The sequence below is a fragment of the Asterias amurensis genome, chromosome 3 (assembly GCF_032118995.1).
Source record: "Asterias amurensis chromosome 3, ASM3211899v1".
NCBI classification, from domain to species: Eukaryota; Metazoa; Echinodermata; class Asteroidea; order Forcipulatida; family Asteriidae; genus Asterias; species Asterias amurensis.
In genome coordinates, this window is record NC_092650.1 from 16,322,345 (window position 1) to 16,607,628 (window position 285,284).

A 285,284-nucleotide genomic window follows, 5' to 3' on the forward strand; every position below is an offset into this window, starting at 1 on the left:
TGCGCACAGTAAAGTTCCTTGGGGAAATCTGAAGCATTTGCCTTTTTCAAAGGGTGTTTGGCGCTGTTCGCTTTTGTTTTTACTGAGTCTGAAACGCACTCCGGCACATCCAAATAAAACATGAAAGTTGGCACTCTGAAATCTTTGCTGCCTCTCTTAATAATACAACAGGATTCTCCCTAAGGATTTTTGAAGTGACTGGGGGAAGATGCATTCAGGACCCAAATTTTTGAAGTTTGGACTAATCACGCTGAATGGGAAAACTGAACTTGAAAGTTTGATCGGTGTTTTGCCATTAATTTGTCCTTATTGGACTGTTAAATTCTGCATGGGAATGGGAAAACGCATGTTGGGGGGGGGGGGGTAATTATATGATAAAAGTGTAAAGTTACTCTGTGTTTTTTAAGGAGCCAAATTATTGCTTTTACTATGTTACTGGGAAACTACTTTTCTGTGCCTAGCGGAAGGGCGTAGAGCCTTACACCCAAAATACAGTGCGCAGTGCATCTTAATCATGGGGCAAAGGAAGACCTCCAGTGACATGGTCCATCTGCCGGCCCCAATCACTGTTCAATTTGCAGTGCACCTAAATCATTATTAGGATCTGCGTTAAGGTGCGTTGTATTCCTCCTTTTTCTCTGCATTCTTTCCCTACCCCTCTATCACCCTTCAATTTACCATCTTTTAGTGACATACATTCTCTATGTGCTTTTCACTTGTTATAGGTTTGTAGCAGACATCTACAAGAGCCCTCTGATGCACCTTGCCACTACCAAGCCGTCTGTAGAGCAGTCCTCGCTGAAGTACAAGAGCTTACGTCATTCCTTCAAGTCATTGCATCAAGTAAAAAGGTGAACGTCTTTATTAGATTTATCGACTGGGGTTCTTTTGAGTCTTAATTGAATGGACCCAATTTCGTAAGCATTCTGCTTTCTGTAACTGCAAAGCTCAGTAAGCAAAGCAAAAAGCTACTTAATGGCCTATTTTGTGCTTACTGTCCGAGTTTCCATTTCACAGCGCTGCTATCAGTTAGCACATTGAAAATCTTATTTTGAAAATAAACCCCCAAAACTTAACAACATCATCAAATAAACTTTCAACCTGCTAAGTTAAAAAAACAAAAACAAAAAACAGTAATCACAAGTTGTACGCCTTCTTCCGGGCACACAGGGTACTTTTTTTAAGGCTGTAAGCAATAAAATACAATTAAGCTTTATTTCTCATTCCTATGCATTAACCTTCTTTCACTTATGAATGGCAGAAACCAATCAAAGTCTCACAATCAGTTGTCTTGAAATGTACTTTTGCAGATCAATTGCTTTTGCCCTTTCTCCATAACTTTTTGAAGTCCTTCTTGGGGGGGGGGGGGGAGGTGGGACACAACAATATCATATAGTACACAAGTAACTGTTACTTGTGTTACAAACATTTAGAACACACACAGTGACATTATCATTGCACTTTAAAACAATGAGGGGTGGGGAGGACATTTTAATGAAACTCCCACCTTGTACATGTGTTTATATACTAACAAGTCAATATTTCTGTCACTGCAGAGTCTACACAGCCTACATGTAAATGACGACCTGACAGAAGAAGATGGGCACCTAGAAGATCTTCAACCCAGGCAATGGGTATGTATCCCCTCACCCCCCCCCCTCCCCCCTAGATATGATGATCCTGTCATTGCTGTTTCCTAGGTTGTGTTGTAATGGCCACCTGATCCATGACTATAACAGCAGTTTTTAGGGTTGTATGCCATACTTTGGTCGATACTTATTGGACACTGAAAGTAGTTACTCCTGTTTTTGTTTTCAATCTCAATCTGCCCATTCTGGGAAAGCTCCTTCGTTTAAAAGTTTAAAGAAAATATATAAAAAAGAAACCATTTTTGAATATTCCGGATGGCACGGGCTATGACAACCAAGATTAAAAAAAAAAACAAGTAAAAAATATTCCCTTTTGACCAAACTTTCAAAACTTGTGAGACCAGAATGGCTCATGGTCTGGGGCGAACCCTGAAGGAAGCTACTTCTAAAAGCATGCTCTTAAAGGCACTGGACACTATTGGGAATTACTCAAAATAATTGTTAACATAAAAATTTACTTGGTAACAAGCAATAGAGAGCTGTTGATAGTTTGAAACATTGTGAGAAACGGCTCCCTCTGAAGTAACGTAGTTTTAAAGAAAGAAGTAATTTTCCACGAATTTGAGACCTCAGAATTAGATTTTGAGGTCCCAAAATCAAGCATCTGTAAGCACACAATTTTATGTGACAAGGATGTTATGTCTTCCACTATTACCTTGCAACTTTGACGAGCAATTGAGTTCATATTTTCACAGGTTTGTTATTTTGTGCATATGTTGAGATAAACCAAGTGAGACGACTGGTCTTTGACAATATATGCTAATAGTGTCTAGTATCTTTAACTTATTTTTGTGATTCCTTTTTGACAATTCCACACAGGCCAGGATTTGGATGCAGGTTCTCCAGCAGCTCAGGCGAGGTGTGAAACTCAAAGAAGCCGAGGCCGGTGAGACTCGCCACCGACATCGAATCCCCATCGAGTACGAGCTTACACCTTATGAAATCCTCATGGACGATATACGACTCCGGAAATTCACGCTCAAGGAAGTCTTGGTAATTCACTTTTACATTCAGGCTGTGAACTTTGAATTCTCGAGAGGCAATCGCCATGTGGATGAATTTTATTTTTGGAGTCTATGGTTTAAGGTTTTTATGGAAATGGGCCCAGTTGGAGGGTTTATAAAAAATGGCAAATCTGGCAAATATGGGTTGGTCATGCTGAAAAGAAATTCTGAAACCATTACATGTGAGATCCTGAAAATTGCTGAAAAAATTAACAGCAATGAGTATGTCAGGAGTTTGTACAAAAATTGGTTTACATGGTTTTTATTTACACCTTTGTTGGTTCTTGAAAACGACGGTACGCTAGCTTGTCATTATGCTTAGTAAAGAAGGAACTTGCTAAGCAATTCTGAAGGTCAAAAGTACCATGTAATGTATATTTTATGTGAGTTGTGATAAAGAGTCCGCTCTACTTTACCCAGCACATCAAAGAACTAAAATTCTTCAAAGGAACAGGTTGCCTTGGATCGGTCAAGTTGGTCTGTGAAAAGCGTTTGTAACCGTTTTTTAATAAAATGCATGGTTAGAAAGATGTTATTAATGTAGAATACAATGATCCACACAAACATGCCTTGAAATTGTTTTACTTTGCAAACTAACACGTTCGGCCATTTATGGGAGTAAAAAATTTGACTCCTATAAATGGCTGAAGGAGCTTGTCGACGAGGTAAAAGAAAAACCACGCAATTTCGAGGCATATTTGTGTGGATCATTGTATTCTACTTTTAAAACCTCTTTCTAACCATATACATTTCATAACAAGTGGTTTCAAACGCTCTTCAAAGACCAGCTCGTCCGATCCAAGGCACCGGCTCCTTTAATATTTGCTGAGATTTTCTGCTTTTCATGATATTGCCTACAAGAGAATCTCCTTGTGGGTTGTATTTTGTGGGCATAGATTTCTCTCAGAAGAAACCTTTCAAGACTGAAGTTCAAAGACTGAGTAGTATAATTTTGTTTATAGATGTGCATTGATTTATTTTATTTTATTTTAAAGAGTGTGCACACCATTGGTTGGATGACAGGAAGTCGATTTTATTAAAGATGCTATGTCAGAGTTTTGATCGATTTGACCCCAAAATTTTAATTTAAAATTCAATAGGTATTTTGATGGGAGTCAAGAAAGTTACAAGCTTTCATTTGAGTCATATGCTCGAAAAAGTCCGCCAAATATTAGTAGCAGTGAAATAAAGTGCTCAAAATTAATTTTTGTCTGGATCTCGACAATATATCACGTGACCAATTCTTATGTGTTTTATATGAAACGTTGTAAATTTTTGTCTTGGTTCATGACCATTAAAAAGAAAAGTAAAACTTTTTTTCCGTTAGAGTTGGTGATACTCTTTGAAATACCATTCACTAAAAAAAAAAAAATTTTTTTAATGTTTGGGGCCAATGATCTGACATAGCATCTTTAAATATTTAATGAATAAATTTGTATATCAATCTTGGAAAGTGGAAGTTGGTCTTTGGCATGAATGAATGTTTTTCTTTCAAATGCTTGGAAAATGAAAAAGAAGAAGATTGAAATAGCATTTTCCAGTTCTGTCCACAGCCATATTCACCAAAGGTGTGCATCTCCTTTCTTTTTTATTTCATTGCTGTCAGTTTGTAATATTGCTTTGATTTAAAAAAAAAGTAGTTGTCCAACTGGTATTCGTTGTGAATTATTTTCAAAGATCGTGGTGTGTCAGAAAAACGTTGCATGCCTTTACAAAAATCTGTTCTCTACCAAATTGTGCACAGAACTGTATGTACACAACTTCCCCTCACACCTCACACATTATTTTATTCCCCTTTCGGCCTTCGTTCAAGAAAAAAACTTTTATTGAAATCTTGGAGACTCCAAATCCCAGAGCTAGATAGCTTAGTTGGTACATCACTGGCACATTAATCTGGGGGTTGGTGGCTCAAATCCTACTCAGGTATTTTTTTCTTTTCTTAAACCCTTATCATATCTTGGCATTTCTTTGTATAATGCCCCAAAATATTACAAACTCACCCTTGTGGTTTATTACTCAAGATCTGGAAATCCACGGTGAAAACGAGATGTTAGATTAATGACATCTCTATTTACTAATTGTATAATATTTGCAAAATGTTTTTCGAAAAGCAGCTTGTATAGAATATGCAAGAGAAACATTAGTCTTTTATTTCATCTGGAGGACATTCTGCTGAATTCTTGTATAGATTACATCAATGTTATTTGTTAATTAACTAATAACATGTTATTCTTGACCACTGTTGATGATATGACTGTGTCAGTATGGCATTAAACTGAACATTTTGGTGGTTATTAAAACTTGATGACAGAGAGGGATAGCTTATTTAAAGACACTGGACACTACTGGTGTGTCTCACCATAATGCATAAAATAACAATGTTAAAATGTTAAAATTTGAGCTCGATTGGTCGTCAAAGTTAGGAGATAATAATGAAAGAAAAAACACCCTTGTCACACCATGGTCACACGAAGTTGTGTGCTTTCAGATGCTTGACTTCGTGAGGTCTCGAAATCAAATTTGTGGAAAATTATTTCTTTCTCAAAAACTACATCACTTCAGAGGGAGCCGTTTCCTCACAATGTTTTATACTATCAACCTCTCCCCATTGCTCGTTACCAAGTAAGGTTTTATGCTTATAATTATTTTGAGTAATTACCAATTGTGTCCACACCCACTGCCTTTTACATAATTAATACACTGGCACAAACTACACGGGTTAACTCACAGAGCTTTTAGGTAGACGCAAACCACTGTGGGCTAAGCTGAGAGGTAGTGCTGTAGTAATCACAATAATACATCACTCATTAGGTGTTAACAATGACATTAACTAAAAACAAATAGGGTATCCTGGAGGTGTTTATGGGAGAACGTCACCGTTGTTTCAATCTCAATTGCTTTCTTTAAGTGCTTTTTTGAGTTCAAAATTAATCTCAGCCCTGTTTTAAAAGACGTTCAATTTGCATCCGGGATAAAATATTATCTTTGTACACCTTTAATATCACATTCTTCTACAGAGATGCAAAAACCAATCTGCGTCATTTAGATTGTTGACAGTGCACTTAGTGGACCATTGAAAGCAGACTGCTTATGCGTATAGTCTCACAATGACAAATCAAATTTGTCAGTACGTCAGAAAGCGTCGGTTGTTACCTTTTACATTCTGCGCCTTTTAGTTAATGTTTCTAATGGGTTTTTAAAGACCTAGTCTGGAGAGGTAATTGATCTTGATGTATCTCTGGTGGTTTGCGTGGGGAGAGATTTGCGAAATTGGACACAGGGTGGCAGTAGACTCTTCTGCACCACACTACATAAACACCATAGCAACCAATGCTGAATGCTAAATTTTTAAAAGATACTCACAAATGTTTAATGTCACTCAGCCTCTTGAAAACCAATCAAAGATATTTACAATCAACTAAACTTTAGAATTCTGTTCAATTTTTAGCAGGTCCGACTTTTAGAATTTTCTTTTTGCCAGAAAAAAAGCGCCCCTCAAAATGTGCTTTTCCCTAAACCGACTTTCTGCCAGTTTTCATGCTACCAAATAGGACCAAATTTAAACCTTAATTTAAAGCCTAAAAAGTTCAACCACAAAACCCCAAGGTTGTGGTAACTTGTCAGAATTTCGAAATCTTTTAGTTGCATGACCTCAAAACAATGTTATAAAAAAAAATTATAATCAGTTTTAAGCATGATTTTTTTGCCTATTTAGTAAACACGCTGCTAATGAGCATGGAGGTTTTGCCCCAAATGTTTGGGACATCTCGGAATGTTTATCATTTTGTTCACAGTGTCATCAACTCAGATTAAAATAAAATAATGTCAACTGGCCGACTACACATCTTGTAGGCTAGGCCTTTTTTAAGCCTTCCATTTTTTTCTGCCATACATGTAGCAGCTCAGTAAATCTAGTTGCTTCTTTTTCGTTTTCATCACTCCTTCCCGTTTTGTTATTTTGCCGTAGGTGAATGGTGACATACCCCCTAGGGTGAAGAAGGAGGCCCATGATGTCATACTGGACTTCATCAGGTCCAGACCACCCCTCAAACCAGTAATGAATCCTTCTTACTTTGCATTACTTTTGCATTGATCGTGCTGCTGTAATAGGCCGTACCAAATTTATGAAAAGGGAAGTCAAAATCGCAGTCTGTCGCCATTTTGCTTTTCTTCAGCTTCAAGAGAATTATAAAACTTTTAAAAAGTTGGTTTTTATCGTGCTTTTGGGTTTTGAAAGGAAGGGTGTTTTATAGTGCTTTTCTAGAAAAAAAAACATTTTTAATGAAAAAATGTATTAAGTTTCTGAAACTAAATGCATTTATGTTTTTATTGTTTTGTCAATAAAGAATAAAATATAAAAAATTGTAGTTAAGTAAACAACAAAAAACATTTACAAATTTCAATATCCAACACTTCAAAGTTAACTTTCCTAAAAAAATTATTATTTTTGAACCTCTAATGTGCATAATTTTTGTATACGCAATTATGTTTATTTCATTCAAAAGTAAACATGAGTTCCACAAAACGCTATGATATGTTTTCGTTGTGTCAGCAATTTAGATCCCAGTTCAGAGTCATTTTAACAGACATTGCACAATTTGTTCCCTTCACGCTAGCTATGATTTTCTTTTGTTTGACATGCATGATGTGCTTAATTATCCCGCCATAAACTAACAGTACTAATGGGTGCAAACGTTGTCTTATTGTGCAGTGTTGTCTTTAATTTTGCTGTGTTTTTGATTTTGTGTGAAAACATGTCTTCTCTTACTGAATATTTTGTTCTTTTTTGAACAATTTCTTGAAACTCTTAGCTTTGAAGTATAGATATTGAAATTATCACATGGACGTTTGCTGCTGCTCGAAGGCAAATGGCAGAGAACTGCTAAGCTTACCACTTGGATTTGCGCTTAGCAAAGATTATTATCACCAGCCAAAATCTTATGTGATATGCTCTATTTCTGATTGGTGTCCTGCGCATATTTGTTTAGCAACTGAAGTTGCTTTGGAAACCTTTAGAAATCCATCCGAGTCTTCTTGGAGATATAAAATAACCAGAATCGGGGGAAGATCCAAGGTACCCCACGACCCCCACACCCGAAGAGGAGGGTGGGGAAGCAAAGACAGAAATGCAGAAAAGGATAATGAGTATAGACGATGTAACCTCTGACGCCACACGAAAACCATAACATGATTCGCGTGCATACCGCCGGGCAAAACCTTTGTGTGTTGGCAGCCAGCTAGAAAGTGTACACAATCTTACTGTGACTGCACAACTCAGTGTCCGGCGAAACATGACGCATGGAGTGTTTTGTCAACAGAGGGCGGTTTTAATGTAAACATAGGTCACATCGTCTATAGGGTCCTTTTTTTTGGCACTGTATACCGTGAAATTCTGCGCTCTATAGAGGACACAATTCTATGGGCCATAGTGCAGAATCCTGCAGTAAGCAGAGCTATGACAATTTGGCATATTGAACTAACTTTTGTATTTGTTCAAAGAGACAAGCAGCTCACTAACATCCTAATCAAGACTAACAATTGTTACTACACAAGCTAACAAGAGAACTAACCAAACACCGTCTTTGTCAAGAGGTTGATCTCAGACTTGAGCGTTGAGATTGATACGAAGATTTGCGTATCAATCTTAATTGCCAGACAAAGTGGTATGTCACACAAATTATAACTTTGGCACATTAACTCATATGTGGAATTATTTGTAAACAACAAGTTTTAACCAATTACAACCCTCTTATATTGTCTGACCACTTAATAAAAAAACATCAGATTGAAACAATTAATCTTAATTGCTTTTATTCAAAACAATTAAATCGGTTGGTGAACTTATGGAAAAAGTTTCTGAGAGTAGGAATTTTTAAAATTAAATAAAAGATTTTCCTCTGAGTTGCTTGTAGTTTTTTCTCTTTCAAATGCACCCTTTTTGTTTAATTTCATATCTTGATTTGTGTGTGTGTTACTTTGAGAGCTCTATAGTTGTGTGATTAACAAATTTAGCAGAATATAAACTTCCAGTGCATTTTGGGAGTGTTTTTTTTATTAAAAGGGTGTATATTTCTTTGTAGGTACAAGACAAATGTCGTCTGCCATTACGTAAGCAGAGTGCCTATGAGAGACTAATGGATGACATCAGGGCCCAGCCAGAGTTAGCTCCGGCCTCCCAGAGAGTCATACCAGGTGAGTGAAATATCCCCTCTCATAACCCACTTCATTAATGTTTATCTAAGGGACCATCTTGTCAATCATAACCCACTTCATTAATGTTTATCTAAGGGACCATCTTGTCAATCGTCAATGTTAGAAATACATTGTTTTGACTTAACCCACCCACTCCAAATTATGATTTTGAAATATTGAATAGCTACATAATAGTCACTGACGGATGAAGTCAGTGCATCAAATGAACCAAATGTTTTAAACAGCTACCTGAGCGGAATGTTTTCATCAGAAATGGTATTTTTACTTGTTTATAATGCACTTGTTCACCATTTTAATGTAATTTTGATATGTGTACACTTCTGAACGTTTTCGTAATTATCGATTAAAAAATCAGGCCCCTACCTAAAGGTTTTTTGAAAAACTAAAAACACTGCTGCCGTTGAGAGCGGGCGTCAAAGGACAATGCCACTGACGTCATTTGTGGGAGTTTGCTTTAATATACATCCACGCTGCAACAAAGCGGCTTTATCTACTTATGACGTTTTGAGAGTGATTACGTAACGGGGCTTTTCGCAAATCTCGCAGAAAAGCTCTGGACAAGGGCATACAAAATGATTGTTTTTTACACAATTGAAACCTATTTATAATCATATGACTCGATTTCCTTATTCATCGAAAACATTTTAAGTGGAATTCAGCAAAGTTCTCGACTTGACATTTTCGTTCAAGCAGGTCTTTAAAGGTCTCCAAAATCTGTAGTTTTCAATTGCTTTTCCTGGCTTTAAAAACAAACAATTGTAGTTTAATCAGAAATGAAGTTGACAAGCCTGGCCAGCTGGGTAGTTTATTATTTTGTTCTTCTTAATAATTTTCAGTTCAGTGTAAACTGAATCCTCGTCAATTAGTTTAATCCTTAAATTTGTTCTCCTTTTGTCTTTTTTGTTGTTGTTAGAGCATAAACTGTAGCCAAAGAAATAAGCATCTCTCTGCAATGCTCTAGCTTAAAAAAAAACCTTTGAATTATTCTGTCTATTTCAACAACAAAATATTAAATGTTCATTAATGTTTTACAGTATATAACCATTGCATGCATATTTTTCTAATTGTGATTGTAAACCCCCCAAAAACCTGAAACTACCAACCTATGGACTTAGAAAGAAAATCTTACATTACATATTTAATGAACTTTTTTGTGTAGAGCGTAAACAGAAGCCCAAGAAGAAAAAAGCAAAGCCAAAGATCCGAACTCGACTCCGACACCAGAGTACCAGTGAAGGTAGCTGTGCCTCTAGTGTGGATTCCGAAGATCTTGACTTCTTTGAAGCTTCCCCTGAGCTTCCCAGGAAGGTTCTACGAGCAGAGATCACGCTGGATTGGTCGGATGAGGTGGGTGTTGGCAGTAACATAATGTGATACGATTTAAGGGAAGGTACACGTTTGGTAATTGTCAAAGACCAGTCTTCTAACTTGGTGTATCCCAACATAAGCATAAAATAACAAGCCTGTGAAAATTTGAGCTAAATTGGTCATTGAAGTTGCGAGAAAATGATGAGTGAAAAAACACCCTTGTTGGACGAGTTTGTGTGCTTTCAGATAGGAATAAAAGACCTCTGGCTAGAAGTCTTTTATTATTTTAGTGAGAAACTGCCTCTTTCTCAAAAACTACGGTACTTCAGGGGGAGTCGTTTCCCACAATGTTTTATACTATCAACAGCTCTCCAATGCTTGTTACCAAGTCAGTTGTTAAGTTAATATTTGTTTTGATTAATTACCAAACGTGTACCTTCCCTTTAAGCGACATGAGTCGTTTCTCGACCCAGGTCAGATTTTTAGTTTACATTTGAAAAGAGCATCTATGCTTTATTTTAGTACTGTTAAAACCCTATGTTGATACTACCTTTGGTTCAAAAGTTGTAAAAATAGTAAAAACCAAAATATTACAACTTGAGGTTTAGTGTTGGTCTCCAGGCTGCAGTGCACTATTTGCCTCTTCTTGCCACCTTCTCAAACCTCAACCTCTTTGGATGTACAAGCCTTTATTAGTGCCAAAAATATGCTGTTCGCAATGTTTCATTCAGGTACTGTATTCATCTCTTTTGGGAGAACTGTTGACTCTGAAAAGGACCGGTGTGGTCTCATCATTTTAAAAAGTATAGACGATGTGACCTCCGACTGCACACGAAAACCATAACATGATTCGCGCGCATACCGCCGGGCAAAACCTTTGTGTTTTGGCAGCCAGCTAGAAAGTGTATGCAATCTTAGCATGACTACGTGTCTTTTTGCCCGGCGAAACATGACGTATACAGTGTTTTTTCAACAGAGGGCGGTTTGAATGTAAACATAGGTCACATCGTCTATACTCTAGTCATCTTCAAGAGAATAAATGACTCATGATGACTAACTGAAAATACTCTTTGAAACCTCAGGACCTCATCCAGGTCTTCTCGGACCCAACACTTCTACCAAAAAAGTTTTGTACATGGTTGCACCCACAGGTTTACTACTCTAGTTATTGTTGTGATCCACACCATGCAAAACTTCAATTATCACTTAAGTATCTTTCATTTTGAAACAGGATGATGCTACTGCATCGGAGACTAGCCAACTAACCCTAACACCGCAGACCGATACAGAACTACTAACACCACAAGCAAGAAGGAGTCAACTTCAGCCTTTACGGAGACTAGCAACCATCAACGCTCCAAGCTTTGACAGTAAGATTTCCGTATTGTCTCGTACAAAATGTTATTCGTGTCAATTTTTTTTTAGAGTTGGCTGTGCGTCATATTCCTGAAGCATTATGCCATACAACCCAGCATGGCTTATTTTGCTGATTTTTTAAAATGAACGCTGTTATTGAAAGGGATTTTACAATGGCCGCAAAAGACAATTTAACAGCTTCCTTGACCAATTGCCCTTTTCATAAAGCTTCCATTGGTACACAAATTTGCCAAGCTTGGCGATGACTAGAGCAAGCTAGTTGAAACGTTTAGACCATATAAGAACTCACTTTGCTGGTAGTGAAGTTACCACGAGAAGTCCCCTCCATAAAATATTAGTGAGTCCCTGCCGATTTTCTACCGTCCGCCCAGGTAGCAGTTGAAATGCAGGACAGTTTTTTTCAGAACTGAGAAGTCTTCCGAAATTCTGCAAATCTACTCAGCGGAGTCGTAGCAGAATATTAAGCAAGACAAGCTCTCGAAAAACCATAATCTACCTAGCAAGTAGAAACATGGTGATACCGCAAACTAAATATAATCAAGCAATTCTTGATTAAGATTGGTGTAACTGGCCCTGTGATAAGTAAACATTTGAGCTTAAGTTCTCATTCAAAGAGGATTTGGAAGGATAAATAATTGTATATAATAAAGATAATTTCTTCTTCCTAAATCATCCTCTCCGTCCTCTTCTTACAGCAATGCTGTCTCCAGAGTCCTCAGTAACTCCTACCAATGAGGATGTTGCCAGACAGAGCGATGTGGAAGACGAGACCAAAGACGAGGAGGCGTTACCGAGAGGAGAGAGTCCACGACGTCACAGTATAGCAATCTGTCAAACATCGGACCTCTATTCCGGCCAACCGGTAAGAACTAGGCCTTTGTGTCAGCTGTATTTTTAATGTTTGGTAATCAAACTTGAAATTAATGGCACTACAAACTTTGGTGAAAAGCCTACTACAGGAGCCTTTGATAGTAAAAAGCATTTTGACAAAACATTTAACATCCAAGTATGCATGTGGTTATGTAAAAAGATATAACAGCGCCTTCAGAACAAAGCTGCTCGTCTTGTGTTTGCCTGTGGCAGAGAACAAAATTCCTCTGACCTGCTGAGATCTCTTCACTGGCTGCCAGTACGAGACAGAATCAAATACCAAATCCTCCTGTATGTTCACAAATGTCTTTATGTCAAGCACCAAAATACCTCACAGAAAACTTGATCCTCTACAATACTGGTCATTCTGAAGACAGTAGAAGGCTCCGCTCTGCTTCTGACGTCACACGCTTGGTTGTTCCTCGCTCCTATAAAAAGGCTGGAGACAGTCAGTTTTTCAATGCAGCTCCTAAGCTTTGGAGCCAACTGCCATGTGACGTCAGAGAAGCAGTGTCTACTTCGATCTTCAAGCGGTCTCTCAAAATGTTTTTGTTTCCCCATTGAGAGACTCTAGTATTTTTCTTTTGTTTTGTTTTCTACTTATGTTATTTTGTTTTTCTTGTGAGGCGCTGTGTTAATTGTAGAGCGCCATAGAAATGTTTATTATTATTATTATTATTAAGTTTTTATGTCCCAAAATGTCTAAACTTGAATCGTTTCTGCCAACGGTACACTTCTCTGATTCAAATTTGCTGCAGTACTTCTCAAATTGTCTAATCCTATCAGGGAAATTACTCTTCCTGAATGGAAATATTCGCTCAAGGTTTTCACTAATATATATCAAAAACATGACCACTTTTTGAAATGAAATTTTCATTACTGCAGTAATTTCTCAGAGTGTGTGTTCCTATCGGAAATACTCTTCCTTAATGGACATAATTATTACATCTGGATTATTGGCAATATCTCAAACTCGCAAAGTCAAAACCATTTATTCCATTACTTATTTGTTTACACCATTATTTATTTTTGAAATAACATTTTCACAGGTTATAGTTTGATTGTATTCAGGTTAGTTTTATTATATACATCTCCATGTATATAGGATTAAAACAATTGAACTAGTCCAAAGGGGATCTTTGCATTTGAAAGCCATCGGACACTTTTGGTAAATAGTATTGTCCAAGTCCCACACTTCTGTATAAAATAACAAACTTGTGAGAGTCTAGGCTCAATCGGTCATCGGAGTCGGGAGATTAAACTTGAAAACCCACCCTTGTTTCCGCACATTTTGCCGTGTCATGACATGTGTTTAAAATAAATCCGTAATTCTCGATATTAAGAATTGATATTGTTTTAATGTTTTCTCAAAAAGTAAAGCATTTCATAGAATAATAATATTTCAAGAGAAGTTTTTCACCATTACCTTCTGTAAACCCTGTAAGTAATTTGTAAATCTGTGAACTTTTATTTTTTTTTTTCCGTACCGAAAGTGTCCAATGGCTTTAAGACAGTGGATTTTAAAGAAACAGTCTGACAGTGTTTTTGTTGTCAAGGGACAGTGTTTTCATTACAACCTTGCTTGACATTTGCTTTATTTTACCCCCAGGAGCGGTACATCCCACCGGAATGTTTAGCGCTGACAGTGGATGAGGTCATTCACATTAGGAGTGTCCTAGTCAAGGCAGAGATAGAGAATCTAAGAGTCACGCCCAAAATCTACCATGGGGTCCTCAAAGAAAAGGTAATTTCATACTTGTTTTGTGTGTACATTGTAGCTATTTTAAGTGAGATACTCTCTAATTTATGTAAAAGAGTGAAAAACACCACTCTTTACATTTCGAGCTGTCCTTCATGTGGCTCTTCAAAAAGGGTGGTGATTATTTCACTCTTTAAGAGGGGTTTCACTCCAGGACAGAGTGACAAATCACTCAACAAGATGCAAAATTCAATCTAAAAGAGTGGAAGACCACTCGAAAAAGAGTTGTCCTTCATATGGCTCTTCAAAGAGTGCCTTTTCACTCTTTTAAATGAAGAGAGTACAACGTTTTGACAATTTCAATTTCATGCGTAATGTACTCGGTAACGCTATATTAATAAATCAGTTCTGAAAGAAGATACTGCAAGTTATCGCTACCAAAAAATCTAACCAGTAATTTATTTCATCTGATTACAGATATGCTTCTCCTGCAAGAAGAAGTTTGCACTCTTCAAACGCAAGAGTAGATGTAAACTATGCAAAAGGTAATTACAATTTTAATAATGCAAATTACACTTCTGCGGGTAAGCTTGTTACATCGTCTTGAAATTATTTTCGTTATTGAGTATCTGCCATTATCTGTTTTTAAAATGAAAATGTCAAAAAAATATGTTTTTGGGAAAACAGTTTACTTCTTTGGATCGAGGCTAGCTGGGTTTTTTTGCTGTATATCTGACCCAATGGATTTCATACAAAAATATTTGGGTGAAGTTTTTACAAAGTTGAACAGGCTGAATGAAGTTTACCAGAAAATTGAAATTGTTCCTATTTGTTTGCAGACTTTTGTCTGAATTCAGACTTTTTATGTGAGCCTGGTGAATAAAAAACGGTCGTTATTTTTCCATATAAAAGAAAGGCTGCCAATTGATCTACTTCACTATGACCCTGTTTGGGATCGGATTCAAACCAACGACCCTTGCAATTCTAGAGCAGTGTCATACCAACTAGACTACCGAGATTGCCCGGCAGCCAGTGGCAGTTCAAATCTTATGTTTTGGCAGCGGGTACCGCAACGATATAATAGATAGTAAATTTGCATCGGGGATAAAGAATATATATTTTTTTTTTTTTTTACCCCATACACCAATGTGTGTTAGCAATGTATCCTCAGTACGTTCCCGGGCAATCTCGGTACATTGAGTGCACTAAATTTGCTTATTATGCTTGTCAATGTGTTTTCTGCTCAACAGCTTGTTCCAGTGACATTCAGATGTTTTTTATGATGAAAATGACCTTCACTTATAAAAGAAAACTAAAGGAGAAAACAAAATCCTCTTGAGAAATTTTAGGCTGAATCATTGCTGAAATTCTAGGCTGTTTCTGTTTATTGTTTGTTCTCTTGCAGATTTGTTACTTCTTCTAATTTTCACTCGAGTGAACAATGAAAAGTTGATTGAAGCAGGATTTGAACCTGCGACCTCCGGATTTTCATGCCAGCGCTCTCTCTTTAAAATAAAAATGATTAAAATCTCTCTTTTTTTTCTTTTCTTTTTTATAAAGTTGATGATGTTTTATTCGGCTGACTCTTATCAAAGATTTGTGTTTTTATACATGTTATTTTAATTCTAGTTAGGTAAATTAATTGCTTTAATCTTATACATGTACAAGGCTCCAGGCTTGTATTAACATTATCTGATAACATGCAAAAGTAGGCCTACACACAATAATCTGCTTCTCTAATTGTCACTCAGGTTTTTTATTGGCCTTTCGTTACTTTTTCTTCCCCCAATTTGATGTAAATTTGTAGTGTTTTTATATATGTAAAATTGTTGTAATTTAGCCTGTTTTAATCCATTTTATCTATCTTTATATCTAACTATCTTGTTATAATGATAATAATATCAAAGACTATTATTATTTAGGTACTTGAGGTGCATAGTATACATTTATTTTCTTCATATAGATAGGTTATATAGATGTTAAATTTCATCAGGGATAAAGAGTATTTTTTATATATGTTATTTGATTCTAGTCAGGTTAATTAATTGCTTAATTAATTGTTGATTAGTTAATACATTTTTTCAGAAAGATATGTTATAGATGTTAAACTTTCATCAGGGATAAAAGATATTAATTTTGGTTTTAACCAGTGTAAGAGTAAAATCAAAACTAATATCTTGTTATAATTTCACTAATATCAGGATGATTTCTCCGATGAGATTGTAATGATCAGATGTTGATTTCTTTGATTTCTTTGATTTCTGTGATTTCAGACTAATCTGTATGATCTGTTGCAAGAAGATGTTCCTGCCTCAAGGTCACTTTCTTCAGATCCCCATCGAGGCACTGAGTCCCACCAGCCCAAGGAAGAGTAGCCCAACCTATGGAGGGCGCTTTGCACATGCCTTCAAAAGGTAGGCTTATAAGCTGTCAGACAGACTCTATGTGCCCAATTTCAGTAGCTCGTTCTTCTCTTTTCATCCTTCTCAGATTTTTCTAGTTATGATGTACTTTCTTGTTCTGTCCTAGCTTGTTAAAGGCACTGAAAACTATTGGTAATTGTCAAAGACCAGTCTTCTCACTTGGTGTATCCCAACATATGCATAAAATATCAAACCTGTGAACATTTGACTTAATTAGTCATCGAAGTTACAAGAGAATATTGAAAGAATAATAAAAACCCTTATCGCACAAATTTAAGGCATCTTAAAAGACGCCTAAAAAAGGCTTCAGGCCTCAAGTATGTTAGTATTTATGTGAGAACCTCGGTCTCAAAAACTACGTTACTTCTGATCGGGAGCTGCTTCTCACAATATTTTATACTATGATTAACAGCTCTCCATTGCTTGTTACTGAAGTAAGTTTTTTTGCTAACTAATTACCGATAGTGTCCAGTGACTTTAGGAAGCATTTGCTTTGTTTCTTTGGGCTGTTTCATCCCTGACGATCTGTAACTTAAAGTATGTTCAGAAATCCACTATGTTGTTGTATAAGGCATTTCTATACAAGTTTTTCCTTTTGAATATGCCTCCATGTTTGCTTCTATATTTCATTGTATCTCATATAACTATTGTTTTGTAAATTTCTGTTTAATCATTTTTTCTTTGCAATTACATGTACTTGTCTACCTGTACATTTTGCAACAAGGAAATAAAAGTTGAGTTGAATTTAATTAAATGGATTTATGACTGTGTCACTACTTTTTTTCCCTGCAGAGGACTTAGGAAAGCATTGTGCTATGAGTGTATGGGTATAACTATTTCCCTTTTTCAGATGAAAATTATATTAAATAAGTTTTAGTATTGTAAATCATCACTTACTTATGTTAGGGGAAGTATAGGGTTTTTGTTTATTAGGCCTACCATCTGCTTCTTAGCCTTACATTTGCCCAGTTCACTTAAATGTGTATATTGTGGTTTTATCTTATTGTTTTACTGTAAAGTGCTTTGAGGCTTGCGTAGGGTGCTCTATAAATCCATAGTTAATTTTATAGTTAATGTTAATATTATAGTTAATTTTTTTATTGTTTGATCCTTTAATGAAGCTTTCTGATGTTTGCATTCCTTTCAGCCATTCTGAGCCTCCAACCCCATCGGTCAGTCCCAACGGCTCTCCCCGTCTCTGGCGACGAGAAAGACAAACCAACCGGCCCAAGGAAGAGCTGGACAACGTCTGCTGTGAGTGCAAAGACTTTCTGCGAGAAGCCGTCAGGTCGAGCCATCAGGCAAGCAGGGTCAACGGCCTGGGTCATCAGGGGTCAGAGTTCACATTAGACTCACCGCCGAGGCTACGCAAGCAGAGTAGTCTCGACAGTCAAAAGAGCGGGCACAGTAACCGAAGCGAGCGCAGCTCGCAAAGTCGAGGTAGTGCAGGAAGCCATCACAGTGACGACACATAAAACTGAGTCCATGTGTGTATTTAAATAATATATCTATATATTTTTTAATGTACCATGGAGCATTTGTAATATTAGTCAAATTTGGTTAAGCTGTTAAAGGAACACGTTGCCTTGGATCGGTCGAGTTGGTCTTTGAAAAGCGTTTGTAACCGTTTGTTATAAAATGCACATGGGTAGAAAGATGTTGTAAAAGTAGAATACAATGATCCACACAAACATGCCTCAAAATTGCGTGGTTTTCCTTTTACCTCGTCGACTAACACGTCGGCCATTTATGGGGGTCAAAATTTTGACTCCCATAAATGGCCGACCATGTTAGTTCGCACAGTAGAAGGAAAACCACGCAATTTCGAGGCAAACTTGTGTGGATCATTGTATTCTACTTTTAAAACATCTTTCCAACCATATGCATTTTATAAAAAACGGTTACAAACGCTTTTGTTTTGACCAACTCGTCAGATCCAAGGCAACGTGTTCCTTTAAGCAGCAAGCACATTTCTCTGGTCAGCTTTATGAAGTATAGACCCTGATTCTTAGAAAGTTTCCCCCCTTTCAATGCAAACTTGCACTTCGCTACCATTCTCATACATCTCAGTGCATTTAGGTAATACATTTTTAAATTGTTGTTTGCCAAAACAGAGAAAAAAAGTACTTAAATTCTAGTTAGTTTATTGATATTTCTTGGAGGATCGTTTCGCATTTTGTTCACATTTTAGCAGACACTTGTTTGGGAAGTGCCAGTTTGGGGGTTTAAGTTAATGACTAGCACTGGTTCGTCCTCTAAAATGCTTTCCCGGAGTTGATCTGATTTTGATTCGAAACATTCCTAACCACTTTTTTGGAGCTATCATGGGCAGCGGGCTGTGTCGGCACCTCTGGTTATCCCCAGGTTGGGAAGTGCTGAAAAACAATGCTGATTGGCTGAACCAAAATGGACTGCTCTGCGTGCGCGCTTATTGAAAACTTTCACACGCTTACGGTGGGTGTGTCAAAATACCCGACCAAGGAATAGAGGGGACTAGGTTTACTCTATATGCCTTGATGCCTTTTTTTGAGGTTCCACTGTGTGGCTGCCCATCCAACTTGCTACTTTCAGTGTCAACCCCGACCACAATCGACACCCAGGCCCAATTTGATTTTAAAAAAAGTTTCCTAGCACAAAATGCTTACCGGAATATGGTTACCAGCTTAAATACAATGTCAGATGTGTAATTTGTCACTGGTATCCTACCTGTTTTTGCTTAGCAGAAAATTGTTAAGCAAGATTTCCTGCTCAAGCAGCTATATTAAATTGAGCACTGGCTGTGAAGATATGCCAGAAATGGAGCCAAATCAGCATCGTACGTCAGTGTGTCCGTTCCAGGGGTTAGTGTCGAGTGCAAGTTTGGATCCAATGGGGAAAGAGGTTAGCTGTGGCACGGTTGGCTTGTGCGTAAAGCGCTCGCCCCTCACCAAGGCGACCCGGGTTCAATTCCCGGTCGGGGCCATATGTGAGTTGAGTTGTGCGTTGGTTCTCTGCTGTGCCACGAGGGTTTTCCAGACTATCCGGTTTTCCTCCCTCAGGAAAAAAATCAAACACTTTCGATCTTGGCTGTGCTCTGTGGTCATAATGGGTTGATGTGGCTGGCAGCTGAATGCGCCCTTGCATGCCTGCTTCTCGAACACGTTGTAGCCGCGTCCTTCGCAATTCTGCTCTTAGCTGCGAGTAAGGATGATTAGCCCCCCAAATTATTATTACTATTATTGTTATTATGTTGTGAAAAGGCACCTGCCAAAATGTCAAGAGAGTTAGATTCATAGAAGAGAATTTTGTTTAATACCAATGCTATACTTAAAACTCAGTGTCAGCTACTTATTTTCCATATAGTCCATATTGGATTTGTAAACGTTAACTTTGTACTATCTAACTGTATATTAAAATGTGAATTATCCTGGTGAACATTATTCTTGTGACATTCAGGAATGAAATGTGAATGTTTTGTTTTCCTGGTTCATCGTTCTGTCTTCCTCTTCAGTATAAATACAACTGTTGTGTTATTCTTGTAACATTCAGGAATGAAATGTGAATGTTTTGTTTTCCTGGTTCATCGTTCTGTCTTCCTCTTCAGTATAAATACAACTGTTGTGTTTCAAAGTTTCCAATGTGCAGTACTTTTCCGTTGATCCATTAAAAAAAAAAACTTGCTGTATTTTCTCTCCCCCCCCCCCCCTACAGAAATGTCTTGCTTAGTTGGATTTGGGACATTCCAAAAAATGGCCAGGACCCAAATCCAAAGAGCTGCCGTAGCAGAAAATATTGCTTAAAAAAATACCTACTAAGCAGAAAGGAGCAGGATACCAGCCACAATTTGTATATGTTATATCCTACTTTTTGGCTGGTAACCTTACTCTGGTACGCATACTTTTGTCATGCTTATACTTTTTGTGCTCAAGCAGCTCTGAGGTTCGGTTTCACAGAACTTTCCTAAGCATAAACAAACCTAAGCTAAATAAAATGCTTACCTAAATAAGGTTACCAACTGAACTACCGTGTCACATGTAGTGGTATCTTACTTATCCTGCTTATTTTTTGCTTTAGCAGAGAATTGTTAAGCAATATTTCCAGCTTAAGTAGCTCCATGATAATGGTGTCACTGTTTAAATTGTGCATAAATAACGTTGGCTCGGTGCTTTAAAGTCATTCATTGCAATGCCATACTTGTTTTGACCAAAAGGTAATTAAATTAAAACATTACAAATTTTGAAACAATAAATCAAAATCAACAAATAAATGTTTGACTTTGAAAGTTAGTGTTTCTTTTCGCCAATAAAATTCACTGAAGACCACTCTAGGTCAATATACCCCATTAACCAAAAGCTCAAAAATATGTAAAAACATTTTTTTTTATCCATACAAATTGCACTAATGACCTTATAGTTCTGCGCAGACGACAACATGGTAAGTGATCTGTATTTGTAATCTTCCACCCCAAATATTTTAATATAATGTTAACAGGTATGTACCATAGTTGTAGAGAGTATGTATATAATTGCAATAACAGATGAACCATATAGTATGATTAAAGTGTACATTTCTCAAACTGGCCAACTTTCACATGGCTGATTTGTATAGTAACTCTCAAATAGATGTTTAGCACAGATTATTTTGGCTAAGCAGAATCATAGTACTAGCTAAAAAATTGTTAAAGGAACACGTTGCCTTGGATCGGACGAGTTGGTCAAAACAAAAGCGTTTGTAACCGTTTTTTATAAAATGCATATGGTTGAAAAGATGTTTTAAAAGTAGAATACAATGATCCACACAAGTTTGCCTCGAAATTGCGTGATTTTCCTTCTACTGTGCGAACTAACATGGTCGGCCATTTATGGGAGTCAAAATTTTGACCCCCATAAATGGCCGACGTGTTAGTCGACGAGGTAAAAGGAAAACCACGCAATTTCGAGGCATGTTTGTGTGGATCATTGTATTCTACTTTTACAACATCTTTCTACCCATATGCATTTTATAAAAAACGGTTACAAACGCTTTTCAAAGACCAACTCGACCGATGCGAGGCAACGTGTTCCTTTCAAAGGAAGGTATTACTTTGGTAATTACTATTGACCATTGAAATCTTACATGGTAGTGAATAAGCACCGGAGAGCTGTTAGAAAACCTTATTACAAACAACAATCTTTGAAGTAATGTAGTTTTAGAGAAACAATTTGAATATGAGAAAGGCTTCTTAATAATACTGAACCAATTTTGTAGAGCGCATATCGCAATCACAGAGAAGTCTCTATGCGCTTAGAGATGGAAACAAAAAAGCATGAGAGGACACAGTTGTTCTGTCTGTCATTATTTTCGTGCAGCTTTGATGACAAATTCAGCCCAAATATTTACAGGTTTGTCATTTTATACTTTATTGGGATAAACCAATTCAGGATAGTGGTCTTTGACAATTACCAAAAGGTCGAAGGTTCAAATCCCTCTCTAGTCAGTTTTTTTTGTTCAACCAATATTAAAGTTAAGCTTTAAGAATCAAATTAACCAAATATTGAAAATATTGCAGATTGTTTCAAAAGACACAGTTCCGTGATTCCCTAATTTGTTTATTTCAATATAAATGCTTATTTCTCTTGCCTTTCTTTGCAACAGTAAATAAGATTGCATAATTCGATCATCAGTATTATTTTAGGGATGGATTTCATTTTACTGGGTTTATTTATTTGGACTTTCGGATGAGGGCGGAGTAAAAATAGAGCTTTCATGTTCAACTTGGTAAACTTAGTGTAAGGTGTAAGGCAGTCGGAGGTATACACAAGAGTCTTTATCGTACCTTGGCTTATAAGCTAAGGCTCCAGGCTCCGTTTAATGTTGGAAACACCATACCAAATGAATATACTCCAAAATTGTTCCAACATGATAACAAATGATTGTGGTATTATTTCAGTTTGTAAATTAATTTATAATAAATTTCTCTCCTTCGTAATTCTTTTTTTTTCTTTCTTTTTCCAAGTTTTCAGATTACACACACTTTAATCCCGTTCACTAATTTCCTAAACTGCTCCTTTTTTCCAATGAGTTGGCTTAACGATGATACCACATCATCATTATCTTTAAGTAACAATTTCGGTCTTAAGATTTCACCCGTTTACTCTCAAAATAATGTGACATTGGTTCCAATCAATCATTTTAACACTATATCTGCAAGTTCAAGTCATAATACTCTAAGCCCAATCACGGTTAATTTTCACCGAATTAAAAAAAGAATATAAGTGGGTTGAAGATTAAAACTTTATGCTTATAATTCAAACAGGGCCCAGGTTCATAGAGCTGCTTAAGCACAAAAAGTAGCTAAGCACAACAAAAGTATGCTTACCACAATAAGGTTACCAGCCAAGCTACCATGTCACTGAGTATATTGTGACTGGTATTCTGCTAATTTCTGCCTACTTTTTTTTGCTTAGCAGAGATTTGTGAGGTTGGGACGTGGTTGAAGATATTGACAAGGCACTATTTATTACAATGATTATTTTCACCTTTTTTCCTCAGTTTTTTATTTCTTAAAGGGAAGGTACACGTTTGGTAATTACTCAAAACAAATATTAACTTAAAAACTGACTTGGTAACGAGCATTGGCGAGCTGTTGATAGTATAAAACATTGTGGTAAACGACTCCCTCTGAAGTAACGTGGTTTTGGAGAAAGAGGTAATTTCTCACTAAAATAATAAAAGACTTCTAGCTAGAAGTTATTTATTCATCTGAAAGCACACAAATTCGTTCAACAAGGGTGTTTTTCCTTTCATCATTTTCTCGCAACTTCGATGACCAATTGAGCCAAAATTTTCACAGGCTTGTTATTTTATGGTTATGAGTGGATACACCAAGTGAGAAGACTTGTCTTTGACAATAACCGAACGTGAACCTTCCCTTTAAGCTTAGCAAAGAAATTTGTCAAGTAGTATTTTCTGCTAAACAGCTTTATGAAATTGGGCCCCGGGAAGAAAAGAAAGCGTTTTGGGAAATTTTCAAAGATTGGTTTTCTACATTTTATGACTGGAACTCGTTTGTTAGAAAAGGCAAATAAGCTTGAGATTGTCAAAATGAAATCTTTTCAGAGTTATTTTCAAAAGTGTGTTTGCAACCAGTCAGTCAGTTCTAGTGTGGATCTTCTCCTAAACTTCCCCGTGTGAAAACAAAATAGAGATGTAGCCTATAGGAATATGGAGTTATTAATTATGCAAAGTGGTTACTGTATAAACGTGATAATATTATAAGCTGTACAGATTTTAATGTCGGGTTATCAAATCGTTATTAAAAACAAACAAGGTATTAGCTATTTTTCAATTGGTCTCTCTCTCGAGTGCATGTTTTGATGTGTGTGGATGTCTTTCTGTCCTGTCATGCCCGATACGGGAGCAGGAGACCCCCCCCCCGTTAGACGGAAAAGGAGACCCAGTAGAGGACCCTACGTCATCACCGTGATATGAATAAAACATTAAGGTCAGGTCATTCCCTAACCCTAACCCTAACCCTAACCCTAACCCTAACCCTAACCTGCTTTGCCTCGATTTCGATTTGACATCTGACCCGACATCAAACATGAATTATGCATACAATGTTTTATTCATACGACCAAAGTCCATGACGTACGTCCTCTACTGGGTCTCCTTTTCCGTCTACCCTTCACCCCCCTCCTAATGTTCACATTATACTTTTAACACAATATTTGTCTTTTGCCCTTAAATTTTATGTTCAACTAGAATTTAGTGTTTGTAGAAACAAACACAAGGTGTTCGGATATCGTCAAGGTCAGCGTTTGAGTCAATGAAATAAGTGTTGTTAAAAATGCAAAGATTTTTTTTCTCGATGTGTATTATGGTAATTTAGCATCAAAAGAGTTGTTGCTCGAACAACTAACAATTAAAGGAACACGTTCCCTTATGAGGCGCCAAGTGTAAACTTATTATTTAACGCAACTATTTACAACTATCTCACCAAGTCGACTTACAGAAACTAAGAAGTTGACTTAACAGCCTGAACACGCGTTGAGATGTGTGTGTGTATCAAACCTTGTGCACCACTATGAGAGCACTCTATTTCCTAGTCTTTATGTTGCTTTTTAACTTTACGTTTGCGGGCTAAAACTAAATGTAATACTGTAATGCCCCTTTAAATGATGTTTGACCAGGCAAAGATATAAAGTAGGTTCCAACGGTTACAAAATATTAGTATGATTAGCCCGTGCTTAGCCCGCTCATGGGGGTTCCATTGTTTGTGATTAAATTTACTTCATTATCATTATGTTTGATAACTTGGACCAAGCACCTCTGGGTCAAAAGATGTTTTGGAGTTTTCTTAACTTTACAAAATTATGATGTCACTTAACCATTGCTTCGTCCTTCGGATGGGACGTAAAGCCGTTGGTCCCATGTGTTATGTAACGCATATAAAAGAAACCCAGTGTACTTATCGAAAAGAGAAGGATTTCGCCCCGGTGTTCCCGGTCCGATCGGCAGCAAAATTGCGCCACAGCACCTTGTAAAGCATTACATGGTGCTACCAGAGTATTAGTATGATTAGCCCGTGCTTAGCCCGCACATGGGGGTTCCATTGTTTGTGATTAAATTTACTTCATTATCATTATGTTTGACAACTTGGACCGAGCACCTCTGGGTCAAAAGAATTACGGATTTATTTTAAACACATGTCATGACACGGCGAAACGCGCGAATACGAGGGTGGGTTTTCCCGTTATTTTCTCCAGGCTAAATTTTCACAGGTTTGTTATTTGATATAGAAGTTTTGATACACGAAGTGTGGGCCTTGGGCAATACTGTTTACCGAAAGGGTCCAATGGCTTTAAGTCATGTTTGACGCCTTGGATCGGGCACCACTAGGGCAGGAGATGTTAAGGAGGTTCCAAACGATACATAATTAGTATGCTTAGCCCGATCGTGGGTTCCAGTCTTTTCTTATTTTATGTAAATAACATTACATGCGTTAAAGGAACACGTTGTCTTGGATTGGACGAGTTGGTCTATAAAAAGCGTTTGTAACCGTTTGTTATAAAATACATAATGGTTGGAAAGATGTTGTAAAATGATCCACACAAATTTGCCTCGAAATTGCGTGGTTTTCCTTTTACTTTGCGAACTAACACGGTCGGCCATTTTTGGGAGTCATAAAAAACAGGATCTATGGAAAAGCTGAAAACAAAAACCATGACGAAATATACCATCGTTATTCAATAGAGACGTATTGTAGTCACTTTGGTTGGGGAGTGAGGAAACTAGTAAAACACACATAAATCACAGTGCTGGCTGGGACATAATTTTATGCACCTGACAAATCTATGCATGGATATTCTTTAGAAGGTTGTGTTTGTTTGAATATATTCACATGGTTCGTTGAAATATAAGGGGGTTGGTTGTGGCGACAACAACCTTTTTATCCTTTTGACAACCATCATATATAATGTAACTTCGCAGCTGATGGTTGCACTTTGGTATTGTCACTTTTCGACTCGGCTCTACGTGCTGTCTGGTACCTTCCATACATACATTTTGTTGTGAAGATTTTAATTGGGTAAAGGCTTATAGTTTGATGATTAATATGACGAAAACAAACTTTTATCCTTTTGAACTGAACTCATGATTTATTGTCTCATTCTTCTCACGTAGCTATTTAGTAGGGTCAAAACGTGAGGCCAGTAACACTTTTTTGCAATTACATGTACACCATGTAATGTTAGTTGGACGCAGTTTGCTAACAGCCTACTTTCCCTTTTTAAATAAAATCAGTAAATTAATAATTTTGCTTGTTACATAAAATAAAAATGAAGAGGATGCCTGAATTGACTAATACAATCGGAGTTGGACGAGACTTGATTCAAGTCTTAGATTGTGGTTATTCTTCTGCATCCCAGGCACAAAAAACGCCCCACATTATTAGCGATCACGCGGGCCCTAACTCGCAATCTCAATTTGCAACGTGTGCAGGCTGTGTATAAGTAAACTGTAAGTCGACTTGGTGAGATAAATTATGTCAGTAAGTGGACTTAACATTTTATCTAAGTCGACTTGATGAGATAAATTATGTTATTAAGTCAACTGATAGTTTTGAGTAAGTCGACTTAGCAAAATAATATGTCCGTTAGTAACTGGTTCCACGAAATAAGTCGTCTTGATGAGATAACGTATGTCGGTAACTCAATATGTTGGATGGCACTCCTGGAGCTCCGTATGTGACCTTTTGCCAGTCAAAACTTATCAATGGAAAATCACGCCATGTGCACGCACATGGCACTGGCGTTTAATGTGTAAACAAGTCTGAACAAGCTATAGTCGCGAGGGGTATGCTGCGTTGGGCATAAGCACTTAAGCCAAGAAAATATACAAATGCTTACTTTTGAACCGTAAGACAAGGTCGAAATGGGATTATGTCTGCGAGGCGTTTACGGAGTTTTGAATGATGATTCCGATGATGTATTGATTGTAAGAATCCCCTGTGTAGATCAGAAGTTATGTTTTTATATTAATAAAAAAACTTTGAATGACCATCATTCAAGAACGGTTGACGTCATCATGACGTAACTTAAACGGTTTCCTCTCCTAATAAATACCTATCTATGTGTGAAGTTTCAAGTTCATATGGGTTTGGGAAAGGTGCTTTTGTTAGCGGACAAGGTATTTTTGAGTTGGCCGAACAAACTTAAAAATACACTAGACTCAAGTTTTTGTCATAACAAAAACAAGGTGTTCGGCTTCCGCGAGTTCAAAAATACACCCTGGTGGACAAATATCAAAGGAAAAACCCATGAAAATAGGCCTTTTCAAAGCATTTTACATGCACTTCCGGTTTAGAAAGGTTAAAAGGTCAAGAGAAGGTCACCAACTTATCCATTTTTGTGAAGTACGTAAACCCCTTTCATATGATGTATAGATTGTCAAAATAGCTTTTGTGGTTGAGGACATAGGAACTTATGAATGATGACGACTGGAGAAGAGACTAACTAAACGAAAGGGAAATGTTTATTGAAAACGCCTTGAAAACAGACTATAAACGAAGCTGATATAATATTTTAAAAAAGAAGTAAAAAAACAAACAAAAAAAACAAAAACAAACAAACAACAACATCAACAACTGGTTTAGTGGGTTTCCCATCAACGTACTGACCGGGCCCGATCGGATGTTGCTTAAAGGAACACGTTGCCTTGGATCGGACGAGTTGGTCAAAACAAAAGCGTTTGTAACCGTTTTTTATAAAATGCATATGGTTGGAAAGATGTTTTAAAAGTAGAATACAATGATCCACACAAGTTTGCCTCGAAATTGCGTGGTTTTCCTTCTACTGTGCGAACTAACATGGTCGGCCATTTATGGGAGTCAAAATTTTGACCCCCATAAATGGCCGACGTGTTAGTCGACGAGGTAAAAGGAAAACCACGCAATTTTGAGGCATGTTTGTGTGGATCATTGTATTCTACTTTTACAACATCTTTCTACCCATGTGCATTTTACACGGTTACAAACGCTTTTCAAAGACCAACTCGACCGATCCAAGGCAACGTGTTCCTTTAACTTCACTGATCGGACGAGAACCGGTGTGATCAACGCAGTACGGTAGTAGTCAAAACAAAAAATGTATTTTTGACGAAAATACTCAAAAAATCTGATTTGAACCAGAAGACAAGGTAAAAATGGGGTCATGTCTGCGAGGCCTTTACGGAGTTTTTAACGACCTTTCCGATTATGTATCGATTGTAAGAATCCATCACGTGGATCAAAAATAATGATTTTTTGAAATAAACTTTGAATTTTTAAAACTCAAGAATGGATGCCTTCATCATGACCTAACTAACACATTATTCCACTCCTAATGCATATCTAACTATGTGCGAAGTTTCAAGTTCATACGAGTTTGGGAAGTGTGCTTTTGTTCGAGGACAAGGGACGAAGAGAAGAAGATGAAAATCTGGATTGTTTTATTTATTTGTTTGTACTAAAGTTTTCTTTAATCCGGCAGTTTATTTTAGCAAGACCACTCCTAATTGCTTGGGCCCCATACTTAAACCATTCTGTTTTCTTTGAATGTTTTGTATTGTAACATCCATGTCTGTGCATGGAGGTAGAAATAGATTAGTTTACGTGACGTCCTTTCCTACTAGAGAAAGTTTAAAAGGGCTTATGTTATTCCAGAGATTTTTTTTCTTCAAACTATTTAACTCAGAATAACTTGGATAGTTGTTTTAACAAATAATCAAAACAATTGATGATTATGCTAAGTTCAAAAAGTAAAAGATATTGTAATACTGACGTGAATTCCGTGGGCCCACAACGCCCTTCACCTGGGGGGAGTGGTCGATCGATGTAACGTCTCTATTCTTCTCGGTGTTTAACCAAAACATGACCAATGTTCGTCATTTTGTACTGTTGTTTTCTCACATAATTAAAAGTCCCATGAATCACTGAAGTAGGTGGCCATCTCAGCGAAACTTCGTCTTCAATTCCACATTGACCACTAAGCCATCAGAGGGGTAACATTTGAACAATTTGACGCCGAAGATTGAGAGGAAATCGTTTTCGCAGCGTTCTGCATAAATAGAGCTATACAGCTCTAAATAATAGAGCTATATAGCTCTATGCATATCACGCTATGGCACAGAGTACGATAAACTTGGCAGCATGCCACCAAATAAATGATGCCTAATACACTACACGTGTACGACACACGTGTTACGCACAACCAATGGGGAAATTTCGTAGTTCTTTATACATGAAATTATGAATTTTCAAACTCGATTTTGAACCAGAAGACGAGATCAAAATGGGATCATGTCTGCGAGGCATTTACGGAGTTTTTAACGAACTTTCCGATGATGTGTCGATTGTAATAACCCATCATGTAGATCAAAAGTTATGATTTTTTGAAATAATAAACTTTGAAAATTCATAACTCAAGAATTGATGACGTCATCGTGACGTAACTCAAACGGTTTCTTCTCCTGATAAATATATAACTATGTGTGAAGTTAGAAGTTCATACAGGTTTGGGAAGTGTGCTTTTGTTAGAGGGCAAGGGACGGAGATGTATTTTTGAAGAAAAATATACAATTGCAAACTTTGACCTTCCGGTACGAACGGAAGGAGGGGTCAGACGATTTTGACGTTAACTTTTCAAATGTAGTCCCAGTCTTGATCTATCAGATGCGTAATTATGAATATCATAACTGTAAAATTCGAAGACATATAGCAAAAAGCAAATGGTCACTTTTTGAACCTAAAAACCTTGTAATTCGACACCTGATGACGTCATCATGACGAAACTAAAACGGTTTCATCTACTAATAAATATCTAACTATGTGTGAAGTTTCAAGTTTATGTGAGTTTAGCAAGTATGTCTTTGTTAGCGGACAAAAACCACGGAGAAGAAGACGAAGTAAAAAAAAAAAAAAAAAGAAAAAAAACTAGATATAGTGTTTGTAAAAACAAACACTAGGTGTTCGGCTATTGTTGGGTCAGTGTTTGAATCAATGAATAAAGTGTTGTTGATAGCTCGTCAAATTGCAAAGAAATCAAAACCAAACAGTTTTCTCGATGTGAAATAGTTTTAAGGTAAAGCATCAAAAAGTGTCGTTTCAACCTAAAAGCCTTTGAATAATGCCTCTTCAAAGCATTTTACAGGCACTTCCGGTTTAAAAAGGTCAAAAGGTCAAGAGAAGGTCACCAACATACCCATTTTGTGAAGTACGTGAGGGCCTTTCATATGATGTAAAGATTGTCAAAGTAGCTTATGTGGTCGAGGAAATGTGAACTGATGAATAATGACGACTGGAGAAGAGACTAACTAACCGGAAGGGAAATGTTTGTTGAAAACGCCTTGAAAACAGACTACGTACGTACTTAAAGCCCTTTCATATGATGTATAGATTGTCAAAATAGCTTATGTGGTTGGAGCCTTATGCATAATGACGACTGAAGAAGAAACTAACTAACCGGAAAAGAAGTGTTGGTTGAAAACGCCTTGAAAATAGACTAAAAACGAAGCTATTTATAGGAGAAAAAAAATAATATACAATAAAATTGGTTTGAACCAGAAGACAAGGTCAAAAGGTTATCGCCTTGAACGAAGACTCAGAGGGGATTATGATCCGGCGAGATAATTCTCGTATCATGATTTTGCGAACATTGTCACTAAATATGAAGTGCAAACGCCTTTAACTATTAAGTAGGGTTGAAATGTAGTATTAGATGCCTTTAGGGGTTTTTGACGACGACGTTTTTTTGGAAGCTTTTTCGCGCTCCATGGATGATCACTGGAGCGTGACTCTCGCACAGCTAATACATTGCACGTTGTGTGTATGCCCAAGTGTAATGTTTATGCACATACCAACGGGGGATTTACATTGTTCTTTAGACGTGAATTTTAAAATTTTCAACCTCTCTTTTGAGCCAGAAGACAAGATCAAAATTGGGTCATGTCTGTGAGGCGTTTACAGAGTTTTTAATGCCCTTTCCGATGATGTATTGATTGTAAAAATCCCTCATGAATTTTAGAATTTTCAACCTCGATTTTGAACCAGAAGACAAGATCAAAAAGGGGTCATGTCTGCGAGGCGTTTACGGAGCTTTTGTTGACCTTTCCGATGTTGTATTGATTGTAAGAATCACTCATGTAGATCAAAAGTTATGATTTTTTGAAATAATAAACTTTGAGTTAGTGTATCTCGTCAACTGATGACGTCATCGTGACGTAACAACTTTTGCATCATCTACTGGTTATTGTCTACAGGTGTGCAAAGTTTCAACTTAATAATGCAAGCTTCGCATCTATGCTTTTTCTTGCGGACAATCGACAGCGAGAGGAAGAAGAAAAACCCCCAAAAAGAAAAAACCGAACAATAACAAAGAGTTGTTCAGGCTGTTACCCGAACACCTATAAACTAAAACTCAATGCAAAACACATGTAGGGGATGGAGGGGCTCATAAAAAGCAAACCTTAACGAGTACGGACCCCCCCCCCCTTTTTCTAACGAATAAAGCAATGTAAGCAATTCTATTTAGTGGGTGTAATCTTATGTAGCGGCAAAACAATTCCAAATTACAGGAAGAACAAACACAAAAACAGTTAGCGTAAAATAAAACTTAACCATATATAACATATAAACAAAATAGGCAAAATAAATACTAGAGAAGAAATTGGGCCCCACAACTCTTGCTTAAAAAAAAAAAAAACTATGTCGAAATATACCATTGTTATCCATTAGAGACGTTTTGTAGTCACTTTGGTTGGGGAGCGAGGAATCTAGCACAAAACACACGAAAATCCCATGGCTGGGACATCAGCTAGTTTAAATACACCAGATAAATCTATTATATGGATATTCTTGTGAATATTTTATTTTGTGCATATGGTCCGTGATTCATGGTCCGGTGAATATAAGTGGGCGGTTGTGTATCGACAACAGACTTTTATCCTTTTGATCACCATCAGCTCCATGTATAATAAACTTCAAGGGCTGACGATTGCACTTTTGGTATTGTTATTGTTAAACTCCCGTTCCATTGTGCGCTGTCTGTTACCCTCCACGCATAGATTTTCTTGTGAATAGTAGCTGGGTATGATTCATGGTTCGCTGAATAATCTGGCAATAACAAACTTTTATCATTCTGAACTGAACGCTTGATTTATTATCTAGAGGTAAATGCTCGAGGCAAGTAAGAGTATTGTGCACGTACACCATGTAGTTTTGTTGGAAACCGTTTGCTAACAGCCATTTATGTTACCCTTTGAAATAAAATCAGAAAATTTATAAGTTTGCTTGTTGTATAAAATTAAATTGAAGATGATGCCTCAATTGGTTTTTACAATCAGAGCTGGACTCTAGACTGACGTGTTGGACTCCTTGAACACTCCAAGTGGTTCAATAGGTACAATTCCAATAGGTGCAATTCCAATACTTATGCTGATGTTCTCATGATGTCAGCATCAACAGGAAGTTCCAACAACTTTGTCCCCTTGTACAATTAAATATGCAAATATGGGTCACGTGGTTAATTAATTACGATTTTTTTATTTTGGGGGGGTCGGTGGTTTGACGTTTGATCTAGTACGACTTGATTTCACATCATCGTGTCATGCATGCACTCAGGTTATGTTTGGCTAACAATTGCGAAAAAGAAAAGGCAACACTGTCGATATAAAGATAAGAATCTAACTTAAATACATGTATTACAAAAATAAATATTTTTTAGTTTTGGGGGATAAAAAAATATTTTGATCTCACACGGAGACTCGAACTCGCAGGTTTCAGAGATGTGTGCGCGACTGATGACCACTAGATCATCGGGCCTGATGCATCATACGAGGGTTTACATATATTTGTATCAACAGAGGAGATTATGATACGGTGAAATAATTCTTGTGTCATGATTTTGCGAACATTGTCACTAAATATGAACTGCTAACGCCTTTAACTATTAAGTAGGGTTGAAATGTAGTATTAGATGGCTTTAAGGGTTTTTGACGACGACATTTTTTTGGAAGCTTTTTCGCGCTCTATTGATGATCACTGGAGCGTGACTCTCCCGCAAAGCTAATACATTGCACGTTGTGTGTATGCCTAGTTTATGCACATACCAACGGGGGATGTACGTTGTTCTTTAGCCGTGATTTTTGAAATTTTCAACCTCTCTTTTGAGCCAGAAGACAAGATCAAAATGGGGTCATGTCTGTGAGGCGTTTACAGAGTTTTTAATTCCCTTTCCGATGATGTATTGATTGTAAAAATCCCTCATGTATTTTAGAATTTTCAACCTCGATTTTGAACCAGAAGACAAGATCAAAAAGGGGTCATGTCTGCGAGGCGTTTACGGAGTTTTTGTTGACCTCTCCGATGTTGTATTGATTGTAAGAATCACTCATGTAGATCAAAAGTTATGATTTTTTGAAATAATAAACTTTGAGCTAGTGTATCTCGTCAACTGATGACGTCATCGTGACGTAACAACTTTTGCATCATCTACTGGTTATTGTCTACAGGTGTGCAAAGTTTCAACTTAATAATGCAAGCTTTGCATCTATGCTTTTTCTTGCGGACAATCGACAGCGAGAGGAAGAAGAAAAACCCCCCAAAAGAAAAAAACCGAACAATAACAAAGAGTTGTTCAGGCTGTTACCCGAACACCTAAAAACTAAAAATCAATGCAAACACATGTAGGGGATGGAGGGGCCCATAAAAAGCAAACCTTAACGAGTACGGACCCCCCCCCCCCTTTTTTTCTAACGAATAAAGCAATGTAAACAATTCTATTTAGTGGGTGTAATCTTATGTAGCGGCAAAACAATTCAAAATTACAGGAAGAACAAACACAAAAACAGTTAGCGTAAAATAAAACTTAACCATATATAACAGATAAACAAAATAGGCAAAATAAATACTAGAGAAATTGGGCCCCACAACTCTTGCTGGAAAAAACCCATGAAAATCCCATGGCAGAGACATCAGCTAGTTTAAATACACCAGAAGATTTTAAAGTATAAAGGCTTATAGTTTGATGAATAATATGACGAAAACAAAGTTTTATTCTTTTGAACTGAATTCATGATTTATTGTCTCATTTTTCTCACGTAGCCGTTTAGTAGGGTGAAAACGTGACGACAGAAACACTATTTTGCTAGTACATGTACACCATGTAATGTTAGTTGGAAGCAGTTTGCTAGCAGCCATTAACCCTTTTTAATAAAATCAGTAAATTAATAGTTTTGCTTGTTACATAAAATAAAATTGAAGAGGATGCCTGAATCGGAGTTGGATGAGGTGTAGACTTGATTCAAGTCTTAGATTGTGGTTATTCTTCTTCATCCCAGGCACGAAAAACGCCCCCACATTATTAGCGATCACGCGGGCCCTAACGCGCAATCTCAATACGCACACGTTGCAACGTGTGCAGGCTGTGTATAAGTAAACTTCTTAATTAGTTACTGTAAGTCGACTTGGTGAGATAAATTATGTCAGTAAGTCGACTTACCATTTTATCTAAGTCGACTTGGTGAGATAAATTATGTTGTTAAGTCAACTGATTGTTTTGAATAAGTCGACTTAGCAAAATAATATGTCGGCAAGTAACTGATTCCACGAAATAAGTCGTCTTGATGAGATAGCGTATGTCGGTAACTCGATATGTCGGATGGCACTCCTGGAGCTCCGTACCTTTTGCCAGTCAATGGAAAATCACGCCATGGGCACGCACATATGGCACTGGCGTATAATGTGTAAACAAGTTTGAACAAGCTATAGACACGAGGGGTATGCTGCGTTAGGCATAAACTCTTAGGCCAAGAAAATATACAAATGCTTACTTTTGAACCGTAAGACAAGGTCAAAATGGGATTATGTCTGCGAGGCGTTTACGGAGTTTCGAATGATGATTCCGATGATGTATTGATTATAAGAATCCCCTGTGTAGATCAGAAGTAATGATTTTATATTAATAAACAACTTTGAATGACCATCATTCAAGAACGGTTGACGTCATCATGACGTAACTTAAATGGTTTCCTCTCCTTATGAATATCTAACTTTGTGTGAAGTTTCAAGTTCATACGAGTTTGGAAAAGGTGCTTTTGTTAGCGGACAAGGTATTTTTGAGTTGGCCGAACAAACTTAAAAATACACTAGACTCAAGTTTTTGTCATAACAAAAACAAGGTGTTCGGCTTCCGGGAGTACAAAAATACACCCTGGTGGACAATTATCAAAGGAAAAACCCATGAAAATAGGCCTTTTCAAAGCATTTTACATGCACTTCCGGTTTAGAAAGGTCAAAAGGTCAAGAGAAGGTCACCAACATATCCATTTTTGTGAAGTACGTAAACCCCTTTCATATGATGTATAGATTGTCAAAATAGCTTTTGTGGTTGAGGACATAGGAACTTGACGACTGGAGAAGAGACTAACTAAACGAAAGGGAAATGTTTATTGAAAACGCCTTGAAAACAGACTATAAAAGAAGCTGATATAATATTTTAAAAAAGAAACAACAAAAACAAAAAAAAAAACCAAAAAAACATCAACAACTGGTTTAGCGGGTTTCCCATCCAAGTACTGACCGGGCCCGATGTTGCTTAACTTCACTGATCGGACGAGAACCGGTGTGGTCAACGCAGTACGGTAGTAGTCAAAACAAAAAATGTATTTTTGACGAAAATACACAAAAAATCTGATTTGAACCAGAAGACAAAGTAAAAATGGGGTCATGTCTGCGAGGCTTTACGGAGTTTTTAACGACCTTTCCGATTATGTATCGATTGTAAGAATCCATCACGTGGATCAAAAATAATGATTTTTTGAAATAATAAACTTTGAATTTTTAAAACTCAAGAATGGATGCCGTCATCATGACCTAACTAACACATTATTCCACTCCTAATGCATAGCTAACTATGTGCGAAGTTTCAAGTTCATACGAGTATGGGAAGTGTGCTTTTGTTTGAGGACAAGGGACGAAGAGAAGAAGAAGATGAAAATCTGGATTGTTTTGTTTATTTGTTTGTACTAAAGTTTTGTTTAATCCGGCAGTTTATTTTAGCAAGACCACTCCTAATTGCTTGGGCCCTATACTTTAACCATTCTGTTTTCTTTGAATGTTTTGTATTGAAACATCCATGTCTGTGCATGGAGGTAGAAATAGATTAGTTTACGTAACGTCCTTTCCTACTAGAGAAAGTTTAAAAGGGCTTATGTTATTCCAGAGATTTTTTTTTCTTCAAACTATTTAACTCAGAATAACTTGGATAGTTGTTTTAACAAATAATCAAAACAATTGATGATTATGCTAAGTTCAAGAAGTAATAGATATTGTAATACTGACGTGAATTCCGTGGGCCCAAAACGCCCTTCACCCGGGGGGAGTGGTCGATCGATGTAACGTCTCTATTCTTCTCGGTGTTTAACCAAAACATGACCAATGTTCGTCATTTTGTACTGTTGTTTTCTCACATAATTAAAAGTCCCATGAATCACCGAAGTAGGTGGCCATCTCAGCGAAACTTCGTCTTCAATTCCACACTGACCACTAAGCCATCAGAAGGGTAACATTTGAACAATTTGACGCCGAAGATTGAGAGTAAATCGTTTTCGCAGCGTTCTGCGTAAATAGAGCTACACAGCTCTAAATAATAGAGCTATATAGCTCTATGCATATCACGCTATGGCACAGAGTACAATAAACTTGGCAGCATGCCACCAAATAAATGATGCCTTATACACTACACGTGTACGACACACGTGTTACGCACAACCAATGGGGAAATTTGTAGTTCTTTATACATGAAATTATGAATTTTCAAACTCGATTTTGAACCAGAAGACGAGATCAAAATGGGATCATGTCTGCGAGGCATTTACGGAGTTTTTAACGAACTTTCCGATGATGTGTCGATTGTAACAACCCATCATGTAGATCAAAAGTTATGATTTTTTGAAATAATAAACTTTGAAAATTCATAACTCAAGAATTGATGACGTCATCGTGACGTAACTCAAACGGTTTCTTCTCCTGATAAATATATAACTATGTGTGAAGTTAGAAGTTCATACAGGTTTGGAAAGTGTGCTTTTGTTAGAGGGCAAGGAACGGAGATGTATTTTTGAAGAAAAATATACAATTGCAAACTTTGACCTTCCGGTACGAACGGAAGGAGGGGTCATACGATTTTGACGTTAACTTTTCAAATGTAGTCCCAGTCTTGATCTATCAGATGCGTAATTATGAATATCATAACTATAAAATTCGAAGACATATAGCGAAAAGCAAATGGTCACTTTTTGAACCTAAAAACCTTGTAATTCGACACCTGATGACGTCATCATGACGAAACTAAAACGGTTTCATCTACTAATAAATATCTAACTATGTGTGAAGTTTCAAGTTTATGTGAGTTTAGCAAGTATGTCTTTGTTAGCGGACAAAAACCACGGAGAAGAAGACGAAGTAAAAAAAAAAAAAAAAAAAAAAAAAAAAAAAAAAAACGAACAAAAACAAGAGGTCTTCGGACTCGAGTCCGAACACCTAAAAAAAAAAAAACCGAACAAAAACAAGAGGTCTTCGGACTCGAGTCCGAACACCTAAAAAAAAAAACCGAACAAAAACAAGAGGTCTTCGGACTCGAGTCCGAACACCTAAAAAAAAAAAAAAGAAAAAAAAAAAAACCCGAACAAAAACAAGAGGTCTTCGGACTCGAGTCCGAACACCTAACTAGAACTTAGTGTTTGTCCAAACAAACACGAGGTGTTCGGCTATCAATGGGGTCAGTGTTAAAGTCAACGCGAGAGATTTTGCATTGAGTGGAATTTGGTGCTATTACTGTTTTGTGGCGTGCCTAACAACGTACACACTTTAGCAAAAGTTTTAAAAAGCCTGACGTTTGATTGATAGCGGGGTTTGCATGCACGGCTGGTTGAAAGACTGACAAAGCTAATGGCAAAATCAGGTTACGAGAACCTTGACCAGAGGATAGAGTTTCGTATAGTTAGAACTTCCTGTTTGGACCGGAAGGAAAGGTCAAAGTGGGTCATGCTTCGGGAATAAAATGTCAAACGTGTATTAAGCTAGCAAGCAGCACAAAGATTAAGATTTCATGACATGTGGTTCAGGAAATATGATTTCTAATATTTGAACTTCCTGTTTGGACTAGAAGGAAACGTGAACGTGGAGTCATGCATTTGAACAAAACATCACCTGTGTTGTAAGCTACAAGACAGCACAAATATTACGACTTTATGACATGCAGTTCAGGAGATATGATATTTAAAGTATCAAGCACTGTCACAAGAGGGTGGTGTGTAAATTGACGACATCATCAAATATATATTTGAAAGGGCAGAGGTTCAATATTGTCATTTAATACATAGCATAAATTTTGTGAGTTCCCTTTCATCTTGGATGCAAATCTCGATAAGAGGCTTTCAAATACACACAAAAATATATCAAGTATGCCATTCACTATTAAAAGCTACTTTATTGTTTAATGAAAACTCATTCTTTGTTTATTTAAATCACAAGTTCACACAAGCTATGTTGTTCAAGTTGACATTATTAAGCTATTATTAGAAATGTTCAAAGGATTTCAAATAAATTTGGATTCTCATTACGTATCGGTGGATGAACAATGATTTTCATTACACTTGATGATGATAACATTCAACTAAGTCAAGCATTGTGTAAGCTTTCAGTTGCAGTTTATAAATGGCTTGCTTGATTTTTAAATATTGGTTACCGTACAGAACGTTTTGTTTATTTAGACTTGAGACAAAAATTAAACCTGAGAAGACACTTGTTTGGAATAGTTATGCAATACAAAGGCACATCATAAACATGCAAGTCTAAGCCTCTTATGAAGTTAGACTATTAAAAAAACTGAGTCAAATACTATTTCTACCTCCATGGTGCATCATACAGTGACTCGGCAGGGAAATAAGGAATGGAAGATGACAGCAAGTGCCACAATTTTCACCGTAGACCACTGCAGTACTGGATGTGCTGTATTCTGATGAAGAAAAAACAATAAACAGAGTATAACTTGATGAAAATTTCTTCAGACATTTTTTCATAACCTACCAAGTCTCAAAAAAAAAAAAACATATATTAAACACTATAAGAATCGTAGCACAATATTTTAAATGCATGAACAAATTTACAATAACTTATGTTTAGAATGTTTCTAAAATATGTAAATTTCTTTGAATAGAAAGTCTCACAGTATTAGTTACGCAAAGTCATGTTATCCATACCAACAAAAAATGCAATGAATAACAAGGAAAATGGGCTCAACCAGAAGTTTTATTTCAATTCATTTGGAAATGTTCTACCTTGCAAAATAATTTGTGTCATTTTGAACTTTCAATAAACAACTGTAAATTTACCTCTTAAGAAAAGACCATCCATAATCATGATTTTGGCCAGGTATAATCATAGTGGACAACTGACAGGAGCAGTGAAGACTGAAGATGGCTAATGACAGCTTCAACTCCTTTCTGTGGACCAGTCCTGACCCAGTCATCAGACTCTCATCCCGCCATCAGACTCTGTTCCATATGTTCCTTGATCACTGTACTAACTGGCAAAAAATAAATAAATTCAAGACTTAAAACATTTCAAGATTATAATTTAATAAGTGGAAGGTGCCCATACTGCTTTGGAAGTGAATAATTAACCTTTGGGGAAACTTCATCGAAAGGTTGTAACAATTATGGCATCATAATTAATATTATTGATAGTTGATGGAACACATTCATCAAATCTGACCATTTTCTGACACTAGTGACAGAGCCAACAATTATACCAATCCCCCCTACTTGACACATTCAGTTTGAAAAGTGATTATGTTGAAACGAAGCTTACCGTTGTATTCACCGTGTCGCGCCGATAAACACTGCCGTGAGTGCCGGTCTGAAACGCCCTTGACAAGCCGATATCACGTCCGTTCATATCATTCAGTGTATGATCAAAACATGACCAATGTCAATCCTTTTTCTGCTTGAATTTTCTCATATAATAAAAGTGATACGAATCACTGAAGCAGGTGGACATCTCAGTGAAACTAAGTCTTCAATTCTATAATCACCATAAAGCCACCAGAAGGGCGAAGAGGGAACAATTTGACGCCAAACATAGCACAGGTTGAGAGAACTCATTTCAGCAGCCTTGTGCCGCCATTGTTAAAAGTACGATGAACTGTGACATGTCAAACGTGCACAGAAGACACGCCAAGACGCATGCAATGTGTAGGCGCACGTTCGTACATGTGTATGTCTACAGTTTCACTATCGGGCGTTGTCACTGTTGGTCAACTTAAACGTGCGCCTTTTTCGACCTAAAGTAAAGGTCACAATATTGTCATCACCGATTAGGTGTTCGGGCCAACAGCCCGGAACACCTAAAAAGAAAAAAAAAAACGAACAAAAATAAGAGGTGTTCCGGGCTGTTGGCCCGAACACCTAATGATAAAAACTTAACCACTGTTCTCCCTTCGGACGACGGACGTTTTTACTCTCTGCCATCAAAACACCCGAATCCCTTATTATGTGTACCCCGAACACACGGAATGTTTGTCAACACGCTAAGATTGGTAACTGCCCCTCCCCGCCGCCCCCCACCCCCACCCCGGCAGAAAAGCGACAATTTTGTATGAGCCAATCAGAGAAATTACATGTACAAACAACTAGGTGGTAAATAACCAAACAGAGCAAAGTAGGGAGGACAAACGGGTGGTAGGCCTCTATGTGACACGGTGAAAGGGTGGATTCCGATGGCCATATTTGTGACCTTAAATGCAAAAATTACTTATGCCTAAAAAAAAAAAACTATCAACAACTCTTCATTGTTCGTTACCAAGTAAGTTTTAATGCTAACAATTATTTTGAGTAATTACCGGGGCTATTTCTTTAAACAATTGTCTTGACATATTAAAATTGCGGAGTTGATTTCAGAATTTCGGAGACAACTTTAGTTCTGAAAAATAATGTGTCCTTCCTACTAGCTACATGCAGGAGCGGAAGGAAACTTCCGGCCTGGAGGCCCATGCCCCTCGAACGCCATATTATACACTTTCCGAACGGAAAAAAAAAGTTCACAGATTTACAAAAAACTTACAGGGTTAACAGAAGGTAATGGTAAAAGACTTCCCTTGAAATATTATTCCATGAAATGCTTTACTTTTTGAGAAAACGTTAAAACAATTATCAATTCTCGACATCGAGAATTACGGATTTATAGTAAACACATGTAATGACACAGCGAAACATGCGGAAACAAGGGTGGGTTTTCCCGTTATTTTCTTCTGACTCCGATTACCGATTGAGCCTAAATGTTCACAGGTTTGCTATTTTATATATAAGTTGTGATACACAAAGTGTGGGCCTTTGGACAATACTGTTTACCGAAAGTGTCCAATTGCTTTACGTGTAAGGATCGAGGGGACTTCTCGTTATTACTAACTTCACTGCCGCGGATCGGAGTTCAATTGTTTCAAAATTTAGGCCTACGTTTAAACTACCCTTCTGTGTTATCGCGATCATAGTACCTTTAATATGATTCAGAGGTTTCTCTCCAATTTGTATGCACGTTTTATGCATGGATTTGTAATGTTTACTGAATTAAAAAAATGGTTATGAATGGATTTTGTATTTTTTATTTTATAAGTAAGTTATTCACATAGACACTTTTAGTGGAAAATAAGTACATTACTCAAATGAATAAAGCTACTGTATTAGACATTGTTGGGGACAGTTTTTTACGGTAGTTCAATGCGCGGCACTTTGAAATAAGGAACCATAACATTTTCCAGTGTGGGAGGAAAAATTCAACACGGGCGCAGACGAGACACAAACAATAATTTCACTATGGCCGTACCAAGCACGGCTACACACAATGCCGTGATCGCAATATCCCGTGCATGTCTGCTGTGTGGCACTGCACGTAAACACAAGCATGGCCACATCAGAATGAATGGCTTGGGATTGTATACAGCGTTGGGTGCATATAATTTAGCATTCATGCCATAAAGAGCTTGAAGACGGCTGTGGAATAGACAGTCGTCCGTATGTTGCAGCATTCAAGATTGCCGTTCAATGTGTCTCACAGCCTGCCTTTGTGAGCAATATACTGTACATCAGAGCATGATCAGAGATTGGATAATTTTCTCAAGATTATTGTAATAGCCCTCTTCCGGAAGTCTGGTAACTACTGTAATTGGCGAACGTGCACTTAATGTACTGATGGCTGGAACATGCTGAGACAAAGGCACTGCTACAAACACTGACCTCCATTAAGTACATGTAGGCCTACATACATGTACGCCAAACATACATGTACATGTAGACTCTGCATACGTGCTTATAATTGTTGTGTGCACGCTGGGTTGGAGCATCTTATTCTATGGTTGGAGGAGCATTTTTATACAAACGGTTGGCCGTTTTGACCGTGGCATTTGACTCTGCGTTGTTACATTCATACCGTTACAACCAGGTCCGTGAAGTAAAATCACTGCACACAAAGACTTCTATTAGTAAACTCGTCACAAACAAAACATTATTGCATCAATTTGAGTTTTGATCCTTAAGCAGTTGTGACAAAGTTCCAAGTGGGTCGACATGGATGGCAACAGTGATTCGCCGTCCCAAGAACCAACCCCTCCCGTGCCGCCCAGACGGCGTGGACCCGTCGAGGCACTGACGCTCGAAACAGAGAAACTACTGTGGGATAGAAACGTTCTCAATCTCATCGACTCCCTGGGACTCAGCAGAGCTGTGTACTTTTACTTCTTAAAAGCCTTCGGGGTGTACTCCAGGAACGCCACCCGTGACCTCCGGGCGGAGCAGTTCTGGTTGGGAGAGGACGACATCGGGAAGTACGTCGGGTTCATCGACAATGCGAATTCCGTCAACCGACCACGAGAACTTACCCGGAGCATTCAACACTACGAAGATCCGGCCAACCCCTACAGCGTGTACAAAATCATGTCCTTGTACATGACATTCATCCCCGCCAAGGGAGAGTTTTTCCGCAGGCCCATCTGGCCGACGACGAACTACCAAAAAACCATCCAGTTCTCCAACAGCCCCATTGGGATCAACACGCTGAGTCACTACCTGACGGACATGATCAAAGACGCCGGGCTCTATGACTATTTCACCCCGCAGTCCATCAAGAGTTACGTGTTCGCGATTCTGTTTCGAGCTGGGATCGATGAGGAGCTCACCAGAGAGAGAACGCGCTCGTGGATTCTACCCAACAGAATCGCAGACCGACCCCAGAATCAACCCGCCGACCGTAGCACCACCAGGACCCAGATGCAACGGTATCAGATCCTTGCCATCTCGAAGCTACTCGACCCACCGTCCCTCACGTCCTCATCACCGCCGCAACACGCTGCCCCGTTTTGCATTCAGTCCGGTTCTGATGACGACGTAACTCTTGTCGTTCAACCAGAAATGGCCCCCTCCACCAGTCAGTATGTACCGAAAAAAGCCAGATCCTCACGCCGCCTCCGGCAGCCGCCAAACGTTGTGGAGTACCACACCGAGTATTCGGTTTCCGGAGAGTCGTCTGCTAACTCCGAGTCTGAGGAAGCTTACACCAAGCGGCCCCGGCTTGACGCCATAAACAACGCGCCGGTCTACTCGACAGTGCCAATACATATTACAAAATCACAAGTTGTTATCAAAGATGAGGAGGTTGAGCCAGATGAAAGTGATTGTTGTGTGCTCGACGACGGCGACCATCCCGAATTCGTCGCACTGTCTGGTCCCATGCTCGACAGCACACCGGTACCGATCGCGCCTCGGCAACTCACCCTTCGAAAGGAGGTCTTGGACCGATCACTTTTTGTCAAAAGTGAACAGCAGACAAACAATATAACCTCTTCCAACCAAGCAACGACTAGCTCAACATCATCACCCGCGAAGAACCTTCAGAAAAATGCAGGGGTTAAAAACCAGATGCAGTGCTTGACCAACGGTGAAATGAAGGAGGCGTCAAGTCGCCCTCCAACGGAAGGAACGAGTTCTGTGAGTCTGGCCTTCAAGTTTGCATACGAGATTGACCACAACGGGGAAGTTGCAGCGAGCAGAGAGGTTCGCGCCATGCACGCCACCAACAACGACGAGAGTCCGACGAGCTCGGTCAAGAGGCGTCTCCTCCCGATGAACGTCGTGGACTCCAGCGGGCAGGACGCTGCCGAGAGGCAGGTCGAGTTGCCCAACTTTGTGCTCAAACTCTCGGACTTTTTTCCGTCGATCAGTCGACAGCCTGTCGACATTATGGACGTGGTGATCAGAGGAACTCGTGGGCAGGGCATCGATCGACTTAATGTGGAATTGGTTGTTGCTGAGCGGGGTGACCCCATTCCCGAATATTCAGTTATTGATTGATCTGTGCAGATTGATCTCTACTTGCCTTGCCTAAGGACTTAAGCCCGGTTCATAATTCCTGCAAATGAAATACGAGTTTTTACGTCACAATTAATTTGCGACGATTAATTCTAGCTGCGACAGTTGAAATGTGCTCAACTCCTGCGAAACATTTGTTGAGAAAACAGCCCTGTGACATCAAAAGTCGTATGCATCTTCATTCGTAGGAAGTATGAACCGGGCTTTAGCCATCTTTTATCTTATTCTCCGTATAGACCTTTCTTTTGGTTGATAAACAAACCGCCTTGGTTGGCATGGTCGGCCGAATGTTAGAAAAACACTAAATCGTAAAATGATGTTTAAACAAAATTCATTATTTTCTGCAAACTTTCACTTGAATAAAAAACCTCTCATAGTTAGTTGTTTTGTTTTAAACAAAATCAACAAATGTTACATTGTTACAAAAAATAGCGATCTATTCTTGATTGCACTTTCTATAGTTTTCCAATCTGGGTTGGCAAAAACTCGGGCAGTGACGTCATCAATTGTTTTTCTGTTATGCTGTTTAAGTACCCTCAAGAAAATTACAGATTTCTTTGGGTAAAAGATTTCCATTTTTGAACCCATTGTACAGTGGTAATTTCGTAGAACAGAAAAACAAAGTCACACTCTGCAACCATCATAAAACCTTGCATTATAGTAACAGGTAAACTATATACCTTCATATAGTCCATATTATTATTGGCAGCTTGATTTATTTCTAAACTTTACGCGGTTTCTTGTATTTTAAGATGGGGCTTGTACATTTGGACTGTATGGCCTATTTTATAAAGATTAATTGTGTGTTTATGGGTCATCTGGCTTTAAAAATGGCATACACAGTTTCTTTCTCTTTTGCGGCGAGAACTGAAACCGTGTTGTTAAAGGCAATGGACACTATTGGCAATTTTCAAAGACAGCCTTCACAGTTTGTGTATCTCAACATATGCAAAAAATAACAAACCTGTGAAAAAACTAGCTCAATCTGTCATCGAACTTGCGAGATGATAATGAAAGCAAAAACACCCTTGTCACACGAAGTTGTATGCGTTTAGATGGTTGATTTCGAGACCTCAAGTTCTAAATCTGAGATCTCGAAATCAAATTCGTGGGAAATTACTTCTTTCTCGAAAACTATATTGCAGCCGTTTCCCACAATATTTTATACTATCAACCTCTCCCCATTACTCATTACCAAGTAAAGTTTTATGCTAGTGATTATTTGGAGTAATTATCAATAGTGTCCACTGCCTTTAATCACTACCACCAGTGGAAGATACGGCCAGCCATTTTGTGGGGTCAAACCTTTGGTTTATAGCGGACCGCGTTATGTACATAAAAAGACACACCATTTATACTTTGTGAATCAATATATTCTACCGTTGAAATATTTTTTCGAATGATACTATAAATTTCAAAAACAAAACAACAAATCCTCAGGGTTGCCTTTTACCAAGGAGAAAATGCATGTACCCTTGCCCTTTCAAAAACGAAGCATTAAAGTAACACGTTGCCTTGGATCGGACGAGTTGGTCTAAAAAAAAGCGTTTGAACCCTTTGTTATGAAATGCATATGGTTAGAAAGATGTTTTAAAAGTAGAGTATAATGATCCACACAAGTATCACTCAAAATTGCACGGTTTTCATTTTACGTCGCGAACTAACACGGTCGGCGATTTATGCGAGTCAAAAATTTAACTCGCATAAATGGCCGACCGTGTTAGTCGACGAGGTAAAAAGAAAACCACGCAATTTCAAGGCATATTGTGTAGATCATTGTATTCTACTTTAACAACATCTTTCTAACCATATCGATTTTATAACAAACGGTTAAAGAACGCTTTTTAAAGACCAACTCGACCGATCCAAGGCAACGTGTTCCTATAAAGGAAAACGTTGCCTTGGATCGGACGAGTTGGTCTATTAAAAGCGTTTAGTAACCGTTTTTTATATAAAATGCATATGGTTAGAAAGATGTTTTAAAAGTAGAATACAATGATCCACACAAGTTTGGCTCGAAATTGCGTGGTTTTCCTTTTACTGTGCGAACTAACATGGTCGGCCATTTATGGGAGTCAAAATTTTGACCCCCATAAATGGCTGACGTGTTAGTCGACGAAGTAAAAGGAAAACCGTGCAATTTCGAGGTATGTTTGTGTGGATCATTGTATTCTACTTTTACATCATCTTTCTACCCATATGCATTTTATAAAAAACGGTTACAAACGCTTTTTAGAGACCAACTCGACCGATCCAAGGCAACGTGTTCCTTTTAACATCTTTCCAATCATTTCATAACTAACGCTTTTAAACGCTTTTTCTCAGAAAAAAACCTACACACTTTTTAAATGGCTGCAGAATAAATTTAAAAAAAATATGATTCTGGGGGAAAAGGTTTAGATATGGACAACTTATGGTTCAACTTATATATGACACCAAAAAGTCCGAAAACAATTCATGCTCACTGAAGAATAAACAGCTGACATCTTGGAGTGAATTTTTTCAGCTCCGGAGGACTTACCTCTCACAAATAGGAAGGCTAATTACTGAGCAAACTTATTTTCACACCCGTGACATATTAGAGCAGTGCTCACCCAATCATAGATTAATTTTTGACTTTTTGATGTCATTATGAAAGTTGAGTCCATAAAGATATCCATATGTATTACCATTTCACCCAGAATCATCCATGCTTTTTTTTCGGTAGCCATTTCAAAAGTGTGAAGTTTTTTTTTTTGACACCCTGTTTAGCTAAATTGTCGATGACTTGCATCGACAATTTCCATCTTCTGAACTTGTGGAAGGGCCTATTCAGACATGCACTTTCTATACTTAGTGTGTGTCCTTGCCCTTTCCAGTGACCCACAGTGAGCTTTCCATTTTTGTTTTCGTTCAATTTTTTTTTCAACAAACAAAGGTGCTGTCTGGAAGCAAAACGTGACTACATTGTGTGGTCACTGGTGAAAAATAATAACCAACATCATGTGACATCGCATGATTGCGTTTACACCATCCATTAGCAGAGTTGAAATATAGTTTAACATGTTTGTTGTATTCCACAATTTTTGAACAACAATAACAACGACGCCGCCGTCACAGTAAAATGATCTTATCGTCTCCCTGAGCACTAACAAAACCTTGAGTTCTCTTTTTGTGAAAAAAAGGGTTCACAACAATGTGCCACCATTCAGTTTGATTTAATATAGTTGGGGGCAAGGACGCTTGTGTAACTCGATCAGAAGTCAAAATTCATCCTAAGAGTAGCAATTGCCAATAAAATTATATTATTACCACTTGAATTGAGTCACCGGCACAACTCGACTATCGCGACAGACAATTAACGACTTGTCAACAAGTCTAGGTCAATCGTAGCTTTTTGTAAAAATCGGCCCCCGGTCCCCAAGGGTCTGACCTATTTCTGGATCAGTATGACCTGGAATCCGTAACAAAATGACCGAGAAAACAGTCAACATGACTCAAAATCTGAGCTAAACTTTAAAATCAAGTTTGTAAAGGCAGTGAACACTGTTGGTAATTCCTCAAAATAATTATCAGAATAAAATCTCACTTGGCAACGAGCAATGGGGAGAGGTTGGTTGGATATAAAACATTGTGTGGAACGGCTCCCTCTGAAGTGACGTAGTTTTCGAGAAAGAAGTAATTTTCCACGAATTTGATTTCGAGACCTCAAGTTTAGAATTAGTTTTTTTGAGGTCTCGAAATCAAGCATCTGAAAGCACACAACTTCGGCTGACAAGGGTGTTTTTTCTTTCGTAGTTATCTCGCAACTCCGACGGTCAATCGAGCTCAAATTTTCACAGGTGTGTCATTTTGTGCATATAATGTTGAGATACACCAAGTTGGAAGACTGGTCTTTGACAATTATTACCAAAAGTGTCCAGTGCCTTTAACCACTTTCCGGTTCAGCCTCGGCCCAAAATTCAGTTGTAACTTGTTGCATTCACCACATTATATTGTTAACGTTGTTGCTTAAAATAATGAAGGCAAAAGTTTACCTCTGATTTTGATTTATGAATCCTATAGATGTATATAACATGACTAACATGTAAAAACTTCATTTCAAAATGTTGCTTTTTAGATATCACCAAAAATCCGAAACAAATATTATGTCAACTCAGTAGAAAGAATAATTCCAAATAGTCTGGATGGGTAACGCCTTTCTGATTCACATTTTTATTGTGGCCGGGGGCATAAATGTTTATGGTTACATAACCACATTACTTCGAAGTGAAATGTTTCTCAAAATGTTTTATACTATCGAAAGCTTCTTTAGGCTTCTAACAAAGGGTTCATTGCCAATAAATCTTAAATGCAGTGGACACTATTGGTAATTACTCAAAATATTTATTAGCATAAAACCTTTCTTGGTGACGAGTAATGGGGAGAGGTTGGTGGTATTATACATTGTGAGAAACGGCTCCCTCTGAAATGCCATAGTTTTCGAGAAAGAAGAAATGTTCCACGAATTTGATTTCAAGACCTCAGATTTAGAACTTGAGGTCTAAACACACACAAAACTTCGTGTGACAAGGGTGTTTTCTTCTTTCATTATTATCTCGCAAGTTCGATGACCGATTGAGCTCAAATTTTCACAGGTTTGTTATTTTATGCATATGCTGAGATGCACCAACTGTGAAGGCTAGTCTTTGACAATTACCAATAGTGTCCGCTGCCTTTAAAGTGATTACGATTAATGTTTTCTGAAAAGGTAAAGCATTTCATTGAATAATATTTCAAGAGAAGTCTTTCACCATTACCTTCTGTAAACCCTGTAAGTTATTTGTAAATCTGTGGGTTTTTTGGTGGTTTTTTTTCTGTTCCGAAAGTGTATAATGGGTTTAAATTGCAGGTTCGTTGTTGAGCAGTAAATAATACGACAAACTCGCGCCACGATAAGTTGTATTTAAACCTCGAGAACCAGCGATGTGCGTGGGGACCTCGCACACGAGAGCGGGACTTGAAGAAAGTCTAACATGTCATGGGCGCCGGTGTCAGATGCAATTGTGTCCGCCATGCAATACTGTCCGCTCCGGACACTTTTGCATATGCAATCGTGTCCGGGGCTATGCAAAAACCGTCCATTGGATATGTACATGACTGTACATGTATGTGCGAGCGTAAGCGAGCGTGCATGCACTGAACCTACGTAACGCAGCATGAATATTCACACGTATTTTATGACTGCAACGAATACCCAACGGCCGAACATTTCTAATGTCATAGATGACATGCACTAAGTTAGCCTGTAAAAAAAAACAGGCAAACGTGTTCCGTCGACCAAGGGCGTTTAATTTACTGCAAGGACGGTTTTGCACTGGGGCGGACACAACTGCATGTGCAAATGTGTCCGCCATTATCCAAAAACGCCCGGGCGGACACGATTGCATATGCAAAACCGTCCGGCATATGCAGTAATGTCCTCCGGATAGTATTGCATAGAGGAAATAACTGATGCGATACCGGCGCAGTATTTGAAACGCCCATTATTGACTATTATGTAGGCTTAATGGAGGAACAAGGCTTTCATGCATATAGGCCCACTACATACATTTACCACGACAGTATAGGTCCCTATACACGATTCAAAGACACAGTGTAAGAACAACACTCATTGATATGTAGGATTTGAAACTTTGCATGGTGGAAATACGATATGGAAAGGTTTGCGGTAACATTATGTAATTGCCGTCTCTAAATGAGTTGGGGTGGTTCTGAAAAGAACCGTTGGTTTCAACTCGAGGTTTCGATCAGTATGCTCTGATCGTAATGTGGAGAAAGTATGATTTAGTTTTATCCGGATTAGCTTCCCCGGGTCAACCCCGGTCTGCCCCAGTATCGAATAACTTTGACGTCATTCGGGGGCTCACCCGGATCAGCCCCAAGTACCCTGCTAGTGGACTTTATAACACCCCTTGCAAGTATTGTGCCTGCTCATTGGTTTAGAGCGCGTCACATGACATGTCTTAGTTTTGCTAGACGACGACCGTGTGATAGAGCGTCGGTTTGCCATGCGCTAGTCCGAAGACTAGCACATGGCGCCGTGCGCTAGTCCGACAGACTAGCACACGGCGTGCATTACCCAGACGTCCGTTGCGTGTACGAGGATGATAAATTAATAGTCTGTAACCATTTCAGATTGTCCGACACCACATGCAACACAGTAGGTAAAAGTGTTTGCAATCTGTGTTCGCGTCGTCCGTGGATTGTAGCATTCAGGTCTGTAACTTAATAATAATAATACAGGTTTTAGAAATGTTTGGGGTGTTATAAAACAAATATTGACTGCTTTTACTCGTGCAATGGTTAAAAACTATGACTCCCTCGGTGATCCCCGGAGCGTTCTATTTTCCCTCGGCTTCGCCTCGGGAAAATAGAACGCTCCGTGGATCACCTCGGGAGTCATAGTTTTAACCATAGCACTCGAAGCAGTCAATATTTGTATACTAGGGTTGGCCCGAAGTCCATGAAGTCACCACGAGAGGGCGAGTGATTAATCGGGGGCTCACCCGAGTGAGCACTGCGGGATCGACACAGCGGTGAAGCTAATCGAACGTTATACCCAGTGTGTCCTGTGATGAGAAGAATACCGCCCCCTGTCATTTTAACTCTTCTCAGCCTGAAACTCTGATTACACACTTCGGGCACGTGATATGCCCGCTACATATTCCTCGGTGAGCACTTGCAACCGATTTCAAGAAACGCTAGGATCAATCTTAAAGATAATACAGAATCCTTATTGCAGGGGTATATCTATATTCCTTCCTCCATAGGTATATTAACTCGTGTTAGGAAGAGTAACCCGTCCTAACTTGATGGGTTCATTGCGTCCTACGTCTTTGGATACGGAACTGAACTCGTCCTAAGTTCTAAGATTAATCCTAAGTTAGGAAGAGTTTTGTGAAATCGACGGCTGACCCGTTGTGGCATGGGAATATCCCCCAGGATTCTGTCCCCCAATAAATGGCAAACTGTGTTAAAGCTTCCTCTGATAGCGCCCTCTTTTGAATAATCCTACTACAACCCACGTTGATGTCCCATGAGGGGAATCGATGGGACAGCATGACATGCCCCTAAGTAATTCACGCATAGTAATGCACAAGTAATTCACGCATAACAAATGTACACAAGAGACTCGCCTTATTTCATGCAGAGAGTTCGCGTGAAAATTAAAGGGTCATTTACCATTCGTTGAAAAATTGCCAGACTTGCATGGTCTTCTATAGCCTATAAATATTTCCCACTTGAATCCAAGATAGATTCGAGTTATCTTATCAGTTCAACCGTGTGCCTTTGATCTGCACGACAAAAAACATTGAAACAAAACCAATGTTTATATTCTGCACAAAATTAATAATTAACTGTCTAATCATGCTCTATGGTCTGATTATGGTCTGACCATGTGTACACTATTGGTAATGTCCACAGTGGACACTATTGGTAATTGTCAAAGACCTGTCTTCTCACTTGGTGTATCTCAACAAATGCATTAAAAAACACCTGTGTAAATTTGAACTCATAAGTAGTTACGAATAGTGTCTTTAAAGTCACTTGGAAATATATATATAAATTTCAAACATTAGAGTACAATATGTTCCTGAACAATAACATATTTTTTTTAGTAATTGTCTTTAACGATTTATATGTTTAAAAACTAAATAAAGTTATGTGGGGGTGACTCCGCCTACCCCTTTTGTGACGTCAATCGAGGAGGACTTTGCCTCGATCAAGCATCGAACACACGTACGTGCAAGTACATTTAAGTCCTAGTCGTGAGTTTGTACGTTTTGAACAAGTTTTTTTTTCTTCATTTTTCCCGGCAATGTCGACCAGGTGTATTGCTGCTTGATGCAGCAGAACAACTAAAGATGGTGTCAGTACACAATTTCACATGAAGAAAAAAGTTCTTTTCTAAAACATGACTCCATCCCAACAATTGTTCCAGCTAGTGGGGAAGTCGAAGAAGGTACCTGAAAGACAAAACGAACCTAACAGAGCATTTGCCTAACGTGAAACAAATCAGGTCACTGTGTTGTGTTGGCACTGCATGCGATTCATCGTGCCCCGATTGACGTCACGAACAGCGCCCTCTCGGGTCGTTTTTTTTTTCCAAATTTGTAAATAACATGGAAACTAACTTTTGTTTAAACCTTAGTTAATTGTTTATTCATATTCCACTCATCAAAAATAATTTTAGTGACAAAAGCTTTATTTTGACAAAATACCACTTCCAGGTGACTTTAATATTGGCCTATATAACATTCTCCCCTTGCATCTCTGAAAGATAAGAGTTATCTTATCAGTCACACATGTGCCTTTGATCCCCTCGAAAGTAAACATTGACAATAATACCAACGTTTAACTCTGCATAATAATAGTTAGTTGTTTGATTAAGAACTCGCCCCTTTGTTCTGTTGGAGATATGATTATTTGGGCACTTACATTATTATAAATTACAATGGATCAATCTTTAAGTTGATGTTTAAGAACAAATATTTAAACAGCTTAAATAGTACTCACGCCACCGTTGAGATGATCAGCTAACTCTACCTCCATGCATGGTTATAGGCACTGGATGCTATTGTTAACCTCAAAATAATTTTTAGCATAAAACTTACTTCTTTTTTTTCCTTTTTTTTTTAAGTGCAAGCACTTTTTATTTTATTTCATACATAATATGCACTCACATCAACTCACGAGCATACAAACCAAAAATAGAGGACAAAACATTAAAAAAGCTTATCAAGGAACAATGAATAATAATAAAACTTACTTGTTAGCGATTAATGGAGAGATGTTATGTATCAAAGTTTGAAACTGCTCCTACTGAAGTAATGCCGTTTTCGAGAAAGAAGTTATTTCTCACTGAAATAGTTGAATTTGATTTAGAGGCCTCAGAATTTGATTTGGAGGTCGAGTTCGAGCAAATATACACAACTTCGTGTGACAAAGGTGTTTTTTCTTCAATTACTATCTCGCAACTACGACGGCCCGAGTTCAAATTTTCACAGGATTGTTATTTTGTGCATATGTTAAGATACACCAAGTGAGAAGACTCACTGGTCTATTACCGAAAGGTTTCCGGTGTCTTAATTAAATAGTGGACACCACCGTTGCGATGATCAGCTAATTATACCTCGGTTACCTAAAACTAAGGCAAGCAGTTGACAATGATCGAGCTCAATGTGTGCAGCTAGTGTCGCCGAGGGGGATGTGTCACACACAAACTAATAACTTATTGTCCCTGTGTCCCGCCCCCTCCTTTGAAATCTGTACCTTTTTTGATGAGATTAAAAAGAAGTACTATAATCGTTGCATTTTATATAGCTGAGCTGAAGTACATTAAAATGGATGTTTTAAAACAAATATTTTTATCGACACGCAGACAACGTATTTTTTTTTTAACTACACGTCAGGCTACATTATAAAAGAATATCAGAATCAGAGGGAAAAAACATAGAGCGCCGAAAATGGGCTAATTAAAGGCACTGGAAACGTTTGGTACTGTCAATGTGTTCTTACCTGGTATCCTATGCATAAAATAACAGAGGAAAAAAATTACCAAATGGTCATCAAAATTGCAAGAGAATATATAATGAAAAAAAAAAACCCTTGCTTGCATAACTAACAAGGGTGTTTTCTTTCAAATTACAATTACCCCTCCCCAACCTCCTGAACCATCCGAAACCTTGCTCAAACCGAACACTTATCGTCGCTCCATGGTCCTTTTAAAACCCAATGGTCTAACCATGGAGAAATGAAATAAATATTTTCTTTCCTCCATGGTCTGACCATCTGACCACACCTCGTCTTGCATTTTCGTGCAACATTCACTCCAGCCTGTTCCATCCATGGAGCAAAGACGGAGATATAGGCCTCATACTGTTATAGACATGAGATTTTGTGAGCGTCTTTTCTCCATGTTCTGAGTTAACAGTTTCTCAAAGTTCGTATTCTCCAAAAAGATTCCTCTTGCATTTCTGTCAAGCCACAGCCAACTCATCACGATCCAACACTCATAAAAAAAAACAATGATGATAATACTCACAGATCCACGCAACAAGAAGAATGGTTGTCTACAACGAGAAAGTCCTCCATTTACAAATGCAACCCAAGTTCGGCATAAAGTAAAAACCACGCCGCGGCACACCACCCTTCTCGTTTTGCTCTACGAGCGTAATGAGAATACCACGGAAAGAAATAGCTATTCTACCTCTAATTCAGCTTTTCATGTAGTATATATTTTTGTATAGACTTTTGTGGCTTGTAGTGTTTTTTTTATGGTAGATACTAATTTTATGTAAATTTTGTAAATTTGTTGTATCAAAGGCCGAAATGAATTTCCCTTCGTGGATAATAAAGTGACTTGAGTTTGAAATGAATTGAGAAAACCTATCCAGATCAGGAAGTAGCCTACCCCAAACCCAGACTGTGATAATCTCTTTAAGACGGCTTCGCGGTGTCAGTGTCTTGACGTTTATTCGCTTGGGGCTCTTATTTATTTCGGCAACTACAAACGAGCCGTGGTATAACCAGGAAAAAGCAATCGTGAGGTTACTCACGTATAGTACACATGTACTCTCACCACAGAACCTACAACGTCAACTCTCCCCCAAACCTAACCCATGAGTCAAAGACCATGCTAATGCAGTGAAGTCGACCTCCACATCGGTTCAATTTCCTACACCTCACTCACTCTGCCTACGCGCTCTCACACCGCCTTCACGGAACCACTGCAGTTCCTACACCGGAAGCGATATATGTACACACGGCACATACCAAACATCTTAGACACACAACCGGAACATTTCCGGTTAATTCGTGAGGACACCACACGACGAAGATCTGCAACTATCTTCTAACAGTCTGTCTCCCCCTGATAACCATCTTGAAACACGGACCGTTAACTGTCTGGTCACTGCTGTCTCTCGCTATGTCAGCAGGACAGTTTGACATTTTGGATTAGCGAGATTTACCTGTTACCTAATCCTACCATGGACCTGTAATGCTATACTCTTGCGTGACAGTGCCTGATCACAACCACCACCACCACCAAGGAGAAGTTAACTCTACAAAAGTGTTTGGGTCATTCCTCTGTCATTTGGGCAGTAATTGTTTTAAAGACCACTGAGCTGGTGTTGTGTTCTGAGGAAACACACAACAAGTAGTTTGACATTCCTGAACTGTGAAGATGATGTTTTTCCCTCGGAGTGCATGTGTCGTCTGGATATACTCGCATACTAATTAGGTGAGCTTTGTGTTTTGTTTTGGCCGAGACTGCTGGTCGTGGTTTTCTGTTAACTTTTTGTTTATTGACTGGCCAGGAGCAGGACCAGTATAGCTTGTAATTTTACTAGGGCATTGTTTTTCCTCTAGTCAATTTTCCTCTAGAAAGATGTTGTAAAAGTAGAATACAATGATCCACACAAACATGCCTCGAAATTGCGTGGTTTTCCTTTTACCTCGTCGACTAACACGTCGGCCATTTATGGGGGTCAAAATTTTGACTCCCATAAATGGCCGACCGTGTTAGTTCGCACAGTAGAAGGAAAACCACGCAATTTCGAGTCAAACTTGTGTGGATCATTGTATTCTACTTTTACAACATCTTTCTACCCATATGCATTTTATAAAAAACGGTTACAAACGCTTTTGTTTTGACCAACTCGTCCGATCCAAGGCAACGTGTTCCTTTAACCAGTTATGGTTTTGATTATTATACCTGGTTAAGGGGATTTACATGCTAAAACAATTTTGGTCTCATGGGGGGGGGGGGGCCAAAATTATTTTGTGACTTGTTTTAGTAATTTCTCAAAAACTAAACAACCTTAGTAATATTTGAAGGGAAGCTTTCCACTATCTTCAAACCCTGTAGGTTTAATGTAAATCTGTGGACATTTTGAAAAAGTACCCAAATCCTTAAACAGCTTTACTGGGCCCTGATTTTAACGATAGACGGCACATTTTCTGATGAATAATCTGATGTGAAAACAAAAGAGCAACTTCAGAAGACCTTTTAAAGTTTTGAATGTTAATATTCCTCATCCATGGTTGGGATGTGGCCTGGGGAAGGGACATGCATATGGGGCCCTTGCACGACTTGTTTCCTGCAATCAAAGATAGTCGTCACAAAAACACCAGTCAAAATAAGTCACGATATTTTAAAGACGACCACGGATTAAACTTTTTTAAAGAAAAGTTTATCCAAATGCCAGCTTAACTTGTAGACTCTGATTCTTATATAAAAGAAATAATCAATGCACAACTGTACTAACAATTGACTCAATGGATGTACTTCTCGCTAAAAACCTCGTTGGATATCCGGTGGCGATCTTAAGTTGTGACTTAATCCCTCTTTAATCCCAATAGATCCCACATTGATACGTGGTATTACACCTGCTGAGCCTTTCACTCAAGATGAGAGTCCACACCGTCTGACATGGTCTAAATACTCTGCCGGTATTATCCGATTGCCTTGTAAAACGTGTAATCAGTTTACTGGGCTCATGTAAAATGCCAATTTCTCTATGGTGTCAATTTAGTCATCTTTTAGGTTCTTCTACAGGCCGGGGGACACGTGTGATGTGACAATTCTCGACAGAGCTCACTTTCGTGAAGCACGAAAAAACTAGCTAAACGCACTGAATTTTGCTAACCAGAGAAAGGTTACCAGCTAAAACACCATTTCACATGTAGCAGTTGTGACTGGTATTCTGCTTTGGGCTTATTGTTGCGTAGCAGATTTTGGGCCCTGGTATATAGCTCTGCCAATACCGAAATATGTAGGCCTAGTTGGTGCTAACGAACACTGTCAAATCCAATAATTATGATGAAACAAATCGTGGGTGTCAATAAATGGAACATTGTGTTTTCATCGGCCTGTGTGCTCCTTGGTCAACATTACATAACTATTCGTTTGTTTGTTTGTTTGTTCGTCTGTTTGTTGGGATGTTTGCTTGATTGCTTATTTGTTTATTTGTAATCCATGACGGGTTATTGATTGGTTGTTCATCAATTACCAGTCTGTGTGGCGCATTCACGGTCACTTTTTATGGTGAAAGCAAAGGCGATTTTGGTTTTGTCTGCAATTTGTTCGGCGCAGTAGAAATCGACAAGTTGATAGGATTTTGATATTCCCATGTTGTCTGTTTATGATTGGTATAGGTCTATATTATAATCCTATTAAGTGAGCTTTAGATTGAAAATAATAAAACAGTTTTGCCTTGTCTTTAAATCAACGGGCCTCAACATTTCCCTTGGAACATTTTCTGTAAAAATGCGGGTACGGTCGTATAAACTAATGGAAAAGTCGTTAAAATAATTGTCACAGTGGTAGAGAATTGGCTCTCTCGCAACTATCTCGCGAGACTGCTTCTTCTCGCGAGATTACTGCTGTGACGTGTATATAATGGTCCCATTTTAAGTCTAGAACTTACGGGTGTTTCCAAATTGTCTACTAATTGAGTTTTCTTGCTTCTTGTTTTATATGACGCAATGTTTGCCCTTAACTTTTTCAGTAACTTGCCAGCTTATGAACCAAGTTATAGCGTGTCACTCCAGTCACTCACCTTTTGCACTTGTTCATAATTTTATTACTTTCAAATATTAAAGGCACTGATGGGGTCAATTTCACAAAGAGTTAGGACTAGTCCTAACTTAGGACTAGTCCTAAGAGATATCAAAAACGTACAGCTAGTCCTAAGTTAGGACTAGTAACTCGTCCCAACTCAAGAAAAGACTAGTCCTAACTCTTTGTGAAATCCACCCCTGGACACACTTGGTAATTACTCGAAATATTTTTTAGCATAAAAACTTACTTGTCAGCGGTCATTGTGGAGCTGTTGATGATAACACATTGTGAGAAACGGATCACTCTGAAGTAACGTAGTTTTCGAGGAAGAAACAGTTTTCCACTAAAATATTAAAGTTTGATTTCGAGACCACAGAATTAGATTTTAAGGACTCGAAATCAAGCATCTGTGAGCACACAACTTCGTGTGACAAGTTTTTTTCCCCTCCGTTATCTCGCAACTTCGACGACCAATAGAACTCAAATTTTCTCAGGTTTGTTATTTTGAGAAGACTGGTCTTTGACAATTGCCAATAGTGTCCAGTGTCTTTAACACCCAACGATGTACATTTTGATTTTCCTTTCAGAATGTGTGACAACACTTTAAAGGCAGTGGACACTATTGGTTATTACTCAAAATAATTATTAGCATAAAAGCTTTCTTGGTGACGAGTAATGGGGAGAGGTTGATGGTATAAAACATTGCGAGAAACGGCTCCCTCTGAAGTGCCATAGTTTTCGAGAAAAAAAAAGTAATTTTCCACGAATTTGATTTCGAGACCTCAGATTTAGAACTTGAGGTCTCGAAATCAAGCATCTAAACGCACACAACTTCGTGTGACAGGGGTGTTTTTTTCGATTCGTTATTATCTCGCAACTTCGATGACCGATTGAGCTCAAATTATCACAGGTTTGTTATTTTATGCATATGTTGAGATACACCGACTGTGAAGGCTAGTCTTTGACAATTACCAAAAGTGTCCACAGCCTTTAAGCATGGAGGTAGAATTCTACCTCCATGCTTTAAGCATCCCGTCTTTGCAGTGATATTCGCAAATTGATATCATTTTCTAAGCCACATGACTTCCATGTTGTGCTCGTATGTCTTTCTATGGAGGAAGGAAACATTTTTTTCTCGTAACTGTAGTCCGTTCACACAGTCTGTTGTTGTAACACATACCGTTTGACAAAAATAATTACCATATATGATATTCCACAAACAATAATATGCAGATTCATGTAAGTTTTTGGAGTAGGCCTAATATGGCGATGTTGCAGACTGTTCTGTATGTATATGTAGCACCCAACCTTTATCTTCAGTGATCCATACAAAAATAGTAATGCTTGACCTTTAGGCCTATCCAACACACAATGACTGTCCAGGAAAAATTGCGTTCTCGTGTTATTTTAACCGATAAAGCCCTTAAATAGATTTCGGCACCTAAGCAATGTAGTCTGATTGTTTGCTGTTATCTGATCTATATTCGAATATAAATGAAATACGGACGCAAATAGCCTAGGCCTATATCCGTGTTCAAGTGTGGATGGTGCACGTGATTGTGGGGTGTGGTGTCAAGTTTAAATTCTGTGTGTCTTATTTTCAGCACAGCGGATAATCTATTTTGGTTACTATCAATACAGATGAAAAAGCGTATGTATAAGAAAGACATGCAGATAAACAGAGAAACACCCCCAAATTTGTCAAACAGACAAACAACAAACTGTTAAAACGGTGCAAACGAAAGAAATGAAGATGCATAATATAAATGTTTTATTCAGAATTTCAATCAATTATATGATTCCATAATTAATTGGTCAAGTGTATGGGCTAAGCAGAAGGCACATGTATCCCTCTTTAAGGATGATGCGAGATATGTGACACCTCCCAAATCCATAAAGTGAATTATGATGAGCTTAGGGCAGTGCCATTGCGGGGTATTTTAAACAATGTATGGACACCACACAAAAACTCTGTATTCAACTTGTACCCCACAAAGGAATTAGAATTAGTAACCGGATCCGTTAGGTGTGGAAACACGTTCACGGTTGGGCGAAGGTCCCCAGGTGGTACAAAACTAATGGAAGCGGTTGCCAAAAATGCATGTAAATTAACAGAGGGACAAAGAGATGTCACCGATTCCTGGCTGGTTTGTTTGTTTTGTAATGATTGTTTTGTTTCGATGCTGTTTGTTTTTCGGGGTTTTAAGGGTGGTATCAGTGGCATATTATCTGCAGGTATTTTCATGTAGATGGTAAGTATGTAGTTTTTGTCGGCTATTTAATGTGTCGACCCATTCCAAAGGATACTGAGCGCCAGGTATTTCTTGCAAGGTGAGTGGGACGAAGTTTAAATTAAGGCCCATTCACACGAGCGCTGCAAACGAGGGTCCCTGGTTAAGGGCGCCAGCCGTCTGTCACCTTTACCGCGTGCGATTTTTTAGCGAGCATTCACACGACACACACACACACACATGTAAACATACGTCCCTCGTTTGGGTAGGCTTGACTGCATGGACTAAAGTCTACAAGCAAGAGGTTTGAGTTAAAACAAAAACCTTACAGTTAAAAGGAACAAAATAAATCAATTTCATTTAAATCAATTTCATTTTAAGTCACATAAAATGTAGAATATTTTACAAACATTTGCGATAACGTAACTCTCATCCCGGTGGCCGGCGGGAAGGGGGTTACGTTTTCGAAGCTAAAAAAAGAAAAACACGATTCAAATAGCTTTTTGGACGTTAAAAATGCTACATTGTTGAATGGAAATGCTTTATAGATATGAAGTTATTGATGACACATACCAAATAATGAATTAAAACATCGAAAAGCTTAACCAAATGACGTATTCTGCTTCCGAATGAACGATGTTTTTGCTTCAAGGTTTGAGCTTGTCTTGAAATGCAGCGATCCAGCAACGTCGAGTCATGTTCGAGTCGAAGAAAAACACAAAATTCCACGATTCAAATAGAGTTTTTGACGTTAAAAACGCTACATTGTTGAATGAAAATGTTTTGTAGATATGGAATTGTTGATGAGACATAACAAATGGTGAATTAAAACATCGAAAAGCTTTGCCAAAAGACGTATTCTGCTCCCGATTGAACGATGTTTTTGCTTCAAGGTTTGGACTGGTCTAGCATCCGGCCACAAAACCCACCAGCCAAACGATCGTTGTCCAGCGTTGAGCAGATATACATCACGTGTATGTACATGTACATGTATATGCATGCTATAGTTCGCCCATTTCTTCCTCCATAGTTCTACACGTGTCAACGCAGTGGTCCCTCGTTACGATCGCAGGCATTCGGTTCAGACGATGGCTCCCCATGATTATAACATCGATGCGATTTTTTGGAGGAGGTCTCGATCTGTGTTATGAACAACACGGGACCCAGGTAATTTTGTAACATACATAGCATTCACACGACGTGGATTTGCGATTTCATAACATCGATGTTAAGAAATCGCACGGGACCCTCGTTTGCAGCGCTCGTGTGAATGGGCCTTTAGTGAGACCTAATCCTTAGCACCACGTAATAAACAATTGGTTTTAAACTTCTTATAGCAGCCTGTTTACCGCTGCGTGGACTGTCGATGTCACGCGTTGAACACGTCGTCTCAACACGGAGCAGGGGCCTTACGTTGGCGTATTGGATCTTTTCCAATTTGGCAGTAATCGCTTCGGTTACACAAAATGTTATCATCGTCCACCATTTAGGCTGTGTTCATCCAGTGTTAGATAACCCTCCTTATAATGTAAATGCCATTCTTAGTCTTTTTCTTGCAGTTCTTGTCCACTTTGTTCCTCAATAAACCTTGATGTAAACTTTTCAGTATTCTTCTCTGTCTTTACATCTTTTCCTTTCTCTTATGATGCCAATCCAGTATTCGTGTTGTCCACATCTATCGTCATATCTTCGGGTAATTTATCCAGCCCATCTCCAACCATGGAGGAATAAATTAGTATCTTGTTTTGTAGTCCTTATGCTGTCTAACCCAACACTAGTTTTGTTTCGTAATTATGTGTAATATGATCCTCTCTCTAATTGAGATCTTCATTATAATAGATGTTAAATTTGCATCGGGGATAAAGAATATTATTATTTTATTTTTTTACCCATACACCTATGTGTGTTAGCACTGTATACTCAGTACTTTCCCGAGTCCTGTGAAAACATATCACAGGCATGTTACTCGGGTGGGATTAGAACCCACGACCTCTCCATTGCTCTTTGCTGTGCGGAGTTTATGCTCTATCAGTTTTGTTGTTGTTGTTGTCTATGTTTCTGCTCCATAAGTTATTGATGTCCCACACTGATCATATACTTTTCTTCCAAGTACCATAATATGGTCTTATCATCCACTATTTCTCTTTATCGTCCAAAGGAGCTCCATCCTGCCGTAAAGGCAGTGGACACCAGTTTATTTTATTTATTACTCAAAATAATTATTATAAAACCTTACTTGGTAACGAGTAATGGGGAGCTGTTGATAGAAAACATTGTGAGAAACAAGACGCGGCTCCCTCTGAAGTAACGTGGTTTTCCAGAAGTTATTTTCAATCATCTGAAAGAACACACATTCGTGTGACAAGGGTGTTTTTCCAACTTCGACAACCAACTGAGCTCAAAATTTCACAGGTTTGTTATTAATATGCATTTGTTGAGATACACTGAGTGAGAAGACTGGTCTTTGACAATTACCAATAGTGTCAAGTGACTTTAATCCTGGTTTATACTCCATCTTGTGTGTTGTTATACCTTCCCTTAATTTAAGATTTAAGTATAGATAAGAAACCAGGCTCATGGCCTAACACAAACAGACGTTTATTTGAGTTTCTGCTCAAATATGGAAGCACTGAAATGTTGCGGTTTTGTGATCTAAATTAATTAACCATTGGTTTATTAATCTAAATCGGGATAGGCCCTCTACCACACAAGTTGACACAAAAATGAATCGCTTCAGCATTCTAATCATAGCTCATTATTGATCGAGCTGGTCTTATCTTGCCAAATTTAGATACTTAGTTCCAGTTATAGCTGAGTGTGGCCAAAGTTCGTCCATTCGCGCATGTATAAAATTGGTGGAAATATTGTAATCGATATTACTTTGCTTACTGCGGCCAACGGATACTGAGACCACAGCTAGCGCTATTGTAAAGGTATGATATCTAAAACGTTTACAAGTTATTTAAGTTTCATGTGGAAGGCAATTTTTTTGGCGGGGAGATTTTTTTTCTCGTTTTTTTCTTCTACTTTTGAACGAATTTGAAATCATACAAATTTCGCATGTTACTTTACAGTTGAATTGACTTGAGAAACGAAAATCGCCATAAAATATAAACGTTTACGGGTATAACTAATTCCTCTACCACTTTTGGTTTGACTTAGTTCGAATTCCAATCATCCATCACCTGCATTAAAATTCTAATAAGTTAACGCTCTCTTATGCTTTGAAAACACAGTGTTAACCAGAACGGCTTATTATAAAAACTTACTTTTGATAACGAGTATTAGAGAGCTGTTGATATTATCATTGAAACGGTTGCGGCTGAAGTAAAGTGTGTTTGTGAGAACTAGGTATACTAACTTTTTACTCGTTTTATTTTAACCATGTGAAAGCACAAACTATTTCTGCACGAAGGGTTATTTTTCTTTCAATATTCTCCGGTGCAACTTCGATGACCAATTAAGTCAAAATTGTCAAAGACCGTTATTTGTATGCATTGGGTATACACCAAAACGAGAATACTGCGTCCTTGACAACTTTTACCAAAGGTGTCCAGTGCCTTTAAGCCAAGCCAAGTTTGATTTCAGGATGTGGCTTCAACTGTGCAGTTTGCAAAGCTCGGCATTCTTACACGTTCCTTGCCTTGGGCTATGACGTGCAATGCGATCCGAGGTACACAACTCCACGAATATTTTGCCCCAAAACACAGCAGTAAAGACGCGCGCCAATTTCTAGTATTTTAAAGTAAAGTGCATGCATCAGGTCAATATTCCTCATATACAAATCTTTCCCCTCTCTCTCTGACGTATGAATCGTGTTGATATTTGCCTTAAATATAAACTTTATATCTCGCGCTTTCATAAAGCAGCCAACCAAAATGGCCACTTCACTTATTCCTTCATGTTCCTTTCCCTCCAAACAGATTTAAATGTTAAACCATTCTCTCGTCCGACATCCACTCTTACTCTGATGCACTATGGATACGGTATTGGACTTAGCCGATGAGTATCTGTTCGATGCCTACCACGTCTACCCGGAGAGCTGGGAGAGCGGGTATTGGGCTCGCCAGTTCTTGAGTCTCTTCTTGATCACCATTTCCTCCGGGATACTTGTGTATATTTCTTCAGCGGCATTCAACTACTACTTCCTCTTCGACCACCGGCTGGAGAGACATCCTCTATTTTTAAAGGTTTGTGTGAAAGAAATTCAAGCATACGTTTCTGTTTGTAAAGGTATTCGTGCAATTGACCTTTATGACGGTGCAGCCATCTTGATTTCCCCTCTTTGATATCAATGGTACCAAACCGAGGCTAGAAGAACAAAATAGTCTGGTTCCTTAGAACAGACGGCAATGTGATTATTATCATGCATTATTGTTATTCGATACGAGGAACATGACCAAGATGGAGGCAGCATGATAAAGGTCTATACGAGCACCTCTTGAACACCTTGTTTTTTTAAAGCAAAATATACCTTTGGTTTGTGGACTCGTTCAATTGTTCACGTTGCATACAATGTGTGAATGAGATTTCACCGAAAAGCCAAAGCGATAATGTCCACCCAGAAAGAACAATCCCTATTGGAATACACAATTTGATGACAATTGCTTTCAAAAAAGCTCATCAGATTCATTTTTTCCAATTAAAACTTGCCAAAACTATCGAATGATGTTAAAAAAGGCATAGCCTACTACTTTACCAACCAATGTTTTGCTGTTAGTGTTAAAGACAGTGGACACTATTGGTAATTGTCAAAGACTAGCCTTCACAGTTAGTGTATCTCAACATATGCATAAAATAACAAACCTGTGAAAATTTGAGCTCAATCGGTCATCGAACTTGCGAGATAACAATGAAAGAAAAAACACCCTTGTCACACGAAGTTGTGTGCGTTTAGATGGTTGATTTCGAGACCTCAAGTTCTAAATCTGAGGTCTTGAAACCAATTTCATGGAAAATTACTTCTTTCTCGAAAACTATGGCTCTTCAGAGGGAGCCGTTTCTCACAATGTTTTATACCATCAACTTCTCCCCATTGCTCGTCACCAACAAAGGTTTTATGCTAATAATTATTTTGAGTAATTACCAATAGTGTCCACTGCCTTTAAGAGTATTGATTTACCAAACCACACCTTTCTTTTTAACAGAATCAGAAGTGGCTGGAGATAACCACATCACTCAAGATCTTACCAGTCATCGGAGTCTTCACGGCCGCCATGTTTTTTGTAGAAGTTCGCGGGTACAGCAAACTATTCGATGGTTCACCACAACCGGGAAGTTTTGGTAAGAGAATAAAATAGTTTGCTGAATACCGTGTACGAATTGATAGGCTTCGTCAGTTGCTATTAGTTACGGCAGCCATTGGACATAGTCGTAGCCGAAGCTACTTAGACACGACCTGGGCCGAATTTCATCTCACAAAAACTTGCTAATTGCAAAGTAAATTATTGCTCAGCAATATTGGCAGGCAAAAGTAAATCAAGTTTGCATTGTTGTGACTTGTGCCCCAGTCAGTTTTTGCTTAACAAAGAAATTTGTCGAGTGAACTTTATGCTTAGCAGCTTTATGTAATTTGTGCCCTCGCAGTTGGTTCATACTGATATAAATGGTAGAAACAAAAGATTGTTAACACCTTGACAACAACAAATCGATCTTTTAACATTGTACTTAAGATTTTGTAAATTTCCTTTTGGTCTTTAGGTTTGTTGTTAAACATCAGAGACATCGTTGGTTTTATCTTTTTCACCGATTGCGCCATTTACTGGATCCACCGAGCCATGCACCATCGCCTTCTCTACCGACGCATCCACAAGATGCACCACATCTGGAAGGTCCCCACCCCGTTCGCCAGCCACGCCTTCCACCCAATAGACGGGTTCCTTCAGAGCGTCCCGTACCACATCTACCCTTTCATGTTCCCGCTCAATAAATACGTGTACCTGGTGCTGTTCTTCCTGGTGAACGTGTGGACCATCAGTATCCACGACGGTGACTACCGGGTACCTGCCATTCTCAGACCGTTCATCAATGGCTCAGCACACCACAGTGATCACCATCTGTATTACAATTACAACTACGGCCAGTACTTCACGCTGTGGGATCGTATCGGTGGCTCGTTTAAAACACCGTCGGCTTTCGAAGGTAAATCTTTGGTGGATGACATCTTGGAGAAAGAGAGACTTAAAAAGGGCCATCAAGATTAGATGTTTGAGAGAAGGCAAGCCATGAACTATACACACCCATTGTGGAACACTAAAATACAAACTATTGTCGGAAGGAATCGTCGAATGTGTCGGCCATCTTGGATTTGTTCGTGTTTATTTCACATCTGCAGCATGCAATGAACTCAACTTGCACTCAAGTTTGAAGATCAGACTTTTCTGAAGCAAAAAAATTGGCGCATAAACGAAACTTACAAGCTAGAGACACAAACAGTTTATCAGGTGACTTTTCATTCACAGTTTATTTTGATCTTTGCATGCTGATCAGCCTGGACGAAAGAACAAGATTATTTAAATATTCATCGAACTTGTACATATTAATAATAATGCGTAAAAGTCTATCTAAGAATGAACATTAATTTATTGACTTTAAAAAAATGTGTAATCGCCTGTATTGGATCTTGTCACACAAATTAATTTTGTACAAACAAGTGAGTGTTCTGGATTATGAATGAATGTAAATACATTTTATACCGTTAATTAATAAGTGCACACATTTCGATATTAAACATAATGTGTTTATAACCGAAGAATATTGAAGTTGTATTATTTGTTCACTGTCCGAATTAGCGACTGTGGCTGTTGCTAAGGTGTGTTGCTATGGACCTCCTGTATACTTCAACGCTTGTAATATACAAGGTGATCAGCCGTAGCCGTAGATATACCAACGGCTTTGGCAGGTTGGTTTGTCAATGTGTTATGCGATTATGTTGCTGTGATTCTGCCCCCCCCCCCCCCCCCCCCCCCATTGTGGCGTACTTGTAGGGGCTCACCGTAAGAGGAAAGGCAGATATTTAACCGCCAAACTGGTTATCATTTTGTAGAGAACTTTCCTTCTTGTGTTATGTGCAAGGTAAGGCTACTATACCACGGAGTTTCCGTTGTGGCGTTGGAATTGGAAGAGTGCTTCTATATGAACACTAATAGAAAGTCGGTTTGGAAAAACACACAATTCGGGATTGCATAGGGAAATCTGTCCTTTAGAGATCTGTCTCCCATAAGAAATTATTAACATGGGCTGAAGGAGGAGGTTTCAAAAGAGGGCGCTATTTGAAGAAGCTTGTATACATAATTATATACCTTTTCACAACTACTGAGGTGCGCTTGGAGTTAGGTGCATTGTGGTCTATCTGGTGATCAAATTTGATCAGTTTTTATCCATATTTATCCCACAATGCACCCCATTCAACAGTGTGGGCTTGCGCAATGGTATTTGCGAAAAGGTTTATGGTTTACCATGTGGGGGACACCTCTGGGGGACAGAATCTCGTGCCACGCGTGTTTTTTTTCCCTATGCGGGGGGGGGGGGGGGGATAATTTTAAGCAAAAATTCAAACCATCCGGATGGGACGACCTGACACAAGTTTAACCAAATAATATGAGATTTGGTGGTTCAAAATAATGTTTAACAGCTTTTTAAGATGTTGCCTTGGATCTGACGAGTTGTTCTATAAAAAGCTTGTAACCCTTTTTAATAAAATGCATGGTTGGAAAGCTGTTTTAAAAGTATAATACAATGATCCACACAAGTTTGCCTCGAAATTGCACGATTTTCCTTTTACTGTGCGAACTAACACGGTCGGCGACTCCCATAAATGGCCGACCGTGTTAGTCGACGAGGTAAATCGACGAGTCGATGTGGATAAACGCTTTTCAAAGACCAACTCGACAGATCCAAGGCACCGTGTTCCTTTAAAAATACACGTAAACCTAACTGCTCACCAACATGGTGAGCGTGGCATCAGTCGCTGCGTGTGACGCGCGTGCTAGGGGTTAATATTATGGGTGCGTTCGTTTAGCTTCCCTGGGTCGACCCGACCCCGGTGTGTGGCGTTTTTTTTTCCCGGGACGAACGTTGGTAATTATCTGCACACGTTTGTCCTGGGGAAAAAAAACCGCCACACACCGGGGTCGACCGAGGGAAGCTGAACGAATGCACCCATTGCACGGTGCGCTAGTATTTTTGTGTAAAAATTCATTCTGATAAAGCGCCCTCTTGTGAATCGACTGGCGTTGAATAAATAAATTATAATCTCCTGAAATTGAAAAAATAACCCGTTTGCAATCGAAATAATACATGTAAATTAACGCAAAACCCGAGTAAAACAAAACAACAACATAATAATGGTCACCACATTTGTTGGTTACGTTTTCACAGGTTGGATTTGGATTTAGGGTGGTTTGAAAATAAGACGATGACGTAGACTTATGTTACATCATGGAGGTAAAAATAGCTTACACTCAAGTGCCATGTCTGTCGCAATTAATTATCAGTTCAGTAAACAACACAATTGGAGGAATACAATGAGAAGTTGTTTAGGCATTCGTCCAAAAAAACAAAAGCACTTTCTTTAGTGTACAAAGTTTACAACAACTTTTAAAAACATTCATATTATGGCAGTTGTTCCACCTGGGCCATATCCCGTGTACCACCACCGCACTGCGTTTGCCCGACTTGTGGCATAATTTTCATTCATTTAGGGCTAAGAACATTGTAAACAAGATGTACACAAATAATTAAATATTAGTAAACTATAATACATAAAAAAAAATATTTTGTGAAAAACAATTAAAACTTTTAATTCCTGGCGAAGTTCGGGGAAACCCGTCACGCTAACGTTGTAAACAAGATGTAAACAAATAATTAAATAATTATCAATGTCTTTTTTTTTTACAGCTATACATACATTTTTTTTAAAGATTATAATGTTGGCTTTAAATTCTACTTTTACTCTTGGCGAGCTCGGGGAAACCCGTCACTCTAAACAAAAACCCCAAAGATTTTCTGAAACTATGACGTCACACTCACGCATGCGCATAGTATACAGTGCAATCAGCCATTTTGAATGTGACTAAAAAACGAGAACAGAGGAACGAAAGCGTTGAGCGAGTTACTCTTTTCTCCGCAATAGCAGCGGCTGGTAGAGGCATTAATTGCATCTTTGAAACAGACTTAGATTTCTTAAACGATTCAATAAATATAGGTAAGTTAAATTTATGAGTTTTCTTTTCAATAGATGACAAAAGAACGATGTTTTGGGGGATATTTGGTTGAGTGTTTTGAGCTAGCTCAGGCGGCATGAAAATAAATCAATGAGTGCGTGTGTGGTACGTGCATTCGGTGTGAGTTTCCATCATTATTTGTTCACGGTAATGCAGGATAATTCGCTTTGAATGTCGTTAGAATATTAAAATTTAGCTATATCCAATATCTAGCAGTATTAAGGAATTTACATGATATAGTTAAAAGTTTGGATGGTTTTCTGTCTCGCTAGATAAAAATGATTGAAAATCAAATCGATCTCGAAATTTCTAGGAAATGAGATGGCTTCAAATCACTTTCTTTTCTGCCTGGGAAAGATTTGGGTAATTTTGTCCACAAATTTTTACCAATGAAAAAATTTGATATCTTTCCGCATGGAGCCACCACTTTTTCACTCATTTTTACAAAAAGGATATCTCATTACTTTTTTATTGCGGTAAATGGTAATTAGATACTAGAAATACTATTTAATTCAGTTTCGAATGAAAAAGGAAAAAGCGGTGGGGTCATAATTCATAGGCCTATAGCATGTATAGGCCTATGGAAATTTTTCCCATTTGAGTTAATAAGATACTAAACAAGTGGTTGCAACTGGCAGGATTCAGAAATGTTTCCAACCAGCAACAGTTTCCGCATGGCGCCACCACTTTCGTTTCGTTTTTGTTTTGTAAAATTGTAAAAATGAGTGAAAAAGTGGTGGTGCCATACAGAAAGTTATCGAATTCGGGTCATCTCGTACCCAAGTCAACTCGTACCAAGTCAACTCGTACCCAAGTCAACTCGTACCCAAGTCATCTCGTACCCAAGTCATCTCGTACACAAGTCAACTCGTACCCGAGTCAACTCGTACCCAAGTCAACTCGTACCCAAATACATTTTTACAAAATTTTGGAGTTTCAACTCGTACTGATAAATATTGTAGTTTATTTAATTTTTGTTATGTAAATCATACATTTATTTATTCATTGTTGTAATGCAACTGCACTGATGTCCTGGGTATAAAGGTTCTTTACAATGCGAACACAAATTCGACTACAATTTTCATTATTTTTTACCTGATTTGAGAAGTTGAAATTCCGTTCATATATTTTTAGTGTCCCTTAGTATATTTTAAATTAGTGCACAGCTAACAATTATATCCATGGAAGAAATTATTGCCGAAAATAAGCAGAACAAAGTACAAAGTGACTTGGGTACGAGTTGACCTGTTTCGAAGTTATCCAGTTTTCCACAAGGGTCACGGTCAGATGGTTCAAGGTTTGTGATATCGGTGCAAAAGAGTTGGGCACAATCAGCCAACATTTCTTGCTCTACGTCAATAGGAAACTCATTTTGCACAAATATGGGGCAAAGTTTGAAAGGGAACGTGCAGAAAAGTGATTTGGTTGCATGCACAGTCCGGTATGGCACAGATTGTTCTTTGAATGGGGTTAGTGTCCCTTCAGTTTCCACCTACCCACATACCACATTATATTGTTGTTATAGCTTGCTCTTAAAATATAATCTCGTACATTTTTTCCGTATATTATCTTTTGGTTTCAACTTGAATATTATTTCAACAAGTGACCAAAGTTTGTTTCCATTTCCCCCCCCCCCTTTTTTAATCTCAGCAGGCCACAGTTGCTTGTCACAATGGCCCTTTATACAGCGGATGATTTTGACGTTGAGGCGCTCCTGGAAGCTCCATACAAAAATAATGAGGTAAATTTACTTAAACCAAAGCGGTTAATGTCAGTTGTGTTTTTCAGTAAAGACTTAAAAACTTTTCTGTAAATTTTAAATGATAAGTTTCTCAATCAATTGGTTTAATATGCGATGCAGACATGAGAGTGCCCAGTTCGTGTGATTTTGTTCCAATGTTAGGCACTTAAACTTGCTCACTCATTCCATTGGTTGACCAAGGGACAGTGGGGCACCATGGCAAACGCTGGGGCACCATGGCAGACTCAGGGGCAGGCGGGGAGCTGTGTCTGTCTTCAGTGTTGGGGAGAAGGGGTTTCCGCCTGTCCAGTCCCTAACTGTTGGGACTTCTTCTGGCAACCCTTGCGTCCATCAACCACCCCTGCTCCTTGTTTTGGGTAGGGATTGGTGCCCGTAGACATGCACTTGAAGCATACCTCTCTGAGAGTAGTTATATGAGAGTTTTTTTTGACGTTGGGACATTTCATTCATTTAAGTTAAAGTGTCAATTTCATTCTTTATTTATAGACCTCCATAGGCTTACTCCACAGCAATGGGTCCATGTTGACAGAGGTAGAGTACACGCTTAGCTCCCATTCCCCACGGGAATGAAATTTGAACTGAAACCTCAATGGTATTTCAAATAAAAAGGTGGTCTCTTGAATAATAATTTTAAAAGGTATTTTTTCTTCTCAAATAGAATTCAGACATTTGTGAGTAGATAGTTTTACTGAGCTTGATTTCTACACTTGATTTCAACATAATAACCAACAAAACTTTAGAAGCATGGTTTGATTTCATGGTTCAATTGTGCAAATATTTTAAAAGTAGTTGATTTAGGTAGTCTTTTTTGATGTGGGCAGTCTATTTGATTGATAACATTTAAGACAATGTTTACTCGGGGGGGGGAAAAACTTAATAAAAAGTAAAACACATTGACTACAGGTACTCAACATTATTAGGTTCGTAGTCAAGGGGTAATTTCCACAAAGCACAAAGATGAGATCTCAATAATTACCGTAGTGATTTCAATTGCAACATCATTTTCACCGAAAACAAACGGACTATTCCAAATAATAAAACATAATAGATATGTGTAATGTTTGCTGGGCCCAATTTCATGAAGCCAAGTACAGAAACCTTTTTTTCAAGCAAAAAAAGGTTACCAGCCAAAAAGTCATATCGTGCAATTGCTCTGACTGGAACCCTTGTCTATACTGGGAACTTGCTAAGCAGACGTTTCTGCTAAACAAACTTTCGTGAAATTAGGCCCAGGTTTAAACAGCCAATGGTTAAATGGGGGGGGGGGGGGGGTGGTTAAGAACTCGTAGTGTGGCTGTCATTTTGAAAGGGTGTTCAGAAGGGTTGGTTTGGGAGGGGGGGGGGGGGTCGGGTGAAATCTTATACCACTGCGTCCAGATATGAGGCAATATCACTAAAAGCTCTCCCATCCCCTCTTGCCGTAGGCTATGAGAAAAAGTCATCACCAGCCTTGGAGGAAACTTGGTGTTAAGCGTCATCTTCATGGAGTCTCTACCTTCTAAGATCTTCAATTTATCTGATTAACAATCTCCCCCGTCCCGAGCCCCATGAAACAGATTATTATGTTATAATCACATGCAGAAATTCAGTTCGTCCCAATTTAAAATCAACATATTTTGTTCATTCATGTTTAAGCCCTTTAGAACAATAAAAAATTCATCCGCCCAAACGTTCAGAGTTTAATATCATAATTTAATTTTGGATAACTTTAATGGACAAATTTATAGTATGCCTTGATATTATCATTATCAATATTTTGTTGTTGATCAGTAAACATAAGATAATCAATTCAAACATCAACTGAAAGAAAGTATTTGTTTAGAGTCCCTTGTCCTCAAAGTTTTCATTTTACTGTTTTAGATTGATTACTATCAAGTGATGATTTTCCGGGATTTGTATAACGGTAAGTTGCTAATGGCAAGTCCAGTTAGCAATTACGTGTAACCCCCCCAAAAAGCAAGAAGGAGTTGTTTCACTTGCATGGACAGCAGAAACAAAAGCTCTCAACTCAAAAAGTATACATTGAAATGGCCGTTGCTGCACATAAACGCTCCCCCAAAACACGTCAAAACCACCCCCAGTCTTTGTGCTGAGGAGTTGTGTTACTGGGCCACAAAGTTTGCAAAAATGTTTTTGTTTTTTGGTTATTGATGTGCATTTGTTCTTTTTTTCCTCCCCCTTTTCCTCCTTCACTGTGTTCCCCCCCTTGTCCCCGTCATTCCTAAATGAAACCCTACACACTACCCAAATCTGCTGTCGGCTGGTGTTACCCATAATGCTGTTGTATTTTGGATGATCATAGGAAGAGACGACCAACAACGGCTTGACCGAGAAGAAGGAACCCTCCGTGAAAAAGAAGTAAGTTCCAAACATCTCTCCCTTTATTATCGTCTTCTCCCTGTTAAACTATGACTGTATGGTAATACTGCAATTAAAGTGCTATAACGGATGAACTTGGTGGCATTGATGGTGGCGTTTATAGATAGATATCAAGATATAATTGATAAAAGAATTGATATTTACATTGAAATTTGTGGGCTTTTGTAGAAAATGATGCACTCTGTTTTTGAGCAGGTCTGTTTTATGCAGCGTGTATTAAAGGTAAGTCGTACACTTGAGATCTTTAATCGGTGTATTCTTTTAACTCCAAATGGTATGTGTACGTTGAAAATGACTGCATAAAACGATTAAGTGTTGATTGATGTCTGCTGTTTTGTAGGGAAGCGTTGACGATATTTCATTTCAATACAGTCATAGTTTAACAGGATTTAAAATTGTTCTTTTTGCCTTAATTTGAACCAATTATCTGACCTGGGCTACATGTTTGTTGTCGCAGATTTAAAGTGACTTAGCCCATTGGCGTGTGCTGAGCAGTGCCCACTTACGGCAGATCCAAGGTTGGACGTCTTCATAACGGGTACTGGACATGTTCCGACTGGCCCCCCCACCCTTGCAAACTGATGTCTGAGCCAACATTTGGTTCAAGCCCAACTATCACTAGTGATCAAAATGTGCCATTAGCTGGCGAAGTGTTTGAAGTCAAATCCAGAATGTGTGATATTGTTGAATTTCTGTGTCCCATCCAAAGCGTAAAGTGTACTTGGATTGTAACTCTACTCCCATGTTGTTAGTTGTGTTGAAATTTCAACTCCCACAAAAAAATTCATATGATCACATAATAAAGAAGTTAGAAGTTTAGTGTAATAATAATGAATAATAATAATGAACACTTGTAAAGCACTGTTGTCCCGCAAGGCACGACACTCATGGCGCAATTAACAAAACAGTTGAACAGAATAACAAGTACTGAGTACTTTAATGTCGAAGCTAACTAGTCAGTTTCATGCACTTACAAATTTACTCCTTAAATAAACATTTTTGTCAAAGTACACTCTACAAGTTACATCATCTGAAAAAGATCTACCAAAACAAAATCCCCAAACTGGTGTAATTTTAACCCATTTGTTCATCCTTTCGTTGTTTTCGCTGACTTTTCCCCTTGTAGTTGCCTTTTAGAAATCTTTGATCTATTGTTATTGCATTGAAAATGATATAACCATTAACTTAGTAACCATTGCCACAAATGATCCAACCAGACAAAGAACCAGCCGAAGCCGCAGTCGCAGCCGAAGTCCAAAAAAGGAACGCAGTAAGAAGAGCAGCAGCAGTAGCAGCAGACGCCGCAGTCGCACACCAGAGAGGAGACGCCGTAGTCGCAGCAGGGACAGAGGGTCATCCCGGGTTGACAGCTACAGAGAGAGGGATCGTGACCGAGAACCATACAGGGGACGAGGAATTGGCAGATATGGAAGGTAAGTTGAGCATTCACAGTCATTTTACTCCTTATAGAATTAGTGACAAGGCTTTTGTTTTAATCGTAAGCTTTTATCAACTGGCCCCATGTGATTTTACAAGACAACGACTAAAATAATCAATTGGGTAAATAAGTGTTGGATGGTATCGCTCTATGTTCCATTTCTTTTGATTCGCCCTCCTGCCTAATCAACAAACAGTAGAAATCCATGCACCTGACGCTAGCCTGGGAGCAGGCCTGTATGCTTCGTGTTTGAAAGGGCAGGTGCACCAAGACATTTTCTCATTATAGAGGGCACCACCCTATGAAGAAATTGTAAATATCGGAGCATTTCAAGGGCACCAAGTCAATGGACCCTTTCCATGAAATATGCTAATTACATTCGCGCATGCGTACAGACCCTTTTGGTATGGCAAACGCCAAAGAGTTCCGCACTAAGCAGACACAATCGCGTCTGCGTCACTCACCCATTAGCTGTGTACAAAACAGCGCGATGTTCCCTCATTTTGCCAACCAAAACATTAGTGCGTAAGCTCTATGTGCAATTTGCATATTTCATGGGAAGGGTCTATTACCAGGGGGCATGGAGGCAATCAGGCCTGCTGGAAGGTATTGTAGGTTTTGGCAGACTATGGTACCAGTGCCAGTTTATGAAAACGGAATAAACCCATGCATCCAACGCTAGCCTTGAAATAGTGTATTTTGTGGCATACCAGTGTAAAACTAAACTGGTAGAAATTCATGCACCCAAGGCGTGCCTGGTAGGTATGGTACTTTGTGGCAGTCTGTAGTACCAGTGTCAGACTGTACAAACGATAGAACCCCATGTACCCCAATGCTAGCCTAGAGTGTAAGGTACTTTCTGGCAGTCTATGGTACCTGTGTGTAGGTCTTTGACTATGAGGCCAGGTCTTTAACTAAGGCCATGTCCGATGCAAAGTAGAGTCTTGACATCATTCTGTTTTCCTCGTGAGATTCTAAACTAGTTTGTGTTGATCGTTACAGCACTCGCGATAGGAGGGGTAGGAGCAGGTCACCGCCCCCTGCAGGTCCACGACGAAGGCGTAGCCGCAGCAGAGAGCGACACAGCAGCCCCAATGATCCCTTTCATTGGAGACGAAGCCGATCCAAGAGCAGAGAACACCATGGCAAGAGGCGGAGCTCAAGCCCAAGGTAAATTCAAACTCTTAAGAGAGAACGGAAATCTTAAATATTTCTGAGGTCTATTTTTTTCTAGAGCAGTTCATTAGCAAGACGACTATGGGTATACTCTCCTGCCCAACTGAAACTAACTCTACTAAGTCCACACGCTGCTATTAGTGCACTCTCATGTCCAGAGGAAATTGTGGAGACTAAGTCTATTGTACACAAGACTTGAAGTTTCCAAATAAATATAGCTGGACAAATGGAAGATGCCCATGCACCCAACATAGGGTTAACCTGCAACTTGTTATCCCTTTAAAGGAGTTTGTTGCAGTAATCCACAAATGCAGAAGGTGTGGTATTTTGTGGCAGTCTGTTTACTGTGTTCTTTGAGGATTCGGCTGGGAAATAAGTGGGTTTTTGGACACCCCGTCAGCAAGACATAGCAGTGGGTTCAAACATGGGTTAATTTCAATTAACTAATGTTTGATGACAAACTGATTCAAAGTTGTAATGCAGTCAAAAGTGAATCAACAAGTATGATAGATTTTAAATAAGACTTGAAATCTTGTGTCTATGAATAATTTTGCCAATTCAAACAATGTTTGATAGTAATGTTTTTTTCTAATGTACTAATTGGTAATGTGACAATTTGTTTACATCCCCCATTCTAGTAAGGACGCTGAGCTTCCTGCAGAGACTAGGGATGCCAGAACAGTGTTTGTCATGCAGCTATCACAACGAGTCAGGGCGAAAGACTTGGAAGAATTCTTCTCGTCGGTTGGCAAGGTAAACACACGAAGGCCAGAGCAATCCAGAGCAGCTGTGTCACTGTAGCTTAATTGACCCTTCCTATGAAAGATGTAAACTGTACACCGCGCATGCCCGTTAAACATATAGTTGGCGAATTTGAGGGAACATCAGGCCTTTTTGTATCAGGCTGATGGTGACACGACACGGGTTTATGCAGCTGCCTACTGCACAAGTAATTAACGTGCCAACCAATGGTGTCTGTATGCATGCATGAATGTTTTGGGCATGTTTCAGGGACTGGGCGAATTGCATTGCAAGTAACTACTGTTGTGGGTATCAACCCACACAAACAATAAGAAGAAAAATGGGGTCTAAATATTCACGGCTCTGCTCACCGCAGAATTTGCTTTACGTAAGCATCGATTTCCTCTTTACAGCAAGCTTTGCAATTGGGCCCATTCCCTTTACTCAGTGTATTAAAATAGAATTTGACTTGGGTTGTCGGAAGGTAATCTGATTTTGTATGCAAAATTTCTCGGAGATATTAACGACTGTTTGAACTGAAATATTTGTTTTTTATTTGGGACAGGTACGTGATGTTAAGATCATCTCAGACCGTAACTCAAGGCGCTCTAAGGGCATCGGCTACGTGGAGTTTATTTCAGATGAGTCCGTACCTCTGGTGAGTAGAAAAGTCGACTGAAATTCTCGTAAGCAAAAGTGGTTTCTTTGCAAAGCAAGCATGGCTAGTTGGTTTCACCAATAGAGTTTCTTCCTGTGCTTATTAGCTGCTCTGGCAAAGTAGTCGGAACAGCCATGTCAGGGCCTCAGGCTGACGCTTTGCAGGATAGAAACACCAGAGCGAGAGTCTGGTGCTTTGTCCGCTAGGCAGCGCCAGGCCCTATTTTTGATTTCACCAATCCAAGTAAGCATTGGTGTTTTAAAGGGTCTTCAACTCAATTGTGTTTTTCTTGACAAATATTGCACTGGATAATTCGTTCTTGTATTTTTCATTGTCTGCGAGCTTACTGGTTGAAGCTAATAATTTCTTCATAATTACCAATTGTGTACTATGTTTCAAAGGGAATTTATTTTTTATTTTTATGATTTGAAAAGTTTTGTTTTCAGTTGGCTAAGACTTTCCTCTGTTGCTTTTTTTCTAGGCCATGGGTCTGAACAACCAGAAGTTGATGGGTGTACCGATCATCGTTCAGCCCTCCCAGGCAGAGAAGAACCGTCTCGCCCAGAGCAACCAGACACTGCAGAAGGGCGGAGCTGGTCCCATGAGGCTCTACGTGGGCTCACTTCACTACAACATCACAGAGGAGATGCTCAGGGGTATCTTTGAACCATTTGGAAAGGTGAGACATAGTTTTATTCATCGTTAACGATGAACAACATAGTTTGCATTAACCAACAATCCATAGCTCCAAAACCAGCAAGGTAACCTTGACTGCACAACCATCTGCTTAAATCCTGGTCCCATAACGAGAAGGATAATGGTAACGACGAAAAGAGAAGGCATTCTATAGACCATGTGACCCTTGTTTACAATAAGTGTGACCTTGTACATTCTTTAAATATTCTGGCAGGCACAATACTACACAGGTTCTATGGGAAAGTTGACATTTTGTGTCGTAAATTTCCTCATAAAACTAAGAGTTATGAAAGTAAAAGGTGGTCAAGCTTTGAGATGTGCCCCCTTGCATCATATCAAAAGTTGATAAGATTTAGACATTGCAATCTCCATAAAATATTAGATTGGATGATTTCTTCAATTAGGCTGTCTATAAAGCATGCCTGCAGGAAGTCCAGGCTATGTGGCTCTTTTGTAAACATGTGATGTCACAGGTCACATCGTCTATTGGTTGACTTGCTCCGCACAGAATACACCCATGCTTATTCAACCAATCGAGGGCGTGTTTTGATAACTTTTTTGTTCTCGTTATCGAGGCCAGGCCTTTACAGAACGAACCACTAGGACAGTTACTTGCCTATAATCATTTTTACCCAGAACAGTTGGGACACGGAACTAAACTCAAATAGTGTACCGTAGATGCCCCAAACCACATTGTCTTTTAGGAATTTAGTGTAAGTTCTTTGTTCATCATTCCTCTAAGAATATTTAGGTGTACCAACTAGATTTAAATATCATGAGACAGTACCTGAGACAATTATTCTTCCTAAGAGATTAGTCATAGCTTGTGTTTTTTGTTTCCGTCATATAGATCGACAACATACAGTTGATGATGGACAGTGAAACTCATCGTTCCAAAGGATATGGCTTCATTACGGTAAGCTTTTATAGAGATGAACAATTTCTGATCTTAACACAGTCTATTTTAGTGATGTCTGTGCAAACTGTGCAAATAATACAGAACGTATGGTCCCTAAACAGTTAAATTCAGGCAGAATGGAGAAACTTTAATTTGATATCTGTTTCATTTTGATTTGTAGTTTATATTAGTGTGTGTTTTAATTAGCATACAGCATCTTGTCACCGCATCTGTAACTTTGCAACTCTGCAAGTAATGTTAACCATGACTTGGCGTTTGTTAGTTTCTTAAGCCCAGTATTTGATGGTCGTTATTTCTTTGATCACAGTTCCACGATGCCGATGATGCCAAGAGAGCCCTGGACCAGCTGAATGGCTTTGAGCTTGCTGGCCGCCCAATGAAAGTAAACCATGTAACAGAGAGATCTGAAAATGCCCAGGCGGCGTCCATGCTAGACAACGACGAGCTGGAGAGGACGGGTATCGAGCTGACCACCACAGGTCGGCTGCAACTCATGGCTCGGCTGGCTGAAGGTGGGTAGAAACGTTTCGGTCTAATAATGGCCCAAATATGCATATCAATTATGACGTTCTTCATACACTGATTTCCTATCTTTTTCCCCTTCAGAGGTGTTATTATTTTTGTTTAGTGATGTGAAAAGTATACAAAGCCTTAACTATGAATATGTAGGTCATTCTTGACCCACTTTCTTACAGTTTGGCTGAAGCATGCTCTATTGAGACAAGGTCTATAGAATGTTTTCTACTTTGTATTTTCCCAGGTTCTAGATGCCCTTCTGTACAATTGGAGTGTGGTTTTCTCTTAGTGTTTTTTTTTTTAAATGAAATTGATGTTTGTTTAAATATTTGTTTTAAAGACAGTGGACACTATTGGTAGTTGTCAAAGACAAGTCTTTTCACCTGGTGTATCTCATTATATACATAAAATAACAAACCTGTGAAAATTTGAGCTCAATCGGTCGTTGAAGTTGCGAGATAATGAAAAAAAATCACCATCACACATGGAGTTGTGTGCTTTCAGATGCTTGATTTCGAGACCTCAAGGTCCAAATCTGAGGTCTTGAAATCAAATTCATGGAAAATTACGCCTTTCTCGAAAACTACTCCACTTCAGAGGGAGCCGTTTTTCACAATGTTTTATACTATCAATTTCTCCCCATTTCTTGTCACCAAGAAAGGTTTCGTGCTAATAATTATTTTGAGTAATTACCAATAGTGTCCACTGCAAATCAGAGTATCGGACCGATGTGCAGGCTTATGCATAAGGAGAACCCTGTCAATATACTTGTTGTATTTTAAGTTTGGTAAATATTATGTATCGCTTATATGATTTTGTATTAATTAATTATTTGATTGCTCTTTCACTTACTTCTTAATTGTCTTTTTTGTGATATTTGTTTGTGTGGTTAATGATAATTAGTATTAAATATAATATCGAATTCTTATAATAGCGTACATATCTACCTACAAGGTACTCAAGGCGCTTTTTATATACATTTTTACAGAAAGATAGCTTCGTCTTCGATTTCACAATAAGTGCTTTTTGCAACTCTGTTTCAGGGACTGGTTTCCAGCTTCCCAATGCCGTAGTAGAAGCTCTCAATCCCCTGGGGCAGGTCCCCATCGGGCCAGCTGGAGGCGCTGCTGCCCCTGGGGCTGGTGGACAAGGCGGGCTGGCCACTGTCAGCCAGGCTACACTGCATGTAAGTTTCCCACAATCAAACTATCAAGAGCAGATATTTTGTGATGTGATTCAATAGCCTGAAATGTCTATTAAAGCCTACACCATGTGTACTTCAGGAGAGCCCTTGATAAAATGATCCTACATTTTCTCACCACCAAATATTATGCCTGATACAACTATAGCAAAATTCCACCCCCAAAACAGCAACAAGATTGTACTTTTTATATGTGGTGGTGAGTAGACCTTAACTTTTGTTCTAGTTATTGTCAACAAGTTTGCACATCACATCACATCAGTACCCCTTAACTTTTGTTCTAGTCAATGTCAACAAGTAGTTGCTATAGAAGAGTTTGCGGTAACACCATGTATTAACAATCTCTAAATGAGTTGGGGTGATTCTGAAAAGAACCGTTGGGTTAACTCGACGTTTCGATCAGTATGCTCTGATCGTCTTCTGGAGAATGCTGGACTCTGATGCTGCATGCTGCTTAAGTACTAGGCGGTGGATCAGCGGTGATGCACGAAGGCGGGAAATGTAGGCGGGAAGTGAACTCGATGATGCGTGGTGAAACCTGTTGTGGAGCCTTGGGGGTTGTGTGGGGGGTGTGAATCACCCCAACTCATTTAGAGATTGTTAATACATGGTGTTACCGCAAACTCTTCTATATCTTATCTCCACCATGCAAAGTTTCAAATCCTACTTAAGTAGTTGCTAGTTCCCAAGGTTAACTTTTATTCTGAACTGAAGGATTTAAATTAACTTGCAGTACCGAGGGAGCTGGTGTCATTTAAACGGACCGCAATTTTTATCCCACAGGCACAGCTAGCAGCAGCTCAGCAGCAAGCCGCTGCTCTGGCTCATCAAGTCACACCAGCATTACAACAACCTACTATGGCTGCAGCACCCGCTGAGCAGCAAACCAACCCACCTTGCTTCATGCTGTCCAATATGTTTGATCCAACAACGTAAGTCCACCTACTTCATCTCGATTCTTCATGTTCCTTTGGGAATGGGTTCTCCTCTCCCATTATGTGGCATAGTTCTCATTTAGTTGGTCCAGGGGTGGGTTATGACTAGTCTTATCTCGAGTTAAGATGAAATACTCGTCTTAAAGCCATTGGACCTTTTCGTCTTAAAGCCATTGGACCTTTTCGGTAAACAGTGTTGTTCAAGGCCCACACTTTGTGTACCACAACTTCTATATCAAATAACAAACCTGTGAAAATTTAGGCTCAATCGGTCATCGGAGTCGGGAGAAAATAACGGGAAAACCCACCCTTGGTTTCCGCGCGTTTTGCCGTGTCATAACTAGTGTTTAAAATAAATCCGTAACTCTCGTTAACGAGAATTTTGCTGTTTTCTCAAAAAGTAAAGTATTTCATGGAATAATATTTCAAGGGAAGTCTTTCACCACTACCTTCTGTAAACCCTGTAAGTTATTTGTAAATCTGTGAACTTTTTTTTTTTTTTCTGAACCGAAAGGGTCCAATGGCTTTAACTCAGGACTAGCCTTATGTTTTTAATATCTACTAGGACTAGTCCTAAGCTGCGTGTCCTAACTCTTTGTGAAATCGACCCCAGCTCCAATGTCATCAGCCATTTACTTAAGCCCTGCTAGTATATATATCTTTCTCTTTCTTTTGTTATGTTTATTTTTTTTTACCTGTTTGTCTTGCCTCCTAGTTTGTCTAGGCTGTCTTCTACAAACATTGGCCTAATCTACCAGTCTGAGGCATATTGCTCTTTGTTTTGTTTGATATACATAGACTAAAGCCTGATTCATACTTCCTGTGAAGGTGAATTTGACGTCACAACTCTGTTGACGCTGCAATATTCGCAAGAGAGTTGAGCGCAACTCAACTGCTGCAAATTATTTGTTGCGATGTTGTGACCCCAACAATTGCATCCCAACTGTATTTTTTACATCTATGAACTCTTTTTCCCACCTCTTCATTGCTTATTATTTTGCGTATCTATGTAAAATTTTGTATTCTTGTTGTACAATTAGATAGGTAGTATGAAACAAATGTTGGTTTGAATTTAGTCAAATTGTTTTCAACTGTATGGTCTATCCTTGTATTTTATATTTTCAATTAGCTTGGCCTTGTGTTGTATGAAATTATAATAACTATTATTGATTATTATTATAATTTCAATTGACATTCGTACAATGTTGTTTCATCAATATGTAAATGTTTATCTTGGCATTGTATATTTAACAGCTGGTTCCACTGTCGCTGTTTTACAGGTTTTACTTGTCCTTTTTACAGCACCATGTGTATTTGCTCTTTAGTTTTGTTCTCCAGTCAGCTGAAATATAACAAATTTTTAGTCAAGTCTCAATTAGGATTATCCTTTCTGATGACCCTTTGCAGGGTTTGCCCTTATTGTTTTTACAAGGCAACAGGAATATTTAGCTTAGTATGTCACTGGTTCCACAGTGTTTTCACTTGTCCACTACTTTCATTTTAAGATAGGGAAGCTTTTCAACACTGAACTAGCCAGTCGGACCACTTGTAGAGAATTTTGACTGGTCCTCGGGTGTTTTAACTGGCATTAGGCCAGCGGACCACAATAAGGGCAGGTGTTTTAATTTGCCCATGTTTTTAACTTTTATTTCTATTGTTAAGCACATTCAGGAATCGGTGATTCGTAATGCGCTTTATTATTATTATGAAGAGAGAATGATGCTTTGTACATTGTGTATGTTTTAAAAAGACTCATGTACATTTTGTTTGATTTTTTTTCCAGCGAAACCGTATCTACCTGGGAAACTGAGATCCGAGACGATGTGATCGAAGAGTGTAACAAACACGGTGGGGTCCTACACATCCATGTTGATCGCACATCTCCACAGGGTAACTGCTACGTGAAATGTCCCAATCCTCAAGTTGCCATAGCAGCGGTCAACAGTCTCCACGGCCGATGGTTTGCAGGTGAGAATATTTTTGAGATAATGCGACCTGACTTGCACTTATTCCCTCCATTTACAAATTCATCTTCATAGACTTTGTGCAGCCCAGATTTAGAAGAAAAACCAATTACTGTTGTTTACAATCCATGCACCATTTATTTTAGTGATAATTTTAGCGTAAGAAAACATCAATTGTTAACACAGCTTTTTTGCGAATGTCACCCCCCCCCCCAAAAAAAATAATAATAATATATATACATATATATATATATGGTTTATTATTTGATATATATATATATGATAAATTATGATAATTATTTAATATTTGGCTGTTGTAAAAGCTGTTTGTTTAAAATTAAATTGTTTCAATTTTTTTCTCCCCTTAGGCAAAATGATCACAGCAGCATTTGTCCCCCTAGCCAATTACCACGCCATCTTTCCAGATTCCAGCCTCACCACGACACTACTGCAACCCTCGTTGAAAGGTTTATAGAAATCTATCACAGCGTGTTCCGGGTCCTTCATTGCATGGGATCCAGATGTGACAGAATTTTCCAACAATTGTGTACAAATATAAGAAGAACTTTTTATTAGCCGTGGGCTTAGTTTTGTCCTGTGTGGTCTCTGTGTGGATTACATTTTTTGAAAATTTTCAAGACTATTTTTCAACCAAATCTACAGAAAAGTGTTGTCTCTTTCTTTCTGGCTGGGATTTCATTGAGAGTTATTTGTGAGTGTTTTTAAAATAGTGCAGGCCTGATGCTTGTTTTTGAAAGGGCAAGGGTGAGGCGCATTTGTTTTCTTTGGTAAAGTGCACCTCTACAAGTAAATTGTAAATTTCTATTGGGTTATTTAAGGGGCACCAAGGCACTGACTAGGGGCAACGGAGGCCATAACTTCTCTTGCCTCGATGAAGTATCGGGTCTGATAATGCATTATTGTTAATGAATATTCGATACAGGTATGATATTTTTATGTTTGGTTTGTTATGTGTACTGAATGAACTTTCGTTTCTCTCCATCTTGTTTTTCAGTCAAAGACAATGAGTATACGTGTAAAATAAATTGAAAAGTAAGTATTTTAATAGTCACAACATGATTTCATGTTTTCATGTGTTTTCTTTTTGGACGGCATGATGAACGTTCATTCACAAAACGATGAGTGTTATTTTCTATTGTGTATGCAAGTTTTCACAAAATCAGCTTGATTGTTTAATTGCCAAACATTTTTAAAAGCATTTCCATTTCTAGGTATTTGACTGAAAATTCTGCCCTCAATATAATAATTTGTTATGAAAAGTTTTGCTTTAATTCTTCTTTTTGTAAATTTAATCCTGCCCCGATTGGAGTGTAAATATTAAAGGAGAGAGTGAAAGTGTACAAAGTTAAACGAAGGGTAAAAAAAGGTTTCATTAATTAAAAAGCAAATCAAAAAGGCAAGCCATTCTTTAGATATATTTTTGAACTGTGTTAGACGTTTTGGTCAGATTAGTACTTGGGTGGTTTGTTTCCAGGCATGGGGTTTCATTCATGTGATGTGTTTGGGGGAAAGGAAACTTTATGGAGAAAGGGACAATCCAGTCGGAAGATAAATATTAGTTGACCCTCGTACTGTTGGTCCATTTAACATCATCCACTATAAGTGCATTCGATTAACTACCCTGGGTAGACCTCGCGTTGTTCACTCGGGTGAGCCCCTGAGCTAATTGAACGATCACTCACCCACTCATGGTGACGTCGTGAACCTCGGGGCCAGCTCAAGTGACCCAATCCACAAGCAGGGCACTTGGAATGACATCAAAGCTGTTTGAACGTAGATCTTGGAAGACCCAGGGAAGCTAATCAAATGCATGTTTCTGAATAATGAACAGTGTAATTTATGCCAGCCTGCATGTTGTGAATGCATCTATACAGTACACACATGCTTGCAGATGTTGAGCCCTGCTCTACGGGTTAAACTAGTAATATATATGGCAAATTATTTGTGATTCATATGATTTGTTGACGGTGATGTACAGGTGTTGTACATCAAAAGTTACGTGTGGCACAAGTTATATTCTTTGTAAAACTGTTTAGGAATGAACCCAAAGGTTCTTGACTGGTAACCTCAAACATCCGATTGTGGCACTGCAGGCACGTATTGACTTTTAGGGTTTATAGTGGAATAATTTTGTGTCGTCACTTGAATTGAGCTTTGAGTTTAGTAGCGTTAACATTAATGGTTTTATGCAGGTTGACTTGGCAATGTAAAAAGTGAGTTGTATTTTATAAAACAATTGTAGCATTGAACTTTATCTCAGGTCACAACACAATCAACAGCTGTTTCATGTACACATAGATAGTGTCAACTGCTATTTCATGAGCCTGTGAATGTATACTTGTGGGGCATTGGATTAGTTAATATCTTGCTGAACTCTGGGAAAATAAACTTGTACATTGAAAACAACGCTGTGTGATGAGAATGTTTCAATTCATTTGAAGTTGGTGAAAAATTTATGTACAGCTACTTTTCTAGGTCATGTTGAAGTGCTCATTGTTCTGTTTTTCTTTAAAGCCATTGGACCCTTTTGGTAAACAGTGTTGTCCAAGGCCCACACTTTGTGTACCACAACTTCTATATCAAATAAGAAACCTGTGAAAAGTTGGGCTCAATCGGTCATCGGAGTCGGGAGAAAATAACGGAAAAACCCACCCTTGTTTCCGCATGTTTCGCCGTGTCATGACGTGTTTAAAATAAATCCGTAATTCTTGTTAACAAGAATTTATATTGTTTTGCTGTTTTCTCAAAAAGTAAAGCATTTCAAGGAATAATATTTCAAGAGAAGTCTTTCACCATTTCCTTCTGTAAGCCCTGTAAGTTATTTGTAAATCTGTGACTTTTTATTTTTTTTCTGAACCGAAAGGGTCCAATGCCTTTAACAGGATAAGCAGAGCTAGCTGTGTTTTGAATGATGAGGCCAGTTTATGTTTTGATACCCATTAAATTTTGTGGATCAAGTTGTTGGACATGACATGAATCCCCACTCACAGTGGAATGAAAATGTATGTAATATGACCACCTGTAGAAGTTTCAGCTTCATTGCTCTTAACGCTTTTGAGAAAAAAAGGTGAAAATCACTGATGTTATCATGAGAGTCTCGTAAATACCCGTATAGTGGTTAGTACATTGTACATGCTTCCAGTGCTGAAAACTATTTGTGTGACATTTTTTACTCATTTCTCAAGAACTGCAGCACCTCAGCAATATTTTAAGTGAAGATTTTTTACCATCATTATCTTCAAACCCTGTAAAGGCTGAGTCATGCTGCAGCATTAACGAAAACGCTAACGGTGCGCTAACGGTGTATTCTATTGGTTGAATTGCTCGACACAAAATACACACAGGCTCATTCAACCAATTGAATGGGTTTTCTTTGCGTTGCAATTGGTATCGTTTTTGTTATTGCGTAAATCTATGTCCACTGTTTGTATCTTGTATCCTACCAAAAGTACACAAACCCTTTTAAGGGGTTTAACAATGTCTGATGCATTCAGCAGCCACTGCCAGACCCAGACATACAAGGGCAATACCAAAGCCTACGAGCAGCCTTCTACTTTGTATTAAACCATAAAGTAAGGAGAAATCTGGGCCCAATTTCATAGAGCTGCTTAAGCACAAAATTGTGCTTAAACAAAAAAATCCTTGCTTAGTAAAATCAGATTTCTGGCCAAGACTCCACTCAATTGTTATGCTAAGTGAACAACGGCTAAATACCAGTCACAAGCAATATATATGGCATGAAATTTTGGCCAGTAATATGTGTAAAATAAGCGAGCTATTTTCGTGCTTAAGCAAATTTTTTGCTTAAGCAGCTCTATGAAATTGGCCCCTGTCCTTTATCTATAGTGTGTACAGCACAGAGGAAGAGTTCTCATAGGGATATTCAAACCCCTTCTCGCGCAATAAGTGTTCATGAGTGATACTGTAACTGAAAAGATTGATTTGCCTTCACGACGACTTTTGTCGCAAGTTGCTTCCTTTTTGTTTTGCTTCGATACTATATATACATGTACACACAGCGGACATTACCAAACCCCAGCATTGATTACTTCCTGTACAGTCATCCATGTATTGTACATGTTTGTCATTGTACAGTCAGATGGTTTGACAAATCGATACAAAAAAACAGATGAAACAACTATTTATACAATAATTGACCCCCAAAACATGGTCCTGAGGTTACACAACTGCTATCTTTTGTTTAGAGGTTAGAATTTATATTCTAGGGAAGATGAGTATACTGAGGACACTTTTGGTTAACAGTATTGTCCAAGGCCCACACTTCGTGTATCACAACTTATATATAAAATAACAAACCTGTGAAAATTTAGACTCAATCGGTCATCGGAGTCGGGGAAAAAATAACAGGGAAACCCACTCTTGTGTCCGCATGTTTCGCCGTGTCATGACATGTCTTTAAAATAAATCCGTAATTCTCGCTATCGAGAATTTAATTGTTTTAATGTTTTCTCAAAAAGTAGGGCATTTCATGGAACAATATTTAAAGAGAAGTCTTTCACCAATACCTTCTGTAAACCCTGTAAATAATTTGTAAACCTTAAAGAGAAGTCTTTCACCAGTAGCTTCTGTAAACCCTGTAAATAATTTGTAAACCTTAAAGAAAAGTCTTTCACCAGTAGCTTCTGTAAACCCTGTAAATAATTTGTGAATCTGTGAACCTTTTTTCTTCTTTTCTGTACCAAAAGTGCACTTTTGGTAATCACTTTTAAAATGAATGATAAAAACATAACTGCTTTGAAATACAGCAGCTCATGACGTGTGTAAAGAAATTTGAGATACATTTAACCTCACAGCATTGTAAAAAAGATATCAGATTTTGTTCCCCACAATTTGAAGCTGAAAAGCGTTACTGTCAATAACATTTTTCAGATTATCTTTTCCTACACGGGAAGAATGATCCTTAAAGGAAGAGTTGTCTTGAATCGGGCGAGTTGGTCTTTAAAAAAGGGTTTGAAACCGTACGTTATAAAATGCATATGGTTGGATAGTTTAAAAGTAGAAATTAATGATCCACACAAACATGCTCAGAAACTGCAGTTTTCCTTTTACGTCGCAAAGGGACACGGTCGGCCATTAACTATGGGAGTCACAAATTTGACTCTACAAAATGGCCGATCCCGTTTGCTCGCTTCATACTTCAAAATGAAATGTTTCTCAAAATGCTATTTACTGTCGAAAGCTGCAGCACACTTCTTATTTCTATTAATTTTAAGAGCGATTACTAACGTATATACATGTAATCCCTTTAAAGTACTTGTTTCTCATGGAATGGGACTATTAAACTATTATTGAAAACCAAAAGCTGCAATTTAGTAAGACTATCTGTTACATCTTCGACCACAATATCAAGTACTGTTTTATTTCTCAATCACAAAACAATGTTACTTTCTAAAACAAGTGTTCCTGTCACATAACATACACTTGTACAATTGTTTGACAATAATCCGATATCCAATTTATTAAACATTTACAACTGCTTTGACTAACTCTTCATACCATTTCAAAACACTGGGATTTTGTTGACCATGGAATATTTTCTTCATGCAGAGAGCAATCCAATGACAAATTTAGGTAAAATAAATGTAGATGATATTAAAACTTATGATTAATATTATTATCTATACATTACATTATATACAACATAGCCAATTATTAATAGACATCCATTGCAAAGGACCGTTTTATACCTCTATATATTACTTGATATTAATACTTAATATTCATTAATATAAAAAAAGCGGATACTCCTTTGGGTTTTTGAGATTGAAAGAAACAGACAGAAAACAATTATTTTTCAAAAATAAAACTTGACAGGAATGGTCAATAATATAAGTTTTCTCAATCAATTTCAGCAAATGAGCAGCCAATTTAACCACCAAGCTATTCTTTTTCGCACGAAATTGAATGCTACTGAAAAGGGTCATTCAATTTCGTTTTATGATTAGTCAAATGTAACGTTGCGTCTTCGTTTTAACAAAATAATAACTCATCAAAGCAGCATTCAAATTCGCAGACGCTTCTTTAGGCTTGTGTGTCACGAAAAAGAACGACAATATGCTAAATTGAACGGTGTTAAAGGAATCTGCCTCGACTCAAAACGAAATTGAAAGGCCGAATTCTGAATTTGAAACACAGTAACAACTGGAGAGGCAAAACGGCTTAAACTCGAAAGCATGAAAATGAAATTGGCTGCTCATTTTCTGAATTTGACCGAGAAAACCTATACTTTTAAGATAAATTAAAATAATATATGCCCTAATGTATGAATAGAGGACACAAAGGATCTGAAAAGATCGATAACGCCTTCAAATGGAACAAGTTTTTCTCTTTTCCCCCTCCCCAAAAATCCTGCCAAACTTCATTAAACTGCCTTAGCGCAATAAAGTGCGAAGCACCTCAAAACTGTGCTTAGCAGATAAAGTACTCATGTGTGTTATATTCACCATTTGTGACTGGTACCCTTACTTTTGCTTAGCAGAAATTGATAAGCTCTTTTTTTCTGCTTAACCAGCTTTTTACAAAGCATGTCGTGGCTGTTTGGTTACATAAAGATTTGAAATGGTCATCTCGTCTTCATAGATAACATATTTTTGAAATAACATACACAAATTGTTTTGTAGAGTTCACAATGCTGGTAATACAGAAATTGGTAGTCAATGTACATGGTCAAATTTTCTGCATTGTCAAAGGTTTGACATTTCTTATCATATGGCAACATGTATATGAGAATGAAAATGTTTTTCCCCTTTATAAGAAGAAAACAATAGGAGCACTGGTTCCTAGATAATGGCCTTGAAAAAATAACCCTTATACAAAGAGGAATAATACATACCTGTGAAGTTGAACGGTTTCAAATAAAATTGTCAACACCCTCGGAAAAACATTAGAAGCAAGAGTAGGAGAGTTAAACTTCGTCTTAAAGGAACGTTACAGAATTGGTAAGAAACGAAAAATGTGAAGATCACAGATTTACATAAAACTTACACGGTCTAATGATGATGATAGTAGAAAACATCCCTTGAAATATTTCTGTCTGAAATAAATAAATGAACTTCCCGATTTGAGTTTATTGCTCAGTGAGTGTTTTACTCATTTTTGTTTTTGCATCAATGTCGTGCAAAATGTGTAATTGGTTTTTCACTATTCTCTCGTGACCCAGATGGACGATCGCTCTCAAACTTCTACAGGTTTGTCAGTTTATGTAGATGGTGGATTAAAAAATGCTTTACATTAATTCTGTAATGTTCCTTTAATGTAAATAATATAATATTTTGTGTTACTCTCTTTCTTGAGGGATGACTTGACTCTAATCTTGTTGAAGCAGGAACCAAACATTGACCGATACTTTTAGGAATATAAACTATTTACAAGATAGGAATGTAGTTATCAATCTTTCCTCGTTGTCTCTGAGCGACGCACTCGGCGATCCACACGATGTTCCTACATTCTTGCTCCTTCAGTTTAATGTACGAGTAGAAAACACCGTAGTGAAACTGCTGCATGAAGCCGTTCACATTGAGCTTGACCTAAAAGAATGACACATAATAACAACGAGAATTTATGTAAAATTTTGCATTGAATTTTGAGGTTGAACAAAGAATTGACTAGAGTGGTATTCGCACCAACGACCTCCGAATTGGCTTAAGGCTTGTGCTTACCTCGTGCTCAAAGAATTTATCCTCGAGCGTCTTGTCCCCGGGGTTGGTTCCAGCACCATCGAAGAGTTGTTTGTACTCCTAGAAATTGTGACATGAAATTTTGTTTATGAGTAAGTATTTCTCAATAATGGACATGAGGAATTATTTGTGCTTACTACTATTTCTGCTATAGTTAGCGAAAATGTGCTTACCATTAAGCTATAAAATTGTCTGCTGGTAACATTTTCCATTGCGTTGACTAACTATTTGAAACCATGATGGGTTGTGCCTGGTGGAGACTCTGTGCAGATGTGTGGATGCATTCACCACAGCACAATATTGCAGGCTGACATAGTGTATCCATCATTCAAAAATATGTGGCGCTTATTTTGAAAAGTCACACAATAAGAGGCTGCTCATATTTCAAGCAATCAATCAATAACACATTTATTTCCACATTCACATCACATGGAGGCCTCATCCTAAAAGCCGAGGCTTGTGGCGGATGTGCCCGTTTCAAGATTACAGAACAAAACGTGCATATCCGTCAGGTATGGTGGGACTATGTTTGAATGACCTTCTTTCATAATAGCACTATGTAATTGTTTATAAGGTGCTGTTGCACAATATGCTAGATAATAAGCGTTTACAAAGCGAATATTATATACACTTACAGCGTAGTTATCGGCCACTGCTCTGACCTGGTCGTAGTCGTCACATTTGGCTAGAGCAGCGAGGCCGTCTGGGTAGAGTTGTCCGCATCGTGGGTACAGCTTGAATCGATCTTCCTTTGTCAATTCAGTACCGAATGAGTTGATTGTAATGATGAATGCTCGGCGATCTGCTTCAAACTACAAACAAGAAGGACACAAAACTATGAATTGTACAATCTGATGCTGTTTTGGTTTGATGATGAGGTCTTTTAAAAACTGTTCCAGAAAAACAAACAGACAACACAAAACTGTGGATATGATTTTGTCATTCTGAAATATGTAGTTGTTCCATGGTGGAGAAGGAATTTATGTAAACAAAGAACTATTAAATATACAGAAGGTCTTTTCATACTATCAGTGTTGGATCCGTGTCGAAATTTATGCGGATCAGGTCCAACTTTTCAACAAAGATTAAAATTGCTCCGCTTTCACACTAGCTCTGCCTGGTATCAGCTTTTGGGTTTACACGTGTATGTTTTGATCCGTGTATTGTGCGATCGTTTCACACTGCCAGACCCCTACAAAGGAATAGTGATTAAACGGCAGATTGTTCAAACACCCTATCTTCAATTCTGAAATGTAGAAAGTCTTACCCCAAGAATTGTACACATGACGTCAGCAGTGGCCCCTCCAAGCTCATCGCAGAACTTGTAGAATGCTTCCAGGTAGGCTTTGTAGAGTGTGTTACGAATAATCTCAATATTCATCTCGTCCAGATCCTGCTCCGAGATACACTCCTGGAAGAAGGGGGCTGGTGAGAGAGCAACGAAGAAGAGAACAGAGTTAGTCTTAATGAATTCAACTAAATTAAAAACCCTTTAAATAACCTAAATACTCTTTGGTGATGTTTCCCAGTGAGTTGACCCAACCCTTCAAAACCATTCAACTGCATTAGTTTTTTAAGGTGGCACAACTTTGTTCATGTGTGTACTGTGAGGATGCATTCACCAAACAAAAATAAAAACTGGTTCATATAATAGCGCATTTTACAAAAATGTATCAATGCACTTTAGATTTAGTGCCCTGCAGCCAATTTCACGAAACACTGGGATTAACCCTTTGACGAGGTAGGACGTGTTAAATTCAGATACAAAACTGAACTCGTCATAAGTCCTAATATTAATCCTAAGTTAGGAATAGTTTGGTAAAATGACAGCAGGTCACTGGGCCTTTAACATTCCTATAAGCTTTCTCAGCTCTCTGGGGAGTTTACACCCTCGAACTGCCGGGGTGCTCCAAAGCACAACCACAACTACTACTTTCACAGGTTCCCACAAATTTCATTTGTCCTCTGTTTTGTTTGTTTTGTTTGTCATTTCCTGTTCCACGAAGTTACAGACCGGATTTTTATCCAACCCAGTATTGTGTCTAATTTTGTTCCTTGTACGTACTTTTCAGCGGTTTTGATCACTGGCCTTGCAGAAATGATAGAATAGTATTTTACCAAGTTGTGTGTCCACAATAATAGCGTTGTACAGATCGGCGGGTGTCGTGGCAACATTGACAGCCTCCATTTGCTCGAAGCTTCCCAAGGGATGACACTTTGGTATGAGCTCCGAGATGGAACGCTGATGCAGGGTACCAGTGATGAGTAGAATGATATTGTCGATCATGTAGCTGTACCTGTCAAGACGGATTGCAAAAAAAAAAACAGGGTTAAAATTGAGGTTGATATAAGTTTGGAAAAGCACCGAAGCACCCGAATCATTAGTCGAGCCTTGTCAAATTCATTTTGTTTTTCTTTAAAAATCTGTGAAACTGACACCAAGGTATCGTTTTGTTTGCTTTTTGTAAACACATTCATACATCTCCACCTGCAATGGCCTGATACCAGCATGAGGGGCAGACTGTTGGGCACACAGGCTCTTGACATTGATGTCTAAGCCCCCCAGGTGCCTTCACACTTAGAAATCACTTGCAGTTTGTTTTGGGATTCTATTGCTCTGTTCTATTAAAGCCATTATACACTTTCAGCACAGAAAAAATTTTTTCACAGATTTACAAATAACTTACAGGGTTTACAAAAGGTAATGGTGAAAGACTTCTCTTGAAATATTATTCCATGAAATGCTTTACTTTTCGAGAAAACATTAAAACAATTACCAGTTCTCGTTGCCGAGAATTACGGGTTTATTTTAAACACATGTCATGACACGGCGAAACATGCAGAAACAAGGGTTTTCCCCATTATTTTCTCCCGACTCCGATGATCGATTGAGCCTAAATTTTCACAGGTTTGTCATTTGTTTTATCAGTTGTGATACACGAAGTGTGGGCCTTTGGACAATACTGTTTACCGAAAGTGTATAATGGCTTTAATGCTTTCAGACATGACCAGACATACCATTGTAGTTAGAGCCATGTTCAGATTTCGTGTACCAAAGGTGAACTTGGATTTTTGATTCAGTGACAAAGGAATCTAGGAATGAATCCATTTAAATATAACTCAATAGAGCTAACAAATAACAAAAGTCTGAAACTTGTTTTAGGAGGTATGTTGAAATGACGGGCAGTTCCACATTTTGATAACCTTTGGAGTTATAGATTCCAGGGAGCTTTTGGGAAAATTATCTTCAGTGCTTAGAAAGTAGATCAAAGGCAGACTTTCAAAGAGTCCGAGTTCAGATGAAAGTCTGGAATGTCTCGTCTCTGGACCTTTGTTGCTAAAAACACCTTAAACATTTCTTCCGGCACTTTCTTTTCCTTACGTGATAAAGTCCAGGAACTTGGACAATGGTTCCACAGCATGATTACGGAGATGTTGAAATTCAACCACAAGCTTTTCTTTAAGTCTGTCGTCAATAACTGATACTGTGAGAGGAGACGGCTCATTTTGAAGGAAGTTTCCGTAGTCTGTACTCTGCAGATGCAGCTTTAGATCTGCAAAGAAAATAATCATTAAGAAATAATCAATAACAAGACAAAAATAGTCAACTGCAGGTTTTTTAGTTGACAATTTATTTACTTTTATTTACTTTTCTGTGAAAATTCATATCAGTCAGGTAATTCGCAGAGCCGAGCTAAACATTTGTCAGAACAATTTCAATCTATTTGAGAAAATTCCACGTTAGAACCTCAGTTTGTCATGGTTGATGCAGTTTTTTTTAAAGTCAGGTTGGTTACCATCAAACTGATTGAAGTACGCTTGATTGATGTCATACTTTAAATCCAAGCTGGGGAAATAAACACTACCAAGTGAATGTTGTTTTGTTTGTAAATACTTCACAAAATCATTTTGAATGGTAAGCCAAGCTGCCAGTTGGATAACTTTCCGTATGGCTCCAGCACCTTTTCACTTATTTTTACAAAAAGGGATATCGCATTGGATTGAGGTAAACTAGATACTATTGATATTACATTGGTTAAATGAAGCAAATGTTTAAATAACAATTAAACAATTTGAACAAACGAAAGACACTGTGAAAGAGTAAAAGAGGCAGCACCAAAGTCGAAAATAAAAGTTTTAGTAAAATAAAGCCTAGAGCCCTAGTTATTTAACGCAAACATGGCTTTGATTTTTTGAAATAAGTACATATATACAAAATAATTAATAAATTAAAGCCATTGGACCCTTTCGGTTCGGAAAAAAAAAAGTTCACAGATTTACAAATAACTTACAGGGTTTACAGAAGGTAATGGTGAAAGCATTCTCTTGAAATATTAGTCCATGAAATGCTTTACTTTTTGAGAAAACAGCAAAACAATATAAATTCTTCTTAACAAGAATTACGGATTTATTTTCAACACATGTCATGACACGGCTGAAACAAGGGTGGGGTTTTCCGTTGTTTTCTCCCGACTCCGATGACCGATTGAGCCTAAATTTTCACAGGTTTGTTAGGACCCTATTTGATATAGAAGTTGTGGTACACAAAGTGTGGGCCTTGGACAACACTGTTTAACGAAAGGGTCCATGGCTTTAAAAGGCTACCTATTGTATAAACTTGTATTGTAAGGGTAAATCATAAAATATTTCCCCTATCATTTTCCCTCCCTTCTCTTTAAATGCCCCGCCCCTTTGTTCGACAGAGCTTTTCCACTAAATTAAATCTACTTACGACGAGTCTAACTCTAATAAATGTTATTATTATTGTAAACACAAAAGTGAAAAGTTTCCGTATGGCGCCATCACTTTTTCATTCGATATGAAGTAATATAGTATAGTATCCAATTTACCTCAATGAGATATCCCTTTTTGTAAAAATGAATGAAAAAGTGGTGGCGCCATACGGAAAGTTATCCCACAAAAGGATCCATGACTTATTGAAATATTTGTATAAAATATATGAAAACGTGATGTCGACTGCAATGCAATGTAATGATTGTGTTGTTTGCTGGTGGTGCACGCAATGCATCACGAGTTCTGATAAAAAAAAAATTAAAGAAATGTGCATGAGAACATATTGTCCGGAAACTGGGCCAACACTCACCTTCTAAAATTTCACATTGGACAAGATTTAAGTAATCCGGTTGCCTCAAGATCCCTCCTTTAAATCCTCTAACGAGGGCCTCGAGATACCCGTCGTTAATGTTGAAATACATTTCGGTCATCATTTTGCCTCTCGAAAGTTGTGCCGACTCGCACAAAGTCTAGTCCTGAACTAAAATGATGATCTCATTAATTTTTAGAGCTGTCGATTTAATGAACGATCATGTGACTTTTAGACCATAACAGACGTACAGCTCCTCTTTGCGCACTTGCTACGGAAATGATCTAAGGGGTCCGCCGATTGGACACTTATATGCATAATGTTACTTCAGGACCAATGAAAAGATGCTTCAGCAATAATTCGCAATTGAGCGATCTTATGAGATTATGCCTCTGTGGTATAATTGTATGTTTGATTGTATCGTGTGTACTTTTTACACTTAAACGATTAGTTTACTTGGGGAGAAAATTCTTCATAATTCTATGTTCGACTTTGGAATCTAAAGTAAAAAACCCAAATTCGACATCACTTTTTTATCGCTAAAAAACTGGTTCGATCCAGAAGACTTGTTCAAATATGCAAAAAGCCTTTTAGCATTTTAGCCAATCAGGCAGCGGTTCAGTAATCCTTCTTCTCATGGTCGTCAGATAGTTTCGTACCCGTGCACCCAAGCGGGCTTTACCAATAAGGGGTCGATGTTGCAAACGTCCATAACACGAGGTTGACGTTGATGTGACGTAAATATTATAATTAGCCCAATGGTATTTAATGGCATGACACTTTATATTTTTCCTCTTTCAGATTTAGCCACTGGCTCGTGTGGATCGTCTCTGTGAACGTGCGCTCAAAAAATCAAACTCATAATGGCAAAGAACGGCGGAAAACTCCCATACAAAGTTGGTATGTTGTCAAATTCAACTTATTTTTTGGAGGTGTAATGAGTTTTAATGATTGTTTTAAGTCTTGATTGATTTTCCTGACTTAATAACCGGTGTTTTGCTCTTGCTTGCCGGTACTCTTTGTTTCTGTGAACAGCGCCCTCTTTCTAACTTGTATTGGGGGTGTGCACTGCACTACACCATGTTGTAAGATGTTGAGGAGTGAGCGAAATGACTCTCATTTAATTTGAAAAAATAAAGACTTTCACATACAAAATTTATTATTCTCATTGGAGAACGGTTAATAAAATAGAGGAGTTGATGTTTCATCTGCTCAGTTAAAAAAAAGTATTTTTGTAGGCTTAATTTAGATTAATTCAAAATAAAATAAAAAATTAATCAATTTGCATTGCACGTTGTCACTCATAAAGTTTTTGTCCTTTTTCTTCAAAAATATTTTCTCAATGGTGTTTTGAGTGTTCATTAGACATTGAGGATTAAGCTCGTGCCCTTAGAATTTGTGTCATGATTTTTGAAAGTGGTAAAAATGGGCAAAATCTGGTGACTGGCTGTCGAAATTGTACGTGTTGGACCACTGATTAACCGTTGCCGCTCGAACCGATCTCGTAACCCTCTGGCCTGGCGGCCGTCGAGAGGAGGGTTACGTTATCGCAACTTCTACCCTGTAATTCTTGGTATAACCCCAAATCATTTAAAATTTACTCGGTCAGTTTCCCTTGTGGTTTTGTTGGTATCTGAAACAAAAAGACGCATTTCCTTAAACAAGTGATCCTCTGCTTTCCAGGTTGTATTGTAATTTGGTAGTGATCCCTGGCTTACACATCAGTTAGTGGTTGTATGGCTACCGACTGGCACCCCGAACAAAGATCTAAACACAATAGTGAGACCGCCAACATAGGGCTAGATAGCTCGGTTGGTAGAGCGCCGGCATGTTTAATCCAAAGGTCGTTAGTTTGAGTCCAACTATAGTCAATTTTTCTTTGTTCAACTCTAACTAAATCACCCTGTAAATCTCTGTTATACTAAAACCCTTTTAACATCCTTCTTCTGCAGCTGACATCTCCTTGGCGGAGTTCGGCCGCAAGGAGCTCGAGCTTGCCGAGTATGAGATGCCAGGACTGATGCAGATGCGCAAGAAGTACGGTCCCACCAAGCCCCTGAAGGGAGCACGCATCGCTGGCTGCCTCCACATGACCATCCAGACCGCCGTGCTCATCGAGACACTCACAGAGCTCGGAGCAGAGGTAAGAAACATTTTTTTATTAATTTAAAATTATTTAAGCACTTCAAGTTGATAGATGATAAACTTGCATTGGGGATGAAGAATATTAATTTGTCTTTTACATGTACACTGATATGTATTGGCACATTATGCTCAGTACTTGCCCGAGTTCTGTGGAAAAAATCACAGGAATATTTATTGGGTGGGATTCGAACCCATGGTCTTTGGTTTCAAGTTAATATCTTAACAAATTGTCCCCGCCCACCTGCAGCACTATTTTTGTGGTAATTTTTAGCTTCTGTGGGGAACCTTTCCCTTTGGAAATGTCCTATGCCACAATCGTGATAATGAAACCTTTGACAAAGGAAATACAGCAAAGGTTCGCATGTCTTGCATAATTTGATGTTGTCGTGTGAGCAAAATTGAGTAGGCACTTGTCGTGATTCACAAACCTTGGTGAGTTACGGCAAAAAATATGTCATACTTGGCTCTTGTTGAGCAGAATTCAATGAACTATGGTGGCAGCCTGTCCATTCTAATTAAATCCATCAGTATTAGCAGGGTGACAGCAGTTATCAACTCTATCTCTGGTTGTAGCATTCAATTGCCTCGATGCCCCCTGGCCATTGCCTTGGTGCCAAAGAAATGCTAATTGAAAATTTCCTCATAGCTAGATTGCCCTTTACCAAGGAGAAAATGCCTTGGTGCCCATCCCCTTTGACAAAACGAAGCAAACATGTACAGGCCTGCTAATATACCCCTCTGAATCCACCTCCAGGTCCAGTGGTCCAGCTGCAACATCTTCTCCACCCAAGACCACGCGGCAGCCGCCATTGCCGTAACAGGGGTGCCCGTGTACGCCTGGAAGGGCGAGACAGATGAGGAGTACATCTGGTGCGTTGACCAGACCATCTTCTTCCCCGACGGGCAGCCACTGAACATGATCCTTGATGACGGTGGTGACTTGACCAATCTGGTTCACGAGAAGTACCCAGAGCTCCTGGCAGGTACGTAAAAGATCGTTGGTCCAACAAAAATATATCCTTATTGTTTCCTGTAAAACTGCTGAGCACAAAAAATTTACAATTTGAGGGAAAAAATGCAAACAAATTGATCAAATTTTATTGCATTTAATATTAAAATTCTATCGTATCCCATTCCGCAAAGTAACTCAATAATATAAAAATAGCAAGTAGGGCGATTTCTCCATTGATATGGAACTTTTGCATAAATCAGAAAAATAATGCAATAGTGTATAGTGCCTAAATAGAATATAGATTGTAGAATTGTTTACCACTCAATATTGGGCGCACTTATTTTCAACAAAATTTTCCTGGTCTAGTCATAACTATAGGTATATTGTGACAACAATATTCTCAAAAGACAAATTACGTAAATTGTGAAATGTAATCACTCGCTGAAAAACTTAGAGAACACTGACTTAAGTGGCTTAATTGTGGACTTTGTGCCCGATTCTGAAACCATTCTTATGAAGACACATACTGGTTTGTCCCGGACCCCAATTGACAACAATGGCATTGTTGTCAATAAGCTGAATGTGATACCATGTTCTTATCACGAACGTTCTTGGCTAACCTTGGCTAAACACAATGCCTGCATTATCTTTGTAAGTAAATAATCCTTTAGATGCACAGAATGTGTTGGTGCTAAAGCTGTAATACTTTTCCAACTCGTGATGTAAACAGATTTCAAGCGTAACATGTTGATAAGGAGGGAACTGGTGATAGATAGTTCCCTAAAATGAGCTGAACAAGCACTAACAGAAGATCCAATATCGAGCATTCTCAACAGAACTGAAAGATATTAACCAGGTTTATCTCAAAGTTGTTTACACAATGAGGTAACCCGCCATTGTTTTCTTTTGAAAACCACTGGGTTCGTATTGTTGTAAGTTTGATTTTTGGGGTTGAACAAAGAATTGACTAGAGTGGGATTCGAACCAACGACCTCCGGAAACGGTAGAGCGCCAGTATGTTTCTGGAGGTCGTTGGTTCGAATCCCACTCTAGTCAATTCTTTAATCAACCCCAAAAATCATTTCAAAGTTTACCCAGTCAGTTTCCCTTTGTGGTTTATATTGTTGTAAGTTTACCGGCCTAATTATAAAAATCACCGGCCTCGAGCCCGAACCATTTCAAGCCCTGCCCAAAGGAAATGCATCAAGACTAGTGCTGGGCGAATAGTGAAATTTTGTTATTCGGATACCGCTGACCAACTATCCGAAATTAACCGGATATTCGAATAGTTTTTTTTCGCCGCTAGAGGGCGCTATAAAAAAAATAAAAATAAAAAAATATAAAAAAAAACAATTTTTTTTTCTCGCTAGAGGGCGCTGTTCGTTTGTGAATGAGATCTTCTGGGCGGATTGATATTAGTTTTAGACAGTGTCACTCGGTTCATTCATAAAAATGACCGGATCTAATTTAAAGATGGCGATTTGCTTTTTCTTTTGATCGTGGATGACTCTACGTGAAGGAAAACTTTTGTAATCTTTGAACAAATTACGTCAGAAATGTCATTGTTTTGACTCTTCACGGAGGTGAGCATAGTTAAATACTTAATTTATGCTGTTTTATGCTGTCTTAATAGAAGTTTCATTAAGATTCAGACAAAACATTCATGTCAGTTGTCGCCCGACGTCCGCGGATATTCGGATATTAAAGAATATCCGGTTACTTGGTTGTAATTACAGAACTATCCGGTTTATAAATAGCTATTCGCGCCCTATGCGGATATCCGGTTAAGAAAAAAAAGGCATTCGCGGTTACGGATAGGAAAACCTATTCGCCATTAACCGGATATTCGAATAATTCGCCCAGGCCTAATCAAGACCGTCTTTCAGGATTTATTCTTGAGGAAAATGTTTTTTGTAGTTAGCATTTTACATGTACGCAACTTGGAGCAAGTTCAGTTGAGCTATTAGACTGTTTTGCGCGACAAAAAAGTGCCCATGGTAGCGAGGTTGAGTCGCTCACCCAAACTTTCACTTGGACTCATGGTCTTGTCAGCATTCAACTTGCCCAGCAACGAGTGGGTTTCTGTTACAAGAAATATCTTTCACTGCTGAAAATGAGTGATTTTTGAAAAAAAGAAGTATATTTTAAGGTAGGCAAAACCTTTCACATATGGGTGACATTATAACTTTACAAAGCCCAATTTCACAGAGCTGCTTAAAAGCACGCTTACCAGAATAAGGTAACCGGCCAAAGTGTAATGCCACATGTACAACTTCTAGCGGATATGCTGACTTTGTAGTTCTTAGCAGAATAAATGTTAAGCACCGTTGTCTATAGTTGTGTCTTTATGAAATTGGGACTAGGAATAAACAGGCTGTTGATTAAATCAGCCAAACAAAAAATAAATCAGCATATTTAAGGTTGAAGTACCTGACTTTCGCCTCTTCAAAAAAATCAAACAAAATTTTCGTGATTTTATGAGATGTTTCAAATTATTTTCTTGCACCCTCAGGAGTGAAAGGTCTGTCTGAGGAGACCACAACTGGTGTGCACAACCTGTACAAGATGATGAAGGAAAATAAACTCAAAGTCCCCGCCATCAACGTCAACGATTCAGTCACCAAGGTAACTAGTATTGATTTTTGAAATGGACACTCTGCCCACTGTGAATGTGTTCCCATACTTTCCTGTGTATAGATCGTGTCGAATATGACATTACCATTCAAATAGCTGTTGTACAACATCTGTGAGCGTGTGCATGTGCTGCCATAAAATTGAAACCAGAAACGCTGGGTGCTGCATGCTTCGTTGATGTACGGCCCGCCCTACATTATTGTGGCCACTTTCATAGCAACAAAGGGGTTATTCGATACGGCCTATAGGTAGCATTCTCCTTTAACAGTGGACCGCTGGCCAAATGCCAGTTAAAATATCTGAGGACCTGTCGTTATTTCTCTTCAAAGGGTCTGGTCTTAAGAAGCAGACTACTGAAATGACAAGCTAATTTGTCATGCTGGCCAGTCACCTAAAAAGTTATGGACAAACCCAGATAAGAATGTGTATTATATGAGAAGTTGAAATGGTAATGAGATTTCTCTCTCTAATTTTGTCAACAGAGCAAGTTCGACAACTTGTACGGCTGCCGTGAGTCACTGGTCGATGGTATCAAGAGGGCGACTGACATCATGCTCGCTGGGAAATGTTGTGTCGTTGCCGGCTACGGTGACGTAGGAAAAGGCAGCGCCCAGTCCTTGAGGGCCTTCGGAGCCAGAGTTCTTATCACAGAGATTGATCCCATCATTGCACTCCAAGCTGCCATGGAAGGTGGGTACCTATCCGGGGGTGGGGGAGGGGGAAATCTGGGGGGGGATGTATGGAAGTTTTTCTGGGAGTCACGTTTTGTATTTAACAGAATATTAGTTGGTAGAGCATCCGCCCTGAGCGTCATGGGTCTTGGGCTCAAGTTCAACTAACTTTGATGTTTTGTATCTGACATTTAATAATACCTTCAGATGCTACTCTTTATGTGTATAAGACAACTATACACGTTCATTCCCATATGGAGTACTGTTGTCACATTCGGGCCGGAGCTTGAGTACTGTTGTCACATTCGGGCCGGAGCTTGAGTACTGTTGTCACATTCGGGCCGGAGCTTGAGTAATGTTGTCACATTTGGGCCGGAGCTTGAGTACTGTTGTCACATTCGGGCCGGAGCTTGAGTACTGTTGTCACATTCGGGCCGGAGCTTGAGTACTGTTGTCACATTCGGGCCGGAGCTTGAGTACTGTTGTCACATTCGGGCCGGAGCTTGAGTACTGTTGTCACATTCGGGCCAGAGCTTGAGTAATGTTGTCACATTCGGGCCGGAGCTTGAGTACTGTTGTCACATTCGGGCCGGAGCTTGAATACTGTTGTCACATTCGGGCCGGAGCTTGAGTACTGTTGTCACATTCGGGCCGGAGCTTGAGTACTGTTGTCACATTCGGGCCGGAGCTTGAGTACTGTTGTCACATTTGGGCCGGAGCTTGAGTACTGTTGTCACATTCGGGCCGGAGCTTGAGTACTGTTGTCACATTCGGGCCGGAGCTTGAATACTGTTGTCACATTCGGGCCGGAGCTTGAGTACTGTTGTCACATTCGGGCCGGAGCTTGAGTACTGTTGTCACATTCGGGCCGGAGCTTGAGTACTGTTGTCACATTCGGGCCGGAGCTTCTGCCTGTATCTTTATTCAGAGCGTGCAGAAGTGTATTGTTAGTGTTACTGGTGAAGGGTTGGGATCAAGGTTACAACCTCTTTCCCATTGTAGGTCTGTAGCCAGTCTTTCTTTTCGACAGATATTTTCAATGTGCCACCAGTGTCTGACCAGGTTCCTTCTATCACCAGGATGTATGAGCGCCGGTCCAGACTTTCTGCTTCTTCTCACCCGTACTTATCCTTTGTTGATGTTTAGAACATAGAGCCATTAAAAAAGCTTTATACTGCATCTCTTTGGAACTTCTGTTCATGTGTATGTTTCCATCCATCCGGTTTTAAGAGTGGATATCAATTCCAACCTTCATTTTTTCCCTAATTTATTTTCATCTTGTACTTTTCATTCTTGTCAAAAGTGGATTTATAAAGCCTTGTGTGGGGGGTGATCTTGCCTATTAAAGAAATGTAATAATTAAAATAACATAATATTTTTAGTAAAGCAATGTGGATGCTCAGGTTTTTCAAGTTACAGAAAGTTAAACAGGCCTATTTCTAGATTCCGACTTTAATGTTAATATGAGAGGGCTTCTGGTTTAGCAGAGGGCAGGTTTAAATTTAGGCTTACTTAAAATATAAATTCCACACAGTAGAAAAAACGTATAGGGATGATCGTAACAGGAATGCTAATTTGAACATGTGATTGATGCACAACTTGATCAGGCTTGGAATTAAACTCGGGTTACGGAGACAGTGACCTTCAATGCCCCTGGTCCTTCAAAATTGTCCATTAACTTAAAGATTTTACAAAATGAAAATGGCCTTGCCCTTTCGAAGATGAAGTTCCAGGCCTGGTCAATATAAGGTGAGCGTTAGCTTTTCATGGGATAAACTATCAGTATTTATTTGATTGTCTGGCAGGTTACGAGGTTACCACAATGGAAGATGCCTGCACGAAGGCCAGCATCTTCGTCACGGCAACAGGATGCGCCAACATCATCACCGAGGAGCACTTCCCCAAGATGAGGGAGAACGCCATCATCTGCAACATCGGTCACTTTGACTGTGAGCTGGACCTGAAGTGGCTGGAAGACAATGCCAAGAAGGTCAACATCAAGCCACAGGTACAATTTTGTTTTCTTATTATGTTATGCTACTTTCCATTGCTTGTTGGTTGTTTTTTTGTAGAGCAGCGTCATGAGCGCCGCTTGCGGTGGATTGGCACTATAAAAGTTTCCATTATCTTTGTATAATGTCTTATGCAGAAAAAATTGCTATAGGATTTTCTGCTTAACAGAAATGAGCAGGATACCAGTCATAAATTGTACATGTGTCATTGTATTTTGAAGTCTTTACTGCTGACACTGAACGAAAACTTTAACATCAATTCTTTTTTGTTGCTCAGGTTGATCGCTTCACTCTGCCCAACGGCCGCCATTTGATCGTCCTCGCTGAGGGTCGTCTGGTCAACCTTGGCTGTGCCATGGGACATCCCAGCTTTGTCATGTCTAACTCTTTCACCAATCAAGTCCTCGCCCAGATTGAGCTGTGGACTAAGACCGCCGACTACCCCCTTGGCGTCTACGTGCTGCCCAAGAAGGTGAGAACTTAAATTCTTTTGTTTTGCCAGGTCAAAGTAAAATTAAATTTTCAATCTATAGGCTAATGTAGCTTGGGAGAAACCATTGTCACAGTGCAACCATCTCGGTTTAAAGACACTGGACACTATTGGTTATTGTCAAAGACCAGTCTTCTCACTTGGTGCATCTCTGTGAAAATTTGAGCTCAATTGGTCTTTGAAGTTGCAAGATAATAATGGAAGAAAAAATACCCTTGTCACAAAAGGTTGTGTGCTTTCAGGTGCTTGAGTTTGAGACCTCAAATTCTAAGTCTGAGGTCTCGAAATCAAATTCGTGGAAGATAACTTCTTTCTGGAAAATTACATTACTTCAGAGGGAGCCGTTTCTCACAATGTTTTATACTATCAACCTCTCCCAATTACTCGTTACCAAGAAAGGTTTTATGCTAATAATTATTTTGAGTAATTACCAATAGTGTCCACTGTTGCATGGTGTGGTAGTATACTTTGGTTAGGTTTGCGGCAACACCATGTGAATATCTGGAGCAGTGGTTGACATCTCAACTTTACGATCAGTATGCTCTGATCATCTCCAGGAAGAAGGTCAAAACAATTACAAAAAAAGATCACAAGTTTTAAATATTGAGTATTCTGAGTGACCCCGAGGGTGTCGTGGCGAAGCAGTTTAGAGCATCGTATTCAAGTTGTGGTTAAGTCATCGGAGTGTGGGTTCAACTCCCGGTCGTGACTCGTGTGTCCTTGAGCAAGATGCGTTACTATAATTGCTTCTTTCCACCAAGGGGTATAGTTGGCTACCTGTGAGGGTAGGGGTTGATACTGTGTTTGAAAAAGCCTCTGAGGGCACGGCAGCTCAGGCTGTATACTCCCCAGGGAGCTGAGAAAGATAAAAGAAATGTTATTGGCCCAATGACCAGCAGCCGATTTCAAGAAACGCTAGGATTAATCCTAACTCAAGTTAGGACGACTAACCCGTCTTAACTTAGGAAGGGTTCAATGCGTCCTACGTATTTGGATACAGGATTGAACCAGTCCTAAGATTAATCCTAAGTTAGGAAGAGTTTGGTGAAATCGACTGCAGGGCACTAATGTAAAGCGATATGGTTATTTTGTAGAATACACTATTTAAGAACTAATTATCATTATTATGCGTGTGTAATTTGTTCCCCTTCTTAACATCATCGAAAACTTGTCGTTCTTCCACAGCTGGATGAGGAGGTTGCCCGTCTTCACTTGGAACATGTTGATGTCAAGCTGACCACGCTCAAACCCAAACAGGCTGAGTACCTCAGCATGCCGGTTGATGGACCCTACAAGCCCGATCACTACCGTTACTAAATGACCGATCGAAACGCCTTGATGTAACACGCAGCTTCATTCTTAAAACATTTATTCAGAAAGAAAGAGTCGGGGGGGGGGGGTGAAGTATCGTTGATTCCTAGTTGACGTTGACTACCCGCTAACTAAAACATTTCATGCATTATCACAAACAATTTAAAATTGTTCCATAAAGATTTGAGTTTAGAGGCTTTTAAAGGTACACAAGACGGTAATAATATATTAAAGGTGCCCTGTTGCTGCCCTTAACTGAACAAAAAGTGTGGGCTTCAAATTTTTTTTGAACTTTGTGAGCCCTTAGCTTTACATTATGAGATGAGCATGTCAAATGCAAATTGTTATGTAAAACTAGGTCAGCGCGTCACCTTCAATGTATTAATTACCTGGACTTATTTTGTTTATTCCTAGATAGTTTTGTGTACTCTTTGGTGTAGAGTTAAAAGGGAAAATTTTAATCAGACTTTGTAAAATTTGTTGCTTTTTCCTTTCTCTCTGAGCCACTTATATCTACTAGGCTCTTAGTTTCAATTCAATTCCGGCAGTTTTAAGGAATTTTAGTGATGGAGGTGGGACATCCAGAGGGTCGTAGAAAATATCCATGCTGCATGATAACTTCATGTTGAGGCATTTATAATTTTCTCTTGGGAAAATGTACCGGTTGTTGGTTGTGGTTTTAAAAGCTTGTCATATTATATGTTCCCTCTGAATTGATTTGAAATCAAGTTACCTAATTACTTTGTTTTAAGTTGAAGGACCTTTTACCTGGTTCGTTTATGTAGCAGTAAATATTATGGCGTTGTATTTGATGCAATGTTTTAAAATCAGCGAGTTTGACCAATTATGAGATCTTGGAGGGACGAATTTGTTGTACGAATTCTACAATTGCGGAATAAACTGTAATTGCAGTGGAGCTTGTGCAACTGAAACCTTGTGTGTGGTAATTTTGTTTACAAGTAGTTTTTGTGTGGATATTTTTAATATTTTTTTATTATCCTGAAGGAACTCAAATCACGATTTTGTAAATTCTTTTTCAGAATATGAGTTCCACTTGCATCAGTGTGCTCACCAATGAAAAACTGTTCGAAATGGTTAACCCGACTGACTAAGCTTTAGTAGAGGTTGCCAGCTCTAAAAGTGCTAGGCAAGGATTGAGCCCAAGTTACTACCTGTGAAGCCATTGGACACTTTCGGTACAGATTTTTTATTTTAGTTCACAGATTTACAAATAATAACGTACAGGGTTTACAGAAGGTAATGGTGAAAGACTTCTCTTGAAATATTGTTCCATGAAATGCTCTACTTTTTGTGAAAAAATTAAAACAATATCAATTCTCGATATCGAGAATTACGGATCTATTTTAAGCACATGTCATGGCACGACGAAACGAGCGGAAACGGGGGTGGGTTTTCCCGTCATTTTCTCCGGACTCCGATGACAGACTGAGCCTAAATTTTCACAGGTTTGATATCTTGAATAGAAGTTGTGATACACGAAGTATGGGCCTTGAACAATAATGTTTACCGAAAGTGTCCTATGTCTTTAAAGGGATGCACCTTTACTACACTTCAAAAATAAATTAATGAACCACGAGGGAAACTGACTGGGTGGATCTAAATTTGGGGGTTAAACAAAGACAATTTTACCAGGGCAGGATTTAAACCAACTACCTCTGCTTTGATGTACCAGTGCTCTCCCAACTGAGGCAACGAGCTCCTCGGCATGTTTTATACTAGCTCCAGCTGTTGTTTTTATTAGGCTTCTAAATACAAAGAGTTTTTTATTGGCATTATTTAAAAAAATTATTTCCAAACGTACACCTTCCCTTAAAAGTTATGTGTGGATGTGTGCGATCCCATGTTGGCTTGAGACAACTCTATTTATATCAACTTGGTTAATGATAAATTGCAACTTGATGTTTGCCCAAACCCTTTCTTATTGCTTCTAAATTTACCGTTTTTGCGGTTTATGTGGTAAATAAACGGTTGGATGACAATGAAGTCGACGAACTTTCAAGACTAAGTCGATTTCACAGAGGTTATATTCCGAACGGTGCGCACTGACTGCAAAACTGCGACTGTCTTGCATACGCTGCAAATAAACGAAAGGACTTTTCTGAATGGTACGCACTGACTGTCACAAGAAAAATCAAAGATTATAGAGCTTTATTTGGCTTGTACAAGTTGGGACGAATAACTCGTCGTAAGTCAAGATAACACTACGTCTTAACTCTTTGTGAAATCCTGGTTCGTTCTCTGCTTGTCGCGGTCAGGTGGTGGTAGCTGTCTTCCCAAAATGTGGCCCAATTTCATGAAGCTGTTAATGAAAACCAAATGTCTTTGCTAAGCAAACCTTGAAGTTGTACCAGCAACTCTTTCTTGTGCCTGGCACATTTTCAGCTACCGCGCTTTGTGAAATTGGGTCCAGCTTGAGAACGGAATGCTGACTATTTTAGGAAACATAAAATAAAAAAGAGTCCATTCGTAATGCACATTCAGTTACCACCCACCAAGCTCGCAAGTTGTAGTCAATCTTTGAACACTTCATGTTATCAACAAAGTAAACAATATATTTCTGGATACTCGTGGCCACTTCTGTTGTCCTAATTTTAGGTTTAGAAGTTCGGGACAAAATTCCAGAGATAAGAAATAACTATTATTAAGTTAGTTGTTGGAACCCAAATGAAATAAGGTTGTTAACTGATAAAAAACAACTAAATCCACAACCACCCGAATACCGACTGCTTAGGGTCACCGAAATGGACCAAACTTTAGATCACTTCACTAAAGGCCCTTCACAGTATAGCTCAAGAAGACTGGCGAGTGAGGAGCGAAAGGGTGCTTTGTCGGTGAAATCGCTCAATTTCGTTGTCACTGCATCTTTTTCTACACACATCCAAGAATTAAGGTAAGATTTCGTTATTCTGCAATCGGGTTGAAGGGTGGGGTTGCAATTCCTTACCCGTGTTTTTGTGACGGATTGTTTAAAAAAAAACATCCGAAGTTTAAAATACTGTTATGATTTTTTTGTAAGAGAATGCCTAACATCAATCGGGTTGATGAAGGGACGGGGTTGCAATTTCTTACCCGTGTTTTTGTGACGGATTGTTTAAAAAATAAATCCATCCAAAGTTCAATATACTGTTATGATTTTTTTGTAAGAGAATGCCTAACACCACAAAGCCATGGACGGCCACTTGAAAGTCAGGGATACACTCAACTGATTTGGGCCATCGACCCAATCAATTGCCAACGAGGGCACCCCTTCCAGTCCGTAAGGATGTACGCTTGGGTGTCATCCACGCTGAGCCTGGCTGGTATGAGCAGAACGCACATCTGTTCAAATTTGTTTACCAAAAGTTACCGGTAAGCGCTTGCTGAAGGCATGCTCAATTGAACAAGTGTCATGACCGGGATTCGAACCCACTGCCGAGACAATACCAGAGCTTGGTGAATTATACGCGGGCGGCCACGACACGCTAAGAAAAGTTCTGTCAAATTTTTCCCTTCATCTTTGGTGGATAACAAATGTAGGCCTTGACCTTAAAGGAACACGTTGCCTTGGATCGGACGAGTTGGTCAAAACAAAAGCGTTTGTAACCGTTTTTTATAAAATGCATATGGTTGGAAAGATGTTTTAAAAGTAGAATACAATGATCCACACAAGTTTGCCTCGAAATTGCGTGGTTTTCCTTCTACTGTGCGAACTAACATGGTCGGCCATTTATGGGAGTCAAAATTTTGACCCCCATAAATGGCTGACGTGTTAGTCGACGAGGTAGAAGGAAAACCAAGCAATTTCGAGGCATGTTTGTGTGGATCATTGTATTCTACTTTTACAACAGCTTTCTACCCATATGCATTTTATAAAAAACGGTTGCAAAGGCTTTTCAAAGACCAACTCGTCCGATCCAAGGCAACGTGTTCCTTTAATCCAAGCAGTGTAAACTGGGTTTGATAGCGTAACAACACAGTACACATACTCCACTTTGCTCTCTAGGTTTTGCAGTTTAAAGATGGATCTGGCTGTGGACTTTTTGGATCGACACCTCTTCACTAAGTACAGTATTTATCCAAACGACTGGAGCGAAGACTACTGGCTACGCCAGTGTATCACGGTGTATCTCTTCTTGTACGTCGGTGCCATGTTGAGTTATTTTACTCTATGCACCGTCAACTTTGTCTTCATTTTTGATCACAAATTGATGGAGCACCCGCTGTTTCTGAAGGTAAAAATCAAATTTGTATTAATACCATGTATTATATGGTGTACAAAAAGGGTGATCATTATACAATCCACAAAGTCAAGACACAAGCTGTTCCTGTGGAAGATGTTACATTTTCTGCAGCACAATTTCACACACATTTAAACCTCGTTAAAGTATAACAGCTAAACAAATTATGGTGAGATGTGCACCCTTTCTTTTAGATCAAACTTTTATATCATAAACTCTTTGCAATCTCTATAAAATGATAGATGTTTCTTCCCTTGAGCTGTGAACAAATCGTGTGACAGTGCAGTTTGTGACAGTTTCTTTTCGGAATAAAACCGAGTTCCCCTTTAAATAGATTGCACATGACGTCATCAGCCGCCATCTTTGATATCAACCAATGGAAATGTGCACGTGTATATACGTGCTGCACGCACTACTCTCAGCCAATAATGCCTTTCACGCGTTCACGTTTCATCAAACATGGCGGCCACTGAAGTGGTCGATTAACAAAATACACTTATAAGGGTGGGTACTTTTCAAGACTTCTAATATGTGTTTGAAGAGTTTTGTTAATATTATTTATCCCTAGAACCAAATCCCCCGCGAGATCAAGCAATCTGTTACAGGGGGTTGTGTACTCGTGTGCTATACATTATTCATTGTCGTCCCCGAGGTACGAGGTTGTGGAAAGTTGTACACGCTTGAGGAAGTTCAAGCCGAAGGATTTGAAGGTAAAAAAAATCTACAAAATTTGTAAAAAACCTGTCCCTTTTAAAGAAAACTATATACATCAAACATGATCCATTTCGGAACTCCGTTCAATTGCAGGAATGTTCTTGATCATACGTGACGTCATCGGATTGATACTATTCTGCGACTGTTTGATCTATTGGATTCATCGCTTGTTACACCATCGTTTCATCTACCGCCACGTCCACAAGCAGCACCACGTTTGGAAGATACCCACGCCCTTCGCGAGTTATGCCTTTCACCCATTGGACGGTTTCCTGCAGAGCTTACCCTATCACGTGTACCCATTCATCTTCCCGCTCAACAAGCACGTCTACCTGGTGCTGTTCTTCCTGGTGAACGTGTGGACCATCAGTATCCACGACGGTGACTACCGGGTACCTGCCATTCTCAGACCGTTCATCAATGGCTCAGCACACCACACCGATCACCATCTGTACTACAATTACAACTACGGCCAGTACTTCACGCTGTGGGATCGTATCGGTGGCTCCTACAGGACACCGTCCGTTTTGGAGGAAGAGGCGGGAAAGATACCGAGCAAGATTAAATAAATTAAAAAATACACAAACTGAAACTGAAACGGCGATTTTTCTTTTGTAAATAATGATCAAAGCACAGTTTCAATGAATATTGATACTCATAATGATTATGCCTATATGCAAAGAAGTGACTGGGAAATGAGTAGGCATATTTAATTTAAGAATTTTTTAAGTTTTTGTAGTTAATACAAACACTTAATTTTAATAGGGTTGTTGTGGGCCTGAGGACGCCTAAAAGAATCAGGTTTGATAGAGGTTTCTTCCAGGAGGCAATGTCTTTATTCTTGCCTAAGTATTGTCATCGATGATACTTGTTTGGATTGCAGGAATGTATTATTGGAATGAGCAGGCCCCCCCCCTCCCCACTTGGCACCGTTGGTCTCTCGGACCAACAAAATGCAACTCTTTAAAACCGTTCACAATATTGGTGTGGAAGCCAAAGATAATATTATGGCGTGAGTGTTGTATTAGGCATATTAATTGTGTAGATCATTGTATTCTACTTTTACAATAGCTTTCCAACCATATACATTTTACAACAAAGGTTACAAAACGCTTTTCAAAGACCAACTCGACCGATCCAAGGCAACGTGTTCCTTTAATGGTCTAACGCGGTAGTCGAGTTGTGGCGGTGCTTTGGCGAGATACTTTTATCGTGTAAACCATCAATCATCTCAAAATGACTAATTCTTGCTCGTTGCTGATTAATTTAACGATGCCATGGACTTTACTTTCTTGCCAAGCAAGCCAATGTGATACATTTTTGTACATTATTCATCCCATTTCATTTTTCTTTAATCAATTTTGTTTGGGTAATACAAATTATGTTATTTAGCATTTTTTGTATTAAAAGGAATTTTGGTTTAAAATAAATGGACATAATGTTGTAACCGCAAACTGAAATTCTTTCCTGTCCAAAATAAGTTCTGCTTCTCGAGATTATTATTGGAACGCAACAGTAAGTTCCAACCAATTATTTGTAGGTTTGACGTCAAATTAATTTACTTTCGTTTAAAGGCAGTGGACACTATTGGTAATTACTCAAAATAATCATTACCATGGAACCTCTCTTGGTGACGAGTAATGGGGAGAGGTTGATGGTCTAAAACATTGTGAGAAACGGCTCCCTCTGAAGTACGTTTCATAGTTTTCGAGAAAGAAGTAATTTTCCACGAATTTGATTTCGAGACCTTTAGATTTAGAACTTGAGGTCTCGAAATAAACCATCTAAACGCACACAACTTTGTGTGACAGGGGTGTTTTTTTCTTTCATTAATATGTCGCAAGTTCGATGACCGATTGAGCTCACGCGCCAGATCATTTTATACTTTCTTACGCAACTGTTTTAAACACGTTTTGTAGTTGCTCTTACTTGTTATTCCTTTGTTATTAACATTATTTATAACATTCTGCTATAGTTTTAATTTATGTTATTTAATAACCAACACTTCCGTGCTCTTGAAGATAGTGCATTCAACTTTGTATGACTAAGTTTCAAAACAATGTTGTGATTTATTCGTTATCGGCAAATCTAGAAAAGTTTGATGAACCTGTCCTGTTTACCTCCTTTTTTTAGAAGAAGGGTTACTCTAATCAGTAGGTTAGGATAACTGAGACTGAAAGATCCCCAAAATAGTAGCCATTGAGCTTTGATCGCGGTCAAACCGACCTGCTGATGATGGGGGCCTAACTGCTGATGACCATGGTCCGGTCGTCGCATGGATGGCGCCATGCTTTTACAGTATCTTTGGCCACGCTCATTCGTAGAGTATTATTTCAAGTTGGTGATTTTCCACCAATTTTCATTCAAAGGTTAATTTAAAAAAGTTGATTCAACTCGCTGCCAGCAGCAGAATTACATGAACAGTTACGTAGTTAACAATATTTTGAGTAAAATTTGCATTACCATTTTAAAATGGCCTAAATCTTACATAGAAAAACGGAAAGGGGGAAGTACTGTTCACTCTAATGGATAGGAGAATTATTATGTCCATAGTTAATTCCTGGTTATTTATTCAATATTATATTTTGTTTTCACATTATTATTGTTTTTGTACAATTTTATGCGCTTTTGATTTTGTTACATTTCTATGTACTTTTTAATTCTCACATGAAAAACGATTCTCAAAAAAGAGTTAAGAAGAAACGTATTATTGAATTGAAAATGAATTGGATATTAATTTTGTATTGTTATAAATTTATGTATAGACAATAATTATTAACTGTTTTATTGTTTAGAATAGATTTTCCACGACTGCAACGCCGCATTGTAAACCTCGCCTCGTCAGGTGGTGAACAAACATATTATGGTGATATGTTAAACCCACCTATAATTACGGGCCGATTGACAATTCATCAGAAGGGTACATTAAATATAAGTACCCATGCAGCTGCAAAGCAAACACATAAAGCAATAATTATTATTCTTTAGAAAACTAACGAATTACAACAACGAACAGCACCTGCTGTCGTTCTAGTACCGTTTGAAAGAGCGCCCTCTGTTGGATAAAGTGGATTAGCCTCTTAGACGGGTCCAGGCAGATATTAAAGTTGTTAAAATCTGCTGTGCATTTGTTTTGGATTGTTTACGACTAATATTATTTCCCATATCGCTCAGTAATAAGTTAGGCCCTGAGTATTGTTGGACAACATGTGACCGGGTTAAAAACAACCACCTACAATATTTATTTAATGTTTATTATCAATATAAGTTTTTTTTTAAAGGTTAATTGGAATCTAACTTATCTGAGACGACTGTGACAAGTTTATGTCAATGTCGGCGCATGTGTGCCCCTCTCGCATACATTACGCATGGGTCCGGCCGAGTACGGTTTGGGATGGGACACTCAAGATTTTGTGCTTATTGTTGTTGTGTGTGTCTCTATGTCTTATCAGATCTGGAATGAGAAGCTTGGCTTGGGAGACAGCCTCAAGAGATTAAATTTCTCAGTTCTTCCTTTTGTCTTGACCAAAAAGTGTCCTTTAGACATGTAATCGACGCATAGATGTCACAGCTCCATGTATGTGACTTGAGATGTCTGCGTGAAATAAGATTCAGACAGACAGAGAGAAAAAAAAAGACCGCGATTCGCGAAGGAGCTGTCGTGTTGTTCACAATCACAGCGACCGGTTCGCCGCGGGGCGGCTTCATGGGGCACAACACGCCGCTGCGCCCGTTATCACTCACAGCACCGACTCGCTGGAGGGAACAACACCGCGTCGGAAGCTCGGTCCAGCCAGCCATTGCAGTAAATTGACACTGAGAACGTTCCGTAAAGACAACGAAAAGGTGGATGGTTTGAGTGTGCTCTGGAGTGCAGGACATCCGAGGTTTCATTCAAAATGAGAGAGTCAAGGCGAGGTAGTGAGCAGTCGGAGCAGGGTGGGGGAATTTCACGCCGAAAGCAGGCCAAACCACGAGCAGTGAAACGTAAGTATTTTGTGGTGAATGCATTCATTATAAACAAGGAAGGAAACACTATAAACTTGTACATGTTGTAAAGTAGTATTGTATTGAACCATGGAGGAATAAATTGAACTTGTAGACGTCGCAGGCGGAGATGGTCAATGTAGCAGGATAGAGTGCGCTTGCAGTACATGCAGTGAGGAGTGTGTTGTTTTTATTGGAAAGTTGTCCCAGCATTTTAAAATGCTGGCAAAAGTAAAAATTACAGGATTTGATTTAGTCCAGTCTGCTTGGTGCAAATTAGGTAATTGTATAAAAAAAAGTCAAATGAGACAATAGAGTTAGAGATAATAGATACTAGAGTTTAATTGCTTGAATTAGTAAAAACTTCTTGTGGTATGATATGAAGTTGCCATTAATAACAATTGCAACATTTCCAGTGTTGTATGGAGGTGGGAGCACAATTTACATTGATCGTTGTGACAAATTTATTGAAAATAGTGATACTATACTACCATTAGTACCAGTCATACTATAGTCATATTTTGGAAAGTTTAAATTTCTATTGAAAGATGAAAAATGTGGTGCTGCATTTTCCCACTAATTACTACCAAAAGTGCTTCAAAATATTAAACACCAACTTATAGTATTTTTTTTATCATAATTTAATTGATTGGACAGATGCCGCATTTGAGTCTTTAATCAGACCCTATAATTAACACCATAGTGTTGCAGGGTTTTTGACAAACTGGCACAGGCTGCCTGGTAGGTCTTTTTTTCTTCTTCAACATAATGCTGATTTTATAGTAAAAAATATCAAGAACGATACAATACAAAACAAAACAAAAAAGAAAACCTGTCACAATATTTTCATTTAAGACATCGAATCCATCCACTTGACGAGGTCACATCAGCTGGTACCAACTGCGTACATGTAGCTGACTGTATTAAAGGAACACGTTGCCTTGGATCAGACGAGTTGGTCTATGAAAAGCGTTTGAAACCGTTTGTTATGGTTAGAAAGATGTTTTAAAAGTAGAATATAATGATCTGCACAAGTATCACTCAAAATTGCACGGTTTTCCGTTTACGTCGCGAACTAACACGGTCGGCCATATATGGGAGTCAAAGTTTTGACTCCCATAAATGGCCGACTGTGTTTGTCAACGAGGTAATACGAAAACCACGCAATTTCGAGGCATATTTGTGTAGATCATTGTATTCTACTTTTACAACATCTTTCTAACCATATCAATTTTATAACAAACGGTTACAGGACGCTTTTCAAAAACCAACTCGACCGATCCAAAGGCAACGTGTTCCTTTAAGAGCCACTTTCAAACGGACACCACACAAATCTCCAAGATGCCTGAAGGCATTCTTTTGAAATTTAAATTTGTTTAAAACATACTTTTATTGATTTTAATGTTAATCAACAGAGGCATTAAATATATATGAAATAGTTTCTCAGAATGCTCACAACCATTACCATGGCATTAGACCTTCTGATAAAAATAACACAATGTTTTACTTTTAAAGCAATTATACACTTTCGGAACAGAATGATAAATAAAAGTTCACATTTTTACAAATAATTTACAGGGTTTACAGAAGGTAATGGTGAAAGACTTCTCTTAAAATATTGTTCCATGAAATGCTTAACTTTTTGAGAAAACGTTAAAACAATTATCAATTCTCAATATCAAGAATTACGGATTTATTTTAAACACGTGTCATGACACGGCGAACCGTGCGATATCAAGGGTGGGTTTGTTATTTCATATGTTGTGATACACGAAGTGTGGGCCTTTGGAAAATACTGTTTACCGAAAGTGTACAATGGTTTTAAATCATATTTGAGTCGTGCTACATGTGGTGCACTGACTTAATTATTGTGCTGCCTATATTGATGTTGCATTAAATGCAACTAGTCAAGCATGTAATTCTACTTTTGAGAGGAGACCCAAATTTCATGTCAAAATCTTTTAGTCTATTGGAAATTTCTTAAAGGGGCATCGAGGCCACTTGAGGCCAAGACTAGCGCAACATCATAAAAACACCTGTCATAACCAAACGGGCTCAGACTGGCTGGTGGATTTTCTTGGCTTTTGTCAATGATGTTGATTTGTAGGCAGAAATACAAAGAAAGATACAAGGACCTTGAGCTTATCTGTCCATAGACTATATCTTTATTAAGGCAGTGGACACTATTGGTAATTACTTAAAAATAATTTTTAGCGTAAAACCTTACTTGGTAACGAGTAATGGGAAGCTGTTGATAGTATCCTGTGAGAAACGGCTCCCTCTGAAGTAACAAAGTTTTCGAGAAGAATTTTATACGAGCTTGACTTTGAGACCTAAGTATTTGAGGTCTCAAAATCAAGCACTGAAAGCACACAACTTTGTGTGACAAGGGTGTTGTTTCTTCCGTTGTAATCTCGCAACTTTGCAATCAATTGAGGGGTGTCTCCTCTTGTACCGATATATCCCCTCCCCTTTAAAATCTGTAAAAAAAGGGGATTTCCCAGAACACAATAAAAATACAAAATAAGAGCCTAAAGGGGGAGGGGTGGAGGGGGGGGGATGGTATACCATGCCACATCAAGCATCAAATTGACCTTTGTGAAGAGTCATAGCTGTAGCCAAAGTCATTATGATGCCGGAAAGGACAGTGGTCCGATTAACCATACAGAAAAGACCATGGAGTTGAACTTGGAGCTCTGGCACAATTGGTCCGTAAACCCATTGAAAGTTCAGACAAAGAAGAAGAAAGGAAGACAAAAAAAGTGGTGTTTTTTTGTAAGACGATAGGCCTATTCTGTTTGCTGCATTTTTGTTCTTTCTCTGTTCTGTAGGATGTGTGTCAGTAGTACAAGTACATGTACGCACCCTGGTAGGCTATTTGACCACAGTAAACCAACCACTGTTTGCATGTATTGCATTGTATTCATTAAATACTGACACGTACAATCAGGGGTGTAGTTTATATAAGTTTCACTCGCAAGCCTGAGGGCAACTACTTAAACCTGCGTAAAAAAAACCCAAAAAACAACCCTGTTACACAAACTGCTTACACATGTACGGGGGCGTTTGACCTTGCAGTCTAGTAATATTCCATTGCGGGCTTTATGGATGCGCAGTAAGCATTGATCAAATGGACCGGTAAAGAAAAGAGACCCTTTTTTTTGTATAGAGTCTGGGGTTGAGTACCCAGAATTCACTGCTTGTTTTTTTGTGTATCCATACCTTTGCGCATGTGTGTGCTGTATACATTCCACGAGGGAGGATTGAAATTCAGATATGGGGACATGTACTATTATAGCGCAGACCATTGTTGTAGCTGTTCAGTCGAGTTCGGAGCAAGTGGTATCTACAATGGCGGTGCTTCTCGGAAAAGAATCGCTGGGCGGGCAATCGCCGATGGGCTGGTGATCACCTGGATGACAAGGTAATAAAACTTTGTAACGTTGAATTGTGTGCGTGGCTTGGTGGTCTAAGAGAAGAGACTTGGTTTTAAAAAATCTTTTCATTCGGGATCTGATTACGCAGATTCGGATGTCATATTCGGAAAAGGCAGGGGCCCGACATGGTTGAGCGATTTTATATACGCTGACGTGTATCTGTACTTTGAACAATTAAAAAAAAAAAAGGACGCCGCCTACGCTTGCAGGCGTCAGCATCAAATTTACGTCAACATCAGATTGTTTAGTAATTGTTTAAAATTGAATCCGTGTGTTTTATGTAACAGCAATTAGTGCAATCATTATGGTTTAACACTACCGACCTGAAAAGAGGTAGTTAAATTATGCTATTATTCATCGTGCCCATGTATCTGCGAGCCTTTTGAGTCCGTTTTGATATGTGTCTTCTTGTTGACAAACTTCCAGTCCCAATGATCAATAGACTCACTAAAAGAAAATGGTTTGTTTTCAGAAATTATTCAAATCTGCAGGGCTTGTTTACCTCACCAACAATTACACATTGACAATCAATTCAGGTGTCGGGCTGCAACAAAAGATTAGTCAAATATGAGGGTAGGCCCTATTGTGTACAACAAATGGGGGAAAGGCGAGAGTGACTATTCAAATGGGGGGGGGGCAGGGGCAGGGGGAGCTTCAGTTTTCAGAAATTATTCAAATTTTGTTTAATTCACTATCAATTACACAGTGACAACCGTTTCAGGTGCAAGACAAGGTTAGTCAATTTCCCATTTAGAATAATCAAATATTTTGTGTTCAACAAATTGGGAAAAGAGACCGTGACTATTCAAATTAGGGTGGGGGGGGTGGGTGGTAGGAGGGGCTTCATTGGTTTCCCCCAAATGTCCAACATGTACAAGGACCACTGAGTGATGTCCAAGTTGAAAAACGTAGCCCACAATTGGCAGTAGGGGTGTTTCAAGCACAACAATGTCCGCAACCCCTGACTTCATTGAGCTAAAAAAAAAAAAAAAAATTAAGTTAATAAACATTAAAAAGTTTGCCTTTTGAAATGACAGAAAAGGAGAATCTATTTTTGGACGGCTAGGCACTATATTTAGACATTTTGGCAGGAGGTTATAAAACAACTTTGTGAACACTGTTTTTGTGTTGTGTTGTATAAGGGCTGTACTAGACCTAGTCCTAGCCCTAGAGCGTGCAATCAGCTGTTGGGATTTCTGCACGACTGAAGACCAACAATGCCCCTCGAAACGTTACCAAACATGAGACGGGAACAATGCTAGGCCTTGGGAAGTTCATTCCATTGTCAAACTCTCTGGGCCATAAGAACTGGAAATCTATTTTGAGCACTTTTGCCGAAGGCGTAGGATTTAAATAACCAGTTTCGTTGTCAGGAACCATCCAGCGTGACTGGGCCTTGACTGCAAATCAATCAAAAGAATTATCTTACAATAAGTCTTTTGGAGAACGGGTAATTCTAAAGAAACTTTTGTTGGTGAAAGTTGTCTTTGTCCGTATAGTCTATTTTTGGAAGATTGGGGCTATTTTGGGCTAATTTATGCAGTTGCGCTTGGGGTTATTTGGCTATATTTTGGGAGTAATTTATTGTGACAGATATTGATGCGGGTAGTTTTCAAAGGGACTCCGCTTGCATTTTAACTACTGGTATATAATTAAATTTGTTTTTAAATTTGGAAGATGAGTTCACACAGTACAATCTCACTTTGGAGGCAACATCTAGTTGGTAAAGTGTGTGTAGTAAATAAAGCTGGATACGTCTTCACTAAACGAAATAGGGTGTCGACTTTTGAAGTTGGTGAATGATTTATTAGTCCTGTAATATTAATCTGCAGACTGGAGTTCTTGCATGGTGAGTTCAGTTGTTTTTATATGGAACCTTCTGTATTTTTATATGCTTGATTTTTAGCAATTAAAGGAACATTACAGAATTGATAAGCAAAAACCACAACTAAGATCACAGAAATTTACAAAAAAAGCTTACATTACACTGTCTGATGATGGATAGTAGAATTAGAACATTCCTTGAAATATTTATGTCTGAAATGTCATATTTGATGAGAATTAAATAAAATTAAATATGAGTTTATTGCTCAGTTAGCGTTTTAGTAACAAAAAATTGTGTTTTAAATTGATGCCATGCACAGCTTGTTACGTAATAATTTTTTCCCTACTAATTTTTTGTGTGACCCTGGTGGCTGATCGATCTCAAACTTCTAAAGGTTTGTCAGTTTATGTTCAATGTAAAAAAATTGTATGGTGGATTACCTTATTTGCTCACACTGCCATAAACTGTTTTGATATCAAAAATCAATTCTGTAATGCTCGAGCTCAATCCAAATAGTGTCTAAATCCATAACTTGTACGGCTTGATCCTAAGCTCTAAAAGTGATGTGCTTTTAACAATAATAACAATAGGTTAAATAGTAACAATAATAATAACAATATTCTTATATAAAGACTTAGTCTGTACCATGGAGAAAACGCCTTGGTGCCCTTGCCCTTTCAAAGACAAAATACGATATTGGCCTGAGTACACTAACCCATTTATAAAGTAAATTCTGGTCCAGTACAAATGTTTAGCTACATGTACAACAGTCTTGTGGACCCCCCCCCAAGCCTAGCCTAGCAAAGTAAGTTCTATAACCAGAGGCTGAAAGCTACATGTAGGCCCAATTTCATAAAATTTCTGAAGTGAAGTACTAATTAGTAATAATACAAAGTTTGTGTAAAGCGCACGGATCCTAGATACTGGATTAAGGCGCTGAAGAGAATTAACAATTTAAACAGATTAATGAGCTCTGAACATTTCGGTCTTCAGCAATTATTTGAATGTCATGATTGAGTCAGACTGGTGGATTTGTGGAGGGAGTTTGTTCCGTAGGTGGGGGCCTCTAAGTAAATTGCTTACAAATGTTATGCCTAGCAGAAATGAGCAGGATACCAGTTGCAAATTGTACCCACTTTGTGGTATTTCTGCTGGTATCTTTATCCTGGTATTTAAAAGCATAATTTTGTTGTACTAAGCTTCTTTTTGTGCTTTGAAATTTGGCCAATTTTTTTAACCGCGCCTGTCACTGTCAGCATGTTGATTTGTACTTCACATGACACAGAAAGCAATGGAATAGGCCAATATAACAGCCCTAGGCTGCACATTGTACACCATGTACGTCAGGCCTAATGCTGCACAAAAGCGACGGAGGCGATTGCCTCCCATCATGCCCTTGGTTGATTCAATCAAAATTTAAAAAACTCCCCTTTACAAAGAAAAATAACAGGCATCCTTGCCCTTTCAATAATAAAGCGTAAGGTCTGCTATATAGACCTTTTTATCATGCTGCCTTCATCTTGGTCATGTTTCTCGTATGGAATAACAAAAATGAATGCTAATAATCATTTTGCAAATTGGAACCAGATTGTTTTGTTCTTCCAGCCTCGGTTTGGTAACATTGACATCAATGGGAGAAATTCAAGATGGCTGCACCATGATAAGGTCTATGCAGTCCTTATCTTTTACAATCCAGGTGTAAGGAAAAACAAAATAATATTCTTTATCCGCATTGTAATAACTGCATGAAATAAAAATAAACCTTACCCAGTAAGTATAGATTTTAAAAACCCATACCCACCCAGATTCTTGACTGGTAAAACTGATGTACATCACACTGCATGCCATGTCACTGTTTATGCACACATGGCAGCAACATTTTAATATGATTTGTCCATTTCCTGTACAGTGTTTAATGGTCTCCCTTTACCTGTCTGCCCAGACCCACAGTCCTGCCAGTTATTTCCTGAATAGTAAAAGAGTAGTACTTAAGCCACACAACGAACGTCTGTAGACTCTGATTTCCTGGGATAATTTCTCGCCCTGACATCTCCAAACTGCGATAAGTGGGGAGTTTTTTCCCCTCAGACAGAGATATGTCATCATAGTTGTAGATATTGAATCTTAGTTAACGGTAGCCGTAGGTTGGGTTAGCGGGAAGGGTGGAGGTAACCAGTGGAGGAAATGGCCTTTGTTATCAATTTGACGAAACTTGGTTTCTGTTTTGGGATTTTTTCCTCAGCTGCATTTACAGGATTTTCTGCAGAACCCTTTTTTTAATAAAGGTATTAAAAAGTCTTGAAAACTTGGGGTTTAATGGATGGCCCTTTCACACTAGGATGGCTTTACCACTGAACTACCATGTACCCTGGCAAATAAGTAACCAACCTAAGTAGGATTTGAAACTTTGCATGGTGGAGATAAGATATAGAAGAGTATGCAGTAACACCATGTAATAACAATCTCTAAATGAGTTGGGGTGGTTCTGAAAAGAACTGTTGGGTTAACTCGACGTTTCGATCAGTATGCTCTGATCGTCTTCTGGAGAATGCTGGACTCTGATGCTGCATGCTGCTTAAGTACTAGGTTGTGGATCAGCGGTGATACCGCAAACTCGTCTATAAGTAACCAACCCTGCTCTTTAGAAAGGTTCAGTGGTAAAAACCATGGGGTATTCTAGTATCGTGCAACTGAAACCCAGTAGAAGAGGGGCCTACATTAGGCGTAGACACAACCTCGCTACCATGGGCAGCGCGCCCTATCACGCTAGCTCTGCGTATGTATCTAACCCCTGGGAGGGAAACTTCGACCCGTGTATTTGATTGACTATCATATACGCGCAAAATTTGAAACGCCGTGCATCTCCAAAAAGCTCTCTATGCCGAAACAGGTGCTTACAACATTGTAAGCACCCGTTTCGGCATATAGAGCATTTGATGTACGTATTCACTTTTTATGATCACGCAACGCTGAACGCCAAGGCAAGTTTATGAATTTTATTATACACATTGCATCCAGCGTGTGCGCGACTAACGCCCAACACAGACTGGATCAACCACAGGACTAATTGTAATATCCCTTGTTTGGATATTTTGGAGTTACACATCCAGGGGTTATGATCGAGCAAGGCATGCTGGGAAAAATTGGCGCGGTGAGATCGATCACCCCTGGGAACGAGGTTGGTGTTGACAGTGCAAAAGCACATCAGGGTAACTGTGGGGTATAACAAAAACGCAGCTGGGTCGGGTGGGGGGGGGGGCGTAGAGAAAGGTAAAAAGGGTAATGTAAAGTGCAGGGTCGTTGCAGCTGTCTGTCTGGTACAATGTATTTTTCAATATAACAAAACTGTGCGATGAAACGTGTGCATGATAAAAGTTGTCCAAGGCCCACACTTCGTGTATCACAACTTATATATAAAATAACAATCCTGTGGAAATTTAGGCTCAATCGGACATCGGAGCCGGGAGAAAATAACGGGAAAACCCACTCCTGTTTTCTCGGGTTTCGCCGTGACATGACATGTGTTTATAACAAATACGTAATTCTCGCTAACGAGAATTTATATTGTTTTACCGTTTTATCAAAAAGTAAAGCATTTCATGAACTAATATTTCAAGAGAAGTCTTTCACCATTACCTTCTGTAAGCCCTGTAAATTATTCATAAATCTGTGAACTTTTTCTTTTTCTGTACCGAAAGGGTCCAATGGCTTTAATACAATTCCAGTCTAGTCTCTGACACTGAACCTGTACACTTCCCCCTCCTCCCCCGCTCATTGCTGAAAGCAACCATTGTATTCATTATTTGTTATTCGCATCGCTGTTAAAGGCAGTGGATACTATTGGTAATTACTCAAAATAATTACTAGCATAAAACCTTACTTGGTAACGAGTAATGGGGAGAAGTTGATGGTATAAATCATTGTGAGAAACGGCACCCTCTGAAGTGCCATAGTTTTTGAGAAAGAAGTAATTTTCTATGAATTTGATTTTGAGACCTCAGATTAACATGTAGAACTTGAGGTCTCGAAATCAACCATCTAAACGCACACAACTTCGTGAGACAAGGGTGTTTTTTTTCATCTTCGTTACTATCTTACACATTCGATGACTGATTGAGCTTAAATTTTCACAGGTTTGTTATTTTATGCATATGTTGAGATACACCAACTGTGAAGGCTAGTCTTTGACAATTACCAATAGTGTCCACTGCCTTTAAACAACTGTGTCAAGTACCCGAACATTCTGTTAAAGGCCCGGGGCGAACTTTTGGTGACTTCTGCACCAGTTTATAACAAAGAACTTACTTGGTAAAGAGCATGCCGTTTATAACAATAACTTTGTTAGAGCTAATAATGTAGTTTTAGAGAAAGGCAATTTTTCATCCTAAAATTTGATTTTGAGAAAGGCTTCAGGCATATGAATACAGAGGAGTTATTGTTGCCAGTTAGCTGATCCAGTCTGTACTATTAAAGAGACTCTAGTCTCTGTTAGGCCCCCCCCCCCAAAAAAAAAAAATACCAGTTGATTATTTTGTGGTGACGCACCCTTTTTTTACTATTATTTTGTTATTTTCAATTTTTCAACAATAAGTTAAACATTTGTTTTTATTAAAAAAAAAAAAACCCAAAAACCCCAACCTTTCAAAAGGACTGGCCTAGGGACTTTTCTGAATCCCTAAATGGCATGATGGGAATCCCTAAATGAATTCGTAAATGAATCCCTAAATGATAGGAATCCCTAAATGAATTTTCTGAATCTCTGTTAGGCATGATGCCTAACAGCGAATCTTTTTAGTGTACTATTCTAATCTGACCCTGTTAACAAATAGCTATAAAGTGAGTTTGCAGTGGGTTCAAATGGAAGAATTAGCGGCTCGTTTGTTTGATTAGCGGGCACCATGGAGAAAAAAGGGACCTCTTTCTCTTTTTGGAAAAATCCAGACGACCAACTGGTATATTTTTTTAATTTGGCCTAAGTTGATACTGAACTTCACCCTCCTCATTGGTTCATTGGTGAAATCCAACCTTTGTATTATTTATGTGTTATTTGCAATGCCATTAAACCACTATTAAAGCTGTTAGAAACAACCCCCTTTGAAGTAATGTTGTTTCAGAGAAAATGAGGTAATTATTCTTCCCAAAATGTTGATTCTGAGAAAGGTTTCAGGCGTTAAGCACAGAAGTCTGTGCAGCAAGAATTTTTCCTTTCACTATTTTCTTGGAGCTTTGATGACCAATACCGTATTTTCCTGCGGATAAGACGCTCGGCGGACAAGGCGCAGGACGCTAAAATGACCAAAAAAAATTCAAACGTCAGCAGACAAGGCGCACCGCCGCACAAGGCGCACGTTTAACCGCACATAAAAGAACACCTAGCGCCACCCGGTGTCGATACATTGACTTAAAGACGTAATTTGTTGCCTTTGAGAACCTACGTATACCGACCTTTATCCAATCAGCCAACGCTGTATATTGTTAATAACATAAAGTTCGGCCCAATCAGCGGGCAGAAACCATGGTCCACGCACTGTCTGAAGTTAATTTTATTTGCAACGTGAACACAATGCCTCCCTGGACATCCGACGTCCCGCAACGAGGATCTTTGCTAATACAGATACATTGCAACGACAGACGGACGTAGCGTGTTTGTAGTAATGTATCGTACGGCCAGGATGTCGCTGCTTGCACATTAATATGCACATGTACACTGTGCATTGCGCTGCTCAATCTCGAGATTGCACAACAGATGTTGCAGACACGTGGGCACCGTATTGAGCGATGTTCGCCGACGGGTTGCGCTACACCCTCGCATTTGCGCTGCCTGGAAATGCGCCAAAATTCACACGTGACTGTGCGGATCCAAAGCATGCCCAGACATAGCCTGACCGTATACATACGCGGTCAAATTCCATTGCGGACTTGAGAGCAGTGACTATTTGGGCATCTATGTCACTGCACGTTCAGTGTATCCAATGGGAATCACTGGATCTAGCGGCAGGGACCCGTCTTTATCCTTGCGGATAAAGACAGGGGCCCAGTCTAGCCCAGACACGTCGAGTCTTGTCTCAATGCGTTTATTGCTCGTTCGCGTAATTTTTACAAATAGAGGGCGTTTAACCTCACGCTATTACATCGTTCCAAAACGCCCTCTAGCGTTCAACTTTTCTTGTATTTATTGTCACACGCACAGTAACAACGACTATAGGCGTGATATTTGCTTTTGTGTTGCGTGTTATAGCCCTCGGAACGGTTGCGTTTTGGGGCTAATTTCCTGTGTCATTTTGAGAGATTTTCGAGTCTGAACTTGGACATCGTTGATTTTACAGGCAAGTTTCATGCAAGGGCAACCATCATTTTCACAACCATTCCTACCCGAAGTTTTGAAGCAATAAAATAGTTCAATAAAATAAATTCTTCCCTAATTTTTTTGGGCTAGTGTTGTATTATTTTATTTGGCATTCCAAACAAATACAAATCATATCCTAGTTCTCATAATACTTTTTAAAAGCAAACGTCAAAAAAGAGGCAATAAATATTCAGCCTAAAGCACACTTCAGAGATCGTTGTTCTCTACAATAAAAACCCTCAAAATTTACTACACAATAGCGGTTGGGTGAATGACGTGTGAATGAAGTTATTGACTGTTAATCGTTTTCGGAACGAATACACGGCCACACAGAAAAACGTTTGTACGCCGCCGACGTGTGTTCCGAAAGCTAGACGCATTGCGGCATTAATGGAATGAAAGAACGGTCATGGGGAATAAACACGTTGCAGCATTGTTGGAATAATCGGACCGTCTGGGGGATTGCGGCATTGTTCGAACAAAAATACGGTCTCAGTGTCTGAATAGCCTTGTTCGACCGCATTATGGAGTAAGGATTCTTCACACAAAGATCGTTGATTTGAACTGGACATGTAGGTATTTTTTATTTCACGCAGTGATCATCAAAAAAAAAATCAATCGTCAGCAGACAAGGCGCACCGAAAGATAAGACGCATCGATGTTTTTGGGGTCAAAAAAGTCAGATAAGACGCGTCTTATCCGCAGGAAAATACGGTAAGTTTCCATAGGTTTGTTATGTATTATGTTGGGATAGTGAGGAAACTACTGGTCTTTAACAATAACCAAAAGTGTACCTCCCTTTAACTAGGCACAATAATGTGTGCACAATTGTGTTGTATTTTTTTTTACAAAGAAACCTCTTAGCCAGACATTATGTACACATTGGGTGGAAAAACATTGTAAAAGATTGATATGCATCGATAATTGTGTGATAGGTTCCGTGATGTTTTGTTTGAACATTGCACAAGGTTGCTGATTGGTGAGACTGTTTGTAAAATTACCGCAAAATGGAAATAATTGATTTTTCCCCCTTCAAATTATGAGTTATAGTTCATGTTGGTTGTGATCGTTACTATCGGCTCAAAATCACAAATCTTGTGAACACAAAATCTTGCTAAGCACAGAGAAATCTTGCTAAGCACATAGAAATCTTGTCTTCGGTAGCAAGATTGGGTTACCAGTCAATATTCTATTAAGTTTATACCTTGTTGTCACTGGTGCTCTACTCATCATTTTGCTTAGTAAAGAAACCTGCAAAGCAGTATTTTGCTGCTATACAGCTTTGTGAAACTGGAACCGGGCCGAATGTTAAATTTACTAGACTCAGACGGGTGGTCCAGTGTGTGTTTAGAGCCTTGCCCATGTTGGTAGAAATGCAACTTAAAAGTCACTTACGGTGAAAGAGTAAAAATTTCACTCTCTTTTTGTAATACCAAGTGTCTTTGGAAAGTGCAAGTCAGTCGTTGTCACCCTTTTTGGGGGAAACTGGAATGAACTTCACTCTAAATCGAGTTGATTAGTATTACCCGTCTTTCACTCTTAAATGAGTTGTCCGCCAATGGCTCTTTGCAAGAGTGGTATGGAGGACAAAACGAGTAGTTTTTCATCCTTTTACATTTAAGAAAGTGGACATGAGCGGTCCTTTCTCTATGATAAAACACAGCCGCACCTTACAGGACAGTCCTGTACTAAAGTTTTCTCTAATGCGATAGATGACTCCAAGTGCAGTATGGTTTTGATTCTCATTTATGCGCCAGGAAGGAAACCTTGTGTATTAATTTCCTCCATGACACTTGCGACTGGTCCACAGAGGGAGCCACCTGCAAGGGGGGGGGGGGGAGGTGGGAGGTTTCAAATGCAGCTCAGACCCAGGGCGTGTCTCTCCCTGCTACATACGCACATGCACAGATTGGGTGTGATGTCAACACTGGGGTGTCGCCAGACTGTGTTGTAGGTAGTGGAGCTTTGCTCAACCGGATATGGGGTAAAGTAGCTTTTCAAGCTGTGGAGTGGTGTAAAAATTTAATCCGTGCTTAACTTGAAAAAGAGTAATTCAGGGAACGATTTCGTCTAGCAATTTTGCATAGCGAAAAATGTAGGAAAAGATTTTTTTTAATTTTGCCCACTGAATGCCAGTATTGGTTAGCAAATTGTGATTTTTGAGCAGCTACTGATGCATTTTGTGCAGCATTTTCCTCTGCTATACAGGGGAAATCGTTCACTAGGTATACGTGTATTTTGAGATTGCACCCCAAGTGCCCTGATAGCCCTATAAGCTTAACGTAGTGTTACACCCTTTGGGGTAACATTTTGGTTTCGAAAAACCTTTTGTCGAAACTGTGTCAGGAAAACAGAGTATTCATGAGGTACACAATAAAAAGAAAGAAAGAAGAATGCAAAGATTCATATTACTTATTAGTGATGGCCTTGTCTGTGAATCTTCTACTGAGAGTGGGCTTGATTTCAATAACTGTTTGAACAGCTAAGTAGAGAGCTGGGTTTTCTTTCCGTACGCTCTGCCCCCCTATCCTATCTCCGAACTGAATCTGTTTATCTTTGAGATGGCGTTTTTGTTAAAGGCAGTGGACACTATTGGTAATTACTCAAAAACATTATTAGCATAAAACCTTACTTGGTAACAAGTAATGGGGAGAGGTTGATAGTATAAAACATTGTGAGAAACAGCTCCCTCTGAAGTGACGTAGTTGTCAAGAAAGAGGTAATTTTCCACGAATTTGATTTTGATACCTCAAGTTTAGAATTTGAGGTCTCGAAATCAAGCATAATGAAAGCACACAACTTCATGTGACATGGGTTTTTATTTTCTTTCATAGTTATCTCGCAACTTCGACAATCAATCGAGCTCAAATTTTCACAGGTTTGTTATTTTATGCATATGTTGAGATACAGCAAGTTAGAAGACTGGTCTTTGACAATTACCAATAGTGTCCACTGGCTTTAATCTTAGATTTACAGTTTGATGACATTGGTTCAAGTAAAAAAACAAGGGGAAAAAAGGGATTGCCAGACTTTTATTTAAAAAAAGGAAGGTTTGATGTGCATACACTGTATATAAGGTGAGCTTGATGGTAGGATTACAAAAAAAACACTCTTCTTGCATAAGTAACGCTTTTTTTTCTTTTCCATTTCTCCCTTCATGGAAATTTACAGACGCTGACATTTTTGTTGCAAGTAGTGCACATTACAACAATAATTTTCATTGTTAATTACTATGATTTGGCTCTCCCTACTGACTAGCACTATTTACCTTGACCCACTATGACAAAAGACTATTAATTGTACACAAAAGGGAATTAGGGTGGAGTTTTGTTCAGTTTCTAGAAAATCCCTGCCCACACATCTCCCCCAATGGAAACACATGCCAGTTTTCAAGGGCATGTATTAGGCCTATGTAACAATAGAGAGAGAATAGGCAGAAGGAAGTAATGCCCCATTTTTCTTGCCAAGGTACATTAACTTCCAAGCTAAAGTTAACGATAGACAAGTTATGGGTTATCTTTGTGTGTGTTTTTGTGATTGATAAAGTAACAAAAAAAGCTGTCCACTTGTTAGATTTTGGATGGCCAGGAGAGCTGGACTTATTACCAAGCTCGACAGACAATGACGCACGCTTTGCCAGTGTGACCAAGACCCATGTATTTTTAGACAAAGACAAAGATTCTACTCTCTGTCGGAGATGTGTGCATCTGCTCCCAGTGACTGTCCAGATTTGTAGTATTTTTTCCCTTTTCGGAGCTGTAGTGCGTCAAATTATTTCCTGGGCCGCCGATAGATTAAGACTCCTATTCCTCTAGGTCAGAAAACTGTCTGGGCTTTTGGTAGCGGGTAGACGCTCACGTGTACATGTGGTCTTGGGGGTCTTATTGCAGGAACGTATACGATTGCTCATTTTTGGGGGGATACAAGAAGGAGGGCATCCTCACACCCTACACTGACTTCTAAAAGGTGCACTGGTCCTGGTTTTATTTTGTTACCAGTTCACATCCACGGAGCAAGGCTCGTCTGGCCCAGTGAGGTCGTTGGATTGGCAGCGGTGAAGTGTAAGTACAAAAAGCCAGGCGGTAGATTTTGTTGTACGGCTGCGCCCAATTTTAAAAAGGTTTGAAGCAAATTGTTCTGCTGAGCGAAAAATGGCAAGGACTCCAGTCACAAATAGTATACCTTACATTGTATATTGGCTGGTAACCTGTTTCCGCTGAGCAAGGTCTTTCTGTGCTAAGCAACTTGCTCTGCTTCAAAGCTTTTGGAAATTGATCCTTTGGCAAACAAATATTTACGCTTACTTTAGCAGAAAAGTGTGCGTCAACAAAAATAGTTATAAGTGGTTTCGTCATAAAAAAAAATTATGACATGGTGTGCAGGGCTTGAATATTTACATTGGACCACAGGTCACTAGTTTTTTTAGGCCAGTAAACTTTTGACTGAAGTCCAGCTGTTTTTTAGTTTTTTTATACTTAATAATAACAATAATAATTACTATATTTATAACGCACCTTTTTCCAAAGGACACAAAGGGCCAAGTATTTACCAAAGGTGAGTGGGATGAAGTTGAATTATCATATGAGACCTAATACTTTAAAGGGTGGCTGCAGTGTTTTTTTAAATAATTTAAACGATTAAACATGACTTTTTAAACCTGAAATATTTTTTTATATTTTTTATTAAATGCGCAAGTATTTTAAAAACGGTTTTCAAGAGATTAGGGGAACCCACCCCGCCCCTAAAAGGGAGCCTTCATGTGACGTCATGTCGGGAACCTGAGCCGTCGGGGCCCCCTGGCTGTGTGCATATAGAGACGTGTGCACTGTGTGGCCTGGTACCTAGGTGCGTGTAGTTAGGGACCAGACTCTTTTTGCCGATGATATGTTTGAATTCTCGACGTGACGCCGATGGTAGGGGGGCGGTAACAATCCAATTACGCAAGTGAGATATGTCGGGGAAAAACAAAACACATTTTATTGATGTTCAATACATATATCAGAATTAAATGACAGCAAAATTAACGGTTTTATTATTTATCCACTGCAACATCCCTTTAACAAGGTGGTGTGGCGCAACATGCTGCCAATCCAACCAGGAACACCGAGGCATACCTCTTCTCTTTTTGAAAAGTGCATTGGGTTCTATTAAGTGCATTACACAATACACGGGACCAACTGTTTTACATCCCATCCACAGGATGAAGCAATGGTGAAGTGTCTTGCTTAAGGACAAAAGTAACATGACTGGGATTCAAACCCACACTGATCAGAAACACCTGAGTTTGAATTCGGTGCTCTTAACCGCTCGTCCACGACACTTCCACAATATCTACATGTAGCTACGTATGTATTACAACTAGAGCGAAGGAATTGTCACTTCAACTATTAAACTTTGTGTGTGGATTGGTCTTGGCCGCCCCTCCCCCAGAGGCATTGTAATGGGGCCACCTAAGTCAAAATGTCAAACACCAGACTGGCTAGCTGGGCATTAGTGTTCTTCTTTAACCTGTTTTTTAGTTTTTTTCAAGTAGAGACTGGTATAGAATATCAATAATTATACTGTAGCAATATTTTCCAAATGTAACTCGACTGTGTTTCTGTGGTGATGCCTCTTGAAAAGTGCATTGCACCGAAGGTTGCCTGTTCATACAAGTGGGGGAAAAAGTCACAAAATGTCACAAGCAGATAAGGACCGTCTCAAGTTTCAACTTATTTTGCAGTAATTCTATCCCCTAGAGTTTGGTAATGTAGGGAGAAGCTCTTTCCGAGCTCCTCCTCGATCAAGAAAACCCAGCAAAATCTGACTCTTGTTGACCCTCTTTGTCTGGTACCCTGTACATTAAAGCCTACTTGTACACAGGTACAAAAGGGGACAGACTTTTTTTTTCAAGGCTCAATTTGATTTTGATATAAATTGTAGAGCATGTCCCAATTTCATAAAGCTTGTAAGGCACAAAAGCAAATTTACTTTCAGAGCATTTTTACTATGTATAACATCTTGGCTTCCTCTTGTGATGAAGCAATTGTAGGGCCTTGAATTATAGAGAGGTCATGACCTTGTTGCCCTGCTCTTGGCCTTGGTGCCCCTTTAGTGTTTCACATAGCATACAAGTAGACTTGAAGATGCCCTTTGCAAAATGAAAATGGCCTTGCCACCTTGCCCACTCAAAAAAAAAAAAGAGAAAAAAAAAGGAGGCGGCCTCTCCAACATTTACTAATTCAATTTTGTTTTATTGGTACAAAAGGGGGGATCATGTCGGCTCAGTTGGTTGTTAACAACGGTTCGTATTCCACCATAGACTGGTGCCTTGCATTTGGGTTGAGTTTTATTGAGTAACAACATTGTAGGGATGTGATTTTTTTTAAACCTAATCCCTAAAAAAAAAAGCCTTTTAGTTTGAAATTTTGTATTTATTATATTTTATAACTTTGATCAAGTTCATAAGAACATGAAGACTAAAGCATATGGAAAACCCCTGATTGCAGAGTGGGGCTTTTAAGGCAGTGGACACTATTTGTAATTACTCAAAATAATTATGAGCATAAAACCTTAATTGGTAAAGAGTAATGGGGAGCTCTTGATAATATAACAACATTGAGTAAATGGCCCGCTCTTAAGTGACGTAGTTTTTGAGAAAGGAGTCATTTTCGACGAACTTGATTTTGAGACCTCAGATTTAGAATTTGAGGTCTCGAAATCAAGCATCAGAAAGCACATAACTTCGTGTAACAAGGGTGTTTTTCTTTTATTTGTTATCTCGCAACTTCGATGACCGATTGAGCTCAAATTTTCACAGGTTTGTTATTTCATGCATATAAATGTTGAGATACAGCAAGTGAGAAGACTGGTCGTTGACAATTACCAGGGTCCAGGGTCTTTAAAGCATAATGGAACACCCCGGAGTGCAGAGTATGGCTTTTGAAAACAAAGATATGTACGGTAGTCTTCGTAACAGCAAGTTTTCAGGCTCGCAAGCTTTTACGCTTAAGGCCCGGTCCCACTGCAGCGATAACGAGAACGATAACGATAACAACGCACAGAGAACACATTGAGTTGGTTGAATTGCTCTACGCAGAATATGCACACGCTCATTCAACAAATATAATGCGTTCTCTTTGCGTCGTTATCGTTATCGTTCTCTTTATCGCTGCAGTGGGACCGGGCCTTTACAGTCATAGTTAGTTCAGTTTTTGTCCCACCCTGTCGACACATCCCTGAAACTGAACATTTCCTTTTCATCATATTACTGCATGCACTGTTGGATGCGTAATGCAACAATGCTCTATTATTTGGTTTCACACATTTAACATTGATGTGTGCAAAGCGATGTATGTTTGGTATACTTTCTTCGAGTCATGTGAAAAAAAAAAACACCTCACAGGCATTATTACTCTATTATTTGGTTTCACACATTTAACATTGATGTGTGCAAAGCGATGTATGTTTGGTATACTTTCTTCGAGTCATGTGAAAAAAAAAAACACCTCACAGGCATTATTACTCGAGCGAGATTCGCACCCATAACAAAAGTCTGTTTTATATATGTATGTATCTTAGTTCATTCATGAGAGAATCGGTTTCAGGGACCAAGTCTCAAGAAGAAATTTGCCATGATTTGTAAACCATGATTTGTAGAAGAAATATGCCATGATTTGAAATCATAAAAGGATTTGTTGTTCAGAAGGAAATGCATTTTTTTAAAAACAGTATTTTAAAAGCTCAAATCCGAGTGGAAAACTACACTTATCTCTGTTGATGCCATAAAACATACACTGTAGTTCAAATTCGCTCTTCTTTCACACTGCTTGATATTTGTTTTTTTGTTGCCTACTTACAAAGTGAAACTCCCTACACAGTTAAAAGAACCTCAACCCACCTCCCAAGCAGGGTATGGTTTGACATCGATCCCATGTTCTATACATGGATCAATGCTAAATTGAAATGTTGAAGTCTGAAAAGATTGATCAATCTGACACAGATCGGACCCATTTCCAACACACAGATTTGTCTTTTTCTGAAAGGCCTTTTACTATGTCATTTTTTTCTCATTTGAATAAGATTATGCAATTGGTGGACTTCTAAGCCCAATTTTATAGACTTGATAGAGCGGCTTAAGTACAACAAATTAGCTTAGACCAATAAAATGTTGCTTACCAGAATAAAATGTTGTCTTTCAGCCAAACTACCATGTCACATGTACAATTTGTGACTGGTATCCTGCTTATTTCTGCTGAACAGAAACCACCCCCCCCCCCCAAAAAAAAAAAAAAAAAAAAATGCTTATAAGAAGCTCTACATGTATGAAATTAAACACAGGTTGTTTGACTCTTGCAAGCGAACTGACAGTTTTTGTTGTGTGCCTGGAAGAGGGGCATAAAGGCTCTATGCCATTCGTCCAGGCTGGTACATTTTGTCCATGTAAAAGAAAGCACAAATAGCTTTGAGAAAAAAAAGGACATAACTGTTACATTTGTCTTGCTAGGATTGCCCCAAAGGCATGTTTTCCCATTCCCATGCAGAATATTAACCTTCAAATAATGACTTATGAATGGCAGAAAATCGATCAAACTTTCATGCTAGGCCTTCTTGAAACTCAATTTTGCACATTAATTTATTAAAACCCTTTCTCCTGTACATGCATTTGTTGTGAATATCCTTCCGGGCGCTCAAACAATTTCTATACCTTGACAGAGCATGGGGTACATGTAGCTTCAACACCATCCATCTCTGAACTTCTCCAGGGATTTGGAATTCACAAAGAGATTTGGCTACATACATGTATCTAAGCAATAATGTTCCAGTCTTCATTTGATCCATGGGTCGTATTTTTTTTTTTTTGTGACAAACAGAAAAACAATCCCTTTGAGGGATACATGAATTGTCATCTTTTTATCTTTTTTTGATGTGTGTGAGAAATCGAGTAGTTAACCAAGCTGCCATGATGGAAGTTTGTCCTTAATGTCAGACGATTCCCTTGGTGTTTTTTCTTGACTGATCATATTGAAAGAGTCCCAAAGTCTGTCGTCCGTTTATGAATGTTGCATCCAGAGATGTACAGTTTGTTTCCCGCAGTAACCTTGCTCAAACGGGGATGAATTTGACTTTCTTGTGAAAATACGGTGACAGTTTGTTGCTGTTTGCTTAGGAAAGGTCTTGGGTTTGAATCAATCCAATGGATTCCCACATGAGGGTTTCGCTTGTGCTTTTGGGAAAGTACCCAGTGCAGTGCTTAGTACACATCGATGAAGGGTAGAAACAAAAAATAAAAACAAAACCCCTAAACAGAAAGGCTCGTTGTATTCCAGATACTCAATGTGGCATTGACCAAACCAAAAAATCAACAATTTGCAAGGCCTACTTTGTAAAGCTGTTAATACTGCTCAGCAATCTTGTTTAACCACCTCCATGGTTTAAAGCCATTATACACTTTCGGTACAGAAAAAAAAAAGAAAAAAGGTTCACAGATTTACAAATAATTTACAGGGTTTACAGAAGGTAATGGTGAAAGACTTCTCTTGAAACATTGTTCCATGAAATGCTTTACTTTTTGACAAAACATTAAAACAATATCAATTCTCAATAGCGAGAATTACAGATTTATTTTAAACACATGTCATGACACGGCGAAACGCGCAGAAACAAGTGTGGGTTATCCCGTTATTTTCTCCCGACTCCGATGACTGTTTGAGCTTAAATTTTCACAGGTTTGTTATTTTATATATAAGTTGTGATACACGAAGTGTGGGACTTGGACAATACTGTTAACTAAAAGTGTATAATGGCTTTAACTGAGAAGAATTTTGTGTAAATTTGGCTGCTTACCTGTTTCTGCTAACCAAGATTTGTATGTGGTTTGAAACAAAATTGTGCTTACCCGCACACAGGCTTTAAATTAAATCTGATTCGGGCCTAGTTTTGAATGATTACCTTGAGATGTAGAAGTTGGTTAATTATTAAAGGGAAGGTACACTATTGGTAACTGTCAAAGACCAGTGTTTTCACTTGATGTATCTCAACATATGCATAAAATAACAAATCTGTGAAAATTTGAGCTCAATTAGTCATCAGAGTCGGGAGAAAATGATGAAAGAAAAAACACCCTTGTTGGACGAATTTGTGTGCTTTCAGATAGGAATAAAAGACCTCAGCTAGAAGTATTTTATTATGTGAGTGAGAAATAACATCTATTTCAAAATCTATGCTACTTCAGAGGGAGCCATTTCTCACAATGTTTTATACGATCAACAGCTCTCAAATGCTTGTTGTTACAAAGTCAGTTTTTAAGTTAGTATTTGTTTTGAGTTATTACCAAATGTGTACATGTGTACCTTCCCTTTAAAGCCATTGGACCCTTTCTGTAAACAGTGTTGTCCAAGGCCCACACTTTGTGTACCACAACTTCTATATCAGATAACAAACCTGTGAAAATTTAGGCTCAATCGGTCATCGGAGTCGAGTCGGGAGAAAACAACGGAAAAACCCACCCTTGTTTCCGCGCGTTTCGCCGTGTCATGACATGTGTTTAAAATAAATCCGTAATTCTCGTTAACGAGAATTTATATTGTTTTACCAAAAAGTAAAGCATTTCATGGACTAATATTTCAAGAGAAGTCTTTCACCATTACCTTCTGTAAACCCTGTAAATTATTTGTAAATCTGTGAACTTTTTTTTTTCTTTCCGTACCGAAAGGGTCCAATGGCTTTAAGAGCAAATCTCAATGTGTATGAGAAAATTATGTCGAGAGAAAACAAATTTATACGTACAGAGTATTAAAATACTACAGAACAATCCAATACAGAAGACAAAATATTCAAATACAAATACAAAATACTCAAAGACTACAGAATATCAAAATCTAGGACTCAAAGAACTGTACAGAATACAGAATATCCAAAAACAGAATACTCAAATCCTACAGAATATTTGTGTAGTCAATACAATGTGAGTAAACTGTGGAATCGCCCGGAGTAACGTAAAGTGGATGTGTTGTGTAACGGGGCGACACAACAACATCGCCATAGTGATCAATTTCAGAATGCACATAGAGAATATGTTCTCAGTGCATTCGGAGAGTACACATGTGTACAGCTTAACATATCAAAACTCCTAACTCTTTCCCCCAATGTTTGCTTCTCAAACTCCTTTTTTGCAGGGGTTGCTGTTCCCAAGAACCCTCAGCTTGGCCTTCCATCTCGTTTGTGTGGTAATCATGGCCGATAGGCAGACACATTCACTGATCCCTCCCTAGGGGGCCCAAAGCTAGGCCAAAGCTCTCCTACGCAGAGTCACCTGGCCCCCGCCATTGCACCGTCTCTCTCTCTCTCTCTCATACCGTTCACCCCCTCGAATTGGAAAATCTGGCTGTTTTCTTGTCTCCTTTTCCATCCACCGCTGTCACATCTGCACAGCAGATTTCCCAGGCCTGAAAATGTAATTTTAGTTGTTTGCTTCAGGCTTCGCCGGGCCCCCCTGGGGAGAAGCCCGGCCTCCCCCAGGAGCCTCTTAGCCAGTGCCGAGCGAAGGTTATAATGCAGTCTGTATCACTCAGACCTGGGCTTTCAGATCCAAGCCAGTCAACAGCCAGCGACTGTGCCTCCCCTGGGAGAGGCATGAATACTGTAGCTCCAATTTTCAATCATTTCTGGCCAAGTCCCAGCGGAGACCTAAATGTAATTTGCCACCATCAGCAGGATATAAGCCAGGTCCATTTCCATTTGCTAGTGGTCCACGGGGAACCTCGCCGGGCCCAGTTGCAGCCGCAATTGTCTTCTTTATCTCAGAATCCTACGCTCCCCGGGGTCCCATGCTGGTTCAGCCTGCAATTTCGCAAGCTCCGTCGCCCCACTGGTCTCCTCTTCCTTGCCAATCTGATTGCCTCGCTGGGTCCTGTGGGATTCGGCCTCTTCGTCATTGTGGCCTACTTCACTGGTGACCCATCTCCCCTTGGGCAAGTGATCCACCATAGCCAATACAAGGACTGGGGCCCCGCTATACCTAGAGAAACAGTGTACTGGGCACGGCCCCAATTTAATTTCATAGTAAAAAATAAACCCCATAAAGCACTTCTGCATAATAATGCAAATGAACATGTACTGTATTCACATAACCTAATATGCATATTTCTAGGCTGCTGAGTTTAAACCTCTAAAGACAAGTCGGTAACATCCGCCTTTAGTAGACAGATCATATATTCCCGATGATTGCGCTGTGCTCCCATTTCATAACAATCCAACAGAGACTAAATTCACATTTTTTGTTCTCCAAAATATATATTTTCCATATGTTTCAAAACAACACAAAATTCATGTTTCTCACAACCAGGCAGTCACCATCAATGATACTGTAAATGCATGGCGATGTTTTTGTTACAGCCTAATTTTATTTTAAGGGCACTTTTTCAAATGCATCTTTTGCCACTCAAAGAGAAATGGACAGCAACATTTTCCCAAGCAAGACTTGGCTCCTTGCCACGCCCAAGCACTCAAAGACACTGTCCGTGCAGACTTGGTGTGTTGATCGCCCACTTGCGCAGCCTTGTGGCTGGGCAGCCTTGTGCCTTGCTGCAGTGTATAATCTCACTAAGTCCACCTGAGAAGGATGCTGTTACCAAACAGCTTGACCTATCTAGGGATGTCCACCATGGGACGCCTTCTCTACATATTGGTCAAATCCAATAATGGAGTGTCTGTTTCACTCGCTGATTAGCATATTGATGTAATTGTCTAAAGGCAACTTTTTCTTGTAAAATTCTATAGGAGAAACTTTCCAATTATATAAAGTGGAGTCACAGTTTGCTGGGGAAAGAACACAACTTGGTGTAATTTTTGCCCCCTAAACTGATTTTTTATATATTTTTAATTTCAGATAACTTCTTCCTGTTATTTATATGCAGACTTAAGACCAAATGGCCAATAAATAAAGTGGAATCACAGTTTGCTAGGGAAAGAAGACAAGTAAAATGCAGACTTTATGAACAACTTTCCATTGTATGAAATTCAGCCTATAATGGTGGTACAGTGAACAGATGTAAGCAAACATCCCAGTTTTCTGTGAAAAGAAGACAACATTATGTAATTTTGATTAAAAAAGTTTTTCCACTCACTGATTAGCATGTTATTGTTATGATATAATTGACAAAAGGCAACTTTGCTTGTCCAAAGCAGATTTTTTGAAATAAGATTATTAACCCAATTCATAGCTCTTATTAGCGCTAGTCTTCTTCTAAGCGGGCGCGCGTAATCCATTTCTAAGCGCGCGCGTGCGCACACACAGCCCACGCGCAACAGACTCTTCACAAAGTTTCTGAAAAAATATTTAAAACCTCAAATTTCAATTGTCAAAGTGTCTGTAATTTTACTTTGTTAACGATTTTTTGCAGGGTCTCTGCCGTGCGCTAAAGGCCCTCGCCTTCCGCTCGGGCCTTTATCACATGGCAATTCGACCCTGCCGGCTTTAAACGGCCATGTAAGAACTCGTAGCTACCCTGTTATTCCCTTATTAAAAGAACAGAACCACCTGTTTCAGTTTGGCAACTGCCAACTTTTTTATCAGGAGAAATGGTGTGGAACATGGACAAAGGAAACATTTGCATTTGTTTGTTGTTAATGAAGGTGCAATATAGCACTCCGCACTATGATGCCACTTTAGCTCAAAACACCAGGGCCCTCTATTCATAAAACTTGCAAGCATAACAAACTTGATTAGCAAAACAATATTACTAGTCAAAATACCATACATTTACCATAGCTGTGATTGGTACCCAACTAACATCTCGCTTATCAAAGAAATTTACCAAGCAGTATTTTCTGCTTAACAGCTTTATGAAACTGGGCCTGGGGCTCAATTTCATTTAGCCTGCAGAAAGCACAAAAGCTTTGGTAGCACAGAACAATCTAACTTGCTTAAAACAGAAACTGGTTACCAGCAACACAATTCCATGAAGTTTGCATTGTTACAACTGGTGCCCCACTCATAATACGCTTAGCAGTCAAATTTGCTAAGCAGCATTTTCTGCTTAACAGCTTTATGAAATTTAGTGGACCCTGGATATCAGACCAACTTTCCACCGCTTGCGTGAACACCCTGACGCACCAGACTGTATTTGTCAGGTACTTAGTACATGTAGTTGTACAGTACAGACGAGTAAACATAAAGCTTTGACATCTACACGCTGGTACAATAGTGAAATTTAACACCTTATCTGAGATTGGGGTACTGCGCTGTTATTTTTAATAGCCTTAGTGTGAAGTGCTATTAGTTGCATATATTTATTGTATTATATTTGCTTAATGTACACTGCTACTGCTTTGAAAGGTGGTTGATAACATTAAATAATTTAACATTTTGTAATTTTTTAAATTGAGAAACACATGTAGGGACACATTATTTGATTTATGGAAGTGAAAACTCAATCTTATCACAAAGTTTTTATCATAGAGAACCTACAAAGAAAAGCATATATGAGAAGAATAGACACATAAATGTTCACAGATAAGCACACATGGTACATGTACATGGTACAAAGATGGTCATGGTGGAAAACTTCCCTTGAAATAATATAATGTACTTGCTTTGAAATCCATAATTTTTCGAGAAATTAGTAAAACAATTGGTTTTGATTTTGCAAGTTTATTTGAAAAGAGTGAAAACATTCAAGGTTTTTCCCCACTTTTTTTTTCTCCTGTCTCTGGTGACCGATTGAGCTTAGACTTTCACAGCTTTGTTGTTTCGTTGGGTCTCATCACGGAGATTTTGGTGGTCACATCAAGTGTGGATCTTGGGTCTTGATTTGTACCAATGTTAAACATGTGCCATTTTAGTTCTGCAGTCAAAATAAGCAATGATGATGTTAGGATCTGCAAATGCTATTTCCTTGCCCAATCAAAGTGTCTGATATGAGTCACATGGTAGCAACGTGTTTCCTTCCTCCATGGTAGTGTACAGAGCACACTTGCAATGTAGGAGATCATGTATCGTTACCACTGGGTGTGGTTTTATGAAATATCGAAACCAACATGCTTTGAGCATGTGGAGACTGAAAATTGCACAAAAGGGGGGCTGTTTTTACAAGATGTTTGTTAGTAACGGAATAATGAAATGTCCACCGCAGGACAGAGTCGCGCCCCCTGTTGTGTTTCACGGCCTCCTGTAAGGACCAGGGTCAGTAACGCAATCATTGCCCCGCTGCGCCGAGAAAATATCTGCTCCCAGCGTCTCGCTGATCCAGGCCCTGGAAATGCAAGAGTCTAAGCACCCCCCATTGGGAATCCTAGCCCCCTGGGCAGGTCATGTGTGACCATGTTAGTCTGGAGTAGTGCATTCACAGCGTGGGGGGATCCGTAGGATTCAGGGACTGCTTTGTAGGGGTCAGGCCAGGTAATTGAGGCTGTGGGTCTGGCTGATTAGCGTGGGCTGTCTGGGCCTGCATGCAGGGGGACCCCCCTTGGTCTTTCAATGTTGAAAGTAATTTTGCATATTGCCAGGAAGTCTGCCCCACAGTTTCATTGATTGTAAGAGATTGCAAAAGTAATGCAAACAAGAATCCAGTCCCGCAATACACTTTTATGCATAATTATTACTTAAGGCCAAATATTACATCACTCATATGAGTGAAATTACTATAATTCACATTCCCGCCATTTTCAAGTGAATTAATGTCATCAAGTTCTATGAGTGTTCTGCCCATAGACTCTTGTCCGTCCTGTGATCTTATTTACACAATATCTTCTTCTGAATTACAAGTTGTTTCACTCAAGATCTCCTTGAAATGTTTCAACAAAATTTCTGAAATCTTGTTCATTATATTTGTCATCAATTCAGTCAGATTTATTTTGTGTGTTTTTAATTGAATTTGTTTTTTCATATCAAGTGATAAATCTCAGCTGCAGTGTAGGTAAATTTATAAATAATTTTGAGTTGAGCAAAGCAAAATAACTAGAGCTGGATTTGAACCAGATGAACGTGCCTGCACTCTACAAACTAATCTTTCAAGCCCTATCTCGGTGGTATCTGTTTGCAAGGGTGCCAGTCAGAAGCCATACAACTAGACTGGGCCCCTGTCTTTTTTTCGCAAGGATATAGACAGGTACCTGCTACTCAGATCCAGTTATTCCATTGGATACAATTGGATGATATCATTAGATAAACGTGCACAGTGACATGAGCTTTCCATAGATGCCCAAACAGTTCACTCTTATCACGTCCACCATAGAATATGACTGCGTACTCTCTATGTGAAATGAATGTAGGTTAAAGGTGAATGTACACGCTGGCTGAAGGCCGGTCTCTGGCGTTATTCACGAGCCTCGAAGTGTGACGTCAGATGTTCAGGCTACCATACAACTTGAAACAGCCATGTGATGTTTTTTTCAATAGAGGGCGGGCTTCAGGGAATATAAAGCCCATTTCACACCAATATTCAATTCCCAGGATATAAAACCCCAGTAAATTCCAGGTGAATTTTATCCCCACCGCTGCCACCCCATGATTTGTAGGTTCACACTTGATGTGATTTTTTCCTTTGAGGAAAATGCACACTCAGCAGGGTAATCCCAGGGGGTATCTGACCTAACCCTGCTCTCCTAAGAAGGGGTAACCGGGGTTTACCCTTTAAGAATAATTATTGTTTAGTAACTGGCCAGCGGGACCAGTTAGCTTGTCATTTCACGAGTCTGTCAGCTTTTTCACTTGCCCATATTATTTTAAATGAACAATTTCAGGGGTCAAAGGCGTGGAAAGAAACCACTGAGCCAACCTGATGCCCTATGCCTTGTTATTAAGTTTTATTTTGCATTCATCAATATATGTATATATATATTTTTTTTTTCTTCAATTCAATTCAATTCAATTAAATTTAATTCAATTAAATTCACTTCAATATTTAATCAGTCATGTTAAAAAGTACACAAAATTCCTTTTCCTTGTTTGAAAACTACATAAAATTACACGAAGAATACATAAAACTGCATTACACGCACGCTATTCTATACTATTAACAATAAAAAGTGTCAAAGACTTTATTTGCATAATATTTGTTTTGCATAAAAGATTAGAGTAGATTAGATTAGATTTTTTATTCGTCATGCCCAGCATGAAAATCACTTTCTCGATTTGCACATTAAAATACAGTAATTAAAAAATAGCACAAAACATACATGAACCATAGACATTAAAACAGCAACAATATAATAAAAATATCACATTGCACAAATAAATAGTTTTAAAATACATCGGAATTAAAATATACATCAAAACAGAAACTAACCAAAGGATGACTTGGAAAAGAAGGGGGGGGGTTGGAAAAAGGAGAGAAGGAAGGGTGTGGGAGGGGTGGGAAGACAATACTTGGGAACAAGGGAGAGGCTGTAGGAGACATGGATTGGGAAGCACGAAGCAAGTTATCTAATAAAACTGTTGTTAAAATAAGAAATTGCACTGGGTAAGAAGGAGAGACGATGACGATTAGTGTTGGATTTGAGTTGACGCAATCTCCCAGACTGATTAAAAACAAAAGGATGAGTAAGGTAGTGTCTGACTTGGTTGTTGCGGCTGCGGCTTGGTTGTCATGTTAACATGCATTGAAGCATGGGATGCCTATAGCAACACCCCTAGCAACAGCCGTAGGCAGAGCCACCAATAGGGACACAGCCTGTACCACAGAAGCAATCTCAGATTAGTTTTGCATGGAGTTTAAGTGTGAACAATTTAAACCCCTGCTGATACAAAGAAAAGAAGAAAAGATTGGGTCATAATTGTTATGTAATCTGTCAGATTGCTACACTATGTATTCAGCGCTGATGTATTAATTAACACCCTAGGGGGTGACACTGAATACAAATCTTATCAGATGACCCACTGTCATATTATAACAAGCTGTCTAGCCAAAGATGTGTACTCTATTGTGCTAGTTTAGCTGCTGACACGCCCCAGGCGTGGCCCTTATAGTTTGACAGAACAGCTGGGTCTTACTTTGGATTGGATGGGGGGATCTTGTGTTGTATGACACATCATACACAAAGTTTTAGTACACACCAGTCTGGGGATCTATATGTTTGAATGTTAGACATGACGAAAGACACTTGTAGACAATTCCTTGGTGTTGGCAATTAACAAATGTTCTCGTCTGTGAAAAGCTTTTAAGCTTCCTTAAAACCTCTTAAAAGAGGTTTTAAGGTTTGTTGTACATGTTGTAGGAGTAGCTTCGTTTCCTGGGTATTATGTAATGACCTAATAAGCGAAGCAACATTCACTTACTGTGACACAAATTAAAGGGTAAGTTGCATGTAAAATACTCTGATAAAAGTACTCCACAAACTGCAACCATTTGTTAGTTTCCTACATGACTGCGACACCCAGGAAGAAAGTTGTCGCTTCAGAACACTATGCATTCTCTTCAGTTGACACCAGAAAAGCCATTTTCCAAAGAAGCAGTTGTTTTGAAACAATCACACTCGCAATTCAACGCAGATGGTCAGTTTGGACTTTTAAAATGCTAACATGAGTGCGAAAAACATTCATCAGCCTTACAAAAATACCATCTTATACCGACAACACAGAGAAAATTTCTTTTCACACACTACTCTATTCCCCTGGGCAATCCCGGGGAATAATGGCCGGCCCTTTCGTTTTTACCCTGGATCTACCCCTGCAAATGGGCATTCCCAAGGGAAAAGCCACCCCTGCTCTGGTGTATAAGGGCAAGCAGTGAAACCCAGGGGTATTCTTGCAACCAGAACCCTGTGGAATAGGGACCAGTGTGAAAGTGCACCGGGTAAACATGGGGTCAAGAAACTGCTCGAGCCTCCCCAGGGATTTATTCTGCGGGGTTATGAGATACAGTGAGAACAAACTTATGAGAGGTGGCTATTCCCAAAGGTATGCCCATTTGCTGGGGTAGATCAGGGGAAAATGAGGAAAGGCTGGCTGTAATCCCCCCTCCCCCCGGGTTGCCCCCAAGGAATAGAGTAGTTTGAAAAGGGCCCAAGATGACTAAAATCTTGTCAACTTTTCCGCATAATGCGCTTCAAACTTGCCTCTCCTTGGCAAATTGTACAGAGTGATGAAGCAGTCACGCTCTAATGTAATAATTCCAAGTAGAATCTATGTCCCTCTTTGGTTTGATTCTCTGTCAAAGGTGTAATAAAATCCACATTACAAAATGTAGGTGCAAAAAATAAGTGATGACCTGACGATTTGACCCTAGCCAAGTCTTTCTCAAAGGCTATAAAGAGAAAGCCTTTGAGAAAGACTCTGCTAGGGTCAATACGCCAGGCCATTAACTATTTTTCTGCATTTAAACCATCGTCCTTTTGGTTAATAGGGTGTTTGCAACAGCAGCTAATTCTATTTTGCTCAAAATGTAGGTGCTAAAATTTTAGAGAATCCAACAGTTCCTCTTATCTCTCAAGGCCTCTTAGCTTCATGTCTGTTTTGATAAGATGATACATTTTATGAAGAAACATCAATATTTTCTCAGGGTGCATGTACATTTGGCACTGACTAGTTGAAACCTAAAACCAAGTAAATCGATCGGACTGATCCCTACTCATTTTACTTTTCCCTGACAAACACTCCGATCAGTCTCTGAAATAGTGCAGATTTATGTCCCGTCGACGTAATTGAGTCTCGCGAGTATTAGATTTATAGACAACAATATCATACCATGTACGCATTGTCGTTCCATTAGGACTAATGATAATTGGTTCAGGGAAACTATCGGCTTTGATGGAACCCAATTTTTTTTTATGAGCAGAGTTTATAAATTGGAGGAAATTAATATTCCTTCTCTCTCTGATGAATTTATCGGACAATGGAGGGTTTACCTTTGGTAACTCAAGAAAAACTAATGACTTTGCAGGCCTGCATGCTTCGTTTTGTAAAGGGCAAGGGCACCAAGGTATTTTCTCCTTGGTAAAGGGCACCCTATAAGGCAGTTTTTAATTTCTAGTGGAGCATCGCAAGGGGCACCAAGGCAATGACCAGGGGACACGCAGGGCAATTGCTTTCGTTGCTTCCGTGAAGTATCAGGCCTGACTTTGAAAGCTTACTTGATAAGAAGCACTGTAAATGATGTCATAAAATTTTGTTGGAAATGACCTGCTTTGGACTTTTTCACCCACAGATTTTGAATATAAGAAAGGCTTTGAGAAACTGGATCGGACCCCCCCCCCCTCACAAAAAGAAAAAAAACAAGAAAGTATTTCCCTGACTCAAATAAAGCCCAATTTTTCACAATTTTATTATTTTATACATACGGTGTTGATCACATAAAACATGAACACTGTCTGTAACCAATTCGTCAGCTCCACCAATCCTGTATATATAATAAATTAAATGATTTAAAAAAATAATAATGCTAAGTTCTTATAGCGCTGTATTCCACCTGATGGCCTTCTCAAAGCGCTTTTTTTCCACTGCAGGTCGAGCTACATTTTGATGTATGAGACCTATTCCTTTACGTAGCACCATGCAAAGGTTTACGAGGTGCTGTTTGTGGCACAATACGCAGCCAATCAAGATGCTGCCTGCAACCAATTTGTCAGCTGTACTAGCAGTCCTGTACAATACCTTTTAAAAATAAATTGAGTGGGGGCGTCTACTGAGTAGTAAGTGCAACAAATCCAGCCTTTAAAGGTACCATTTTCTCTGGGGGCCCTTTTAACTGCATGTTGTTGATTCATAACCCTGCTGGTCATTTTATCGCTATGGTTTCAGTAATGGGCTGAGGGGGGGTGGGGGGGGGGGGGGAGTGTGTGAAGCTAAAACAGAAACAACCAAATTAATCTGGCATAACATTTGTGACAAACATAAAGCATCATTAAGATTTTGTTGTTTTGTAAAACAGGCCTGTCGAGTGAAATGAAATGAAATTGTAATTGTTTACAATTTGGTGAAATGGTTAGTTCAAGTAGATGGAAATGAAAGTTCCCCCACAATCCCCAACCCAAGAAAAAAATCCAAAATGAAGACGATGACAAAACGACAAATCCCTGAAAGAGAGATTGCTTGTTGTCGGCTGATGTTTATGTCCCTTGATGCTTAGTGGTTAATTTCCCTTGATGGACGGATCAATTCACGTGAAGAACAAAAGTCTGGATATTTTGTTAATGTCATGCTTATTTGAATATCCGCCATTAAACTTGATATGAGATCTTGTTTCGAAAGATCAGGGGCCCAATTTCATAAAAGCTTTTTATTGGATTGCAAATTTCTTCTCTTTATCAATGCAAAAAAGTTAGTCTTATTTTACTAATGAACAAGTAAATTTGAGTGCTTGTTCACTTACATACACGTACATGTATTGAGCAGTTATTTATTTAATAATCATTTAATAATATACATTATACATGTAGCTCATTTAGCTAATATTTAAAAATTCATATTGCTCAGTTTGTGGAACAGGGGCATGCTAATCTGGAGGTCACGGGTTCAAGTCCTGTTCAAGTAAATTTTTCTTGAACAAGTGTGTCCCAAGTGCAATCTTGAAATCTTCGGTAGACAATATTCTACTGATAGTGAGCTGCAGATTGTTCAAAACATGCCATTATGGTCTTGAGAGTTTTAAGTTGGTGAAACAGTCTGCAGTAGGGATGAGTTTGATGATCTGAGGTGCCTGGATAAATAAGGCGTCACCATATTTGTTTGTCAATTTAAAGACAGTGGACACTATTGGTAATTACACCAAATAATTATAAGCATAAAACCTCACTTGGTAATGAGTAATGGGGAGAGGTTGATTGCATAAAACATTGTGAGAAACAGCTCCCTGTGAAGTGACGTAGTTTTTGAGAAAGAAGTAATTTTACATGAATTTGATAAATCAAGCATTTGATAGCACACAACCTTCTGTGACAAGGGTGTTTTTTCTTTCATGGTTATCTCGCAACTCCGAAGACCAATCAAGCTCAAATTTTGTACAGGTTTGTTACTTTATGCATATGTTGAGATACACCAAGTGAGAAGACTGGTCTTTGACAATAACCAATAGTGTCCAGTGTCTTCAAATGCAGGACTTTGGAAAAGCAGCTGCATGTAGCACCAAGTCTCATGAATATTTGTTTCTGTCTTTGCAGGTGGTGCTTTCTCTGAAGATTCAGCTTTTGGGGAAGCAGGTCCATCGTCGAAACCAGACGACGCTGACGACGAGAGACTTTCATTCATCTCTGACGAGACAAAAAGCAAAAAAGGTGAGGCATTGTAGTCAAGGTTTTGGAATCAGGGTATGGTAAAAGGCTGTCAACATTTTGTCTGAAAATTGAAAAACTAGGTTGTCCAAATTGTTCACTTACCCTTAAATGTAGGCCTACATGTGAACGGCAGACAAAACAGGGTGTCCAAATTAAAGACGAGTGCCCAAATTATAATTAGGGCATCAAAAAGACACCCAGCCGCCCCTCTGCCCGACACTACGGTTGAAGTTTATCCCTGCTTTTAGAAAAGTAAAAGAAGAAAGAGTCTTTTTTGTCCCTACTGACTCTTTCCTGCTGCTTGTCAACAGAACTGCATGCTTGTCAATGGAACTGCAACCCTACATTTGTTTTACATATTTATATTCTTTTCTAGTGGATGGACTATCCAACTTGGCCATATTGGTTCTATTTAAAGACCATCTTGAACAAAAATGACAACGAGTGATCTTTGATGAAAATCATTTAAAATATCTTCAATCTATATTGTAATTTTGGGTGTGATCCCTGACTATATACAGCAGTAAGTGGTTGTATTGCTTCTAAGTGGCATCTCTGAACTAAACTATTGACAATATAGGGAGAATGCCATCATTTTAAGAGTGCCTGTTTCAGGGCTGTATGCTTCATTTTTGAAAGGGCAAGGGCACCGAGGCATTTTCTCTTTGGCAAAGGGCACCCTATGAGGAAATTGTAAATTTCTACTTGAGCACTTCAAGGGCACCAAGGCAATGGCAAGGGGCAACGGAGGCAATCACCTTCGTTGCCTCCGTGAAGTATAAGGCCTGCTGTTTGGCCGGAGATTCTGTGTGTTCCCTCCCCATATTATGAGAAACTGTGCAAACTCCTTCTAAGCGTCCTGTTTTTAATCAAACTTCTCCAGCCCATTTTAATTTCCTGTATGGGGGATAGAAATCTCCAAGGGACAATATTTAGAAATTACCCACTCAGTTTTCCTTGTGGCTTATTACTTGATAAAACATGTAGAAATGATACATTTAATGGGGGGAAAACATAATTTTGTGAAAATTGTATTAGTTTGTTTATTGTATTTTGCTAAACCAACTTTGTGATGTTTTATTCCAGCTCGTTCAAGTGCCGGCGAGTCATCACATATAGAGGAATCTCCTAAGAGCCCAACTAGTATCATCCTCAAGCCGTTTTGTAACGAAGACAATGATTCTATCGCATCTGACATTGAGAAAAGAAACCCTTTGAAGTTGCTTTCGGCTGGTAAGGAGTGGGTCTAAAAGCTTATAGTTTATAGCTTAACTGAAATATATCCCTCTGAAATGAAGTTATATTCCAGAAAACTGTCTTTGGAAATCTTAAAAAAAATGCAACATCAGATTTTAGTAGTTACAACCACCATTGAGGTGCTGAAAACATGCTGAAAATTGTCAGTTGTTTTTCACTATGTTCTCTCAACTAAGCAGCCTCAGCCCAAGTTTTGTCAGGTTTGTTATTTCATGTTGATGGTTTATCACAAAAAACCCATTTTAAGCGTTTCGAGATTCCAGCCTAACTTAAAGCCTAGGTTCTTATCTGTGAAACAGGGTGAGTGCGTACTCGCATCAATTCCTAGTGCTTGTTATTAGATTTTTTGTCATGTCAGAGTTTCATTGTGGCAACAGCCATGATGAAATTCCAAAGGAAATTGACCAGAAGCTTTGTAAAGTTCCACAAAAATTGACCGCACAGAAACATTTTCAGAATTCCGAACCCGAGTTGGGCTTATTTACCCCAATGGCAATCTCCTACTTTTTGGAATAATTAATTTTCTCAAATCAAGCAGGTACCAAACAAGTGGTGTCTGAAGCTTTGCATGGTGTGAAAAAAATATAAGAAGTACTCAAATAAGTAAAGTTTCAGGTACATGTACAACCATGTATTAAATCTCTTTTGTGGGAGTGTTGGCTCTGTGGTTTGATGTTTCGCACAGTATACTCGCTAAGACCACACCGGCTCTATCAGAGCGAAGACTCCAAAAAAGAGATTTAATACATAATTGCACCCACAAGTTAATGATTTAAGTTATTTTATATAAGTACCAAATACTCGGCTATATTTTTTGAGACCCCCACCTCAACTCAAATTTTACCTTGTTAATCTCTAGACGTTGAACCAGGGGAGCTTCTTGACCTTGATGAAGACGACATCATCGCTGATGATGATGCAGAGGATCTAGGAGAGGAGGAAGGAGCTGAAGACGAGGACGACGACGAGGAAGAAGAAGACGAGGAACAGGAGATTTATAAGTGTGACTCGTGCAACTCAGCTTTCTTGAGTATCACTGACTTCATGGACCATCGCAATTATGACTGTGAAACAGGTACATTTCAAATCTCTGAATATTTTTGTTTCTATCACTCGCAAATTTACTTTTTGACAGCCTTGCCACTACCAGCAGTGCGCCGTATTGATACCCCTCGTCATCAACCCCTGGGAGGGATCAACTGACAACTGGCTCCGAAGCGTGACTACTCTGCGTGCGCATGTAAAAATGCAAGTATTTGGGCGTGATTCCATTGAAAATGAATCATGTCTTTTCACAGTCACACAGCTGTAGACATGTCACATAGTAGCCATACTTGATCCTGCAGGGTAATGAGGGAGCAAGGCTGTTGACTCTGAGCCTTCTGAGTGAAACAGGACGCAATAAACCATCTTGCGAGTTAGACTTGACTGATGACTAGTACAATGACTTGCTTTAGTTTGAATAGACCGATCCATTAAGCTCCGACCCATTGCGTATTCAAAACGCAACGAAGGTCCAACAAATAAAGTCTGACATGCGTGTGCGTATGCTTGGCGCGCGCAGCAGAGTTGTGCAGAATGGCATTGGAAAGGCTCACGTGTTCTTGCTCACATGTGTGTCGTGGGCAGAGCCTAGTGGATCTGTCTATTCGTTAGACTATATTGACAGTTGTTGGGTCATTTGGTTCAGGGCAAGCTTTTGTATACATGTAGTTACCTCCAATCTGAGCAAACCCTGGTACCATTGTTCCTCACATTCAAACAAAGTTTTGTTTGGAGGTTTTCCCATCTGTTATGCAAAAGCTTGCCCAGATTCGTGATACAGCAGCTGTCTTTACTCTGAGCTAAGACAAATTTTCTTGAGCAGGATTTGAAACTGCGACCTCTACAATAAAGGTGCCGGCACTCTACCAACTGAGCTATCTACCACTCAATTTTGTTGTCTCCCAAATATGTCAACATTTTTTTTGTCAGTCATACATGTAATAAGTCATTCAACCTACATGTATAAAGGAATCACAAGGGTAAACTTGGGTGTGATCCCTGGCTACACGGCAGTTACAGGTTGAATCGCTTCTGACTGGCACCCCCAAACAAAAATATTGACAATAAAGGAAGACCATCAACATTAGGGCTGAGTAGCTAGCTCAGTCGGTAGAGTGCTGGCGCATTAATCTGGACGCCGCAGGTTCAAATCCCCACAGGTGACTTTTATTGTACCTTTGTGAATAATTTCTGTTATAAAACCAGCATTACATGGGGAAACTAAAAATAAACTTATATAACTTACTTTATCACATGGCCAATTAATTATGTTATCGACTGGTCTCACTAGTCTTCCTTAGAATGAGGATCCACCTGTAGGTTGGTGGCGCTGTTTTTTGAGTTAACCACTAGGTATTGACCTGGCTGGTTATGTTCTCTCCTGCAGTTTGGCTCGGAGTTTGATGGAGTACAGGAAAGTGTCTTGACTTATTCCTCAACATTTGACCGGAGCTCAACTTAGTTGCAAAATTTGCCACCCATTTCTACAGCAAGATGCTTTTTTATTTGTATGGATTATGGTAACATCAAATTTGTGTATGCCCTACTTTGTTTACAGAACCTGTCGCAAACCCATGTTCTTAATACGTTTGTTTTATTTTAATTTCAGATATTGGAATTGGGGCCAAGTTGTATGTTTCAGGTTCAGGTATGTTCAAAACTTCATTATGTACCCATGGTTTCTCTATCACCAAAGTGTGAATTGTCTAGCCTTAAATGAAATGAATCATCAGATAAAAAATATGCATAGGCTGAAATTTGTATTGTTGCTTGGGTTAATCCGTGGTTGCTTAAACTACGTTGACTAAGTGAAAAGGTGCTTTTTCCTGAATAGACCTTATGCATTTATGTCATCTGTGGCAAGTCATAAACCTACTTCAGCTCCAGGAGTAAGTGGCAGCCTTTGCCTCAAAGCATAAACCACAAAGTGCTTTATCACATGAACTTGCTGGCTTGGCCGAATTTCTTCTGTGATTTCACATGCATTATACATGTATATTATAAAATTAAGAGTGACTTTTTATTAGAATAAAGACATCTTTGTCATTCTTTGTCGGACCCTGTTCTAGAACAAAGGTCATCTGGAATAGCTTGTGAATATATTATGCAAACCCGAACATTACAGAATGAATTCAGCCATGGCAGCAATGTGGCCATTCCCAAAAACGCATATATTTTTTTTTGAAAATGAATCAGCGAGGGGCACAAAATGATTTTTGCCCAAAATGACTGTATAGACGATGTGACCTCTGACGTCACACGAAAAACCATAACATGATTCGCGCGCATACCGCCGGGCAAAACCTTTGTGTTTTGGCAGCCAGCTAGAAAGTGTACGCAATCTTACTGTGACTGCGCAACTCAGTGCCCGGCGAAACATGACGTATAGAGTGTTTTGTCAACAGAGGGCGGTTTGAATGTAAACATAGGTCACATCGTCTATAATTCCTGGAGTAAATAAAATGGTGTAATTCACCAAACATCATAAAGGGTTTCACTTTCATCTAAAGCCCTTTTCACACTGCATCTCTTATCCCTAGGGAAAACAGCCCGAGGGAGGCCTGGGAATTTTGGTTACCCCACAGTTACCCTGGCGCACTTTCACACTGTCCCTGCCTAAGTCCCTTTTCTACGGGGGTTGCACATTTCAGGAATACCCCCAGGTTCTTCCACTTACCCCTACTCCAGAGTATGGGTGGCTTTTTCTCGGTGTATGCACATTTGCATGGGGTAGATTAGGGTTAAAGTGATCCAACTGTAAAAGAGCTGGCTGGTTATACCCTATACTAGGGTTGGCCCCTGGGAATAGTAGAGCAGTGTGAAAAGGGCTTCAGTGTTACCTTACATGTAATCGTTTCTCTTGCCATTATACTATTTTGCCTTTTTGTTTCGACAGATGAAGGAAATTCATCAAGTGAACCCTTAGACCTGGATTCTCCGTATACTATGGAACAGGGATCTGTTGACAGCAGTCTACCGTACCAATGCCAGTTCTGCGATAGGGCCTTCCACCGACTCACCTACCTCAAGAGGCATGAGCAAGTCCACAGCGACAAGATGCCCTTTAAGTGCCCCTACTGCAGTCGCCTCTTCAAGCACAAGCGCAGCCGTGATCGCCATGTCAAGTTGCACACTGGAGACAAGAAGTATCTGTGCGACCAGTGCGACGCATCATTCTCGCGCAGTGATCACTTGAAGATTCATCTGAAGACGCACTCGGCGGGGAAGCCATTCCGTTGCGCCATCTGCAACCGGGGTTACACCACGTCAGCGGCGCTGACTGCCCACACGCAAAACTTTCACAAGACGCTCATGGCGAGCAAGGGAAACAGTTTTAAATGCATCCACTGTGTTGCCACGTTCACCACCTCAGAGAATCTTCTCGATCACCTTCAGACTCATGAGTCTGACTTGCAGGACGGACAAAATGCCCTTTACACAATCGCGCACAGAAATGGCTCGGAGACGTACACTGAGAATCTCGGTGAGGATGACAACAGATGTCCCATTTGTGAAGAGCAGCTCACCTCCATGGAAGAGCTCCAGAATCACTTAGAGATTCACAAGAACTCAATAAGCGCCCCTCTGCAGTGCCAGTTTTGCCCACGAGCGTTCTTCCCCAGTATTACTGTGTTGAACGTTCACATGAAAACTTTACACTCGGACAAGATGTCTAAGATGCATCGTTGCCAGTACTGTGGTAAAGAGTACCCCACCTTATTCAATCTGACAGAGCATGTATCGGCAATGCACGAGCCTCTTGCCATACATTCAAATGGTTCTGATCAGGCAACTCCCACTAGTACCATGCTGTCCTGTGCCTACTGCACGATGGAATTCGGCACGGTTCAAGCCCTACACAGCCATGTGGACTGCGTTCATTCCATCCCAAATGCAATCACATACGACGCCGATGGTCGTCTTCTCTGTCCCCGTTGCAGTATGGGGTTCCTTACAGAACCAGCCCTTTATGAACACTTTCAGAATTACCACGGTAACATGGATAACCAGTTGAGTGGCGAGCTAAGAGTCCAGTGCACTCAGTGCACCAAGGTTTACCCCAATCAGGCCATGCTCCAAGAGCACATCAACCGTAGTCACAGCCAGGCCATGGATAGCATGAAATACCCTTGCCCCTACTGCTTTAAACAAAACCTCTTTGATTCCATCGAGCAGCTGCAACTTCATGTAGAGGTCTTCCATCAAAGTGATCGAGCCCCTGTGTTCCTCTGTCCAGAAGAAGACTGCAAAGGACACTTTGACACTGCTGAAGCTCTCAGTGATCACATTCAAAACGACCACGAGACTGAGACAAATCAACCGGGAAAGGATGTATCGGCAGCGACCAGTAAATCAACCCACCAAACACGCAGCAAAAAAGAGAAAAGCAAAGAGAAAGGAAAACACAAAGAAAAGCGCAAGTCTAGTACAAATAAGCAAACTGCGAGCACCTCTGTTCAACCAGCTCCATCTGAGGATCCTGTCGCCCCCTCAGTTGATCCTCGACCTTCGAGCCAACACAGCAGTCAAGCTAGCTTCTCATGCCCAACGTGTCATAATGAGTTCACCAACGAGGAACAGCTTGTGGTGCATGTACTGACCCACTACAAGACAATCTCAGCCGAGTACATCTGCAAAGATTGTGGGAAGAGTTTCAAGAAGCCAGATGAGTTGCAGAAGCACCTGTTTGAGATCCATGCTCACCATTTATACAAATGCTCCCTCTGCAAGGAGGTGTTTGACTCCAAGGTCTCCATACAGGTTCATTTTGCGGTTAAGCATAGTAACGAGTGTAAACTGTACAGCTGTATGAAATGCGGGGTGGTTTACCGCACAGAAGGGGACCTTCTGGTGCATGTGAAGTTTGAACACCTGAAGATAACTCAACCCTTCAAGTGTCTGTTCTGTAATCAGTCATTTGCTTCCGATGTTGAGTTTCAGTGCCATCTGACCTCTCACTCAGAGCAGTTTCGATGTCCATTCTGCAATGCTCCTTACAACTCTCAAGAGACCCTTGAAGTGCATTTGAGGGCAACTCATGATTATCCAGGCTCCTCGCCACACGTTCAAAATCTTACCCCTAATAAAGAAATTTTTTCTGACAAGCCTTTCTTCAGTCCGTCTGACTCGGATAACAGTGTGAAAGAGGTAGCCAACATGAAAGATGAGGAAGAGGGGTGCTTCATCTGCAAGATCTGTGACGCCAAATTCCCACTGAAGATTCTCCTTGAAAAGCATCATTTGAAAGAACATGATATTAAGTCCCGCAGTGCTTCCGTGCAATCCAAGATGTCCGATAAGAATGCAGAGACCACTGAAGTACCTAGGAAGTACAAACATCCTTGCGAGACTTGCTCACAGAGTTTTAAGACCAAGTATGAGTTGATGAAGCATGCTATTGAGCACACAGCAGAGTTTAAACTTCGCACAGACAGTACTTCTCCCGATGGCGGCGCAATGTCAAATCAACCCACGTGGCACTGTAAGTGCTTCGTCTGCAAGCAGCCAATCCAGATGGAGACTGAGTTCCTGAGCCATGCCCAGCAACACAATGAGGAGATAGCTGGACCCGGTAACACCATACGCTGTGTTGCCTGCTTGCAGATACTGACGTCTATGGTTGAACTTCAGCTTCATGCACGCTACCACACACAAGCTCCTCCATCCACCGGGGTTCATGAACTATACCCATGTTATGTCTGTGGAAAGACCTTTGGATCGAGAACAGATGTGGTTCCGAAGCTGGATGGATGCAATCACCCTTGCTTTATGTGTCTCAACTGCATCAAGGCCTCCCTGGAGTGCCAATTCTTTGGTTCCTCAATCATTAAGAAACCTCAAAATAACACCCACCGTTGTCCAAAATGCACCGTGAAGTTTGAAACCCGCGAAGAACTTGACATACACCTGCTGACTCATGGGTCGGGGAAAACATACCAGTGTATAAAATGTCAACAGAACTTTGCAACAGAGATGGAGATCCAGCTCCATGTTACAACTCACGTACTCTCAGAAGGAGTGCACCTGGAGTGCAAACTCTGCAAAGACATTTTTGATTCCCCAGCAAAACTGCAGTGCCATCTCATCAACCACACCTTTACTGAGAAAGACTACCGATGCCCGATTTGTAAAGCACTGTTCAGCTGCGCCCAGGATATTCAGGCGCACGCCATTGAGCACGGGATGGAAGCAAGGCGTCACAAGTGCTCTCAGTGCAGCCAGACGTTCTTTTTCGCCGCTGAGCTCCAGAATCATGTCTTGTCTCATCCAAGCCAGGAAGATCTTGGCATATTCCGCTGCGAAGAATGCCGTAGGGTCTTCTCCTCTAGTGCAAGTCTAACCAACCATGCACGCCTTCATACCACATCAGACAAAGGCTTTAAGTGCTCAATCTGTATGCAGATGTTCTACTCCACCATGGACTTACAGCAGCATTATTTCAGAAGCCACTCGGAGGCTGAACTCGGATGTAAGAGAAAGTCCTTTAAGTGTGGCCAATGTGATGAGGTGTTTCCTTGCTTGAGCAATCTTCAAGGTCACATGAGGATACACACAGACGGTCGTAAATACACCTGCTCCATTTGTAAAAAGGTCTTCGCGCTGAGTCGTAATCTCACCATCCACATGCGGTCGCACAGCGGAGAGAAGCCCTACCAGTGTCCGATGTGTGACAAACGTTTCGCTCGCAAGGAAAACAGGAAGGTACACCTGAAGTCCCACACCGGTATCAAGCCCTTTATGTGCCCCCACTGTGGGAAGATGTTCTCGCGCAAGTGCCACGTCCGTGACCACATGCGAACACACAGTGTGATGGTGACTCGTGGAGCTCTCTTACAGTGTGAGCTCTGCCAGGAGAGTTTCACACTCGCCAAGAATCTCCGTCGACACATCCGGCGCATCCACAAGGAGGAGGGAACCTCTCAGAGTAGTTCAGCTTCCCCTTTGAGCTCTGCCGAGTCGATGACGGCAGAAGAGGACACCTCACCAGACATTGATGGCACATCTGAGAGTGATTCGGTTGGGGCTGAACCCGTTGTTAGCAGCAGTCAAGATCCTCAAAGGACTGAAGAGATGCAAGTACAATAGACCTTCATCGTCACACTTAAAGCCATCTTTGTCTAAATTACTGTGTACTTACTGATGAGGACAGTTAACATTCTTAAAACATTAAAAGGAACCAGACTGTTTTTCCGTCCGGCCTCGATTAATTCACATTCATATTGGTGGTTGGAAAAAAAGATGGCTACAAAGATAAAACATCAGATGACTGATTAAACTGACTGAACTTTTAATGAAAAGGTTATGAAACTTGAAAGTTCATCATGTAGATTTGTAAATAACTGTTCCACACTGATAATTGAGAGAATATTCACTTCACTACCGCTTGATCTAAGAATAATCCATCAATCTTCAAACGGCAGTTTATGTCTTATCTATTCAAAAGAGCATTTTGAATCTCGAGCATTTTGAAATTGAGTATGGCCATTTTGGTGCTGTTATCAGTGCTGTTATTCTTTGCAGTGAGTTTGATTGAAACTCTATTTCAAATGCACAATCAGTGCAAGATGCAACCCTCTTTGGAGGTGTCCGTTTCAACACAAACGAAAGTCCTAAGAAAAAAAACTTGTATCTCTGTCATCATTATTATTATTATTATTATTTATTTGACCTCAACAAATACAAGAACTTCAAAAAGCACAGCAAAAGTTAAACGATAACACAACGCACCAATCAAAATAATAATGAATACAATAATTATTCAAGCAAAAAGCACACAATAATTATAAAAAACAAAACAGAACATGACAGGATGGCAACTAGATGAGCAAAAGAAAATTAAAAATTAGTAGAGTCATGTTTATCCCTCAAACATAATCTGCTTCCAGGGGTCGATTTCACAACTTTAGATGGTCCTAGCTTAGGACTAGTCCTAGGAGTTATGAAAAACTTAAGACTAGTCCTAATTTGGGATGAGAAACTTGTCCCAACCTGATATAAGACTAATCTTAACTCTTTGTGAAATCAACTACTGAAAGTTTGAAAAAGCTTTGCTTGTAAAATCACGAGTTAGCGCTCTAGTCAAGTTGGGTAGCTCTATGATTGATACTAAACTGACAGTTAAGGTCCTTAAGGTAAAGGTGCTACTTTGATCAAGTGCCAGATCAAGTAAGTCATTGACTTGTTATCAAGAACAACAGTTGTAAGAGGTATTAATGAAGTTTTTTTTAATAGGAAAGAATATGCTTTTTCATCATAGAAAAAGAAATCAGCGATTTTTAAAGAAATGAAAATGGTTTCCTTTGTGGTTGTGTATTATTTTCATCGCTTGTGATTGATGCAATTTGTGAAAAGGTAGTGGTACCTTTCCTTGAAAGGCAATGTGTATAGTATCATTATTTTCAAAAGTGGAAACCACTCCTTCAAAATTTTGAATATATTCTTCAAACCAAATCAAGTGCGAAATAAATTTTAACAAATTGGGTTTTTAAAGAGATTTTTTTCTTCTTCAATGATGAAACGTTTATGCAGCGACTCTTCGTTGGATAAGTTATGGTTGTGGTGCAGGCATTATCAAACTTTAGAAAGCTGAAAGTATAGATAGATTTATGCTAAATCTAGTTATTAAACTGTTTTAATATCACCCTTTAAAGCAAACAAATTGATGAAGACATAACTTTTATTTAGTAACTTTTATGTTATATGAAATTTGTGAAGGTACCATTTGTTCAGAGCCCAGTTTCATAGAGTCTTATAAATATCTGCTTAGCAAATAAAGCAGGGTACCAGTCACACATTATACATGTGATATTGTATTTTGACTGATACACATAATCTTGTAAGCATAATTTTGTTGTGCTACTTTTTGTGCTTAATCAGCTTTATGAAATTGGGCACTGCTAATGTTTTGAAAGCCTCTTTTATGTAAAAGAAAAATCTAAAAAGAAAAAGATCCCTATTCTGCAATGTATGTGTAAATACTTGTTGAAATGTTGAGTGGCATTTCCACTGTATATATATAAACTAAGAAAGTACAGTAAATTTAATGGTGAGTTATTCGAAAAATCACCGTGCACATTTTATTTTACCCATTGTATGTAATCTTCAAATAAATGGTAAAAGTTCTATTTCTGAAGTCCTTCTAATAGAGATGTATTAAAGGGTGTATATGTACTTTTTGTGGGACAAAAAACACAATGTCCACAGATTTACACTAAACTTACACAGTTTGAAGATAATGATAGTAGAAAGCTTCACTGAAAATATTACTTGCAGAGGTGCTGTAGTTTTTGCGTAATGAGTAAAACAAAACAATGTCATGAAAATAATTTTGGTCTCATGAGACCAAAATTATTTTAAGCATTTACAAACGTATTTTATGACAGTGTTTTACTCATTTCTCAAAAACTACAGCACCTCAGTAAGTAATATTTGAAGGGAAGCTTTCCACTATGATTATCTTCAAACCCTGTAAGTTTAATGTAAAATTATGGACATTTTGAAAAAGTACCCACAGTTCGAAGCTGTTTTGACAGGTTGGATGTGTATGGTTGTATTTTGGTTACCTAGGGCAGCTTATAAACGTTTTTTCTGAAACCAGTGGCACCTTCTGTTGATTTGGGTGCATTACCAAAACTGTGTATTTGAAAATATAAAAAGGAATTGATATTAAGTTAAAATTTCTACTGTTGTTTAAAATTAAATCTACTGGTGTTTTAAGGTCAAATCTTGATATTTCATATGATAAGTAATCTTTTTTTTGTGGTTTTAATGTGGAAAAACAGTTTTTTTTGCAAGCTTAATTTATTTGTGCTGCCATTATAAGGTTAATAATATATATTAAATTATAACAAAGGTTGTTATGGAAATAAAGTTTACAACTCATTGGACAGTAAACATAATATGATTGTACTTCAGAATAAAAAGGCTGAATAGTAAAAAAATCAAAAAACAAAAAAAACTAGGCTGCTTATTGACGATGTTTATCTGCTTAAAGGGAGGGTACACGTTTGGTAATTGTCAAATACCAGTTTTCTCGCCTGGTGTATCCCATCATAACCATAAAATAACAAGTCTGAAAATTTGGGCTCAATTGGTCATCGAAGTTGCAGGAAAATGAAAGAAAAAAACACCCTTGTTTGTATGCTTTCAGATAGGAATAATACACTTCTAGCTAGAAGTCTTTTATTATTTTAGTGAGAAATAACCTCTTTCTCAAAAACTACGTTACTTCAGAGGGAGTCGTATCCCACAATGTTTTGTATTATAAACGGTTCTCCAATGCTCGTTACCATGTCAGTTTTTAAGTTAATATTTGTTTTGAGTAATTACCAAATGTGTACCTTCCGTGGCAAAAAAAAAACTAATTAAGCAGACAGCTTTCAATTTTGCCCCTTTTAATTTTTATTCTATTTGGGGGACAGGGTATAGATTGAAAGCTGTTCCCATTTGAAATGTTTGTATAGAAAGATATAGATTTAATAAGGCATTTGGTGCTCGATGGTGATATGGTGTGAGACATACCCTTCTCTCCCTGTATCTTATCTTGTAACTGTACCTTATCGTGTAATGGGAATCTTAGAATTGTACTTCTTGGGTAGAACTTTTATGTATATAGTTTAAGCCATTGGAACTTCGTTTTCCGGGCAGGGTTCGGGATAGCCTCTGCTTCGGGCATGGTGCATGAGAGTATGGGAGCTTTGCGACTTCTGCTGCGTCAACTATGTACGGTTCCCATTAACCTCTCTCGGATACTATTCCTGTTCTGTAACTGCCCACCCCTTGCCATTGTCAAAATTGGACCTTTCATCACCAGGATGTACCTGTGTATATTTTGATACTGTAAATTAGTCACTGTTCTTTAGAGGTGGAAGAAATAAATATCGGTCTCAAACCTGCAAGACAATGAGTCATGTGTATGATTTTCTTAAAGACACTGGACACTATTGGTAGATGTCAAAGACCAGTCTTATTATTATTATTATTATTTATTTGACCTCAACAGTACAAGTACAGAAAATACAAATCAGGCAACAATGAAAGGGAAAAAACCCATAACAGAAACGACATCGCTACAAAACATTAAGAGTAAAAAAAAAGAAGACAAATAAGTGAAAAATAAATAAATAAGTTAAATAATTAATCAAACAAGCAGTCAATCAATGAATAATTCAAAAAATAATTAAGTGAATAAATAAACAATAAAACAAGTAAGTAAACAAACAAGCAAAAAATAAAAAGTAATTAAATAAAGTAATTAAATAAATAAATAAATAAATAAATAAGTAAACAAATAAACAGAAAATAAAATAAATAAATAAATAGATAAATTAGGAAATCAAAAAAGAGAGGTGTAAAAAAAAAAAAAAAAAATGGTGACGTGAGGGCAAATAGAGAGAACAGTGAAAAATGGGTCTATGAGGGGAGCATGCAAATATAAGAAGTTAATCTGGGGCATACTCATCATGTGTTTCGCCCCCAACACAAACCAACAAAAATCACACAAAACCCAGCTAGTATACCATCAACGCCGAATGCTTTTCCATATAAACATGGGGGGAAACCTCTGATATTAAATTACTCTGTTTAAAAAATTAACACATCGAACCGCACAATCTTTTCTGTTTGTAAAGTCGTTTGCCCTTCCTTACCGTGGCATAAAAAATGCTAGAAAAACCACGAACCACGCCTACTGTTCAATTTGCCACATGTTCAAATTACTTGAAGAAAAGCGAGTGTCGGCTGTCAGCTGTCATGATTGTGCGACCAAGTTTGCCATACAAATACACCTCTTCTTCGAGTGCATTAATGCGTGTCATTTGAAACAAGTTTTGCAGGCGGGACAATCAAAAGCGAATTCCTAACTGTAATACAAGTTATAATGGGATTAGAGGCATGTTGTACAAGGTGGTAACCGAACAATGGCGTGTCTGTTACGCTATGCAGACTACCAATGAAGTTTGTCTTTTTGGCACATGCTTTTACAAAAGTGGGTATTAATAGGTTGTCTGCGTAGAGTGTATGGTACAATGCACAAACCATGCATGTAATAGTCTAGTAACAGAATGGAGGACAATTTATGATAGCTTTTCGAAGAAATTATGCGCACATCTATTTGGAGAGATAGGGTTTCAACTGTACCATCTTTGACGGTGTTTTTCTTGGAGAATTGTTCCAGTTTATCAAGGAGGCTCATCACCGACCGTGACAGAGTTTGTTTGTAATAAACATTTTAAACTATATACATGAGTTGGTAACCGAACAACAGTGAGCCTGTTACGCAATGCAGGCTACCAATGTACTTTGTCTTTTTTGGCACATAACTTTGCAAAAGTGGAATTTTTCATGTTGTCTGCGCCGAAAGTACGATGCATGTAAAATACTCTCATAAATAAGTGAATAGGCCAACAGGACGAGGTTATGATGGAGTTGTGATTCTGAGGAGGTATGTCCACATCCGAAGAGGGATTTGAAGGGCTTTAACTGAACCAGCTAAAACTGCTTTGACGAGCTTTTCTTTGAGAATTGTTCCAGTTTATCATGACGGTTCAGGAACTGCCGAAGGACGGCAAGTCGTCGCTTTGGATCTTTCATAGAGCAAGATTGGATTATATGCGTTTAAGTGAATGTAATGACTAAAGAGTCTTCGACGGATGGTTGTTTGATTTGGATGGCTCATGTCAAGTCAAGAACACTGGTAAGTTTATTTTATAATCATCAATCTCTTCTTCTTCCAAGTATTAGTAGTGCAGATTTCATGTAAGAAGATGTGGCACTTTATGAATCATGTTCAGACATCCCCTAACTAGGAAAAAAGAGGAAATAATGACACTGTTGAAAGTAAAGATAGGGCAATGTTCAGACCTGCATAGTAAGGTTTACATAATACATGCTTTGATGAGCACACACTTTGAATAATAACTATGTCACGAAACATGCGAAAATTATTTCCAAAAAAGAACCATCCCTGGCCTTCCTTGAGAGTGCTATTTTCCCTTCTGCTAGTATGTTTTTGCAAAAACACTAAACTTTTACCCTATTTTTTTAACCCATACCATCCCCCAATTTTCCTTCCGGTTGTGATTAGGGCCAACATTGGTCTTTTCATATCTGGCGAGAAAAACTTCGAGCAATTGTATCCTGTTGTGACAGTGCCTCACGGTCTCCCCATTTTTGATTCACACTTGTGATGCTCTTTTCTTGTGGAAAATGAGCACTTCAGTGGAAACCATGGGCCATGGTATAACGTTTTGTTTAAACCAACTCCTTAGTGGGGGTTGGCCAATTCCCGGGACATAACTGGGGGTTCATTTACGAACGTGCAATTGGTGCAGCCCCGGCTCGCCCGATCAAAGCGACGTGTCCCAATAACTCGGGGCATGCAAATTATAGCGCGTTTCGCGCACTCATCTGATAGCGCCCTCTTTTGACTTAATTTCATCATGCCAAGTACACTGCCATTACCGTATATCACACGTTTAGACATGCTCAATTGAACCTCCTCTCGACAATTCAGAATGGAAGAACTGTCCTAGGTATTTTAAGAATTGTATGATTATGTCAGAAATTATCATTTTGGAATATTCGAATCATAAAAATAAACGTTCAGTTTTCACTCTTTACCTTACTAACCATCCCCGCCACGCTTTTCGTATTTAATTTCTTTGGCGAAAAAGAAGAAGAATTTGATCACGGTTGAAAACAGTGACGCGGCCATGTTGTGTCAACCGATGTTATAATTGAAAACCACGTCGCGGCCATTTTCCTCATCTGTAAGCCAATTAAAATCATCATGCTTGCGGTATGTAAAATCAGTTACCCTGGTGACCGACACAATAAATAAAAGTTGAAATCGAAGAATGACCACTTTTTATAAAAAAAATCAAATGATTAAAAAAACTATAACTTAGCAATATGTGTGTTACATCCAGTAGAGCAAGTCATTCCAAACAATCTAAACCTAAGGCTGAAATTACATGCATCTTATTTCACAGTGTGTAGAGATTTATGTCATGACCAAAAACTTGATCTGCGAAAGGTATCAAGACCTTTCAACGAAGATAACAATGGACAGAAACTAATTATTTTGACCTAATATAGACCCAAGAGATAGTACAACCACCCGGACATATGTGCAAGTACGTTGTAAATAATTCAGCAAGGCCGGGCTTGAAACGACGGAATAAAGGGCAGACTTTAAACTTTAATGCAAAGTGCTGGTTACAACCCACTTAATACCGTGTGTTTTAATAACCCAAACACCATGATAAATATTGATTTTGAGTCCATAATTATTTTAAAAGGAACTTAACGCATCTCCCAAAGCCATGCCACAATCGCCGTTTTGAGATAAATAATTGAGTTCACACAACAAAGTTAGACGATGTCATTTTAATGGAGCTTAAAGGAACACGTTGCCTTGGATCGGACGAGTTGGTCTTTGAAAGCGTATGTAACCCTTTTTTATAAAATGCATTATGGTTGGAAAGATGTTTTAAAAGTAGAATACAATGATCCACACAAGTTTGCCTCGAAATTGCGTGGTTCTCCTCTTACTGTGCGAACTAACACGGTCGGCCATATTTTATGGGAGTCAAAAAATAATTTGAGTGTTAGTCGATGAGGTAAATGGAAAACCGTGCAATTTCGAGGCATGTTTGTGTGGATCATTGTATTCTACTTTTACATCTTTCTACCCATATGCATTTTATAAAAAACGGTTACAAACGCTTTTCAAAGACCAACTCGACCGATCCCCAAGGCAACGTGTTCCTTTAAAAGCCATTATTTTAGTATTACGCATGCTCGGAAAACCACGTGAATATAATAACGGGTTGCCTTGCCTCATCGAGCAACGATACAGCAAGGTTGTAGCTACCACGGTCGGAGCCGGTCGGCTATCACCGGCCCCAGCTTTTGCCGACCGGGATCCAACAAAAAATATCAAACTCCGACCGGCATAAATTTATGTAAAACTGTTTTAAATGCCATTGAAATAAGTGAAAAATAAAGAAAACAATCCTGTAAAACTCCTAATTAGGTGTGTATTTTATTTCTGTAAAAACAATCAAAACAATTTTCTCTCCAAAACCGCGATGTTCTCCGTGATTGTTGCTTAAAAATAAGCCGCTTGAATGCTGCGAGTTCATGGAGTACTAAAAAAAGCACGCACAATCTCCGGCGTGCGTGTAGTATCCATGATGCACAAAACCACATGGTAATACTCACACGGTCGCCCACTGGTTCATGCAGCATGCACAGCACATAACACACACAGTCCGAAGTCCATCTTAACCAAGATTCCGCACGCTGTGATTGGCCATTGATGGCTGTTAATAAATCCATATTCATGATCTTCTTGGCTAGCCTTCTTCACAACACACGCTCACGAACGGAGTAAAGAATTGGCGAACGTTGTGCATCACGCCTGCAGACTGTATGCACAATGCACAGCCTTGGAGGAGTTCTAGTAACATGGACAACTTTTGCCAACAGAGGGCGTTGCGGGCCAAAGTTCATTGAATTATTTCTCAATGTGTGTTGTTGACCGATCGTTGATTCACGAAGATTTTGTTGCAAACGGAGATCAGAACATGTTCAAAACAAACAATTCTCAAACAACAAGTTCATTCAAATGGTTGTTGATAATTTAGGGCATAAATTAAGAGATAAAGTCGTCCAATTTTAGGGACTTCACTTCCGTGTTTTTTAAATATTTTTTTTTAGTTTCAATTTTTTTTTGTACCATACATGCAGCAGGCTAGTGAAAAAAACCTGCGGGCGATAAAGAATTTTGGTTGACTCGCCCGGCGGGCGGTTGAAAACAAAGTTATTCTGATGGGCGGACCATGTTGGTGGAGTCGTCGAAGTTGCATTAAATTTTTATTTAGAATTTTATTTAGATGATTTTCCTGTCTATTAATACTTGTTGGAAAACAAATGAAAAGACAAGAATCAATTTTTGAGTTTATTGAATGCACTTCGTTGAGAAATTGTCAATGAATACAACTCAGTGAAACATGGCTTTTCTATTCTACTAATGTGCTCCTTTTTGAAATGGAATAGTCTAGATTTTGCGGCAGTGATCGGACATGTGTCCCGTCATCCTGTGTTTCTGAACTTGTCTCTCCACTCTGCATTGCCTTCTGATGAATATATGCAACTGCAAGCTTTTCAATTGACAAATTCAACACTCAAAAATTCTGCCTAGTAGTCTACCTACCCTATTTTGAGATGGGATTTAAATCGTAAACAGAATATTAATTTTATTTATTTTACCCTAACATTTTACTTTAAAACTTAATAAGTATTTATTTTCTATGGCTCCCTGGACATGTTTTTTCCTTTGACAATGGCTATGTCAAGGCACAAATAGGCAAGAGAGAGCCTGGGGAACCCATCAAAGCTTAAACAAAACCTAAAAATCTTCAGCTTCCAAAGACGCTGCCCCTGTTGATCCCACCGGGTTGTGAGGCGCTACGCTGCCCCTACATGTACACCCACCCTCTCGACTATGCTCTCGACAAAATTAGCCGGCATCCAATTTGCCCTAGCTACAACCTTGCGATACAGATATGACCCGTATCCTTGAATGACCTAAAACAGTTGAAGACAAGACAGTTGACCGACAAGAAACCAACTCTACATAATGAATCTCTTGTATTTGCGGGTTATTCTTCTTGGAGTTTGTTGTGGCCAACCGGTGGCCGCAACCTGCCCTTCTGATTGGCACCGATACGGCGAGTCATGGTACGTTTTTCTAATGGACAAGATGAATTGGTACCAAGCAAAACACACTTGTGGCGAGTCACGAGCAAACTTGGTAATCCCAAACTCACAATCCGAACAAAATTACATATGGGAACTGATCCTGAACAAGTTTAACCAGACTCCTTCTACCGATCTCTGGATTGGTTGTAATGACATCGAGGAGGAGGGAAACTGGCAGCACTGTCCGTTGAAGGGTGAGATTAACGCTTATGAGAATGGGGCGAATAGGGATCAGAACCCAATAATGACGGTGGAGCAGATTGTGGAGCGCTGAGGGTTTCTCGTAGGGGTCAATGGGACGATCGATATTGCACACATTATGTCAACTACGCTCTGTGTGAGATCCCAGCCATCAACACTCCCGTGTCCAGCTAGTCTTGGTTCAAGACTCTCCTGGATTTGTAACAAGAGAGCGCGCTATCACCCCCAACGCGCTATCAACCACGAATCGCTATCACAGGAGAGTCTTGGCACATTCGTTAAATCTCCCCCAAAAATCGGGGGGGGGGGAATAATGCGCGTGCGTAGGTTTCCCGCAGAGCCCGCCCCTTTTTTTTGGGGGGGGGGGAGATTTAACGAATGTGCCAAGACTCTCCTGTGATAGCGGTTCTCGAGTGATAGCGGTTCGTGGTTGATAGCGCGTTGGGGGTGATAGCGCGCCCTGTTGTGACAAATCCAGGAGAGTCTTGAACCAAGACTAGTGTCCAGCCCGCTGAACAACCCAAGACGTCTCACTCCTCAGTGCTTACTCCACTACGCAATGGAGGGGCAATGGCAAAGGCACCGTGTTGTGCCGATCACACACACGATGTCACTCATTCATTATAACAGAGAACGATGAAAGGAATAGCGTTTGCCGAACAAGCAACAAGACCAATTAACAAAGTGCAGAGGGAAAGAAAAAAAGGACAGTAACCACTCGGTTATTATATAGAAACGTGTGCAGAAACTGATGTTTTGGATTGTTGGTGATAGCCGCACAGTCTGGGGCTGAAATCAGCTCTTAGGTGATTCACAATGATAAGATATTGCGAATCAAAATTAAATATTTCACAAGTGAGATTGATAAATACAGTGCAAAGCACACTTGTGCAAAGTCAACCGCTCACCAGTAAGAATTCAAATTTCCGATTTTGCTTCTTCAGTCTGCTGGACCAAGATGACTGAAGGATGATTTTCCAGTTGAACAAGTGACTCTGACCAAACTGCATAAAATGTGCTTGCCTATCACGATCCGATGTCCCCATCATCCTTGAATCTGGTGTGGAAGAAGAGGGTTTGCAAACTGAATATCGCGCTGAAATGAATTGAATTGAATTGAATAGGTCACCTCAATACGAAAAGTATGTCATTAAGATGATTCAGAGTGAAACGGTGTTAATTGGATTGTATAATATAGACAGAGTTTTACTCGGATTCCTACAAGTCAGTAGATGAGCGTCCTTTTCAACATTATTGAATTTATGTGTTATGTGGCTGCTTGAGATCTGTTCTAATTATAAAGAAAATACTTGTATTCACATAATTATCCTTAATGTAAAAATTGTATAAACATTAAAGACTGAGAAATTAAAGACTTTACATTTGGCCACTTGGCTCCTCGCGAATAAAGTAATAGTTGTCGGCGGTGATCATAGAGAAAAACATTGTGTTATAGCAATAGGTTTTTGTTAGGCTCATACACTTTGATATCAAAGATTTTTTTGGATGAATTAAAGTTTGACGACTCTGTCAGCAGGGCCACGAACTTGCAAGGTTTTAAACGGCTATTTAAGACCGAGTATTTTATTCACCTGACCAACACACCTTCCTGCTAAAACATCCCTAAACCTACGAAAGAGATAGCGCCCTCTTTTGACTCAATTTCATCTTGCCATGTACACTCGCAAGTAGACTGGGCCCCTGTCTTTATCTGCAAGGTTAAAGACAGGTCGCTGCCGCTAGATCCAGTGATTTCCATTGGATACAATGCAGGTGCAGTGACATAGATGCCCAAATAGTCACTGCTCTCAAATCCGCAATGGAATTTGACTGCGTATCTATAATGTGAAACGACAGAGGTCAGAGGTCAAACTACACGCCGTTTTTTTGCCGCTCTCTGGCGTTATTCACGAGCCTCGAAGAATGACGTCAGACGTTCAGGCTAACTCGCAAGTGACGTTGCCCTATTGTAGCCCAAGCCCTAATAGTGATCCAATCAGGTTTGTCCAATGCATATGCGTTCGTGTGGTAACCTTTTTCGGCTTGTCCACAAGTCTACAGAGGCTACGGAAGTGATTGCCTCCATGCTCCCTGGTGATTACCTTGGTGCCCTTGAAATGATCCCGTCCAAATTTACAATTATATCTCATAGGAAAGGAGACAATGCCTTGGTGTGCTTGCCCTTTTAAAAACGAAGCATGCTGGCCTGGATACCCTCGCGTTGGTAGAAATGTGACGAAAGTGAAATGGCTCTTCATATTGATCTCCATTTATAACAGGGATGTCAATGGACAAATGACATAAACATGCATTAATTTGTACTCTCGTCACACACAATTTAACAACAAACAACCTCCTTTAGACATTAAGGCGAGGGCGCCCCAAACAAAATGATGTCATGTGTAATAAAACCTCCGGACGGGTGCAAGCTGTAAAAAAATCCACCAAGGCCGTGCTTTAAAGGGCTGACTTAAAACTTTAATGCAAAGTGCTTGTTACAACGCACTTAAACGAATAAAAAAATATATGCTATTAATAGTGGTCCAAACAGCAATCGGTATTAGATATTAGTACTTTGCTATTTTAAGGCATATTGTGCATAAAAGGACGGTTCCAGGTGCCCCAAGTCAAATTAACCTAGGTGTTCGCTTGTTTTTTTTTCAGATACATTATTCATTATACACAACCTTTTAAAGAAAATTTTACAAAAATTACGTATACATTAATTTACCTGAAGTTGCCTTGACTTAATATCGAGCAACGACATAGGTATGAGACTGTTTTCCTTGAAGGACCTATAGCACTCAGTTGGAATTGAAGACATTTTGACAGACGAGAAACCAACTCTACTTCAAACAACATAATGAATCTCTTGTATTTGAGGGTGATCCTTCTTGGAGTCTGTTGTGTTCGTCCGTTGGCTGCAACCTACCCTTCTGATCGATACGGCAAGTCAAGTTACTTCATTGTTAAAGAAAAGGTAGATTGGTACCGAGCAAAGTACATTTGTGCGGAGTCACGAGCAAACCTGGCTGTGCCAAAGACGCAATCCGAACAGGATTACATATGGGAACTATTCCTAAAAGAGTTTGATCAAAACCCTTCTGCCAATCTCTGGATTGGTTGTAATGACATCGAGGAGGAGGGAAACTGGCAGCACTGTCCGTTGAAGGGTGAGACCAACGCCTATGAGAATTGGGCTGAAGAGGAACCTAATAATGACTTTGGAGCAGATTGTGGATCGCTATGGGTTGATTGGAATGGTAAATGGGATGATTACCCGTGCAATAAAGAAATCTACGCAGTTTGTGAGACAACTGTCAGGAACACCCCGAAATTCTGCCTTCAGACCGGCAAAGACGGCCGCCTTATTTCCCCGGAGCATTCTTCAACGCGTCATTAAGGAGTTACCTGTTATAAGGGCGTTCCGTCATGCGGGAAGGCTGGCTGGTTACACCCCGACGTCACATTCAAAATCTTCTTGAACAGTGTTGACGGTTTGCCAATTAAAGCAACGCGACTCATTGTGAAGCTGCTGGTGCAAAACTGAAAAACAATTGAAACTCGGTTTCTGTTTGGGATGATCATACCTTGTTACTTGGCTAACTACGCAGTGTGTGAGCTCACTACGGTAGTCTGCAAATCGGCACTGGCGGACGCGTCACTTGTTTAGTGCCTGTCTACAATGCCAAGAAGGAGATACCGGGTAAATTTAGACTGTGATGTACGCATATTCCAACAGTGAACGCATGTGGACTAAAATCAACAGTCATTTGGTCTTACTTCGTATTATTGACGGATACGGACTGATGAACATAGTTAAGATATCTCAGAAACGTTTCTCCTTATAACACAATTATTTCAGGACATCTACACGATCAGCATAAGTCAAGTGTTTTAAGTCTTAATTAAGCCGTTTGCTGTTGCCGTCTCTTATAGCTGACATCTATATTCTTGATTTGCACAGATAGGGTATGAGTCACGGTTACTTCACCACAAGATGGATTGTTACGAAGAAAACCCTGCGTGTTTCGAGCATACCTCCAGTGTTCTAGAAAGTCTTTATGGAAAACTAAATGAATATTCATTGTATAAAATGTTTGTGCTGATGGATGTTGATTCACAAGTTTAAAGTCTATCAAGTATCCATGGAACTTCGGTTTAGAAAATGGCAAAGACTGCATTTTGTTGGTAATCGTCGATTTCTTTAAGCATATCAAAGGTACTATAATACAGTAAAGCTATTACGGTTTGTAGTAGTCAGCATTAGAAACATCGTCGAATTTTATCATCAACAAATGTTGTGTGATTTTTTTATAAGAAACAAAAAACACGTTGGGGATAAATAACCCACGACAGTAATGTAACCGTTGTACGTAGTTAAACGAAATACCGTATTGAAAGCACTAGTTCGGTTTAAAAGAGGGGCTTTACGTTCGCACAAATTCGGTTGATGAACTCACTTTCAAACATTTTAGAGTCGTTATCAAAGTTGAAATTTGTGACCCGCCCTGTGAAAATGAGTCAGATGTAGGCAATTTCAGGAATTGAGTTATATGCATGGCTGGAAAGAACACATCAGCAGCATCTAAGCTTTGGGCTGTATCGCATTGCTGAGTTACTCCCGTTTGAAATTAGCCACTACACAATTTCTTTTGAAAAACGAATTACAAATAAAATGATATTTTAAACTACCATTGTGTGCAAAAGGATACAAATTAGACATAAGTATGATCACAAAATTGTTGTATTCATAGCTTTATTGCCTAAAAGTAAGTGTTCTAAAGGTTTACCATGCAACTAAAAATCTTAAAAAGAAAGAATATTTTTTTAATTTTTAATTTCTACTTTTTTTGTTACATTTTCCACATTAAACTGTCCATAACTTAATATTGCATTGGGCGACATGTGACTCATTTTTACAGAGTGGGTCACATTTAATCCCTATCCTAAACCCTCACATTAAAAATGTGTATAATCAACTTGTTTTCACACCCGTGCATTGCAGAATGTGTTCTTGGCGCTGTAACCCATTAGTTGAAGTCACAGACTATACTGGGTCTGATAGACAGTTTTATAACAACATTTATTTAGTTTTCCATATTTCATGATTCAGTCAAAACAGGCCGCGAGCTTGACCTTTTGACGGAGTCGCGAAAATCCATTGTGTGAAATGCATCCACCCTGCGTTTTATTGTTGATGTTATTATTTCAAATCTGAAATATATTTGTTTTAAAGTTGCTTTTTTGCACAATTTAACATGAGGTTTGTTTCTACTCTCTGGATGATTGGGATTTAGTTTACTCTCTCTTAAAAATATATCTTCTAGCACAAACTGAAATATAACATTATGGTTGTTGCATTCTTTCTGTTTCAAGTTGAAATAAAAGAATACAGTGCAGTATCATAGTCCAAGGGAAAACAAAGTTGTTTTCTTCTTCAAACTTGCTAGATATATACACTTGGTGTATCTTAACATATGCACCAAAATAATAGGCCTGTAAAAATTTGAGCTCAATGGTCGTCAAAGTTGCGAGATAATAATGAAAGAAAAAAAAACCTTGTCACACAAAGTTGTCTGCTTTTAGATGCTTGATTTCGAAACCTCAAAATCTAGAGGGAGCCGTTTTCCTGTGAGCCTCTCCCCATTACTCGTTACCAAGTAAGGTTTCATGCTAATAATTCTTTTGAGTAGTTACGAATAGTGTCCACTGCGTTTAAGGGACTACTTTTGTACAGTTATGAAAGGACCCTCTTCCCCGATATCAGGCTTTGTATATGAGCTATAGTGAGATCAGTATCTCTTTATTTGTTACTTGCTGACGCGGTATCCGTCATGGTGGTTTATTTCTAATACTAATAATAATTATTCAAACTTACAAAGCGCCATCTATCTAAGACTAAACTTACTCCGAGGCGCATAAAAAAAAAACCAAAACAGAGAGAGTAACAAATACAAGCAACACATACTCATACTCATTGTAAAAGGAAGTAAAGGCAAAATTTGTTTTAACTGGGAAATTTTGAAATGCGATGTTCAAGGCTGATTGCTATTAAGAAATGGTTAAAGCTTCGTTGCTTTCAAAACTATAGACGCTAGACCTATGACGTCACTAGAAAACCATAACTTGATTCGCACGCATACCGCCGGGCAAAACCTTTGTGTTTTGGCAGCAAGCTAGAAAGTGTATGCAATCTTACCATGACTACGCGTCTTTTTGCCCGGCGAAACATGACATTTACAGTGGTTTGTCAACAGAGGGCGGTTTGAATCTAAACATAGGTCATATCGTCTATACACAAGCACATTGGGTTACTCGGCCTTATTGAATGACGATGCGCACATAATAATTCACTGATCAGCGTTGGTGTACACAAGTAGACTCGAAATAGCGCCCCCGTGTTTACCATATCTTACGTTGTTACAGAGAGTGTTTTAAAATAATATTGGACAAATATTTTAGCAGTAAAGTGATGATTTACCTATGTGTTTGTGCAGCATTATGACAACAATACACTACTTTGTATAACCAAATGTCTAACTGCACAACAACATGGCGTGCATAAACAACTCTTGGAAATGATAAGGAGCAAATCCTAGCAGCACATGTTATTTATTTTAATTTTATTTTACATCTTTAGACATACACAATAATTACAAGTTGTACAGGGGCTGTCAAGGTTAAAACAAAAGTATAAAACTTTCATCAAAAGATGTGTAAAACCAGACCCCTGCCAACGATAAAAATATAATTATACAATATAAAAAGGTGATTGCACTGAAACATTTTAAAATCACACAAAAGAAATCATTAAAACACAAGCAAAACCAGACTATTGAAAACAAAAAACTACACCCACAACAAAACACCGCAGCGATAAGAGGAAGGGACAACAATTGAAAATAAAAAAACATAGAATGGACTAAAAACCCTCAAAAAACCAGATTCATGCCAAACCCACTGGGCCCGAGGACAATGATAGCAGAAAGACTCCCCAGACACCACCCCAAAAAAGCATAAGCAGACCCCTTAGACAAATATAAAAGATAACAACAATTAAAACCACTAGCACTATTAACATACTAAAAATTCACCCCTCAGCTTCATACGAAAGGACTTGTACCCCTCCGAAATCAAAACATTCCTGGTATCCAATGTGAGCTCTGAGAACATTTTAGGAAAGCGAACAATGGTAGAAAATTTATAAGCATCCGTCCTAGGTTTTAGGTGATGAAAAGTGAGCAATTCTGTGTGACGGGAGTTAACTTTAGACAGATTAGTTAAGTCATTCATAAAACTATACCGAGTGAACATCAACAGTTTTACAATAAAGCAAATGTTTAAAAAAGTTCTTCTGTCAGACAGCAACATAAGACCCAGAGTCTTCAGTCTTTCTTGATAAGGCTGTTCCATATATTTTTGCCGAAATATCATCCTGCTGGCTCTGCGCTGTACCGATTCGATTGAATTTATGTTTTTTTTTTACGGTGAATCCACCAGACGGGGTGAGCAGTAGTCCAAGATTGGCTGGACAAGAGTCTTGAACAAATGGAGCGATACGCACAAAGGACAGCTGCCAGAGATGAGGCGAATCAAACCAATCAGTCTATTACATTTTGAAGTAACAGCCTGCACTTGAAGATCCCAAGATAAGTTACTCTGGAATATACAGCCTAGAAGCTTGATGGAGTCCACACATTCCAGGGAGGAGTTTCCAAGATTGAATTCTGGTTTGCTCATACGTCGCCATGTCAACCGTATCGATTTGCACTTGTCAGCATTTAAGTGCAAACAGTTAAATTTAGCCCAGTTAACTATAGTGTTTAGGTCCTTCTGAAGTAGAGAATCCGGCGCGTCAGTTGTAACAATTTTGAACAAAAATGTGTCATCTGCGTACTGTACAAGGTTTGAAGAAATTTGAAGTTGAAGATCGTTCGTGTACAAAACAAAGAGCAGGGGGCCAAGTACAGAGCCCTGTGGCACTCCTGAACCGACCGGTTGTCAGTCTGAAGTAAAGCCTTTGTAGACAACTCGTTGCAGGCGGTTTGTTACAAACGACTCAATCCAGTCAAGAGCAGCACCCTTTATGTTGTAGCAAAGTTGGAGTTTCTTAACAATAATATTGTGGCTTATAGTGTCAAACGCACGACTGAAATCTAAGGAGATTACATCCACTGCAGGTACCCGTGCGTCCAAAGATTGAAGCCATTGAGAGCTAGCTGACACCAATGCTGTAGAACAAGACCTCCCTGGAATGAACCCATGTTGCTGGTCAGCTACAAGTCCGTTGTTTTGACAGTGGTCGAGAATTTGACGACACAAGATTTTTTCTAAAAGCTTGCAGATTATTGGAGTCAAAGAAACGGGTCTGTAATTGATCAAGTTGCTCTTTTCTCCTTTTTTGAAGACGGGCACCACATTAGCACGTTTCCACGCACTTGGAAGACAACCTGAAGCAAGAGTATGGTTGTAAAAAGTTGTGAGAACAGGAACAATGGCTGGAGCAGCAAGTTTCAACATTTGGGCGCTAATACCATCAGGTCCATATGCTTTGTGTGCGGAAAGACTCCGAATCTCAGACGAAACTTGAGTTGAAGTGATGGAAAAACGTTCCAATGGGGGAAATTCTAACGTGGGAGAAGTGACACGGTCCTGGTCGGTGGATCCGGAGAAAAAAGAGAGAGATGTTGAGAGATTTGAAGGCAGTAACTGTCGGCAATCGTATTTTGTCGTACACACTACAACCATCAGACACAAACTTGATAAAATAGTGCATGTTTTGTCAAACAGCATTGATAAAGGAAAATTACAGAATTGCTTTGCTAGCAAAATTTGAGATAGCCGCATTGTATCGATGCCAAAACAAAAAATAATGATACGCTCACTGAGCGATAAACTTCAAACGCGAAACTAGATTAATTGTTTCTCATCCAATTTGAAATTTCAGAAAAAAATATTTCTAGGGATGTTTTCTACTATCATCATCATTAGACCGTGTAAGTTTTTTGTAAATCTGTGATCTTGTTTCTTACCAATTCTGTACGTTCCTTTAAGTATGATCAACACAACGTTGTATAAGCAAAATACATTTCTTTAAAATATTTCATTTTGACTGAGCTGTCTCAAAGCAAGTCGCAGCCGTTTTCCAACTTTATTGTTTGTAAACTAAAATCTATTCGTGGAGGTTGCCAACGTTTCCATAAATGACTGCCAGTCGTTTCATGCTTATTCAGTAGTAATTTCTACTATAGAAGAACGGCTTGTGGTAGTTTTGCAATTAAATACCAGGCAATTTAGGATCCTACACTGCCATGCCTTTCCTGCAAATTTGAGTAGTATTTTGCTGATATGTATATTTTACAGTTAGCATGTCAGGTAACTCCTTCATGACGTGATAGGCATAGCCAGGTTCTAAGTAAAACTACATCCGTCATTACCGATGTCCAAGGGAATTCTGTCCACCGGAGATTCTCTTGTGATGCCCTTGCCCTTGGTATTCCCTTGCCATTGGTTTTCCCTTCCATCGGTTTACTGCTGACCGCAGTTTTCCAGCATGAAGGAGTGACACCGAGGGCGTGATCGGTAATCCTTCCCGCTCGTACCCTGTAGCTCTTCCATGGCATGACGGAGCAGACACTGAGGTGTGAGACGGCGGTGGTTGTACACGGGGAGCTCACAGACAGCGTGATGGTTCACGTTGATGCAGTGTTGATCGTCCCATGTACCGTTCATATCAACCCGCATCACTGCACAATCAGCGTTGTTAGCATTATTCGGTTGCCTTCCAGCCCAATTCTCATAAGCGTTGGTCTCACCCTTCAACGGACAGTGCAGCCAGTTTCCCTCCTCCTCGATGTCATTACAACCAATCCAGAGACTGGAAGGTGGCTTCTGATCAAACACTTTCAGGTAGAGTTCCCATATAAAATCCTGTTCGAATCTTGAGTTTGGCACAGCGAGGTTTGCCTCACTCTGGGCACAAGTGTGATTTGCTTCGAACCAATCTACCCTCTGCATTGCAAACAAGTAACATGACTCGCCGAATTGGTGCCAATCAGGAGGGCAGATTTCAGCCAATAGACAACCACAGCAAACGACCAAAACAATGCTTAAACGTTGAATTGCAACCATTTTGACTACTTGAGACAATAATGGCCTGCCCCGTTGTAGAGTCGAACCGTAATAGATTTTTTGTTACGGCTGTATTACGCCTTTTGTTTTACCAGCTATATTTCAGGATATGACGTCCATGTAACCATGGTAACCAACGCCTAAAGCTTAAATTGCCAACCACCGAGACAAAATAATCTGATTATTAAGAAGGTCGTTAAATTCAACACAGTAGAGCCTTATGGAATGGAGCTCTAGCAAAACAATGGTATCTTATATTGCACGGTTTTAAGCTAATGAATTTCAATTCGTTATATATGGTTGTTTTTACAAGTGACTGTTTCCTTTAGTTTTAAAGGGAAACCATCCAGACGACCGAGAGAGGTTTATCGATCCAATCCATCCCTAGTGTCTGGCAGCAATTAATATCTATACAAAAATGTACAGCTGCAATTAGCTGGATTCTCCTCTGGTCCGCAAGACCTTCAAAAAGATGCGCTGCAATTAAGACACATAGGAATATTGCACAGTACTGAGAAGAGCGAGATGGAAGAGGAGTAGAGAGAAGAATACACCAGAGAACAATAGAGTGGCGAATAAAAGAGCGACGAACAATAGACCTTCGTCAAGCTACCCCCACATTCAATCAAAGTCGTGAATACTGCAGTAGCACCATTAATAAAAAGGGCGCAAGAGTTAATTTTTCTTTTGTGACACTGGTTTGGTTTATGTTTGTTGGAATGGAAACCATATTTTACATATTAATGAGACATAATGGGGGAAGGGGTCAAACAGTACGTCAGTCTCTACATCAAGAGAGTTTTTGTAATCAGTTTTGCTTATTTTTTAGTTCAGAAATTCTTCATAAAGAGCAGTTATACCTCATATTTCTTAATATAAGGATACCAATACACAATATTCGACTACAAGAAACGACTCTTGGCTTCAACTGTAATCTTTTCACAAATTGAATTGAAACTTAATTGAGGCAAATAAAAAACTAGACTTACACAGAATGTCAGATTTGTAAAACTGGTAAATTAAGATATATCTTCTCAATTCATCTTAACATTGTGCGTTTGATTTACCAGTGCACTTAAAGGCAGTGGACACTATTGGTAGTTAGTCAAAATTGGTAATTAACATAAAACCTTACTTGGTAACGATTATTTGGGAGAGGTTGATAGTATAAAACATTGTGAGAAACGGCTCCCTCTGAAGTGACATAGTTTTCGAAAAATAAGTTAGTTTTCCACGAATTTGATTTTGAGACCACAAGTTTAGAATTTGAGGTCTCGAAATCAAGCATCTGAAAGCACACAACTTCGTGTGACAAGGTTGTTTTTTCTTTCATTGTTATCTCGCAACTTTGACGACCGATTGAGCTCAAATTTTCCCAAGTTTGTTATTTTATGCATATGTTGAGATACACAAAGTGAGAAGACTGGTCTTTGACAGTTACCAATTGTGTCAAGTGTCTTTAAGTTTTTTTTATACACACATTAGAACAAACGTTACTTATTTGTTAACTTGTTTATCGTGAAAGAACAAAACAAATGTTTAAATAGTACAGCCTGAAGTTGTTGCCGTTTTAAGTTTACGCACTTTTCCAGTCTCCTTCCCGTGATGCTGTGGTGGTGGCTCGCAGCTAAAATAAGTACAATTAAATAATTAAACCTGTATGTCTAAGTGCTGAATATTGAAATGTACAGACAGTTTTAACCCTTTGTTCACTATAAGACTAAGCATGGTACCTGGTATATTATTTACAGCAACTATCATTATTCGGTGAAATTATTCTGTATAATATGGACAATCATGAATGTCTCGATATCAAAGCCGAGTGCACTCGAGTGTGGGTTCAAATCCCAGTTGTGACACTTGTGTCCATGGATGAGCAAGCAATTAACTGTAACATAACTTCTCTCAACCAAGGGATAACTGGGTACCTGGGTACCTGTGAGGGCAGAGATGGTTCTTGTGTTTGGTTTCGCTCATAGTGCGCTACATTATTTGACAGCACCTGGCGCATGCTGTACACTCCACAGGGAGCTGAGATGGTCTAAGGACTGGAAAGGCCCTTTGATAAGGGGGTAGTTATGCTGGAAGCGCTTTGAGTAAAAAAAAAAGCAGCACCGTCGGCAACCATTTTGAAGTAGAATACCGCTTGGTCTGCACTGGTCTTGGTTTAATCGTAGTGGCAGCAAGCAAGAAACACTTTACGCAGCAGTGAAGTGGTGAGGAGTCTTCAGTTTGCCAAATAGCTGGATTTCGACGGCGATCATGTCCCGGCTTGAAAATTATTTGAGATCGGGGTGATCGACATGATGTTTTTTAGATCGAAGTGCTTGGTGAAGACGATGCGATACATTGTAGACACAGTATAATAGGTAAGAAATTGTCCATGTCAGCATACCAAATATTGCGCGTGAATGGAGACATACGCCTTTTGGCGACAGTTATTTTTTTAACTTTTATGCTCTCCTGGGCACCCCACTGTTGTTTTTCTTTGTTTTCTTAAATATTTTTAATGTATGTATATGTGCTTGTAAATGTGATTGCCCGAATAAATATTATTAATGGCTTATAAGTGCCGTGGCGTCAATCTTGAGACTCATTATATAGAGCGCCACCAAGGGTTTTCTCAGGAGAGGTTATCTTTCCCAAAGTTGAAGAAAGTATCTTAACGTTGAGTTCAAAAGGGTAAAAGTACCAACGACAATACGAATTCTAGCTGAGAACAACAGAAGGGATTCATCGAAGTCTTGTCACAATTACAGCAAATATGAATACTGCAGTATCCTCGTTTTTGAAAAGGGTGCCGTACTTTTTCCTATTGACACATCGGTCTTTGTTTATCTCGGTTGGAATGGAACCCTGGAAAATGGCCGCATCGGGGTATTTTTCATAGCATTCTAATATATTTTTTCATTTCTCGGTCGGCATTCATTTTATTCTCCCTGAAGAAATCGCGTACCAGAGGCGGGTTTGAAATGGCTCAGTGATAAGAAGCAAAGATAAATGCTCAAAGGAGGGTGCATTGGAGACAAAAACAAATGAAAACAAATTATTTTTTTATGATTTGAAGAAACTGGAAAAACATTGTTGTTACACCTAATTGCAGTTTCAGTAGCGGAGAATGAGATCGAATATTTTTTTTCTGCAGAAGACGAAAAGTTATTCATTAATTGATTTGCTTAAGGCACTGTAAATTGTTTCAATTGGATGTTTCCCACTTTATCAGAAATATAAACAAAATGTATTTACATTTCTAATTATGGTGTTGGAAACCAACTTTAAATTTGAATTAAAAGAGCATGAATAAACATGCATCTTGGAGAATTTCAACTATAACACTTACTTGCTCATGTCTGCAATGGCCTGCCATCACTCTAAATTGTACAGTATACACCCGGTATAGTATGGTCGTTTTTGACGCGCAATGTTATGTCAATGAAATCATCATTTGGTTTGAAATAACTAATCTGTAAAGTAAATGAGACTTACCCGCTTCAAAAACCTCCTTCTACACCACTTTCTTTCACAATTTTTACCCACAGATTGACACTTAAAAACAAATTTTTAATGAATACACTTTTCAGTGGAACTTAGTTTGAAATGGATATTGATACAAACAGTGCTCTACTGTGATCTCCGCTACATTGTTTTAACACCGACTCTACCATTCATGTGTGAATTATGCAACTTGTCTAAACTGATGAGCATATCTCGGGCATTGTAATTAAGACTATCCCTCTAAATTGATAAAGATATACACTTCATTTCAAAAGTTGTAACACAAAGCAAGTTACTTAAAGATTATTTGACTTCAACGCGGCTGCTGACACTGTTCATTGTGTTGCCTTGACCAATAATACAAAATGCAAAGGTCATTGATCAACCTTTGAGAGAATTCAGCGAAAATGGTGAGGACACTGTCGGCAACATTTCTAATTTACAATATTTTACTTTACCATTTTTATTGTTGAAATCCGCAGAAATCTATAATAGCAATAGATCAGTGCACAATGTTCAAAGACGGCAATCTAACTTGAAAATCGAGTCAGAATGAAAACGGTCCTTCAAGTTATACATTAAATTATTTTGGTATCCATGTTTAGGTATGATGTAACTACATTGGGTTCTTAACGAATATATGTAAATATTTGCACGAAAACATAGGCAGTGCTACGTGTTAGAGTATACCTTTGCGTGACGAGAATATACTGACTAGTGTGATTGACATCAATATTAACGTCTTAAATAAATTACTGAGTGCCTAATAATTTGACATCAAGTTATTTTGTTGTCTTTGATAAAACCAGAGAAACAGCAGTTTTAATGATTGTCTTCAGATCTCAATCAGCAGCTTCAGTTTGTATTGCCTTGTTTTAATTGGCAAACCGTCAACCTTGTTCAAGGAGATAAACAGTGTGACGTCGGGGTGTAACCGGCCAGCCTTCCCGCAGATCGGAACGCCCTTACCCGGCGGCTCCTTAATGACGTGGTAAAGAATGCTCCGGAGAAACAAGGCGGCCGTCTTTGCCGGTCTGAAGGCAGAACTTCGGGGTTTTGCTAAAGGTGATCTCACAAACTGCATAGTTTTCTTCATTGCACGTATCATCATTCCATTTACCATGAAAATAAGACCCCATCTTTCCACAGTCTTCACCACTTTCGTAGTCATTTGGTTCTCCATCCTGCCAATTCTCATAGGCCTTGGTTTCACCCTTCAACGGACAGCCCTGCCAGTTTCCCTCCTCCTCGATGTCATTACAACCAATCCAGAGACTGGCGGCTGGTGTTTGATCAAACCCTTTCAGGAATAATTCCCATATGTATTCCTGTTCGGATTTTGAGTTTGGTATGGCCAGACTTGCTCGGGACTCGGCACAAGTGCCCCTTGCTTGGTACCAATCCATCTTGTCCTTTATAATGTAGTAACATGACTCGCCGTATCGGTGCCAATCAGGAGGGCAGACTTCGGCCAGTAGATGCCCACAGTAAACGCCAAGAACAAGACCAAACACTTGATTTACATGCATCAGTCTTTTAAATTCCAAAAACTACTTGAAATTGATTGTAGCTGATAACTGATTGAACTGTTTCAAGTCTGTAACCTTAACCCGACGATTATGTACTAAGCGGCAACTAGACGGCAATATACAACTTGTGAACCGTTAACAACTTTCAAAATAAACTGTAACCGTTTGCAGACGGCGAGTGTTAAAACAACTGACTACTTTGGCTAACTTCGATAGTAATAGCTGAGAAGTTGCTTGTCGAATCAAGTGGAAACCGATATTGATTTCGCGGAGGCGTTTCATTGAAATTTTTATTATTAGAATTGCAGATGTCCAGGCAGTCTTCATCCTTGTTTTGAGGGAAACCAATCACTCGGATGTTGCTCCGACGGCTAAACCGCTCCAACTTGTTAAGTTTTTCAGCATGTTCAGCTAACTGTGTTTCAGCTTGAGCCCACTTGGTAGCCATTTTCTCAAGCTAGTTGATCTTTACTTCAAGTTCATCCACGCGTTTAGTTTGGTACTCAATGGCTGTATTGAAGCTTGCCTCAATGGTGTCGATGCGCCTATTAAGGTCGACTTGTCCCCGACGGATCTCTTGCAGGGCACCCCGGACAAACCCCATGGGGTTCCAGGGGCTCAGTGGAGGGGCCCGACTGGGGTGACAAAATGGGTGTCTCCCGATCCGGTGATGTAGACTTTGGCGATTTTCTTCGTCCACCAGGCATTATTGGTTCTGGATGTAGGCTCAGGCTGTTCGATGATGATATTTAACAAGATTGGATGGGTTCAGCAGGTCGGAAGGTAGGATTTTGAGCTTAAAACATGAAATTTCTGAGAGCTCAATGTAAGTGCGTCCACACGTTATCGCATCATATTAACATCAAGTAAGTTATGTGTTTTTGTGCAGTTTCTTTGACAACAATACGCTGCTTTGTAAACCAAATGTCTAACTGCACAACATGGCGGACCGTGTGTTCCAAAGACAAAATGAGGTGTTTTGATTGACTACTCACTGTAACGACACATAATTAGTTTCGGTGTGCATTATAGCAACTCTTGGAAAGGATAAGGAGCAGTTCTTAACAACACTATAATATCAAGAGATTTGAAGGCAATAACTGTCGGCAATCGTACATTATAGACACACTACAACAATCAGACACAAACTTGATAAATAAGCATGTTTTATCAAACAATATTTGTTAAAGGAACATTACAGAATTGGTTTGCAAGCAAAGTTTGAGATCGATCGGCCATCTGGGTCACGAGAAAATAGTGAAAAACTGATTAAATTTTTTGCATTGCATCGATGCCAAAACAAAAATGAATAAAACGCTCACTGAGCGATAAACTACAAACGCGAAATAAGATTATTTTTTTCTCACCAAATTTGAAATTTCAGACAAAAATATTTCAAGGGATGTTTTCTACTATCATCATCATTAGACCGTGTAAGTTTTTGTAAATCTGTGATATTCACTTTGTTTCTTACCAATTCTGTAACGTTCCTTTAAAGCCATTATACCCTTTCGGTACAGACAAAAAAGTTCACAGATTTACAAATAATTTACAGGGTTTACAGAAGGTAACGGTGAAAGACTTCTCTTGAAATATTGTTCCATGAAATGCTTTACTTTTTGAGAAAACATTAAAACAATATAAATTGTCGTTAGCGAGAATTACGGATTTATTTTAAACGTCATGACACGGCAAAACGCGCGGAAACAAGAATGGGTGTTCCCGTTATTTTCTCCCGACTCCGATGACCGATTGAACCTAAATTCTCACAGGTTTGTTATTTTATATATTAGTTGTGATACACGAAGTGTGGGACTTTGACAATACTGTTTACCGAAAGTGTATAATGGCTTTAAGTATGATCATCACAACGTTCTATAAGCAAAATACATTTCTTTAAAATATTTCATTTTGACTGAGCTGTCTCAAAGCAAGTCGGAGCCGTTTTCCAACTTTATTGTTTGTAAACTAAAATCTATTCGTGGAGGTTGCCATAACGTTTCCATAACTGACTGCCAGTCGTTTCATGCTTATTCAGTAGTAATTTCTACTATAGAAGAACGGCTTGTGGTAGTTTTGCAATTAAATACCAGGCAATTTAGGATCCTACACTGTCATGCCTTTCCTGCAAATTTGAGTAGTATTTTGCTGATATGTATATTTTACAGTTAGCATGTCAGGTAACTCCTTCATGACGTGATAGGCATAGCCAGGTTCTAAGTAAAACTACATCCGTCATTACCGATGTCCAAGGGAATTCTGTCCACCGGAGATTCTCTTGTGATGCCCTTGCCCTTGGTATTCCCTTGCCATTGGTTTTCCCTTCCATCGGTTTACTGCTGACCGCAGTTTTCCAGCATGAAGGAGTGACACCGAGGGCGTGATCGGTAATCCTTCCCGCTCGTACCCTGTAGCTCTTCCATGGCATGACGGAGCAGACACTGAGGTGTGAGACGGCGGTGGTTGTACACGGGGAGCTCACAGACAGCGTGATGGTTCACGTTGATGCAGTGTTGATCGTCCCATGTACCGTTCATATCAACCCGCATCACTGCACAATCAGCGTTGTTAGCATTATTCGGTTGCCTTCCAGCCCAATTCTCATAAGCGTTGGTCTCACCCTTCAACGGACAGTGCAGCCAGTTTCCCTCCTCCTCGATGTCATTACAACCAATCCAGAGACTGGAAGGTGGCTTCTTATCAAACACTTTCAGGTAGAGTTCCCATATAAAATCCTGTTCGAATCTTGAGTTTGGTACAGCGAGATTTGCCTCACTCTGGGCACAAGTGTGATTTGCTTCGAACCAATCTACCCTCTGCATTGCAAACCAGTAACATGACTCGCCGTATCGGTGCCAATCAGGAGGGCAGATTTCAGCCAACAGACAACCACAGTAAACGACCAAAACAATGCTTAAACGTTGAATTGCAACCATTTTGAATACTTGAAACAACAATAATGGCCTGCCCCGTTGTGGAGTTGAACCGCACTAGATTCTGTTTTACGACTGTAAGACGCCTTTTGTTGTAACAACTATCTTTCAGGATATTACGTCCATGTAACCATATGGTAGCCAACGCCTAAAGCTTAAATTGCCAACCACCGTGACAAAATAATCAGATTATCAAGAAGGTCAGATTCAACACAGTAGAGCCTTATGGAATGAAGCTCTCGCAAAACAGTGGTATCTTATATTGCACGGTTTTAAGCTAATGAATTTCAATTCGTTATATATGGTTGTTTTTACAAGTGACTGTTTCCTTTAGTTTCAAAGGGAAACCATCAAAACGACCGAGAGAGGTTTATCGATCCAATCCACCCCTAGTGTCTGGCAGCAATTAATATCTATACAAAAATGTACAGCTGCAATTAGCTGGATTCTCCTCTGGTCCGCAAGACCTTCAAAAGATGCGCTGCAATTAACAAACAAAGAGGAGTAGAGAGAAGAAGAATACACCAGAGAACAATAAAGTGACGAACAATAGACCTTCGTCAAGCTACAACGAAGCTTGACGAAGGTCTATTGTTCGTCGCTCTATTGTTCGTCACTTTCGTCAAAGTCGTGAATACTGCAGTAGCCTCAATGAAAAGGGCACAAGAGTTAATTTTGTTTTGTGACACTGGTTTGGTTTATGTTTGTTGGAATGGAGACCATATTTTACATATTAATGAGATATAATGGGGGAAGGGGTCAAACAGTACGTCAGTCTCTACATCAAGAGAGTTTTTGTAATCAGTTTTGCTTATTTTTTAGTTCAGAAATTCTTCATAAAGAGCAGTTATACCTCATATTTCTCAATATAAGGAGACAATACACACTATTCGACTACAAGAAACGACTCTTGGCTTCAACTGTAATCTTTTCACAAATTGAATTGAAACTTAATTGAGGCAAATAAAAAACTAGACTTACACAGAATGTCAGATTTTGACTCTTTTGTAAAACTGGTAAACTAAGATATATCTTCTCAATTCACCTTAACATTGTGCGTTTGATTTACCAGGGGTGGATTTCACAAAGGTAGTCCTAACTTAGGACTAGTCCTAGGCAATGCTAAGAGATAGGACTGGTCCTAAGTTAGGACCAGTAACTCGTCCTAACTTAGGACTGGTCCTATCTCTTAGAGTTGCCTAGGACTAGTCCTAAGTTAGGACTACCTTTGTGAAATCCACCCCAGTGCAATTAAAGGCAGTGGACACTATTGGTAATTAGTCAAAATTGGTAATTAACATAAAACCTTACTTGGTAACGATTATTTGGGAGAGGTTGATAGTATATAAAACATTGTGAGAAACGGCTCCCTCTGAAGTGACATAGTTTTCGCAAAAAGAAGTAATTTTCCACGAATTTGATTTTGAGACCTCAAGTTTAGAATTTGAGGTCTCGAAATCAAGCATCTGAAAGCACACAACTTCGTGTGACAAGGTTGTTTTTTCTTTCATTGTTATCCCGCAACTTTGACGACCGATTGAGTTCAAATTTTCCCAAGTTTGTTATTTTATGCATATGTTGAGATACACAAAGTGAGAAGACTGGTCTTTGACAGTTACCAATTGTGTCCAGTGTCTTTAAGTTTTTTTCATACACACATTAGAACAAACGTTACTTATTTGTTAACTTGTTTATCGTGAAAGAATAAAACAAATGTTTAAATAGTACAGCCTGAAGTTGTTGTCGTTTTAAGTTTACGCACTTTTCCAGTCTCCTTCCCGTGATGCTGTGGTGGTGGCTCGCAGCTCAAATAAGTACAATTAAATAATTAAACCTGTATGTCTAAGTGCTGAATATTGAAATGTTCTACATGTACAGACAGTTTTAACCCTTTGTTTACTATAAGACTAAGCATGGTACCTGGTATATTATTTACAGCAACTATCATTATTCGGTGAAATTATTCTGTATAATATGGACAATCATGAATGTCTCGATATCAAAGCCGAGTGCACTCGAGTGTGGGTTCAAATCCCAGTTGTGACACTTGTGTCCATGGATGAGCAAGCAATTAAAGGAACACGTTGCCTTGGATCGGTCGAGTTGGTCTTTGAAAAGCGTTTGTAACCGTTTTTTTATAAAATGCATATGGGTAGAAAGATGTTGTAAAAGTAGAATACAATGATCCACACAAACATGCCTCGAAATTGCGTGGTTTTTCTTTTACCTTGTCGACTAACACGTCGGCCATTTATGGGGGTCAAAATTTTGACTCCCATAAATGGCCGACCATGTTAGTTCGCACAGTAGAAGGAAAACCACGCAATTTCGAGGCAAACTTGTGTGGATCATTGTATTCTACTTTTAAAACATCTTTCCAACCATATGCATTTTATAAAAAACGGTTACAAACGCTTTTGTTTTGACCAACTCGTCCGATCCAAGGCAACGTGTTCCTTTAACTGTAACATAACTTCTCTCAACCAAGGGATAACTGGGTACCTGGGTACCTGTGAGGGCAGAGATGGTTCTTGTGTTTGTTTCGCTCATAGTGCGCTACATTATTTGACAGCACCTGGCGCATGCTGTACACTCCACAGGGAGCTGAGATGGTCTAAGGACTGGAAAGGCCCTTTGATAAGGGGGTAGTTATGCTAGAAGCGCTTTGAGTAAAAAAAAAAGCAGCACCGTCGGCAACCATTTTGAAGTAGAATACCGCTTGGTCTGCACTGGTCTTGGTTTAATCGTAGTGGCAGCAAGCAAGAAACACTTTACGCAGAAGCAGTGAAGTGGTAAGGAGTCTTCAGTTTGCCAAATAGCTGGATTTCGACGGCGATCATGTCCCGGCTTGAAAATTATTTGGGATCGGGGTGATCGACATGATGTTTTTTAGATCGAAGTGCTTGGTGAAGACGATGCGATACATTGTAGACACAGTATAATAGGTAAGAAATTGTCCATGTCAGCATACCAAATATTGCGAGTGAATGGCTTATAAGTGCCGTGGCGTCAATCTTGAGACTCATTATATAGAGCGCCACCAAGGGTTTTCTCAGGAGAGGTTATCTTTCCCAAAGTTGAAGAAAGTATCTTAACGTTGAGTTCAAAAGGGTAAAAGTACCAACGACAATACGAATTCTAGCTGAGAACAACAGAAGGGATTCATCGAAGTCTTGTCACAAACACAGCAAATATGAATACCGCAGTATCCTCGTTTTTGAAAAGGGTGCCATACTTTTTTCCTATTGACACATCGGTTTTTGTTTATCTCTGTTGGAATGGAACCCTGGAAAATGGCCGCATCGGGGTATTTTTCATAGCATTCTAATATATTTTTTCATTTCACGGTCGGCAGTCATTTTATTCTCCCTGAAGAAATCGCGTACCAGAGGCGGGTTTGAAATGGCTCAGTGATAAGAAGCAAAGATAAATGCTCAAAGGAGGGTGCATTGGAGACAAAAACAAATGAAAACAAATTATTTTTTTATGATTTGAAGAAACTGGAAAAATATTGTTGTTACACCTAATTGCAGTTCCAGTAGCGGAGAATGAGATCGAATATTTTTTTTCTGCAGAAGACGAAAAGTTATTCATTAATTGATTTGCTTAAGGCACTGTAATTTGTTTCAATTTGATGTTTCCCACTTTATCAGAAATATAAACAAAATGTATTTACATTTCTAATTATGGTGTTGGAAACCAACTTTAAATTTGAATTAAAAGAGCATGAATAAACATGCATCTTGGAGAATTTCAACTATGATACTTACTTGCTCATGTCTGCAATGGCCTGCCATCACTCTAGATTATACAGTATACACCCGGTAGTACGGTCGTTTTTGACGCGAAATGTTATGTCAATGAAATCATCATTTGGTTTGAAATAACTAATCTGTAAAGTAAATGAGACTTACCCGCTTCAAAAACCTCCTTCTACACCACTTTACTTTCACAATTTTTACCCGCAGATTGACACTTAAAAACAAATTTTTAATGAATACACTTTTGAGTGGAACTTAATTTGAAATGGATATTGATACAAACAGTGCTCTACTGTGATCTCCGCTACATTGTTTTAACACCGACTCTACCATTCACCTGTGAATTACGTCAACTTATCTAAACTGATGAGCATATCTCGGGCATTGTAATTAAGACTATCCCTCTAAATTGATAAAGATATACACTTCATTTCAAAAGTTGTAACACAAAGCAAGTTACTTAAAGATTATTTGACTCCAACGCGGCTGCTGACACTGTTCATTGTGTTGCATTGACAAATAACAAAATGCAAAGATCATTGATCAACCTTTAAGAGAATTCAGCGAAAATGTTGACGACACTGTCGGCAACATTTCTAATTTACAATTATTTTACTTTACCATTTTTGTTGTTGAAATCCGCAGAAATCTATAATAGCAATAGATCAGTGCACAATGTTCAAAGACGGCAATCTAACTTGAAAATCGAGTCAGAATGAAAACGGTCCTTCAAGTTATACATTAAATTATTTTGGTATCCATGTTAAGTTATGATGTAACTACATTGGGTTCTTAACGAATATATGTAAATATTTGCACGAAAACATAGGCAGTGCTACGTATTAGAGTATACCTTTGCGTGACGAGAATATACTGACTCAAGTGTGATTGACGTCAATATTAACGTCCTAAATAAATTACTGAGTGCCTAATAATTTGACGTCAAGTTATTTTGTTGTCTTGATAAAACCAGAGAAACAACGGTTTTAATTGTCTTCGAGATCTCAATCAGCAGCTCCAGTTTTTATTGCCTTGTTTTAATTGGCAAACCGTCAACCTTGTTCAAGGAGATTAACAGTGTGACGTCAGGGTACCGTGTGTAACCGGCCAGATTCATGCAGGACGGAACGCCCTCACCCGGTAGCTCCTTAATGACGTGGTAAAGAATGCTCCGGAGAAACAAGGCGGCCGTCTTTGCCGGTCTGAAGGCAGAACTTCGGGGTTTTGCTAAAGGTGATCTCACAAACTGCGTAGTTTTCTTCATTGCACGTATTATCATTCCATTTACCATGAAAATAAGACCCCATCTTTCCACAGTCTTCACCACTTTCGTAGTCATTTGGTTCTCCATCCTGCCAATTCTCATAGGCCTTGGTTTCACCCTTCAACGGACAGTGCTTCCAGTTTCCCTCCTTCTCGATGTCATTACAACCAATCCAGAGACTGGCGTCTGGTGTCTGGTCAAACCCTTTCAGGAATAATTCCCATATGTATTCCTGTTCGGATTTTGAATTTGGTATGGCCAGACTTGCCCGGGACTCGGCACAAGTGCTCCTTGCTTGGTACCAATCCATCTTGTCCTTTATAATGTAGTAACATGACTCGCCGTATCGGTGCCAATCAGGAGGGCAGGCTTCGGCCAGTAGATGCCCACAGTAAACGCCAAGAACAAGACCAAACACTTGATTTACATGCATCAGTCTTTTAAATTCCAAAAACTACTTGAAATTGATTGTAGCTGATAACTGATTGAACTGTTTCAAGTCTGTAACCTTAACCCGACGATTATGTACTAAGCGGCAACTAGACGGCAATATACAACTTGTGAACCGTTAACAACTTTCAAAATAAACTGTAACCGTTTGCAGACGGCGAGTGTTAAAACAACTGACTACTTTGGCTAACTTCGATAGTAATAGCTGAGAAGTTGCTTGTCGAATCAAGTGGAAACCGATATTGATTTCGCGGAGGCGTTTCATTGAAATTTTTATTATTAGAACTGAACGGTGGCCGTGTTTCCTGGGCAACAAGCAATAATAAACAACCAACGAGAAATAAAGTAATTATAGGTCAAATTTAACGCAGAATTAAACAGCACCACTGGTTGTTTATAAAACGGAACGTTTGACGTGTTTCCAGGTTAACAGCTAATTATAAACAAACAATATGAAGTCACTTAATTATTGGTCAAATTCAACCCAGAACCACACTGCAAAACCTCCGAGTAAACTCGATATTCGTATAGGTTGAAGAAGCAGTCATGCTCCTGGTATTCAGTCTACACTTGTCTAAAGACTGTATGCATACTAAGTATTATCTCACGTAAGGGTATCAGGCTATTTCAGACTTGTGCAAATTCATTTCTAAAAATAATGTCGGTTCATTGGGAGAGTGTAGTTGTGGGTGACGTCACCGCAATAAGTTTTTCTAACATTAATATTTATGCGTTACTTAAATTCATCATAGAAAAACGGCCCAGACATTTCTAAAACTTTGACATGATTATTTAGTTTGACCCTTTCACGTTCTATTAGTTTCTGTGGCAACCAAATAATGCATTGAATACCGAAGAACATCATCATAGACGGGCATCATGATACTGACCGGGTTGAAATACCGTTTCATAAGAACCAATCTATGTCATCTGGTTATCAGTCAATCCATAAAAGAAAAAAAGAAAAAAACTTAACTACTTTTACACTTCATCTTATGTTCCTTGGATTTGAGATAATAAACAAATATGACGCAGATTCAAACATTATTACAGACTAATCGCCGTTTTATTCAACTTTAAAATCTAAAGAGTCAAATCACTATCGAATAAATTTTAAAAAGTAGCTACAAATTTGTTTTTAAGAAAGAATGTAGGATTCTTTTAGAAAAAAAAGAACCGTGATGTTAAAAAGAGGTCAAACTTAGCTTTGTTATGGAATCTTTTTCCAAAAGAGTCGTTAAAAATGATAATTTTGTTTTACAAAGATGGTGAAAATGTTCGTGCTCGTGTCATCTCTGAGATGTTTACTTATTACTTGCTCCTGTGTGCATTATGGCTTGTCATTTGTTTTTTTTATTTGCGCAATATTGTGTTAAAGACACTGGACACTATTGGTAATTGTCAAAGACCAGTCTTCTCACTTGGTGTATCGCAACATTTATGCATAAAATAACAAATCTGTGAAAACTTGTGCTCAATTGGTCGTCAAAGTTGCGAGATAATTATTAAAGACAAAGACACCATTGTCACACGAAGTTGTGTGCTTTCATGGCGCTTGATTTCGAGACCTCAAATTCTAAACTTGAGGGTCTCGAAATCTACATCACTCCAGAGGGAGCATTTTCTCACACTTGTTTTATACTATCAACCTCTACCCATTACTCATTACCAAGTAGGGTTTTATGCTAATAATTATTTTGAGTAATTACCAAAAATAGTGTCCACTGCCATTAAACGACTTCATCATTTAGTTTCAAATATACAACCTTTTAAGTAAATGAGTTTAAAGCTGTCTTCACACCAACTACATTTCACAATAAATTAGATATTATTTGTAATCACAGATAGTCACAACAAACCGGGTTGATTAAAACCTCTAGTATTGTAACTAATGACGATCCTTTAAAAAGGGTGTAATACATAACAAAATATTATATAAGAACATTTCACTCTTACGCCGCGCTGCCGACACTGTCTCTTGTGTTGCAGGGACACATTGCAAAATGTAAAGGCAGTGATCAAAAAGATTGCAGAGAAAATGATGAGGACAGCAAATATCTAAATTCTAGTTTGATTACTTAAAAAAGCACAAACAAATTGGCTTTGAAATAAGAAGAAATCTAAATACAATTAATCAGTGCGTAATGTTCAGAGTCCGAATAAAAACGGTACATTGGGTTATTATTTCTTCTTCTGCGTTTAGATATGATGTAACAACATTAGGTTAAAGGCAGTGGACACTATTGGTAATTACTCAAAATAATTATTAGCATAAAAACCTCACTTGGTAACGAGTAATGGGGAGAGGTTTATAGTATAAAACATTGTGAGAAACAGCTCCCCCTGAAGTAATGTAGTTTTCGAGACAGACGTAATTTCCACGAATTTGATTTCGAGATCTCAAAATTTAGAATTTGAGGTCTCGAAATCAAGCATCTGTAAGCACACAACTTCGTGTAACAAGGGTGTTTTTTCCCTTCATTATTATCTTGCAACTTCGGCGACCGATTGAGCTCAAATGTTCACAAGTTTGTTATTTTTTTGCATATGTTGAATTAGACCAACTGTGAAGACCTAATCTTTGACAATTACCAATTGTGTCCACTGTCTTTAAGGAATTTATTGACACGCAACATTTAAAGAAACTGAAGAACACCATAAACATTTTTTTACGGCTACATTTTGACCTTGAATTGATTGTGATTGCGGAACTACATTTCTATAGATCGAAGAAGTAGCAACTTTTATTGTCTTTCATGTCACCATCAGCCACTTCTCGGCGAGTTGCATTGTTCAGCTGGCAAACCATTTTCCCTTCATCTTGCTCGAACAGATTGAAGGAGCGACATCTGGGGTGTGATCGACAAACCTCCCCGCACGACACGACGCTCTTACCCGGTAGCTCCTCCTTGACGTGGTGCAGCATGTTTTGGGGAAAGGAGGCGGCCATCATTGCCGGTATGCAGGCAGAGTACCCGGCTGTCGATGACGTGGAGCTCGCAGATAGCAAAGCCCTTTCTGTCGCATTCCACATCGTTCCATTGACCATTATTTTTCATGTATTGGATGCCACAATCTTCATTTCCCCTGTTATTTGGTTCTCCATATTTCCAGTTCTTATAAGCGTTAGTCTCACCCTTCAACGGACAGTGCTGCCAATTTCCCTCCTCCTCGATGTCATTACAACCAATCCAGAGAAAGGTATCTGCTGTCGGATTAAACTCTGCAAGGAATAGTTCCCATATGTAATCCTGTTCGGATTGTAAGTCTGGGACGAACAGGTTTGCTCTTGACTTGGCACAAGTGCGATTTGCTTGGTACCAATCCATTTTGTCCTTCATCATGAGGTAACATGACTTGCCGTATCGGTGCCAATCAGGAGGGCAGATTCCAGCCAGTAGACGGCAAAAGTGAATGCAGAGAATGAGACTTAACACTTGAACTATACGCATCTTGTAAATTCCTCCAAACGCTTGTAATGATTGATTGTAATGATTGTTAATGGAGTTGAATGAAAGGTTTGACGGATTGAAATCCGTACCGTCACCTGACGATGATGAAATAAATGGCGCACTTCCTTAACTACAATTATTCAGACAGCGAAAACAAACTTTGAATTGTTAACAACTTTCACATTGCTTCGTAATGCAGATAACATATTTGGGTGTTTGAAATAATTCTTTCAAAAACTGTAACCATTTGCTGGCGGCGAGTGTTAAAGCGTATGAACTGCCTTTGGCTTTACTCAGTAGTTACAGCCGTGAAGTTGTTTGTCGAACCAAGTGCAAACCGATATTGATTTCGCGGAGAGGCGTTCCATTGAAATTGTTTATATTAGAGCTGCACGACCAAGTTTCCATGGCAACAGCTAAACATAAACAATCAAGACGAATGAAGTCAGATTCACGTCAAATTAAACTCATAACTACAAAGCAGACGTAGCTGCTACCGTGAATCAAAGAGACAGCCCAATGCAATTATCGATCCAACCCATCACAGAGTCTGCGAACGTCGGTCGAGTCAAATTAATATTATATACAATTCTGTAAAACTGTAGTTAGTTGACTCCTCCTTTGGTCCTCCAGACGTCCAAAAGATGAAATGCACCGCATTAAAGAAACTGAGGAATAATTAAATTATAATGAGAAGATCGAACGGGAACCAGGATCAGAGCAAAGAAGAATACATCAGAGAACAATAGACGAGCAGTAGACATTTATCAAACCCCCTCCATACATCAAAGTCAATATACAAACACATCACATAGTGTATCGCAGAAGTCTCATTAAGAAAAGGGTGCCAGACTATTTGCTATTCATAAATACCTCAGACAGTTTCGCTATTCCTATTGGTAGAGAGCGCGTCATGTGGGTGTGTATAATCTTTGTTAATGACCAGTAAAAAGTGTGAAACATGGGCGTGACACGCGAGCTTGCACCTGTGCTGATACGACAGTTTCTTCATTCCTATTGGTCGAGAGCAACGGCCGGACATTTGTGCCACATCACGCGATACGCGCGACGCGCACAGCGTTCCCTTATAAGGAGTTGTTACCCGAGGGCCTTACCATTTCACACTGGTAGCTTGCCAGTGTAGTCTAGATTTCAAGCCGTCCAATTAACTAAATCATACCGTGGCGGGCGCGCTTTGGCGATTCAACCGCGCGTAGTACACTATCCAGAATCAAGCACCATAGTCGTGGGCCAAGACTATGCTTAAAGGGATTCTTGATACAGGGTGCATCGTAAAAACACATTATTATTTCTCAGTTTACTTATCAAGGAGTTATACTTTGTAGTGGAAAATGGGATCGTAAATAAAAGGTTTATGTTGAACACACCTTAAAATGTTGAACTGACTCCAAAATAGTGCTAGAGGCAGTGTAACGTGTTCAAAGTAAGTTTTCTCACCGGTTACAGTGGCAAAAACAAATCTGTTTGAAATAATTGAGCATTTCATACTGGAGTCTTAGATAGTATACAAATATTGAGTGGCTCAGAGTGAATTGGGAGGAATATTATCGCAAGGTAAAATTTGGACTGTTCCATTTCACGGTTCGCCTCGTGAAATGGAACAGTCCAAATTTTACCGAGCGATAGTATTCCTTCCATTCTACGAACTAAAGCCACTCAATATTTGTTTTTTTATAACTGACATATTATCCTTGTCATTTTGATGTATTTTAAAAGTGTAACATTATGAAAAAATCACACGAATTACGGTTTGACAACCAAAAATCATATAGCGCCGCGTAGCGGCAACAATGTACAAATTTAATAGCAATCGGATCACAACCTTTTGCACAGGTGCTCTTTTGTTTTAGCAGTAGCGCGGCGGCGCTGCACTGCTCAAAAACATTGGGAACATCAAGTCACTGTTGAATGGGAAATGCTATTCCCCATGGGGCGAATATGTCTTTTTGATCGCCGGTGCGGATGGGAGTAATATTGAATGTCACGTGAAGTAAGTTCCACCAATCAAATGACAAGGATCTGTATGTCAGTTATATAATTTCATCTAATGACTTGCTCCTGTGTGGTATTTTGGCCTATATTTTCACAGGCTCAATAAGACAATGTACACCCCACTAGGATAGTCGTAACGTGACATTTCAATGTACATTGTTAAGTCATTTTTAACGCGCAATATTGTGTCAAATGACTTGAGCATTTTGTTTTAAACAAGCATTTTGTTTAAATGAGTTTAAAGCATTTCAATAAGCCCCCTTCACACGAATATTTCACCAATAAATTATGATTATTTTGTTACCACAGATATAGGCCTACACTATAAAACTAACCATACATTGTTGTAGTTGAACTTAATTCTAATTGTGTAATTATACAAAGCTTGCTCTACAGTAAACCACTGTGGTTTCAACACTGACACGACCATTCACCCGTGAATTACGTCAACTTATCTTAAAGCCATTATACACTTTCGGTACAGAAAAAAAAGTTCACAGATTTACAAACAATTTACAGGGTTTACAGAAGGTAATGGTGAAAGACTTCTCTTAAAATATTGTTCCATGAAATGCTTTACTTTTTGAGAAAACATTAAAACAATATCAATTCTCGATAGCGAGAATTACGGATTTATAGTAAACACATGTCATGACACGGCGAAACGCGCGGAAACAAGGGTGGGTTTTCCCGTTATTTTCTGCCGACTCCGATGACCGATTGAGCCTAAATTTTCACAGGTTTGTTATTTTATATATAGGTTGTGATACACGAAGTATGGGACTTGGACAATACTGTTTACCGAAAGGGTCCAATGGCTTTAACTGATGACAATAACTCCAGTATTGTATGACGATCATTCTATTATCAAAAGTGTGTATATAGTCCTAATGCTTAGCAAGTTGATTTAAGAACGAATGCCGACGCTGTTTTTTTTAATCAAATCGCCAGAAACACAAGGACTGGTGGCCATTTCAAGGTGTTGGCCACAAAAAAAAATAAAAAAACAAAAAAATCAGAGGCCGTTGCCATTTACTCGTAGGGCTGAAACAGGGTTAGGTCAACCCCTTTTACTGTCCGTACTGATGTAGGCTTGGGTATCATTGTAGGTCAGATAGCCGTTGTAAAATGTAAAGGCAGTGATCAAACTACAGCGGTGAGAACAGCGAAGGCAAAGTTTACCGTGTTGCAAATATTTGTCCGCCTTTTTTCGAATCCAAAAGAAATCTGATGTAACAATACATCATTGCACTACAAAGGCATCAGAATAGGTTTAAAGACATTGGACACCATTGATAATTGTCAAAGACCAGTCTTCTCACTTGGTGTATCTCAATATATGCATAAAATAACAAACCTGTGAAAATTTTAGCTTTATAGGTCGTCGGAGTTGCGAGATAACTATGAAAGAAAAAAACACCATTGTCACACGAAGTTGTGTGCATTCAGATGCTTGATTTCGAGACCTCCATTTCTAAACTTGAGGTCTCGAAATCAAATTCTTGGAAAATTACGTCTTTCTCGAAAAATACGTCACTTCAGAGTGAGCCGTTTATCTCACAATGTTTTATACTATCAACCTCTCCCCATTACTCTTTGGTTTTATGCTGATAAATATTTTGAGTAACTACAAATAGTATCCACTGCCTTTAAAGTAACAACAAATCAGTGCACGATGTTCAAAGACGGCCATCTGACTTGGAAAACTTGCAGGGGTCCGAATGAAAACAGTGCCTTCAAAGTCGTGGTGTTATTTTGGTATCTGCGTTAAGATACGAGAAAAATACAATAGGATCAGGGATTTATTAAACTAATGCAATTATTGTCCTCATGAGATGATTTTAGTTGAATTCCATGCGTAACGAATCTATGTAAATAGTTGCACGAAAACATTGACAGTGTTAAGAGAGTATACATTTGTGACGAGAATATACTGACTATAGTGTAAATGACATCGTCAAACTTTCTAAGGAACCATTGTGTAAATACTGAGCGGCTAATAACATGACATCAAGTTTTAGTCTTTACACCAAGTTTCTACAAACCGGAGAATCAACAGTTTCAATTGCTCCATCGTTCTCCATCAGCAGCTTCAGAATGAGTCGCGTTGTGACAATTGGCAAACCGTCAACCTTGAAGTTGAAGTAACATGACTCGCTGTATTTGGTGCCACTCAGTAGGGCATCTCGGCCACCAGTCGGCAACACCTAACACTAAGAAGAAGAACCATGACATGGACAAAAATAATAACATGACTTCGAGTTTTTGTCCTTTAAACATTTCTCCACAAACCGGAACCGAGTTTCAATTGTCTTTCAGTTCTCCATCGGCAGCTTTAATTGGCAATCCGTCAACCTTGTTCCAGCAGATTAATAACGCCAGGGTGAAAACCTTCCAGCCTTCCCGCACGACGGAACGCCCTTACCCGGCGGCTCCCTAATGACGCGGTGAAGAATGCTCCAGGGAAACAAGGCGGCCGTCTTTGCCGGTCTGGCGGCAGAATTTCGGGGTGTTGCTGACAGTGGTCTCACAAACTGCGTAGTTTTTATCACTACAGGAATGATCATCCCATTTACCATTTTGAGTAACCCACAGCACCCCGCAATCTGCATCACCCGAATTGCTGGGTTCTCCATATCGGCCCAATTCTCATAAGCGTTAGTCTCACCCTTCAACGGACAGTGCTGCCAGTTTCCCTCCTCCTCGATGTCAATACAACCAATCCAGAGATTGCCTCTGTCTCCTTGACTACACTCTTTAAGGAATAGCTCCCATATGTAATCTTGTTCGGTCTTCGCGTTTGGAACAAGAAGGTTTGCTCGTGACTCGGCACAAGTGCGATTTGCTTGGTACCAATCCATCTTGTCTTTTATAATGAAGTAACATGACTCGCCGTATTGATGCCAACCACGAGGGCAGATTTCAGCCAGGAGACAGCCACAGTAAACGCCAAGAACTAGACTGAACACTTGTTGTGTACGCATCTTTGAAATCCTTCAATTGGGCTGAATATTTGAACTGTTTTAAGACCGTAACCGTCACCTTAGGAAGGTGGGCTAAATGTCGATCTTTCTGAACCAAAGTCAATTAGACGGCAATATCAAACTTGTGAGATCAGAAAATAACTTGAAAATATTCCTATAACCGTTTGCAGACGGCAAATATTGTAACTGCGGCCGGCTTTAAGCGTTGTCAGTGTGATGTTGCTATACCAAGTGGTAACCAATATTGATATTAAAGGTGAGACGCACCAGCGGAAATTGTAATTATTAGAACTGCGCAGCGGCCGTGTTACCAGGGTTACAATTAAACCTAAAACAACCAAGGCGAAATATATTAATTAACCGAACCAAACTCTACGAAGAATCACACTGCACAACCGCTTAGTAAAATCGATATTCGTTTAGGTTGAAGAAGCAGTCATGCTCCTGGTATTCAGTCAATACTTGTCTAGCATTTATACGCGACTAAAACTGAACAGGGATCAGACCATTTCAGACTACTGCAGTTTGATTCCTAAAATGGAAGATCATTGCCAGGTTGTAGCTGCTTTGACGTCACTGCAAGGTGTTTATATTTTCTGCTTGTATTTTATGTGTTGCTCAAATTAGACCCAGAAGTAGGGCACAAAGCATCTCTAGATCTCTTTTTCGACACTTTTGATTGATTTGAACATAGGAATATTAAAGACGGAAACATGCTTCTTGAGTATACGCTGTGCATATATTTGCTGGTAGGCTGATAGGCATCAGCAGACTAACCGGGTAGAAACACCGTTTCATAAGCAACAATCTAATAATGTCATCTGGTGAAGTATCAGTCACTTCACAGACAAATATGCAGAAACACAAAACAAAACACAATCAAGAAACTAGACTGCTGGTACAATCTCTCCTTCTTTGACTTGTTGAGATAATAAAGCAACGAGGCAGATTTTACTGGTATGTAACTACATACTTAAAGTGAAAGCAATAAAACCATTAACGGTTATAATCCTAAAGCATGTTTGCAAGTGTGTATGTTTTTTATGTGAAAGAGTGCATGATTCTTTCCGAGAAAAGAAACGGGTCCTGATTTCAAAATGTTATCCTAAAGGTCAACCTTAGTTTTTTTTATGCAGTCATTTCCAAACAGAAATTGTAGAGAGTGGACAAGTTATACAATTATCCATAAGTACACAACCCCCCCCCCCGAACCGAGACAGGCGGTACAACCGCCTATGACGCGGTCTTGTGATCACGTGTCCGCAAGGTCACGGGTTCAACACCCGCGTCATCCTGCTGATGAAGACCGGTCGAAAATTTCAGGTATGCAATATATTTCCAGTGTTGTGATCAAGAGTTAAATCAAATTGTATCTATAAGTACCCTTTGATTTTTGATATTCTTGAACAGCAGCACTTGACATGAAACAACCTCAAACCAAGAATCTGCATATAACACATCAATTTGTATCTTGACGTCATTTTGTTGTTTGCCGTTTTAGAAATGCGTCAAAAGAAAATGGTTTTAACATGAGGCTAGAGACGTGTAATTTTGAACTTGTACAGGGACTCGTATCCATCGGATAGTGAGTGCAGCACAAAACTGCATTACATCACAGAGATCTTTAAACTAAACGAGTTGCTCTCAACACACAGCATCTATGGTAACGCGTTTCGAGTGTTCTGTTTATTCTAACAAGCGACATTTCTTTTTTACTTTCAGATCTACAGCTCCAAGTAAAACACCAGTTATTGAGGATAAAACACCAGTTATTGAGGTTGACGAAAACACTTTCAGCACAGACTGTTTTCAATGCTGTCTAACAATTCGGTAAGACCTTTACCCTATTCAAAAATCTATAATTATTCTCAAAATAATGCCGTATTGCTGTATTCTATAGACGATGTGACCTATGATTACATTCAAACCGCCCTCTGTTGAAAAAAAACCACACTGTATACGTCATGTTTCGCCGGGCAAAAAGACACGTAGTCATGGTAAGACTGCATACACTTCTAGCTGGCTGCCAAAACACAAAGGTTTTGCCCGGCGGTATGCGCGCGAATCATGTTATGGTTTTCGTGTGACGTTATAGGTCACATCGTCTATACAATTCGAAGTTACATTTATATTTCATACAATATGCCGGCTGATCTCGGCAAATTGAAATAAACAAGTACATTTCAATTTCTACAAATTTTCAAACCGAATTACTCGGTTGTTTTCCCTTTAAATCAGCTCGTCCAGGAACTTGGACAAATAGCTTTGTTCTTGAGTTTTGAATCTACGCAGTATAACTTCATCACGAACGTAAATGAAACATTTAGAAACTGCTAACGCTCGTTGATTCAAGATTTTCGTGAGCTTAAGCGTTTTTGAGCCGGCGTTATTTTCTTTGTGGATCGGGACTTTCTTATCAACAGATTACCGTTGCTGACTTATGGTGTAAATCTCAAAGAGTGCAATCAATTTTGTTTAATGCTTAATACTGATATCCTTTTCTATTTGGGTTTTAATGTCCAAACATATTTTAAAAAACAACGAAACTATACGAACAAAATCGTGGTTAAAAGCTCAACGTTTTGATCAGCATGCACTTATTGTCTTCAGGAGAATAAGCATATTGATCGAATCATTGAGTCGTTCTAACAACCCCTTTTTCAGAACCAAAATTACTTCATGAGGTATTCACATACCTCTAACCTCAGCACTTCCACCATGCAACATTTAAAATCATATAAACATTGAGACTGTATTTGTCTTCAAAATATTTTCTGCCATCAAGCAAAACGATCGAGGAAACATTCTACCACCGATAAGTGTAAATATTTTGAATCTAATCCGACAATCAGTTTACATCAAGGGGATATACTTTGGCGTTCTACCTGTATTCAGTCACGAGTTCAGTGTTTACACATAGCTGCTTGTGTTCCGTTGCTTGAACGCCTCAGATCCAACTTATCTCACTGTCACACTGTGAATCAAAGAACCTGCTCCAAGTTTGCGTCTCTTCTTACAAACTTCAGTTCTTCTCATTGCAAGAAGAAAACACTGTCGACCGCACCTAGGAGAAGACCAGTCTCCCTCAGTGTAACCATCACTTCACTACAGATCGAAGAGGTAGCATCTTTCATCGTGTTTTATGTCACCATCAGCCAATTATCGGCGAGAATAGCAGTTCGATCTGAAACAGTCTTCATTTTTTAATAGTTCAACAGTGTAAACCATAATGTTCCCTTTAACATTTGTATTTGGTGTAACATAAAAATAGTGACATATAGTGTGACTGACAAGGGAAATATATTTACGGAGTGCTCCATAATAACATCGAAATATTGGCCTTTTTCGTTTTAAACAAACTGGAGAAGTATCAGTTTCATTGTCGTCAGAATGGGTCGCGTTGTTTTCATTGGCAAACCGTCAACCTTGTTCCAGCAGATTAACTGTGTTGAATCAGGGTAAATCTTCCAGCCTTCCCGCATGAAGGAACGCCCTTACCCGGTAGCTCCTTAATGACACGGTGAAGAATGCTCCGGGGAAACAAGGCGGCCGTCTTTGTCGGTCTGAAGGCAGAATTCGGGGGTGTTGCTGACCATGGTCTCACAAACTGCGTAGATTTCTTCATTGCACGGGTAATCATCCCATTTACCATTCCTATCAACCCATAGCGATCCACAATCTGCTCCATAGTCATTATTAGGTTCCTCTTCAGCCCAATTCTCAAAGGCGTTGGTGGTCTCACCCTTCAACGGACAATGCTGCCAGTTTCCCTCCTCCTCGATGTCATTACAACCAATCCAGAGATCGGTTGAAGGGTTCTGATCAAACTCTTTTAGGACCAATTCCCATATGTAATTTTGTTCGGATTGTGTATTTGGGACAGCCAGGTTTCCTCGTGACTCGACACAGGTGCGATCTGCGTGGTACCAATCCAACTTGTCCTTTATAATGAAGTAACATGACTCGCCGTTTCGGTGCCAATCAAGTGAACGACAGTGAACGACAAGAACGAGACTCAACACTTGACCTATACGCATTTTGTAATTTTCCTCAAATTTAGAAAATTGTAGAGTTGACCTTTTTCCAAACCGTATAGTCGATGCCTGACGACGATGGACTACAATGGCCGGCTGCTTTGGTTCTTACTAGAGTATAGTCATGACGTTGGAGTGGTATCTGATATGGCATTGCGTGAGTGTTTCTATGGAAACAGCTAAATGAAAACCACAGACTCTTAGAATCTAACCCCTTTTTTTTTTACAATAAACTCACAACAATAGGATCTTGCCTACTAACTGAGTAAAATTGATTTCCTTTGAAATTGGGGTTGTGGTGTACGTCGTTTGCAGGTTGATTCATAATAAGCCGCCTTTCATTGTTACAAATTAAGTCCACAAAGAAGATTTATAATAACAAAACATAATTGAGGGGTCAGTTTGCCTGTATTGCCTGAACAATAGCTTGACGTCAACCCCGTTAAAAAAAACTAAATTGGATTTACTGGAACATAACGACATCTCCATCCAAGTCAACACAACCGTCGAGTAAATCGATTTATTTATGCTATTATTCGCTATCTAGTCTACACATAAAAATTACGAATTCTTAAAACTACAATATCAAGAAGGATCCATACGTTGTTTACCTGAAACCTTTTTTATCATTTCGTAGATTTAAAGGTTACATATTGCTTCAGTGTGGTTTATATGTCATTTGGTCTGCATTAAACCAAATGATACGTTGGTATAGATCTAGCCCTGGCGGCCTTAAATTCGTATTGTACTACAGAGGAAGAGTCCTATATAGGGCTAGTATAGCCCCATAAATCGGTCCAATCCACTCCGTATCCTTGACCCCAGCACCACTGATATCAAAATCTTTCGTTTCCTTGAAAAGCACGATCTGCGACATTCTGCATCATGAAACTTACCGATCTAATGCTTCAGAAGTTGCAGATAGCACTACACTTGGAATTGTTCAAATAGGTATCACAGGTTTTGAGTAAAAATCAAGTGAATTTTGAGTGTGAATTTTCTCAACGCTCTTTTACCGCTAATGCCGATATGCCGATTGTCCCCCGACCTTGCGCGTTTTTTCCCCAGGATAATCGTGTAGAACTGTGCTCAAATACAGCCATAAAACTTGAAAAATAGAAGTCTGAAGAAAACAAGTATTCAAGTTATGCATGGGATTCTTATGGTATCTGGGTTTAGTCCGAACAAAGACAGTCATTCAAGTTATGCATGAGATTCTTGTGGTGTCTGATGGGTTTAATTTACCTAATCCCCCAAAACTATCCAATACTCCTTGCATACATTTCACTACTGGGTATACTTTTTGAAAGTGGACTACTCAACTGGGGCAAAATATCAAATTAAACGAACAAATTAACTCTGCATGAAAACAATACAGTCACCTCTTCACATATATGATTTAACAATCAGAGATTTATCAAATTAACGCAATATTTCATGCGTGTCGAATAATAAGTTAAAGTTTGCACGAAAACATTAGTAGTGCCTTTGCGTTATATGGATATGCTGACTAGTGTGATTTACATCATTACACATTCTAGGGAAACATACTTACTGAATGCATAATAATTTGACATCAAGTTCTTTGTTTATGAATACATTTTCTACAAACCGGAGAAATACTAGTTTTAATTGTCTCCGAGTTCTCCATCAGCAGCTTCAGATTGAGTCGCGTCGTTCGATTGGACAACCGTCAACCTTGTCATCAAGTTTTTGTCTTTTACTTTATCTTCTACAAACCGGAGAAGTTTTAGTTTCAATTGTCTTCCAGGCGGGCTCCTTCAACAGCTTCAGAATGAGTTGCGTTGTTTTAATTGGCAAACCGTCAACTTTGTTCCAGCAGATAAACAGTGTGACGTCGGGGTGTAACCAGCCAGCCTTCCCGCATGACAGAACGCCCTTACCCGATAGCTCCTTAATGACGCGGTGAAGAATGCTCCGGGGAAACAAGGCGGTCGTCTTTGCCGGTCTGAAGGCAGAACTTCTGGGTTTTTCTGACAGGTTGTTCGCAAATTGCGTAGTAGCCACTACTGCACCAATAATCATCCCATTTACCATGATTATAAGACCACAACGCTCCACAGTCTCCCCCTTGGGGTTCGCCATAAGCCCAATTCTCATAGGCGTTGGGTTCGCCCTTCAACGGACAGTGCTGCCAGTTTCCCTCCTCCTCGATGTCATTACAACCAATCCAGAGATCGGTAGAAGGGGTCTGGTTAAAGTTTTTCAGCACCAGTTCCCATATGTAATCCTGTTCGGATTTTGAATTTGGGATGAGTAGGTTTGCTCGTGACTTGGCACAAGTGCGATTTGCTTGGTACCAATCCATCTTGTCTTTTATTATGAAGTAACATGACTCGCCGTATCGGTGCCAACCACGAGGGCAGATTTCAGCTAGTAGACGGCCACAGTAAACGCAAAGAACAAGGTATAACACTTGACAAATACGCATCTTGTAAATTTCTCAAAATGCTTGAAATTGGTTGTACATGACAAATGAGTTGAATATTCTAGCTGTTTCCGGACGGTAACAATCACCTGACGATCACAACCAAACTGCAGATAGTGATATCAAACTTGTTGTGGATGAAAACGTGTCGAGATTTCTACGTCGTTCAGACGGCGATTGCAGACGGCGATTGCAGACGGCGATTGCTAAAACGACTGACTGCCTTGGCTATCTTTTAGTAGCTGTGATGTTGTTTGTTAAAAAACCAAGTGGACACCAATCTTGATTTCGCGGATGGCTGATAATTGTAATTTAGTTGATTTTTCCTCTGTTCCTCGAGACATTCAAAAGATTAAATGCACCGTGAAAAAAACCCTGAGAACTGATTGCATTGCAATAAAAAAGAGCAAGATGAGTAGCGAGAATAATACATGAAAGGACAGCAGACGAACAAGAGACCTTTAGCAAGCTTCCTTCATATTCATCAAGGTCGTGATTAAAACACATCAAATGTGAATATTACACTAGCGTCATTACTTTTTTCTTTTTTCTTTTTTACTGAAACACCGGTTTAGCTCAACCTTGTAGGAGTTGAACCTATAAAAAATGGCCGCATCGGGATAATAATAATAGTATTCCGTTTTTATAAATCTTTCGCATTATTGAAGCGGCAACCATACATTTTCTCCTTGAAGAAGTAACATACGAGACGCGTTTTTTAAAAAATAAGTTGGTAATGTGAAACTTAGAGGGTTGCTGTGGAGCATTGAAAAGAAAAATACAATTTGAGTTTATAATTTGACTATCAAGGAATAATACCCCAAGGGGGAATAGGATCGTTAACAAAGGGTATATGCACATCACCGAAATTTTGTTGAATAGATTCGCAATTCAATGGGAGACTTTTGGGACTCTTGGTGGCAGCAGACTTTCCAGGTAAAATCCATTGGTCTCGGCAATGTGCTCAAAACTACGTAAACAATGGAAATTTACCTGGTAAGTCTGCTGCCACCTAGCGTTCCAAAAACTCCCATTGTATGTTCTCCCACCGGATTATAAGTTAAATACGTCTAATTTTGAAATATTCCAGCTTTTGAAAAAGGAGTCTTAAGATAATTTATGCCAATTACTTGCTCTTTTGTATTAGTATGGCCTGTCACCACGGGCTCAAATAGACAGCGTACACCCCAGAAGGATAGACGAACGTTGCAATTCAACATTGTCGTTAAAAGCGCAATATTGTGTCAAGTTACATCATCACTGGTAACTGAGTGTGAAGCAATTAAAAAAAGTCATCCTCAAAACAGCTTTTTTTCTCACAATAATATGATTTTATTCATACCACAGATAATAACTACAAACCAAGTTAATTATACATGTTTAGTTTAATTTAATTCTACGTGGATATTGATAAGAAGAGTGTTGACCTCTGACAAATTCCGGGTCTAATTACGTCAGCATTTTGTTGTAAAGAAACAATTTTTAGTCAAATTGTTCAAAGCATTTGAAAAAGCTCTCTTCAAAACGGCTTATTTTCCCAATAAAAATCTTATTTTATTAGTTACCACAGATATTCACTACTAACCAAATTGATGAAAGCATGACTGAGTTCAACTGAGTGCTCAACAGCTATCTACAGTTTATGTTTTCAACATTGACTCGAACAATCCATCCGCTTTTAAACTACATCAGCTCGTTTCTCCATTATTGTAATAAATGAAGATCATTCTACATTGGTGAAGAGAAATACCTAAGATAAAAAGTGTGTATGTTTTGTGCAATACTTACGCGCTTGAAGACACTGTTCCTTGTGATTCAGGAAGCCGTTTTAAAATATAAAGGCAATTACATAACTGAAAAGATCCAACGGAATCTTAAAGTTTGACTTTTGTTTGTTTGTTTGTTTGTTTTGTTTGTTTTATTATTTCCAAATATCACAATAAATAATCATGAAACATACAAGAAATAAGAACAACGAGTGATAAGAGGAGGGCACCAGGAAAAAGCCTAGGCTTGTACAGAGCCTGGACCCTTTATAATGTAAATTAATAGGTTTTAGTTTATAACAATAACAATATTGATTATTGAAATTAAGGTACGGTGAAAGGTATAGTGCAAACAGCAAAAATAACACAATGATTGTTTGTAATTAAACTGTTTTGAAAAAATTTGTTTGCTATGCAGCCATAAATACATATTGAGAGTTGATAACAAAAAGGAAAATTAACAGAACATTATTTAGGAAATTACAAAACTTGATAATTTGGAATGGATAATCATGGTACGCGTGTAGTTACAGGTGGTGTCATTTTAGACGATACTGGTTATAAGTAGGTTTTTCATGTATTTTTTGAAGCTGTGCACAGTTCTAAATGAAGGTATTGGGGTGAGCTGATTCCAGAGTAGGGGGCCTTGATGTCTGACTGTTTTCATAAATAAAGTGGTCCGAGCCTTTCCAATATGAATTTTAGTAGCTGATCTAGTGTTATGTGAATGGATGTCAATATTACGTGTAAAGAGGAGTCTTACGTTACCTGGTAACAAGTTAGATTCAAACTTAAACATAAGGACCCCAAGATGATATTTATACAGTTTAAAAATATCGAGTGTTTTAAATTGCTTGAAAAGGGGTGCAGTGTGCTCTCTAAAGCTAGAATTGGCTATAACTCTCAAGGATTTCTTCTGTACGATTAATAGCTTGTTCAGGTAAGAAGCATGAGTATTTCCCCAGGCTAGAATTCCGTATTGAAAGTGGGGCAATGCCAGCGTATTATAAATAGAGAAAAACACATTTCTAGGCAGAATATGTTTAAGTTTACGTAGAACACCCAAAATTTGGGAAACTGATGTGTGAATCTTTTGGCAGTGAGACTTCCATGTAAGGTTGCTGTCAATTATAACACCTAGGAATCTAAAAGAATTAACTTGGCTTATTTTAGAGTTATTTATATAAATATTGATGTTGTCATCTTTACATATATTTGAAAATAACATAAAGCAAGTTTTCTTTTCATTAATTGATAGTTTGTTACATTTAAACCACAATGAAACCTTATGCACTTCTGAGTTCATTACTGAAACTGCCTCCTTTAAGTTACTATGACTAAAGAAAACATTGGTGTCATCGGCAAAAAGAATAAAGGATAACAATTTCGAAGAATTACAGATATCGTTTATATATAAGAGAAAGAGTATTGGACCTAGAATTGAGCCTTGAGGTACGCCACATTTAATAGTTTTAGATGTAGAGTCATAATCTTTCCAATGAACGAATTGTTTCCTATCAGAGAGATAGCTTTTGAACCAGTTCAAGGCCTTTCCCCTAATTCCATACCTCTCAAGCTTTGAAAGTAAGATAACATGATCAATAGTGTCGAATGCCTTTGAAAGGTCCAAGAACAATCCTATAGTGTGGTTACATTTATCAAGAGACGAACTGATTTTGTCAACAAGGTCTATAAGTGCCGTTTGGGTTGAGAAGTTAGCACGGAAACCATACTGGGAGTTATGCAGAATATTATACTTAGTTAAAAAAGTATTAAGACGATTAGCAACCAAGCGCTCAAGCAATTTGGAGAGACAAGGTAATATAGAAATAGGGCGGTAGTTGCATATTAATTTAGGGTCACCATTTTTATACAAAGGAATAACCTTAGCCTTCTTAAAATCATGTGGCACAATTCCTGACTCCAGCGATAGGTTAAATATTTTCAGCAACGGCCCAGCAATAATGGTACCAGTCTTTTTAATAAGATAGCTGTCTAATTTATCATGGCCAGGACTTTTGTTAGACGACTTTTTACCGACATAATATTATTTTCTGTAAAGTCAGCAATAATCGAAAAGTAACCTCAACTAGATAAGTTCACTGTTTTCACAAACGTCTCTCTAACATTGAAAACAAAAACAGATACATGTTAAGTTGAGGTGGCCACATTGTGTTCTTTACAATAATTTACAATGTATCGTATCTTCTTTAATATTTGCGCAAAATTATTAACGGCGCTAAATACAGGAGATTGTAAATCTTTGTGTAACGTGAATAAACTGATACATAGTGTGTTTGACATTATGTCTGGAGACCTGTGGTCAAGATATCATTGAAAATCCAAAGGAAACTGAGTGCCTAACATCTTTTGCTCACTCTTCTACAAACCGGAGAAGAATATTTATTTTAAACAGTTTCATTGTCTTCCAGTTCTCCAAAAGCATGCAGCTTCAGAATGAGTCACGTTGTTTTAACTGGCAAACCGTCAACCTTGTTCAAGTAGATAAACAGTGTGACGTCGGGGTGAAAACCTTCCAGCCTTCCCGCATATCGGAACGCTCTTACCCGGTAGCTTCTAATGACGCGGTGAAGAATTCTACGGGGAAACAAGGCGGCCATCCTTGTCGGTCTGAAGGCAGAACTTCGGGGTGTTGCTGACAGTGGTCTCACAAACTGCGTAATTTTGATCACTGCAAATATGGTCAGCCCATTTGCCATCAAAACCACGCCACATCACTCCACAATCTTCACCAGGTCCGTAGTCATTTAGTTCTCCATCCTTCCAATTGTCGTAAGCGTCGGTTTCACCCTTCAACGGACAGTGCTGCCAGTTTCCCTCCTCCTCGATGTCATTACAACCAATCCAGACACTAGCGTCCGGTGTCTGATCAAACCCTTTCAGGAATAGTTCCCATATGTAATCCTGTTCGGATTTTGAATTTGGGATGAGCAGGTTTCCTCGTGACTTGGCACAAGTGCGATTTGCTTGGTACCAATCCATCTTGTCCATTATAATGAAGTAACATGACTCGCCGTATCGGTGCCAATCACGAGGGCAGACTTCAGCCAATAGACGGCCACAGTAAATGCAAAGAACGAGACTTAACACTTGATTCAGCCGCATCTTATAAATTCGGGATAATTCTTGCAATTGATTGAAAATGATAAATGAGTTGAATATTTGAACTATTTCAGACCGTCAACCAGCTGACGTTGGCTGCTCTAAAAATGTCGAACTTTCTCAAAAACTAAAATCCTAAACTGTGTGAATTACTTCGCGACTCAAATTGTTTTCTCTCGAGAAATAACAGATTTCTAAAACGAGTGTTTAAACTGTTCACTGCCTCGGCTGATTTCAGTAGTTATTGCTCTGATGTTGTTCGTCGAACCAAGTGGAAACCAATGTTGATTTCACGGTGAGGCATTCAAATGAATTGCTTATTATTAGAGCTGTACAGCGGTCGGATTTCCAGGGCAACAAGCAAACAAAAACAACCAAGGCGAAATAATTTAAGGTTAAATTAATTATAGGTCAAATTCAGACAATGTCGCATTGCACAACTAGTTATTATTAGAACTTCGCGGCGGTGGTATTTCCAACTAAACGTAAACCACCATGGCGAATTAAATTAGTTAGAGGTCAAATTTAACGCACACTTAAACAGCACAAAAAAGTTGTTTTAAGAATGGCTCCGTTTACGTGTTTCCAGTTCAACAACTTGGCACAAACAACCAATAATAATTCAACGCAGAACCACACTGCGCAACCTCCGAGTAAAATCGATATTCGTATAGGTTGAAGAAGCAGTTATTGTTCCTGGTATTCAGGCATTAATTTTATGCATGACTCAAATTAAACTCACAAGAAGGTATTAGACTAATTCAGACTATTACAAAGTGATTCCTCAAATCGGCGGACCATGAACACACTAAGGCCGTGTTCGAATTGGCGACTTCGGCTACAGCTACGGCTAGATCAGCGCGTCTGTCAGTGTTGAAGAATGGCAGACGCGCGCGCCCTAGCCGTAGCTGTAGCCGAAGTCGCTAATTCGGACACGGCCTTAACATTGACGCGGACCATTATGTAACAGTGTATAGTCGCGTGTGACGTCACAGCAAGGTGTCTTCATATTGTTATTGCGTTACTCAAATACAATAAAGAGGATCAGGACCCAGACCAGTATTTATCTCCAAATCTCTGTTGCAATACTTTGTGTTGATTCTCTAAGTGTCTCTTTGTTTCTGCGCGACACTGTCTTAATGGTGTTTCAGGAATATCATGTATTAATTGAGTCTGGCCTATTCCGTGGGAATGGTTTGAGTCTGTTCGGGGTACCGATTTGCAAATTTTTGACGGATAGGTCACTTCGTCACCAGCGACGAATTATATAGTGCGCCACCAAGAGTTTGATATAAAGATGCCTTGTATTCCCTGAGTGTAACATCAAACAATGTAACCGTAACTACAAACTGCTATACTATCTACCACGCGAGAGGCAAGAGGGTCTGTCCTACTCACGATGACAACTAACGGCAACCCGTACCCATGTTTTGCTCTGTCACATCCAAGTGGTTGCACGCGCAAACTTTCGTTGTGAATCGTCCATTTTGGTTTTATCAGGCTCTGGTTTATAACCCGAAATCGAGGCTGGGGTATAATCAATGTTCAACGTTTGTAATGTGTATGTCGTTTGCTAAACATTAACTTAATGAACTATTATTAGATAAAGTATAAGGAACAATTATTTTGTGTGCAATGAGATCGTTTTACTGTTTTTGTTTATTTTTTTATTTTTTTATTATTTTAGACAATAAGACGAAGTTGAAGTGGATTGGTAGATTGGTAAACCATTTTATTGTTTACTGCACACAGCCATTTTTGTTTACAAAACCACATGACGTGGAAACAACAGGTCAGATCTAGTCTTTTCGTATCCTGAACACCGTAAGATCTTTGTAAATATGTCAAAAATTAAATGATATAAAAAGTTGGTTTCAGCAACTATCAATTTTTTAAAATCAAAAACCAAGTTTAAAGAAAAATCTTTAGCTAATCTAATTTTCTGACAAACGGCTAGATTCGCAAAATCACCATGAATTAAATAACTGATTCCCGGCAGTAGCATACAATTCGCAGAATCGACAAAACTAAAGACACAAAACTGCACTCCGAAAATTCCCTGATCAGAACTGACCAGGATTCTATGTCCTTTGAGGCGTAACCTATTTCCGATTCAGGCTGATGACCAGTAAAGTACTCAAAATGTGGGATTTTAACCCGCATTCTATAATTTTCTACTAGTTCCTACGTCATTTTGAACCACATTCGAGTTCCTTACTGACCCAAAATGGATCAGGCTCAACGGAAGATTCGAGTGAATATTGCATGGGAAGTGTCATTCCTGACAGTCCATACAAGCCACAAAAACGATTAAAATAGCGCACCACATGATGACGTCTACTGTTATTAAAATCAAAGCAATTTCTGTCCTTCATGGTTTTACAAAGAGCTTGCAAACCCAACGCCTCTGTTTAGCAATTCTTGGCCATTAAGATTCGGATGGTGGCTTTCACAAAGAGACACTTCAACAGTAGGCCGTGTCTGAAACGCTGACTTCGGCTACAGCTACCGCTAGATCAGCGCGTCTGCCAGTGTTGAAGAATAGGCAGACGCGCGCGATCATAGCCATAACTTGATGTGACCGAAATCGCCGTTCCGGACACGGCATTTCTATGAGCCTCACGAGCCTCACAGCGTCTTCATCTTCACTTGGGCGTAATTCGTACATCGGCGACACATGAATCTGCATGCACACCCTAAAGTGATAACCACTGCAGTGATGATGGACGCAGCGACAGCTATGACATCCAGTAGGTAATACTGGACGGTAGTTAGTTGACCCGCTTTGGATCGGAGGTAGCCACCCCCGTGAAGCATCACGTGCTCTACCCAGTGGGCGGCAACTTGGAGTTGTGGGACCGCGTTGTGTTTCATGATTGCCGACATACGTTTGGCGTTGGCGGCGTAACTGAAATAAACAAGACGGGGAAAGGGTGGCTTGTGTATTAAACGTCGACAAATAACAATATCCGGATCGCCTTGTTGCAATGCTTCTGAGAGAATTTCAAAACAGTTACATCACTCTACACAAATCTTTCGACATAAATAGCCCGTCCCGCGGTTACCTCGGGGCCTGACTCATTTTTTTGATTCAGTTTATGACCCGGAATCTGTGTCGAAATTGCCTAGATTCCAAACCAAAATCCTGTTATTTTGTACCAGATTCTGGATCAGCTTGACCAAGACATGAGTCAGGTCAACTCGGAGCCGTATCTGGGTCAATTCTGACCAAAAAGTTTCCAAGTGTGGATTTTCTCTATTAAAAAAAAAAAAAAAAGAGAGAGAAAAACCAAGTTAATAACTAATAATAAAGCATATCAACCTCTTCTTTTTTTGTTAAAAAATACATCGTTGGTCTCTGTCAGACCTAGTATTTGATTCAACAGAATAGAACAGAAGATATCAGCTGATTATTTGAGGGACCTTTAGAAACAAATTTACTTTGATAATGAGCCGAGTTGTACCTGTCATTGTTCAAGATGCGGACGGCTGTTTCGTAGATCATGTCCTCGGTAAAGTCTGCCATACTGATTATCTCTCCCATTCCTCGTCTTTTAAGGCGCATTGCGAGGTCAATTTGGTCACCAAACTGCGGTATGGTCACAACAGGCACTCCATGGAACATGGTTTCAGTCATCCCATTACTGCCACCGTGGTAAATCAACAGCTTGGTTTTGGGATGGCCTGGAGGTCAAATTCAAATATAAGATAAGGCGCCAAAAAAAAAAACCAAACAAACAAACAATTACGACCGATTCAGACGGACCCGCCAGAGTCGCGCCGAAACAAATGGAAAAGGAAGTGACTCTAGGTTGAACCAAATAAATGTTGCTCTCAGAAACAAACGCGAACTTGACATAACATTACATTGGCTCGGCTCAAGACAATATCGACGTCTGGGACGAAGACGCTCCAGAGAGTCGTTCTGAACGACTGCAACAGTCGATTTGTCGACTTCTAGCTTGTCCAGTCGCTCCTATGTTTCAGATGTCGAACTGTTAAAGGAACACGTTGCCTTGGATCTGTCGAGTTGGTCTTTGAAAAGCGTTCTGTAACCGTTTATTGTAAAATGTATATGGTTAGAAAGATATTGTAAAGTAGAATACAATGATCTACACAAATATGCCTCGAAATTGCGTGGTTTTCTTTTTACCCTGTCGACTAACACGGTCGGCCATTTATGGAGTCAAAATTTTGACTCCCATAAATGGCCGACCGTGATAGTTCGCGACGTAAAAGGAAAACCGTGCAATTTCGAGTGATACTTGTGTGGTTCATTATATTCTACTTTTAAAACATCTTTCTAACCATGTGCATTTCATAACAAACGGTTTCAAACGCTTTTAATAGACCAACTCGTCCGATCCAAGGCAACGTGTTCCTTAAATATACTTAATTCAGATTTCGGTTCGGGTCTGCTATTTCATTCCACTGTAAAAACCTCAGTTTTTAGAAATTATCTTACACTTCTTGTTTCAGCGCTTAGAAACCCAGTAATAAGCTCTATAAAAGTGCCTGTTATTAATAGTATTACTCAATGTCAAATAAATATATTCAGCCGACACAAAGGGGCTTTTGTATACCATTATGAGCAGCCACCTTCCATTAGTTCTATTTGGACATTTTATTTAAGTTTATAAAGTTCAACTTACCTAGAACGTCATTTTGTGGTAACCACGTCACAGCCTTGGTGTTATTACCAATACTCTTGGGCGGCTGACCGTGAATTCTCCAAAGCACTCGCTGGGGAAGTCGCGCCATTGCCCTGGCGACCATATCTGCCTGACTCTCGCTCATGATCTCAACCACGGAACCTAATGAGAAAACAACGACACCGGCATCTCCAGATCCCTCGAAGAATTCATCCAAATCCTGTAAATAAAATAAACACTTTGCTCGATATTGTACAACAAACAACCGACTTTACAAATATAACTTTATTTTCATCTTTTCTTCATAGGTTTGTTTGAAGCATCAAATTAATGGTTTACAAATCATGGTTTATAAACCATGAAAATGGAAACATGTAAATCATGGTTTACATACGGCGCCTCATAGTAGCTTTGATTGTTACCCCCCCCCCCTTTTCCGGATACCGTCCACTGTCATTTAATAAATGAATATTTTGCTGTACGTGTTAATGCTAGCATCTGAAGAAAGTCCCGTTTAAATCGAAAGCTAAGGCAATCTACCCTCTACTAATTTTGTATATAATATTTGCCGATGAGTGCTGATGAGTGCCTTAAAGTCCGAAACTGTCTGTCAATAAAGAGAGATTAATTTATATGTCATAAATTGACGAGCTGATTTTCTGAATTTCTTATAAATGTATGTTTAATTTAAAGGCAGTGGACACTATTGGTAATTACTCAAAATAATTATTAGCATAAAACCTTTCTTTGTGACGAGTAGTGTGGAGAGGTTGATGGTATAAAACATTGTGAGAAACGGCTCCCTCTGAAGTGCCAGAGTTTCTGAAGAGAAGTAATTTTCCACGGATTTGATTTCGAGACCTCAGAATTAGAACTTGAGGTCTCAAAATCAACCATATAAACGCACACAACTTCGTGTGACAAGGTTTTTTTTCTTCTTTCATTTTTATCCGCAAGTTCGATGACCGATTGAGCTCAAATTTCCACAGGTTTGTTATTTTATGCATAATGTTGAGATACACCGACTGTGAAGGCTACCATTAGTGTCCACTGCCTTTAAAGGAAACAAATTATTTTGCCACCAACTACTCATTCGCTACACATTCTGTGTACTCGAACGACCCACAATCTGGACCCAATTTCATAGCGCTGGTTAGCGGCCGATTATGTGCTAACTGTGAAATTTCTATTTCATAGCGCTGCTAACCGTAAGCACACGGAAAGGCATACTAACCTTCAAGTGCTTACCGCACAAAAATAAATGACGTCACAATGCAAATCCACGGTAAACACGCAACATGGCAGCCCAATTTTTCAGCTTACCTGTAAATACGCTAAGGCTTAAGCAAATTGTTCTGCTATACAGTAAGCACGCAAATTTGCTAACCCTTTAGCAGTGCTATGAAACTGGGCCCTGTGCAGTAACATAAAGATGGTAAGCAGCCATAAAAAGTACAAGCAGAGGAACTCACCAAACGCTTATACAATTTTTTCCTCATTATTTTGTGGAACTTTAGCCTTGCAATGCAACTATTGGAGTATCTATATCCTCCCGTGACCGATTGATTTTTGGGGGGACTTGTTCTTATGCACATGACGTCATTTCAGTAGGGCGCCCTCACCTAGAGGTCAAAAGGAGGCTGTTCGTTCCTGTGTATAAATCTGTGCGTTTCGATTGTTTCGTCACCGTATTCTCTAAGATGGCGGCTGGATGACGCCAAAAGGTCTATTGCAATTATTGTGTATTACTTACCTTATCCAGAGGTTTAGGTTCGTCTGCTGATAATCCTCCTATCATAATTGTATTAGGCATGATCGGTCTCGCGTAATCAATCGCAAAATGCGTATTGAAAAGCCATATCTCCGCAGCACGTGTGATGTCCGCCATCGTCAAATCCGGCCGGATGTTGTACTTGACCCGGAGCTCATCGTACAGCCGGAATGTGAAGTGATCCGCGATGAGCGAGGTCACGAACAACGCCACGGAGTTTTGGAACCTCTGCAGGAACGTCATGGAATCTCCGGATGTACTCATGAACATTGGGACGTAGGCGGGGTTGGAGGGCACGTCAAACCAGCGATCTTGGAAGCCGTTCAACATTGGCATCGCCGTTATGATTGCGTACCGCAGGGACAACTTCTTGGCGATGAGGGCCATGCAGGGGTTGATAATGTCAAAGGTCATGAGGTCAAAGTTGAGACCTCGAAGTCTCTCCATCATCTCTTCGTTGCCGAGGAAGGCGTTGCATTCGTGAGCTAGATACTTGGACATTGGTTTTGTTGGTTTCAACTGCTCCCGTTTCTCCTCCTCGGTCGGTTCGGATTTGGAGCCCAAAATGAGATTCATTAGGATCTTGACGTGGGTGGAAGTGCCTTGATAGGTACCGTTTAGAGACTCTAAACCAAGCTGATGGGCCATTTGGCGTACGTCCCCGTAAGTGTACGGCGAGTCTAAGACTTCGAACTTGAACCACTCGGTGTCGCTGCTGTTCAAACGGTGGCTATATGAACTACTGAGAAGGAAAGTGACATCGTTACCCCGTCGTACTAACTCCCGACCTATCTTGGAGCTGAACAAGTAATGGGTGTTGTCTACACCAGCAGACATGAGAATCTTCCCCGCCTGGACGTACTGTATCAGACAAAGCCACAGGAGGATGGCAGACAATACTGCACGGGCCATGGTTACTATTCGGAATCCAATTGAGCAATGGCAAACTACCGTTTATACATGTTCTGATATTTGTTGCTTTGTTTGTATATAAACATGTCTGCTACAAAAACTTGCGTAGCCACAATGTACCACTCACATTGTTGAAGCCTTCAGACTATAGAGTCAGTTGCTATGTCACATGATTATGGGCAAGCTTTTGCGTATTGTACGAGACGGTTATGGCAAGCCATATGCCCAATAATTCGATAAACACTGTTTATCATCGATAAACTAAGTTTATCGCCGATAAACACTGTTTTTCGACCGATAAACACTCTTTTTCGAGATAAACATCGTTTATCAACTGATAACATTGTTTATCGAAAAACTATGTTTATCAAGCGATAAACACAGTTTTTCGAGGTGATTAACAGAGTTTTCAATAAACAGTGTTTATCGACTGATAAACACTGTTTATCGAAACACTGTTTATCAAGTGATAAACGTTGTTTATCGAAAAACAGTGTTCATCGGTCGATAAACACAGTTTCACGCCGACGCCAGATGCCCAATAATTCGATAAACACTGTTTATCACTTGATAAGCAGTGTTTATCGAAAAACTCTGTTTATCGACTGACAAACACAGTTTTACGCCGACGCCAGATGCCCAATAATTCGATAAACAGTGTTTATCAAGTGATAAACACAGTTTATCGAAAAACTCTGTTTATCGACTGATAAACACTGTTCATCGAAAAGCTATAATTATCGACTGATAAACACAGTTTCACGCCGACGCCAGATGCCCAATAATTAGATAAACAGTGTTTATCAAGTGATGAACAGTGTTTATCAAGTGATAAACAGTGTTTATCGAAAAACTATTTTTATCGACTGATAAACACAGTTTTACGCCGACGCCAGATGCCCAACAGTGTTTATCAAGTGATAAACACAGTTTGGGCGATAAACATAGTTTGGGCGATAAACATAGTTTCACGCCGACAACAGATGCCCAATAATTCGATAAACAGTGTTTATCAAGTGATGAACAAACAGTGTTTATCAAGTGATAAACACTGTTTATCAAGTGATAAACACAGTTTGGGCGATAAACATAGTTTGGGCGATAAACATAGTTTCACGCCGACACCAGATGCCCAATAATTCGATAAACAGTGTTTATCAAGTGATAAACACTGTAAACACAGTTTTACGCCGACGCCAGATGCCCAACAATTCGATAAACAGTGTTTATCAAGTGAATAACACAGTTTGGGCGATAAACATAGTTTGGGCGATAAACATAGTTTCACGCCGACGCCAGATGCCCAATAATTCGATAAACAGTGTTTAACAAGTGATAAACACAGTTTGGGCGATAAACATAGTTTGGGCGATAAACATAGTTTCACGCCGACGCCAGATGCCCAATAATTCGATAAACAGTGTTTATCAAGTGATAGACACTGTTTGTCGAAAAACTCTGTTTATCAACTGATAAACACTGTTTATCGAAAAACTATGTTTATCGCCCAAACTGTGTTTATCAAGTAATAAACATAGTTTATCGAAAAACTCTTCATCAAGTGATAAACAGAGTTTATCAAATTAATGAGCATTTGGCGTTGGCGCATAACTGTGTTTATCGAAAAACTATGTTTGTCAAAAACCTTGTTTATCAAGTGATAATCTGTGTTTATCGAAAAACTCTGTATATCGACCCGATAAACACTGTGTTTCGATAAATCGTGTTTATCACTTGATAAACAGTGTTTATCGAAAAACTCTGTTTATCACTTCGAAAAACTCTGTTTATCGCTCGATAAACACAGTTTTTCGATAAACAGTGTTTATCAGTTGATAAACTAAGTTTATCTCGATAAACTCTGTTTATCGGCGAAAAACAGTGTTTATCGAGATAAACACTGTTTATCAAGTGATAAACAGAGTTTTTCTCGAAAAACACTGTTTATCGGTCGATAAACAGTGTTTATCGGCGATAAACTTAGTTTATCGACGATAAACACTGTTTATCGAATTATTGGGCATATGGCTTGCCATAGACGGTGGGAACACTCATACACAATTCTGAATGGATGTGTATGGCACAGTAGGGATGTACCAGAACGTAAACGAAAGGACGTACGGAAACCTAAAAATTTCGTCCACTAGTGTGCAGTAGGCCGCATCTGATAAGCCTGTACGTGTCACATGGGTACCTAATTATTCCATTTGGCGTACGCCCAGTTCTGAATAATGAGCAATGAACAGTGCACTGGATAATATAATTCACTCGCAGAACTACTTTAGCCATGTTTCTTCGTTTCGTGCATGTGCCCTATTAATAGTGACCATTGTTTTGTTTTCTCGGGGAAGTAATGTTTAAATTTTAACTTCAAATATTCAATTTCTAGGAGATTTTACATCCGAGTTTTGCTTCTAAAACAGACCTTGACTCCCCTGAGAAAATCGGAATGTGCATTCAGATACTTGAGTGGGGGTTGGGTGTATGTGGGGTCTCGAGGGACACACATGAAGAAGATAATGTAATCAATAAATTAACACAAAACTAAACAATTCAAACAAAGCATAAGAGATGGGGGGGGGGTCTACAGAATTCTACCCGAAATAGTTAAAGGCATTTAACACGTTTGGTAATTGTCAAAGACCAGTATTCTCACTTGGTGTATCCCAACATATGCATAAAAATAACAAGCCTGTGTGAAAATTTGGACTCAATTGGTCATTGATGGCAAGAAAAGGCTGAAAGAAAAACACCCTTGTTGTGTGCTTTCAGATAGTAATAAAAGGCTTCTGGTCAGAAGTCTTTTAAAATTTTAGTAAGAATTTACCTCTTTCTCAAAAACCGTGTTACTTCAGAGGGAGTCGTTTCTCGCAATGTTTTATACTAGCTCTCCGATGCTCGTTACCAAGTAAATTTGTATGCTAATTTATATTTTGATTATTTACTAAACGTGTACAGTGTCTTTAACAAGCTCACCAACAATAAATAAATAAATAAATAAATAAATAAATAAATAAATAAATAAATAAATAAATAAATAAATAAATAAATAAATAAATAAATAAATAAATAAATAAATAAATAAATAAATAAATAAATAAATAAATAAATAAATAAATAAATAAATAAATAAATAAATAAATAAATAAATAAATAAATAAATAAATAAATAAATAAATAAATAAATAAATAAATAAATAAATAAATAAATAAATAAATAAATAAATAAATAAATAAATAAATAAATAAATAAATAAATAAATAAATAAATAAATAAATAAATAAATAAATAAATAAATAAATAAATAAATAAATAAATAAATAAATAAATAAATAAATAAATAAATAAATAAATAAATAAATAAATAAATAAATAAATAAATAAATAAATAAATAAATAAATAAATAAATAAATAAATAAATAAATAAATAAATAAATAAATAAATAAATAAATAAATAAATAAATAAATAAATAAATAAATAAATAAATAAATAAATAAATAAATAAATAAATAAATAAATAAATAAATAAATAAATAAATAAATAAATAAATAAATAAATAAATAAATAAATAAATAAATAAATAAATAAATAAATAAATAAATAAATAAATAAATAAATAAATAAATAAATAAATAAATAAATAAATAAATAAATAAATAAATAAATAAATAAATAAATAAATAAATAAATAAATAAATAAATAAATAAATAAATAAATAAATAAATAAATAAATAAATAAATAAATAAATAAATAAATAAATAAATAAATAAATAAATAAATAAATAAATAAATAAATAAATAAATAAATAAATAAATAAATAAATAAATAAATAAATAAATAAATAAATAAATAAATAAATAAATAAATAAATAAATAAATAAATAAATAAATAAATAAATAAATAAATAAATAAATAAATAAATAAAAAAGCGCGAAATGGACCAAAATGGCTTAAAATTGCCCCCCCCCCCTTAACATTGCAGGCGATCGGCGGCACTAATTTTTCATAAACTCCCGGGAAAATCCCTGGAGTTTTTAACCCCACCGTCATCACCACAGCAACCGTTCTCACTATCCCATTTTATATAGGTAACTTCCGGGAGTACTATTTCAACGGAATATGCACGGCCGTTTCACACATACGATCAAACCCAAGGAAATACTTATAGTGTGGAAAGGGCTTTTCTTATTAGTTTAAAAAGATCGACCAAAGGTTCCCCGGGAATAACTATAGTGCGAAAAAGTTCATGAGATTTCACACTTCACTCAATTCAATTTGGCGGGTTGAACCAACGTCATGTGGTTACGCGTGTCGGGGCTCTAAGCTGTCCCACTGCACACGACTATCTCTTCTGTCAGGAGGCATGCCCATCCTTTGTGTGCCACAATTGGACAATAGGGCTACAGGTTAATCTGGGCATGGTCGTGGTGCGCCCTTCCAGACCGCCTCTCGGACAATAAAGATTTGCATACGTTCCAGTAATGAGGGGACAGGCAGCGCTGCTGGTGCAAGAGTATCGAGTGACCAATCAAAATTCTGGTTACACGCCCGAGCATTTACCATACGTTCTATTTAGGTTTCCGTACGTCCTTTCGTTTACGTTCTGGTACATCCCTAGTGGTACGGTCTGCTCATCTGAGGTTGCTATACACAAGCGTGCCCCTAACCATGTGACAAAGCAACTGTCTGAGGAATTCAAATTTGTAATTTGTGATCAAACACGTCATTGTACCATACATTATTCAAATCTATAACACGCAAATGGCTTATTAGGAAAGTCAGCGGATCACAACCTGATAAAGTTGTAAGATAATTGGCAAATTGGAAAACTATAAAATCTTTTGCTTTAGATCCCAGAAATATTCTTGCTCAACAAGGGCTCTTTTAAACGTGTCTCGTTTCCTCGAAATGTTCTTTCCCTCGACATATTATTTCATTCGAGTTGATTTCAGTGTTAATTTCTTTACCTTTACCTTTCTATAATAATAACCGTATTTATAACGCGCCTTTTGCCAAAGGATACAAAGCGCCAGGTATTATTACTGCAAGGAGTGGGCGAATTTTGAGATATAAGACCTAATCCTTAAGCACCTTGTAATGGTTTACAAGGTGCTGTGGCGCAATATGATGCCAATCCAGCCAGGACCACCGGGGCGGACCCCTTCTCTTTTCGATAAGTGCACTGGGTTCTTTTAAATGCGTTTACACAACACATGGGACCAACGGCTTTACGTCCCATCCGAAGGACGAAGCAATGGTTGTGTGTCTTGCTTAAGGACACAAGTGTCACGGCTGGGGGTTCGAACCCATACTCTGCTGATCGGAAACACCAGAGTTTGGATTCGGTGCTCTTAACCGCTCAGCCACGACACTCCCACCTTTCTTTACCTTTCCAAGCCACACACATGCCAAACAAAGGTAAATTTAGGCCTAAAGCGGATCCCCGGTCCATTTGCAGTGATGTGAATACAATTATCAGGGTTTAATGTTTTTACAACATGTATGGGTAATAAAGGAACACGTTGCCTTGGATCGGACAGGTTGGTCTATGAAAAGCGTGTGAAACCATTTGACATGAAATGCATATGGTTAGAAAGATGTTTTAAAAGTAGAATAATAAATCCACACAAGTATCACTAAAAATCATCGCACGGTTTTCATTTTACATCGCGAACTAACACGGTCGGCCATTATGGGAGTCATTGACTCCTATAATTATGGCCGACCGTGTAAAGGCCCGGTCACACAAGCCCCGATAACGAGAACGAAAACGATAACGATAAAAATGCACGCCCTCGATTGGTTGAATGAGCGTGGGCGTATTCTGCGTGGAGCAATTCAACCAATCGCGAGCGTGCATTTTTATCGTTATCGTTTTCGTTCTCGTTATCGGGGCCTGTGTGACCGGGCCTTTAGTCGATAAGGTAAAACGAAAACTACGCAATTACGAGGCATAATTGTATTATTGTTATTATTGTATTTTACTTTTACGACATCTTTCCAACCATATCGATTTCATAACAAACGTTGCAGAACGCTTTTCAAGGATCAACTCGACCGATCCAAGGCAACGTGTTCATTTAAAGACCGTGTTCAACGAAAATGTTATGTGGTGAACTTTGCTGAATTTGACTTAAAATGTTTTCAATAAGTAAGGAAATCGAGTCATAAGATTATAAATAGATTTCAATTGTGTACAGAAACAATTATTTTGAATGCCCTTATCCAGCGCTTTTCTGAGAGATTTGCGAAAAGCCCCGTTACGTGATCACTCTCAAAACGTCATAGTTGGGAGCTCAGGAAGTCAGCGGCATTGTACGAAGCTGTGTAAGGGACATGGTGACAAAAATATTCCTTCTTTCTGAAAACCCGCTGGTACGTTCGACTTCTATCTCGTATGTCTACGTACGACTTCTATCTCGCCCGTACCATTTCTATCTCGCCCGTACCACTTCTATCTCGCCCGTACCACTTCCTTCTCGCCCGTACCATTTCCTGCTCGCCCATGTTCCACTTCTGTCTAGTACATGCTACTTCTGTTTAATTATAAACCACGTGGTGATAATCCCTCCTCATGTTGATGTTTTCGTGGACAACATTAATGGTTGCATACTATTAGTCTAGACCAGATTTCAAAATAACCAACTTCGAGCGGCATTTTTGAGTAAAAGTTGGTAACATACCTGATTTAACTAATTTGGGGGTGCTGAATCCGAAAATGATGGATACCAAGGCTAATTTTAAGTCCTTCGCCCTTAAAAATCAAATTTAAAACAAAACAGAAAACCTAGCAGACGACAGTATTTTACGCGCGAAAAATAGCCAGAACAATTCACGAACAATTCAGAAGTGTACTCATATCATAATAACATTAAAATTGTGAACAAGTACACTATAAACAAGTTAAAATACCATTTCCGTTCATGTAGCTTTTTAAAAACTGTACCAGCATATCTTTGTATAAAGATCATTGAGAGCCAATGCGTGTAGGGTACTAACCAGCAACATATTTATGTCAACAGTTTTACATTTCGGAGTATGTTGATCCGTTCGTCGAGATTTTCTTCAAGAGTTATCCGTTATCATGCTGCCACCATGGTCATGTTTCCTGTATCCAACCACAGTAATGGATGCTAATGGATGCTAATACTCATTGCACAAAAAGGAATCAGACTAATTCTTCTTCCAGCATCAGTTTGGTTACATTGATTTGAATGTGAGCATTGAATGGGAGAAAATCAAGATGGCTGCGCCATGATAAAGGTATATAGGGTCTACATCAAAGTTCACTTTTAGAACACTGTTATGTCATCGAACTTCCAGTTAAATCGTATAATTGTTACGCAGACCCGAATGACCACATTATTCCTTAGATCACTGACCCTTCTCCTTCCCGCCTTCGTGCATCACCAAGCTAATCCGCTTCCACAGTACTTAAGCAGCATGCAGCATCAGAGCCCAGCTTTCTCCAGAAGACGATCAGAGCATACTGATCCGAACGTCTAGTTGAAACCAACGGTTCTTTTCAGAACCATCCAAACTCATTAGAGATAGTCATTATAACATGGTGTTACCGCAAACCTTTCTATATCGTATTTCCACCATGCAAAGTTCCTAATCATACTTATCACTAACCCTGTTCTGTAGACTTTGACTAAAATCCCAACCCCGTGAGAGCTCTTTAAATTTCAGTCACATCGCCTAACGTCAGAAAAGTCCCCCAACCTAAGACCACGAACGCTACATTTTGACGGCGGATGTAGGGACCTCCAAGTTCAGGTAAACTGCTGTCATCTCAGCCCAAATTCGGGCAAAAAAAGCACCCGAGCACAAACAAAATGCTTGCTCAAATAGGGCTGGGTACTTTTATTGTGTGGACACAAAACACAATGTACACAAACTAACATCAAACTCACACACTTTGCAGATAATAGTGGTAGAAAGCTTCCCTTAAAATATTACTTGCTAAGGTGATGTAGATTTTGAGAAATGAGTAAAACAAGAAGCACAAATAATTGTCGCCTCCAGGAGACGAATATTATTTAGCATGTAAAACGTTTTTCTTTTTCTTTTTCGTGACAGTGCTTTACTCTTTTCTCAAAAACTATATCACCTCAACAAGTAGTATTTTAAAGACACCGGACCAAAGACCAGTCTTCTCACTTTGTCTCAACAAATGCACAAAATAACAGACCTGTAAAATTTTGAGCTCAATTGGTCGTCGAAGTTGCGAGATAATAATGGAAGAAAAAACACCCTTTTCACACGAAGTTGTGTGCTTTCAAATGCTCAAAACCTCAAAATCTAATTCTGAGGTCTCGAAATCAAATTCAAATTTTTTTGTGGAAAATTACTTCCTCTCGAACACTACGTTAATTCCTCTCGAACACTACGTTACTTCAGAGGGATCCGTTTCTCACAATGTTTATACTGTCATCATCGCCAACAAGTAACTTTTTATGCTAACAAAATTGAATACAAACATCAATAGCATACAGTGTATTTAAGGTAAGATTTCTATCATCACCATCTCGAACCCCAAATCCTTCAAATCAGAATAAGGTTTACGAACCATGTCACATGTTCCATGTTCCATGATCTATTTTTTTTCTGCTGGTAAGCTGCTCTATATAATTGGGTAATAGTGTAAATCTTCCTCTATTTTTTTAACTCGTCTTACAGGGTCACCATTAAACCTACCCGCAAACTCTGTATTTTAAACTCAATTCAGCTTGTAGCTGCAATGTTTGAATGTGTTTTAATAAACCAATAATACAAAAAAAAAAAAAAAATAAACAGTTAATCGTAGTTATGTTATCAAGTGGTTTAAGGAAGCACGTGGATAAATCGTTATTGTTTTTTCCTCAAAAGCTCATAGTTTGATTAATTTACACTCACATTATGCAACGGCATGAACCATAAATGTATTTTCCAGTACTTGTTTCACTTCATATTTAAAATATTTCAGAAGACGATATTATTCGCGGGCAGCAACCACAAAATCTGCATTTTTTTAGAAGTAAAATACCACCCTTTTGCTACAATCATGTTAATTGCTAACTTTACATAAGGAACAAACAAACAAAACTTGACTGTTCTGTAATTTGGCTGGTTTCTTTCTTTTTGAAAATCCTCTTCGAAACTGTAATTTCAGACATTGACTGAGTACCCTGGTAGACATGAGAATTGTGGAATGTTAAAGATGCTATGTCAGATTTTTTGCCGATTTGACCCAAACATTTTGATTTAAAATTCATTTAGGTATTCTGATGGGGGTCGAGAAAGTTACAAGCTTTCATTTGAGCCATTGCTCGAAAAAGTCCGCCAACTATTAGTAGCAGTGAAATAAAGTGCTCGAAATTAGTTTTTGTCGGGATCCCGACAATATATCATGTGACCAATTCTTATGTGTTTTGTGAGAAACGTTTTAAATTTTTGTCATGGTTCCTGACCATTAAAAGTAAAAGTTAACCTTTTTTCGTTAGAGCGGGTGATACTCTTTGAAATACCATTCACTCAAAACAATCTATTTTTTAATGGTTGGGGCCAAAAATCTGACATAGCCTCTTTAATAAGCAACATGACTTTAACAAAGTAAGAGTACAGAACAACCTATAGAACACTCTGCCTATAGTGGTGTAGCAACTTAATCCCGCGTGTGCGATTTCATTTGCAATTTATTTTTAACTTGCTGTAGGTAGACAATTTGTTTTACGTTTATAATAAATGTTAAATTCGAATGGGGATAAAGAATACTATTTTTGGTTCTGACCCTATACACCGATTCGTGTAAGCACAGTTTATCAGTACTTTCCCGAGCTCTTAAAAAAAAAAGTCACGGGCATAATTACCTGGGTGGGGTTCGAAACCACGACCCTTACAATTGGTTGTTTGTGTATAGCAAACCCTTCTTTAAGAATATGACAATACTGACTAAGACCCCTGTTGTTCGCTAGACCAATTCATGCTAACACAAAAGCCATGGCACGCGACTCATTCTGAATGAGAAATTTCTCCATTCATTCTCCGACTGCTATAATAGTCGCCAAGCAAATACAATGCAGAGGAGACCCGCTTAGTGTTATATGCAAATATGTAAGAGTCTTAGTTCCTGCATCTTCTTCCATGTACAGGGGAGGTATGAGTGTTAGTTATTGTGCTGGACTGCAGAGAGACAAGATGGCTGATACCAGAAGGGCCAACGAGGGATTCGAACCTTCGCGCTTTCATTTTTTTTCTTGAATTTTAGCCACTCGCCGTACAATCTGTGTTCACTAAATTCGTTTTGCCAGCACCTTTTTACCATAGAGAAGCTGTTCGAGCTTCTTTTTACATTTTTTGATGAGTGAGTGGCAATCATTTTGAGAGTCGTTCAACTGCATAACTTTAGCAATGAGGACCCAGTAGTTTCACTGTTGAGTCCCGAGGACCTTCGCAAGTTTCTCGCGACTAGAACACTATTTTCTCCACCAGTGACAGTTAGAACAAAGCCTAAAAAGGCCATAATCTTCGGCGTGGGGCTTGCGATAGGCTTGGATGTGCTCCGGTGAAATTACACCCGCGAATGCAGTTAAAACAAAATGAACAAAAAATGTTCACAACACATTTTCTTGGCGAACACCAATGTTCGCATAATCTGGCTCGGTGGGGCTAGCCCGGCCCAAGCAGCTACAACCCGCCACACGCCCGGTCGATAGAGACGGGCAGAGAGAACGCAATGCCGCGTGGTAAGTGTACGGCATTACCTCAAAATTATGAAATAAATTGTTTTCCAACTCAAGTGAGATATTCCTTTTGTAATAAAATAGTGGAAAAAAGTGGCAGCACGACACGGAAGTTTTATAAAAAATCCGATTTTTCTACGGTTGGCACAAAGGGGCACTTCTTGCTATAACTAAGTTTGTAATTTTCGATTAAACGTGTCACAAACCAGCCTCAAATTAGCTCTCTTGTTATTTCATTTTGTAAAAATAAAATTTACATGGAGGTAAAAACAAAAACACTATGTTTGCCTGCTATGAACAATCGTAAAAACATGCATATCTTTCATCAAAGCTGATAAAACACAACATTTATTTTGGTAGACTTTATACTTAAAAGAAAACCTTCAAAATGAAAGGGCACCTGGGCCACCAATCAATCAGGAACGGAAATGGTGACGGTGGCACAAGCCCAACCCCCGTTAGATACGCAATTGGCTTACAATTTTCTTTTTCCACCTTCAATACTATGATAAGGTTCTCAATCAATACATGTTCTTGAAATGTTTTTGTCACTGTATTTTTCCTTTTCACCCTTATTCTTCAGTTGATGATGAAGGAGTTTGCAGTGTGTGGTTTTTGTCTATGGATCTGGAAATACTTCAAATGTAAAGACGTAGAGGTTACAACAAAATGGTAAGAGGAAACCAAACATAAGTTTACCCCAATGTATTTTACAATTAATTACAGGAACTTGTTGATGTTGTTAATGTTGGTCACTGGTGAAACACTTGTCTTTGAGGGACCTTTCTTATACGGTGCATATTGGTCGTGTCCAATGATGCAGTCAAGTTGTTAGTTCCTGGCACACTCTTACAATTCTCTTACTGGTCGAACTTCAAGTCAACAGTTGTCATGTTTTAACAAAATATATTGTCATTGATTTCTTAATAAAAAACCCAAATAATTTATTGCAATGAAACAATATGAACTATGTTTTCCATATTTAGGAGCAGCATAACATTTGAAAAAAAACTTAAGTTCGTACAGTTGTCATTATAAGACTGATGTCATTGTTGATTTTTTGAAAATATTAACAATAATTCAGATTTACTGAATTAAGTAAATATTTCTGATGATCAGCTTTACATACAATATTCTTTCTTGTAAAAAAACCTTATGTCCTATATATAAAATAGGTTGTTTCTTATGAAAATAGTTTTTTTATGATGCAGTTGTAAGCTCTTAAAAAAATCCCACGGGTCGAACTTCAAGTCAACAGTTGTCATGTTTAAGTTTACATATCATAAACTCATTATTTAAAAACTTATAAACCCATGTGCTTTTTCCCACTATAATAGATTGCTGTTGATTCCGGAAATATTAAGACAAATTTAGAAAAGCTAAATTTGTTTAATATTTCTTGTACCAACACAATATGATCAATGAAAAGTTTAACCACTTTAGCAAGAATGCCACAAGTATTTAAGAGCTTTATGCCCTGTAGTAAAACAAAATCTCAAAATAATGCTGATTTCAAGCGCATCTAATCAGTAGCGCAGCACCTGACCAGGTTTAGCTGAAGACAAATACGCTGCGCGAAAAGAAAAAAAAAATGATGAAGAAAGAGAAAGAAGATCTGTATACGCCTCTGCCGATGTCACATTGAAGCATTGATGACGCGGACTAGCAAGAAATGGACAGAGAATGATGCTGAGGTTTGTATTGGTAAGATATTATAGAAAGAGGCCTAGAGTAGACCCCCTAGAATTAAATGTGATCTTTTTCGCAGGTATTTTTCATCATACGGGTCGGTAAAGTATGAGTTACTTAGTCTTGGTTCCGAGAAACACTTTCTTTTTGAGAACGAACAAAACAAAATGCTTTAAAAATTACTACTATTCCGAACCAAGACTAAGTAACTATAACCCAATGCAAGCCCTAGAAGCAAGAGATGTTCCTTGAAGGAAGACAATGCAGAGAAGGTTAAGTATGAGGTAAATATAAAAGTCTTGTATCATGGTATGAGTGAGGTTGGGTACTCTTGGGTAACCCGGCCTGACCATCATGTGCAGGGCCACTAACCCCCGTTTTCTCCGCAACCTTTTATCATTTTACCAACAACCTTTCTTCGCAACCTTTAACTATTATATTTTCTATGCATGCGTTAACAATCGTTTCCCCCCCCCTGTAGCATTAACAACCGTTTCCCCCTCAGCATTGACAAACGTTTTCCTCTGCAGCATTAACAAACGTTTTCCTCTGCAGCATTAACAACCGTTTTCCTCTGCAGCATTAACAACCGTTTTCCTCTGCAACATTAACAACCGTTTTCCTCTGCAGCATAAACAACCGTTTTCCTCTGCAGCATTAACAACCGTTTTCCTCCGCAGCATTAACAACCGTTTTCCTCCGCAGCATTAACAACCGTTTCCTCCGCAGCATTAACAAACATTTTCCTCTGCAGCCATAACAACCGTTTTCCTCTGCAGCATTAACAACCGTTTTCCTCTGCAGCATTAACAACCATTTTCCTCTGCAGCATTGACAAACGTTTTCCTCTGCAGCCATAACAACCGTTTTCCTCTGCAGCATTAACAACCGTTTTCCTCTGCAGCATTAACAACCATTTTCCTCTGCAGGATTAACAACCGTTTCCATCTGCAGTCATAACAACCGTTTCCATCTGCAGCCATAACAACCGTTTCCATCTGCAGCCATAACAACCGTTTCCATCTGCAGCCATAACAACCGTTTTTCTTTGCAGCATTTACAATCGTTTTCCTCTGCAGCATTAACAACCGTTTTCCTTCGCAGCATTAACAACCGTTTTCCTTCGCAGCATTAACAACCGTTTTCCTCTGCAGCATTAACAACCGTTTTCCTCTGCAGCATTAACAACCGTTTTCCTTCGCAGCATTAACAACCGTTTTCCTCTGCAGCATTAACAACCTTTTTCCTTCCCAGCATTAACAACCGTTTTCCTCTGCAGCATTAACAACCGTTTTCCTTCGCAGCATTAACAACAGTTTTCCTCCACAGCATCAACAACCGTTTCCCGCCAACGCTTTTCCAACATTCCTCACAATATCTTGTGGCGGCTGCCAACTTTTCCCTAACTAACAGATACCCTGGAGGTACAACTCGATAAGACAACTCAGTGACTGCAAGTCATTCATCCCTCTTTCTTGAGATCGATGTCTGCCTTAATGGCTCTCACAAAGTACTCTTAATGGAAGAGCAACACCAGTTGGTAATGTATCAGTTATAGTTTCAGCATATACCAGCAAAATAAAACCCTGAAGACATGCAGAGTAAACTGTTTGAAACTACGAAAACACGTCTGCTCTTTTCACTCTCTCAAAAGAGCAAACACTCTCAAAAGAGATTACGTAGCCCTACCCGCAAGTTTACTAAGTATTTATAGTTTATTGAAGAAAAAAATTAAAACCCTTAAACAAATTAATTTGATACAACAGAAGCAGGAGTAAAAGTCTAGACTGAATTTTAGACTTAAAAAAAGAGAAGTTTCTCAGCCCAGTAAACATATTTAGCTCGTTGTTTGAGAATAAAGAGTTGAAAACAAACATCATGGTAGGTCCATTCATTTAAGTTGTTTGGACTACAAGTTATTTAAATTCAATTCTACAAAACAAATCTGTTTATGAAAGACAAATAACGGTGCTCAATCCCTCCGAAAAAGTTCCATATTTCATTCTTCAAATAATAAATAGCTTATTATAATTATGTTATCGTGATTTCTTGTTTTTTGTTTCAGAGCTCAGCAGTTGCTACTGCCACGAAGGCCTTTGACCAATATTGCTCAATGTTTGGTAATGTATCACTTAAAGTTTTAGCAAGTAACAGCAAAATATAAAACCCAGAAGACTGTTCAAAATGATATCTAAACCACATCGGCCCTTTTCAGAGCCAACACTCCCTCACAAGAGATTTACAAATTCTTGTACCCGCAAGTTTACTATCTATTTATAGTTTCTTTGTACGAAATAAAACCCTTTAAAGCAATGAGCCTTCAAGGACAAAGATTTGCAGAATTTTACTCAGCACAGAAAAATCTCCTGGTTGTTTGAGAGTAAAGCGAGTGGTAAAAATATTTTTATGAAAGACAAGTAGTGGTGCTCAATCCCTCCTGAAAAGTTCAATCTCATTCTTCAAATAATAAATAGCTCATTATAGTTATGTTATTGTAATTATTGTTTTTCAGAGCTCAGCATTTGCTCAGCAGAGCTCAGCGGTTGCTACGGCCACAAGGGCCTTTGACCGAAATTGCTCAATGTTTGGTAATGTATCACTTTAAGTTTTAGCAAGTACCAGCAAAATAACCCTGAAGACTGTTCAAAAGGATGTCTAAACTACACCGGCTCTTTTCAGAGCAAACACTCTCTTACAAAAGGTATACAAACTTGTACCCGCAAATTAGTATATATTTATAGTTTCTTTCTACAAAATAAAACCCTTTAAAGCAATGAGCCTTCAAGGGAAAAACAAAAATTGCAGAATTTTTCTCGGCACAGAAAAATCACCTGACTGTTTGAAAATAAAGAGAGTGGAAAACAAACATGGACGTTCCGTTCACTAAATACAAATTTGGTAGTGGACAGAAGTCATTTAAAATCAAATCTACATAGAGAACTTTTTATGATTGACAATAATTTTAATAGTGGTGCTCAATCCCTCCTGAAAAGTTCAATCTCATTCTTCAGATAATAAATGCTATCGTAATTTCTTGTTTTTCAGAGCTCAGCAGTTTTTCAGAGCTCAGCAGACCGAAGTTGCTCTACGCAGATTATGTGCAGTGTGCATCGGCGAGTGACATTGGCAAGAAAAATACACCACCAGGACGCTTGGTAAGTTGGCAGGATTGATATTTCCGCTTTCCACAAAGCCAGCTGCATTTTATTATTTCTACTTCATGGCAAAATCATGCAGTTCTCAAACCCAGAGAAAGTGAAATGCAACAACAACAACAACAAACAAAGTGTGTAAAAGGAAAAGTCTTGCTACACGAAGTAAAAGGTATTCCAATGTGAATGCCTTTTCTTCTAACTTTGAGATTGCCTTGATCTCTTTGCCTTGTATGATACGGCCCCAATTTAATTAAAAACCAACACATTACACTTGTTTTGGTTTGGTCTAGTCAAGTCATGACAATCATCATCTTTTTATTTCTACAGCTGAGGAGTTCCTCTTGCCAATTGCTGAAGAGTTCGTCCAGCCAAGACTGTAGTGTGCATGGTGAATGTTGTGGACGTGAACATCTACTGGGACACATGGTAAGTTCAAGATTGAATGACAACTTGAAAACCTGTCTTCACTGATGGCCTCGAGTCGGAGAAAAGCTTTAAACTACTTTTACATGAGTCACTTATAATTGCTCTTACGCTCTTAAGCAAGCAATTGTGTCCACTTTGTAAGCATAAAACCAGTAAAACTTCTGAAGACAATTGGAGCATCTGAACGAAATGTCAATAAACCATCGGATGGTTTCAGAACCACATAATAAACTCAAAGAGAGATGGGTTACAAACCATTTTAGATTGTATCTCCATCATGGACTCTTTCAAATAAACTTCAGAACCATGTGAAAAAACTGTCACAACAAAAACGGTATTTTTTCGAATTAATTATCAAACTACTGAATCTCTAATAAGTGACACAAACACTGACTAAGTGGTACGAAATAAGTATTACAATACCTATTTAAAGTGATACAAAACACTAACTATTGTTACGGGCTGTGTCATCATCATACTGGCTAAAACTAAACTGACAAAAAATCATATTAGTTTGTTCACATGGTATTGATAAAAGATGTGATTTTTTACTTTCACCTGTAGGCTTCGAAGAGGACTACAGAGATGACCTGAAGATACTTGAGGCAGCCAACTCTTTGGGGCTGATAATGGTGGTGTTTTCATCGAGCTGACGACGGACTACTACAAGTCTACCGGAAGATCTTCGTCTATGTTACTTGGTTCGATGAGAGGCTGTCATAACTTCAACTACTTGACATTCGGCTATAAGGGTCATCTGCAGACTTACTTTGTGGGCAGTTGTTTTAAATGTCCACTTAAGTAGGACTTTTCTTAAAACTTAAAGAGGGTCAGTCTTCAAGGTCATTACGGTCTGTGGCTGAGTGACTTTAGCATTGAATTATGAACTCTATAATTTCATAATTTCATGCACAGCCACAGTCCTTAATTGAACTTTTGTACAGTCCCCTTTAAGACAGTGGACACTATTGGTAATTACTAAAAAATAATTATCAGCATAAAACCTCACTTGGTAACAAGTAATGGGGAGCTGTTGATGATATAAAACACTGTGAGAAACGGCTCCCTCTGAAGTGACGTAGTTTTCGAGAAAGAAGTAATTTTCAACAAATCTGATTTCGAGACCTCAAGTTTAGAATTTTGAGGTCACGAAATCGAGCATCTGAAAGCACACAACTTCGTGTGACAACGGTGGTTTTTTTTTTCATAGTTATCTCGCAACTCCGACGACCAATCAAGCTCAAATTTTCACAGTTTTTTTTATGCATATGTTGAGATACACCAAGTGAGAAGACTGGTATTTGACAATTTACTAAAAGTGTCCATGTCTTTAAATGTATTTATCTCGCAGACTTACTTTGTGGGAATTTTTTTAGTGTCCACAAATTAAGTCTATTTCAAAAACAGAATATACCCTGCACCCATCAAAATACAAAAGCATAGGCCTAATGAACACACAGTATGGGAAGACCCAAAAACAATACATAACAGGCAGATTTTCATACAACTGCTATGGTACAAAAAATATTGTTCACCTTAAAAACGTACCAGCTATGATGATGTCATTTCTATACACGTAGTGACGGGTTTCCACTTATTTTTCTGTGAGAAACTGGCTAGCTTCTCTTGATATTATAATAGAATCGATAATTATTATTTGCCATTTAACAGTAGTCGTAGTCGCAGCCACCAGTTTAGACAGGGCTTAAAGGAACACGTTGCTTTGGATCGGTCGAGTTGGGCTTTGAAAAGCGTTTGTTATAAAATGCATTATGGTTATAGAGAGATGTTTTAAAAGTAAAATACAATGATCCACACACATTTGCCTCGAAATTGCGTGGTTTTCCTTTTACTTTGCGAACTAACACGGTCGGCCATTTATGGGAGAAAAACATGTGACACCCTTAGATGGCTGACCGTATTTGTCGACGAGGGAAAAGGGAAAACCACGCAATTTCGAGTGATATTTGTGTTCTACTTTTAAATTATCTTCTTAACCATATGCATTTCATGTGTGTTCCTATTAAGTTAATTGTCATTAAGGATAGTAACATTTGGCTCAGGGAGTCTTAAAGGGGGACTGTCTTTAAGATCATAATAGGAGCGGCTGTCTCTTTCTTGGGGTCGGTACATTTAATGAACTCTAACCCATCATTTACTGCACACGCGCGTGTAGTGACTGGGTTGGAGTATTAAAGTTAAATGTTCAGCCACAGTGACCCTCCTTTGATCGTTACGACAGTCCAGGTACTTTTTGTAAGACACAAAACACAATAATTTACAGATTTACATTGACCTACACGGTTTTAAAAAAAAATGATAGTAGAAAGCTTCCCTGAAAATATTACTTGCTGAGGTACCAAAAACGAGTAAAACTATGTCACGAATATAATATTCGTCTCATCAGGAGACATATTTTAGCACGTAGGCATCAACTTATATTCAGTACTGGTAAATACCACCACTGGAAATACGTTGTGCAATCCGTAACATAGTGCTACTCAAACCGTAGTATAATATTTAAATGTGTGGATATTGTGTTTCGTGTCAACCCTTTGAAGATGTTTGATCAACTTTCGTCTGAACTATGACTGCGCGACAAAAATTTGCAATAAATCCATCAGGGATGAAAGTGTCAGGAGCAACAACAATGAGCAAACTGTGCATTTGTATAACTGGCACCCGCATAAAAGCCACCATCCTATTGCAATATAACTCTATCACCATCATTACCTAACCAAAACATCACACCACACGCAAACAAGTCTTGCACGTTTCCGCTTGAAGACACACATGGCTACGACCTTCATTTGCTTGCTGAAACTTTGGCAAAGTTCAGACGATTGTCTTTGACTCAAATAATATATTGTACTTAAATTTTGTTTAGCATGCGCCTTGTTTCACCAAGTTATGGAAATAAATATTAAATTTAATTGAATCAAATTGATTGACTGGAATTCGGTAGTTTAAAATGTTCTTTCATCGGGGCCACATTAAAATGACAATAAATTATAATCATTATTGTTTTTATCAAAATAAATAATATTGAAATGACATGTTTTATAGCTGTTAATGCCTTTCACACACATTTACCGGCAGTCAACTTCCCACTTCATAATGGTGGTACTACAGTATACATGTTTTTCCTGCAAATATCTGACTGTCGCAAATAACTGATCGCCAAGAAGCTGTTACCTGTAATTTGTCCCGTGAGAAATACTCTTTATGACGTCGACTTAAAAATAATATTAATCGGGTTGTAATTTTATTCTTAAGTGTATCAATAAAAAAAGTGTAACTATTCAGATGTGGGAATGTGCAGTTTTACTTATAATTGTTTCGCTGTATTCGTTTCTGTTGCTAGAATGGAATGCTTTTCCACAACTTTTGCTTTCGTTTGTTTAAAGACACTGGACACTATTGGTAATTGTCAAAGACTAGTCTTTACAGTTGGTGTATCTCAACATGCATTTAACAAACCTGAGAAGTTTGAGCTCAATCGGTCGTCGAAGTTGCGAGATATTAATGAAAAACCCCTACCCCTGTCGAACCATGGTCACACGAAGTTGTGTGCTTTCAGATGCTTGATTTCGAGACCTCAAAAATAAATCTGAGGTCTTTAAGTCAAATTCATGGAAAATTACTTCTTTCTCGAAAAATACGTCACTTAGGGAGCTGTTTCTCACAATGTTTTACACTATCGACTCGTAATCAAGAGAGGTTTTATGCTAATAATTATTTTGAGTAATTATATTACCAATAGTGTCCATTGCCTTTAACTTTGGTTTGAAACACAATAATTGAGAACCGAAATTCTTTATAATTTCATTCAAACATGAATTTGGTAACCTCGACACTTATTCAGTAATAAGAACTTTGTTGGAAACCACCCCTTTAAAGCCATTGGACCCTTTCGGTACAGAAAATTTTTTAAAAAATCACAGATTTACAAATAATTTACAGGGTTTACAGAAGGTAATGGTGAAAGACTTCTCTTGAAATATTAGTCCATGAAATGCTTTTGAGAAAACGGTAAAACAATATAAATTCTCGTTAGCGAGAATTACGGATTTGTTATAAACACATGTCATGACACGGCGAAACGCGCGAAAACAGGAGTGGGTTCTCCTGTTATTTTCTCCCGACTCCGATGTCCGATTGAGCCTAAATTTCCACAGGATTGTTATTTTATATATAAGTTGTGAAACACGAAGTGTGGGACTTGGACAATACTGTTTACCGAAAGTGTATAATGGCTTTAAATGTATTTATCTCGCAGACTTACTTGGGCATTTTTTTGGAGTGTCCACAATTTAAGTCTATTTCAAAAAAGAATATCCCCTGCATCCATCAAAATACAAAAGCATAGGCCTAAATAACACACAGTATGGGAAGACAAAACTTGCCAATGGATTTCAATGGATCAGGAGTATGGTAGTTAAAGATTTAGGAAGTGGATCCCAAAAGAAAATGAAAACCGTTTGTAAAAAAAATTGTAAAGTATAAGTAACTGATTATCTGTTATTTTCTGTACTTAGTATTCAGTGTTCTGCTGAAGAGACAAATTGAGGTTCAAAGGCTCAAGAAACAAGTTTTAATAATAATTTACCACTCTTTCAATATGTTAATGTCTAAATTTAGCTATCCTTATAATTGTTAGGTACAGCTGTGGCTACGACAGTTGTTAAGGTGTTAAGGTGTTGCTAAGGAAGTTGCTTGAACTTCCACAGGCATGGTGCAGCGATCCATTCGTAACAGTAGTCGTAGTCGCAGCCACCAGTTTAGACAGGGCTTAAAGGAACACGTTGCTTTGGATCGGTCGAGTTGGGCTTTGTAAAGCGTTTGTTATCAAATGCATATGGTTATAGAAAGAAGTTTTAAAAGAAGAATACAATGATCCATTGCCACGAAATTGCGTGGTTTTCCTTTTACTTTGCGAACTAACACGGTCGGCCATTTATGGGAGAAAAACATGTGACACCCTTAGATGGCTGACCGTATTTGTCGACGAGGGAAAAAGGGAAAACCACGCAATTTCGAGTGATATTTGTGTTCTACTTTTAAATTATCTTCTTAACCATATGCATTTCATGTGTGTTCCTATTAAGTTAATTGTCATTAAGGATAGTAACATTTGGCTCAGGGAGTCTTAAAGGGGGACTGTCTTTAAGATCATAATAGGAGCGGCTGTCTCTTTCTTGGGGTCGGTACATTTAATGAACTCTAACCCATCATTTACTGCACACGCGCGTGTAGTGACTGGGTTGGAGTATTAAAGTTTAATGTTCAGCCACAGTGACCCTCCTTTGATCGTTACGACAGTCCAGGTACTTTTTGTAAGACACAAAACACAATAATCTACAGATTTACATTGAGCTACACGGTTTTAAAAAAATGATAGTAGAAAGCCTCACTGAAAATATTACTTGCTGCGGTGCCAAAAACGAGTAAAACTATGTCACGAAAATAATATTCGTCTCATCAGGAGACATATTTTAGCATGTAGGCATCAACTTATATTCAGTACTGGTAAATACCACCACTGTAAACACGGTGTACATGCCGTAATATCCGTAACATAGTGCTACTCAAACCGTAGTATAATATTTAAATGTGTGGATATTGTGTTTCGTGTCAACCCTTTGAAGATGTTTGATCAACTTTCGTCTGAACTATGACTGCGCGACAAAATTTGCAATAAATCCATCAGGGATGAAAGTGTCAGGAGCAACAACAATGAGCAAACTGTGCATTTGTATAACTGGCACCCGCATAAAAGCCACCATCCTATTGCAATATAACTCTATCACCATCATTACCTAACCAAAACATCACACCACACGCAAACAAGTCTTGCACGTTTCCGCTTGAAGACACACATGGCTACGACCTTCATTTGCTTGCTGAAACTTTGGCAAAGTTCAGACGATTGTCTTTGACTCAAATAATATATTGTACTTAAATTTTGTTTAGCATGCGCCTTGTTTCACCAAGTTATGGAAATAAATATTAAATTTAATTGAATCAAATTGATTGACTGGAATTCGGTAGTTTAAAATGTTCTTTCATCGGGGCCACATTAAAATGACAATAAATTATAATCATTATTGTTTTTATCAAAATAAAAAATATTGAAATGACATGTTTTAGCTGTTAATGCCTTTCACACACATTTACCGGCAGTCAACTTCCCACTTCATAATGGTGGTACTACAGTATACATGTTTTTCCTGCAAGTATCTGACTGTCGCAAAAAACTGATAGCCAAGAAGCGGTTGCCTGTAATTTGTCCCGTGAGAAATACTCTTTATGACGTCGACTTAAAAATAATATTAATCGAGTTGTAATTTTATTCTAAAGTGTATCAATAAAAAAAGTGTAACCATTCAGATGTGGGAATGTGCAGTTTTACTTATAATTGTTTCGCTGTATTCGTTCCTGTTGCTAGAATGGAATGCTTTTCCACAACTTTTGCTTTCGTCTGTTTAAAGACACTGGACACTATTGGTAATTGTCAAAGACTAGTCTTTACAGTTGGTGTATCTCAACATGCATTTAACAAACCTGAGAAGTTTGAGCTCAATCGGTCGTCGAAGTTGCGAGATGTTAGTGAAAAAAAAAACCACCCATGTCGAACCATGGTCACACGAAGTTGTGTGCTTTCAGATGCTTGATTTCGAGACCTCAAAAATAAGTCTTGAAGTCAAATTCATGGAAAATTACCTCTTTCTCGAAAAATACGTCACTTAGGGAGCTGTTTCTCACAATGTTTTACACTATCGACTCGTAATCAAGAGAGGTTTTATGCTAATAATTATTTTGAGTAATTATATTACCAATAGTGTCCATTGCCTTTAACTTTGGTTTGAAACACATTAATTGAGAACCGAAATTATAATTTCATTCAAACATGAATTTGGTAACCTCGACACTTATTCAGTAATAAGAACTTTGTTGGAAACCACCCCTTTAAAGGAACACGTTGCCTTGGATCGGACGAGTTGGTCAAAACAAAAACGTTTGTAACCGTTTTTTATAAAATGCATATGGTTGGAAAGATGTTTTAAAAGTAGAATACAATGATCCACACAAGTTTGCCTCGAAATTGCGTGGTTTTCCTTCTACTGTGCGAACTAACATGGTCGGCCATTTATGGGAGTCAAAATTTTGACCCCCATAAATGGCCGACGTGTTAGTCGACGAGGTAAAAGGAAAACCACGCAATTTCGAGGCATGTTTGTGTGGATCATTGTATTCTACTTTTACAACATCTTTCTACCATATGCATTTTATAAAAAACGGTTACAAACGCTTTTCAAAGACCAACTCGACCGATCCAAGGCAACGTGTTCCTTTAAAGCCATTGGACCCTTTCGGTACAGAAAAAAAAATAAAAAAATCACAGATTTACAAATAATTTACAGGGTTTACAGAAGGTAATGGTGAAAGACTTCTCTTGAAATATTAGTCCATGAAATGCTTTACTTTTTGAGAAAACGGTAAAACAATATAAATTCTCGTTAACGAGAATTACGGATTTGTTATAAACACAATGTCATGACACGGCGAAACGCGCGAAAACAGGAGTGGGTTTTCCCGTTATTTTCTCCCGACTCCGATGTCCTATTGAGCCTAAATTTTCACAGGTTTGTTATTTTCTATATAAGTTGTGATACACGAAGTGTGGGACTTGGACAATACTGTTTACAGAGAGTGTATAATGGCTTTAAAATAGTTTTAGATAGCGAGGTATTTTTTCACCAACAAATTTGAATCTGAGAAAGGTTTGCAGACAGGACTGCGCATTATTAAACCAATGGCAGTGCATAATACGTTTGCCCATCCCAGCGCCTAAGAAAGGAGGCGTCAGACTGCTCAAAGCTTTGTAGCGAGTCTTGTGTGGAAGCCTTGGCAGCGATCTGCCGATTGGTGGCGCCTTTGCGTTTGGCGAACACAACAAACTTACTGTACACAGTACACATGATGTCGTTGATATGATAGTACACACATCATCCTTTACTGAATAAAAGGTAAGTTTAATTTTTGTTTTTAATTTATGAAATGAGGCTCAGTATATTCAGCTTCGCCAATACAGTGATCTGCACAGAGTCTAATAATAAAGTGTATACCGAATTTTAGTGAGATCTGCTTTCAAAAATGAAAAGAGAACTTAAGGTAGAGAGTGCGGACCAAGCAAATAGCATGACAAGTGAAGTGGTAGCCCCATAAATCGGTCCAATCCACTCCGTACCCTTGGCCCCAGCACCACTGATATCAAAACCTTTCGCTTCCTTGAAAAACCATCTGCAACGTTCTGCATCATGAAACTTACCGAGCTAATGCGTCAGAAGTTGCAGATAGCACTACACTTGGAATTGTTCAAATAGGTATCACAGATTTTGAGTAAAAATCAAGTGAATTTTGCGTGTGAATTTTCTCAACTAACGCTCTTTTATTTACCGCTAATGCCGATATGCCGATATGCTGATTGTCCTCCGACCGTGTGCAGATTTTTTTCCCACGACAAACACGTTGTAGAACCATCTGCACAAGTTCGTCCTGGGAAGAAAAGATACCCAATCAGTGCTTCATGTACAAATATATGGGCATGCGTCTGGGAACTATTCTTCGAAGTTCCCAGACGCGTGTCCATATGTTTGTACACAAAGCACAGATTGGGGAACCATTCTTTGTAGTTCCCAGACGCGTGTCCATATGTTTGTACACGAAGCGCGGATTGGGTATCTTTTCTTCCCAGGACGAACAGGTGCAGATGGGGACAATTCGCTGAAAATAAAACGACTTATGGGACTCTGTTTTGCAACGAGGAACTGATAACTTGAAGGGATCAGAAGACAGTCTAGTGGCAGGACGACCCTGTGTGACATTAAAACTTACATATCTATCAACATTTATGTCAATTTGACCGTTTTTACATTTAAAAAACAGAATAAGATCACAGATTTCCCTTCTGAAAGACAGGGGTAAAATGAAAAGAAGTTCTAACCGAGCGTAGCATTACCAGCCGTGGATTTCACCAAACTCTTCCTAACTTAGGGTTAATCTTTTTTAGGACTTGGGTCTTAGGACGAGTTAACTTCCATATCCATATAGGTTAGGACGCATTAAACCTATCCTAAGTTAGGACGGGTTACTCGTCCTAACTCGAGATAGTATTATTTTAATCCTAGCATTCCGGTAATCGACTGCAGTTCTTCTATGCTTTCTTTATCTTTATGATCTTATGTCATGAGGTTGTATTGTTATCCACAAAATTTTACAAATATTGTTTTGAAATGTTCTTACTAGGTGCTTTACATGTGAAGGCTTTAGTTCAGTCTTCTCCCTAGTTCTCAGCAGTGACATCAGAACTCATCCCAAGCCTCAGCAATGCCTACAGTCATAGGGTTTGAGGGTAGTGCTAACAAGTTGGGTATTGGGATTGTCAGAGACGGAGTCGTCTTGTCTAACCCGAGACACACTTTCATTTCTCCTCCAGGACATGGTGAGATAATTTTTTTTATCTTCAGTTTAAGTTGTTTAGACTGTGTTTTCCAGCTCACCAAGCATCACCACTTAGAAAAGGAGGGTGACGAAGCAGGGAGACGTTTACCAATGTTGTCCAATTGTGTTAAGAGCACTGGACACCTTAGGTAGTAGTTGTCAGGCTAGGCCTGAAGTATTATTATTAGAGTTAGAAAATACCTCTTTCTCAAAAACTATTTCAGAGGGTACTGTTTTTTCATAATGTTATACACTATCATGACTATTAACAGCTACAGCTGTACGTATTGCTCGGTACAAAGAAAACTGTTTTGAAAACAACTATTTTGAGTAAATACAAATAGTGTCCTAAACTGAAGACTCTTCTTCAATAATTAAATCAACAACCCCTGCATGTATTAGCACTAATGTGTTTGTTGGTTCAAACTGTATAATGCTACTTATTTGTTTAATTGTTGTCACATTGTCTATTTCGTTATTTTGTCTCATCATATAGGATTTATGCCAAGGGAAACTGCTCGACACCATCAAGCCCATGCTATGGACATTTTAAAAAGGTAACCTTATTAGGAATAATAATGTTTTTGAAACAAACTATATCTGTATGCATACGCTACCAAGAGCATTTTGGGTGTCGTGATTGGCTAGTCCTTAAAGTTAAACATGTTAATAAAGCGCTTGCCTTTTCCCAGTGTGACCCTGCTTCGATACCCAGCTAAGGCCATGTTAGTAGAATTGTGCGTCGATTCTCTGCTTGGGTTTTTCTCCAGGCCCTTCAGTTTTTCTCCCTCCGGAATAGGTGTAGTCCAGCTGCTGTGCTCCGTTGTCTTGTATAGGTTGATGTGGAAGGCTGCCAGAGGCACCCTTATATGCCTGCAGTCAGAGCACATTGCACTCTTAGTGGGTGCGCATGACCATTTATAAACTATTGAAAAGTATGCTGTTTGAAGAAAATTTACATCCAGAGGTTTAAAGGGTAAGTTTTAAGCAGCGTTCTGCTAGATCTCAACTTCTGTCTGAAGTGGTACTTTGGTTCAAAAACTTGTGAAGAATAGTGACAAATATGCCTGCTCACCAACTGTTACTTAGTTCAGAAATTCTTGTGACAAAGCTTTGCCTCGTCCCTGCTCTTTCTCACAAGAAATTCTGAACATAAAAATGTGTACGGCCTTTAATCTTTCTAGATGCTTTTGTCATTTATCTGTAGGTGTATGGAGGAAGCAGGACTGACACCAAGTGACATTGACTGCGTCTGCTACACAAAAGGTCTGACACTATAAATACTTCAAGGGACATTTTGTCTCGGATCGGACGAGTTGGTCTATGAAAAGCGCTTGTAACCGTTTGTTATAAAAATGCATATGGTTTGAAAGAAGTGTTAAAAGTAGAATATAATGATTCATACAAATATGCCTGAAAAATTACGTGGTTTTCCTTTATCTTCACGGTTGGTCAAAATTTTTTACTCCACAAAATTGAAGTGCTGTGTTAGTTCATTATATTCTGCTTTTAAAACATTTTTTCTATGATGCATTTCCAAAAAAAACCGGATTCAAATACCTTTTACAGACCAAATCGACCGATCCAAGTCAACACGTCCCTTTAGTTACTCCTGTTACAATAACTGGATATCTTCCTGACTTAGTACATGTTGTTTTGTTACTATCAGCAAACCTTGGCAGAATAATGGCATTGTGGGCTTGTTAGTTTGATCGGACAAAACCTTTTTGACTTCGGTCATTTAAGTAGGGTCCCCCATCTCTGTAACTGATGATCTGTGGAAATAAGATCCTTTTGTGAGTGCCAAACATGACTTGAATCAATCTGTTTGGTGGCATTCATGAATTACCAACCAATGCTGATCCTGTAACCAGGGTTTTAAGATTATTTGTCTTCATTCCAAAACAAAATCAGATACGGTTCCATTGAGCCCACCCAACTCCCTCCCCTCCTCAGCCACCTCCAACTTACTCAACAAATCTTGATGTTTCCCCCCCCCAAAAAAAAAAACCTATTCAGGACCAGGTATGGCTGCACCGTTGATCTCCACTGCCATCGTAGCAAGAACTATCGCTCAGCTTTGGGATGTACCCATCATTGGAGTCAACCATTGCATCGGACGTATCCTTAAACATGCCTTGAATTTCTCTTTTGAAGGGGTACTGCAACTTTTCTCTGTTGAAGGGCCATGTAGTTCAAGGGAGTTGAAACCAACGGTTCTTTTCAGAACCACCCCAACTCATTAGAGATAGCCATATACATGGTGTTACCGCAAACCGTTCTATATCGTATTTCCACCATGCAAAGTTTCAAATCCTACTTAAGCCATTGTACACTTTCGGTAAACAGTATTGTCCAAGTCCCACACTTCGTGTATCACAACTTACATATAAAATAATAATCCTGTGGAAATTTAGGCTCAATCGGACATCGGAGTCGGGAGAAAATAACGGGAAAACCCACTCCTGTTTTCGCGCGTTTCGCCGTGTCATGACATGTGTTTATAACAAATCCGTAATTCTCGTTAACGAGAATTTATTTTGTTTTACCGTTTTCTCAAAAAGTAAAGCATTTCATGGACTAATATTTCAAGAGAAGTCTTTCACCATTACCTTCTGTAAACCCTGTAAATTATTTGTAAATCTGTGAACTTTTTTTTTTTTCTGTACCGAAAGGGTCCAATGGCTTTAAGGGCTATGTAGTTGAGGAAAAATTTGAAACTTTTACTTGAACTTTGCCAAGGGCACCACAGCTAAAGCACAGGGCGACATGCCAATTGTTGCTGGTGCCGTGGATTATCAAGAGAACTCCTTACGGTATATACAAACAAATACAGGGGTAGGAGTTTTGTTATAAAATTCTGTTTGCTTTGGGATCCTTTTCCTGCTGGGATTATTTTCAGACAAAAAAACTTTTGTTTTCCTAGTTATTAACAAATTGTTCTGTCAATGAAACTCTTGTTTTCTCACTGACTTTTGCAATTTTTTCTGGCTCGTTGTATTTTTTTGATACAACAAAGCACAAAGTACTATTGGAAAGCCATTATGTAATGACCGATCATTGACCCACGCTTTGGTTTTTGTTTCCGACTCCGGCTTCTGGTCTGTGAGTTATTTATGAAAGTGTTCTTTAACTCCAGGATATCAGATATAGAAATGGGACGACTAGTGACTGATTCTAAGAACCCAACTGTGTTGTATGTCAGTGGCGGCAACACACAGGTAGGTTTAGTCTTATCAAGATGGTTGGCTTCCTCGAAAAAATATGGGGGCTGCCAACATAGCGCTAGATAGCTCAGTTGGTAGAGCACCGGCATGCCAATTCCCAGGTTGTATATGTTGTATCCTATATTTGAGTGTGAGCCCTGATTTTACAGAAGTATAGGTTGCATGGCCTCTGACCGGTACCCGCGAACAAATATATTGAAAAAATAGTTGGTAGAGCGCTGGCACGTTAATCTGGAGGTTGCAGGTTCAAGCCCTGCTCTAGTAAATTTGTATTTGTATAGCCTCAATTTATTTAACGTTGGTTGTATTTATAAAGTGTTAATGGGTCTCATACATCTTACACCCTGATGTGTGGAATGAAAATTAATTCAGTTTGAGTGGCAATGGTTTCAAGATTCAATCTGAGTTTTTCATTTATTCATTCATTTTGGTTTTATTAAAAATATCACACAACAAATTGGAAAATGAGACCTAGCATCTTTAAGATTACATGCTTGAATATTTCCATTCTGCATTTCAGGTGATTGCTTACTCACAGCATAGATATCGCATCTTTGGAGAAACCATCGACATCGCCGTTGGCAACTGCTTGGACAGGTTTGCAAGGATACTCAAGGTAAGACTGCTAAGTGTACACTGAGACAAAGCCGACATAGAATTGTCCCTAATATTTATATAGGACAGGAAAAACAAGTGTACGACTCAAGCCTGGTTCATACTTTCTGCAAACACAAATGCGATAAAATTCTTGATGTCACATAGTGGCAATAAATAATTTGGAAGTGTAGAGATAAGTTTAAGTCCTGCTAAACCTTTGTAGAAATAAACAGCCATGTGATGTCAAAGCTCACTTCGCATTTGCATTCGCAGGAAGTATGAACCTGGCTTTATCTGCTGTTGCATTAGAGTACGAAATTACGCCCTTTAAAGGCAGCGGACACTATTGGTAATTACTAAAAATAATTTATTGCATAAAACCTTACTTGGTAACGAGTAATGGGAGAGGTTGATGGTATAAAACATTGTGAGAAATGAGACAGTGGACACTTGTGGTAATTGTTAAAGACCAGTCTTCTCACTTAACTACATGTAGCAAACCTGTGACATTTTCAGCTCAATCGGTCATCAAAGTTGCGAGATAATAATAAAAGAAAAAACACCCTTGTCATACTAAGTTGTGTGCATTCTGATGTTTGATTTCGAGACCTCAAGTTCTAAATCTGAGGTCTCCAAATTAAATTCGTGGAAAATTACTTCTGTCTCGAAAACTACGGCACTTCAGAGGGTGCCGTTTCTCACTATGTTGTATACTATCAACCTATCCCCATTACTCGTTAACTAGTAAGGTTTTATGCTAATAATTATTTTGAGTAGTTACCAATAGTGTCCACTGCCTTTTAAGTGGTCGTGACCGCTTTTCTTATTCTGTCAACAGATTAAGAAATTGAGGTCTCGAAATAGAGCATCTAAAAGAATAAAACTTTGAGTGACAAGGGTGTTTTTTCTTTCATTATTATTTCGCAACTTCCTTGACCAATTGAGCTTAAATTTTCACAGGTTTGTTATTTTATGCTAGTGAGAAGACAGGTCTTTGACAATTACCAATAGTGTCCCATGTCTGTGGATTCCCACCGGCCACTGTGGGTTAGTAAAATGTGAAATGCCATCATTTTAATATACATATACCTCCCTCAAGTTGGATCCTAGTCTTAGACTTGTTTGTCAGAAAGGACTTTTGCCACTGTGTACTGATCTTATCACTCATAAATTAAACCAACTTCTGAGTGAATTTGATCTGCATGCACTAATCTTTAAAGCCATTGGACACTTTCGGTACAGAAAACAAAAAAAAGTTCACAGATTTACAAATAATTTACAGGGTTTACAGAAGGTAATATTAAAAAAAGACTTCTCTTGAAATATTATTCCATGAAATGCTTTACTTTTTGAGAAAACATAAAAACAGTTTCAATTCTCGATAGCGAGAATTACGGATTTATTTTAAACACATGTCATGACACGGCCAAACGTGCGGAAACCAAGGGTGGGTATTCCCGTTATTTTCTCCCGACTCCGATAACCGATTGAGCCTAAATTTTCACAGGTTCGTTATTATATATATAAGTTGTGATACACGAAGTGTGGGACTTGGACAATACTGTTTACCGAAAGTGTCCAATGGCTTTAAGGAGTCAAAAAAAATACTGAAAGTCAGTTCCTCAATCACATAAAACTTAGTTATTCTTATAAATTGTTTTTTTTGTGGTCTTTCTGCAGTTATCAAATGATCCAAGTCCTGGTTTCAACATTGAACAAATGGCCAAAAAGTAAGTAAAATATAAAGGATGTCAATGACCTAAACGTAAATGGTCATGAAGCAACGTGGGATGCAGATGTACTTATTGAAGGCCAATAATGGTCTGTAAAGGAAAACTGACGGGGAAATTCTAACAAATGATATTGTGGTCGCATTAAAGGTCAATTCAACCTAGAGGCAGTGTGTGGAGTCTGGACTGTCGAACATGAAAGTGCAGGAGGTATTACAATTTGATATACAGGTGTGGTCTAAATATAATTCTCAGTCCAATGCAGTTGACTTTCCTAGCAGAATGATGACCACGGTGAAGAAAACTTTGCCTGAAAACTTTGCTTAGAACCATAGATCAAAGCAGACCTCACTGTTTCTCTAATGTATTCAAAAATGTTTGATCTTTATTTTTGTTTTGATAGAGGCAAGAAGTTTATAGAGCTTCCCTACACAGTCAAAGGCATGGATGTTTCCTTTTCTGGCATCTTGTCCTTCATCGAGGTAATCAAATTACTTACCTTATTTAAACCTCTTTGTCCCCAGTGGGACATAAAACTACATTCATAAATACCTCAGACAGTTTCGCTACTCCTATTGATGGAGAGCGCGTTTCATACCATTTCATAGCTGGAGGGATGTTGTGTCGAAAGAAATCATTGAACATTATAATTTTTGCATTTATTTTACTTTTTGACCAAAAGTGTTGATGTTTATTGACCGAAAAGGTATTTATGAATGGGAATCAAAGTGTGTTGAATTGGTTTTCAACTAGTGGTTTAAACCCGCCGAGACCTGCCATCGATTTCACAAAGAGTTAGGACTCAGCTTGTCTCGAGTTAGGATGAGTAACTCTTCCTAACTTAGGACTAATCTTAAGGTCTGCATGCTACAGTGCAGGGTTGGGACTCGTCCTAAGTTCTTAGATTAGTCTTAAGTTAGGAAGAGTTTTGTGAAATCGACGGCTGGTTCTTGATAATTTACCTCGACTTCATCTCGGAAAACATATCAAGAACCAGGCCTCGTTGGGTTTAAACCACTAGTTGAAAACCTCTTCACCACACATTGATTTCCTTATTCAACCTACGCAACTGGTTTTAGTCTTGTGCTTTGGTTTGTGCCTCTCCCTTTTAATGCCTATTTCTTCCAGCTCCGTTATCAGTGTTCTCCCTTACTAGTGGGCCGCTGACCTTTGTATGGCCAGTTAGGGGGTAACCTTGTTTCAGCACCAGGAGTAGGTGGCAATGTGCCCCAGATGACAGTTGATTTGAGTCAATAGCACAAATCAGTTAATTATAGCCCTCACATTGAAGTGGCAATCCTGCCTTGTGATGTTAAAGCAATTTAGACTTAGACTAAAGCCCATTTCATACTTCCTGCGAATGCGAATGCAAAGCGAATTTGACATGAATTTGACGTCACAACCCTCCTTTCGCAGCGATATTTGCAAGTGAGTTGGGCAAAGTTGAACTGCTGCGAATCATTCATTGCGAATTTGTGACGTCAACATTCATATCACTTTCGCATTCGCAGGAAGTATGAACTGGGCTTTAGAAGCTCCTGCGTCATCCAACGTATGAGGCAGTCAACGCCTTCCAGACAGCTCGGTCAGCAGTCAGTGACCTGATGTCGTTCCAGCCTTTATTGACCCTATGAAAGTCCCGCTGGATGGTCTGGTGCCAGTTCATTTTAGGTCGGCCTCTCCTCCCTCTTCCCGGCGGGTTCCACCACCACCTTGATAAAACAATTTCTCTTAAAACAAATTGTTAAACAAATTAAGTATGAGGTTTTATAGACTTCTTTGTTTCTGATTTGCAGGACGTTGCTCACAAGAAGCTGAAGTCTGGTCAATGCACTCCAGAGGATCTCTGCTTCTCACTGCAGGTTGGTTTATCAAAACAAGGAATTCACCCTCCTTAAGTTAATAGACTGATCCAATTTAGCTCCGCCTCCCTTTGACCATTGGTCTATCACAATCGAGAATAACGTGCTGAAAAGTTCAACAAGAGTCTGAAAAGCTAATAATTATTATAAAATGTTGACGACTTGTTGCCAGTTTGATTGCTGCATTATGTCTTGTGTGTGTTGCATGGAGCAGTCCAAGATGTCTGTTGTGAGCAAAACCCACATGAAAGGGTCATCCACAGGAAAATCTAAATCCACAAGAAACTCAAATGTTTCATTTGATTTCAAACTGATTTTTTTTAGACCACCCTTGATCGATAAACTCCATTTACACTCCATATGTGCAAAGCCATTTTATAAAATCCATACAAGTTGCACCAATGATTTGTTATAGCTCAGGGCTTGATTTACATGTAACAAAGCATTCATCAGAAGACAAATTGACGGTATTACCACAATGATTTGTATTGCGACATCACACTATACACATTGACCAGATAAAAGAAAGTGTTTCGCCCGCCAATGATTTCACTAGAACTTGATAAGCGGGTTTTGAGCGCAAAGGATGAAGTCAGTCTTTGAAAACGCCAATTTGAATTTTTTTTCGGACTCTCCGATTTGTTTCTTTTACAGGAGACGCTATTCGCCATGCTGGTTGAGATCACAGAGAGAGCTATGGCACATTGTAACTCAAGAGAGGTTCTCATAGTGGGTGGTGTTGGATGTAAGTCACTTCTTAAAATAACAGCTCCATTAAAGACACTGGACACTATTGGTAATTGTCAAATACAAGATGCATAAAATAACAAACCTATGAAAATTTGAGCTCAATCGGTCGTCGAAGTTGCCAGATACATGTACTAACAGAAGAAAAAACACCCTTGTTGCACCATGGTCACACAAATTTGTGTGCTCTCAGATGCTTGATTTCGAGACCTCAAATTTAATTCTAAATTTGAGGTCTTGAAATCAAATTCGTTGAAAATTACTCTTTCTCGAAAACTACCTTCACTTCAGAGGGAGCTGTTTTTATACTTTCAACCTCTCCCCATTACTCGTAATCATGAATGGTTTTTTGATAATTATTATTTTGAGTAATTACCAATAGTGTCTTGTTTTTGATTATTCTAAATGTTGAAGATGAGAAGCAGTCGACCTAGCACTCTGCCCCACGGCAGAGTTGCCAACATTTGCATCTAGCAATCAGAGAGATTTGGTCCAACTAGCAATCAGGGAAATATTTAGAATAACATTAAATCATCAGGGAATACACCAAGTGGGAAGACTGGTCTTTGACATTTACCAAACGTGTACCTCGCCTTTAAAGCTTCAAAATGTTTAATTTGTTTTTTAAGGTAATGAGCGATTACAGCAGATGATGAGAGACATGGCTGAGGAGAGGGGAGCAGTGGTTTGTGCGACTGATGAAAGGTAAGTCGGATGTTTGATAATAATAAAAATAATAGTTAAGGCTTATAAAGCGCCATCTATCTAAGTAAAAAATAAAAAAAAAAACAGAGAGAGTAACAAAAAAGAATATATTACGTAGCTTAGAAAGAAATAAGAGTGGGTTTAATAAAACAGTTGAGTTACATAAATGGTTTGGCAAGAAAATGCTTTGATTAGCGTCTTGATCTAGTGTCTAGGATGAAGGCGTTTTATTAGAACTCTGTATTGTTTTTAATATGATCAGCGTGTTTGTCTCAGTGTTACAGAGCTCAAGCATCAACTAATAAACTTTGTTATTTCAAATCTGCATTATCATCCACCAAAAAACACCAATGTTATTATGTTTCTAACAAAGAAAGAAAGTATCGAATGCTTGTCCGCCATTTTAAAAACCACTCGCCAACACCTCGGAGGTATGTTCGCGTAAAGTTGCCAACGTACGCCAATAGTAGCGGCACACAACTCGTTCCACTTGAAATTGTTAGCGAACTTTCGCAACTGTTGGCAATGTTTGCGCGAGTGGAACGCACACTAGGTTGGTGTAAAGGTACCTTTCCTTGCCTTCCTTCTCTGGAAACCCGGTTCGAATCGCGCCGGGGAGCATCCAGTGGTTTGGGTTTCACACAGCTACCATACGGCATGGATTTTCCCTGGAATAATTATCCAGGGTTTTCCTCCCATATCTTAGACCGGAACTTCCTTCCAATCTTATGTCTTCTCTCCATTTGTTTTTTTAGGCTCGTACAGTACAGTGATTATGTTTGCTTTTCAGAGAGTCATTGTGTTCACAACCATAATAGATTAAATTAAATGTAGACCTTATTTTGATCACATGCCTACAATGGAAAAGTTTGCTTATACTGGTGGAAAACAGATCATCATGAATGTTATCAAGACTGATACAATTTCCAGGGCGACTTCAGTCATGATTTTGTTTCCCATCTCTGCAACCGATCATCTGTGGCAATGTACTTCAAGTTTGTTGGCCTTTGTAGCCCAAAATGATGTATGTCTTGGACTTTGATTCGACCCTGTTACTTTTCTCCCCAGATATTGCATTGACAATGGAGCGATGATTGCACAAGCTGGCTGGGAGATGTTTAAATCCGGTCAGACCACACCCATAGAGGAAACTTGGTGTACTCAAAGGTATGTGGAAGAAAGTACAAATACGTCACTGTAATACGCTGCCCTGTTGTTGATACCTCATGCTTTTATATTTAAAGCCATTGGACACTTTCAACACAGAAGAAAAATAAAAGTTCACAGATTTACTTACTTCTCTTGAAATATTATTACATGAAATGCTTTACTTTTTGAGAAAACATTAAAACAATATCAATTCTCAATGTTGAAAAAACGGCAAAACGTGTGGAAACAAGGGTGGGTTTTCCTGCTATTTTCTCCCGACTCCAATGACCGATTGAGCCAAAATTTTCACAGGTTTGTTATTTTATATAGAATTTGTGATACACAAAGTGTGGGCCTTGGACATAACTGTTTACCGAAAGTGTCTAATGGCTTTAAGTTAAAAAAACTATAGAGTTGGTATTTGTTTGTGACCTGCCCAAGGATACATGTATCTGGGTCACCTAGCAGGTCACCCAGCAAAGGGGTATGAAAAGTGGACAGAAAAAACAACTAACTGGACGAGAAACCTAACAGGAAAAAACAGATGATGGGGAGATGAACAAAGTACATACAGGGGCATTACATGGCAACAGACAGCTAAGGATAAAGTTAAAAGGAGAATTGATGGATAGGCTTTTCTCCTGCAGTGGAGTGATTTAAAGGCAGTGGACACTATTGGTAATTACTCAAAATAATTATCAGCATAAAACCTTACTTGGTAACGAGTAATGGGAAGAGGTTGGTGGTATAAAACGTTGTGAGAAACTGCTCCCTCTGAAGTGACGCAGTTTTTGAAGTAATTTTCCACAAATTTGATTTCAAGACCTCAAGTTTAGAATTTGAGGTCTTGAAATCAAGCATCTGAAAGCGCACAACTACGTGCGACAGGGGTGTTTATCTTGCAACTCCGATGACCAATCAAGCTTAAACTTTCACAGGTTTGTTATTTTATGCATATGTTGAGATACACCAAGTGAGAAGACTGGTTTTTGACAATTACCAATAGTGTCCATTGTCTTTAAGCTCGGTTCCTACTCTATGCAAATGCGATACTAATTTTGACCTCACATGGCTGTTTTTGCAGCAAATGTTTCGCAGGAGTCAAGCACAAGTTATCTGTTGCTAATTATTCGCAGGAGTTGAGCTCAAGTTAACTGTTACAAATTACCTGTTTTGCTTTGCATTGCATTCGCAATTAGTATGAACCGGGCTTAAGGCCAGCGATAAAGTAAGATATTAGATGATTTCAGTGAAAGATTTTTGTTTACTTTCTTTAGATATCGGACAGATGAAGTGGAGATAACCTGGAGGGACTGATGGAGAGGAGGATACAAGAGCAGCATCTTAGATGATGAGCTGAGGAAACATCCAGTCAAGAGCTTCAAGGAAGGAGGACGGATTCAAGATTGAACGCTCGTCTGTCATTGAATCGAGGGCTTAAGAAAGGACTTGAACAATACCTTTTCTACTCTCCCCCACCCCCTTAACGGTGTGTAAAGACATTGATAACATAATTTGGAACATCTTGCGTGTGTTTGAACTCGTCACAATAACCTGTCAAGCAATCGGGCCTCAATTTTTATTTCTCCACCATTGTTTGTTACTAATGTCCTACTTCGTATTTAAAGAAGAGTCTTCCGGATATGCAAGGACAATGTACATACAAATTATTTTTGTATTGTGGAACAGTGCAGTGCAGACATTTATCACGTTGTGGTCATTTTGATTTCACTCCATTCCAACTCGCTATACCAAACTGAGTCTAGACCATAGAGTTATATACAAGAACTAGAGGGCGCACTGGCCTATAAACGCGACCCGGCATGCGCGCAGGCGGCCATTTTCTAAGTTGACAAAGCGTGAGCGTTCAATAAAGAAAACTCAAACGTGTACCGGTATTTCATATTCAACGCGCGCTTGTCATCTTGTGCAAGCAGCATCACCAGTGCGCCCTCCAGTTCTTACATATAACTCTATGGTCTAGACACCATAATAGCCTGGTGCCATGCGCAATGAATGTTAACATTCATTACTGTTATTGGAAGCGGGGAGCATGACCAAGATGGTGACAATGGATAAGGGTCTATTGAATAGCATCCAAGTACATTCTTGATTCAAGTTTACTATGTAGTTTATAAAGGGAACATACATGTAGCTCTTCATGTCTATAATATTTTAACTAATCCTTACTGTGTTCGAACTGTCATAAAAACTGCTAAGATTCGATGAAAACACACAAAAATAAATGGCTAAAATTACAAGGGGTAAGCCTTGCATTTTGGTCGAAATTTGTTGGCCTCATATGGATAAAATCACCAGCAAAGCGAGGGGGTAAGCCTTTCATTTTGGTCAAAAAGTAAATGGCAAAAGCTTGATAAAATCACAACGGGTAAGCCTTGCATTTTGGTCAAAATTGATGGCCTAAAATTGGATAAAATCACAAGGGGACCATTTTGGTCAAAATTGATGGGCTGAAATTGGATAAAATCACAAGGGGTAAGCCTTGCATTTTGGTCAAAATTGATGGGCTAAAATTGGATAAAATCACAAGGGGTAAGCCTTGCATTTTGGTCAATAATTGATGGGTTAAAATTGGATAAAATCACAAGGGGTAAGCCTTGCCTTTTTGTCAAAACTAAGGGGCTACCTTTTGATAAAATCACAAGGGGTAAGCCTTGCATTTTGGTCAAAATTGAAGGGCTAAAAATGGGTAAAATCACAAGGGGTAAGCCTTGCATTTTGGTCAACAACTAATGGGCTAAAATTGGATAAAATCACAAGGGGTCAGCCTTGCATTTTGGTCAAAATTGATGGGCTAAAATTTGATAAAATCACAAGGGGTAAGCCTTGCATTTTGGTCAAAATTGAAGGGCTAAAATTGGGTAAAATCAAAAGGGGTAAGCCTTGCATTTTGGTCAACAACTAATGGGCTAAAATTGGATAAAATCACAAGGGGTCAGCCTTGCATTTTGGTCAAAATTGATGGGCTAAAATTGGGTAAAATCAAAAGGGGTAAGCCTTGCATTTTGGTTAAAACTGATGGGCTTAACTTGGATAAATTCACAAGGGGTAAGCCTTGCATTTTGGTCAAAATTGATGGGCTAAAATTGGATAAAATCACAAGGGGTAAGCCTTGCATTTTGGTCAAAATTGATGGGCTAAAATTGGATAAAATCACAAGGGGTAAGCCTTGCATTTTGGTCAATAATTAATGGGCTAAAATTGGGTAAATCACAAGGGGTAAGCCTGGCATTTTTGTCAAAATGGATGGGTTCAAATTTGATAAAATCACAAGGGGTAAGCCTTGCATTTCTGTCAAAATTGATGGGCTAAAATTGGGTAAAATCAAAAGGGGTAAGCCTTGCATTTTGGTTAAAACTGATGGGCTAAACTTGGATATATTCACAAGGGGTAAGCCTTGCATTTTGGTCAAAATTGATGGGCTAAAATTGGATAAAATCACAAGGGGTAAGCCTTGCATTTTGGTCAAAATTGATGGGCTAAAATTGGATAAAATCACAAGGGGTAAGCCTTGCATTTTGGTCAATAATTAACGGGCTAAAATTGGGTAAATCACAAGGGGTAAGGCTGGCATTTTTGTCAAAATGGATGGGTTCAAATTTGATAAAATCACAAGGGATTTTAGTCTAAATTGATGGGCTAAAATTGGATAAAATCACAAGGGGTAAGCCTTGCATTTTAGTCAACAATTAATGGGCTAAAATTGGAAAAAACACAAGGGGTAAGCCTTGCATTTTTGTCAAAATTGACGGGCTAAAATTGGATAAATTCACAAGGGGTAAGCCTTGCATTTTGGTAAAAATTGATGGGTTAAAACTGGATAAAATCACAAGGGGTAAGCCTTGTATTTTTGTCAAAATTGATGGGTTAAAATTGGGTAAATCTCAAGGGGCAAGCCTTGCTTTTTGGTCAAAATTGATGGGTTAAAATTTGATAAAATCACTAGGGGTAAGCCTTGCATTTTTGTCAAAATTGATGGGCTAAAATTGGATAAAATCACAAGGGGTAAGCCTTGCATTTTTGTCAAAATTGATGGGCTAAAATTGGATAAAATCACAAGGGGTAAGCCTTGCATTTTTGTCAAAATTAATGGGCTAAAATTGGATAAAATCACAAGGGGTAAGCCTTGCATTTCTGTCAAAATTGATGGGCTAACATTGGGTAAAATCAAAAGGGGTAAGCCTTGCATTTTGGTTAAAACTGATGGGCTAAACTTGGATAAATTCACAAGGGGTAACCCTTGCATTTTGGTCAAAATTGATGGGCTAAAATTGGATAAAATCACAAGGGGTAAGCCTTGCATTTTGGTCAAAATTGATGGGCTAAAATTGGATAAAATCACAAGGGGTAAGCCTTGCATTTTGGTCAAAATTGATGGGCTAAAATTGGATAAAATCACAAGGGGTAAGCCTTGCATTTTGGTCAATAATTAACGGGCTAAAATTGGGTAAATCACAAGGGGTAAGGCTGGCATTTTTGTCAAAATGGATGGGTTCAAATTTGATAAAATCACAAGGGATTTTAGTCTAAATTGATGGGCTAAAATTGGATAAAATCACAAGGGGTAAGCCTTGCATTTTAGTCAACAATTAATGGGCTAAAATTGGAAAAAACACAAGGGGTAAGCCTTGCATTTTGGTCAAAATTGACGGGCTAAAATTGGATAAATTCACAAGGGGTAAGCCTTGCATTTTGGTCAAAATTGATGGGCTAAAACTGGATAAAATCACAAGGGGTAAGCCTTGTATTTTTGTCAAAATTGATGGGTTAAAATTGGGTAAATCTCAAGGGGCAAGCCTTGCTTTTTGGTCAAAATTGATGGGTTAAAATTTGATAAAATCACTAGGGGTAAGCCTTGCATTTTTGTCAAAATTGATGGGCTAAAATTGGATAAAATCACAAGGGGTAAGCCTTGCATTTTTGTCAAAATTGATGAGCTAAAATTGGATAAAATCACAAGGGGTAAGCCTTGCATTTTTGTCAAAATTAATGGGCTAAAATTGGATAAAATCACAAGGGGTAAGCCTTGCATTTCTGTCAAAATTGATGGGCTAACATTGGGTAAAATCAAAAGGGGTAAGCCTTGCATTTTGGTTAAAACTGATGGGCTAAACTTGGATAAATTCACAAGGGGTAACCCTTGCATTTTGGTCAAAATTGATGGGCTAAAATTGGATAAAATCACAAGGGGTAAGCCTTGCATTTTGGTCAAAATTGATGGGCTAAAATTGGATAAAATCACAAGGGGTAAGCCTTGCATTTTGGTCAATAATTAATGGGCTAAAATTGGGTAAATCACAAGGGGTAAGCCTGGCATTTTTGTCAAAATGGATGGGTTCAAATTTGATAAAATCACAAGGGGTAAGCCTTGCATTTCTGTCAAAATTGATGGGCTAAAATTGGGTAAAATCACAAGGGATTTTAGTCTAAATTGATGGGCTAAAATTGGATAAAATCACAAGGGGTAAGCCTTGCATTTTAGTCAACAATTAATGGGCTAAAATTGGAAAAAACACAAGGGGTAAGCCTTGCATTTTGGTCAAAATTGACGGGCTAAAATTGGATAAATTCACAAGGGGTAAGCCTTGCATTTTGGTCAAAATTGATGGGCTAAAACTGGATAAAATCACAAGGGGTAAGCCTTGCATTTTTGTCAAAATTGATGGGTTAAAATTGGGTAAATCTCAAGGGGCAAGCCTTGCTTTTTGGTCAAAATTGATGGGTTAAAATTTGATAAAATCACTAGGGGTAAGCCTTGCATTTTTGTCAAAATTGATGGGCTAAAATTGGATAAAATCACAAGGGGTAAGCCTTGCATTTTTGTCAAAATTGATGGGCTAAAATTGGATAAAATCACAAGGGGTAAGCCTTGCATTTTTGTCAAAATTAATGGGCTAAAATTGGATAAAATCACAAGGGGTAAGCCTTGCATTTGTGTCAAAATTGATGGGCTAAAATTGGATAAAATCACAAGGGGTAAGCCTTGCATTTTTGTCAAAATTAATGGGCTAAAATTGGATAAAATCACAAGGGGTAAGCCTTGCATTTTTGTCAAAATTGATGGGCTAAAATTGGATAAAATCACAAGGGGTAAGCCTTGCATTTTTGTCAAAATTGATGGGCTAAAATTGGATAAAATCACAAGGGGTAAGCCTTGCATTTTTGTCAAAATTGATGGGCTAAAATTGGATAAAATCACAAGGGGTAAGCCTTGCATTTTTGTCAAAATTAATGGGCTAAAATTGGATAAAATCACAAGGGGTAAGCCTTGCATTTTTGTCAAAATTGATGGGCTAAAATTGGATAAAATCACAAGGGGTAAGCCTTGCATTTTTGTCAAAATTAATGGGCTAAAATTGGATAAAATCACAAGGGGTAAGCCTTGCATTTTTGTCAAAATTGATGGGCTAAAATTGGATAAAATCACAAGGGGTAAGCCTTGCATTTTTGTCAAAATTGATGGGCTAAAATTGGATAAAATCACAAGGGGTAAGCCTTGCATTTTTGTCAAAATTGATGGGCTAAAATTGGATAAAATCACAAGGGGCAAATAAGGCCTGCACCTGCTGGATAAGAAATAAAAGTATAAATGATTAGAGGTAAATGGTTCATCTGTCATGATTAGGCCTCAAGTATCAAATAAACAAATAAAAAGGATGAATAAATTGTTCAGAAATGTGTTTTATTTATTGTTGAAATCAATTATGAATTGTATTTAGTAAAACAAACTAATAACCAGAATCTATGTGTGAGATGTAAACAAAAGATAGAGTGCATTTTACATGTTGAAATCAAAACCACTTTTTGACATCTGATCTGGCCTGACGAAAACGAAATCCCAGTGGCACAAACAAAAGCACTCTCCGGCTCAAAAGTGCTCCCATTGTTACAAATAATAAAAATATTAATTTGTTCAATGAAATTGACACCATTATAAAGTTTGATAATTATCAAAATTTGTGACCTTAAATATTTTCAACACTAATCAGTTTTATAGCATAATTTGCCTCAATAGAAATGCCTCAATAAGCAGACACAATTATTATTATTAGAAGAAAAAATAGTACTTTAAAATGTAAAGCTTTCTCATCAGTCATAGAAAAATATAATTTTAATCTACCATATTTGCATTTATATATGAATGTATCATTAGTTTTGTTGTATGAATATAATGTTGGCGGGTAGTTTTTCAAGATAGTAAAAGCTACCAGGCTATAAGAATAGAAACAATAATACTGGAAAAAACATGTCAAATGCAAAGTGCAGTATTCAATTCAAATACTGCTAATGTTATAGAAAGGCACCATAATTTAATACAACTTAGTTATTTATATATATAACAATTGAAGGTAATCATTCTTAAATTTAACGGCAATACAAGCCTATTTGGTTAAAAAGAAGTACCAGCAGGTTTCGATAGTATAAAGCATTTTGAGAATTTGTGACCCGCTACCCGAAAATTAGTCAGATGTTGACAATTTCAAGGATTGATTTGTATGCATGGCTGGAAAGAACACACCAGCTGCCAGCAGCAGTTATTTGGTATATGTCTAAGCTTTGGGGTGTGTCGCGTTGCTGAGTTAATCCTGTTTGAAATTAGCCAATACATGTACATCATTTTTTCTGAAAAACGAATTACAAGTAAAGTGATGTTTTAAACTACCATTTCGCGTGAAAGGATACAAATTAGACATAAGTATGATCACAAAATTGTTGTATCCATAGCTTTATAGCCTAAAGGTAAGTGTTCTCAAGGTAACCTATGCAACTAAAGATCTTAAAAAGTAGTGGGTCACATTTCACTACAAAGTAGTGTGGCTACGAAAAAAATATAATTTTTTTTTATATCAGTTTTTATGACCCAACATTTGAATGTGAAAAACGTTTCTGTCAGATTTGTTTCTAAGATTGTGTATTTAAGTTATGGATTAATCTTCCTGATGGGCGTAATTTACCACTACAGACTTTTTGGAATTATGATCTCCCACATTCAAAACTTCACTCAAATTTAGCATGGGGTGTTTGTTTCATGTGTGTGCACAAGTCAACCAAATCAATATTCTATAAAATTGTCTTGATGCAATTAATGCATCTATTAGAGTTTTTTTTTTCTCCACACAGGAAAGTATAATTATTATCCAATAATTGGACAAATGCATCACATAGTGATAATAAAAAAAAACTGATAATAACAATAATAACAATGATTAAAGAGTTGTAAAGCGCACATATCGGCCTATAATGGCACCCAAGGCGCACAAAGAAACACAAGAAACACAAGAAACAGTAATTAAACAAAATAATGACAAGCATGTGTAATTTTGGTTCATACTAGCATAAAAAGACAAAAATATCAACAAATAATTTGTGAATTGAATAACTTGCATCTTTGGATTCATGAATGAAGGAATAAACACTTGTTCATTGATTCTGATGTGTTACTTTGGCCACATCTTATTGACCATGTAACCTTTGCTTTCAAAAAGAGCGACCTTGCACATTCCAGGTCATTTCCTGGCAGGCAAGATACCACATAGGTCATGAGAAATGTTACATTATGTGTACTTATTTCCCCATGATTTGAGGCATTGCGTGGTGAGGTATCAATATATATTTGGTTTGTGGTAACACCATGTGTGTATCTACTTGCCACGTAGAGTTTGTCTTTTAGAGAACTGTCTTTCTATATTCTACTATCGCGGAGTAGATTTAACAGATTGTTCAAGAAACCTCTCAGCTCTACAAAGTAATGTCCTGCTTTTTAACTACCTGGGTGGTAGGTATAGAACATTTCTAACATATCTGATTTTTTTTCTTCGAATCCTCATATCATTATTATTAATATTAAAATTTAAACATTGGCTTGGTGATTCAATTATCAATGTTTATTTATAGGCTTTATTATAAAGATGCTGGTTAAGAAAAGAAATATTAAAGTCAATAATTATTTACACTTTTTATTAAAAGTTTTAATTATTTTTTTTAGTTTTGGTAAATTACTTTGGTAAATTTTAAAATCTAATAAAAATTATTTTGAATAAAATGAAGACAACTACTGGCTACAGAGTCATACAGAGTCTCACAGAACACTTTTAGTCACTGCAGATGTTTTCTTTCACGTATGGCTTCACCGGGAAATCATAGGTTGTCAAAAAGCCGATAAGTTTTACAGAGTTTTGCACTAAATACGTCTTTTAAACGAAAAGGCATTCATGAATGGAAAAAAAAGAGTAGTGTCTCATTCTTAAACTGCTGTTTAAAACTTTGCAGGGTCGTGGCCGTGCGATTAAGGCCCTCGCCTTCGGCTTGGGCCTACAAACCTGCCGGCTTTAAACGGCAGCTTAAGAACTTGTCGCTACCCCTTCATTCCCTTAATTATAATCATTAAAACAAGTTTACATTGGAATCATATAAGGCGGTGATCAAATAAAACTGAGATAATTTGTACCTGGGGTCCCATTGAGGAAGACGGCCGACTGTTGAAGAATCTTTAGGTGTTCCTTTCTAAGTGGTTCTGCAGAGCTAACCTCAGGACGGACAGACCAAAGTCTGCGTCTTCTTTGCTGATAATCATGGCCGGTTTGATTCGGAACACCTGTGTGTCATGAGATAAAAATAACAAAGCATTGTTTAGAATTTTCAACTGTTAAGCCTGGTTCATACTTTCTGCGATTGAGATACAAATTTTGACGCAAACTATTTGTTGCAAATTTGTGACATCCAAATCTGACTGCAAGTATGAACTGGGCTATTAGTCTTAAAGTCACTACTACTAAGGGAATAAATGAGTTTACAGGCAAAGAGGTCTTAAAGGGCCATTTCAAAATGACAGGGTTATGGTCATGCGATAACGGACCGAGCGAATTTCACAACCCTACAATTTATAACCATTGTTATTTAAGTTTGAAAATCCTAAGACGATTTCTGTCAAGTTATTGCTCCAGTTTGTGAAGGGTCAAGATTGCATTGTCGTTCAACAAGTAGGGTATGAGACGCAATCATTCTATGATGTCTATCTATCATGACATTCCTCAGTGGTCAATATGCAAGATATTGGTGTTGTGGAAGACCGTTTTGTATTTCCTTTTTTTAGAAATGCAAGCCCACTCAAGATGCTCCTTAAAGCTCGCGCAAACTTTATTTTGGCGCTCTATAAACAACTTTTTATATGATTGACTGATTGATCGATCTATCTATTGATTGACTGATAGATTGATTGATTGATTGATTGATTGATCAGTCAGATTGATGTCTGAAAACTTACGTTTCCATGGATACCTCCCTTGCCAATAAGGACGCCCATATCCTTAGCATCTTCCCATATTGGTCCCATTTGGTCTGGTGGAAGAGGTGTTCTCGATTCCTGCAAATCCAACATAAATTAAATGAGAGATGAGTTGGGAAGAGAATTTTTAGTTCAAGGGTAGGTATACAATTGGTAACCACTCTCCAAATTTATGGCAAAAACAACTTACTTGGTTATAAAGTACAGTGGATTTCAATAGTTAAGGGGTTTTCTGGAAAATGTTTGGCAGGCTTTGTCTCAGCTTTTGCAAAAAAAATAAAATAAAAAATAATTCCCTATGGTTGGCATGAACACACCCTATTACAGAATCCTACTCCTTAAAGGCAGTGGACACTATTGGTAATTACTCAAAATAATTATTAGCATGAAACCTTACTTGGTAACCGGTAATGGGGAGCTGCTGATAGTATAAAACATTGTGAGAAACAGCTCCCTCTACAGTAACATAGTGTTTGAGAAAGAAGTAATTGTCCACGAATTTGATTTCAAGACCTCAGATTTAGAATTTGAGGTCTCGAAATCAAGCACTGAAAGCACACAACTTCGTGTGACATGGCTATTTTTTCTCTTTCATTATTATCACGCAACTTCGACAACCGATTAAGCTCAAATTTCCACAGGTTTGTTATTTTATGCATATGTTGAGATACACCAACTGTGAGGATAGTGTCTACTGTCTTTAAAGGCAGTGGACCTATGTGATAATTACTCAAAATAATTATTAGCATAAAACCTTACTTGGTAACGAGTAATGGGGAGCTGCTGATAGTATAAAACATTGTGAGAAAGGGCTCCTTCTACAGTAACATAGCAGGCCTGATACTTCACGGAGGCGATTGCCTCCGTGCCCCTGGTCATTGCCTTGGTGCCCTTGAAATGCTACAGTACAAATTTACAATTTCCTCATAAGGTGCCCTTTACCAAGGAGAAAATGCCTTGGTGCCCTTGTCCTTTCAAAAACGAAGCATACAGGCCTGACATAGTGTTCGAGAAAGAAGTAATTTCACACGAATTTGATTTCGAGACCTCAAGTTTAGAATTTGAGGTCTCGAAATCAAGCATCTGAAAGCACACAACTTCGTGTGACCAGGTTTTTTTTCTTCTCTAATTATTATCTGGCAACTTCCCTGACCAATTGAGTTCAAATTTTCACAGATTTGTTATTTTATGCATATGTTGAGATACACCAAGTGAGAAGACTGTCTTTGACAATTATCAAGTGAGTTTAACCCTTAAATTTTACAACACCATTAAATTTATATGACCACCTGAAAAATTAAGCCCCCTTTTAAATTGACTTTTTGTGTTTACGGAATTTTTAGAGGTCTGTATCTACAACAATATATTAATATATTTTAAAACTCCTGTAACTCTCATGCATTCAGTTTTCTCAATAGGGAGTTTACGTTTTCGACGATGGATGGTTCTGCGATGGTTTTTCAGCCAAACGTTGTTGTCGTTTTCAGTACAACAAATATTCATCCCAAAAATGAGGGACGACCGTCCTTAAAGCCCACGCATGCGCAGATGACGCCAAATGTCATCATTACCGTCGCAGAACCATCCGTAATCCTCCCTAATCATACCTTATCAGTCACCATCTCAACCCCGATCATGAGACCCTTGCCTCGGACATCTCCAACAATCTCAAACTCATCTCGCATCTTGGCTAGCTCCAGCAGCATGTAGGTGCCGACGTCTTGGCTGATTCCTTGGGTGTTCTCTTCTTCAATCACCTTCAGGGAAAATCCAGAATTGCAACAAGATGAGAGTTGCAGGCTTTGATTTCTAATTTGCTTATTTTCAGTGGTGTACATGTACTTAAAGACAGTGGACACTATTGGTAATTGTCAAAGACCAGTCATCTCACTCGCTGTATCTCAACATATGCAAAAATAACAAACCTGTGAAAATTTCAGCTCAATTGGTCGTCGAAGTTAGCGAGATAATAATGAAAGAAAAAAACAACCTTGTCACACGAAGTTGTGTGCTTTCTGATGCTTGACTTCGAGACCTCAAGTTCTAAATCTGGGGTCTCGAAATCAAATTAGTGGAAAATTACGATACTTCAAAGGAAGCCGTTTCTCACAATGTTTTATACTATCAACCTCTCCCAATTACTCGTCACCAAGTAAGGTTTGATGCTAAAAACTGCCTTTAAACTTATTTTGTGTAATTTTCTTACGGTGTTTCTACTGTTATGCGCCCTCGAACAGGCTAATCCTGGAGTGAGCGCAATAAGAAAAGACTATTAATAGTGAACCTGCGGTTACAACCGAGTGTAATTTGGTTAAAGAAGGAGTGCTGGATCTGAAAAAGTAAGCTCTGTTCCTCTTCTTTTCTCCTGAAGACGAAGAGAGATACTGTTTGAACCGTCAAGACCACACCAGCTCTTTTCAGAGCTAACACTCCTCCGTAAGATATTTAACACATGATTGTACCTGCAAGCTAACCATTTTGTTTTGTTATTTCTTATACCTTGCATCTGGTTAGAAGATATTTAAAAATAGAAACATGGCTATAAGGAGAGGCAATTGCCTCCATAAAAAGTATGGCTTGCAAGATAAAAAAACAAAAGTCAAAATACAAAAAGGCACTGGGTAACCATACAGAGACTTTTCGTCTGAGTAGGGAGAAACTCTGGATAAGGCGCCTTCAGATCATTCAACCCCATAGCGTGTCATGGCCGAGGGGTTAAGAGCACCGAATGCAAGCACTGGTGTTTGATCAGCAGAGTGTGGGTTCGGATCCCGGTCGTGACACTTGCTACATAAAATTGGGGAGGTGGTGCTTTCTGCTCGAATTGATGATACCCAAGCCTACATTCGTATGGACTGTAAAAGGGGTAACCCTGTTTCAGCCCTAGGAGTAGGTGGCCTCTGGAAAATATAATTGTATCCCACACCTTGAAGTGGCCTTCAGGCCTTGTGTGTCGTCGGGCGACTTGCATAAAAAAGGAAGGAAAAAAAAAAAAAAAAAAAAAAAAACATTTTGGGTTACTCTCTCTGAAGTAACGTAATTTTTGAGGAAGAGGTAATTTCTCACTAAAATAATATGCACACAAATTCGTCCAACGAGAGTGTTTTTTCTTTCATCATTTTCTCGCAACTTCGATGACCAATTGAGCCCAAATTTTCACAGGCTTGTTTAGTTATATGCTTATGATGGGATACACCAAGTGAGAAGACTGGTCTTTGACAATTACCAAACGTGTACAGTTCCTTTAAGCGACATGAGCACTTTTATGGATTTGTGCGCTTCATAAGTTTTCATTATTTTATTATTAACATTGAAGGAAAAAGGAAGGCTACCTCTAAGACTGCTTTTCCAACGGCTCCAGCAAGTGGGTTGCCTCCATATGTGTTCAGATGCAGGGCCGATTTAAGCGTCTTGGCAATTTCTATGATGAAATAAGATAACAGACCAAAACTTCAAGTGAAAGTCAAGAATGGAAATGGAACATATTCAACTTTACACTCTCTTTGTTTTTTTAAACCGACTGATGAGATTGTTTATATCATCCAGGTTGAGCGCTTTTGAGGCAGCAGACTGGCTCCACAAGCAGGGCCCAATTTCATAGTGCTGCTTAGCGGCCGATTGTGTGCTTACTATGTATTTCCTTTATAGCGCTGCTAACTGTAAGCACACAAAAAGGCATACTAACCTTCCTGTGCTTACCGCATAAAAATAAATGACGTCACAATGCAAATCCATGGTAAACGCACAATATGGCCGCCCAATTTTATTTTTTGCTAACCTGTAAAATACGCTTGCCTTCTGCTTGCACCTTTACAAATTTTTCTGCAACAGCAAGCATAAAAATAATTTGCTTACCGTTAAGCAGAGCCTTGATTAAAACAGGATTACCAACCATATTTTCACATGAATTTCAGGGTAAGCGAACAACAGCTGAATACCAGTAACAAGCAATATGCAACAAATGAAAATTTGGATGGTAATCCTGTTTTTATCAAGGCAGAAATTCCATGCTGAGCTAATCTTGTGTGCTTAGCAGCTCTATGAAATTGGGCCCTGGTCTAACCAAAAGCCCCTAACACTCACAACCAGCTGTGCGTGTGACAGCTCGTCACCATCAACACAAAAGCTCGGAATTAAAAATTGTGTTCTGCAAAAGAAACAATTTTTCATCTTCTAACCCGGTGCCTCTTATACAACACAATACATGTACAGAGGTGTAGCACATGTCCTTGAGTTAAAGAGGTTACGACTGTATAACTGTAACCAGAGGACATGTGCTACACTTTTGTCCAACAAAGGTGACTGCAGTCACCTTTACTCACTTGGTGGAGTGGGAGTGGGGATGGATGGGGGGGGGGTGGGGGGGGGGGGTTGCTGAGAACCACTGAGCGCCTGCCAGACTTTAAATTCTTACCTGGAGTGGTGACCACTGCAGCCAGTGGGAAGCCATTGCCGATGCCTTTTGCTAAAGTCACTGCGGGAAACAAAACGGAAGAAGCTTACCAAGACACTCCATTATCAAATTAAGTTTTTTGATATATATGATTTGAGGCATTCCATGGTGAGGTATCAATATATATTTGGTTTGCGGTAACACCATTTGTGTATCTACTTGCCAGGTAGAGTTTGTTGATGCACTTATTTTCAAAACGGATAAGAGTCCTCATGAAGATACAGGAACAAATAACAAGCTTCTGACCTCATTAAAATGTACTAAAATGTTGATCTTTAAAGGTAGGGTCAAAGATTAAAATTAAAAACCATTAAAACCTACATGATGAATAGCACCGCTAATGATGACAGTAAATTTAAAATATTTTTTTTAGGATTCCCCTAGAGGTAGTATGGTTTGGCAATTGTTTTACCCCAACAAATTTGAATCTGAGAAACGATTCATGCATGATGTTGGAAGGATGGTTTCCCTTAACGAATGTCATAAATAATTTTCATTATGTAAAAAATCAAGAAAGAACCAATCTTTCAGGACTTCACATAATGTCAGAGCGTGTTAGTTTATGTTGTGAAACTACATGTACTAAATATTGGTAAAATATCGTACCTATGTCAGGTGTCACATCATGTGCTTCAAATCCCCAGAAGTGTTCTCCTGTCCTACCGAAGCCCGTCTGCACCTCATCAGATATACACAGGCCCCCCTTTTCCCGGATCAATCCAAATGCTTCTTTTATGTATCCCTTGGGGAATTGGACTGCACCACCGACTCCCTGGGTAAGAAAACAAAAATATGGGTTTAGTTGAACATGTTGAAAGAGTACACTGTTTATCTTTATTCTAGTTTAAATCAGAACTGTAAAATCATTCAAAAAGGGATTTTATTGACTTTGCTGCTACCAATTAATTTGATATAGTCTCTAAAAAACTGAATGTGAGAACACCACTCAAGAAACAAATTTTACTCAGTGAACAGACACAACACTCTAGAAAGCTGGGGGCAACTTGGATTCGGCTCTCAGTTAGCCTGGACTCTTAGGTAACCCGGGGAGATAGTCAGACTTGACTCCAAGGTAGCCCAGAGGACTTCCATGACAAAACATGTCAGCTTCTTAGGGTCACGGACGGATGGGAGATTTAACCGAGTCGTCGCGTCCGCATTGGACTTTCTGGCTCGGTTAAACTGACCTCCTCAATCTTCCTGGGCACCTTTGGCTTGGTTAATCTACCCATTCGGGTCGGGTAAGTTACCTGGGAGGAAAACTTCCTGGGCTGTTCGCATCGGACTTAAAATGGGTAAGTTACCCATTGGCTCGGTTAGTTTACTTACCTAAATTAAGTCCAATGCGAACAGGGCTTAAGGCAGTCTGGCTGGCTACTCAAACTCTATTCTTAAGTTGCCTAGTACATGTAACACTAGACTCTTAGATAGCCTGGCAAGCTATGGTCAAACCTGGCTCTTAAGTACAGGCATGCAACTGTAACTTCACCAAAAAAAAAGGGAAAAAACAAAATTTCAATGATTTTGTGTAATAATTATCAATTCTGATTGTCAAAACTGAGATTAAAAAAAGAGGAAATCAGCTGATCCGAGGAAAAGTTGCATGCCTGTAAGTACGACACAGTGAAAAAGGCAAAGATAGATTTGCAGCAACGAACATTCATGTTTCAAATACCTGAATACTTTCGGCAAACATTCCTGCAACTTTTTTAGGTACCGAGAATCGTAGGAGATCTTTAAGTTGATCGATGTACATGTCTTTGGCGTAGCACTGACCAGCAGCACAATCACAATTTCTTATCGTCTACAGGAAGAAACAGTCAATGTTGAGAGTAAAGGCCTTCTAACAGGATGTGACGTACGTACAAGAAAAACCTTTTTTTTCTAATACATTTTATAATGTCCCAAAGAAAATTATGTGGAAAATAACAAGTGAATTGAATTTGGATTTTACCCTCACACAGGTGTGTTTTATTGAACCCTGTAAACTAAATACTTTTGCCAAGTTCAGTTAAAAAAAAATTAATCGCCTGTTTTGTTTTTGTTTACTAGAACTTGGAATAGTACCGAGTACAGTGCTAAATTCACATCGGTATAACAACAAAAGCCAAATTATATTCTTTATCCCCAGAAGCAACGATGTACATAGCTTGAGTCCAGGGCCCAATTTCATAGAGCTCCTAAGCACAAAAATTTGCTTTAGCATGAAATTTCTTCCTCGATAAAAACAGGATTACCAACCAAATTTCCAATTGTTGCATATTGCTTGATACAGGTATTCAGCGGTTGTTTGCTTATCCTGAAAATCACTTGGAAATTTGGTTGGTAATCCTGTTTTTATCAAGGAAGAAACGTCATGCTAAGCAAATTTTTGTGCTTAGCAGCGCTATGAAATTGGCATGATGTGCGTTCATTGCATTGCACAATTACATGCACACCAGTGCAATTTGACTCTGAAAATGGCGAGCATGGTATACGTCTAGGCATGTCACCCAGGTGCATGCATGGAGTCAACACTGTTAGATGCAAGGTATTAGTACTAGGCCACTGACGTATAAATATATGTTTATTGCAACATGGGGATACAACAATTAATTACAGACCGTGGACACTATTGGTATTGTCAAAGACCAGTATTTCCACTTGGTGTATCTAAACATATGCATAAAATAACAAACCTCTGAAAATTTGAGCTCATTTGGTCGTTGAAGTTGCGAGATATGAATGAAACAAAAAACACCCTTGTCACACAATTATGTAAATAGCGTAGTTTCAAGTTGAAATCGTGGTTGCGATTCTACATGTTTTTAGAAATTATTTTTTACTGTCTTCTATTTTAAAACAATCATTCGTCGTCAGTTTAAAGACACTGGACACCTTTGGTAGTTGTCAAAGACCAGTCTTCTCACTAAACATATGCATACAATAACAAACCTCAGTGTGAAAATTTGAGCTCGATTGGTCGTCGAAGTTGCGAGATATGAATGAAATAAAAAACACCCTTGTCACACGAAGTTGTGTGCTTTCAGATGCTTGATTTCGAGACCTCAAATTCTAAACTTGATGTCTCAAAATCAAATTCGTGGAAAATTACTTCTTTCTCGAAAACTACTTCACATCAGAGAGAGCCGCTTCTCACAATGTTTTATACTATCAACCTCTCCCCATTACTCGTTACCAAGTGAGGTTTTATGCTTTCAATTATTTTGAGTAATGACCAATAGTGTCCACTACCTTTAAAAAGGCACCATTTTCTCACCTGTACAGGAGAGTCTCTGCAGTTTGCCCCTCCCCATGGCCCTCTGAATGGATCAGGATTAATCACATTATGATAACCGTACCCACCAGGAACATTATAAAGCCAATTACCGAGGGATGTTAAACCTAGAAGGTTAGGGCTGATCCCATGGTATGCATTCCTGAAATAAAGAACAAAATAATCAATGATTTTTAACTATTATTACAAATATTTTTTATGAAAAACCACCCATCATCAAAATGGCCGGTCAGCACTTCAAGTACTTCACTTAACCGACTACGGGTGTCAACCAAAATCAATTGTTACCAAGGGCGTTGTAACCTTAGGGCTGAAACTGGGTTACTCCCTTCACAGTTCGTAAAGAAAGCATGTGAATCAGTCAGTAACCACCATGACTACTGTGGCAGTGTCATGGTCGAGCGGTTAAGAGCACCGGATTCAAGCACTGCTGTTTGATCAGCAGGGTGTGGTTTCGGATCCGATACTTGCTACATACATAAAATTAGGGAAGGTAGTGCTTTCTGCTCTACCGGCCAGGCTTTCCGACTGATGATACCCAAGTCTACATTTGATGGACTGTGAAAGGGGTAACCCTGATTCAGCCGTAGGTGGCAACTGCCTCTGGAAAAAATAATTGTAGCCCACACCTTGAAGTGACCTTTAGGCCTTGTGTGTCAGGCAACTTGCAAAAAAAAAAGAAATAATAAAAACTATAGACTAGAGAAAGTTGTTCATGTGCATGTAGTTGGTGATTGGGGAGGGCCTAGAGAATCCTTGTTTGTGGCACAGGAGAGAACAAATGCACAACTTTACACAAGTACTGAGTGTATACAGTGCGGTACCCGCTGCCAAAACATAGGATTCGAACTGCCTCTAGCTACCGGGCAACCTCGGTAGTCTAGTTGGTAAGACACTGCTCTAGAATTGCAAGGGTCGTGGGTTTGAATCCCACCCGAGTAACATGCCTGTGGTATTTTTTCACAGGACTCGGGAAAGTACTGAGTATATAAAATGCTAACATACATTCGAGAGAAAATAACGAGGAAACCCACCCTTGTTCGACGTGTCATGAAGTATGTTTAAAATAAATCGGTAATTCTCGATATCGAGATTCAATTTTTTTAAAATGTTTTCTCAAAAAGTAAAACATTTCATGGAATAATAATTATTTCAAGAGAAGTCTTTCACCATTGCATTTTGTAAACCCTTTAAGTTATTTGTAAATGTGTGAACTTTTTTTTCTTTTTCTTTTCCGAAAGTGTCCACAGCTAAGAACCTAACCACAGCCACAGCGGTGAGAGGCGAGCGTTTCAAGCACTAGCCTTCCATTTCCACCCAATGGTCTACAGCGCTAGGGTTGCACCTGTCAACGCTTACCTTAAACTAATGATGTCATATGCACCTGTATGTAGCCTGGCCATAGTCACTGCCAGATCGTTTGCTTCAGTGCCACTGTTCACAAAGTAAACATTCTGGAATCAAAGAGACAAAGTCAAGAATATTTTACAAAACTGGGCTTTGTCACACGAGGCAACTTTTGCAGGCAACTTGGAGGCAACCAGCTGCAGTGCATGCTACAGGATCACTTTGGTAGCACCATAGAGGTCTCTGTCCTTCCTCTATGGTAGTACACAGTCAATTTTAAAGGCAGTGGACACTATTGGTAATTACTCAAAATAATTATTAGCATAAAACCTTTCTTGGTGACGAGTAATGGGGACAGGTTGATGGTACATGTATAAAACATTGTGAGAAACGGCTCCCTCTGAAGTGCCATAGTTTTCGAGAACGGAGTAATTTTCCACGAATTTGATTTCGAGATTTTAGATTTAGAACTTGAGCCCTCGTGTGACGAATGTGTTTTTTTTTGTTCGTTTTTATCTCACAAGTTCGATGACTGATTGAGCTCAAATCTTCACAGGTTTGTTATTCTATGCATATGTTGAGATACACCAACTGTGATGGCTTGTCTTTGACAATTACCAATAGTGTCCACTGCCTTTAAGTGTATATATCTCTACATTTATATAGGATTAAAACAAAATTGACAGTTCTGAAATCCAAAAGTATACAGTGTACACGTACTTTGCCTTTTATTGTACAGAAAAAAGAAATGTCCGTAGAGTGACTGGAACACAGAGCAGTACGTCTCAAGTATTTCACAAGTTAGCAGGAAATTTTGCTTACACACTTGTGTCTATATAATCCCAAGTCACTTGGCATTTTTTGCTTACACAGTTAGCGCAGAATTAGCGCAGAATTTGGGCAAAAAGAGGCATGTGTACCATGTTTCTCATGTCAATTTCTTTCTGTAGTGAAACAAATATATACTCACTTTAAGGTTTCCAGGCATTTTAGCAACAAGCTTCTCTGCATACTCATAGATTGCTGGAATCATGTAGATGTTAGTGGTGTGCCAGATCTTATCAATCTGCTCATGTAGAGCCTTGTTCACCTTGCTGAAATAAAACAGGAAAGTACAAAATTTTTACTATCACTATTTCTAAAGGTTATTTTAATTTCTTGAATTTGATAAACAGTACTGGGCAGGTATAATATGTGGTCTTTGGAATTTTTTTTAATACTCTTTTGTCGTCAGCATTTTGTGTAATTGTCTTGCCCTTGTTTCTTCTTTGATGTTTATTTTTTATTTATTTTTTTTTTTTTGTGTGTTTTCTTGTCTGTATAAAGGCTGTTGTCTACAAGCCACGGCTTATCTAACAGCCTCATGCTTTCGCTCCTGTCTTGTACATAGTTAATTCCTAGTTATTAATTTATTATTTGCTTTTAGATTATATTGTTTTTTTTGTGTAATTTAATACACTTAAGATTTGTTAAATTTCTATGTACTGTTTAATTCTCACAATTTTTTTTTTTTTTTCAACAAGAGTATGGAATAAACGTTTATTGAATTGAATTAAAAAAACTCTATTGAGTCACGGGCTGACCTACTTGTATGTACAAATGATAGTTTAATACTTATAAGGCCATATATACATGTACATGTAACTAAACAAAGTTGTGATTTTTCCCAAAGGTAAAAATAAATTGGAAAAACAGACTTAAGTAGAAAGGTTATCATCAGGATTATCAGGAAACTCATGATACTCACTTCAAGGTTATCATCAGGATTATTAGGAAACTCATGCTACTCACTTCAAGGTTATCATCAGGATTATTAGGAAACTCATGCTACTCACTTCAAGGTTATCATCAGGATTATTAGGAAACTCATGCTACTCACTTCAAGGTTATCATCAGGATTATTAGGAAACTCATGATACTCACTTCAAATTTTAATGAGACCCAATTGAAAGAAAACTCACGACAAAGTGTGCCCTCTACAGTTCACTCAGCAGTAGGCCTGGGCGAATTATTCGAATATTCGGTTCATGGTGAATAGGTTTTCCTATCCGTAACCGCGAATGCCTTTTTTTTCTTAACCGGATATCCGCATAGGGCGCGAATACCTATTTACAAACCGGATAATTCTGTAATTACAACCGAGTAACCGGATATTCTTTAGTATCCGAATATCCGCGGACGTCGGGCGACAACTGATATGAATGTTTTGTCTGAATCCTTATGAAACTTCTATTAAGACAGCATAAAACAGCATAAATTAAGTATTTAACTATGCTCACCTCCGTGAAGAGTTAAAACAATGACATTTCTGACGTAATTTGTTCAAAGATTACAAAAGTTTTCCTTCACGTAGAGTCAATCACGATCAAAAGAAAAAGCAAATCGCCATCTTTAAATTAGATCCGGTCATTTTTATGAATGAACCGAGTGACACTCTCTAAAACTAATATCAATCCGCCCATAAGATCTCATTCACAAACAAACAGCGCCCTCTAGCGGAAAAAAATAAATAAAAATAATTTTTTTTATTTTTTTATTTATTTTTTAAATAGCGCCCTCTAGCGGCGAAAAAACTATTCGAATATCCGGTTAATTTCGGATAGTTGGCCAGCGGTATCCGAATAACAAAATTTCACTATTCGCCCAGCACTACTCAGCAGAGATAATTTTTTCTAGAAAAAAGTCGACCAATCAAAGGCAGTGGACACTGCTGGTAATTACTCAAAATAATTATTAGCACAAAACCATTCTTGGTAATGAGTAATGGGGAGAGGTTGATAGTATAAAAACATTGTGAGAAACGGCTCCCTCTGAAGTAATGTGGTTTTCGGATGGAAGTAATTTTTCAAGAATTTGATTTTGAGACCTCAGATTTAGAATTTGAGGTCTCAAAATCAAGCATCTGAAAGCACACAACTTTGTGTGACCATGGTGCGACAAGGGTGTTTTTTCTTTCATTATTATCTTGCAACTTCGACGACCGATTGAGCTCAAATTTTCATATGTTGAGATACACCAACTGTGAAGACTAGTCTTTGACAGTAACCAATAGTGTCCAGTGTCTTAATTCCAACTCGAATTTCATTATCAAGTTGGCAGTTTAGGAACTAGAAAACGGCCTCACAAGAAACAAACCCCAAATAAACATCTTATGCAATACACAAAGTGGTGAAACACAATCTTGTCTGTATTTCTCCTGTAGTCACTCAGCTGGCTGTGGCAAGCAAACCATGAGTGATGTGCAAAAAAAAAAAAATTGTATTCTGGGTTAACAACTTGATGATAGGCAACCCAAAAACTTGTTTGGCTTTTTTCCCCATGATTAACTGAAAAAAATTGCCTCTGATGGGCAAATCGTAGCCGGTTGCACTGGCCTACGAGTCGATCAGAATCCAAACGATCATTAAATCTAGAGCAAAATCCCAACAAAAACATTAACCAATCTGAAGCTCTCGTATCTGTTGTTAACGTTCAAACAAAACCAGAAAGCAGTGGTTGCACGGAATATAAACACACAAAGTGTTGACACATCCGTTTTCGCTTTGTATCCGTAGTGTTGTGAAACCTCTCTTGTTTGACTGTGTACAATGCAGATAAATTTGTCACGAACCGGTTAATACACTTTAGACTACAGGTTCACATCCTGTTCTTGTCAATTTCTCTTGACCCCAAATTTACCTACGTACTATTATGTGCTTTCTCAGTCAGTTTCCGCTGAGGCTCACTACTTGTTACTTTAAAATGAAACTTTCAAATAAAATCTTCAACTCACGGATGACAGTGCCCAACGCTTACGGTGACGATTCCTGAGAACAGATCGAGATAACGTTTGCCGTTCGAGTCAAACAGCCACTGCATGTAACCCTGGTGGAACATCAACGGTTTCTTGTAATACTCTAAGATACCTGGATTAATGTTGTTTGTCCGTACATTCCTTGCGGCGTCATAAGACATACCCTATACAGGAAGAGAAATTGGGGTAAGAGGAGTAGGCCTAGACGGCTAGTATACACATACATTGTATTGACTGGTAAATAGTGCATGTCTAGTCCAGAAGAGGGAAATAGGCCCTTCTTCTGGTCGGTCACAGGCTCAAGGGGGATGGATAGGCATGCACTATTTACCAAACTATGCCAGTCCGTGTTTTATAACATCTCAGACTTAAAGCCATTGGACACTTTCGGTATTTCAGTATTGTCCAAGGCCCACACTTCGTGTACACAAACCTGTGAAAATTTAGGTTCAATCAGTCATCGGAGCCAGGAGTAAAATAGTGAACTTTTAATTTTTTTTCTGTTCCAAAAGTGTCAAATGGCTTTAAATGTGAATAAGAAAAGGTGACAGGTAGGGCAAAAGCAGGTGAATGAGCCAACAATGTACAAACTGACCTCATACTCTGTTGCTTTAAAGTCTGTATCAGGAACGGGAACAATGTCAGGCATTTGAGGCACTTTGGAGCGCTGACTGCTTACTACAATAAAATCAATAAAATGTTGTGTTAGGAAATGATTGCTGAGGAAAAATATTGCGTCCTTTTGTCTAGTTTTAATTATTAAAGACACTGGAACTTAATGTGAATAATAATAGTAGACCACGCAAACAGAGTTAAAGACACTGGACACTATTGGTAATTGTCAAAGACTAGTCTTCACAGTTGGTGTATCTATTATGCATAAAATGACAAACCTGTGAAAATTTGAACTCAACAGTCGATGAAGCTGCGACATAGCAATGAAAGAAAAAAAACACCCTTGTCACGAGAAGTTGTGTGCTTTCAGATGCTTGATTTTGCAAATCATTACCCCATATACAGGTACCTAAACATGACTTTAGTTTTGTTGAATCGCTCGCCCTTGGTGGGGTGGACTAAATTGGATTAAGAGCCAACCACTCAAACTGGTCTAGCTACAACACTGCCCTTGACAATTACCAAAGGTGTCCGGGGGTGGGGGGGGGGGGGCGATTTCTCAAAGAACTTAAGAACATAGTACTAACTTAGGACTAGTACTAGGATATATCAAAAACTTACTTAAAGTAGCTCGTCTGACTTGAGGTAAGACTAGTCTTAACTCTTTGTAAAATCCACCCCTGACGTTTAAATGAAAACACCATGACAAACAGAAATTCCCAACAAATCATTATTGAGCTCACCACTGAAAGGACTCGATTGCCGAATGAGCCCCATGAGGTAATTACTACATCGTAATCCCTTCATCTGAAGACGTACTCTACCGAGCTGATGCATTGTGTTGGCCTGTCAAAGAAACAACAGTAAGGAATATTAATTTTGGTTTAACCCATTAACACCAATGTGTGTTACCATCGTATATAGACCATGCCAACTCTGTTTACAATAAGTGTGACCTTGTACATTATTTGGGTATTCTGGCAGGCAAGATACTGCACTGGTCATTTGGGAAAGTTTACATTTTGTGTCATAATTTCCACATAACTCCAAGGGTTATGAAAGTAAAATCTGGACTACTTTTTGAGATGAGCCCCCTTTCATCATATCAACAGTTGATAAGAATTGGACAGTGCAATCTCTATAAAATATAACATTTTATGTTTTTTGTCCAGTGAGCTGTGTACAAATCATGCATGCAGGAAGTCCAGGCTCTGTGGCTCTTTTGTAAACATGTGACGTCACAGGTCACATCGTCTATACTCAGTACTTTCCCGAATTCTGAGAAAAGAAATCCCAGGCATATGTATTACTCATTAGGGATTTTAACTCATGCCCTTTTCTAGCAAGACCATCAAGATTGCCCCTAGAGGCAGTTCAGAAAACATTCTAGCACTTTGAAAACTCCGGTTTGGGACGGTCAGTGTGTGTTTTAATAAGTTTTGTTATAGATTGCAACCATTCATCTGCTTGATTGTCCTGGAGCAGAAGGCAGCATCAGAGTCCGTTTTGTCCCAGCAGCCAGTCATCTTTTTGTTTCTTGTCCCAAGTACATATGTATAGATTAGTCCCAACGGTACCTGGAACCATGTTACATGTGGTTTTGGGATGGCACACTTGTACACAATGTACTTGTTATACCTCTGTACAAATTGTGAAGTTTGATTGGTCGAGAACCAATCACATGCTGTGCAACAAATACGCCTGTATCATGGCTAAAGATGCGCGCTACGCGTAATGCACAGTGCGCTGGGTAACATGAAAAGTGATATACACCGGTGTTCATCACCTTGATCGTTCCCACTGTTGGTCGATTTCAAGCGCTGTGTACGAAACACACGCGGGTTCGAGCGAACAGGTGAAGAATTGTTTCTTATTTGAACTGTTCGTCTGCTTATTAAAACATGATTAAACTAAATGCACTGCTCCGTCTTAATAATGTTTGAAGATGACAACAGAACTTCGAGAAGAGGAATAACAATGTTACCAAGGTATAACAAAACAATTGTTGCACGCTGTGACTGGGGTCCATGGGTTTTGTACACCCTAGGTGGCAAATGGCACCCTCGGCCTCGCCTCGGGTGCCATTTTCCCCCTCGGGTGTACAAAATGCCATGGATCCCGTCACAGCGTGCAACAATTGTATAATGTTGTAGTGGGACTGTACAGGGTAGCTGCCCACTGTCAATGGTCCGGTGAGTAGCTCCATGGTCTGAGACACAGTTTAAGACATTGGACAGTCCGACACTACTCGTAATTGTCAAAGACTATCCTTCGAAGTTGGTGTATCTCTCTTGCATAAAATAACAAACCTGTTAAAGTTTTAGCTAAATCAATCGTCAAAGTTGCGAGATAATAATGAAAGAAAAAAACACCCGTGTCACACGAAGTTGTGTGCTTTCAGATGCTTGATGATTTCGAGACCTCAAGTTCTAAATCTGAGGTTTCGAAATCAAATTCGCGGAAAATTAATTCTTTCTCGAAAACTACATTACTTCAGAGGGAGCCGTTTCTCACAATGTTTTATACCATCAACCTCTCCTCATTACTCGTAACCATGAAAGGTTTTAATGCTAACAGTTAATTTGAGTAGTTACTAATAGTGTCCACTGCCTTTAATGTTTAAACAGTTTTCAAACCTGGCAAGCATGCCTGGTGGCTTGCACTGCTTTAACAGTGACCCCATAAATAACCATCCACCAGATAGTTGTGTTGGCCCTTGGTGGAATAAAAATAAAATTGATTTATCGGTTACCACTAAAACTGTTCTAGCACAGTGACTGAGCTACATGCTGAGAACAACAATACAAAATTTCTTTCAGCTTTGCAGCATAGCTACACCAAGGTTATTATCCTGGCATAGTGGCAAGCTAGAGCACTGGAAGCCCCTATTACTCCAATGTGTACTTAGCTACATGTAGGCCTATAATAATGACCTTAACCTTACCACTGCAAGCAGTCAAAGGTTGCTCGATGTATGACCATGGAGAAATAGACCTTCATCAAGCTATCAAGATCTTGGTCATGATGTTCCCTGTTTCCAATAACTGTAATTGATGCTTGGAACATTCATTGCACATGGCACCAAACTATTATTTCGTCCAGCCTCAGTTTGGTAACAATGAGTTGGAATGCTGTAAAATCCAGAAGGCCACACCATGATGATAAAGGTCAATAACGGTCTGACCATTCTCTGGTCCGATCCCTTGCTTTCTGAACGAACTCTGGAACCAATAATTGGGTCACCCTACGATCATGTTGGGGTTAGTACCATGTTAGTACCAAGTGTACAGGCGACACAACATTATTACAAGTTAGTTCCATTTCGCTCTGGGTTCTGGTAATTTTTTATTTTTTTCCCAAAAATATTTCATCAATGGTGTTTGAGTGTTAAGTATTTATTAGACAATGAGGATCAAGCTCGTGCCCTTAGAATTTATGTCATGATTTTCGTAAGTGTTAAAAATGGAGAAACTTGGTGACTGGTAGTCGAAATTGTACGTGTTGGACCAAATTCGTGTTTGTTGTTCGAACCTCGTAACCCTCAGGCTCCGCCATCGGGAGGAGGGTTACGTTATCGCAACTATAAATTATTTTGCATTTTGCTAGGTTTCATTGATACATTATAATAATTCAAGGGTCATTGTTTGAAAAAACAAAACAAAAACATTACCAGGAGGGAGGAGTCAGTCATTCATCGCTTATCAAAAATTGACTGACCGATTTTGCTTAATGGCCAATAGGCATTGTAGGAAGGAAAAGGAGCACTGACCGTGTAAGCCCCTTTTTTCTTCCCATAGTACCTTTCGGCAATTCACAGGGATGAGAGTCAATGCCGACTACAAAGTTTGAAACTGGGACTCAAATCTTAGGGGGTACATTTTGTACATTGAAATGAGTTCTAGATTCCAAGGAGCTTTTGGGGAAGTGCTAGAGAAGCAAATGAAAGAGCATGTCTTATTTAATTTGGAGAATACAGCATTTTTTCATTACCAGGTAGACTTAGAAAAAGTCTGATATCCGACAAAAGACTAAAAAAAATCTCATCCCTGAATTGAGCGAAATCAGCCAGGTAATCACAGTAAGGTTTGATTCTGGGTCAATGTTTCTTACTGATTTTTTTTTGCTAGTATTTTTAAATAAAATTTCAACTTGTTTTTTTTTTGGGCACCCTGAATGTAAAAGATTATATATACACAAAAAGGAAACCGCCAACTTATACCTAGGAAGGGCTAAATAATTTGAATCCCACTCTAGACAATTCTTTGTTCAACTCCCAAATACTAGAAAAACACCCTAAATATGAACATGATTTACTAACTTCTCAGTTTGAGGTTTCGCTATTGACCCCTTTCACGCACATCACACGCGGCGACTGATGCCACGCTCACCATGTTGGTGGTCAATAGGCTTACGTGTAAACGCCCCGTCACCTAAAAATGCGCACTTCATTGAATAACACACGTTGACATTAACCACCAAAATGGCGCATCCAAGATTTATCTGATGACGACATCAGGTGAAATGGGTCAATAGTCTCCATGAACGATCGCAGAACGAACCTCATAATTCTAGGTAGACTCAGGAGTAACTGCCGATAAAAAGTAAGTAGGCCTATTCTCAAGTAGAAATTTTTCCTCACAAGTCAAATAACATGAGCTTACCACGGTCAGCTACCTAGGTGAGAATTTTACGAACAGCAGCAGTCAGCAGTTTTTCTGGTCCTCAAACAAGGCCCTTTAATGTCGGCAGACTTTTGCAACAAGTTGATCGAATCCAGCAACACAACGATTTCCTACTCTGTGCTCTGTCACACTGAGCACCGACTCCTGGTGTTAGGGCTAGGCAACGCAGTCATTCATCTGCATCCTACTACTCTACAGTATACAAAAGGCTAAATAAAACAAAAACGTATACCCATAGTATGGTAACCGTCCGTGTAACAGTAAACTGGTAAAGTGTAACTAGTAAAAGTTGTTGTATGTAACACCAGTTGCCAGTGGAGCACGACGTGTCACGTCCGTCAACTCAAGGCCCTGGTCACGGCTACAAGTTACAACTTATTATATAATACACAATGCATAGATTAATACCTGGTGGAACGGAATGATTTCACTGTCACGGAGATTTGGACCTGATAATGATTAAGGATTGCTGGCTGCAAGCGGTGTGTGTGGTTGACCCGACCGTGGGCTGGACCTCCCCACAGTCTAGTCAGTGTCAAAACGTCAAAACAAGATAAAAATTAGATACATGTAAACCATAGTTGAGAGGAAGGACAGCAGCATGGATAAATAAACTGCAACTGGTTGCAGCGCCCTCTGGCGTGTGAACAAGAACAGTCATTTTTTTTTTTTTATAAGGTTCGGGTGTGGGCGTCTCGACCCATGAGAAGGGGGGTGGGGGAGGTACTTAAAAGTAGTTGGCCCTATTGATGTCAGTGTCCTATAAAGGAGTATGTGTCGTTCTTATCAACACTTTATCTAGGGAATATAAATGTGTGATGAGTCGGTCTGCACCTCGTGTTATGACTGGGTTGTCCATGGCAATTGCCAACAGTCGAGTGACGACGAAGTCCATTAACAACGGGCAACTTATTTTCGAATGACCTCAAATTAATATCATAGATTATAATACTTGCATCGGGATGACAATTTCTTTTGGGGTTTACCTATGCATCGACGTGTGTTATAATAAATAATTGTATGGAAAGTCGCATGCGCAAAGTATAACTTGTAATAAATCACATCATGGTCGGAAAGTGTTCTGTTCAAACTGAAATGTACATGTATAAGTACCACTTTTTTAATAGAAAACATTCGTTGAACGTCTAATCAGTTCAGATACTACGTATTTGTACAAAATTTAAATTTAAGAAAACAAAATAATCTACTCTTCTGGCCGTGCCGACTTGTCTTTGCGGAGCGGGAGTCTATTATAAACAACATTTAATAAATAAGGAAAAAATAATATAATGTTAAAGGCAGAGGACACTATTGGTAATTATCAAAGACTAGCCTTCACAGTTGGTGTATCCTAACATATGCATAAGATAACTAACCTGTGAAAATTTTAGCTCAATCGGTCATCGAAGTTGCGAGATATTAATGACAGAAAAAAACACCCTTGTCACACGAAGTTATGTGCGTTTAGATGGTTGATTTCGAGAACTCAAGTTCTAAATCTGAGGTCTCGAAATCAAATTCGTGGAAAATTACTTCTTTCTCGAAAACTATGGCACTTCAGAGGGAGCTGTTTCTCACAATGTTTTATACCATCAACCTCTCCCCATTACTCGTCACCAAGTTAAGGTTTTATGCTAATAA

General features: G+C 38.7%; 19 protein-coding genes, 2 long non-coding RNA genes and 3 pseudogenes across 29 annotated transcripts in view; 11 read left to right on the top strand and 13 right to left on the bottom strand.

Moving 5' to 3' along the window:
- Window positions 1-18,377, top strand: part of LOC139935374 (protein spire homolog 1-like) — a 48,847-nt gene extending 30,470 nt beyond the window's left edge. The window contains exons 4-15 of one of the 2 annotated variants that reach the window (XM_071929922.1): window positions 726-851; window positions 1,557-1,634; window positions 2,469-2,642; window positions 6,621-6,707; window positions 8,734-8,845; window positions 10,026-10,213; window positions 11,406-11,544; window positions 12,247-12,413; window positions 14,031-14,165; window positions 14,598-14,665; window positions 16,394-16,534; window positions 17,691-18,377. In XM_071929922.1, the coding sequence (XP_071786023.1) occupies window positions 726-851; window positions 1,557-1,634; window positions 2,469-2,642; window positions 6,621-6,707; window positions 8,734-8,845; window positions 10,026-10,213; window positions 11,406-11,544; window positions 12,247-12,413; window positions 14,031-14,165; window positions 14,598-14,665; window positions 16,394-16,534; window positions 17,691-18,018 (1,743 nt within the window). In that variant the 3' untranslated portion in view covers window positions 18,019-18,377. The remainder of the gene's footprint in view (window positions 1-725; window positions 852-1,556; window positions 1,635-2,468; window positions 2,643-6,620; window positions 6,708-8,733; window positions 8,846-10,025; window positions 10,214-11,405; window positions 11,545-12,246; window positions 12,414-14,030; window positions 14,166-14,597; window positions 14,666-16,393; window positions 16,535-17,690) is intronic. The other variant, XM_071929923.1, reaches the window with a different exon arrangement.
- A 19,414-nt stretch (window positions 18,378-37,791) lies between these two features.
- On the bottom strand, window positions 37,792-40,321 carry LOC139935050 (uncharacterized). The gene is made up of 3 exons (XR_011785750.1): window positions 39,909-40,321; window positions 39,431-39,624; window positions 37,792-39,054 (listed from the first exon to the last, which is right to left on the bottom strand). It is a non-coding gene; the product is annotated as an uncharacterized lncRNA (long non-coding RNA).
- Window positions 40,322-42,004: 1,683 nt separating this feature from the next.
- LOC139935350 (uncharacterized) lies at window positions 42,005-49,096 on the top strand. The gene is made up of 2 exons (XM_071929888.1): window positions 42,005-45,957; window positions 46,714-49,096. Exon 1 carries the CDS (start codon window positions 42,659-42,661, stop codon window positions 44,435-44,437), a length of 1,779 nt encoding a protein of 592 aa, XP_071785989.1. The 5' UTR covers window positions 42,005-42,658; the 3' UTR covers window positions 44,438-45,957; window positions 46,714-49,096.
- A 6,144-nt stretch (window positions 49,097-55,240) lies between these two features.
- LOC139934836 (lathosterol oxidase-like) lies at window positions 55,241-66,984 on the top strand. 4 transcript variants are annotated; one of them, XM_071929241.1, is made up of 4 exons: window positions 55,241-55,721; window positions 64,198-64,464; window positions 65,422-65,557; window positions 65,975-66,984. In XM_071929241.1, exons 2-4 carry the CDS (start codon window positions 64,252-64,254, stop codon window positions 66,475-66,477), a joined length of 852 nt encoding a protein of 283 aa, XP_071785342.1. In that variant the 5' UTR covers window positions 55,241-55,721; window positions 64,198-64,251; the 3' UTR covers window positions 66,478-66,984. The 4 variants fall into 4 exon arrangements, with proteins under 4 accessions (XP_071785342.1, XP_071785341.1, XP_071785344.1 ...); XM_071929240.1 differs by lacking the exon at window positions 55,241-55,721 and adding an exon at window positions 60,122-60,374; XM_071929243.1 differs by lacking the exon at window positions 55,241-55,721 and adding an exon at window positions 60,122-60,295.
- A 2,353-nt stretch (window positions 66,985-69,337) lies between these two features.
- Window positions 69,338-86,310, top strand: LOC139934528 (RNA-binding protein 39-like). Of its 4 annotated transcripts, none has more exons than XM_071928781.1 (15): window positions 69,338-69,479; window positions 71,149-71,239; window positions 71,747-71,791; window positions 73,563-73,618; window positions 74,857-75,072; window positions 76,080-76,247; window positions 76,892-77,006; window positions 77,560-77,652; window positions 78,134-78,331; window positions 79,199-79,264; window positions 79,575-79,779; window positions 80,827-80,969; window positions 81,768-81,916; window positions 83,703-83,887; window positions 84,252-86,310. In XM_071928781.1, exons 2-15 carry the CDS (start codon window positions 71,171-71,173, stop codon window positions 84,356-84,358), a joined length of 1,815 nt encoding a protein of 604 aa, XP_071784882.1. In that variant the 5' UTR covers window positions 69,338-69,479; window positions 71,149-71,170; the 3' UTR covers window positions 84,359-86,310. The 4 variants fall into 4 exon arrangements, with proteins under 4 accessions (XP_071784882.1, XP_071784883.1, XP_071784884.1 ...); XM_071928782.1 differs by having other exon boundaries at window positions 71,152-71,239; XM_071928783.1 differs by lacking the exon at window positions 71,747-71,791.
- A 2,940-nt stretch (window positions 86,311-89,250) lies between these two features.
- Window positions 89,251-96,949, bottom strand: LOC139935133 (V-type proton ATPase subunit d 1-like). The gene is made up of 7 exons (XM_071929608.1): window positions 96,706-96,949; window positions 94,984-95,155; window positions 93,720-93,898; window positions 92,869-93,026; window positions 92,237-92,413; window positions 91,584-91,661; window positions 89,251-91,451 (listed from the first exon to the last, which is right to left on the bottom strand). Exons 1-7 carry the CDS (start codon window positions 96,827-96,829, stop codon window positions 91,290-91,292), a joined length of 1,050 nt encoding a protein of 349 aa, XP_071785709.1. The 5' UTR covers window positions 96,830-96,949; the 3' UTR covers window positions 89,251-91,289.
- A 530-nt stretch (window positions 96,950-97,479) lies between these two features.
- Window positions 97,480-107,852, top strand: LOC139935071 (adenosylhomocysteinase B-like). Its single transcript, XM_071929526.1, has 8 exons — window positions 97,480-97,605; window positions 98,658-98,848; window positions 99,605-99,833; window positions 102,315-102,427; window positions 102,919-103,126; window positions 104,913-105,115; window positions 105,397-105,591; window positions 106,795-107,852. Exons 1-8 carry the CDS (start codon window positions 97,569-97,571, stop codon window positions 106,924-106,926), a joined length of 1,308 nt encoding a protein of 435 aa, XP_071785627.1. The 5' UTR covers window positions 97,480-97,568; the 3' UTR covers window positions 106,927-107,852.
- A 3,087-nt stretch (window positions 107,853-110,939) lies between these two features.
- On the top strand, window positions 110,940-112,441 carry LOC139934502 (lathosterol oxidase-like). Its single transcript, XM_071928759.1, has 3 exons — window positions 110,940-111,152; window positions 111,727-111,868; window positions 111,966-112,441. Exons 1-3 carry the CDS (start codon window positions 110,940-110,942, stop codon window positions 112,439-112,441), a joined length of 831 nt encoding a protein of 276 aa, XP_071784860.1.
- A 2,885-nt stretch (window positions 112,442-115,326) lies between these two features.
- Window positions 115,327-162,846, top strand: LOC139935017 (zinc finger protein 423-like). The gene is made up of 6 exons (XM_071929463.1): window positions 115,327-115,859; window positions 149,542-149,655; window positions 150,742-150,888; window positions 151,772-151,987; window positions 153,566-153,604; window positions 154,853-162,846. Exons 1-6 carry the CDS (start codon window positions 115,772-115,774, stop codon window positions 159,040-159,042), a joined length of 4,794 nt encoding a protein of 1,597 aa, XP_071785564.1. The 5' UTR covers window positions 115,327-115,771; the 3' UTR covers window positions 159,043-162,846.
- A 5,755-nt stretch (window positions 162,847-168,601) lies between these two features.
- Window positions 168,602-168,997, top strand: LOC139934504 (snaclec bothroinsularin subunit alpha-like). The gene has a single exon (XM_071928761.1). The coding sequence runs from the start codon at window positions 168,602-168,604 to the stop codon at window positions 168,995-168,997; it is 396 nt and encodes a 131-aa protein (XP_071784862.1).
- A 2,790-nt stretch (window positions 168,998-171,787) lies between these two features.
- Window positions 171,788-172,327, top strand: LOC139934505 (hepatic lectin-like). Its single transcript, XM_071928763.1, has one exon. The coding sequence runs from the start codon at window positions 171,788-171,790 to the stop codon at window positions 172,325-172,327; it is 540 nt and encodes a 179-aa protein (XP_071784864.1).
- Window positions 172,328-178,455: 6,128 nt separating this feature from the next.
- Window positions 178,456-179,058, bottom strand: LOC139934506 (lectin BRA-3-like). Its single transcript, XM_071928764.1, has one exon. The coding sequence runs from the start codon at window positions 179,056-179,058 to the stop codon at window positions 178,456-178,458; it is 603 nt and encodes a 200-aa protein (XP_071784865.1).
- Window positions 179,059-183,388: 4,330 nt separating this feature from the next.
- On the bottom strand, window positions 183,389-184,082 carry LOC139934507 (hepatic lectin-like). Its single transcript, XM_071928765.1, has 2 exons — window positions 183,599-184,082; window positions 183,389-183,555 (listed from the first exon to the last, which is right to left on the bottom strand). The coding sequence occupies exons 1-2, from the start codon at window positions 184,080-184,082 to the stop codon at window positions 183,389-183,391; spliced, it is 651 nt and encodes a 216-aa protein (XP_071784866.1).
- A 2,333-nt stretch (window positions 184,083-186,415) lies between these two features.
- LOC139934508 (lectin BRA-3-like) lies at window positions 186,416-187,018 on the bottom strand. Its single transcript, XM_071928767.1, has one exon. It carries the CDS (start codon window positions 187,016-187,018, stop codon window positions 186,416-186,418), a length of 603 nt encoding a protein of 200 aa, XP_071784868.1.
- A 4,906-nt stretch (window positions 187,019-191,924) lies between these two features.
- LOC139934509 (C-type lectin domain family 10 member A-like) lies at window positions 191,925-192,473 on the bottom strand. The gene has a single exon (XM_071928768.1). It carries the CDS (start codon window positions 192,471-192,473, stop codon window positions 191,925-191,927), a length of 549 nt encoding a protein of 182 aa, XP_071784869.1.
- Window positions 192,474-195,209: 2,736 nt separating this feature from the next.
- On the bottom strand, window positions 195,210-195,942 carry LOC139934510 (perlucin-like protein; annotated as a pseudogene).
- A 4,449-nt stretch (window positions 195,943-200,391) lies between these two features.
- On the bottom strand, window positions 200,392-200,939 carry LOC139934511 (perlucin-like protein; annotated as a pseudogene).
- A 3,509-nt stretch (window positions 200,940-204,448) lies between these two features.
- LOC139934513 (perlucin-like protein) lies at window positions 204,449-204,976 on the bottom strand. The gene has a single exon (XM_071928769.1). The coding sequence runs from the start codon at window positions 204,974-204,976 to the stop codon at window positions 204,449-204,451; it is 528 nt and encodes a 175-aa protein (XP_071784870.1).
- A 1,722-nt stretch (window positions 204,977-206,698) lies between these two features.
- On the bottom strand, window positions 206,699-207,425 carry LOC139934514 (snaclec A10-like; annotated as a pseudogene).
- A 4,361-nt stretch (window positions 207,426-211,786) lies between these two features.
- Window positions 211,787-212,314, bottom strand: LOC139934515 (echinoidin-like). Its single transcript, XM_071928770.1, has one exon. The coding sequence runs from the start codon at window positions 212,312-212,314 to the stop codon at window positions 211,787-211,789; it is 528 nt and encodes a 175-aa protein (XP_071784871.1).
- Window positions 212,315-213,336: 1,022 nt separating this feature from the next.
- LOC139934813 (UDP-glucuronosyltransferase 1-2-like) lies at window positions 213,337-219,696 on the bottom strand. Its single transcript, XM_071929217.1, has 4 exons — window positions 218,717-219,696; window positions 216,964-217,183; window positions 215,776-215,995; window positions 213,337-215,219 (listed from the first exon to the last, which is right to left on the bottom strand). Exons 1-4 carry the CDS (start codon window positions 219,644-219,646, stop codon window positions 214,940-214,942), a joined length of 1,650 nt encoding a protein of 549 aa, XP_071785318.1. The 5' UTR covers window positions 219,647-219,696; the 3' UTR covers window positions 213,337-214,939.
- Window positions 219,697-235,179: 15,483 nt separating this feature from the next.
- On the top strand, window positions 235,180-236,540 carry LOC139934339 (uncharacterized). Its single transcript, XR_011785702.1, has 3 exons — window positions 235,180-235,223; window positions 235,551-235,649; window positions 236,214-236,540. It is a non-coding gene; the product is annotated as an uncharacterized lncRNA (long non-coding RNA).
- Window positions 236,541-243,610: 7,070 nt separating this feature from the next.
- On the top strand, window positions 243,611-261,057 carry LOC139935182 (probable tRNA N6-adenosine threonylcarbamoyltransferase). Its single transcript, XM_071929653.1, has 14 exons — window positions 243,611-243,679; window positions 244,959-245,154; window positions 245,650-245,710; window positions 246,361-246,419; window positions 247,173-247,274; window positions 248,301-248,374; window positions 248,901-248,996; window positions 250,658-250,707; window positions 251,111-251,189; window positions 252,504-252,569; window positions 253,224-253,314; window positions 253,946-254,021; window positions 255,090-255,188; window positions 256,448-261,057. Exons 2-14 carry the CDS (start codon window positions 245,040-245,042, stop codon window positions 256,485-256,487), a joined length of 1,008 nt encoding a protein of 335 aa, XP_071785754.1. The 5' UTR covers window positions 243,611-243,679; window positions 244,959-245,039; the 3' UTR covers window positions 256,488-261,057.
- A 401-nt stretch (window positions 261,058-261,458) lies between these two features.
- On the bottom strand, window positions 261,459-284,235 carry LOC139935102 (alanine--glyoxylate aminotransferase 2, mitochondrial-like). Of its 2 annotated transcripts, none has more exons than XM_071929564.1 (14): window positions 284,052-284,235; window positions 279,705-279,807; window positions 278,942-279,024; window positions 278,326-278,510; window positions 275,524-275,647; window positions 274,566-274,660; window positions 273,189-273,348; window positions 271,605-271,733; window positions 270,536-270,701; window positions 269,891-269,950; window positions 268,809-268,897; window positions 267,084-267,233; window positions 265,456-265,554; window positions 261,459-264,786 (listed from the first exon to the last, which is right to left on the bottom strand). In XM_071929564.1, exons 2-14 carry the CDS (start codon window positions 279,796-279,798, stop codon window positions 264,682-264,684), a joined length of 1,539 nt encoding a protein of 512 aa, XP_071785665.1. In that variant the 5' UTR covers window positions 279,799-279,807; window positions 284,052-284,235; the 3' UTR covers window positions 261,459-264,681. The 2 variants fall into 2 exon arrangements, with proteins under 2 accessions (XP_071785665.1, XP_071785666.1); XM_071929565.1 differs by lacking the exon at window positions 284,052-284,235 and adding an exon at window positions 283,623-283,852.
- Between the last annotated feature and the right edge of the window lie 1,049 nt (window positions 284,236-285,284).

What these genes read in the sequence shown, in the direction of transcription:
- LOC139935350 (XM_071929888.1), top strand. Translation starts at nt 42,659, where the DNA reads ATGGATGGCAACAGTGATTCGCCGTCCCAAGAACCAACCCCTCCCGTG.
- LOC139934836 (XM_071929241.1), top strand. Translation starts at nt 64,252, where the DNA reads ATGGATACGGTATTGGACTTAGCCGATGAGTATCTGTTCGATGCCTAC. An exon ending in GACATCCTCTATTTTTAAAG is followed by an intron (nt 64,465 to 65,421) that starts GTTTGTGTGAAA and finishes TCTTTTTAACAG; the next exon opens with AATCAGAAGTGGCTGGAGAT. An exon ending in ACCACAACCGGGAAGTTTTG is followed by an intron (nt 65,558 to 65,974) that starts GTAAGAGAATAA and finishes TTTGGTCTTTAG; the next exon opens with GTTTGTTGTTAAACATCAGA.
- LOC139934528 (XM_071928781.1), top strand. Translation starts at nt 71,171, where the DNA reads ATGGCCCTTTATACAGCGGATGATTTTGACGTTGAGGCGCTCCTGGAA. An exon ending in CTCCATACAAAAATAATGAG is followed by an intron (nt 71,240 to 71,746) that starts GTAAATTTACTT and finishes CTTTATTTATAG; the next exon opens with ACCTCCATAGGCTTACTCCA. An exon ending in CAGATGAGTCCGTACCTCTG is followed by an intron (nt 77,653 to 78,133) that starts GTGAGTAGAAAA and finishes CTTTTTTTCTAG; the next exon opens with GCCATGGGTCTGAACAACCA.
- LOC139935133 (XM_071929608.1), bottom strand. Translation starts at nt 96,829, where the DNA reads ATGATGACCGAAATGTATTTCAACATTAACGACGGGTATCTCGAGGCC. An exon ending in CCAATGTGAAATTTTAGAAG is followed by an intron (nt 95,156 to 96,705) that starts GTGAGTGTTGGC and finishes TTTTCTTTGCAG; the next exon opens with ATCTAAAGCTGCATCTGCAG. An exon ending in AAGTTCCTGGACTTTATCAC is followed by an intron (nt 93,899 to 94,983) that starts GTAAGGAAAAGA and finishes CCGTCTTGACAG; the next exon opens with GTACAGCTACATGATCGACA.
- LOC139935071 (XM_071929526.1), top strand. Translation starts at nt 97,569, where the DNA reads ATGGCAAAGAACGGCGGAAAACTCCCATACAAAGTTG. An exon ending in AAAACTCCCATACAAAGTTG is followed by an intron (nt 97,606 to 98,657) that starts GTATGTTGTCAA and finishes CTTCTTCTGCAG; the next exon opens with CTGACATCTCCTTGGCGGAG. An exon ending in ACTCCAAGCTGCCATGGAAG is followed by an intron (nt 103,127 to 104,912) that starts GTGGGTACCTAT and finishes ATTGTCTGGCAG; the next exon opens with GTTACGAGGTTACCACAATG.
- LOC139934502 (XM_071928759.1), top strand. Translation starts at nt 110,940, where the DNA reads ATGGATCTGGCTGTGGACTTTTTGGATCGACACCTCTTCACTAAGTAC. An exon ending in AGCACCCGCTGTTTCTGAAG is followed by an intron (nt 111,153 to 111,726) that starts GTAAAAATCAAA and finishes ATTTATCCCTAG; the next exon opens with AACCAAATCCCCCGCGAGAT. An exon ending in TCAAGCCGAAGGATTTGAAG is followed by an intron (nt 111,869 to 111,965) that starts GTAAAAAAAATC and finishes GTTCAATTGCAG; the next exon opens with GAATGTTCTTGATCATACGT.
- LOC139935017 (XM_071929463.1), top strand. Translation starts at nt 115,772, where the DNA reads ATGAGAGAGTCAAGGCGAGGTAGTGAGCAGTCGGAGCAGGGTGGGGGA. An exon ending in TTTGAAGTTGCTTTCGGCTG is followed by an intron (nt 150,889 to 151,771) that starts GTAAGGAGTGGG and finishes GTTAATCTCTAG; the next exon opens with ACGTTGAACCAGGGGAGCTT. An exon ending in GTTGTATGTTTCAGGTTCAG is followed by an intron (nt 153,605 to 154,852) that starts GTATGTTCAAAA and finishes TTGTTTCGACAG; the next exon opens with ATGAAGGAAATTCATCAAGT.
- LOC139934504 (XM_071928761.1), top strand. Translation starts at nt 168,602, where the DNA reads ATGAATCTCTTGTATTTGCGGGTTATTCTTCTTGGAGTTTGTTGTGGC.
- LOC139934505 (XM_071928763.1), top strand. Translation starts at nt 171,788, where the DNA reads ATGAATCTCTTGTATTTGAGGGTGATCCTTCTTGGAGTCTGTTGTGTT.
- LOC139934506 (XM_071928764.1), bottom strand. Translation starts at nt 179,058, where the DNA reads ATGGTTGCAATTCAACGTTTAAGCATTGTTTTGGTCGTTTGCTGTGGT.
- LOC139934507 (XM_071928765.1), bottom strand. Translation starts at nt 184,082, where the DNA reads ATGCATGTAAATCAAGTGTTTGGTCTTGTTCTTGGCGTTTACTGTGGG. An exon ending in CTTTAGCAAAACCCCGAAGT is followed by an intron (nt 183,556 to 183,598) that starts TCTGCCTTCAGA and finishes TGTTTCTCCGGA; the next exon opens with GCATTCTTTACCACGTCATT.
- LOC139934508 (XM_071928767.1), bottom strand. Translation starts at nt 187,018, where the DNA reads ATGGTTGCAATTCAACGTTTAAGCATTGTTTTGGTCGTTTACTGTGGT.
- LOC139934509 (XM_071928768.1), bottom strand. Translation starts at nt 192,473, where the DNA reads ATGCATGTAAATCAAGTGTTTGGTCTTGTTCTTGGCGTTTACTGTGGG.
- LOC139934513 (XM_071928769.1), bottom strand. Translation starts at nt 204,976, where the DNA reads ATGCGTATAGGTCAAGTGTTGAGTCTCGTTCTTGTCGTTCACTGTCGT.
- LOC139934515 (XM_071928770.1), bottom strand. Translation starts at nt 212,314, where the DNA reads ATGCGGCTGAATCAAGTGTTAAGTCTCGTTCTTTGCATTTACTGTGGC.
- LOC139934813 (XM_071929217.1), bottom strand. Translation starts at nt 219,646, where the DNA reads ATGGCCCGTGCAGTATTGTCTGCCATCCTCCTGTGGCTTTGTCTGATA. An exon ending in AACCTAAACCTCTGGATAAG is followed by an intron (nt 217,184 to 218,716) that starts GTAAGTAATACA and finishes TTTTATTTACAG; the next exon opens with GATTTGGATGAATTCTTCGA. An exon ending in CGCATCTTGAACAATGACAG is followed by an intron (nt 215,220 to 215,775) that starts GTACAACTCGGC and finishes TGTTTATTTCAG; the next exon opens with TTACGCCGCCAACGCCAAAC.
- LOC139935182 (XM_071929653.1), top strand. Translation starts at nt 245,040, where the DNA reads ATGCCTACAGTCATAGGGTTTGAGGGTAGTGCTAACAAGTTGGGTATT. An exon ending in GCATCTTGTCCTTCATCGAG is followed by an intron (nt 251,190 to 252,503) that starts GTAATCAAATTA and finishes TCTGATTTGCAG; the next exon opens with GACGTTGCTCACAAGAAGCT. An exon ending in GTTTGTGCGACTGATGAAAG is followed by an intron (nt 254,022 to 255,089) that starts GTAAGTCGGATG and finishes TTTTCTCCCCAG; the next exon opens with ATATTGCATTGACAATGGAG.
- LOC139935102 (XM_071929564.1), bottom strand. Translation starts at nt 279,798, where the DNA reads ATGCATCAGCTCGGTAGAGTACGTCTTCAGATGAAGGGATTACGATGT. An exon ending in GCAATCGAGTCCTTTCAGTG is followed by an intron (nt 279,025 to 279,704) that starts GTGAGCTCAATA and finishes ATTTTATTGTAG; the next exon opens with TAAGCAGTCAGCGCTCCAAA. An exon ending in AAATGCCTGGAAACCTTAAA is followed by an intron (nt 274,661 to 275,523) that starts GTGAGTATATAT and finishes CTTTGATTCCAG; the next exon opens with AATGTTTACTTTGTGAACAG.